The sequence below is a fragment of the Manis pentadactyla genome, chromosome 3 (assembly GCF_030020395.1).
Source record: "Manis pentadactyla isolate mManPen7 chromosome 3, mManPen7.hap1, whole genome shotgun sequence".
Taxonomy (NCBI): Eukaryota; Metazoa; Chordata; class Mammalia; order Pholidota; family Manidae; genus Manis; species Manis pentadactyla.
In genome coordinates, this window is record NC_080021.1 from 208,562,134 (window position 1) to 208,806,836 (window position 244,703).

At 52.8% G+C, this 244,703-nt stretch overlaps 1 protein-coding gene and 1 long non-coding RNA gene across 15 annotated transcripts; one reads left to right on the forward strand and one right to left on the reverse strand.

The window, feature by feature from the left end:
* Positions 1-54,417: 54,417 nt before the first annotated feature.
* Positions 54,418-55,091, reverse strand: LOC118927363 (uncharacterized). The gene is made up of 3 exons (XR_005030803.2): positions 54,981-55,091; positions 54,759-54,893; positions 54,418-54,571 (listed from the first exon to the last, which is right to left on the reverse strand). It is a non-coding gene; the product is annotated as an uncharacterized LOC118927363 (long non-coding RNA).
* DAB2IP (DAB2 interacting protein) lies at positions 54,944-243,403 on the forward strand. Of its 14 annotated transcripts, XM_036915451.2 has the most exons (17): positions 119,515-119,802; positions 140,319-140,422; positions 159,335-159,477; positions 214,657-214,810; positions 216,493-216,591; positions 217,435-217,989; positions 221,065-221,209; positions 221,300-221,444; positions 224,275-224,511; positions 226,113-226,314; positions 228,219-228,397; positions 230,398-231,286; positions 232,014-232,166; positions 234,383-234,576; positions 239,293-239,380; positions 240,288-240,358; positions 241,518-243,403. In XM_036915451.2, the coding sequence occupies exons 1-17, from the start codon at positions 119,679-119,681 to the stop codon at positions 241,525-241,527; spliced, it is 3,492 nt and encodes a 1,163-aa protein (XP_036771346.1). In that variant the 5' UTR covers positions 119,515-119,678; the 3' UTR covers positions 241,528-243,403. The 14 variants fall into 14 exon arrangements, with proteins under 14 accessions (XP_036771345.1, XP_036771343.1, XP_036771347.1 ...); XM_036915450.2 differs by lacking the exon at positions 119,515-119,802 and adding an exon at positions 54,944-55,137 and having other exon boundaries at positions 240,288-243,403; XM_036915448.2 differs by lacking the exon at positions 119,515-119,802 and adding an exon at positions 78,568-78,961 and having other exon boundaries at positions 240,288-243,403.
* Positions 243,404-244,703: the final 1,300 nt, after the last annotated feature.

Here is a 244,703-nt window from a genome sequence, read left to right on the forward strand (position 1 = left end):
AAGCTGCTTACTGTCCCGGGGCTCCGATTCCCACGCGTACAGGGGACACCCCCCTCCTGCAGCCCTCTTCCTTCTGCCTGCAGTCCAGCAGACAGACAGGGTGACCTAACAGTGATTCATCCACAAATGTCTCTGAGCACCCGTGTGCTGACCCCCGGCTGGAGTCGTCAGACACATGTTTTCAGTTATTTCTCATACACCCTAAAGCAGTTAAGTGAAATAAGCTAGACACAGAGGACAAATACTGTATGATTCCATTTATACGAGGTACCTAGTGGTGGTCAAGTTCAGAGAGACAGAAGGAGGAATTGTGGTCCTCAGGGAGTGGTGGGAGGGGGAATGGGAGGGCACAGAGTTTCCATTTGGGAAGTTGAAGAAGCTCTGGTGGTGGATGGTGGTGATGGCTGCATGGCAATGTAACTCTACTAATGCCACTGAATTGTACACTTAAAAATGGTTAGGATGTAAATTCAGTGTTATATATATTTTATCACAACAAAATTAACTTTTAAAAACACTTAGACTTGTAGATGATGATTCACCCCATTTTACCGATGAAGAAACTGAGGCTTTAGGAGATTAATTGACTTGCCCATTGTGTATGCAGAGAAAAGGAGAGTTGGGATTTGAACCTAAGTCTGACTCTAAATCCAGGGTCCTGTTCTCCCAATACGTTCCCTCCATTCTTTCCCAAGGTCCCTTAGGAGCATCCACTGTGGGGGAGACAGGGCACTAGGAATAGTGGAGAGAGTGGTAGAGAACCTCACGAGGCAGAGGCTGTCTCGGAGGAGCATTTCCAAGGAAATGAGGAGCAAGCACTTCGCTTCGAGGTCATGTGCAGGCCAAAAAGGGGGAGGCTGAGGCCCACCATATCACCCCGCAACACACAGCTTGGCGGCTTGTCTTAGCTTTCCTTGACAATCCTTGCTTTCCATGGCAACAGTGGAAGCAGTGGCCCAGGAGAAGCCCCGCTGGAAAGGAGAAGAAGTTGTAGACACCCGTCTCTCCTCTGTAGCAACAGTCAGGATGCTGACGGCTCTCCGCAGCCCTGGCAATCCTGCCACGGGGAGGGAGCAAGCAGGACAGGGGTGAAATGGCCATCCAGAGTCACACAACACACCTGCGGAAGTCTTCAGAATTAGCACCCTCCAGGACTCAACTCTGAGCTGGGCTGTGCCCCGCAGTCAGAGCGGCATGCCCAGAGTCAGAGGGCGGCACAGAGAAAAGCCCTGGGAGACCCTATGGGGTAGACAGGTGCCGCCGCTGCCCCCAGAACAGCCCAGAAAACCAGGAGGCAGCTGGCTGGGGAGCAGGTCTGATGATTGCAAGCCAAACAGATGGCAGACGCTGGGACCACCCCCAGGGGCCCACAGGGGTGGGGAGGCAAAAAGCCATAGGTTAGTTGTCTGTTGTTGCTTAACAAATTCTCCCTGCAGTAGGGGCTTAAGACAACAAACATGCATTGTCTCACAGCTTCTGGGCCCAGAAAGCAGGTGTAGCTCAGCAGGTGCCTGGGGTCCGCTGCCTCCAGAGGCTAGAATCAAGGAGCCCCATCAAAGGTCACCTCATGAGGGGCGACCATTTCTAAGCTCACTCGAGGGGTTGCTGGCAGCACTCAGTTTCTCTCGAGCTGTGGAGTGAGGGTCCTCGTTCCTCCCGCTGAGGGACTGCAGGCCTCCCTCGGGATTGTGCCTCCTGGGCCTCTCCACAGAGCCCCTCACAGCACAGCGACTGGTTCCCTCTGAGTAACAAGTGAGGGGGAGCGAGAGAGCACGCAAAGGTGGAGGCCGCTGGGTTGGTCGCTTGATTCTGGTGACCTAAGCTAAACCGCAGCGGGGGCCTTGCTCCCCTGCATATGTGGCTCCTCAGTTCAGCTACTGTGGCTGCGGCCACGGGCCAGGGTGCTCTACCCTCCGGAGGCTGGCCCACCCAGAACCACCGGGCAGAGAATTCCAGGGTTCCAGGTACTCGGGGTGTGGTTCCCCAGTGCAGGCTCTGAGAGGTAAGTCCCCTTGTTCCGGGGGTCTCCTCACCCCGCAGAGGGCCTCCTCCCCAAGGCTGTTTGTAGCAATCCCTCCCCTTGCCACCCTCCACGCGGCGGCTCTCTTCCCTCCAACCACCAGGGTTTCCACTTCCAAATTGCTCACTCATTTTCCCTTATCCCAGTGTCCCGGCCAGCAGTCCCTTCCTCCAGCCCAGCCAGAGCTACTTACTCTTCCTCAGCTTTCTCCGTCTGCATGGTGAGCATATCACCAGCACACCCACGTGACACTGGCACAATATTCACTTCTGTGTGACCATCACTTTGAATGTCCAAATGGAAAGACTTCTCTGTCGAAAACAATGACATAACCATGAAATTGCGAAATTTTTAAACTTTGTGTTGCATGTATTATTTAGACAAAAATTTATGTCACATTTTGAAGTCGTGAGGCATTATAATGAAGCAAACATTTGCATTTCAACCACCTGCCCTTGACACTGGAAGTCACCTGATGCTGTCGGAGCCATTTGTGGGCTCCCCCACCCGCCCTTTGCCCACCCCCAGCTGTAACTGTCACCTAAGTTGGGTTGCTGATTTTCTTGCCTTTCAAAAACAGCTTTGCCACAGAGGTATCTGCCCCTACACACTGTATTCGTCTCTCTGATTTTGAAGTTTCTTCAATTTTGAAGCTTTTATACACATGGTTTCGCATATGCCTTCTGTGATCTGTCTGTTCTCCCTGATACTTTGTTTCTAAAGTTCATCTATGTGTTATTTCCAGCTGTAACTCCTTCAAATTCACCACTTTATGTAGTCCACTGTGTGAACAGAAACTGGATACATAAACTGTAATATAGTCTTCTGACTTGTGTTTTTTTTTTTTATTCTTGGTATGTGATTGATAAATCCTCTCTTAGGAAGGGTAGTATGTTCTTCCTCCCTTGTTCGGTGTTAAACTCATATTGATACCCCGAATAATTTCTTATTTTAATTTTAGTGGTTTGTGCAGTTCAGTGACTGGTCCTCAGCATCCCCCCTCTTTAGTCAACCCACATCCACTAGAATCCTGAAGGGCTCCAGCTGCAGAAAGTTTTCCCTTGGGTTGAAGGAGAACCTTGACTTTCTCCCACTGGTCCCGATTCTTCCCTTGCTGCTCCAGTGATGTAGAAGATGTCCACACTTCTGGGCCAGGACAGCCCTGAGTAATGCTTCTCTACCACGCCCAGCCCTGCACCCCACCCCAGTCCCACCTGTATCTACTTCCCCACCATAGGCTCCACCAAACCTTACATTCTCCCCCGATGCAAGGCAAGATTTTCAGCTCTCAAAACAGAAGGAACAAAATAGCAGCAAACTGCTAGACACTGAGCAGGGACTAGTGGTTACCAAAGGGGAGGGGCTGGGGAGGGGAGGGGGCAGGGAGAAGGAGATTAAGGAGCACAAAAATTTGCAATCACAATATAGGCTGGTCACAAGGGCGGTAGTACAGCACAGAGAATACAGTTAATGATTCTGTAACATCTAACTACGTCGGTGGACAGTGACCGCACTGGAGGGGATGAGGACTTGATAATATGGGTGAATGTTGAACCACTGTGTTGCGTATTTGAAACCATCATAAGATTGTATATCAATGATACTTTAAATAATAAAAAAGATTTCCAGCTCTCTACCCATGGATTGCTATCCTGTCACTGGCTCCACCTCTAGTTTGGTGTAACCTAACACTCTCAAATCTTGCTCATGCATGTGGATAAGGTCCCCCAAACAGTTAACCTTCAATTCTGCAAATTGGAAGCCTTCCCCCTGCTCACATAAAACCTCCAGTCCCAAGGTTCACTCATGCGTCCACACTGGCTGCCACTCCATGTCACAGCCATGGCCAAGGCCCTGGGAGGCGGAAAGGGATGGATGCCAGTGCTAGTTGAGCAGGTGACATCATCTGACACAGCCGTGCCCCCACCTCGCTAAGGGTCTACATCAAGATTCAGCCTGTAGCCCTGCCATCTACCCTCACAGAACTCTCAGTGCGGCCCCAGCTCATCAGGAGGTTGCAAACTAGAAAGCTCCTCCTCTCTGGGCTACACATGGTCTAGGAGCCCCACAGCAAGCCTGCTCAGGCCCTTAAGTGTTACAGAGTTGAGCGAGCAGCTCCTGACGTTCCCACGAGGACGGGGGCAGGTTGCAACAGTAGCCACTAACCCCGTGGGACACCCGCCCTGAGTCTGCGTTGCCACACCAGACCCCTTGTCCTCAAGAAGAAACCCCTGAGCGCCTTGCCAGGAAGTCCCACCCTCCTCCACCACCCTACTCTGCCACACATGCAATGTAGTCTGCACCTGTGGACACGCAGGTCTCCCTCCAGGAAGCTCCTCAGCCCTAGTACAGATCAGTGGGTACAAACAGCATGAGGCTGGATGGAAGATGTTGCCCAACCAGGCGCACATACGAAGGTGTCTGAATCCTGATGCTGGCCAGCCAGGCCCCACGGGACACAAGGATAGTGTTCTCCTTGTCCCACCCCTGCTAATAACCGGATCCACCCACACTGTTAGGAAAAACACAATTTTTGAAACTTCTGTTTCTTTGGTATAAGCCCCTAAGAATTTTTCATCTCCTTCTGATAAAAAGGAATTAGCATTTTAAAGTCAATCCAAGAAGCAACCGCTGTGTAGTCAGCTCTGGGAGGGGAAAGTACAGAAGCAATGTGGTTGAAGAAAGTTGTGTATTCTAGCTGAAGAAATACAGTGTTTTGTCAGCTCTCCTCCTGTGGTTCTGACCACTCTCTGCCTTGGAGTTCCTTCTTTGTGTGAGAGACTTAACTCATATGTGCCTGTGAGCCCCTGCGTGGGACCCGGGTTGACCATCTCTCTCTCTCTCTCTCCCAGGCCCCAGCCTGGAGGTTGGCTCATAATAAACACATAATCATGGAAATCAAGAATGGAGAGGGAAAGAAAACCTGGAATCTGGACATGCTACTCCCCTGCTCAAAGATCTTCAATGGTTCCTCACTGATGGCAGGGTAAATTGCAAGCTCCTTAGTCAGATATTGATGGCTTTGGCCGCAGCTCAGCTCTGTCTCCTCATTTCCCGTCATGCCCCCCCATGTTCCCAGCTCTCCAGTCCGCAGTCACACAGGACTCAGCGTATCAGTCAGGGTTCGTTTGGAGAAGAAGAACCATCAGAAGTGACAGAGAACTGGGATATACTGCAGGGAGTTGACTTCATGCAATTCTAAGAGCATACAGCTGCATAACTGGTTTATGCACCGCTGTGGCCCCTGCTTCTAGTGCCAGGTCTGAGGCCAGCAGGATGGGCAATAGAGAAGGGAAACGGGCAGGAGCTGGGGACAGCAAGGGCAAGCTGGACTCCATGAGAACAGAACTGGAACCCATGCTGGTCGCTCATCGTGTCCCAGCCTCTAGCTTCCCTCCTGGGTTGACCTTCAAGAGAAGCTGAAGCCTTTGTTGAAAAAACTGACCCAAGAAGTGAAGAAAATGAAGGAGAAGATCCAGCAAGAGCTGGAACAGGTGCAGGCCCAGCTGCCACATTATACCAAAAAAATAAAAAGAAAGGAACAAAAGAAGAAAAATAAAAGAGCCAGTAGATCTATGTCAACATGTGTGAGCTGCAAGATGGTCTCTACTGATCGTGTGAGCATCAGCCAGCTGGGCTGCCTTCACTTCTACTTTCCAAACCTCGTGCACACGTCTCTATGGCCAACCCTCACCCAGAGGAAATTCCAGAAAATGTAGTTCCAGCTCAGCTAAATTTGACCAGACACTCACTTCCCCAGACTGTTTCCTTTGCCTAGAATGTTCTTCCCCATTCTCCTCCTGAATAATTCAGACTCTTCTATCAAGGGCCCACCCGAATAGCTCTTCAGCCCCAAGTGTCTCCCATCATCCTGGGGCGGACTGAATTAGCCCTTCCCTGTGCCTTGGGGACCCCAGTTCAAGCCTTCATTAGAACCTTATCGTACGTTTCAGAGAGCTAACATCTATTTCCATCCTCACATGTGAGGCTGGATCTGTGTCACCCCTGTGCCCGAGAGACCAGATGCTACTAAACATGACCTCATCCATCTTCACACCAACCCTTTAAAGCAAAATGTTTTTATTGTCTCCGTTTACAGTCAAGGAAACCAGGAGGAGAGGCCACTTGCCCTCCACTGCACAGCTGACACAGTGCAGAGGCAGGACTCAGCCCTGGTCTCTCTGATTCCAGGGCCCGAATTTTTCATCACCGTGCAACTCTGTTTAATGTATGGTGAGAGTAGGGTGGTAACTGTCCTGGTGTGCCTGGGGCTGGGGGTTCCTGGAATGCTAGATTTTCAATTTCAAAGTCAGGTCAGTACCAGGTAAATGGAGACGAGCTGGTCACCCTCGGAGAAAATGCTCTGGCTGTTCGAAGGGGGGAGAGGTGCTGGGAAGTCAGGGAGGGGCCATCCTGAAGCAATGAATGTCCGCCACCTGCCAAGGGCAGAACCAGAAGGGAGTTTGGGGATTGGCTTTATTTGTTATCTAATTTCATCCTTGGCAACCTTATTTGGAAAGCAATTTCAAGCCATCGTAGTTCCATAGTTGCTAGAAACACATGGAACTGTGTGGTAGGAGACTAAGGGTGAGGGGTGGCAGGGAAAACATCTCCTTTCCTACAAAGCCCACCAGGAACCTGTGGACTGGGGGTTAAAACTGTGACTCACTGAACCAGCAGGAACTCGGGGTGGAGGTGCTTCTCTGGGTCCTGCCCCCCAGAGATGGTGGAAAAAGCAGCAGTAGGGTTGATAAAAGTAGAATCCCAGCCTCGTAAACATCAGTGTGGGGAGGAGGTGCTGCATGTGACCCCATTGGTTTGGCCCCGGGAGAGGATTTATCCAAGGGCAGAGCGATGGGGAGCAGAGCCAACCCCCTGGGGCCCAGGCCCCCCCCCCCCCGTCTCCAGCTGGGGAGACTACCGGGCAGGGGAGAGTGGCCTGGCACGCGCTGCCTTCAGGCAAGTCGCTCCTTTCTCTCTCTGACGCTCATTTGCTTCACTTGTAAAGGTGGGAGGACTTCTGGGTCAAATAAGAAGAAACACAAAGTTCTAGAGCCAGGCAGACGGCTTAAGAAATGTCGGTGCCCTTCTGTCGTCACTCCCAGCCCACGGCCCGGTGTTCCAAAGTCGGATTCTTACCAGCTGTTTGATTAAGCAAGTTAATGTTGCTTAGTGTCAGTTCCTATGGAGATGAGGTGACAATGCTTACACCTGGGGTTACTGACAACGTGGACAAAGAAAGTTGTCTTAACCATTGGCACCTCTTAACAGCTAGAAACTGTCTTTGTTTGGGGAAAACACCTTGATGAGCTTCTTAGAAAGACTCACAAGGCTGGGTGCAATAAGGTGGGCTCCTCTTCAGCAGAAATGGGAGGCTGTTTGCGGCAGGGAGTTCTTGACAGGGGGAGGAAGAGATGGGGCAGGGGAAGGGGAGGAAAGGGCAGCAGAAAAGCCAGCAAGATGGAAAGAGCCAGCACCTGGGAGCGGGGGATGAGGGGTTTTAGAAGAATGATACATTGCCACTCTCCCCAGCAGGTGTGGGTCGCACTGTCCCTCCTTCTCTACTCCCAGATCATCAGTAACATTTGTCAGTAGCACAAGTACTTAATACAAATAGTGTGCGTGCGTGCATGCGTGTGTGTGTATTTGTGTAGCTCAAAGAAAGCTAATATTCCTGTCTGAATCAAGGCAGGACAAAATGGACACCAGAATAAGGAAGAAAAAACTAAAGATCTGAGAGAGCCTAGTTTGGCAGAGACCACTGGCTGTACCTGGACATCCATTCTCCCCCCTTCCCAGGCTCACAGCTCCCTACATTCCCCAGCCTCCCCTGCAGTAGGTGCCAGAGGCGAATGAAGGGGCTGGAGCCTGAGGAATGTGCTAGAAGTGATCAGTGCTATTTCCAGGCCTAGCCTGGAAAACCTCCCACAGCAGCCCCTCCCAAACAGGCTTTGGGGGCCCTGTGTTGACAATGGCAGATCCACCATCGGCCAGGACCCACCCCCACCCCACCAGCCTGGAACCTCACAGATCTTATCATGAGAGAAAAACAAACTCCTATTGTGTTGGGTCATTACATTCTAGGTCTGTTTGTTAAGGAAGGTCAGCCTACACAAAACAGTTTGCAGAAGGCTTTAGACTTCCAGGGACTGTGGAATCTGGGTAGAGAGTTAGGGGTGGAGGGTGCTGGGCACATTTCAGCAGGTCTCTGAGAGAGGGGGTTGTCATCTGATATGTGGGTTTTGCTGCACGTTGAGTGTTTTGTATGCAATGACAGCCATTCTGACTGTGGTATACTTGTCCTGGAGGAGTTTTATCCATCTCTCAAATGGATTCATAAACCCCGCCCTTGGGGGCAGGGGTTGTGGGGACTGGCTGCCAGCCACAAAACAGTCACCGGCATGAGGAACTGGTCCAGAGAGAGCTTAACTCCAGGTTTGTTTTCTCCGTGCTGGGGAAAGAAGTCTCTCTCACCAAGCTGAGTTGAGCTGGAGTGTGTTGGCAGGAGGGGAGCTTGCTTGGCTCAGGAACACCCTTCCTACGAGGAGAGCACCCAAGCCGGGGTATTTCTAAATTCCTGGCCTTTGCGATAAGCCTGCAGCCTCACAGCACAGAAAGGGAGAGAACCTGCCCCTAGGGTTTCTAGCAGGTGAAATGTAAATCCGCCTGCCTCTCTGCGGGCTCCTGGGGGCTAGGTGGTGCTCTGGGGCAGACACGGAGGCGCAGAACTCTGGAACCCTTCTCGCTGCCCCTGAGGCCTCGTGAGGTGTGGATACTGAGGCTTTGAGGCCAACCGAACACACCGACTTTGGGTCACAGTGGCCTGAACCAGAAACCGGGCGACATGAGGCAGCGTGGTGGACAGACACTGCGGACCAGCCGCAAGCAGCAGCAGGCACCACCCCACTGGTGACGGGGACGAGGCACCCGGCTATGTCCACAGAGTCCCTGACAACCCAGCAGTGTGATCCAGACTTGCCGTCAATGTGGGTGGAGGGGGGCGGTGGCTGCTTTTAACTGAACTTGAAAAATGGAGATGGGATATGATTTGTGACCAGAGGTGGAAGAATTTGTGTTTGTCACCAGAACTTAGAAGAGAGGGCTACTGGTCCCTGGCGACCCCCAGGGGATACCTGCCCACCCAAGCCAAGCGCCGTTCCCTCTGCCCACTTCTGCTCCAAGCTGTGGTCCTCAGCATCTCTTGGCACTTCAGGATCTCAGGAAACATAGAGACCTGACTCTCCAGGAGCAAACCAGCCCCAGGCAGGCGAGTGGAGGCCTCAGCCCCAAAACAAGTGTCCTTTTGCCCCATGCGAGCAAGGTCAGGGAGCGTGCAGGGGGGAGAGACAGAGCAACAGAAGAAGGAAGTGAGCTGCCTTCTGGAAAGGCTCAAAGGACTTACACAGGGAAGGTTTTGGCCAGGGTGAAGGAGGGAGGGTGTGAACAGCATTGCCAAGACTACCAGAGGGTCAAATGTCCACCATGTCTGTTCAGCTTGCAGACAAGCAGCCCATGTCTCTGCACGCTGGAAATAGGGAGCAGCAAGAAAAGATGTTAGGGAACCAGCCAGGGTTCTGTATAAAGAAGCTCAGGATGGAAAATTGTCACCTCTTGGGTTCATGGTTCCTGGCCTTCCAGAAGCCACAGCCGGCATTCCCAGCGACCTTGGCTCGCAGGCTTCATAGCTTTTCTGCCAGCCAGGGTTTGAGTCCCAGCTCCATCACTTACTAGCACTGCTTGAGCACATTAGTTCATGTCTCTGAGTCTCAGTTTCCCCATCTGTTAAATGGGGATTATAATACTTGCCAGGTAAGGCTGTTGCAGGGAATCAACAGAAATAGAATGTGAAAGCAATTTGTCCTAATCATCCCCATTGGTTCTTAATGAGTGAGCATTTTCTCTGTACCAGGCTCTTTTACTGAATTGTCTAGTTCAATTCTATGATCCCTCTTGACAGACGAGAGAGCTGAAACCCAGGGGGGAAGTGATTTTCGTAGGGTTGCTCAGCTTTAATGTAGGCAGACTGAAACGCTGGCAGTCTGACCCCAGCGCCCAGGCTCTGGGTGTCTCCCCATGTTTCCCACACAAAGCACGTTGTCCTCAGTGTTCAAAGTGAGGCTGAAATCTACAGTGGAGTGTAAAGAAAGGGAGCATCATTCTGAGAAAGGTTCTTGGAGGGCGCCCGGTCCAAGCTGAAATTTTCCAAGAAAAAGCTGTCTATCAGTAGAAGGGAAGAGGTGGAGGGAAGGCATTGCCCTGCGGCAGCCGCAGCAGGGTGGGGAAGTAGAAACACACGAGGTGGTTTTCAGAGCAACATGTAATCCGTGTGGCTGCAGCCGAGGATTGAGCAGGGGCTTCATGACTGGAGCTGTTTCCTTACCAGAAGGAGTAGCCATTTTTCTCTCGGGCCCCTTTACAAATCCAGCAGACTGTAACTCCATGAAGGCAAGCACTGGTCAGTATCCTCCCCTGCGGCAGCGCCATTGCCCAGCCTGGTGCCTGGACCACAGTAGCCCCAGACAAACATTTACTGAATGAACTGGAAAGCGGAGGGCATATATTCTCATCCACCTCTTTTTTTTGGCAGAACTACAATGATATCATGCCACTGCTCTGCCCCTGCAAAGGAGGCTAATGGTAACTGGGGTGAAGTAGGGTGGAGGTTAGAGGAGGGATATGGATGGAACTCAGTACCGCTGACCAGCAGTTATCGCAGGGGACAGAACCACAGCCATCTCCTCTTCCTCACACCTGTTCACCAGGATATTGTCGGAGATAATTCTCCACACATCTCTCAAACACATCTTGCAAGCAGAGCCACTGACTGCCCTTTGTTCTAGACTATCTTGTCAGGACATTTGTATAGTGAACAGCCTTGGAAGATGAGAAGAGTAAAGGTTTTGGATTCTTTGAGCCCAGGACTCATTTTTTTATGTTGCAGCCCACTGCAAGTGAGGCATCCGGAGGGACCCATCTGAGTTGCCCCAGTGTAGAGTTAATACTATTAAATGCCTATTAAAATACAAGACACCCAGTTAAGTTTGAATTTCAAATGAATGACAAATCTTTTTTAGTGTAAGTTTGGCCCATGCAGTATTTAAGACATAGGAGAAAAGGTATTCATTGTTTATATGAAATTCAACTTTAACTGGGTGCCCTATGTGTTTATTTCCTAAGTTGGGCAGCCCTGCCCCCTTGGGACTGGGGACAAGAGGAACTGGTGCAAATATGCTGACACTTATGCCCTAGCCAGGCTGTGAGTGATAAAGCCCTTTGTCTCTGACCCAAGAGGCTTGTGTTTTCTGCCAGCATCCAAGTTAGCTCTCAGGTAGGGCAAGTCTCATACCCTTCCCAGTTCTTGATAAGTATCTTCTTGCCTGAGCTTCAAATCTGACATAGAGTCAGCAGCCCAGAATACCTGTGAGATGCACGCTTGTCAGTCTGGATTTGGAATGGGTTTCTGGGGGTTAGTGCCGCAACTTTACATTTTACTAACTCATTGCTGTTACCATGGTTACTATAACTATATAGAGCACCACAGCTTCCAAAGAACATTTTCAGGCAGTCTTATTCAATTTCCCAATGACTTGCTGAAATATGCATGCTTATTCTTCCTTTAGAGATTGGAAAACTGAAGTTCAAGGTCAAGAAGTGCATTGCACAAGGATGCAGAGCCAGTAAGTGGCACAGCTGGGATCACTCAACCAAAGAGGACTTACAAAGACCTACTATGTGCCTAACACTGGGCTAAGCTCATTACATACTTTATCTGGTACAAGTCTTTTTTCCTAGTGCAAGCCTTATAAAGGGGTTTTATAACTCCCCTAGATTCACATAGCTGGAGAGTGGCAGAGTCAAAATGAGAACCTACTTCTGTTTAATGCCAAAGCCTGAGCAAAAATGGTAGGAGATCGTAGGGCACATGGGTTGGGGGGTGGGGAACCCCCAGCAGAGAACAGCATTTCAGGGAATACAACCTTTATAGGGGTTTCCCAGCCAGTAGATGGGCTCAAGACAGGGTGCAGGTTCCAGGAGCCATAACTAGCAGTGACTAGACTGGCCAAATATGCTAAAGTTCAAAACAATATTCCCATTCCGTCTGGGAACTGCAGCAGTGGGTGGGGGAAACTGAGGCAGCTCAGACACACAGACTGGACCACCTCAGCAACCACACATCCCAGGACTTCAGCAAATACCACAGTTAATTCCAGGGCCCACAGGCTGGTGGGTCGGGCAGCCCAGGGTTCCAACAGTGTCAGGGATGGAAAGATGATTTAAGCTGGGAGGTACAGGAAGGGGACAGTGATATTTTCCATATATCCTTGGGAAAAAGTTGAGTTTTTGGAAAATACACCCTCTTGCACCAGAGTTTCCCAAAGTGTTTCTGAAACATTAGTTCCAAAAAAGATAAAAAGGAAATTTTATATAGAAATTAGTTTGAGAAATGCCACAACCTGTCTCTCTCTTGGATTTACAGTCTTTGGTATATTAAGGCTCTGACAAGTCCTGTAGCAAAGGAACCTGTTACATTTTATTGAGCCCCAAATTTTCTGAAAATATCTGACGTTTTCTCTCATTTTTCAAAATAACCTTTTAGGTAATAACTCTCATTAAGACATTTTGAAAAATGCTAGAATTGTAAGAATTTGGAGACATAGTTTTCTTGGAATTCTCCCCTTTCCTTATTTTCAGTAGAACAAAGCCTTAATTTGGCTTAGTAAGTGGAAAGAGGCTGCAGCAGGGCCACTGCACTGCACAGTTTTGGGGGACCCTCCTAGCATGGATTCCAGCAGAGCAGAATTCACAGCGCTCCACGGCCCCTCTGCATGAACAGTGCTTTTTGGAGTCGCAAGGTAGCAGCTGGGGGCAGCATTTAGTGTCAAAAAGAAGTCTTCTCTCCGAGCTGCCGTGTCTCTAGGGCCTTTGTTATATTTCCTCTAATGCTTTGCAGGGGTATTTCTAATAGCAGGCACAAGTGAAACCATATTTAGCACTTGCTTCTTGAGCCAGAGGAAATACAGCTGAGGCCAAACTCTCTCACCCTGTGTAAAAGGGGAAGAAGCCTCATTTGCCTCTTGAATCAGAAGCAGCTGCAGGGAGCAAAGAAAGCAGCACCTCCAGACTGACATGCATGGGCCAGGCAGGTCCTGCTGCCCTTCCCTCCTGACGGCTTCCAGGGTCTGCAGTCTGCACCGTCAGAGTCACCCTTCTGGCCCATGGATGGCTTCCAGCCTATAAGCCTCCTAGGAAAATGTAATTGCTCCCCCCGCCAAAAAAAAGACCCATTTGGGTCACATTGTCCCTGAAAATCCAAGGGCAACATTAGTTGAGATAGAGCCCAAAGAATGATCACATGGGATGTTAGCAAATATTGCAAGAAAAAAAGGTTTCATACTTAACTAAATTCAGGCAACTTGGCCCTCTGTGGAAAGTCACAGAGCACACTACGGAGCTGGGAAGTCCTGAGGGAGAGTGGCTTTGACTTTATTTGAACATAGTTATTTATATTCACCAGCAGTGGAAAATGCTGGGCATAGGAGATTTGGTCAATAATCCATTAAGAACCAGGCTTACAGGAATGCGCTGTGGAGACGGAGAAAATTCTGCCAAGTGCATAACCCTGTGGACTCAGATGTCAGACAGACATGAGTTCCAGTCTTGCCCCACAATTTAGAATTATGCAGCACCGGGCATAGACTTTGAATGCCTTGTCCGTAAATAGGAATAATCAAAGTTCCTTTCACAGGTGGCTTTGGGAAGGATTAAGTAAGATAATGCACGTGGCAAGTGATTAATAATAGTTGTAGACATTATTGTTGTTTGTTATTGTTTAAGGAGATGGAAGTGGGAGGAATCCTGAGAGGTGAGGAGGGAATAGGCCACATTTCAATAAGTTGGTCACAGTGCCCTGCAACCAGAGCCAGGAGAGCCTTACCCATGAAGTTGCAACAACGGAGATCCAGAGAGAAGAGACTTCCTGAAATCACACAGTGAGCTGGTCTCAAGCCAAGATTTCATTCATTCCTCAACTACTGACTGAGCACCTGCTCCACTATGAGAAAGCAATTTACATCCTCTAAGAACAAATGTAAGCACATCCCAGAAAGCTCACACTTGGGATCTACCTTATAGAAACGTGCAAAATGTTTTTGAGAGAAATATATTTTTCAAAAGGGACATGAGATACACATGTATTTGCTCATTTGAGCAAAAGAAATACAGTGAGGATAAACCAGAAGCTAATGGGATTGTCACCTACGATGGGGTAGGTGAGAACAGGGTGGGAGGGAAAGGGTGAGTGACATTTCCGAGTCTACTTTTTGTGTGGCTCTGACTCAGAGCCATGGTGACGTTTCACAGACCACAAAGCTATCTAACTAAGTGGAAGCAACCAGGACGTAAGCAGAACTCCAAATGTTATGCAAACAGTAACAGATGAAGCTAACGGCATGACAATGAATAACAACACCACACTGAAGACAATGGGGAAGAAAAAAATGAACTTAAGCAACTTTGGAAAGCAATTATTTCAAGTAGATACAGACACAAAGGCTGTGAGGCTAAAGACAGGAAAAACTACATAGATATTGTATTCCAGTCAGTAAATCTGTTTTTCACAGGCATGTAGGTTAGCATCTCTGAAACTGCTTTGCGCCTCGACTAGGATTGAGCAATTGAGTAAATGTGTTATAGAGCCAGGTTTCACACTATTGGAGAAAGGAGCGGGAAGTAAGTAAAGGAAGAAGGTTAGAATGAATTTAGTGGTACTGGATTGGAATCAGAGGTGTCAGTATGAACTCTTGGTGTTGGATGATAGATCGATAGATTGATCAATTGATTAATAGGTAGATAAAGAAATATAGATGTGTGTGTAAGTATACCTAAGCGTATTTTCTTGCTCTCTGCTGGGAGGGACTAGTATCAGTGATTCTCTGTCTTAGTCCGTTAGGACTACCATAACAAACCACCATAGACTGGGTGGCTTATAAATAACAGAAATTTATTTCTCACAATTGTCCAAGAAATACTGGACTCCTAAATCCAGGAAGCCCGAGATCAAGGCAGGGCAGACTTGATGTCTAGTGAGAGCCCACTTCCTTGTTCATTGACTGCGCCTTCTCGCTCTGTCCTCACACGTGGAAGGGGTGAGGGCGCTCTCTCAGGCCTCTCTGATAAAGGGCCCTAGTCCCATTCATGAGGGCTCTGCCCGCATGACCTAATCACCTCCCAAAGGCCCCACCTGGGGCATGTTACAGGGCCAGAAAACAAAGACGGACTGAAAGTTTGAGACTATTTGAGCAACAAAATAATGATGGTAATAGATTATAACTTATAGAATAAATACGCATACATTTATGGTGCTACATGATTGAGTAAATAAATGAAGAAGGAACAGCTTTTCCTTTTTCTTTTTTTTTATTAAGGTATCATTGATATACACTCTTATGAAGGTTTCACATGAAAAACATTGTGGTTACTACAGTCAGCAATATTATCAAGTCCCCCCATATGCCATTGCAGTCACTGTCCATCAGTGTAGTAAGATGCCACAGAGTCACTACTTGTTTTCTCTGTGCTACACCGTCTTCCCCATGACCCCCAACCCGACACTGTGTGTACTAATCATAATATCCCTCAATCCCCTTCTTCCTCCCTCCCCACCTGCCCTCCCCTACCATCCCTTCTTGGAGTCTGTGCGTCTTGCTGCTGTTTTGTTCCTTCAGTTTTCCTTTGTTGTTATACTCCACAAATGAGAGAAATCATTTGGTATTTATCTTCCTCTGCCTGGCTTATTTCACTGAGCATAATACCCTCTAGCTCCATCCATGTTGTGGCAAATGGTAGGATTTGTTTTCTTCTAATGGCTGAATAGTATTCCATTGTGTGTATGTACCACATCTTCTTTTTTCATTTGAAAATTCCCACATCTTCTTTATTCATTCATCTACTGATGTACACTTAGGTTGCTTCCATATCTTGGCTATTGTAAATAGTGCTGCAATAAACCTAGGGGTACATATGTCTTTTTGAATCTGAGATCTTGTTTTCTTTGGGTAAATTCCTAGGAGTGGAATTCCTGGGTCAAATGGTATTTCTATTTTTAGTCTGGTGAGGAACCTCCATACTGCTTTCCACAACAGTTGAACTAATTTACATTCCCACCAAAGGTGTAGGAGGGTTCCCTTTTCTCTGCATCCTCACCAGCATTTGGTGTTCCTAGGCCTTTCAATGTTGCCCATCCTAACTGATGTGAGGTGATATCTCATTGTTGTTTTAATTTGCATTTCCCTGATAATTAGTGATGTGGAGCATCTTTTCATCTGCCTGTTGGCCATCTGAATTTCTTCTCTGGAGAAGTGTCTGTTCATATCCTCCGCCCATTTTTTAATAGGGTTATTTGCTTTTTGGGTGTTGAGGCATGTGAGTTCTTTATATATTTTGGATATTAACCCCTTGTCAGATATGTCGTTTACAAATATATTCTCCCATTCTGTAGGATGCCTTTTTGTTCTACTGATGGTGTCCTTTGCTGTACAGAAGCTTTTTAACTTGATGTAGGGACAGCTTTTTCTTACAGTAGAATTCCAATGAATGCATATGGAAGGATTAGTGGAAATAGAAAATAACTGTTAGGCAAACACCATAGTATTAATTGAGGCAGGCAAGGTGCTAAATTAAGGGGCCAAAATATGATAAGAAACAGCGCATCATCTCAAAATATCTCCCCACAAGACACTTATTAATTACAAAGGATAAATAGTAATTTTATGGGGGAGATACATGGCAGATGCCTCCTGACCCAAGTAAGCAAACATCACCTATAATATAGATACTCCTGTGTTATTCTTGCCCACTATGCACAACTGAATGTGATCATGAGAAAACATCAGATAAACATAAACTGAAGTACACTCTACAGTATAGCTGGCTAAAACTCTCTGAAGGTGTCAAGGTCATGAAAGACAAAAAAAAAGACTGAGGAATTGCCACTGATGAGAAGAAAGTAAGGTGGCATAATTAAATGCAATGTGCTTTCCTGGACTGGATCCTACTGGAAAAAGAACATGAATGGAAAATCTGTAGATTGCTATCGTGGGTATAATGTTAATTTCCTGAGTTTGGTCACTGTACTATGATTATGTAGGATATCAACATTAGGGGAAGCTAGGTGAAGAGCGCATTATTTTTTTGCAACTTTTCTATTAAGTCTAAACTTTTTTCAAAAGAAAAATGTAAATTTATAACAATGAACATTTCTCATTTGCAGCAGTGAAAAACTAAACAAGAAAAGTGGTCATCAGTAAACAAATAGTATTTATGTGCAGAAGGCTTTTTTTAGAAAGAATCACAAGAAACCAACAATGGGAGAGAGACTTGGTTTTCATTGTCTAACTACTGTTTGCATTTTTTAATCTTATTTTTTAAATATGAGTTCCACATTGGTTGCCTGGAAAAGGGGATTTTAGGACATTTTAGTTTTCTTCTTCATTTTTCTTTGTATGACTATTTTATATATTTCCCTTTTTGTCTGACTTATTTGATTTTAACTGACCATTTAATATAGTTCCATTGTCTCTCTTCTCTTAGCGTATCAGTTATGCTTAAAAAAAGAACTCTCTTTAATGGCTGTTACCCTGGAGTTTGCACCATACATTTACCACTAACCTAAATCTGCTTTCAAACAACACTCTACCACTTCAGGTAGTGAAGCCACTTTATAACATTGTCTTCCCAATTTCTCCCTCCTGTCCCTTATAATATTGCTGTCATTCTTCTCATTTTTCCATAGGCTACAATTACCCAATACATTGCTGCTGTTATTACTTTGAACAAACGTTTATCAATTTAGATCAATTAAAAACAAGAAGAAAGGATTTTGTTTTACCTTCATTTATTCCTTCTGTATTGTTTGTGTGTGTGTGTGTGTGTGTGTATATATACACATACACAATATATATGTTATATACTATACATTGTATATCATATGTAGAATATATATAGAGTATATATATACACACAGTATAGAGTATACTGTATATATTGTATGTGTATGTGTGTGTGTGTGTATATATATATATATATATATATATTTTTTTTTTTAAGTTTCTATATATTATATTGTTCTGACATTTTAAAAAACCTTTCTGACTGGAGAGAGACTATTCCCTCCCTGGGCTAGTCAACTCTTGGAGATAGAGAGGGGCCCAGCCAGGATGGAGCTTTTGGTATGTAAAATAACCGGTCCAGACCCTTCCTCTCCTGTCTGGCCCATACACCCCAGAAGACAATATTCCTCTGCATTAATCATCCCAGGGCCAGGTGCCAGACAACTGGAGACCATCCCTACTGCCCAAAGCCTCTCAAAACTATTCAGACTAGCCCATCATAAGCTGTTTCCTCCACCCTGTCTTTCCCATGGAAACCCCAGGAAAGGCTGTGGTCTCTCAGTGCTTCTGTCACTCCTGCCTTTTGCCTCCCGCCCACGCTGGCGTCCTTCCCGTGTGGTCCTGCGAGGCGTGCATGCTGTGCTCCTGTCTCCAGATCCTGTGAGTATAATAAACTGTTTCCTGGGCCTCTCCTGTGTTGCCTCTGTGCTCATACCTGATGACCACATAGCAGAACACAGAACCCCTGCCCTGATATTCTTCCTTTCTTTATGTAGATATGATTTTCCAACCTGTATGATTTTCCTTCTTTCTGAAGAACTTAGCAGTTTTTGCAAGGCAGGTCTATCGGCTACAAATGTCCTGTTTTTGTTTGTCTGAGAAAGCCTTTATTTCTCTTTCACTTTTGGAGGATAATTTCCCTGTGTTAGAAAACAAAATTCATCCAGGTAAACTTGAAGATCTAATTGGCTTCATTAAGTGATTTGTGAATTGGGCAGCATCCCCTCTAGCAGGTAGAGAGATGCTCTGAGGAACTGTACAGAATGGAAGGTTTTTATAGACAGGAAGGTGGGGAGAGAGTTATTAGCAAAAAAATTGAAGGGATTGTTTCAGGCAAGGCAATTTTCTGTAGGGGGAAGAGCAAGGGATCTTTCATGCAGATTACTTCACCTTCTTTTAGGGAAGATGGGGAGGGCTCATGTGACGGATTGTCTTACTGATATTGTTGACCAGAAAATTCCTGACCACATTTCTGGGGGAGGTTGAAACTGCAATTGGGATTATGTATTAGGCCCTGCTTTGGTGATTTGGCCTAGCAGAGGGGACACCATGTTGGGCCTGCGTATTTCTTTTCAACACCTATATTCAGAATTCTAGATTGGTAGTCTTTTTTCTTTCAATATTTTAATGATTTCTGTCCACTTTTCTTGTTGCATGGTTTCTGACAAGAAGTCCAGTGTAATTTTTAACTCTTGTTCCTCTACAGGCAAGGTGTTTTGCATTTCTGGCTTCTTTCAAAATTTTCCCCTTGTCTCTGGCTTATTGCAGGTTGAAAATGATATGCCTAGGTGTTGATTCTTTGGCATTTATATGCTTGGTGGTCTCTGAGCTTCCTGGGTCAGTGGTTTGGAGTCTTCTTTGATTCTGGAAAATTCCCAACCATTACTACTTCCAAAATTTCTTCTGCTCCTGTCTGTCTTCCTTCTGGTGTTCCCATTACACATATGTTACACCCTTTGTATTTGTCCCACAAGTTTTAGTCTGTCCTCTTTTTTTTTCCCCCTCCCATTCTTATTTCTCTTGGCATTTCAGTTTGGGATGTTTAATTGACATATTTTCAAGCTCACTGACGATTTCCTTTGTTGTGTCTAGTCTATTAATGAGCCTAACCACAGCATTCTTCATTTTTGTTAGTGTCTTTGATTTCTAGCATTTCCTTACAATCTTTCTAAGAGCTTCTGTCTCTGCTTGCAAGACCCATGTGTTCCTTGGTGTTGTCTGCTTTTTCCATGACAGCCCTTAACATATTTATCAATTATTTTTAACTCCTTATCGGATAATTCCAAAATCTGTATCATATTTGAGTCTTTTTCTGATGCTTGCTTAGTCTCTTCACATTTTTTCTTTCTTTTTTTTGGTCTTTAGCGTGTCTCGTTATTGTTGAAAGCCAGCCGTGATGTGTCCAGTACTGGGAAATTAAGCCTTAGTGTGAGGTTTTACATTAACCTGACTAGGCGCTGGACTGTCTGCAATGTTTGCTGCAACTGCAGGTGCCTGAGACTTCAGTTTTTTCTAGTTCTTTACTGATTTTCTTCCTGTTTTTGGTTTTCCTTAAGAATTTTTTCTTAAATAGTATCTTTTGTCTTCCTGCTCTCTAAATTCTCTGTTATGATACCTGCTGATGTGGTAAAGTGTTGGGGTGGGGGAGCCATCTGTAATCTTATGGTTAAATCCCAACTGTGTTTTGTTTGTTTTAGTGGGCTGAGGCCCTGGGCTGTGACCCTCCCAAGCATTTCTTGGCAACACCCCTCATGTGAGGCAGGAAGTTTGGGGGAGGCTGGAATTGTCTGATTGCCCTGGCCTAGATCAGATAAGACTCTGGTAAAGCAATTTTCCTTGAGGGCTGGCCTTTGTCACAGACAACATCTGGCCCTGCTGGAAGCCTGAGGGGATTTCTCTCCAGTCTTCCCTGGGAGAACCTAGTAGGCTCCTGGACATAAACCCAGCAAATGCATGGCGGCACCCCTAAGGCTGGGCCCCAGGAGCTTGTAGCTCCCTTTTGTTCCCACCGCTCTCCCAGCAATCCATCAGTTACCATCAGAAGTGTTCCTGTCAACTCCACTTTCCCAGGAGGCGAACTGGTTTGGGATTCTCTGTATTCTCCATCTCTCTGGTTTCTAGGCTTGGGTTTTGCCCTGTGACCTCAGTTCTCTGATGAGTCTAAGATGTGTAGCTTGCTCAGCTGTTTCTTATCACAAGGATGGAAGTCAAGACTTCTGAGTCCTTTACGTGGTGGAGTAGGCACTGGAAGTCTCTGTGTGTATCCCTAATTTTAAGAACACTTAGTAAATATCATCCTAAGTGTGTTTGGTTATTGTTATTTGCTAATTGACAGACTGCTGCCCTCCAGGCACTTACAGTTTGGAGGGGGAGGCAGAGAGTCTGTTGTTAATTTTGGAAAATTCTCAGCCATTATTACTTCCAAAATCCCTGTTTCTCTTTCTCCTGGTATTCTCCCTACAAATATGTTACACCTTTTGGAATTGTCCCATAGTTTTGGATCTTCTGTTTCTTTTTTTTTTTGTAGATAATTATTTTTTATTGAAGGGTAGTTGACACACAGTATTACATTACATTAGTTTCAGGTGTACAACACAGTGATTCAACATTTATATACATGATAATTCTAGGTACCAGCTATCACCATACCAAGTTGTTACAATATTTTGACTATATTCCTTATGCTATACATTACATCCCAGTTACTTATTTATTTTACAATTGGAAGTGTGTACTTTTGTTGTTGTTGTTGTTGTTGTTGTGAGGGCATCTCTCATATTTATTGATCAAATGGTTGTTAACAACAATAAAATTCTGTACAGGGGAGTCAATGCTCAATGCACAATCATTAATCCATCCCAAGCCTAATTTTCGTCAGTCTCCAATCTTCTGAAGCATAATGAACAAGTTCTTACATGGAGAACAAATTCTTACATAGTGAATAAGTTACATGGTGAACAGTATAAGGGCAGTCATCACAGAAACTTTTGGTTTTGCTCATGCATTATGAGCTATAAACAGTCAGTTCAAATATGAATACTCGTTTGATTTTTATACTTGATTTATATGTGGATACCACATTTCTCTCTTTATTATTATTATTTTTAATAAAATGCTGAAGTGGTAGGTAGATACAAGATAAAGGTAGAAAACAGAGTTTAGTGTTGTAAGAGAGCAAATGTAGATGATCAGGTGTGTGCCTGTAGACTATGTGTTAATCCAAGCTAGACAAGGGCAATAAAACATCCACGGATGCAGAAGATTTCTCTCAGAACGGGGGGGGGGGGTGAGGTTCTAAGCCTCACCTCTGTTGATCCCCAATTTCTCACCAGATGGCCCCCTGCGACTGTGCCTGTCTTAGGTTGTTCCTCCCTTGAGGAATCTTACCCGTCTCTGGCTAACCAGTCATCTTCCGGGGCCATACAGGGAAATGTGAAGTTGGTAAGTGAGAGAGAAGCCTTATTGTTTGAAAAGGTTAGCTTTTTACTTCTTTGCATGTTTATGCCCTGTGGCTTCTATGCCCAGCATTTGTCTTGAGGTATCTTTACCACTTGGAAGAATTATGATACTCGGTAAATTTGATATGAGGCACGAATTCTATTTAAGGGTTGTAATTAGGAAGGAAGAAGAAAAGCTATAGAAGTAGCAGGCGGCAGAAAACATGGGAAGATTGATTATTTCTTTGACATATCTTCTTGTAGAGTAACTTCAGCATGTATAGGTTTTAAACTACTAATTAAATTGCGCACACACATTAACATAATAGGAGTACAGTTATGTAACCAAAGCATACCTGTAATTCCAGCCATCTCCAGTGAAACCAACCAGTTAGGCACCTTAGGCATTTGTGAAAACTTATCTATGATATGGTGGATATTGTCCAACTGAACTTGAACAGTCTGAGAGAAATCAGACAAATTAAAACAACCCATTCCTGGGGACTGTTCACATCCCATATGTTCTTTTAACAGTAAATAGTCTGTAGTTGTAAGATTTTGGAGCGCTACAATTTGCACTTCTCCTAATTCTTGGTTGAGTTCCAACAGTATAGATCCAGTCAAATTTGTTGTTTTACTGTGTGCACAGGCCAGCTTAGATATCTCCTTCCTCATTCCCATGGCAAGTCCAGGAACTGGTGGGATGAGTGCATCTACAGCTGTAGCAGTGCGTGGATCTTTGTTGGGTTTTTTGATGATCATCTTCTGGCATGAGTCTTCCAGAGAGTGCTGATGTTGGAAGTTCTTTTTCATATCGTATCTTAGTTCATTTTCGGGGTAGCCCAATTAGGCTTTGATCCTCTGTATAAACACAAACAGACCCTTTGCCTACACTTTTATATGCCCTTTATACCCTTGTGTAGGACTCATTGGAGGTCTCCACACAGGAACTGCTTTTTTTTTTTAATTTTTTTTTGGTATCATTAATCTACAATTACATGACGAATATTATGTTTACTAGGCTCTCCCCTATACCAGGTCCCCCCTATAAACCCCTTTACAGTCACTGTCCATCAGCATAGCAAATGTTGTAGAATCACTACTTGCCTTCTCTGTGTTGTACAGCCCTCCCCTCCCCTTTCTCCCACCCCCCCATGCATGCTAATCTTAATACCCCCCTCTTTCTCCCCCCCTTATCCCTCCCTACCCACCCATCCTCCCCAGTCCCTTTCCCTTTGGTACCTGTTAGTCAATTCTTGAGTTCTGTGATTCTGCTGCTGTTTTGTTCCTTCAGTTTTTCCTTTGTTCTTATATTCCACAGATGAGTGAAATCATTTGGTATTTCTCTTTCTCTGCTTGGCTTGTTTCACTGAGCATAATACCCTCCAGCTCCATCCATGTTGCTGCAAATGGTTGGATTTGCCCTTTTCTTACGGCTGAGTAGTATTCCATTGTGTATATGTACCACACCTTCTTTATCCATTCATCTATCAATGGACATTTAGGTTGCTTCCAATTCTTGGCTATTGTAAATAGTGCTGCGATAAACATAGGGGTGCATTGGTCTTTCTCATACTTGATTGCTGCATTCTTAGGGTAAATTCCTAGGAGTGCAATTCCTGGGTCAAATGGTAGGTCTGTTTTGAGCATTTTGATGTACCTCCATACTGCTTTCCACTGAACTAACTTATATTCCCACCAGCAGTGTAGGAGGGTTCCCCTTTCTCCACAGCCTCGCCAACATTTGTTGTTATTTGTCTTTTGGATGGCAGCCATCCTTACTGGTGTGAGGTGATACCTCATTGTAGTTCTAATTTGCATTTCTCTGATAATTAGTGATGTGGAGCATCTTTTCATGTGTCTGTTGGCCATCTGTATTTCTGTTTTGGAGAACTGTCTGTTCAGTTCCTCTGCCCATTTTTTAATTGGGTTATTTGTTTATCGTTTGTTGAGGCGTGTGAGCTCTTTATATATTCTGGATGTCAAGCCTTTATCAGATGTGTCATTTTCAAATATATTCTCCCATACTGTAGGGTTCCTTTTTGTTCTATTGATGGTGTCTTTTGCTGTACAGAAGCTTTTCAGCTTAATATAGTCCCACTTGTTCATTTTTGCTGTTGTTTTCCTTGCCCGGGGAGATATGTTCAAGAAGAGGTCACTCGTGTTTATGTCTAAGAGGTTTTTGCCTATGTTTTCTTCCAAGAGTTTAATGGTTTCATGACTTACATTCAGGTCTTTGATCCATTTTGAGTTTACTTTTGTATATGGGGTTAGACAATGGTCCAGTTTCATTCTCCTACATGTAGCTGTCCAGTTTTGCCAGCACCACCTGTTGAAGAGACTGTCATTTCGCCATTGTATGTCCATGGCTCCTTTATCAAATATTAATTGACCATATATGTCTGGGTTAATGTCTGGATTCTCTAGTCTGTTCCATTGGTCTGTGGCTCTGTTCTTGTGCCAGTACCAAATTGTCTTGATTACTATGGCTTTATAGTAGAGCTTGAAGTTGGGGAGTGAGATCCCCCCTACTTTATTCTTCTTTCTCAGGATTGCTTTGGCTATTCGGGGTCTTTGGTGTTTCCATATGAATTTTTGAATTATTTGTTCTAGTTCATTGAAGAATGTTGCTGGTAGTTTCATAGGGATTGCATCAAATCTGTATATTGCTTTGGGCAGGATGGCCATTTTGACTATATTAATTCTTCCTAGCCACGAGCATGGGATGAGTTTCCATCTGTTAGTGTCCCCTTTAATTTCTCTTAAGAGTGACTTGTAGTTTTCAGAGTATAAGTCTTTCACTTCTTTGGTTAGGTTTATTCCTAGGTATTTTATTTTTTTTGATGCAATTGTGAATGGAGTTGTTTTCCTGATTTCTCTTTCTGTTGGTTCATTGCTAGTGTATAGGAAAGCCACAGATTTCTGTGTGTTGATTTTGTATCCTGCAACTTTGCTGTACTCCGATATCAGTTCTAGTAGTTTTGGGGTGGAGTCTTTAGGGTTTTTTATGTACAGTATCATGTCATCTGCAAATAGTGACAGTTTAACTTCTTCTTTACCAATCTGGATTCCTTGTATCTTTTTGTTTTGTCTGATTGCCGTGGCTAGGACCTCCAGTACTATGTTAAATAACAGTGGGGAGAGTGGGCATCCTTGTCTAGTTCCCGATCTCAGAGGAAATGCTTTCAGCTTCTCGCTGTTCAATATAATGTTGGCTGTGGGTTTTTCATAGATGGCCTTTATTATGTTGAGGTACTTGCCCTCTATTCCCATTTTGCTGAGAGTTTTTATCATGAATGGATGTTGAACTTTGTCAAATGCTTTTTCAGCATCTATGGAGATGATCATGTGGTTTTTATCTTTCTTTTTGTTGATGTGGTGGATGATGTTGATGGACTTTCGAATGTTGTACCATCCTTGCATCCCTGGGATGAATCCCACTTGGTCATGGTGTATGATCCTTTTGATGTATTTTTGAATTCGGTTTGCTAATATTTTGTTGAGTATTTTTGCATCTATGTTCATCAGGGATATTGGTCTGTAGTTTCCTTTTTTGGTGGGGTCTTTGCCTGGTTTTGGTATTAGGGTGATGTTAGCTTCATAGAATGAGTTTGGGAGTATCCCTTCTCTTCTATTTTTTGGAAAACTTTAAGGAGAATAGGTATTATGTCTTCCCTGTATGTCTGATAAAATTCCGAGGTTAATCCATCTGGCCCGGGGGTTTTGTTCTTTGGTAGTTTTTTGACTACCGCTTCAATTTCGTTGCTGGTAATTGGTCTGTTTAGATTTTCTGTTTCTTTCTGGGTCAGTCTTGGAAGGTTGTATTTTTCTAGGAAGTTGTCCATTTCTCCTAGGTTTCCCAGCTTGTTAGCATATAGGTTTTCATAGTATTCTCTTATAATTGTTTGTATTTCTGTGGGGCTCGTCGTGATTTTTCCTTTCTCGTTTGTGATACTGTTGATTTGTGTTGATTCTCTTTTCCTCTTAATAAGTCTGGCTAGAGGCTTATCTATTTTGTTTATTTTCTCGAAGAACCAGCTCTTGGTTTCATTGATTTTTGCTATTGTTTTATTCTTCTCAATTTTACTTATTTCTTCTCTGATCTTTATTATGTCCCTCCTTCTGCTGACCGTAGGCCTCATTTGTTCTTCTTTTTCCAATTTCGATAATTGTGACATTAGACCATTCATTTGGGATTGTTCTTCCTTTTTTAAATATGCTTGGATTGCTATATACTTTCCTCTTAAGACTGCTTTTGCTGTGTCCCACAGAAGTTGGGGCTTAGTGTTGTTGTTGTCATTTGTTTCCATATATTGCTTGATCTCTGTTTTAATTTGGTCATTGATCCATTGATTATTTAGGAGCGTGTTGTTAAGCCTCCATGTGTTTGTGAGCCTCTTTGCTTTCTTTGTACAGTTTATTTCTAGTTTTATGCCTTTGTGGTCTGAAAAGTTGGTTGGTAGGATTTCAATCTTTTGGAATTTACTGAGGCTCTTTTTGTGGCCTAGTATGTGGTCTATTCTGGAGAATGTTCCATGTGCACTTGAGAAGAATATATATTCTGTTGCTTTTGGATGTAGAGTTCTATAGATGTCTATTAGGTCCATCTGCTCTACTGTGTTGTTCAGTGCTTCCGTGTCCTTACTTATTTTCTGCCCGGTGGATCTATCCTTTGGGGTGAGTGGTGTGTTGAAGTCTCCTAGAATGAATGCATTGCAGTCTATTTCCCCCTTTAGTTCTGTTAGTATTTGTTTCACATATGCTGGTGCTCCTGTGTTGGGTGCATATATATTTAGAATGGTTATATCCTCTTGTTGGACTGAGCCCTTTATCATTATGTAGTGTCCTTCTTTATCTCTTGTTACTTTCTTTGTTTTGAAGTCTATTTTGTCTGATATTAGTACTGCAATCCCTGCTTTCTTCTCGCTATTGTTTGCCTGAAATATGTTTTTCCATCCCTTGACTTTTAGTCTGTACATGTCTTTGGGTTTGAGGTGAGTTTCTTGTAAGCAGCATATAGATGGGTCTTGCTTTTTTATCCATTCTATTACTCTGTGTCTTTTGATTGGTGCATTCAGTCCATTAACATTTAGGGTGACTATTGAAAGATGTGTACTTATTGCCATTGCAGGCTTTAAATTCGTGGTTACCAAAGGTTCAAGGTTAGCCTCTTTAGTATCTTACTGCCTAACTTAGCTCGCTTATTGAGCTGTTATATACACTGTCTGGAGATTCTTTTCTTCTCTCCCTTCTTATTCTTCCTCTTCGAATCTTCATATGTTGGGTGTTTTGTTCTGTGCTCTTTGTAGGAGTGCTCCCATCTAGAGCAGTCCCTGTAAGATGTTCTGTAGAGGTGGTTTGTGGAAAGCAAATTCCCTCAGCTTTTGTTTGTCTGGGAATTGTTTAATCCCACTGTCATATTTGAATGATAGTCGTGCTGGATACAGTATCCTTGGTTCAAGGCCCTTTTGTTTCATTGCATTAAATATATCATGCCATTCTCTTCTGGCCTGTAGGGTTTCTGTCGAGAAGTCTGATGTTAGCCTGATGGGTTTCCCTTTATAGGTGACCTTTTTCTCTCTAGCTGCCTTTAAAACTCTTTCCTTGTCCTTGATCTTTGCCATTTTAATTATTATGTGTCTTGGTGTTGTCCTCCTTGGATCCTTTCTGTTGGGAGTTCTGTGTATTTCCGTGGTCTGTTCAATTATTTCCTCCCCCAGATTGGGGAAGTTTTCAGCAATTATTTCTTCCAAGATACTTTCCATCCCTTTTCCTCTCTCTTCTTCTTCTGGAACCCCTATAATATGGATATTGTTCCTTTTGGATTGGTCACACAGTTTTCTTAACATTGTTTCATTCCTGGAGATCCTTTTTTCTCTCTCTATGTCAGCTTCTATGCGTTCCTGTTCTCTGGTTTCAATTCCATCAATGGCCTCTTGCATTCTATCCATTCTGCTTATAAACCCTTCCAGAGTTTGTTTCATTTCTGCGATCTCCTTTCTGGCATCTGTGATCTCCCTCCGGACTTCATCCCATTTCTCTTGTGTATTTCTCTGCATCTCTGTCAGCATGTTTATGATTCTTATTTTGAATTCTTTGTCAGGAAGACTGGTTAGGTCTGTCTCCTTCTCTGGTGTTGTCTCTGTGATCTTTGTCTGCCTGTAGCTTTGCCTTTTCATGGTGATAGGAATAGACTGCAGAACTGGGACGAGTGACGGCTGGAAGGACTTCCTTTCTTGTTGGTTTGTGGCCCTCCTCTCCTGGGAGAACAGCGGCCTCTAGTGGCTTGTGCTGCGCAGCTGCGCGCAGACAGGGTTTCTGCTTCCTGCCCGGCTGCTATGGAGTTTATCTCCGCTGTTGCTGTGGGCGTGGCCTGGCTCGGGCAGCTACTCCAAAATGGTGGAGTCGCGTTGGAGCAGGAGCTGCTGGGAGGCTATTTATCTCCGTAAGGGGCCTCCCTGCTCCCTGCAGCCCAGGGGTTAGGGTGCCCAGAGATCCTGGGATTCTCTACCTCTGGATTAAGTGTCCCGCCCTGCCCCTTTAAGACTTCCAAAAAGCACCCACTGAAACAAAACAATGACCAAAAAAAAAAAAAAAAAATTTTTTTCAATTAAAAAAATAAAAATAAAAAATGGCTGCTCATTTTTCTTTATTCTCCGGCGCCAGCCTTAGGCATCTGCTCACCATTCTTGCTGCCCTGTTTCCCTAGCATCCAGGGCCCCCTGAGCACGCACTGTGTCTGCACTCTGGCCCGGATGGCGGGGGCTGGGTGTTCGGCAGTCCTGGGCTCCGTCTCCCTCCCGCTCTGCCTGCTCTTCTCCCGCCGGGAGCTGGGGGGAGGGGCGCTCGGCTCCCGCGGGGCCGGGGCTTGTATCTTACCCCCTTCGCGAGGCGCTGGGTTCTCTCAGGTGCGGATGTGGTCTGGATATTGTCCTGTGTCCTCTGGTCTTTATTCTAGGAAGGGTTGTCTTTGTTATATTTTCATAGATATCTGTGGTTTTGGGAGGAGATTTCCGCTGATCTACTCACGCCGCTATCTTGGCTCCAATGTCTTCTGTTACTTTTCCTTTTTTTCTCCCCTTCTTTTTCCTCTTTGCATTTCGATTTAGTGTGTAAATAGTGGCATCCATAAATAATGGTGAGGAGGGCTGAGAAGTGCCCTAAGACTGTCTTAGAGGGAACCCGAGTCACTGAGGTGACTGCTGCGTCAGCAAAGCCTGCCCCTCACAGTAAGGGTTCAGCGGGGGTCGGAAGCGTGTTTGGACCAGGGGCGGGGTGGAGGGGCCAGCCTTGAGTGGGGCAGGCCCCAGCTTGTTCAGCTCCTCACCCAGCGCTCTGCCCTCTACCCTTCCTCCTCTGCCTATTTAGTCACCCTCACCTTTAACTTGCTTTGTCAACCCTACTGCGCTCAACTGGGCTGTTGAGTGTCCTTTTCACGGCGGAGATGCTGTCTGGAGCCTGTGCTGTGTGGGGGTGAAGAGTGGGGTCTGATAACCCTCCACCTCTCTTCCCTGAATAAGGCTTCATGGTGATTCTGGGAGAAGAAACCTACTGGGAGACTTCTGGTTCCCTGGTCCCGCTACCACCAGCCTGGAGGAAGGCAAGCAAAGGTCAAAACCAGCACCCTGACTGCCCCTGTATGTCCTTTTATGTGTTAGACGCTCTTCTTCATAGTATATCCTGTGAGATAAGCATTATTATCCCCATTTTATAAACAAGAAACTGAGACTCAAGGGGTTTGCCCATTTTGCCCCACCTCCAGGCAACTAGAGAGATTCAGGGCTCGGAGTCAACCCAGGGGTCCTAATTTTAAGTCTGCGCTCCCTCCCCTACATACCCACCAAGGCCCAGGCATACCCAGTGTGAGAGAGCCAGGCTCTCCATGGCCCCAGATGCCAGCGTCTGTCCCCAGATGTGCAGGCAGATGCTGTGGGGGATTTAGCAGCAGGCCTGTTGGAAATTTGGCTTGGAGCCTCCATTGTCTCAGCATTTTTTAATCTGGCCCTGGGCAGGGGGATCTGGGTGGAGGATACTTTTCATGGGAACTCAGGCGAGGAGGGAGTGTGAACCATCAGACCAGGACCCAGGCCAAGGGAGCAAGAAGAAGGCTGAGGCCTTGTCCAAAGCTCTGGGCTCCTGGCGGTATCCAGCTGGGTGGGGCCAGATGTGGGCCCCAGCAAGTCCCAGAGCTGTAGGTGACTCCTTGTCTGCAGGGGAAAGAGAGAAAGAGCAAACGGACATGACAGTCCAGAGGGCAAAGTGCTGCCATCCTGAGAAGCACAGGAGCTACTGGTCACCCAGGGAAGCAGGGAGCAGAGAAGCTTCTTGGCGGAGGGGCCCCCAGCGTGCCAAGACCCAAGAGATGGGCAGAAGTTAGCCAGGACAAGAGGGGAACGGGGCCTTTCTGGTGGAGGGAAGAGCAGGTGAGAAGCGTCTGTTGATGAGGAAACGTCTGACCCATTTGGGAGCTTCAGTTTTCAGCAGTTCAGTGTGTCTTGAATGTCAGCTGTGAAACACAGCATAGCAAGAAATGAGGTTGCGGGTATGGAAAGGGTCCAGATGCCAAATAATGCATGGGACATATTTAAACTTAAGAAAAAAAATTGTTTATCTGAAATTCAAATTTAACTGGGCAGCTTGTATTTTTGTTTGCTAGATCTGGCAACTCCAGCCTTCGGGGCCATTTGGACTTAATTCTAAGTCCACATTCTAAGGTAGTGGGGAGCCATCTGAGGCTCTCCAGGAGAGGGGATGCCATGATCAGATTTGCATTATACCAGGCGATGGGCAGCAAGATGGCCTGAAGGGGGCAGGACTGAGGCAGTGAGACCAACAGAGAGAGAAGCTAGGAGGATAAAAAGGGGTGGACAGATAGGGTTTGTTAAAGAGGTCAGGTCAGTGGGCCTTGGTGATCAATTGAGTGTGGAAATTGAGAAATGGGGCACTCAAGGATGACATCCAAGTTTCTGGGCAACTAGACAGATGGCAACCTTTCCAGCCAGGGAAGGAAGAGGGGCAGTTTCAGGAGGGGTTAGAAGCCAAGTCCCGTTTTGGGCATGAGGAGCCTGAGAGCCGTCCTAGGAGACAGCTGGGCGTGCAGGCTGGAATCCCGTGAGGGCCCGGGCTGGAGCCGGCAGGTGGAGGAGGCCAGCTTTTGGAGCAAAACCACCGAAACCATGGGAATGGAAGGGTGAGGGTGGGATCAGGGAGGCAGGAGATGCAAAGAAAGAAGGAGACAGAGAATGGAACCTGAGAAACAGCAACAGTTTAGCAGAAATGGAAGGAAGAAGAGCCAGCCAGTTAGAACCAGAGGCCAAGGCCAAGGTTTGGAGACAGTCGGGGAGGGTCTTCATGACACTGTGTTGCCCCAGAAGCTAAAGCAGGAGAGCGAGCTCAGAAGTGCCAGGCGCTACCAAGACACCAAGTCACGTGTGGGCAAGAGTGGCTTAACCCAAGGGAGGTCGGTCAGTGACGAGAGGCTTGTTCCAAGCTCCGGGTCAGAGGTGAGAGCAGAGGGCAGAGGCGACCTGTCATGAGGGACTCCAGGGAGAACTGAACTTGGTGGAGAAGCCCAGCTCACTGAGGCTGGCTGAGAGGGGGCATCCTTCATCTTGGGAAGTGGGGGGAGTCAGAGCCAGGAGCTGTGGGGGAACCCAGAGGGGGTGACGTGGCAATAGACCCTGAGGACTGTGATGCCCACCCAGGGCCACCTACTTGGAGGATGACTATGCCTGAATCAGGCAGCCTCTTCTATTGCAAATGACACAAACCACAGACTGGCTTAAAGAAAAATGGCTCACATCATGGATACATCTGGCTTCAGGTAAAAGTGGATTCAGGACTCAAACAATGTCCCCAGGGTCACTGGCTCCTACCTGCTTCACCTGGGGTCAGCTCCATTCTCCAGCTCCTCCTGGTGACCCTCAGCAGCTCGCTGCACCTCCACACCCAGTCCAGGGGAAGGGACAATGATCTTCCTCCATATCTCAAATCAAAGTCTTAGGATTGAGCCCTGCTGGCCCTGATTAGCCTGATGTAGGCAACAGGTGCACCCCGGAATTGATCATCATGGCCAGAATTGTGGAAAACACCAATGGGCTTAGCCCAATCATATGTTCCGCCTGCAGGACGGGAGATGGAGTTTTCCATGAAACCCATGGGCTGGGGCACAGGTCTCCCAAAGCCAAATCAGGGAACTGTTGCCCAAAGAAAAGAAGATGCTGAGCAATGAAAGTCACTAATGTGTAGAGCTGTCACTGGGTCATAATCCCAGGAACCCCTGAATTCTTGGGACTTCTGACTCGACACACTCAATACATGGTTGTGAGATGAATGGATGGATGAAGAAGGCACTTTTCCAACTCCCTGGAAGCATATATTATTTCCTTCTCTGTGTCTTCCTCTTTATTTACCCTTACCACTAGCCTAGTACAAAATCCTGTCTTGTGCACTACAGTATCCTTAGCACCCAGCACAGGGCCTGGCACAGAGAAAGGGCTCATAGAACATTTGAAGGAATGATTAAACTCATCTCTGGGCAGAGCTCCCAGGTTGGCCACTTACCCTCTGAGCCTCAGTTTCCCCATCTGCAGCTAATGGGTGCTGCTCAGGGGATCAGGCAACCATGATGTCACATACGGAGGCTCCATGAACGTGAACTAGGAATGTGGACATCACTAACCCAGCAAAAACAGCCTTGCACTGATCACCAACTTTGTAGGACAATCCAAGCCCTGGCATGAAGGCAATTAAATGCCCTCCTAAACTACAGGAAAAGTTTGGCTGTACCCTTCCTCCTCTCTTGCTTGCCAGATCCAGATCCAATTTGCAAAGGCTGGAGGACTAATCCATTTAGCAGAAGTCATGGGGAAGGGAAGTGAGGAGTTAGTGATGGCCCCCAGGAGATCAAGGTTTGGAATGCGTTCAACTCCTGGCTGGAAAACTACTGGGAGATGAATCTTGGCACTACATGAAGAAGAGTGTTGTCATGGCCAGAACTGAACAGGGATGGGGGGGCAGGGCTTCCTTGGAAGTGGTGAGTCCCCTATCCCTGGGAGAATTCAAGTAGACCCAGGGCACTCACATAAAGGGGATGTTGTACAAGAGATTAAAATGAGTGATTCCTTCCTTTCCTGGATTCTTAGGATTCCAACCCAACCCACAATGACAGGGCACCTTCAAGGTGCTGGCCACCTCCAAGGGTCTGTACACATGCTGGCTCCCTTAGTTCTGCCAACCACCCAGGGAGGGAGTTATCCATAGCCACATTTTTCAGATAAGGAAACCAGGCTCTATGGGACCAAGGTGCTTGTCCGAGGTCACTGCACAAATCGCAGTGAGAGTGACAGGCAGCCCCGATTGGAAGGGTAGCCCAGGAGTCAGGCTGAGCACCTTGCTTACATTAATCCATTGGATCTTCACAACTATTACTCTCCCCATTTTACAGATGAGGAAACTGAGGCTTGGTGAGTGAAGGCAATTTGCCCAAGGTCAGAAAGTCAGTAGGCAGCAGCATCCAGATGCTGATTCCAGTCTGAGCTCTGCCTGACACCAAAGTCCAGGCTTTCACCAGAGCAGCAATTTGCAAACCAATCTTCAGGGTCTGTCTGTTGCGTTCTCCACCAAGGCTCATTGCTAGGGGTGGTGCGGACTCCTGGAAAAGTGCTCCTCCCACCCCCACCCCACTGACTTCCCCTTCTGGGAGAAGAACCAGGAGGACAGGGGAAGTGGACAAGTGGCAGCTATTACTACCATCTCTTTCTGCCCCCTGAACCTCACAGTTACAACAGAGAAGGATGGGCCTCGTCCAACAGGGGTCTGTCCTGCAGAGAGGGGGCTCACAGTGCCAGGGGAGAAATGAAGTGGTGCCAGCACAGTCCTTGGTTGTGCCCTAGACACTGGTCCTTTAAGAAGCAAAGCCATCCATTCCTCTAGGACAACATGGGGAAGGAGGGTCCCAACATTTCCTGAGCACCTACTGCATGCCAGGTACTGAGCACATCAATCTATTGTCTCATTTACTCTGGTCATTGACCTGGAATACTTATCTGACATTAATTAGCCCAGGACGCTTGAGGATCACCCCAGCCTGCAGGACGCCAATGGTGCTGTTTCTCAGCTCCTTTCTGCCCTAGCCCCTTCCCTCTGCAGTTCCCAAAGCCTCTATCTACAGCCACCCAACATCTGATGTCACCCTGGCCCTGACTCTAGTATGACATTTGGGAGCACCCTAGTGCCACCTTCTGGCTGGTGCTGGAAGAACAAGGGGCCAAGCTTGAGGGTCTGGCAGCCAGGTTTTGACAGACTGGCTGGCTGCCTTGGGGCAGAAAGGAGTTGGGTACAGCCAGGGCAGAAAACAAGAGCGTGGAAAACCAAAAGAAGAAACACAAAGGAGGCAGGAATGAAGCAAAAATAAAGACCATAAAGATCTACTGTTGTGGAAGTAAGAGACAGGCTGGGAAAATTTTGAAGATAACTTTTACCACCTACTTAAGGCACAGAGATATGAGGGGAACATCCGCCAGCCACAGCTGAGTGATAACTCAGTTCCCACCCCGTCAGTTTTACAGGGTCTTTATGCATGAGTACAATGCACAATTTCATGCACAGAAGACACATACATCCACCCCATATTTCCAGAAATTGTGCTGGGATGCATGGGGGGGAGGGAGAGGTGCTTATAATGTAGATTTGTAAAGTGATTCAACGTATACATTTTGAAAACAAGGAGAGTCACAGTAAACAAAATAAGATATTTACATGAAAAAAGATTCAGCTATACATTTGAAAAGACAGCATTCTTTAAAAAAAACAAATGAAGTATATTTTTTAAAGGGGTAAACATTAAGGGTATTTCTGTTAGAGTTTTTAACTTTGGGGATACATGGCACGAAGTCCTTTTGATATGAGGGGGTTGGGTTCCCTGGTTTCTATCCTCTTGCTGTGGAGGGTCACACACCCTGGCTCTAAACTTCCCTGCAGGTGGCACAAAAAGGGAATCAGAGCCACTTACACAATCCCCAACGTCTATGAATGAAGACAAAGCAATTGCTCAGGAAAAGCACAGCTTTGGTGCTAAATAAAAATAAGTTACTCCCAAGCTGGTTGAGGAGTTCCAGGGGAAGAAGACAGAGGGAAGATTAAGTGACGTTCCCAGTGAGAGCCTCCCCGTGAGCTACCTCATGGGGCACCATGCCAATGCAAGCATGAGACAGCCCTTCTGATGGGGCCAGACCACACTGACCTGACCGGGAGGCGGGGGACGGTCGGGAGACTTGGTTCCCCTCATAGGGTTCGAATCCAGGTGTGCTGTGAGTACTCTGGGCTAGTACTCCCTGTGGAAGCCTTGCTCCTCGTCTTTCCTCCAAGAGACTGAGTCTTTCTCCTAAGCTCTGAGCTTGTGGGAAAAGCCCACCCCAACTCGCTTGCCTTCCAGAGCTCCTGCCTGGGATGGGTGCCTCTGGGAGCCTGCTTGGGTGGCCTTGCCCTCTGGATGCTGTGTCAGGCTCCACTGAGGGTCCAACCCCACTGCTGAGTCCATTTCTTGGGTCCTGGGTTCCTTCCAGGCTGTGTTGAGACCCCTTGGTTTGCTGTGGCTGAATTAGTTGAAACAAAAAGAGACCTGCTCAGACCAAATTACAAAAGGGAAGTTGATGGCACAAACACAGGTGGGGCAGCCAGGGAGACAAAATTATTTTGACACCCCAAGATGGACCAAATCAGGGCTCTTCGGGGTGCAAATGACAAAACCCCCAAGTCAACCTCAAGCAAAAGAAGGAAGAGGAGGAGGTGGGTCAGAGCAGGGTTCAGGTACATCTGGACCCACAGACGCAAACGCTGGCCCCAGGACTCAGTCTTACACCTCTTGTCTGCTTGTCTCCCTGGCTTCATTCTCAGGCAAGCTTCCCCAGATGGAAGAGAATGGCTGCCAGCACCTGGTCAGATCAACCCTCTCAGCATCCCAGTGAATTGAGTTCCGTTCCTCCTGCCAGTTCTAACCATGGTCAGGCAGGCTCAAATGTCATTGGCTGGATTAGGTCACATGTCCATCTCGGAACCAATCACGTGGCTAGAAGAAAGCATTGCACTGATAGGCTAAGTATGGGTCCCACACCTACTTTACTCAACCCAATCCACATGCACTGAAATTGTAGGTATCCCTTAAGGAAAAGAGGGGTCTGTAGTCAGAAAGAGAATGGGTGTCAAACACAGGTGCGTCTGTTCCACCCAGGAAGCCCAGGGACCAGAGGCAGATTGCTGGTGGGGACTGAGATGGGCTCTACGTCTCCCTGCATCTTCTCTCTCCTCTCTGTGGTAACATCTTGGTTGATACGGAGACCCAGGCCAACCCACGGCTAGTTCACATGGGCTCATGACGTCAATCCATCTGTTGGTTTGTGTTTTTTAATGTTATATTATTTATTTATTATTGAAGTACAGTTGATATACAATATTGAATCTGGTTTTGAATCCTGGTTCTGCACTTATTAACTGAGGGACACTGGCCAATTTATCTGCCTGGATCACAAGGTCCTCACCTGTGCACTGGGTCCAATGGCAGGGTCAGCCTCCTGGGTGCCACTGCCAGAGCATTGTGAGCTCAGGCATTAAGAATACGTAGCATGAGCTGCTGTCGAAAACAGTCTGGTGTTTCCTCAGAAAGGTAAACAGAGAATTGCCAAATGACCCACCAATTCCACCCCTATGTTATGCCCAAGGGGATTTGAAGCAGGGACGGTATCTGTACACCCACCTTCACAGCAGCAGTACTCACAGTCATCGAAAGCCAGAGGCAACCCAACTGTGCACCAGCAGATGAATGGACAGACAAATGTGGCATAGCGTACGATGAATATTATTCAGCCTTAGTTAAAATGGAATGAAACTCTGACACTTGACAACAAGGATGTATCTTGGAAACATTATGCTAAGTGAAATAAGCTTAGCTTATTTCAAAAGGACAAATATTTCATGACTCCATTCACAGGAGGTCCCTAGACTAGGCAAATTCATAGAAACAGAAAACAGAATAGAGGTTACCAGAGGCTGAGGGGAGAGAGAAATGGGGAGTTACCATTGAATTGGTAGAGTTTCTGTGTGAGAGGATGAAAAATTTCTGGAAGTGGTGATGTTTGTACAACATTGTGGATGTACTTAATATCCCTGAATTGTACAATTAAAAAAATGCCTAAAGTAAAAATAGCAACAAAAGTGTGTATAATCTTAAAAGGAAAAAACAATACTTAGCAGAGAGCCTGGCTATAGCACAGCCTCAATAAGTGTTGCTATAATCAGTATTCATAGCTCTGTTCACACTTTTTTCAGCATTTGCTTTCACTGCCTGGCTGACCAGGTCAACCAATTGCATCTGTTTCCTGGGATGCAGGACTTCTGGTGTTAAAATAAGGAAAGTTCTGGGAAAGCCAGAATGGCTGAGCGCTTACCTGCTGCTGGTTTCCTCTTCTCTTCATTTCCCAATGCTGACACTCAGAAAGGGAAAATCCATCCAGCTTGGCTTTTCAAGCTAAGCTGCCCAAGTCACCAATGGCCCTAACAGAGGGCGTCGTTGAAGCTGGGGTTCACCCTGGGGTTGGGGGGCTAGGGTCGCCTGCAGGGATTTCCCTTTGAAGGGCCTGTGGGTGAGGCAAGTACTAGAATGTTTCCAGGTTGCTGGGGAGGTTGGCAGCCACTGACCCGGGCCAATCCGACCATTAGACACCAGCCTCAGAAGCCGACACTTTTGCAAGCAGACCCCAACCCAGAGGAGTCTTGCTTAGCCTGAGACCACGTTCCAACCCGGGCACTGGCCTCTGTCTCCCATGCCTCCTGCACCCAATACCACAGCCTTGCCCAGGAAGGACCTGGAGACCCCTCCACCCTGTGCTCCGGTGTGGCAGCTGTTGTGATGTGACTGGGTACATGTCCCTGGCCTTCTGGCTCACCCCGGCCTCTGACCTCTGCTGGTCCACGGCAGTTACAACAGGGACTACAGGGTCTGCTGGGTGCTGGGTCCTCAGTGCTCAATGCCGTCTCATGTACATCTCACAACAGTCCTGGGAGGACATTCACCGATGAGGAAACAGGCCCAGAACTGCAAGGTAATCTGCCCGAGTTCTTCTGGCTGGTCTATGGCTGAGCCAGATTTGAACCTGGTCTGTCTGACTCCAGAGCATGTTTTTCCAGGCTTCCTGCCCCCTAAAGTCACTCCCCAGGGAATCCAGCTTTGGGGAGCCCAGGGCATCAGGGAGGGAGCCTGGGATCCCCACCCCCTACACACTGTTCCCCCAGCTATTACCCCACCACCAGGAGGTGGGTATTTCTACGGCCTCCCCTCGCTGGGCCTCCATGTCCCGCTGTGAACGGAGGGTAGGCTGGGTGGATTCTTAAAGCCTCTTGCAGGGTTGGGAGGGTGAGAGCGGCTGAGGTGCAGGGCTTAGTTGGGCCCTGGGCTGGAAGCAAAAGAGGGGGGAATGCTCACAGGAGCTCCATGTCAGGGGGGCGTTCCTGCCGCCTGGCCTCCTAACCGGGTGCTCTGAGCTTCCCAGAGTCACCCCTCAGAATCCTCACAACCACCCCAAGATGTGGGTGCCATTATTTTCTCTCCATTTTTGCAGATGAGGAAACGTTGGCTAGGAGAAAGTAATCAGTCCAGACTGCACACATAGTATGTGGCGAAGCCAAGGTGAACTCAGCCTTCTCCAAGGCAGGCGTCTCTTACCCCAGCCCTGCCCCCACCCTCTTACCTTCTGCTGGGTACACCCCCCATCCCCCACTTTCTTCCCCTGCTCACAACCTCATCTCCATTTCTTAATGCCAAACCAGGCGGCAGCCAAGTCTCCTTGGCCACTCAGACCAGACCGCGCCTTCCTGCTCCCACTAGGGGGAGTGCAAGCTCCTTGCAAAGACCTCAAGAGGTGAAAAGGGAAGAGGTGAGGCCCAGCATCAAGAAAGATGTACAAGGCAGGTGGGCTGAAGGTGGGGCTGGGACGGGAGACTTGCACCTGGGACAAAGCCACCGGGCTGAAAGTCCCAACCCTGCAACTGCCTGGCAAGGCCCCTTTGCTCTGCAGGCCTGTTTCCTTGTCTATAAAATGGGAGAGGGGGTCCCCTAGAGCAACTTCTCAAAGTGGGTGAGCGTGTGAATCACCTGGGGACCTTTTAAAGGGCAGATTCTGATTCAGTGGGTCTGGGTTGGGGCCTGGGAAGCTGCATTTCTAACAAGCCCACAGGTGTGGCCATGCTGTTGGTTCTTGAATTCATCTCTAAGAGACCTGCCAGCTCAGAGAACATTTTGGTTTCTTGAGTTGAGCAGGGATGACTTGTCTGTGTTCTGAACCCTTCTGCAGAAGTGGCCATTCACTCATGCCTCTGTTCAGTCACCAGGCATTTTCTAGACTTCTCTCTGTGCCAGGACCCTGCCTGGTGCTGGGGACATAGAGATGGACAAGACCCACAGAGATCCAGAGATTACAGCCCCATGTGGCCAGTGCTGGGGGAGAAAAAAGCCTGGGGTGGGGTTGTGGGAACACTGGAGGGGCCCTGCTAGACCTGCAGGTGGTGGGCACATGTGTCTCAGGAGAGAAGCCTCCTTCACCTATTCTTAATGAACGGGCAAAGGCAATTTCTTAATGAAAGGGAAAGGGTGTTCCGGGCAGAGGAAGTGGCATGTGCAAAGACCCAGAGAAGAGAGAGCCAGACTCACTGAGATGTGTCACACACAAACACACAAACACACCAACTCTCACATATGCATGCACACACAGACACACACACACCCCTTGGAGGTGCAGATGTGGCAAGAAGCAGCATTCTGAAAGAGATGAGAATTCTTATTCTGAAACCATGAGCTCCAATTGGAGTGGGTTGTTGTGGGGTGGTTTCCATGGCAACTCTGCTTTCCTCTGCAAAGACTCTGCTAGGATAGCTTCCTAGTCTCCTTCAACTCCACGGCCAAGGCTTCCCCAGCTGCCAGTCTCCAGAGGCCACTCCCACCCCACACTCTAGGCAAACAGGCCCTGGAGAACTGGACCCCAGGAACTGTCACACCCAAGGCCCACACTTACCCTACCCTTGACTTCTCCAGCCCCTGCCTGTTCTTCTGCACCCTTGGTCTTGTGCTTTCCCCCACAAAAAATTTGAGGAGGCAGTTCTAGCTGCCCTCTTTGGAGGTCACTGAAGCTCAGAGAGGCAGATATTTACCCAGGGTTCCACCTGGGGCCGGGGGTGGGGATGAAGACTGCAGTGTACAAAAAATCAAGGTCTCAGATTCCCCTTGCCTGGCCTCCATCCCAGGGCCAGAGCATTCATTCACCCATTGCATCCATTCATATCTACTGAATATCTGCTATGTGCTTCGCCCTGCCAGACCCCAGGGACACAGACCCAGGCCCAGGAGCTCACGGTCAAGTGAGGAGACAGACTTTGAACAAAAAAGTAAATGAACAACACATCAAGGCCCTTCGGGTATTCATAGGCATGTGGGCTCTCCCCACTTCTGGTTCCAGTGGGGAGAACAAACAGGGCTGGGAGTCCTGAGGGAGGAGATGGGAGAACCCAGGCCTAGGAGGAGCCTACAACCCCACTGCTATGGACTGAAAGCTGTGCACCCCTTGCTCTCTCTTAGATCACTCACTCTGGGAAAGCCAGCCCCCATGTTGTGAGGACACTCAAGCAGCCATATGGCGAGAGGTCTACATGGCACTGAGACCTCCTGCCAACAGCCCATACCATCTTGAAGTTTTTACTAATTTTAAAAATCTGTTTGTGCTGTCAATTACTGAAAGAGGGATTGTGGATTTTTCTATTTCTCCTTTTAGTTCTCTCGAGTTTTGCTTTATATATTTTGAGGCTACATGGTAAGTTGCATGCAGATTTAAATGGTATGTGCTTGATCAGTTGAATTTTTTTCACTGTAAATAGTTCTTTTTATCTTTAGTATTGCATTTTTTTTTCCTACTTAAAGTCTACTTTTGATACTAATGTAGCTATACCAATTTACTTTTGGTTAGTATTTGCATGGTATGACTTTTTCCATCTTTTTACTCTCCTGATTTCTGTATTCTTATGTTGGACACAACTCTCTTGTAAGCAGCATATGATTGGGTTTTATTTCTTTTTTATCATGTTAATGTTTGTCTTTTAACTGGAGTATTTAATCTGCTTCCATTTAATAGAATTGCTGAAATATTTGGCTGTAGGTCTGCCATCTTGCTGTTCATTTTCTATTTGTCCCACTACTTTTCTATTACTTTTCTCCCTTCTCTTGCCAACCTAAAATTACATATCCAGCCAAAAATATCCTTTGAAAATGAAGGTGAAACAGAGATATTTGGGATAAATAAAAATTGTAAAAATGCATCACCATCTTGCCCCCATCAAATGAATTAGTAAAATATGTTTTTTTCGGCAGGAGAACACGAATCCCAGATGGACACTTGGCAATACAGAAAGAAACGAAGGCCAGTGGAGAGAGAAAATATGTAGTTAATCTAAACAAATATTGTCTGTATAAAACAATAATAATATCCTCTTGTGAAGTCTGAGATACATAAAGAATTAAAATACCAGATGGTACCAGATGACAATAATATACAAGTCAGAAGGGGGTAAATGGAGTCGTAAGTGGCCTGAAGTTCCTGCATTTCCCCAGAGCACTGTTGTATTAGACTTTCATAAGTCGAGGATCAGTATTGTAATCTCTAGGGTAAACGCTGAAAGAATGGAAGAGCAACAAGCTAGTAAAGAAATGACATGGATTAATAAAAAATGCCAAAGCAGTCCAGAGTAAGGTGAGAAAGAGAAAACAGAACATACATGTTTTTTAAACTGGAAAAAAAAAGAGAGTAAAGCGTGAAAAACATTTCAAAGGTAATAAAAATGTTAACTTGGGTGGTAAGCACACAGGGTTCACTTCAACCTGATTTTAAAAAATGTAATATACTTTACGTTTATTAGATAAATATTCTTTCGCCTCTACTCTATAATTAATTTTAAAAACTTTAAAGAACAAAACAAGGCACATATAATAGGCCTCATTTACATATATATATTTCTGTACAAAAGAAAAAGAAAAGAGGTGGGACAAATAGAAACATATGCGTGTATTTTTTTCTGTAGAAATAAACAGTTGGAGACCTATTTGCCAAAATGCGATCAGTGTCTGGCTGTGGGGTGAGGGGTGGGAAGAAACTGTCGACAAATTCTACCTTACATAGTCCATGGAGTTTGCTTTCTTTCGGAAAGCATGTATTACTTAAATAATTACAAATCACAAGCAGGCTGCAGATATATTTCCATTCCGAAAAAGTACTACTGTAGAGTCGTAAATAAATTTTTTTAATGTAATGAGAAGTTTTTTAAATGTCATGAGAATAGGACGCGGTGCGCCTTGCACCCTGGAAAGGGGGGCTGTGAGGCGGATCCCGTCACTCTACCTTACGCTTAGTGCCTGGCGTTGAATGAGGGACCTCCCGTTGTCGTGACCCGCCTCAACCACACGGTGGCGCCGCGAGGCAGGCCAGGTCGCTGCCCGGAGGACTGGGCTGGGGAGGAGGCGGGAGAGGTGGCGGGAGAGAGCGGGAGGCGGGGGGAGCTGTGGCGTAGGTCGGGGGCGGCGCGCCTTTGTGCACAGATTTATTTCTTCAGCATCCCGGCGACAGCCTTCCCAGGTGGCGTCCGGGGCGCTCGCACGCGGCAAGTCGATCGCCGCCGTAGGTGGCTCCGGAGAATTCAGCGCCAGCCGCGGGGTTCTGATCCCCGCGGCGGTGCCGGCGCGGGGTGACATGCCCTCGCGTCCCCCAGCGGACTGGATTTCCAGAGCACGCCTGTGGGACTGGCGCTCACAAGGCGTGTCACACCGTCGCTGGGGCCTGGAGGAGTGCGGGACACGTTGGCCCAGCGCACCTGCCACGGAGCTGCAGGGAGGGTGGAGGGGGCCCGGCCTCGGATGAGGGGCTCCCGGGTCTCTCCAGGCTGTGAAGGGAGTTGCTGGCCCTGTGAATTCTCCCGCAGGTGAATATGAGCACCTCACTACCTGCTTGAGATACCCCAAGGCTTCCCATTGCCCTCAGGATGAGGTCCAAGCTCCGAAGCCTGACTCCTGAGCTTCTTCACCACCACCACCCCCACCCCCACAACGCAGCGCCCCTCTTTTCATTCCCTCCTGCCTGTCATGCTCATTCTAACCCTGAGCCTTCCACCTGCCGTGCCTGTTTACTCACTTTCCAACCCCTGTTCTGCTTGGCAAACTCTGACTCATCCTTCAGACCTCTGGTTTAAATGTTGCCTCCTCCTAGAAGCCCCTCTAACTCCTATGGGCCCCCCAGGCTTCCCTCTCCTAATAGCACTCTGGACTCTAATTATATATTTATTGCTGGCCTCCCCCATTGGATGGTGGGTCCTTGAGGGCAGAGGCCTGCCTGCGGGGCTGTCACTGCTCCCCCAGAGCCAGGATGGCACCCAGCAGGTGCTCCATAAATCAGTGTTCAGGAGCAGGCGTCAAACGGTGGGAGCCCCTTCCCTTTGAGGTGCCTGAGGGGCAGGGCAAAGGCTTTGGTAGGCTGTGGATGGGACAGAGATGGGAGGGACAGGACAGTTAAAACAGCCCATCCAGAGGAGCCACTGGGCTCCCCTTGGGCTCCTGCTGCAGGAGGGGACAAACCGCAAGGGTGGGAGGCTGCCAGGGTCCTCCCCAGCACCCAAAGGGTGGCTGGATGCAGGCTGACCTCACGCTGCACCAGGAAAGTGGTGGGTTCATGGCTCAGCCTCACCCAGCCCTGCCAGGCATCCTACACATGTGGTTGCCTTCCAGCCCACATGCCCCACTGATGTTGGACATCGCCCACTGAACATCACAGCACCCTAAACTCATCTGAATCAGTCCTTCCCCCAGTTGCTTCTCTCCCTGGTTCCCCACCCCGAAGCCGCAATCCCTCCTCCCCAACTTGCCCATCAGGCAATGCCTGGTCTCTAATCAAGGACCCTACCATTTGCTTTGTTGACCTCTCTAGTATCCTGTGAGGACAACACCCCTCCCCGTGTGCCCCCACCCATCCCACACCCCACAGTACAGTCAGACTGTACTTTTGGTTCCCCCCAAATGAGCTGGAACTGCTCTCTCCTCCTGGCCTTCATGCTGATCCCTTGGCCTGGACATTGCCTTTCTATCTGGTGAATGTGTATGCATCCCTCAGGCTCCTCCTTAGACACCCACTTCCTCCAGGAAGCTCTCCCTGGTTCACTGTCTTTTCCTGACACTTCCTCGGGTCACCTGGGCTTTCCACATCTCTGCACGGATAACACTGTTTTGCCAGACCCTGTGGTAAGTGTTGTGTCCCCAGTGCTGCTCCAGATCACTGACCCAGCTGGCCGTGGCCTCCTTGCTGAAATCCCTTCTCCCCTTGGCTCCCAGGTGTCCGCTCTGCTCCCTGAGTCCTCCTGCTTGCTGGCTGCTGCTTCTCAGTGCTCTTGACAGGTTCTTCTTCCTCTCCCTGCCCCCTAAGGTTGGCATGCCTTAGGACCCGGCCCCCAGACCTCTTCTCCGTCTGTGCTCTTCCTTGGGGCTGGCATACAGCACGTGGCTTTCAATTCCATCTGCATGCAGACAGCCCCCATGTTTCCATCTCCAGGCCCCAGACCCTGACTCCAGGCTCCCCCTTCTGCTGGGTCTCTGCTCCTCTCTTCTCCACTTGATGGCTGATGCACACCTCCAACTTAAGTTCAAATCAAGCTCCTGGTTCAAACTCCCTTCTTCCAATCTGCTCGTCTTCTATGGTCCCCAGTCTCTTGTCCATGAAGCCAAAACCTTGGTGTTAGCCTTCATTCCTTTGTATCAGCCCACATCCAATCCATCAGGAAAACCCGTGGCTACTTCCAAATACACCAGAGTCCTCCCACTTCTTACCACCTCCCCCCAACCACCTGGTCCAAGATCCCTTGTTGGGTCAAGTGCAGTGGTCTCCTGACCCTTCTCCTTCCTTAGCCCTGCCCCCTTCCATCTAGTCCCTGCCCGACAGCCAGCCTGTAAGTCAGGTCATGCCCGTCATCCCTGAACTTCACAGGCCTCCTCCTCCCTTGGCGTAACAGCCATGCCTTTCCCTGCTTTGGGAGCCAACGCTCTCTGGCAACCATACGCTGAACAACTTGGCTGTTCTCTGAATGTCCTGGCCTCTGAGCCTTTGCACTTGCTGTTCCCTCTTTGATACTCCCACGCCCCATATCTGCAAACTCCCTCCCTCACTGCTCTCAGGTCTCTGCTCAGAGTGGCCTCCCCTGACCAATTTACATGCTACTCCACTCCCAGTACTTCCTACTCCTTCATGCTGCCTTATCTGCCCACTAGCTCTTATCACCCCTGACGTATCGTAATCGTTCATGTGTTTATTTTCTGTCTCCTCCCCTAAGATATCAATCTGGGAGGGCAGGGATTTTTTTCACTTGTGTTCCCTGCTGTATTCTCAATACCTGGCATGTTGTACACCCTCTTTCACCAGACAGCGAAGGCTGAAGAAGCAGGCATATGATTGTATTCACTATCAACACCAGAGTATTGAAGCCATTATCAGTGTTCAAGAAATATTGAAGGCATGGCTGGCTGGCTGGCTGGCTGGGTAGATGGATGGATGGGGGGATGAATGGGTGGGTGGATGGATGGATGGGTGGATGGATGGATGGGTGGATGGATGGATGGATGGATGGGTGGGTGGATGGATGGATGGATGGATGGATGGGTGGGTAGATGGATGGGTGGATGTGGATGAATGGGTGGGTGGATGGATGGATGGGTGGATGAATGGGTGGGTGGATGGATGGGTGGGTGGATGGATGGATGGATGGATGGATGGATGGGTGGATGAATGGGTGGGTGGATGGATGGGTGGGTGGATGGATGGATGGATGGATGGATGGATGGATGGATGGATGGATGTGGATGGATGGATGGATGGATGGATGGGTGGGTGGATGGATGGGTGGGTGGATGGATGGGTGGGTGGATGGGTGGATGGATGGATAGGTGGGTGGGTGGATGGATGGATGGGTGGATGAATGGGTGGGTGGATGGAGGGATGGACCAAAGCATTGATTGGGCAGGTGCTATCCCGTGCCTAACTCTGCAGGAGGAAGCAGGTTTGTCCACCTGGAGCCTCAGAGTCATTTAGGAGCACCTGAGATGCTAAGGCCCCAGATTCTGTCTGGCTTGGCAGGACTTCCCCAGGTCCCAGAGAATTTGCAATGCTTATTGCCAGCAGCAAGGACAAACTGTTCCAGTATCCCACACCTGCCATACAGTGCTTGGTGGCCAATACAAAAATCAAACAGGATGGATTCGTGTGCTGAGATGGGAAGATTCGGGGTTGAGTTGCTAAGTGACCAAATCATGTCACTGAACTATCATAAAGATCGAGCCATGTGTGGTGTGCATAAATATAGACTGTGTATGTGTCGCAGTGTGCATAGGAGAGGGGATGGACTCGCATTCACGCACCTCCCAGTGACGGTCACTGCCAGCATACAGAGTGGGATTGGAAGGGAAATTTCCTTATTAGACTGTATACTTCTTTATTGACTTTTCTTTTAGGAATATGCTGTGTTTTTGCATTCCTGTGTAACTGGGCACACATTTTTAAAGAAGTCATCCCTATGTATGCTTCAGCTCTAGGTCTAAACACACATTTTTCTAGCTGTTTGATGGAGTTGGGTTGGGTTGGTGGGAAGGGGGTGTGGAATCTGTAACCACGGTCTGACCAAACCAACCCCCAAAGCCTCATCTTGGCATTCAAGGCCCTCTTCTACCCAACTTTTGAGCCCAATCTTGCAGTATTCCCAAACACACATAGCAGGGGCTGGCAAACTGAAGCCTGTGGGCCAAATCCAGCCCACTGTCTGCTTTAGTATGGCCAGTGGGCTAAGAACAGTTTTTAGAATTTTTTTTTAAATGGCTGGAGGAAATAATCAAAATAACACTATTTCATGGTGGGGAAAAAATGATATGAAATTCAAATTTCAGTGTCAACAAATCAAGTTTTATTGGAACACAGCCACACTCACTCTCTTGCTGCTTCTGAGTTGAATAGTTACAACAGAGGCTGTATGGCCTGGAAAGCTTTAAATGTTTACTCTCTGAATTTACAACTACTACCCTTTACAGAACAAAAATGTGCTGCTCCCTGATACATAGAATCTTCTGCCCCAAGCAAATCAGAGGGATTAGTGGCCCCACCCCTTGGCCTCTGCTCTGTCAGGTCCAGCCACCCTACATGCTCTGTCTGCCATCTCCCCATGCCTACCAGCTGGAAAACTAGCCATCCTTAGAGAGTGTTTCAAACACTTCCTGCAGCTAGGTGGGGGCGAGTCACTCTGCTGATCCTCCCTCCTGGCTGATGCCTGTGTGTACCTCCCCACCCACCCACCCTGCCCCTATCCAAGTGGAGAACCTCACAGGCAGGGACTCTGATCCACTTGTGCTTCTCCAGTGCTTGGCACAGTCTCTGGCTAAAGTTTGCTGAATTGCCCGGACTGCTATGATTGCCGTGTTGGTAAAATGCTTCCAGGCTTCTTGGCATTTTCCTGACTCATCATAAAACCTGAAAACCAGCCAGGGAGCATGGGGTGTGGGGCGGGGTCAGGTGGAGTACAGAGAACTGAGCTCATGTGGGGAGAGGTTCTGATGATCGTGGGGACTTCCCCAGAGCAGAAACACGCTGTGTGACCGGGGAGAACAGAACTAGGACCAGTGTGGGGCAGCAACAGGAGGACACAGCATGACTCCGTTGAGGAGGGACATTACTTGTGGTCCAAGGGAACTGACTGCCTGGCAGGGAGTGAATTCCCCATCCCAGGAGGTAAGCAAGCAGAATTTGGATCAAGGATGTCCTGGAGGAAATTCCTGCCCCCTGCGGGGAGCACTTGGGGTGAGCCTCCCACCTGGGGCTCTGGATCTCTTGAGGCAGTGATTAGGCACTTGGGCACCACCAAGGTCAAACTTGGGGTTCAGGGAGGAGACAGAGAACACTGCCCTGGCCAGCTGCTGAAGATGCCCCTCACTTCACGCCAGCCTGCATCTCAAGCCTGGGCTGGAAGACAGGGTGTGCCAGCGTGTCTAGGGCTTCCCAAACGTGCAGCAGGGCCCTGGGACCCAGCAGCCAGAATTTCTCCAGTGGAGCCTTGCTATTCACAAAATCTATGATTTCAGGGAACGCTGGGGACCCCAGACCACCATCCCCATCCTCTCAGCGCTGGAAAGCCCCAACCCCTGGCGTTTAGTTAGAGCTTGCCTTCTTCCTGAAAGGGTTCATGGCACTTTAAGGGTAATTCAGCTTGACATGCGTGCACCATGAGGAGCCTGCAGAATGTTGTGGTTGAGAGTCTGGGCCTTGGAATCTGCTGTGAGACCACCGACCACTAGGGCAAGTTACTTAACCTTCCCAACAGAACCACGAAAGAATCAAGTTTCTAATCTGGCCCCGCAGCTCAGTGTGGTGGACAGGCCCCAGAATCCGGGCCAGGCTCCTGCCACTTCCAGGCTGTTAGAGGCTGATGAGCATTTCCCATCCTGAGCCCAGCTTTCCTCAGAATGACGTGGGTAGGATTCTCACAAGGCCCCCGTGCACGCAGGAGCGCTGTCATCGGAAGGAGCAGCCCCTCCTTGCCTGGTGGACCGCTCAGGGCCGGCCTGTACTGTGCTCCTGCTCCCTGTACCCTGGCTCAGAACTTGCTGAAATTTGCCCACCCTCAGTTTCGAGGCCTTTGAATGGGCCTCAGAGGCAGAGTCACCCCTCTCCTTAAACACAGGTGATGGCGAAAGACAGTTGCTTGGAGGGTCCTAAGGATGTAAAATGGGACCACCAGGGAGCAGACCAAAGGCTGGCCCTGTCCCACCTCTGAGCCTCCCTGTGACCCCCACCCAGACCCGCTCCTTTCCTCTTCGGTAGAAGGCACCACCAGGTGCTACAGTGGGGACACTAGGGCCTTCTGGGCAGGCAGATACAGTCTCAAACCCCAGCTCTGCCACTGCTCAGGGGCTTGGTGCAGCCTCTCAGTTCTCCCATCTGTGAAATGGGGCTCAGCAAACCTTATTTGAAAGTTGATGAGTGAGGTGCTTAGCAGAGCGCCGGGCTCACAGGATACCTCTCCTCCCCCACAGTGGACGACCCTCCATTCTCCCTCCTGGGATCCCAGCCCTTCATGGAAGGGGGGTGCCCAGTCCAAGCAGATGAGCATTAAGACACAGGGAGGGACACAAGAGCAGCTAGATGCGAGAGGCCTGGTCCTCAGTGAGAGGTCCTGGAGTGTGTGCTTATAAATTAAGGCAGGAGGCAGCGAGGGGGAGTCGGGTGGGGTGGAACGGCTACAGCTAACAGTCCTTCCACAGTTATTTCCCTGCGCACATGTTTATTGGGGATCCACTGGACAGGGTGCTGGGGGCACAGCATGGAGCTTGCATGAAAGCAGGGTTGCCAGATGACACACAAATAGACGGGTAATATAGTGTCAGGTGCTATGTGAAGTGCCAGGTGGGGCTGGACAGAGAGTGCGGCAGGGGCTGGGGGCAGGGGCATGATGTCTTAAAGAGGGTGATTGGAGGTGGCATTTGACCTGCAACCTTAACACAGAGAGGGGTGCGGCTCTGGGGAGTGGGACTCCAAGAGGAAATGGCCAGGCCTGGAGCAAAGTCTGTGCAGGGCAGTTCAGAGGAAAGCAAGGCCGGCAGTGGACTGGGGGGGACGGGGAAGGGGAGGGAAAGAGAGAGGAAACGGACAGGAGGAGGGGGGGAGGGCGATGAGAAGAAGGCCCGGAAGGTTCCAGATTCGATTTTAGATTTACTGAGTGCTTCCTCTGGCCCTGTTCTGAGTTCTACCTGTGCCAACTCCTCCTTCTACCAGCCCCCAGGGGCTCTCCTTATCCCGCAGTTCCAGTGAGGAAACTGGAACCACTTGCTGAGGGTCCCCCAGCTGGGCAATGGGGAGCTGGGATTCGGACCGGGCAGGCTTACCTGTCCTCACCGAGAGACCCAGCCAGGGCGCTGCGGAGTGGACTCAAGCCCACGTGAGTCTGGGTTCGGAGCGGCGCCCAGAGGCATCAGGGCCAGACTCTACCCTGGCTCCGAGCCACAGGAGAAGCAAGACCCTGTGGGCTCCCCACGGGCTCCACTTGGCCTTGGATTGCAGGATTAAGATAGAAAATCAGAGCCCAGGACGGAAGGTAACGTGAAGGCTCACACAAGCCAGGGTGGTGGGCATGACATGCAGCGGTGTGGCCTGCCCTTGCTCCGCGGTCTGCCGACGAACTCCTCTTCATCCCTCACAGCGCACCTCGGCTGGCCTCTCCTCCGCAAAAGCTTGACTGGTTCTCCAAACGGACGGCTCCCTCCTCCAGCCGCGCTTTACCCTGGACGTACCCTCTGCCAGCTTTCAGATCCCTGGGCTTCCGTTCTTCCTTTCCTTTCCGTGTCTGCTCTGGCCCAGCCCGGGGCGTGGCAGGGATGGGGACAGTGAATGGGACAGATGCGGCATTAGCTCCGTGCCAGCTTGCTGGCCTCGTCCGGCCCAGCAGGGAAGGGCAACGAGCAAGCTGACCACCGGGTGCCCACTGCCGGCTCCCGTTACCCCCTCGCCTTCCTGCTAATGTCCCTCCGTGCAGCCAGACTTGGGGCCCGTGCCTACTTAGCTCCCTTTCTTTGCACAGGCTGACAGGTCACATCTGGGACCAGGGGACTCCTGCTGTGGTGTGCAGTGGGCTGGTCACCGGGCTGTGGCTGGAGCTCAGCTCCCAGATTCAGACGCACCAGCCCACTGCTCCACTGGGCTCCTGCCCTGTAGCCGGGAGCGGCCTCCTGGACATCTGCATGGGCCTGTCTGCATTTCCCCCAGCAGGGCTTGAGACCCCCGTCTTCAAACCCGCTCCTCTCAGGTCTCCCTCAGCTCTGTAAACCAACCCAGCTGTTCAGGCCAAACGACTCGAGGTCATCGGTTCCCGTCTCTCCTCCCCATCTGACCAGCCAGCCACACCCGGGGGCCCCTGTGTTTCCTGAACCACCTGCTTTCCTCCGTTCCTGCTGCCAGCACCTGCTGGAATCCCAGCATCTTTTGTCTCGGACTGCACCGTGTCTTATCTATCTCCTCAGGTCCACCCTGGCCCCTCCTCGGGCCACAGTGCACACAGCGGCCTTTCATGTCACTCCCCTGGTTCAAGCCTGCAGCACCTCCCACACTGCCCAGCACAGGAGGCCCCCTGTCAAGTGGCCTCTGGCCTTTTTCCTTTTCTCGGGCCACTCTCCTACCTGCTCACCTAGTTCACTAGGTGGGGGCCTTTCCTTAGTTAGGTCTGCCCTGTCCTGGTTGCTCTCCCCCAAACCTGCTGGTCAGGTCACTGCTCCGATGTCACCCCTTCAGAGGGGCCTCCCCTCACAGTGTCATGTCATGCTCAGTCACATGGCCCTGCTTCATTCTCTGGCTAGCACCCCTCTCATCTGGAGGTGTGTGTGCCTCCCCCAGCTAGGATATAAATGCCACTAGAGCAGGGACCCAGCCATCCCGGCTGCTAGCACAGGGCCAGGCACACAGTCAGCAGCCCGTTTCTGTTGGTGGAATGAGTCAGAGAACCAGATGCAACTTGTATGCCCTTTGCTACCGTACCAGAAACGTACAAATGCCAGCACTTGGTGACCCAGGGATTTCCCATCTAGGGTTTCACCCTAGGGAGGTCAGGAGACAGTTGAGCACAGTGTATTTGAGATGTTTGTCTCAGTGTTGTCTGTCATCTTGACTGACTGGCAGCAACCTCGGGGTCCATCAGTAGGGGAATTGTTCAGATCAAGAATGGCACAGCCAACGGGTGAATGTTGTGCAGCCTCTAAGTAGGAGACAGGTCTGTTTGCTTTGTCCTGTCATCAAGGGAGGAAGAAGAGCCCAGTGCCCAAGACACATTTATTGTAAATGAATCCATGGAAGCTTAGAGCTCTGGTTGCACTGAAACATAAACATCTAATTCACAAAAAAGAGGGAAATGGATTGGGAGGGTGGGAGCTGCCCAGCTAATCGACTCTGACCTCAACCTGTGGAAAAAACGAGGCCCAGGGTGGGAAGCACCTGGCCGGCTCACACCAAGGCCTGGACGCGCAGCCAGAACTGGGGCTGGGGTCCCCCTCCCACCAAGCCTTACTTCCCGCTTTATGCAGGTTCTGGGGGGCACAGCCTGGCGAGAGGTGGATGCTGAGCCTCATGGGGACACCCTCAAGGCAAGTCCCTTCTTTCAGAGCTTCAGCTTCTGAATCTGTAAAATAAGCCCATATTCTCTCCCACCTCCCTTACTTCTCTTACAGGCTGTCAGCACTACGAAAGCTTGGGTAAGGATGAGCATTACCCTTTGCTGAGTGTTTAAGACACACTTGGCCTGGTCAGGTCCTAAGGTTTTAAGGCACTTTATTACCCTTAATCCACACAGCCACTCTATGAGGAGGGGCTCTGAGTAGCCAGCCCCCTTCTACCAATGAGACTCCCAAGGGTGGAGTATTATCTCAGTGGCACCCAGCTAGTAAGTGGCAGAGTGTGGATCTAAACCCAGGTGGTCGATTTCAGTCCCATCACACTCTATCTAGAAAAAAGCCACAGGTGCATATGTATACATGACCCCAGACCCCCAGAACCCCCCAGGCCCTGGAGAGCTGGGGGTAGAACTGGATTTGAACTCATCTGTTGGCTGGTAGTCCAAGGGTTCAATACCCTCCCCCTAGATCCCTCCCCTACTGTAGCCTCCCCCCACCCCCCACCCACTCCAACCCACTGAGTCAGCTGCCTGGATAGGGTCTGGCCTCCCTGTAGTTAGGGCAGTGGGAGGTTGAGAGCTGGTATCTCTTTCATCCAAAATTGGAGGGAGGGGATGAGGGGTTTAGAGAAACTTCCCTGCGGCTGGCCTAACCACTTCAGCAGCCACTGGATAATCTGGGAGTAACTGGGCAGGGGTGGACCCCAGGTGGGCCTTTCCTCCCTGTTAACCCTGGCCTTGGCCCTCCTACCTGGCCCCCAAAGCTTGTCTCCCTGTCTCCCATCTCCTTCCTCTTGATGTCCCCTCTGCCTCAGCATCAGAGCCACGTCTTCAAAAGGCTGGTCACTGAGGCTGGGCTTCTAATGTTCCAGCGGTGCTATGGGCAGAAAGCAGAAAGGTTTCTCCTGCCTTAAGGGCAAACCATTTAGGAGAAAACTGGTAGGAGCCGCAAGCAGGAGTGCCCAGGCTGCTATTAGAAAGCAGGCCAGTCTCTGAAACAAAGCCTCCTGAGGCTAGTGTCCCACCAGGGCCAGGCTCACATTCCCAGGCTGCATTCCAGGTCCTTTTTGTGCCAGCCCGACCGGCTCGGCTCGCCCCTGACAGTCTCCCAGTCTCTTGTCATTCCCCTTGTGGGCCACCTACATGTCTCCATGCCTTTGCTTGCACCATTCCCACTGCCTGGGATGCCCTCCCCTCGCCTGCTCAGCCCATCCAAATCCTTCTCTGTCTACCCAGGTCACATGCTTCCTCATCCAGGCAGCCTTCCCTGATTGGACCTGAATGGTGCTCTTCTCCTGCAGAGTCTATGGCCCTGTTCTGTATTCTAGGCCTGACACAGATTGACTTACTGCATCTTTGTTCTCCCCTCTGACCCCCAGCTCCAAGCCTGTGACCTCTCTGGGGTCCAGACCTGCGCTCACAAGCCTTGGACACATCACTTCACCGAAGCTGCACAGCCCTCATCTGTAAGACAGGGCAGCCAGCACGTCTGCTCATAGAGGGATCACTGAGGAGTGTATGCACCGATGTGGGCAAACCCTCCCAACAGGGCCCAGCTCTGGTAGCTGCTGCATAAGTAGCCAGTGTCAGAGCCGGTCCTGTGGTTACAGTAGTCAGAGAGGCTTTTTAAAGGACAATTGAGAACATGCCACCCCAGTGGACCATCCTCAGGGGCAGGCCTGAGAACTCCCTGGGAGGCACTGCCTGCCCACCTCCTGCCTCCCTCCTCGGTCTCATCTCTCTGTACTCCCCTTCCTACAACTACTGCTGCAACCACCTGGAACTTATTTGGGGCACTAAACGCCTCATCTACTCTCTCAATTCAAGGCTTTGGCAACAGACCATTCCCTCCACCTGGCACACATCTCCCCCTCACTCCCTCCCTCTTCACCTGGCTCACTCCTAGAGCCCAGATTAGGTGACCACTCCTCCAGGAAGTCTTCCCTGACCACCTCCCCCATCCAGATGGAGCATCTCTTTCCTCTCCCCCAGCACTTACCCCACACACTGCATTGCATCGACCTGTTTACCTGGGAGCTCCATGAGGTGAGATGCCGAGCCTTGCTTCCTGCGGCAAATCCAGCACCTGGCGTGGTGTCTGGCGCCGAGTAGATGCTCCAAAAAAATTTAGTGACTAACTGAATGGATGGATGAGTCAATTTCTGCATCCCCCACACTGCAGGAAATGTCTGTAGAACAGATTTGAGTGGGAGGTTCCAGCAGGGCCTGGGAGAAACCCTTGGGGGCTGGGCACTGGGTGGCGAACAGAGCCGACCCCCCATCCCTTCCCACGGGTGGGTCAGCCTCCCTGCTTTCCCACAGGCCCCGGGGGGCCCAGCGCCAGCTTCCAGATGCTAAGCCCCAGCTCAGCTTTACCTCTTAGGTTTTCTGTCTGCACAGCCGGACCAGATCCCCGCAGCCAGCATTGCGGGCAGCCAGGCCAGTCGTCCCTGGCGTCTTCCTATTTTAGACATCTCGCTGCCTCGGTCCCTTCTAATGTTTCCAGCCAGGCTGCAGGGGGAGGAAAAAGAGGTTACTGCTACTTTAAATGTACTGTATGAAGGCAAGGGCTGGAAAGGGGCCTGCTTGCAGGAATACCCAGTCATCTAGTTGGAAAAGCCGCCAGATGGAATACAAAAGGAGAAACCCAGACGCTCATGGAGACAGCCTCGGTTCATAAATCAGGTGGGGCCGGGGGCTGGGGGCCCCTACGCCATGGAGCCCGACTCCCTCCTGGGCCAAGGCGACTCCTACGGTAAGACAGGCACCACGAAGTGGCAGAGTTGGGGATTCGGCAGCGCTGCTCAGCAGACTTTTCTCTGCTTTGCTGCAGGAATCTGAGTTGAAGTGGGGAGGTGTTCAGGCAGCTGGCCACTGTCTGGGCCTGGGACCTGCGGGTGGGTATGGGTGCTGGGGTTAAGGGGCACAGGGCCGAAGGGTCCCCTGAGCAGTCTTGGGCAGCCCTTCAGACCCCAGGCTTCGGCAGGGTAGCGGGGAAGGAGAGGGAGTTTCGGCTGCTTCTGTTGTGCTCTTGGCCAAGAAGGAGAGGAAGGAAGTTTGCAGCCCCCTGCCTGTCCGCCTGTCCGCCCGCTCGCTCGCTGTCCCCAGGCCTGCCTTGTGCTATGGGGAATCTAATTAGTGAGATCCTGCAGATAAATATAGATGGAGCAGGCCACAGGAAGGTAGCCTGTAGTTAAAGCCAGGCTGAGCACTCCCCACTTTGCAGAGCCCCAGGGACTGCCAGCAGGGTGCTGCCTCTGCTGCACCCTCCCGGGCAGGTTGTTGGGGAAAAGTTGCCTGGGACGGAGCTCTTGCTGAGAGCCTGGGACGGGGACTTGTGAGATTCGGAATGGCTTGGCCAGGGCAGTGTCTGCTGGCTTGGGGCTCCAGGGGTGCAGGTATCTAAAGCCCCGGGTGTTTAACCGGGTTAGGCTGCCGCGGCTTTGGCTGGTATACTGGGCACACGCTGGCTGTGTCTGGCCAGTGTGCAAAGGGGGGAAGCAGGAGGCCGGAGTGTGTCTGAGGCACTGGGGCAGGGCTTGGGAGGTAGCAGGTTTGCAAGTTCAGTATGGAGAAGGCCCCATTGGCCTCAGAGGGTAGAGCTGGTTGAGAGGGGACCTCACTCCAGCTTGGATCAGCCCTTTGTGGGCTCAGGTCCTCCTGGGACCACAGTTCCTACTAAGAAAACTCCCTCTGGATTCCCCCCACCCCAGCCAGGCCTGGCTTCCGGGTACAGATTCCAGGCCAATTCCCTTTCTCTGCAGGAGCGCAGCTCTCTTCAGGGAGAGGGGCCCTTCGCCACATTTGGAGCTGCAGCCCTCGGGAGCTTGGCAAGGCCCAGCCTGTGGACCCGGCATCTCTGGGCAGTCAGGTGGCCAGTGGGCCAGCCTCTGTGTCAGGGTCAGCGTGCAGGAAGGAAGAGCTCAAGTCTAAGAAACAGTCTGTGCTTAGTGGAGGGAGCGAAGAGAGAAAGGGTTGGGGGGGAGGGAAGGATGGAAGAAGAAAGAGGCACCTGCCCTGGAAATGCTCCCAGCCTGGAATGGGAGACAGACAATGATAAGAGACTGGATTCAGAGTGTGCGTTTCCCTGGGCGGGGGCGGGGGACAGACCTTCTAGGATGTGTGACAGGACTGCCTGCCTCTGGAGGTGTTCTCCTGAAGCCTGGCCCAGGGGCGCCTGGATGCTGCCCCATGGAGGACACAGACCTGTGGCTGGGAAAGGCTGCCAGTCCCAGGGAGGCTCCATCTCCCCACCTGGAACCCACAGCCTGTCCTGCTGTCCCCCAGGTTTGCTTGGGGCAGCCTGTGGGCAGGAGAAGGCTGGCGCTCTGGAAACTGAGGCTGCCAGGCCCCTAACTGAAGGGCCCCAGGCACCACCAGCCCATCTTCACCTGTTGGGGGAGCCTGTTGCTGATCTTCTGGAAGCTGGTCAGGCAGTGTGGTGTCTGGGAGCCAGGAGGAAAAGGTAAAGAGACAGAGGGGGCCTCAGGAAGGGATCAGACAGGAATGGAAGGGAGGCTTTCCTTGGGAGTGATCCCAGCTCCAGCCAAGAGGGGTCTGGCTTCAGCCTGCCTGGAAGGTCCAAAGCTGAAGAGGCTGTCCTGGGCCAGGTTCTACATTCTTTTATGTAACAAATAATACTTTCAGGTAATGTACTAAATTTTGTGACATTCCCAGGCTAGTCTGGGAAGGAGGTAAACACTTTGATGGGGGAGGCCAAGGCACTGTGGAACCCCTAACCCTGCACGTGGAGTCCAAGAAGGCTTCCTGGAGGAGGCGACTCCTTCACTGAAGATACTGATGAGTCTTTCCTCCAAGAAATCCTTTCTTCACCTGGCTTCTGGGATAGGCTTCTCTCCTGATTTATTCTCCAACCTATTTACCAGTCTCTTTTTCTAGCTCCTTATCTTGGACCCCTCCCTCTTCCTGCTACCCGTATGGTCCCTTCACCAAGGTCTGCCACTTCTGCCTCCCTGTATGATCTGACTCTTTCTCACAGGCTCCCTTTCTAGGCTCCAGCCATACCAGTCTGAACTTCCTCATACACATCACACTATTCATCACCCCAGGGCCTTTGCACATTCTGTTCACTTTGCCTGGAACACTCCTCTCTCACTCTCCACTAAGCTAACTCCTCCCAAACTCAACTGAAAAGTCATGACCTCAGGGAAGCCTTCCCTAGACCATGTTCCCCAATGCATCAAATTAGATCCCACTTTCTTAGTCTCTTTTTTTCTTTGTAAGACCTGTTCCTATTTGCATTACATGTTATTGTGTCTGTGTGTGTGTGTTTAACCTCTGTATCCCCCAGTCTCTGGCTTGCTGGCAGCTGTTTTCCCCAATCACGGCTCTCTGCCTGGTGTGTAGCCGCATCCAACAAATACCTGCCGAATGAGTGAGGGAACAAACTCAGCTGGCTCAGGTGGAGGGCTGGGAAAGGCATTCCAGGCAGAGGGAACAGCAGGTGCAAAGGCATGGAAGCTGGAGAAACTTCGGAGGGTTCTCTGACACTTCCAATGAGGGTGACGCCTTTGGTCAGGGGCTGGTGAGCTGAGCTCCCTGGGGTGCTCAGGAGTCCCGATGGGGACAGGGTTGGGAGGGGTGGAGCTGGCGGTGAGGCTCTGGGCCCCCTCCCTGCCTCAAGCCAAGCAAGACTGTCTTCCATGTGCTGGGTATCCTGCGCTCTGATTCCATTCGCCAGGTGCTCAGGTGCTGAAAGGAGTTTGGCCACATCCCCGAATGCTGACACTAATGTCCTAGAGGCCTGAGCCACATCCAGGGTGTGTTAGCAGGCAGTCTGAGTAGTTCCCTGTTGGGCAGTCCTGAGGTGAGATCCTTAGAGCAAGACCGCTGTGGAATGACGCAGCTGGGGGGTGTGGCAAACCCAAGAGCAGGGGCTTCTTTTCTATGACAGAGGCAGGAAGGCAAGGAGAGGAAGGGAGCATGGAGCCTGTGCACAGGCCTCGGTTTCCCCACGTGGGCGAGGGTCAGATAAGATCTGACTGACCCCTTTGGGGTGGGCCCCTCAAAGCTGTGGGAGAAGTCCAGCTCAGAGAAGCAGCCCCTTCCCGTTTTCCCAGTTGCCGAGGAGGGGACAAGAGCGAGGCTCACCAGCAGGTCAGGCTAGGGAGCAGGCCTCGCCCTGCAGAACATTCTCCCTTTGGGTCCTCCCAGGGCCCTGCCACCCCTCTCCTTCAGAGAGGCTGCCTCCCACCTGCGCCCCAGCAGCTCTTGCTGCCTCCCAACCAGGAATGCTTTTATTGCCTCACTCCCACTTAAGACCATAAGATCCTTGAGGGCAGGGGCTGTGTCCTGTTAGTCACTGCAGCCCCAGGTCCCTGCACAAAGCCTGACCCTGAGAAGGTGTTCAATACACATTCTTCGGATTAATGAATGAATGAGTGAATGAGCAAGTGAGTGAATGGAGCTTGCCCCTAACTTGCTCTGTGCCCTCGGGCGTCCTCCCAGCTCTGGGCTTCTGTCTCCTTAGCAGTCAGTAGAAGGTACTGGTCTCCATGCCCCTGAATGTTCCAGCTCTGACCATCTGAGAGTCTAAATCCAACTAAGCACTCGGCACCCTGCCTCCCTGCAGCCCGAGCCTCATCCCGGCCCCCTTTGCCCCTGGGGGGCCTGGACCAAGTAAGTCCCTGCTCCGCACTCAGCCTCAGCCCCAGAGGAGTGATCAGGCAGAACCGCGGGAGGCTGGACACCTGACTCAGAGTCAAGGGCTGGGCCCACAGAGCTTCGGGACCCCTGCTCTGGAACAGGCTGGTGGCTTTGAAATCCTGGGGGCAGAACAAGCAGCTCAGAAGCTTCAGTTTCTTCACGACGATAACCAACAAGGACAGCTCCCCAGTTTGGGGCCCCTGAAGGAGGGCAGCTGGAAGTGATTTTGTAAACTTCCAAGAGCTGCAGGTATAATAACCAGTACTATTTACTGAGCTCCTGCTCCCACGCAAGGTCCTTTGCGTACATTGTCCACTCAAAGCCTCACAACAAACCCAGTGGGTTGCTGTTAGCTCCACTTTCCAGATGAGGAAACTGAGGCTTGGAGAAGTTAAGTGTTGGCCAAGGTCATACAGTGAGGTCAGTGATTAAAATCCAGGATGCTCCAGAGCCCGGGACCTTCACTCTGCAGCACTCTCTGAGAGCCGCCCCTGGGCCAGAGCTGCCATCCGGACGCCCTCCCCTCCGTTCGCAGGAGCCGCAGTGGGAGGGGATGTCAGCTCAGCTGGGACAGAGAGCGCAGGAGCAGCTGTAATGGGGTAGGGCCAGTCTAAAGAGAGGGCTATTTTGGGGTGGAAGCTGTCAGGGGGGCCTGATGTCACCACTCCTGGCCCTTCCCGTGAGAGGGGGAAGCTAAAGATGTCATCAAACAGGTTTGCCTGGGCTGGTAACAAATAGAAAATTGTCATAAAGTAACAGCTATGTGCTGGACCATGGGCCTCACGCCGACTGTCTCACTTCCCCTTTCCCCGACCCTGTGAGGATGGTCTTATCATTCTCAGGCTAGAGATGAGGAAATGAGTTCAGAGAGGCTGCATGACTCATCTAAAGTCACACAGCTAGTGAATGGCAGAGCTGAGAGTCACGTGTGTTTGTCCCAACCTGGAGCCCTAGTGCTGAGCCAATGCCCATCTCTGAGGCTGTGTCTAGGTGGATGGACCACTGGGCCGTGGGTGCTGGTCAGGCCTGGCCCACCTCTCAGGGATGAGAGCCTGAAGCCTCCTCCTGGCTCTGCTAATTCAACACACCCTGGGCAAAAATCTGGGCCCTCAACAAGCCTCAGTTTCCCCATCTGTGAAACAGAAGTAACGATGCCAGCCTGGTCTACCAGGGGTGGGAGGGGGTGAGGGGGAAATCGATACCAAATCCAGATTCCTTTCATTTTGCCTTAGGGCTCTGCCCTGGACCTCCTGGGCGTCAAGGCACTGGAGGAGCGCTAGAAACCACACTCCCACCTGAGGCCCTTTCATAGGTGAAATACGGTCAGTGAGGCAGAGCTCCTCATTGCCGAGCACTTGTACACGTCCAGCTCTAGGCTAAGACTTCCACAGGGAGAAAGGCACAGACTCCTCAGAGGAAGGAACAACCCCATTGCTCAGATGAGACAACTGAGGCTTAGAAGGACCCAAGGATACAAGCTAGTTGGGGCATTCGAGATTCAAACCCAGGACTCCCAGACTCCTGTGCTTTTGTCTGTCACTCTGGGGTGCCCCCTAGGTATCCTGGCCTCTAAACCACAGTCCTTCCCCATGCCCAGGAGAGCTCCAGGCCTGCCTGCCAGCCACATCTGGGTCTCTGACCTTCCGCAGCTGGGCAGGTGGATGAGTGGTGGAGCCCTGCCTCTTGCCCCATGAGACTCTGGGAAGAGGCTAAATCAGGAAGAATAGTCAATAGAGAACAATAAGGACAGACGGGGAGTGGCTTAAATCATTCATGAACTCAAGCCCCAGCCGCTAGTTGCACAGAAGGCCAGGGAAGGAGGCCCAGGAAGGGGTTGTGGAAGGCACCGCTGCCTGGAACAGGGCCAGGCAGAGCCAGGGGAAAGCTTAGGAGAGGCAAGCTGGAGTTCCCAGAGGAGGGGGCTCCCGGAGGGAGAAGGAGGGAGACGCTCATTCAGCAGCATCTAGTGTTTAAAAAGCACAGACATTTCATCCGCGTGCTCTCCCCAGGCTGCTGGGAGCTCCCTCCTGAGCTGTGCTTTCCGGGCACAGCACAGGCCTCAGCTTCTGTCCTGCTGCACCTCTACACGGGCCTGGCCACTTGGCTCTCTGAGCCTCAACCTCCTCATCAGAAGGGTGGGGACAGTATTAGCCCCCTCACACTGGAAAGTCATTTCTTTAGCGTGTCCTGCGTGGGGACTGCCTCTGGCTGGCTCCTCCCTCATGGGCCTGGTGTGGAGTTTTCTTCTGCTGGCTGGATATGCCCTGGGCTGCTGACCCCACCCCAGGCCTTCTGAAGCTAGAGTTGTGCCCCTCCAGCTGGGATTCCTCCCAAGAGGTCACCCCCACAGAAGCCCAGGAAGGCTGGTGCAAACAGGAAATGGTCCAAGGTGTGATGAAGCGTAAGAGAGAGGGTCTTTGGGGTCTTCCTGCCCATTCCCCTTTACATGATGGGAAGACGGGGGCCCGGGAGAGGAGGAACCAGGACCACTCAAGTCCATCCTACCTCCTGAGTGGTCCTGAGCTCTGTCCTGACTCTATTTTCCCATCCCCACTTCTAGGTGGTGGTCTCATCCCATCCCGGGGGTTCCCTGTCTCCACCTGCCCCCACCAACTCTTCCTCCATATCCAGCCAAGAGAGTTACTCACAGGCACTTTAAAGTCCCACAGGGGACCCACTGCAGCAGGATAAAGTCTAAACTCATTAACACAGCCTCAAGTCAGTCTGCCGTCTGACCCCTGGATGATGCCTCTGCCCTTGTCTCTTTCTTTCTCTCCGTTTCACCATCATGAAGTAATCTCTATTTTGAATGTGCCATCCTCCTCCTCTTTTAACCTGTTCCTTCTGCCTGGGACACTCCCCATTCCAGCTCTCCTCACTACTTCTCCTCTAACTTGGACCCTATGCTCATAGCTCAGGTGTCACCTCCTCCAGGAAGCCTCCCCTGACTACCTTGTTTGAGCTTCCAGGAACCCTGGGCTTCCTGCTATCCTACTGCATGCTGATGAGTATAGTTCATTTGTTTCCCTGCCTGTCTCCACCTCCAGGCTGTGAGCTGCTTCGTGAGCCAGACTGAAAATGTGGAGGCTGAGAGGGTGGGAAAGAGGTCAGGGTGACCTGGTCCCCGGCCTGCGTGTCAGGAATGTCAGTGTCCACACTGAGAGGAACATGAGTGGAAGAGCAAATTCTGGTTGGGACAGGGAGCAATGCCCTGGACTTGCTGTGTACGAAGGACCTGCAGGGGCGCCCAGGGGTTTTCTGTTGAAGAGTCTGATCAGCCTTCCAGATAGGACCTTCTAGAGGCTTCAGTTCCAGGGTGGAGGATGGGAGCCTCTGGGGCCTCCCAGCTGCGTCAAGTACCACCCCCTTGCCTGGGCTTTTTGAAACCTTCACTCCTCTGCCCGGCTGTGGAGCTGCTGCCTCCCGCAGGCAACCGGACCTGACCAGCCAGGCTGAGGCTCCTCTGTTCGCTTGTGGTCAGATGGCCTCTTGTCCTGGGACGTCTCATCAGCTCTGCCCCCTAAGTCTTTAAGGTGGAGCTACATCCCTCCGTCTTGTATAGACTCCACACACACACACACACACACACACACACACACACACACACACACAGCTGCGTGGGCCAGGAACCCTGCCCTCTCCGCTGGATAGAGTCGGTTCCCGCGGTCTCAGCCAGTGTGATTCTGGAGAAAACCAGAGAGAAACCTAGAGAGCCTTTGGTTGATGCAGGTAAGAAGGGGGAGAGGCAGGCAGAGGGAGGGGTGCATTTCTGTCCGATCTGGAAGCATGTACCCCGATGGCTGGATGCTCACAAACCCTGCGCCTGAGGCACTCCAGCTGGTGACCCACATCCCAGCGTGCCTCTGTGTGTGCACGTGTGTGTGCGTGTACATGCACACCAATGTGTGCTGAGGTCATGAGTGCCTTGAAGTAGGAAGAAGTGCTTGCGAGCAGGTCTCTGTCTCGTCAGCTGTGTCTGCAAAAGCTTGTGAGAGAGTATGAGTGGGTTGGGGCCCCACACTGCCGCCATGGGTTCCGCAGACTGAACCAGAATGAGTGGGTGCTCCAGAAAAGCCAGCAGAAGGGATCACAGTTCCTGATCCGGAAGCGGGTGCCTGTTCCCCAGCCCCCAGCCCCACCTCTGCCAGGACTCGTGTTCCCCTTGCCCAAATCTCAGACAGATGGCCTCACCCTGCCTTTGCTGCCGGGAGATGAGTGTTAGGCGTTGAGAGTGGAGGGCAGCCACTGTTAGCAGTCCCAGTGCAGGGAGAGGACCTGAAGCCGCAGCCTGGGGCTGAAATGGAAGGTAGCCTGAGAGGTCTGGAGGGAGGGCCCGGGTGGGCTCTGGCCTCCCAAATCCCCTGGGTTGCCAAGTTCAGGGCCTCACCCAGGAGCCCTCTGGGGGCTGTCGCAGGTCTGCCACTGGTTTCCCCACTGATATTCTCCCCAGGGGAGGGGCGTGTAGAGATTCCTCTCTTGACCAAGTGGCTGTGCTGCTCCACAGGCCACAAGCCAGGGCACCTAGGAGGGCACCCATCCTGAGGTCCTTTAGTTTTCACTTTTGTCAGCTCTGTGGTGGGCGGAGTTGGGGTGGCTGTGTCCCCTGTTCTGGACTCTTCTCCCAAACTGGGCCTCTGACAGCTTGGAGGGGATGGACAGGACCCCACTCAGTCTCTCTCTCTACTGCTGTTTCTGTCTCTCTGCCTCCTGCCTGTTGAGTGTGCCCTACCCATGCCTCTTCCCCTCCCCATCCTGCAGTGCAGCCCCTTCTTTCTCAGCTGCACCCAGATGCACAGACTTAGGGGCAGCAAGAGAGTAGTGAGGCTCCAGCTCTGGAAGCTTCTCTGCTCCCCGCTGCAAGTCTGTTGGTATTTGTGCCCCAGCTCTTCCTGCCTCCCCTCAACTCCTTGCTGAGGCTGGTCCCTGTACCCCACTCTCCCCCTGCCTGGGGACACCTTCACCAGGGGCTCCATCCCTCCCTCCATCCCTCAACCCCCCCAGCGCCTCAGCCTTCCTGCTCCTTCACAGCCAAGCCCACCAGGCAGGCACTCCCTCACTGCCTGCATGGTCCTCGACTGCCCCCTGCCCCCAAACTGCTCGGACCAAGGCCACCAACGAGGGCCCAATGGCTGGATGCAGGAAGCTCTCCTTGCACCAGGTCTCAGGCCTCTCAGCTGAGAGGCCCTGTTGGGGGTGGGGGCGGGTCAGGGCAAGATACAGCCTGGGTCTGCGTCACATCCCTGCCACTGATCAGGTGTGTGGCTCTGGGAAAATGACGTACCTGCCCTGAGTCTCGGTTTTCCCATCTGTGAGATGGGATGATGGCACTGGTCTTTGCCTCACAGACTGGGAAGGGCAAAGGTGTTGACACTTGGAAAACAGTCAGCGCTCAGTCGCCATGAGCGGTTACTATTATTACTGGTTTGTCTTGTGTGACTCTCTCACCTACCCCCATGCACCTGCCCTGCCCCTCACGCCTTTGCTCTCCTGGGTTCCTCCTACCTCTCCCGTCCCTTCTCTGTCTTCTTCGCAGGCTCCTCTCCCTCCTCCCCTAGTTAAACTACCCAGTTGCCCAACCACAGCCTCTCCCTGCACAGCCCTGGCCCCTTCTTTACATCTGTGGGTCTCCAGCTCCCACTCCCTTGAACCCTGCCCCACCCATGGCCTAGTTCACACCCCCTCCTGCACGGTTGCCAGCCCCCTCCTGGGCCTCTGGACTCTCCCTCTGCATCCATCCCCTTCCCAGTCCCAGGGACTCTCTAGCAAGTGCTCCCAACATCCCTCATTCTTCTCTGCTGGCCCAGCCAGTTCCTCTCAGGGCTCCAGGGGCAGCGCTGTCACACCTGGTGGCCTCACCACCTGCTATGCCTGGGAGCCTCATCTCCACTTTCCGCTGAATGTTGAATGAGTGGCTTGATGCAAGCTGTAAAGGGCTGCTCTGATTAATGCAGCACATGATGGGTATTGAAGAGCGCTGGGGGATTCCACCAGGAGTCAGCGGGGAGGGGACATGGGCTGACCCAGGTCATCCAGAGAGTTCTAACCATCATTGTGGGTTAGGATAATACCAGCCTCACCCTTACGGATTTGGATTCAATTAGTCTAGAAGGGGCCTGGGCTTTGGAACATTTGAACCCCTCCGCTCCCTTCCCCTTCCCAACACTGGGCGATTCTAAGGTGCAGGCCTCGGACTGGGAGGTGGGAGGTGCTGGGGCGAAGGGGCCTTCATTCCCTGCCTGAGTTCACCTCTTCAAGAGGCGCTGAGTACTGGGCTTGCTCCGCCCCTGGCACTGAGGCCCAGGGCAGCACAAGGCTGGATCCCTGTCCCCAGGGAAGAGCTCAGGGTGGTGCCCAGAGCCGCAGTGACACCCCAGAGCAGAGGGTCTGGGGTGAGGGGAGGCAGAGCTCAGCCTAGGGAAGGAGGAAGTGACCAGGCAAAGGGGCCACAGGGGATGGGTCTGGAGCTGAGAACCAGATTGGCCTGTTGGAAACCTGGCGGTCAGGCTCAGGGGCTGGGTTTGAGCCTGTGCCGTGGGGAGTCATGAATAGTTCCAGGCAGGGAAGGGACATGGTTGTGTTCTGTCCCTAGAATTCCTAAGACATCAAACCACACCTCTACTCAACACAGTGCCCCTTCCCCTCTGGTGAGCCAGGTCACCTAAGCCTGGGTGGCCACCCACCTTTGGAAGGTCACAGTCCCTGCAGAAGATAGTTCTCCTTCTGAGACTGGCCACGGAGGGCAGTGCAGCTTGCCAAGATAAACCAGCCAGTTGGGAACAAGAGGTGGAGAGAGAGTGTACAGCTCAAAGGGCTCTCACTGGAACACCTATCCCCACTTCACAGAGGAGGAAACTGAGGCTCAGAGATGTTTGGTGATTTGCCCCAGATGAAACTGCTCAGAAGTGTCAGAGGCAAGATTTGAACTCTGGTCCCCTGGCTCTAAAGCCCTCATGGTCCCACTCTGCACCACTGTGAGTCTGCACTGGGTACCCCTTGTGCCTAGTCCTGCGTGAGGAGGGGCTGCGTCAGAGCTACAGGGGTCTCCAGTCCCCTCACCAGCTCATTGCCTGGGTGTGGGAGAGCCGGAGCTGACGGGGACTGCTCAAGGGGAGAGAGGAAACAGGGTACCAGGCAATCAGAGACGGCCTCCGGGGTGGGGTGGGGGGCAGTGGGGCTGGTGTAGGCAGCAGGGATGGGTCCCAACAGGTAGAAGGGGTGGAGAGAAATGAGATTTAGGTAAGTGGAGGGCGGCAGGGAGGTGGCCCAGCAAGGGAAAGAGCAGAAGAAAGGTGGGAATGGGTGTCCGAGTTCCCAGCCCAAAGCACGGAGTGCCTGCCGGGAGGCCGGCAGGCCAGGTGAGGACGGAGGGGTGAGGGGCTCTTCCCTCAGGCGGGTGTCTCAACTTGACACTGTTGCATTTAGGGCTGAATAAGGCTTTGTTGCGGGGCTGGCCTGGGAATTCGAGGATGTTCAGCAATCCCTGGCCTCTCCCTCTAGATGCCCGCAGCACACCTGCCTCCCACCCGCAGCCCGAGCTGTAACAACCAGAAATGTCTCCAGACTTGCAGTGTTCCCTGGGGGACTAAAATGCGCCTGATTGAGAACCACTACCCTAGAGTAAGCAGGAGCTGTGGAAGGGATTTGAGCAGGGGTGGGACAGGGTCCAAAGCTGAAGCCAGAAAGCACCTGCACTCTAGCCCCTGTCCCCAGCCCCTCAGCCCCCACTGCCCCTCATCCTTCAGCTGACCTGGGGCACACTGAGCCCCAGGAAAACCTCCACCAAGCCACAGATGCAGGGCAGATCAGCAGCTGAGGGGTGGAACAAAAGGGCTTGTGTCTGAGGATGGAAGCCCCCTCCCCCACTGCGGCGCGGGGGAGGGGCAGCAGGCCAGGGCCAGGGGGCTGCAAGGCTGGGGCCAGGCTTCTCAGAGCCAGCATTTGGATAGAAGGGACTGCAGCCGGGTGGGGAAGCTAATCTTCTGCCTGAGTTCCTGTTCACAAACTGGCCTTTTACCGAGGCCCTGAAATCAGAGCACACCAGCCAATCAGGAGGTAGTGTCATTCTCATCCTGACCTGTAACCCTGAGGGTGGAGGGGTCAAGGGCTGCCTTCTGGCTGGTGGCCAGGCCAGGGTGGGAACAGCCGGTGGCCCGGAGCCTCCATTTCCCTCTGTCCATGTACTGTGTCTCAGCAGGAACCTGGGCTGCACAGAGTGTGTTAGGGAGAGTGGGGGCTCGGGAGGTGACGAGGGGATGGGAAGCCCCATTGTCACCATCCCCACCCCCAACTATGAGCAGTCAGATGAGCTGCTGAAACGTGCCTTTGGCTCCCCCATCTCTTCTGGTTAAAACCTCCACTGGCTCCCCATGACCCTCAGGATCAAGGCCACGGCCCTTGGACAGCCCTTCAGGGTTCTGCCATGACCCCTCGAGTTCATGCTTCAGCCAGAGGAGTGACTGACAGCCCCTGAAACGCCTGTGCTCTCCAGGCCTCCACATTTTTCCTCCCTTGTGGGCCTGGAACACCCACCTCCTCCCCACCTGCAAGGCCCCCAAATTGGGCTAAATTCCTATACACGTGGTACGTTGGGCAGCCACCTAGGACAGAAAGCTGGGCATTTGTTGAAGAAAGAAGGGACAGTGGGAGGGCTAAAAACATGTTTTAGGAAAGGGAGAGAACGAGAAAAAGAAAACCAATGGGCAGGAATGAGGGGAGCAGCTTCTCCTTCTGGCCACCATCAATGTGCCAAGATGGGCTGACCCCACAGGCCTGCACGGAGAAGCAGGTGTAATTTGTCTGTGGTGAGACTGGATAGCTCACCCACCAGAGGCAGGGTCTTGGGCACAACCTGGCCTTGCTCATAAGCCCATCTTGGATTTGGCCCTTGATGCCACTAACAAGGTGGAACAGGTGATCAGGAGGATGGGGTCCCGGGGACAGCTAGCTGCCCACATGCACTTCGGGTATCACTGACCATCAGTGGAACCCAGATTCCTTGGCTCCAAAAATCTCAAGAACCAACAGACTCTGTCTAGGCCAGTAGTTCTCCAGCTGTGTTAGCAGAGTCCTGGGATCCCAAGGAGACGCCAAGGGGCTGCTCGATAGCAGAAACTTCCCCTTCCCCTGGCATAGCTCTGCCCGGAGCAGCTAGCTCTCATCTGATGTAAATGTTGGGCTTGTCTGAAATTTTTCATTTGAAGCAAGGGTTCCGTGGCTCGATCAGTAGAAAAATAACCCACGTCCTTCTCCAACAGAGAGGAAGACCAAGGCCTAGACAGGAATGGAGTGGCAGAGCCACGCTGGCTCCTGATCCTTTCTGCTGAACCACACAGCTCTCTGCTGAAAGCATAAATATATAAGTGAATTAACTGGAAAGTAGGTTCTATTTGGTAACATGGAAGTACAGCAAAGGATGCTTGGTTTCTGGGATGAGGGGTGGGGCATGGGGAAGAGAAACTGGGAAGAAAGAGGGAACGGAAGAGCAGAATGGGGTGACTGGTCACTGTGCACTGAGTTTAATTCCATTATACCCAGCCTGCTTCCAACGCTGTTCAAAGACACTGCTCAGGATTCTTGGCTTTAGCCAAAGTAGCACCGGGTACAGAACCCAAATCTCAGGGTTCAAGTCCTAACCCTTCCATTTATGCACTGTGTTGACCTTGGCCAAATCAACCCTCTCTCGAGATGTCACCCCTATCCCAGAGTTGCTGTGAGGGATAAATGAGAGCAGAATAGGGGTTGAACAATTTCTGGTGGGCTCAGGACTCTTCTTTGTATATGAGCTTGTGTATGTTCACAGTCTAAGGTTCAAATCCAACCTATGACCCTTATTAGTTGTGTGACTTGAGGCAAGCTTCTTGACCTCTCTGCCTCAGCTTTTCCATCTGTAAAATGGGGTAATAGCAGCACCCACTGATGTAATGAGTTTATATGCATAAGACATCTAGAACAGGGCTATGTAATTATTTGTTATCAGTACTTATACTCGACAGCAGAGGTTAGGTCTTGCAGAGGAGACACCCCAGAAGTAGGAGAAAGAATGAATGAGATAATGAATGGTCTTGGCTGGGACCCCACCCTGAACCCCTGCTCCCTATCACTGGGCCTCTCCCTGCATTTTTTTGAAAACACATACAGGTAGGATTCCATTTTGCCCCTAGATGACTTTGGGTGATAGAGGACTAACTTCAGCCTTCTTGAATTGAATCTTCTCTTCAGAACATGTAACAAACCTGGAAATTGGAATTGCCTTGGAGCTGATTGTTCTGGGAGGGCACCTCCTGGCATTAAAACTAAATTAGATCAAGGTACCTCTGTTATTAGCAAAATAATTCCCTACGATTACAGAATGCAGCCATGAATCCTGATGGCAGATGAACTTCAGGTGACTTACTTGAGACAAATAACTATGCAAAAATCATAGGCTCATCTAATCGCTTCTCTGTAGCGTGGCAGTTGGGTAATTATGCTAATGGTAATAAGAAATCACCTTTTGTGGTCTGGGACTAGGAGGGCTTGAGACGGAAACGTGCATGGTGTATATTACCTGCTTCTAGCTGGAGAGGCCAGATGCCATGTTTGGTTCCAAAACAGACCCTTTTCAGGAAGCTGGTTCCGTCCCTTGTCAACTGGGAGAGAAACCTGCTATACAATCAGAATTTCAGTGGCTTCATTATTCAGCCCTTTTCAGATCATCTTAATATCTGAAATTGAATTTGTCTAAGTTCCACTGTTGGCTGTGGTAATTCCAAGAAGCAAGTTAAACTGTAAAAGCTCAGGACCTTTGAGTCAGTTCACTTCAGCCAATGTGCATTGTGCCCACTGGGTGCCAGGCACTGAACTTGACATGGGCTTGGGGAAGTGCCAACATTCAAGAGTGTGTCTGGTGCTTTCTGCACATGATCTCATCCCTTTAGCAACCTGAGAGGGGCAGTACAGTCCCCATTTTAAAGACCAGGAAATGGAGGCTCAGAGATGTGGAAGATAAGCCCAAGGTGCTACTGCTACTAATCAGTGGAGATGATGGCTTCCTCCCACCCAGAGGGATCTGGGAGGCTTCCTGGAAGAGTAGACATGGGGGAAGGCATTGTAGGCAGAGGAAACAGATGAACAAAAAACCCAGAGGCAGGAGATTTTAGGGGGGTGATCAAGGATAGGAGATGGGCTTGGAAGAGAGGCTGAAGATCAGACAGCAGAGGGCTTCAAGTGATCAGCTGAGCATTCGGACAATGGGGAGCCACTGAGGTGTTTAAGCAAGGGAGGTATACAATGGGATCTGAGAGGTACCTGGGCTGCAGTGTGGGGAACCCACGAGTAGGCTGCTGGCAGGTATGAGATAAATAACAGATAATTTTTTAATATAAATATGTCCCAAGTATTGCAAAGGCCATACTTACACTAAAAATTATTCCTTGTGGAGGTGAAATTCACACCTAACTGGGCATTTTGTATTTCATCTGGCACCCCTGCCACAGCCCTCCAGATCGGCCCTGGGCTCTGGCCACCATTCATTTCCTCTGCCTGCTATGCCTTTCCCTATGGCACCAGCCTTTCCACCCTCGAGGCCCTGTGCTCCTTACTGCTTCTGGGGGCCACATTTATCACACACTGTGGTCTCTACTGTCTCATGAAATTCTTTATCTATCCCTTCTCAGCAGCCCATCGTACTTCCAGCTGCATAGCGGAAAATACAATTCAGGCATGGCTCCCTCCATTCCCTGACCCCATTCCCATCCTCAAATGCCTCTACTGTCTGCTTCTGTCTCAGGATGAGCTGGCCCCTCTGTCCCTCCTGAGTTTTTGCCTGCTTCCCTGAATATCGCTCACCTCTCTCACTGGTGACTGCAAAGTCACCCTCTCTCCTGGGTCTTTCCCACTAGGGACACATAGCAAGTGCTTCCCGTGTCCCCTGTCACAGGCTGGGTTCCCCAGGAAGAGGCCCTGAGATGTATTAGCACCAGCGTGCAGGAGGTGTGTCAGGGACTGTTCTAGGGCTCAGCACCTGTGGAAGGTGCAGGGTGGGAGGAAGCAAGACCAGGCAGGAGAAGCTGAGCTGCCATGCAGTCTCAGTGCAGGTCTCAGCCTAACCCTCTGTGGGGTCTGGGGAGGCCCTGCAGCAGGGACGGCCCTTCAGGGCTATCCTGAGTAGTGCCAAGGGACTGGGCCCTATGCTACCAGGGTGGTCAGTCACTGCATGTGGGACACCCCGGAAGGGGGTGTCACCTTGGGTGCAATGGCTCACTTCAGCAGAAGCCAGCTCCAAAGAGGGCTGACTGCTGAGGGCCATCTTGCAGCAGCCTTCCCACTCTGGGGATTGAGTCCTTCATTCTTAAAGGGAGATCTGGGTCACAGAACCCCCCCAACCCCCCCAAACCAAACCAAAACATTCCAGCTCCTGGACACGGCATTCAGGGCCCCTGGTGCCCAGGCCTGCTTCTTTGTCCTGCCCCTCTCTCGCAGCTGCTTGATGGGAATTCCCTGAGCTTGCTCCGCGGATTCAGGCTGCCACGCTTTTTCACAGGGGCTATTTCCTCCTTGCCTGGCTAACTGTTCTCTCTTCTCCTTCAAGACATACGCAGAGGTCTTCACCTTGGAAGCCTCTCCTGGAGCCCCAGCTCTGGCCCTGGCCAGTATTAGGGCCCCCACAGCCACCCGCCTACCTCTGTCATCACCACACCAGGGGCTCCACACATGTGGGCCCCAGGGTCAGTGCCTAGGGGTGCACCGTGGGCCCTGGGAGTGTTGCCGTCTCTTCCCCTGCACACTGGCGCTCTGAGGCTGTGTGATGGGGAGGACCACTGGGGACCTGGAAGCTGGCTGGGATGGCCAAGGGCGGGAGGGTGAGGGGGATGGCAAGAAGTGAGGCTAGAGAGGTGGGCAGGGGCTAGGCCACGGGAAGGCAGCAAGGAGCCAGGGATAGCTTTTAAGGAGGGTGGGGGCGATTGCATCTGTGCGTTGAAAACCTCGGAGGAGAGCTCAGAGACAGGGACCAACGGCGAGAGGGCCCAGGTGGCTTCAGGGAGCCACTCAGTTCTCAGTGAAGTCCAGCCGGCGCCTGGACTGGCCTGTAGACAGCATTTGGGAATCACCAGCGGAAGGATGGTGGTTGAAGCCGCAGGCCTGGGATGCAACTGCGGTAGCCTGTGGAGAGAGTCTGCAAGCATAGGAAGATAATCTCAGACGATCTCAAGCTCCAGCTTTTGTAGCCCAGCCGAGGAAAATGAGGTAGCCAGGGAGGGGAAGAAGTGAGGGGAGAACTAGGAGGAAAGCCAGGAGAGCATGGGGAGGCAGAAGGGATCCATGTTTCTGGGGGGTGAGGGATGGCCAAGAGGTCGGGGGAGATGAGGACAACAGGGGTCCTTCGGTGTCACCGATGAGGAGGTCGTCGGTCACCTTCCTGAGGTGCACTGGGACGACACACCTTAAGCTGGGTGGGATTCCTGCCTTGTGTGGCCATCTGCATGGAAGGTGCCAACAGCGGCTAACGTCCATGTCACCGGGATACACTGTTCAGTGCAACCTGAATCAAGGAGGTTTGGCTCATTAGTTCAGAAAATCTCACCTGAACCCACGAAGTACACAATGCTGTTCTTTTCCAGTGACCACATAGCCCTGTTGACTTCATATATTTGTTTGCTGTACAACATGTAACACTGATCAGTTCATCCTGTAGGGTCCAGACCCTCAGCAGTTTGTCATCCTTGATGTTGCCTTGACAGGAGCTCCAGACAAGTGGGCATAGGTGGATTTTGCATATATAGTGCAGATGATGCATTTGGGAACTTGCCTCAGACACGTACCTGGGGAAGGTGCACAGGCTCTGTCGCCCCTACATATGGAAGCCGGCAAAGCCAAGACAGGTCCAGATCGGGGTCCATGGGCTGTGTGCGAGAACAGATAGGAGGGGGCCAGAGTGGATGTGGGGAGACAGGAAGGAGGGTCGGTGGTTCTGAAAGGCTGCACAGCCCTTCACCCAGGGGTAGAACAAGGGACAGGAGGAAAAGCACCAGGAGTGCTAACTCTGACCACACTTCTGACCCTCCCATCTTCTGGACCAGCCTCCAGGTAGCATGTTTTTGTGCAGAACTGGAGCACACCCCCTGACATTTTTTCCTCAGCCTCCTACTTTCATAATAACCCAGCTGGGTTCCTTCCACCTACCCCTGCAAACATCTTCCTCTTGGCCAATATTCACATAATTGCTACCTGTTCCAAAAACAGGGCTACGCATTTTGCCTCTGTTATCTCATTGAATCCTCACTAGAACCCCTTGCAATAAGACCCAGCCACATCCAGGTTGTGCAGACACAGAAACTGTGGTTCAGAGGGATGTAGGGTCATGGCCTAGGTCACACAGCTGGCAAATGACTCATCCTGGACACGAATCCAGGTCTCTCTGACCCCAAAGGTCACATTTCCTCCCAAGGAGACTCAACGAAGACCAAGTAGTCAATCCAGGCAGTGAGATTACTTTCGTTTGGAGAGTTTGGCATGATTTTTTTGTTTCTGAATGTTTGGATCCACTCACCCCTTTTATTCATTCAACAAACCCTTCCTGAGGCCAGGCCTCAGGTAGGTGATGGTGGCTTAGACAAGGTTAGTGACCTGGAGGGGCTCACAGTCTGCTCAGGGAGGAGACAGACCCATGACCAGGTGCAACAACCTACACTGTGATAAACAAGGACAGTGGGGCAGGCAGGTGCTGTGGGAGCCCTCTGCCTGGGAGAGTCAGTGGAGACCTCCCGGGGTTTCCCATGGGCTGAAATGCCTGAGCTGAACTGTAATAGGAGAAAGGGGCCTGATCTCAGCAGACAGGCAGCATGGGTATTCTAGGAAGAGTCAAAGTTTGTGCAAAAGCATCAAGGCAGGACAGAGGGAGGGGGCTTGGGAGACCTGGTTGCACGGTGGAGCTAGAGCTGGGGTGTCACTGCTGGCTGGGACTAGGGTAGGAAGGACCTCGGTGGAGACTAGGGAGCAGGCTATTCACGTTCTTAAGTTTTACTGAGCACTTCACCGTGCCTCAGACTTTGTGCTGAGCGCTTTGCAGACATGATGACTGCATTATTTAAATAAGGAAAATGAAGTTCAGAACAGGTCTAGATTTTGTGTGGATTTTATATTTTATATCATCATCATAGCCTTGATAAAAGTTATAAAGAGTAAGGCAAACATCAGTGCACCTCCCAACCAGGTCAAGAAATAACACCTTGTCAATATGGGCGAAGCACCTTCCCACCACTTCACATCATTCCCCTCCTGCTGCAGAGGTAAACACTTTACTGAAGGTGTATTTATCATTCCTCTGAATTTCTTTATACTTTGATCACATATGTGCATTCCTAGCAATCTACAGTATCATTTTTAAAAGTCCGCAAGAAAGACAGCATACAATTTGATCTTCTGCAACTTTGTCCCCATCCTGCCACTTATGATTCACAAGGAAGCGCTGGTCATTCATGTGCACTGTAGTGTAGAATTTCACTGGCCCATCCACAATTTGTTTAGGCATTCTTCCAAAGATGGACACTGAGGTTGTTTCGGATTCTTTACTAGGATAAACACGGTTACAATGAACAAAAGGTTCTCTAGCTTTGTCCCAGGAGCCATACTCTGGGTCACTGGGATATGTGCATCCTTAACACTTTTAGATGCTGTCAAATTGTTTGCCAGAATGGCGGTACCCATTTCCCCTCCCACCGGTTGTGTATGAGAGTTTGTGCACCACTCTCATCAGCGCTCTGCTGTCTTGCCTCTGCTTTTCACCAGTCTCACAGGTGTGAAATGACACTTCACTGGGTTTCATTTTGCATTTCCCCGATTATGATTAAGGCTGAATATCTTTTCTAATGTTTATCAGCCATTTGTGTTTCCCTTTCTTCAAATTGCCTATATTTTTCCCCTATTTTCTTGTTTGTTTTGAAAATTGATTTGTAGAAGCTCTTTGTATATTTTGAATATTGTGTTCCAAATATTTTCTTTTGACAAATAGGCGTTTTAATATGTAATTAAATGTGTCAATTTTTTTCTTGATGGTCTGTGCCTTTGGGTATTTTTTAATTTATTTATTTTATTAAGGCATCATTGATAAACAATCTTATGAATGTTTCACATGAGCAACATTGTGGTTCCTACATTCACCCATATTATCGAGTCCCCCCACACACATCCCACCACAGTCACTGTCCATCAGCATAGCAAGATGCCAGAGTCACTACTTGTTTTCTCTGTGTTACGCTGTCTTCCCTGTGACACCCCCATACCATGTGTGCTCATCATAATGCCCCTCAATCCCCTTCTCTCTCCCTCCCCACCCACCCTCCCCCACCCGTTCCCTTTGGTAACTGCAGTCCCCTAATGGAGTCTGTGAGATTCTTGCTGTTGTGTTCCTTCAGTTTTGCTTTGTTGTTATACTCCACAAATGAGGGAAATCATTTAGTACTTGTCTTTCTTTCTCTACCTGGCTTATTTCACTGAGCATAATACCCTCTAGCTCCATCCATATTGTTGCAAATGGTAGGATTTGTTTTCTTCTTATGGCTGAATAATATTGCATTGTATATGTACCACCTCTTCTTCATCCATTCATCTACTGATGGACATTTAGGTTGATTCTGTATCTTGGCTATTGTAAATAGTGCTGTGATAAACATAGGGGTGCATATGTCTTTTTGAATCTGAGATCCTGTTTTCTTTGGGTAAATTCCTAGGTGTGGAATTCCTGGGTCAAATGGTATTTCTATTTTTAGTTTTTTGAGGAACTTTCATATTGCTTTCCACAATGCTTGAACTAATTTACATTCCCACCAGCAGTGTAGGAGGGTTCCCTTTTCTCTGCATCCTCACCGGCATTTGTTGTTCTTAGTCTTTTTGATGATGGCCATCCTAACTGATGTGAGGTGATATCTCAGTGTGGTTTTAATTTGCATTTCCCTGATAATTAGTGATGTAGAGCATCTTTTCATGTGCCTGTTGGCCATCTGAATTTCTTCTTTGGAGAAGTGTCTGTTTGTAGCCTCCACCCATATTTTATCAGGTTATTTGCTTTTTTGGCTGTTGAGGCAAGTGAGTTCTTTATACATTTTGGATGTTAACCCCTTGTCAGATATGTCATTTACAAATGTATTCTCCCATACTGTAGGATGTCTTTTTGTTCTGCTGATGGTGTCCTTTGCTGTACAGAAGCTTTTTAGTTTGATGTAGTCCCATTTGTTCATTTTTCTTTTGTTTCCCTTGCCCGAGGAGATGTATTCAGGAAAAAGTTGCTCATGTTTATATTCAAGAGATTTTTGCCTATGTTTTCTTCTAAGAGTTTTATGGCTTCATAACTTACATTCAGGTTTTTTTTTTTTTATCCATTTTGAGTTTAATTTTGTGTATGGGGTTAGACAGTAATCCAGTTTCATTCTCTTACACGTAGCTGACCAGTTTTGCCAACACCAGTTGTTGAAGAGGCTGTCATTTCCCCACTGCATATCCATGGCTCCTTTATCGTATAGTAATTGACCATATATGCTTAGGTTTATATCTGGGCTCTCAATTGTGTTCCATTGATCTATGGGTCTGTTCTTGTGTCAGTACCAAATTGTCTTGATTACTGTGGCTTTGTAGTAGAGCTTGAAGTCAGGGAGCATAATACCACCAGCTTTATTCTTCCTTCTGAGGATTGCTTTGGTTATTTGGGGCCCTTTTGTGGTTCCATATGAATTTCCATAGAACTATTTGTTCTGGTTTTTTGAAGAATTACATTGGTATTTTTTTATGGGGATTGCATAAATCTGTAGTTTACTTTAGGCAGGATGGCCATTTTGACAATATTAATTTTTCCTATCCATGAGCACAGGATGTATTTCCATTATTTGGTGTCTTCTTTAATTTCTCTCATGAGTGTCTTGTAGTTTTCAGGGTATAGGTCTTTCACCTCCTCAGTTAGGTTTTTTGCTAGGTATTTTATTCTTTTTGATGCAGTTGTGAATGGAATTGTTTTCTTGATTTCTCTTTCTGCTAGTTTATTGTTAGTATATAGAAATGCAACAGATTTCTGTGTATTGATTTTGTATCCTGCAAATTTGCTGAATTATTAGTTCTAGTAGTTTTGATGTGGATTCTTCAGGGATTTTTATCTACAATATCATGTCATCTGCAAACAGTGACAGTTTAACTTTTTCTTTACCAATCTGGATGCCTTTTATTTCTTTGTGTTGTCTGATTGCTGTGGCTAGGACCTCCAGTACTATGTTGAATAAAAGTGGGGAGAGTGGGCATCCTTGTCTTGTTCTTGATCTTAAATGAAAAGCTTTCAGCTCATCGCTGTTAAGTATAATGTTGGCTATGGGTTTGTCATATATGGCCTTTATTATGTTGAGGTACTTGCCCTCTATACCCATTTTGTTAAGAGTTTTTATCATGAATGGATGTTGAATTTTGTCGAATGCTCTTCAGCATCTATGGAGATGATCATGTAATTTTTGTCCTTCTTTTTATTGTGCCTTTGGGCTTTTAAGAAATCTTTCTCCATTACAAGGTTTTTGCATTAAGTCTTTAAGCTACCTGGAATTAATTTTTTTTTAATGCATGGTGTGAGGTAGGGATTCCATTTCATTTTATTCCAACATTGTCATCCAATTGCTCCTTAAAAGCACCATTTATAGAAAAGGCCACTCTTTCCCCAGTGAACTGCAGCACTGTCTCTGTCACGTATCAAGTTTCTGTACATGTGTGGATCTATTTTTTGAAGCCTCTATTCTAGTCCACTGGCCTATTTATGTACCCTTGGGCTAATATCATATGGTCTACTTGTACCTTTTTAGGCCTTTAGCCCTCCTCCCTGAATTAGAAGAGCTAAGGGCTTCTAGAGAGCAGACCTTTATCTTATGAATCTTTGCTTTCTTCCCAGCATTCAATACATGAACATCCATGTCATGCCTTTGTTTGCAAGGCCTTCTCACACTCTATCTCTTGGGCTTCTAAGACTCCCTTATGCAGAAGAGGAAACTGAGGCACAGAAGTGAGATGACATGCCAATGTCACACAGCCAGAAGGTGTTGGATTAGGTGTTCTATGGGATTGTGAAACTGCCCTGCCTGTCTTTCTCAAATTGCCCAGGCTCTGAAGACCACTACTTGACCCTCCTGGTCATCGGGTAGGGGATTTTCATTCTTTCACCTTCTTTCAACATGTAGCTCCTGAGTGATGTGTAAGCCAGCTTTCTCGGTGCTGGGGCCCAGACCCCATTTCTGGGGGGCTCTTCCCAGTGCTGGAGACCAGGAGGGAGGGTGGGACCTTAGGTGGCCATTTTATGGGAAGTCATCTGAGGCTTGGGGTCAGCAAGAGAAGTCCAGAGGGTTTCCGATGTCAGTTTAAAGAGCCCCATCCTGGGCATACACTTGGGCCCAGGTACTGCCTTCAGAGAGGACGCAGGCTTCTTCCAGGAATTAGAGTCGTCCTCCCGCCCTTCCGCCTCGCGAGGCAGGAATGCGAAGGATCAGCTTTCAGCAGAGCTGCGGCTGCTGTTCCGGGGAGCTCCCGGTGCAGGCCCTTCCCGAGCGGCCAAATTAACTGGTTCTGTCTGTCCAACTGGGAGAGCAGCTCTGGCTAAAAATAGCGTCCTGCTCAGCGCTACCTGCGCCCGCCGGGAGCCCGGGCCACGACTGTGGGAGTGCGGGCCGCGACAGTCCCGGGAGCCTGGGAGCCCCGCACGCCCCCACCCCAGACCTGGCCCGGGTCCCAGCCCGAGGCCGAGTGAGCGCTGTGCCCACAGGTGCCGCGGCGGGTGGAAGGCCCGCGGGCCGAGGAGCGGCCGAGGCCGTCAGGGATGGGAGCGGGCGGCGCGGCCTCCCGCGCACTCGCCTGGGCCTCCCTGCCCCTCCTGGGGCCTCCAGCCAGCGTGCTCTGGGAGGACAAGATTTACTGCCCAGGTAAGGCCGGGCCGGCGGCGGGCGTGCCCCTCGCCCTTCCCAGCCGCTCGCGGGGCCTGGTTCTCCTTCCCCACCGCGGGTCCGGGCGCGGGGGTGGGTGGGGAGAAGCCGGGTCCGCACCCGGCTCAGGCGACAGAGCCAGGCGCCCTCCGCAAACTCACGTTCAGTTTGAAAACGTCAGTATCGCCACCACTGAGTCGGAGAAGCGTTCGCCTTCCTCCGGCATCAGTTTTTCTATCTGGAAGATGGAACAATAATACCGTCAAACTTTAAAATTTGTCGTGACTCCAAGAGAAGTTGGGAACCCGCTGAAGCGGATCGCAAGCATTCTGGAGAAGTATGCCTGAATCCAGATGGGGTCCTCGAGAGTTTATGTTGGGGGGAGAACTGGGGGTGCCGTCCCTGTGACCCCCACCCCAGGGCTCTCAAAGCTCTGGACCTAGCACAGCCCACTGTCCCCGAGGCGGGAGATGGAGGCAAGCAGTGCAGCCAAGTTCAAGAACCAGCGGACGCGCGAAGAGGAGAGCATGGAGTGGAAGAGAGCTGAGCAAAGCAGGGTCGCGGTGCATTCCTCGGTCCCACACCCCCATAACCCTCAGGCTAAAGCCCGGATTTTATCTGTGAAATCCTAGGTGCGAGGAGCGCAGTCGGGCCACGCAGAGGGCCGCCGCAGTCTAGCTGGAGCAGCCCTCGCTCTCCACCCTGCAGGGCCTGGAAGAGGAGGGGGCTTGGGGCTCGGCCTAGACCGAGGGCGTGGGGGAGGGTGGAAGGGGGCGTGTGACCGGGCCTGGATCCCCGGCCGAAGCGGGGACAGGGACTTGTGCCCAGGGCTCAGGGGATCCGCCCTGCCCAGTCCGATCTGGGCGGGCTGCTAGTATTGGGGTCGATTCGCCAAACAGGTGCGCCCCGGCCCCGCCCCTCCCCGGCTCCGCTCGGTCCGGGCCCAGCAGGCGGAGCTGCGGGTGGCGGGGCCTGCGATTGGCGGGGCTGAACCGGCCGGCTGGCCGGGGAGCCCGGCAGCCCGAGCACCGCGGCGCAGGCGGAGGCGCGGAGCCGGCCGGGGCGCGCTCCTGCCGGGCCCGCCGCCTTCTCTGCCCGCTCCGCCTGGCTGGCGCTACGGAAACTTTGCTGCCGCCCCTCGGCTCCGCCACCCCGTCACCTCGTGACCCTGGCCGTGTGCAGCTCGGGCTCCGGTGCCTTTGGGATGGCTGCTCCCGCAGCCCGGAAGGCGCGTAAGGGTAAGAACTAAGGCCCCCGGGTCGGTATGAGGGGTCCCCGAGAGCTTGCAGAGGTCCCACAGGGATCCCGGGTTCGAGAGGATCTGGGCCCTGAAGAGAGACGTTGGGGTACCTGACTGAGGAGCAGGCTGCGACTTTGCCTGACTTAACCCCTCTTCCACGCGGCAGCTCCCTTGTGCCTGCAGGATCTTTGCGCGGGGCGTGACCCTTTAAACTTTCCTGTGTGCTCTGCCTAGATCACTGAGTTTTTCGGGGAGAGCAGAGCGCGGTGTTACTAGAAAGGCACCCATCCCCAGTCGGCGGGGGTTGGCGTGTGTGTGTGGTGGTGGTGGGGTTTCTCCGGCTTCCCAACCCCAACGCCTTACAGTGGTGTCCCAAAACGTCAGTCCACTCTCAGCTCACCCTGGGGACTGGTGACTGGACAGCCACTCCTCTCATCCCGGAGTCAGGCACCCTGCGGCACCTAAGTTTTAGGTGTTGTTTTGTTCAACCGGTAGCCACGCCTCAATTTTGAGAGGGGCGGGGTCATCGAAGTGAGGTCTCTTATCGGGTTCTTGGGCCACGAACCTTGAGCTAAGCAGAGTGGAAATAGGGAGCGAAGCCGTGTAGGCTCCTAGTCCCAGTTTGGTGGGAATGGTTATGGCGTTTTCTGGATGGTCTGTTCTTTTGAGCCGTCTGGCTTGAGTCATATGGAAACTGCGCCCCTCCCCTCTTGCCCCTTTCTTCTATTTAGGGGGGAAATTAATTTTGATTTGAATTTAATTTTGATTGAAGGCGATGAGTAGATAGCTTGTCACATCAGGATCATCGTCTTTAACATTATTTTCCTTTAATGTCAAAGCCAAACACCCTTCTGTGTTTTCTTGACCTAAGACAGTACACCTGAGAGTTAAAAATCAAACCAAACACCAACTCTGGGGCCCAGAGAACCTGCGTTCAAACCCTAAGCTAGCCCCACCACTCCCTAGCTGTGTGTCCCAGGGCAGTTTTCCTAACCTCTCTGAGCTCAAATGTCCCACCCCAGGGGGATGTAGTGACGCTTTTGCAAAGTGAGGTAGGCAAGGCTCATAGGACAGCAGACTTGAGCTGCTGGTCTGCATCCTGGAGCTTGGGCCCTCTTGCTGCCTGAGGGTCCCAGCATCTTTGTGCCTCAGTTTACCCTGCTCTCAACAGTTGGTGTGGACCAGCCCCTATTAACCACCCCTTTTGAGAAAAGTGCACAGATGCACATACCCTCCAAGGCATACAATTTCAGTGATTTATAGGCCTCAGTTTTAAGACAGCCCCATCCATCCCCCTCCTTGTCCTGAACTTCTGAGAAAGTATAAGACTTTCTACCAATTACATGTACCATTGACATTTCCCCATCCCCTTTGGATGCTTGCAGGTAAAGCTTGTAGGTATCAGGGAAGTACAGATGCACTAATTAACTGGCACTATAGGGAGAGGGCTGACCTGCAGAATCTGGCCCAAAGTGACCTTCAAGATCGTCCAGGTTGCCCCTCTCTTCTTCCTTCTCTGGTGCTGCATTTTCACCTGGCGAACATCTAGTCTTTTTTTGTTGGGATCCTCTAGTTACAGTCTGCTAGGCAGCTGGTTTCATGATTGGGCAACTCCAGTCTGCTAAAAAATTATTCCTGTCCAGAGTGGAAATCGGTGTCTCTGTTACTTCTTCCCACTGGTTCTAGTACAACCCTTCAGGCATCTCTTACTGGCTCAATTATTCACGATGGTCCCCTGGTGCCTGGCATTCTGTTCGTTCCCGTAGGCATTCAACACAATGAACTGAGTTTGGCAATGATCATAGCACCATTTATTGAGTGTTTATAATATGCCAGGACTGTGCTGAGGGCTTTACACTTATTATTTCCTTGCATCCTTAATACAACCCCACGAGGTTGATTCTTTTCTTACCCTCATTTTACATATGAAGAACCAGGTTTAGAGTGGTTAAGAGATGTACCCAAGGTCATATGACCCATAAGGAGCTGAACTGCATCCCAAATCCAGCATCTGCCTTTAGAGTCTGTGCTTCTAATTGTCACTTTTGTCCTGTGCTGGCATGTGTGCCCATGAGTGTGTGTGTGTGTATGCTCTGGTCTGCGGTGTGTGCTGGTAACACTTTTATTGCTATCATCTGGGCTAACTGTTGAAATGCAGATTCTTGTCTCTACTCCAGACCTAGGAATCTGCACTTTTTAAGATTCTCCCGGCCATTCTCATGCCCACCACAGTTTGAGAACAATCACCTTAAGGTATGTTTAGGGAGCGAATGTGGGATATGGGCTCCAAGAGCTCTGAATTCAAGTCATGGCTTCACTCTCTTGAGCTCGTTACTTTTTCTGTCGGGGGTTTCTCTCAGTTATAAAACGAGCATGATGTCACATCCACTGGTGGGGCAATTGCTGCTGTGGCTGGCTGAGGAAGTCAGACATTGTCCACATCACAGGACTCTGAACACTGCGGGGGGATGGGAATGACTGGGGTTATGAATGAGAGCTGAGGAGGAATGGGGGGCCCTGAGACTCCCCCAACTGACCTTTGTCTCAGCCCAGGAAATCCTTGGTGGAGAGACCAGGAGGATATGTAATGGTTTCTTGTCTACCTCCTGAGCCACACATGCCTCTCCCATGGGCATCCCCAGCCTTCCTTGAGTCCAGCCTCTCCCAACTGGTGTCTGTGCCTGGATGGCTGGAACCTTGCCCTGGAGCAGAGCAGCTGGCTGAGGGCATCCAGTTGCCTGTTCTCTGTGCAGGGCTGGCCCCCAGCAGCCTGGCTTCCTAAAAGCAGGAACTTGTTAACTGCAGCCTCCACCAGCCACCTGCCCGCAGCTTTCCCCTCCATCCTGCCTCTCCTTCCCTCCCTGTTACCCACCCACAGGCTCACACCCAGGCTCCGTGGCCTGGTGATCAAGGCCCCGTGCCCACTCCAACGTTCCTCCCTCTGCTTCTCAGGCTGCCTGTTTCCTGGTCTCTCCTGTGACTGCTGAATGCCCTTCTCTCTCAGCCACTGCTTCATTGCTCAAGTTCTCCCTGCCCCTCCAGGCCTGGCACAAATGTCACCTCCACTTGGTCTCATCACCCCGCTAAGGATGAACCTCCCCCCTTTACACTCCTGGCTTGCAGCTCATATCAGCTGCCCTCCTTTATACTTGGTCTTTGGCTTGCCTGTCTACTGAGATGGACTCTCAACTTCTTGAGGGCCAGGCTGTGGCCTTTCCTCTCATTTCAGTGCCCACAAGTGGGTACGTCCTGGCAAGGGCCTTCCTTGACCTAGTAAATGTTCATTAAACCTTCTAGAGTGGGACTGGCTTGTAATTGGGTTTGGTTTTTCTGGTCCTGGTTCAGAGCATTTTGCCTGCATCCAGCTGCCTGACACAAATAGGTGGGGGTCTTCTTAGTGGGTGATCTGTGTCAGACCATCCCCAGTCGAGGGACACACAGAAAGATGATTTTGTTTTGTGGAAAGACTTTCCTGCCTTCTTCCGATCATTCTTGATCTGCTTTTTAAAAAACTCTATTCTGGCTTTGTGGCATCAAAGACAGAGAGGCCTGGAAGCAGGTCTGGAAAGGGCATTTTGCCAGTTCCCCTGCCTGCAGGCTGAACTTCAGGTTGTGAACCAGCAGAGCCCAAATTCACCTGATTCTTTCCAATTCACACAGGAGTTTGTAAAGTACTTTGAAGGGTCTGCAGGGTCACTGGGATTGTGTTGGGGGCCCACAGATGTGGCCATAGAGGCAGCTGATTTTTCACATGACTTTTCTAGGATGGCAGTTATTTGTGGTCAGGATCTCCAGGGAAACCATCCTCCCTGAATTTAGTGAGGGTCGTTGAGCCAGGAGGAGGCTCTCCAGATGGATGGCTTCCCATTCAGAATGGGGCTTTTTCTCTTTGAAGCTCTTGTGTTGGGGACATTCTCCCTGTTGGTATCATTTCATGAGCGTGAACTGAGGCAGTGACAGGCGGATGAAGTGGGACAAGGGAGAACCAGCAGCACCCTCATGAATTTTGTCAGCACTCACACGGGTGGGCCAGGGGGCCAGGCAGGAGCTCTCTGTCTTGCAGTAGGTCGCCCCCTTCTCCCTGTAGGTCACAGGGGCTCATCCCTATTAAAGACCCTTCTTGGAGTAAGTATGGTCCCGGGGATCCTAGGGATGCTGAGGGTGCTGGAGGGAGAGGAGCAAGATTGATGATGGTCTGGTTTTCTGATCAGATGCTGCCCAAGTCCCTTGCTTAGTTGGAGGCTGGCAGAGGCCCTTGAAGTCTAGTGGCCTCCTGTGATGCCTTTGTCGTGGGATGTCCTACTCAGCTTTGCTTTATCCTCTTACCTGTCTCTGTCCCTGCTCTGGCCTACACTGAGGTCTACACCTAGTATTAGGCCTACACCTAACGCTGGTGCCTAGAGGGACTCTTCTGGATGACCCTAGAGCAGGCCCCACCTCCTCACAGGGGGTGGGGAGGGCATGTGGTGGTACATGAATAAGTAAATGAATGAATGACCCTTCTCAGCATCTTTGGTAGCCCTGCCTGGCTGTCACTGGCTGGAGGATATATGACAACCGAGTCTACCAGGAAATGGCTATTTGACAGGGGCAGTGAGGACCCAGCCAGACATAATGGAAGCTGGCCCTGGCCGGAGCAGGGATCTCTCAGACTTTCCCGGCAGCGGGAAAGCCATCAAAGCTGGCGCTGCTTCCGGGAGGCAAGAATTCCCCAAAGACTCTTCCAGCCGCACTGATAAGGATCTGCAGGGTGTGTGAGGGATTTGTTTTTCGGCCAGGATGTGGGAGTTAAAAATAGACACCCTGATCCCTTGAGTTCGCGTCCCACTTGAGGCTGTGCAGAGCCCTCTGGCTCCATTAGCTCACTTGAGTGGCTCCACAGCCACCAGTGTGGGTGCAGGTCCCTCTGCCCACTGCAGAAGCGAGCATGTGGAGGCAGGTGCCCACTTACTTACTCGCTTTGAGGATGTACCCAGAATTTGGTGGCAAAATTTAGGTCCTTCCCTCATCCCCTGATTCTGCCCTGTTGTTTTTTATGAGGGGCCCAATGAAAGTCTAAAGTCTACAGGCTTGGGGGATGGCTGGGTGGGGGGTGTGTGTGTGAGAAGGGCCTTAGTTTGAAACAATAAGGGTAGATTATTAAGCAAAACGGAAGCAGCAGTCGCTGACCCCAGGGGCAAAGCCTCCGGATGGGGCTGGGAAAGAGTGGGAGGCTGAAAGTGGCTGGAACAGGGGTCTGGGTGAGGTGGGGGACTGATGGGAGTGATAAGTACCATAACACCTCGAATGCCATGATAAAGAGTGTGAACCTGATGCTGTAGGTGACTGGGAGCCATTGAGGATTCGGGAGCACATCAGTTACCTGCTTTGTCAAGAGCACAGTGCATTGGTAAACTCCCCTGGTTTTGCTACAGGTGTTGTTTTCTGGTGGTTGGTAGAACAGATCTTCTAAAAATCCTCAGCAGACACCCTGTCCATCCCCATCTCTGCTGTAACCTGGCCTATGGAGAGAGAGGACCCCATTTCCTGCTGCTTCCAGGTACTGGGGGGTGGGGAGACAGCCTGGGAACAAAGTCTATATCTGGATTTCTTGGCATTTTCTGGTTGGTAATCTAGGTTCTCCTGGTTGTCTGTCTGTCTCTCTTTGCCGTGGTGGGAGGAATTAAGCCAGAGGAGAAGGTGGTGGCTGAGGTTCTGGATGAAGGCTCCCCTCCTCTCCTGGCCTGATTTGTTGAAACATTTATGGGCTACCCTGGTGCCTCGGACACTCTGCTCCTAGCCTCTGAGAAGCTTCCAGACCACCAGGATCGGTTTTCTCTTCCTCCCAGCTCCTTCCCCCCCTTTCTAGTCCCCTCCCACAGATCAGCCTGTACCAACACTCCAGCAACATGCCTCCCCTTTGGAACATTCTGGTACCTATTGGACTCTAACCCACACCTTTATTAGCTCTTTTCTTTTTCTGCAGCTAGACCAGAGGGCCCTGGTGGGCAGGGCAGGGGCTAAATCAGATCTGAGCTGGACAGACCACTGGAAATCTGTAATTTACCCATTTTAGATCTGGGCAAACATAGGCCTAGGTTTGCTTAAAACCTCATGAGAAATTGAGGGCAGAGCTGAGACTCTAACCTGGATCTCCGGCCCCATCCTGGTCCTTGGCTGCAGTGCCGCCTGGGGTTCAGAGCCGCTCTGCTCCTCGACTCCCAGGGCAGGGATCCCCAGCTCTGCATGAATACCCTGGTTTGGGAGCCGTGGCTCCTCCTGGGCCGGGAGCCAGCAGGGCTGAGCCTGCGGGTGCCCAGTGGCGTCGGCTTAGTCACCGGTGAAGTCACTCCTCACCGCCGGATGGGGGAGGATGCTGAGGTTTGGGAACTTTCACTCTGCTTGTAGATTTTGTGTGTCTGAAAGAAAAACAGACCTGTCAGTTGGGACTCTGTGTGTGGCTTGTGAACTGCAGACCTGGGGAAGCTGCTTGGCCGTGATAAGTTCCCGGGCTGGACCGTCTCACGGGTTCCCAGGGGAGTCACGAAAAAGAGCTTGAACCCGGAGCCGGAGCTGGTGTTAGTGTTTGCTGTGCCTAACACTGGCTCTGTGCAAGGCGCAGGGCCTCTCTGGGCTATAACAACAATTTCTAGCAGCTCACAGTTTCTGAGTACTTCCCACGGGCCAGGCGCTGGGCTCAAGGCTTTACAAATATCAGCCCATTTGATTCTCACCACAGATAGGTGAGGTCCTGCTGATGGTCTCCTTCACAGGTAAGGACACTGAGGCCCAGAGAGGAGGAACGACTTGCCTAAGGTCACCCAGCTGGGAAGGGGTGGAGCTCGAGTTTCAGTGAAAGTCTTCCGCACTCCACAGCCCCAGGCATCAGTCACTGTGCATCTTTGCTCTCCAGCAGCTGAGATAACTCCTACGAGACTGTGAAATATAAATATGGAGAAATTAGTTGTGATTAAGCAGGTGAGGAGCAGGAAGGGAGTGAATGAAGAGCCCTTTTCTAGACTGACATCATCCCCCATATTTGCCTGGAGCAGTCAGAGAGAAAGAGGCAGAGGCACACAGGTACGGCTGTATCCAGGCTCCATGAGGAAGCACATTAGAAACCATGGTCTCAGACTGCACCTGTCTCTATCCACTACAGCTATTGGCTTTTTTGATATCGATGCATATTCCTTCCCCACCCTCCCCCAGGGGGTTCCTTCAAGGCACCGTGGTTGCTGGGGCTAATTCCCTTTGAGTGGAGTGACTGGTGATGTGTTGATTCAGGTTTGGAACAGGGGTCTGTTGATGACTACTGGATCCTGGGCTGGGGTGGGAAATGGAGGAAGAACCAGCAGCGTGTTCCTGCTCCAGAGGGGCCTGGTTTGGCGGACAGGCTAAGGGCGGGGCTTGGTCCGGGGTCCACCAAACCAACCTGAATTTGAGTGCTGACTGCTTCACCTACCAGCTGTGTGGCCTTGGACAAAGTCATCTCACTTCTCTGATCCTCAGTATTCGTATCTGTAAATTGGGAATTATAGTAATAGCTATCTCCTAAGGTGGTTGTTAGGTTATAATTAGACACGGAGCTAGAGAACACAGGACAGTATTTGCATATTATAAATATGTAATAAATGCTACTGTTTTGTTATGACTTATCAGTATTTGCATTATTATTACTGAGAGCCTCTCAGTCAGCTTCACATTTGTCTTGGATACTCTGGCCAGTGTCCCTTTCTAGAACTTACTGTCTCTGGTGAAGGCAGTTCTGGGAATGCAAAAGTCGGAATTCAAGAGACTATATAAATTACTTATTTATTTTTCTGGAAAGATACACAGTGACTCAAATTGTCCAAACAAAAAGTTTTCAAATATGGTTTTTAAGTGTGCTATAGTTATTAATAGGAAAAGGGGATAACAGAGGAAGAGATTTCTTGAAGTTTATCTTTTGCATGGCATTCACAATCCACTAGAGCTAATTTCTGTGGTTTAAGTCACTGGGGTGAGTATGTGTTGAAATAGGCTTCCTGGGTGAAGGTGGGGTGGAGGGGACTCAAACCAGTATGAGGCTTGGCTCCTCCCCACCTTCTGAGAACCTCCTGGGTCCACTCTTAGGGAGAAAGTGTGTCCTGTCTTTAGATAGGCCACAGGTTGGTGTGCAGGGAGGTGGAGAAGTCAGGGAGTGCTTTCTGGAGGGTGTAGGGCTGGAACCAGTCCCAGGAGAACAGCTGCATAAGTTTCTGCAAACAGGATTACAAAATCACCTTTCCCAGGCATGCCTGGTTCTCCCTGGCAGCCCTGCAGCCAGGTCAGCTGGGAGACCCCAGGTCTGGTGGTCAGGACACTTGGGAGTATGTGGAGGTGTGTGTGTGTGTGCCCAATCCCACCTCAGTTTCCCCATTTAGACTGGAATGTCCCTACAGCCCCTTAATCTCAGGCATGACTTAAGAGAGAAAGTGTAGGGGTGTGAAGATGCGGGTTTGAAATCATAACTAAGTTTGTCACTTCCATTGTGTGCTCTTGGGTAATTCATTTCACTGCCTGAGCCTCAGTTTCCTCATCTGCCAAATGAGGGTAAGAGGGACACCTACGTCACCGAGTTGTTTAGAGGCGTAAGTGAGGTAATGCATATAAAGTGCTTATCACAGAGCTGGCACGGGGCAAGTACCTGTCATTACAAAAGGCTGCCTGCCGCTGTTGTTTTTAGCTCCGACACACCTCTCTGCCCTCACTTCTCCCCTCCATGGAGTTCCTGTTGTTGACATCCTCCTCACCAACTAATGCAGGGATTTTTAAGTATTTATATCTTTGCTGGAATTTCTCTTTGCATTGTCTAGTTAATTACCTAATTGAATCAAGACAAACAATTTCACTTCCTTTCCCGTGCAAGGGCAGGAAGTGGCCTGGTGCCTTCTCTACTGTGATTGAGATGATTATTGAAATATTTGATGATGATGATGCCTCCCTCCCTTGAGAGCTCTGCTCCCTCTTAGAATCGTTCCACAGGCCCCATAAATCAAGCAGCAGCCACGTGCTTGGGAAGCATAAATCTTGTTGAGAACGTTGATGGGTTTGGCCACGTGTTTCTGTAGGTGCCAGCTCACTGTTTTGGCACCTCCTTGCCCATTCCTGGAGGGATGGTTGAAAAGACTCCTTTTAAATATTTAGAACTAACGACCTATGTGCATATTTGGGGAAGACTGCCCATGGAGTAGAAATGAAAGACCGAGGCATAGGGGGAAGGCTTCACGCTGCAGGGAATGACTGGCTCTTCCACACACCTTAATGGTGTCGGTGCATTGGGTCCTGCTTTGGCTCTAGGGCAGGGAAGCCCGGTGGTTAAGGACATGAGCCCTGGAAATGATATGCTGGGGGTTTCAAATTCCTAGCCTGTGACCATGACTGAGTTGTGAACTGGAGAAGCTACTTAACTTGTCTTTGGCTCTAAAGCAAGGGGTACAATAGATCCTGCTTCATAGGAATGTTATAAGAAGGTGTTTCATACAATTGTGACACATAGTAAGTACTTACAGAAGTAAAAGCATTATTTTTACTCAAGGACCTTAAGGAAAGCCTCACTGTGTTCTTTTCCCCAGGACCCTCCCCATCGGCCTTTCCAGCCTTACCTCCTTTTCTCCAGTTAACAAGGCAAACAGTCGGACGCATCGTGCCCAGGGCTCTCCCGCCTCTAGACTCCTGCTTGAAAAAGTGTCCTCTGTGTGGGATGGCCCTTCCATGTCTTTGTCCCTCTGTTTCCCTTCAGAACTTATATCAACCACCATACCCACCATGGAATTTTCCTATGGCCCCCCGAACAGTCCCCTTTAAATGCCTAATTACATCCTTGTTATTCCTTATGTCTGCAACCATTGTCAGCCCTAGTGTGTTCCATGAAATGGTAGGTAGTGTGGGGAGATACTTTGTAGAAAAGGAGTTTGGGAAAAGCCTGCCTACCTTATGCCCATTTGTATAGCACCAATTCACATTAGCAATTTTAAAGGCTCTGAGAAGTCCGGCAGTAAAGAAACCAGCCAAATTTTGTTTACCTCAGAACTCTCCAAACCTTTGAGCATAGGACACTTTCTTCTTAAAATACCTATTGACAAATCCTCATGATGTTTTTGGGGATGTGGCGTTGTAGACATCTATGTAATTGTTTGATCCTATCTCCCCATTTTATAATCACGGAAACCAAGTAACTGGCACCTGTGCCTCTCTATCACCTCCTGGATTGGTTCACAACTCTTTTATGTGGGTGTCCAGACCAGGTGGCAACAAAGGGCTGGCTGTGACAGCCAATGACCTGCCTGCCCTCAGAGGGCTTTTGGCCTTACTGAAGGGCTGAGACAGACACAGAATAGGGAGTAACTTCTAGATCTTGTGTCCCTGAGCCTGCGTGTGGCTGGAGCCCTGGCCCTGCCCAGATCCTTGCCCCAGGAAGTACGTGAGGGTCAGATGTCCTCAGAACCAGCAGTGTCCCCAGGACCCCAGACCTCCGCCCACCCCCACCCCCGTGGATTTCTGTGTGACCCCCTGCGGTTGAGTCCTGTAGGGCACACCTGAAGAAAGGGAGAGAAGGCAGCCAGGGGAAAAAGAGAGCCTTTTGTTTATCAACACAGTCTCCCCTGCTCTTATAGGGGAGAATGCTCTCTTTTCGATTCTCCTTTTATTATCTGAAATTCGTGGGGGAGCAATTACTTGACCGTGGGAATTATCTCCTGTGTTTATTCTAATGCCCGTCTGCCGGAGTTCCTTCTTGGAGTAATTGATTTTGGTAATTCGGAGCTGTTGAATGTTGTTTTAGGGGAGGGTGCTGGTGCAGAGGCAGGGGGATGCCTGCAAAGGCATTGTCAAAGGCGGCGGCGCTGCTGGGTATGGTTATGGTGGGGGTGGGGCAGTGACTGCAGGTCATGTATTTCTTACCTTTGAATCTGTCTCCTCTTGTATTGAAGGTGGGTGGGGTGAACAGGAGCTGCCTGACTGCGGCGCTGAGGCAGGTTTACTGCAGGAAAGCGAGGAGCTGAAAGGCAGGTGTCAGGACTGGTGAGTTTGGTCACTCCTCACCACAGGCAGTTCAGCCCTGAGCATTGGTCTGACCCCTCACCCTCTGGCCTCCGGGAGGGCAGGGAGGCCTCCGTGACTCCTAGGAGAGTCTTGAGAGAGAGCGGCTGCTGCAAATTGGCCTGACCTTTCTTCTGGTCAGGTGGAGGTGCTGGCTCTGGACCTGGCTGCTCAAAGCATGCTGTCCCCAGGAGGGCAGGACAGGTCAGGGTGCCTGGATTAATGGGGGTGCTCAGAATGGCATGAAGGGAGGACCTCCGTGCAGGGAGGCCCAATGAGACTGGAAGATTTACCTGTTCAGTGGATAAAAAAGCAATGTGGGGGATTTCCTCCCAGAAATGGCACCCCCCACCAGTAAATACCTAGAGGAGGTCCAATTTCAGATGAGTGAAACTACATGGGAGGAAAAGCATGGACTAGAAGCTTCCTCGAGGCTCCTCTGGGGCTTGTATGGAGGAGGCAGCTCAGAGCAGCAGCTGGGCCCTGGCTTTCCCCCCACCCCCTTGGCCCCCAACCTGCCCTCACCCAGGGGAAAGGACCCTCCAGACGGGGGAACACAGATTTGGGTCCAGTCCCAGGGGCGCCTGTCCTTTGTCACAGCTGCCCTGGCCTGTGAGGCCTGGAGGCTGCAACTCCCTTCCACAGCCCGGGTGTCACGTGGCAGTTTCATCCCCATTTTTCAGATGAGGAAATCGGGGCAGAGGGTGATCTATCCCAGCACCCACAGTGAGTGAATAGCATGGCTAGGCCTCACAGCCAGCCTCCCGACGCCCTGTGCAGGACCTCTGTGGGCTGGGGTGGGAACCAGGAGCTTATCGGCTGCCCGGCAGAGGAGGGGATGGGCACTCAGGGGAGGGGGCAGTGTCTCTGGTTCCAGCACAGCTCTTAGCTGGAGTTGGTGCTGGGATGGCTTCCCTGAGTCTGTCTAACCGCCTGCTAAACTGGGAAGAGCCTGAAGAACAGGAACCCTTTGTCACCTTGGGATTACTTCTTCATGTCCAGCTCAGTGCATACACGGGGGTCAGCCAGGGCTCTTTCGGGTACAGGAGACAAAAGCCCCCATCAAAGCAGCCAAAGTTAGAGGGATTTTATAGGCTCATGAATCTAAAGAACCCAAGGAGACTCAGTGAATCCTAACTAAGTGAATTAGGATGTGATATCTGTCTCTCACTCCCTCTGCTCCTGAGTGTAAGCTCTCTTTCTCCACCAAACTGGGAGTAGGGAAATGAGGTCCTCCAAGGAAAATTGGGGTGCTGGCCCCAGAAGAGGGGGAGCAAACACAGGCAAAAACAACAAAAGACCTGTAAACATGATGCACATGTCATGAATGGCTGGCCCATTCAGTGGATTTTTGTGGGCACTTTTATTTTCTCCAGAGGAGTTCACATGGAAGGCACAGCATCCAGGGCGTACACATCATCTTCTGTAAGCGAAACCAAGCAGACCCTGCGCATTGAGAAAGATCTGAAGCCACGTCTCTGCTCAGCAGAACAGAGCATTGTAATCAGTAGTGATAGGTGCCCCAGCCAGGGGGTGGGGGCGGCTGGGGCTGCACGGGCTGTTTTGGCCTATTTGCCTTCCCTGGTGTGATCTGAGTTTAGGTGTTACCTATGTGCTTGAAAGGACTAAAAACAATTGGGTTGAACCTAAGTAATGTTGAAAGATTCCCCCAAACTTTTAAAGGGCCAAATAGATGTGCTTGAAGCTCTTTCTGGACAGATAAAATACTAGCCTACAGAACCGATGGACAAATTGTAATGTGATAGGACGTGATGAAGGGATGATTGATTGTAGAAGGGTGTGGCTCCTGGCCCTTCGAGGCTCCAGGGAGGCCTTCATGTCCTTTGACTGTGGCAATAATGAGCTTCACAGCCCATGCCTAGAGGGGCACATATTTATTCAGTGCCTGCCATGTGCCCGGCACCACTTTAGAGCATACTGAGAACTGGTATAATTGCAAGGAGCTTCTGTAAACCACCTCTGGTGCCTGAGATTCCACCATTAGTGATTGATTCCTTTGGGTTAAGCATTGCCCTTTCCAGTTTAGGTGTTAGGTACTAATGGGATACCAAATGGGGATCTCATTCATCTCTAAGCCCTTCTTGGGTTGGAAGGTATTATTTTGAACTGTGGAAATGGAGGGGTTAAACAGGGTACTGGAATACAACATCAGACTGGTGGTGGAGGTCAAGGTTTGCACATTGTACATCATTGTATCTACCCCACCCTGAGTGCTAAAATTAGCAACGGTCAAAAATTTTAGTCATCAAATCACTTTTAGCGGTCATTGTTTTCCAAGTTTGGATCGTAAAGGCAGAACAAGAACTAAAGGTCCTTCCCGGCTCTGGCCCCCTGCGGTAGCCTTCCAGATCCTTCCGTTGATGGGCGGCTCCTGCTCCATCCGTTCGGGTCAGCTGCTACAGGAAGTTGCTGGAACCGCCCTCGCGACTCTTCCCAGCTGGAAGAACAGTTGTCAGCTTCTACCTGGTCATCTCTGGCTCCTAGGAACCCCTTTCCCCATGAACGTATCTGCCGCTGACTGGTCAGCAAACACTGACCTTCCCCCAACCCCAAATAGTGGTTAAAAGTGTGTGTGGGCTCTGGAGTCTGACTGGGTTCAGGACTGACCAGCCGGGTGACTGAGCCAGTCTTTGCTGACTTGCCCATCTGGAAAATGGGCTAATAGTACTAACCCCACTGGGCTTTTGGAGGTGTCAGTGAGGTAGGTTACATGTGTCAGGTCCCTAGTTCAAGGACTGGTGTGTAAAAGGAGCTCAATATGTGGCATCTTTGATGATGATGATATTACTGTTGCTCGGGGCATCGGCCAGCCTTCCCGCCACCTGGCTCTTGCTTTCCCACACACCACACCCTCCCCGTACCTGCATGTTGCCACCTCCTCTTCCTGCAGGGGTCCCACCTCAGACACACCCCTCTTCTCACCTGGGAGCCCTGTTCATGCCTAGGGTGTCAGTAACCCCGAAACCTGGACTGCTGCCAATCCCAACTGTCAATCTCTCACCCTGATCCTCTCCCCTGAGTTCCAGGGAGAGAATTGATTTTCACCAGATGCTCTAAAAGCACATCAACCAGTCCAGCATGGAAGCCCTTTTCTTTCTGCTAAAACCGCTTCCTCCCCCAACATCACTCTTTTCAGGTGCAGGTTGCCCAGGCCAGCGCTGGGGCCAGGGAATGCCAGCCTGGTGGTTTCCCTCCACTCCCTCCTTCCTCCTCACTGCAAGACCCTTAGTGCCCGTGGGAGTTCACTGCTGCCCCCATCCCTGCCCCCACTGTCCACTGGGGGATGACCGGGCTCAGCCTCCTGCCCTGCCTGCTTCCCGACCCCTTCCACTCTGCCTCCGGGGGAGCTTTCTAAACCTTGGTCTGATGGGGTCACTCCTCTGCTCAAGGGTATGAAGAGGCTCCCAATTTTTCCCAAGGAATCGTCCAGATTTCTGAGGTTGATTTTCAGGTCCTCCAAACTCCGGTAGGAGCCTCCCTGCCCTCTGCTCCTTTCTCTGCGCCCAGGAGCTCAGCCAGCTGACTGCTCCGTGACCTTCCATTTGCCCTGTTGCCATGCCTTTGTTCTCAGGATTCCCCTGCGTGGAAAGCCATCTGCTTAGCCCTGTGTCTATCTGATGATATCCTACCCTTGTCTGATGAGATTCACAAAGCCAGAAGGGGTGCAGGCCCCCATGCCGTCCAGCCCCCTGCCTCCAAGCAGAAGAGATGGGTATTTGTGCTTCTTACTCTTCCCTTGGCTGCAGTGGAATGTTCTTCAATGGAGTCTGTATTTGCAGCTTGACTGACTGGCACTCAAAACCAGAAATCTCTGGGGTCTATAAGAGTCTGGTCAGCTAGGAGGGCCACCTGTGCAGGAGCAGAGAATGTGTGCATGGAGGTGTGGGCCTGAGGGGGGCCAGGATGGGGACCCCCAGGACCTGTCACAGAGCTAGTTCTACTTACAATTCAGTATGAGAAAGCCACGCAGGTTTTGTCAGATGCACGGGGCCTAGTGAATTCCAGCCCCCCATTGCCCTGGCGAGGGGCCTCTGCTCCCCGGTCCATCTGTTAGGAGGTAATATTTCTACTTCTCTGGGCTGGAGCTGCCAGTGATGGAGCAACGGTGTGGGCGAAGGCAGACCAGAAGTGGACAAACTAATAATTAACAGATGCCAATTGTTAATGGTTTAAATACCGCCAGCACCCTACCCCCAGCCCCCACGGGCTGGAAACCACACAGTCACTTGGCCCCTTGGAAGAGACTGATTCGCAGCCAGCTTGGGGCAGGCTTGGCCCAGAGAGTGACAGGTACTGTGGGGTGTGTGGGATTAAGGGCCACGGCCGAGGCCCCTGGGTTGTACTTACTTTGGTTTTTCTTGGAGTTTTCTTGGGGTAAGGTCAGTGGCTGCCAAGTTAAAGGGGAAGCTCCAAGGGGCATTTGGGGACTGCCAGGAATCTGCCCATTGCCCGAGCTCTTCCCAGGTTCATCCCAGTGCCGGCTGCTGTCCTCTCTCTTGCATGACCACAGGATGCTTCTGACTGTACGCCCTCCTGTTTTGCTCTCCTACAGTCTGTTGTTTGCTCAGTAGCCAATGTGCAGGTGGGTTTTTAATAGAACACAGAGCAGTTCACGTGGCTCCCTGCTCCCACTGCTCCTAAAGCCTGAGCAGCCAGGCCTTGCCGAAAAGAGGGGACGCCTCCCCCAGTTAGCCTCTGCCTTGACACTTGCTTTTTCCTTTGTAGCATGCCTCGCCATTTTAACTGCCATGCGTATGTGCAGGTGTGTGTGTATGTGTGTATCTATAGTTTTCTAAAGCTTGTTTCTGTGTGTTTCTACTGGACCGGAAGCCCTGAGGTCAGGCTCCCTGTCAGGCGTTTGTTAGCCCCTGACGCAGTTTTGGGTGCATAGTAGGCCCTCAGTAAATATGTGTCAGATGAATGTGCACATGTGTACATGACGGCCTCAAGAGAGGCCAAATCTCAGCTAGGGTGACCAACCATTTCCGTTTGCTCGGGACTATGGGGGTTCCTGGAACGCGGGACTTCCAGTTTTAAAACCAACACAGTTAGTTGCAGGGAAACAAGGATGAGCTCAGTTGTCCATCCCCAGATGACTGGGTTTTTCAAAGTTGAGATGCTATTTAATGGTCACAGCCTTTAGAAGGAGTCCAGGGTGGATGCATTCCTAAGTGAGTGTGGGGGTGCTCCTGGGGTATATGTGGGGGTGCTGGGCAAGGGGCAGCCATTCCCCACCTGGCTGCTATTTGCTGAGTCTGAGCCTTGTGTCATCCTTATTAAGTGAGTGGCCAGTTCTTCTCAGCCCCACTTTGCAGATGAGATTGACTGGACATGCCCAAGATCAGCTCCAGATGGCCAAGCCAGGGTCCTTGCTCTGACACAGCCCAACAGCTGCCCACATATGTCGGTCTGCTAGGGCTGCTATAAAAATGCCACAGATTGGGTAGCTTAAGCAATATAAATGTATTTTCTTACAGTTCGGGAGGCTGGAAGTCCAAGATCAAGGTGTCAGCAGTGTTGGTTTCCACCGAGGCCTCTCTCCCTGGCTTGCAGACAGCTGCCCTCTTGCTGCCTCCTCACATGGCTGTCCTCTGTGTACGTGGGTCCCTGACATCCTTCTGTGTGTCCGATTTCCTCTTCTTGTAAGGACACCAGTCAGCTTGGACTAGGCCCCACCCTAGAGGCCTCATTTTAATTTAACCACCCCTTTAACCACTAATTTCCAGATACAGTTACCTTCTCAGGTAATGAGGGGTGAGACTTCAACATACGAATTTTAAGGAGACACATTTCAGCCCGTAGTGCTGCCCTAGGCCTGAGGGACATCCTCCCCCGTGGCGCCTGGGGGAGGTGCTGGCCCAGCAGAGCTCTGCTCCGGGCAAGAAGCATCCGTGTCCTGGGGCTGGGGAGCCCCAGGGGTAGGCTTTAAGCTTTCAGGGTTTGCACTGTCTTCCCTTCCATAACGTTTGTCTCTTTTGTTTCCTTCCTCACATGCATATTCTCTCAAGACAGAAGCCATCCAACTGTCTGGACTGCGGTTCCCAGCCCCAGGTCTCAAAGCTTAGGGTCCTCTCCTGGTGTCATCAGCCCGCTGCTCACTGTGCACCCCTGGCCCTGTTCCTCCTCACCTCCAGACCTGGCTCAGGGGTCCCGCCCCCCTGAAGCAGTTCTTCCAGGGAGAGTCCACGGTTCCTTGCCCCTGTGCCCCAGCCAGGCTGCCTTGAGCAAGAGCTGGTCTCGTTCCTTGCAGATGAACAAGGTCTAGGTCAAGGACTAGGTCTGCGCCTGGCACACAGTAGGAATCACACAGGATTCTGGGAAGGAGGAAGACTCCTGAGGAACAGGCTGGGGGGCTGCTGAGACCCCTGGACTAGATTTTCTAGAGCCAGAGCCAGCCTGTGACATTTCCTAGGTGACTTTGGACAGGTCAGGTCACTTCTCTGAGCCTCAGTTTACTCATCTTTAAAATGGGGGCTAACAATAACTATCTTGTAGTATTATTGAAAAAGTGAAAGGACAGGAACTTATTTGAAGCATTTAGCATGGTGCTAAGGATGTACAAAATGCTCTCTAAGTGTTCATTTTTTTTAGTTGGGAACTCAGTGGGTTTGGAGAAGCGTACACCTCCGTAGCAGACCTTCCTGGGTGGTTCTGAGGCCAATCCTTTCCTGCCCCATTGAGAGCATAGTGAGGGGGCCACAGAGAGGTGGCCCTTGCTTTGCCACCCAACCTGTGACTTGTCCGCATCCCTGCCCCCCCAGGCTTAGCTGTCCCTGTTTGTCATGATAAGTATGAACCTTTACAGGCTATAGCCCTTTCCCAGGTCCCAGGTCCTCCAGCTCATGACAGTGGAACATCTGTATAACACCCCTGGGCAGGAAGTACTGTTATTATTCCTCTCTCCCATTTTGCAGAGGAAGAAGCATTGACTCAGAGAAGTAAAGTCATTTTCCCTAGGCCACACAGCCTACAGCTCTGGAGCCAACTTGGCTGCCTCCAGCATGGCTGGTCCCTGAGTCCCCTGTAGTGCTGAGGTTTGGGTGCAGGCCCTAGGCTCTTTGGGCTGATGGGGTGGCAGGATCAAGGAGGATTTGTTGCCTTTTTTCTTCTTTTTGAATTATGGCTGCTCTGAATTCTGAGCTCTTGCTCCTTGAGGCTGCCAGAAGGAGGGGGCTGGGCCGAATCGGGCCTGCAGCCCTATTTGATGTGACCTGTATGGCATTTGTTTGTTTGTTCTTAAATGTGAATTAGTTACCTTCATTTAACAGTTCCGAGGCTTTCACATTAAAATCTGGTAGCAGCTTTTGAAATCGGATCATCCGCCGGCCATCCTGGGGCTGCTTTCCTGAAGCACCAGGTGGGCTGGCTTTTGCACCCCATTTAGCCTGGCGTGCCTGCTTGCTCATTCTCTTCCCTTCCTGGCTCACGCTGGCCTTGCATTAGTGATTCCTGAGCTGAGGGAACTACAGGGCTGGGCACGCATGGGGTGTGGGCCCTGGAGCCCCTCTGAGGAGCTCATTGCTACTGAGGCCAGCAGAATCATAATTCCAGGCAAACTGCAAGGCCTCAGGGGAAATTCAGACAGTGCTTGGGGCTTTTAGAAATGTTAATATGTCCAGTAGGGCATCCAGTGACTTGGCACAAGTTTAACGAGCTCTTGCTCTATGCCAGGCACCAGCCAGTTCTAGAGGCCACAGTGAGATATTTGGAGCACAGACTATCCTCAGAGAGCCTGCATTTCAGGCGGCAAGGGGACCTGGAATGGGCTTTCAGGGAGGACGGTGATGTTTGAACCAGTACAATTAATTTGTAGAAGCATTCTAGGCAGAGGCACTTGTGGGAGCAGAGGTTCAGACCTCAACAGGGCCCCCATTTTGAGCTCTAGGTGGGTGGCTTCACCTCTCTGCACCAGCCCACGTGGGAACAATCTGGAAATTCAGGACTTTCCCAAGAATGAAGGCCTCTCCCCTTTCTTGCCCTCCATGCAACACACACACACACACACACACACACACACACACACACACACACAAGTCACCACTGTGTATTTTTTTGAAGAATATGCAAGAACCTGTTTCCATGCTTCCACAGACCTGTCCGTCCAGGGCATCATTCCACATATCCTGCATGCCACCTGGCAATGCACCTTGTCAGCACACACAGCTCCACCTGGTGCTACAGAACTGACACACAGGGTTCCCTTTTCAGAGGCCAGTGTCATTTATTCAGAAGACCCCCAGTGATGGACATGGCTGTTGTTTACAAATTTTTATCCTGCTGCAAACAGAGGTGGGTAAACATCCTTCTTGTACACCTGTTCTTGCATTCTTGTGAGAGTCTATCTGAGGGATAGGATGGAGAAGGAGAAGATATGAATTTAACGTGGACATTTTATGGATTTTAATTGGATACTCATTGCCAAGCTGCCCCCCATAAACGGTGGCAGTTTATACTTCCTGTTGAGTGTGAGAATTGATGTGGTCATGATCTTCTCCAGTATCAAGAGCTGGGCTGGGCTGGGCTAGGGCTGGGGTAGAGTTTGCATGGGCTTTATGGGGCAGGACCCAGCTGGTTGCAGGGAGACGAGGCATTTGGACTGTGTTTTTCTCAGTGCTGTTTTTTGTTTTGCATATACACATATGTATCCATGGAAAAATCTGTGATTCTGTTTAACAATGAAAAGAAATCATTATGATTCTGCAACTCGCGTTTTTCAGTAAGCTATTTCGGAAAGGTTTTCCTAGTTAGGACATGGACCTCTACCTCACTATTTCTATGTGCTGTGTTGTGCTTTCTGCAGTCAAGGGTGCAATGGTTGATTTAGTTCCCCTCGGTGGGTGTCCAAGACCCCACACAATGTTTCAGGGGCATTCTTTGTGGGCCTCATTGGGCTCTGGTGCTGGTGTCCCTCTGTCTGGAGGAAGCGCATTTATTAGGAAAGTGGTTGTTTCTGCAAGTGGCACCGTTGTTCTCTTGCTGTGAGCTTGGAGCAGAAATCATGGTTCTGAACTTGGCTCCAGCCCTTGTCTGGGTTTTTCTTTAGCAACATGTCGGTTTAGTACAACTGCTGACTTTGTTCCACTGGCCCATTCTGCTCAGGGAGTTGCAGCAGTGTCAATGCCTGGCCCCATTAGCCCTCCTGATTGACTGGCAGGGGCTCATATGCCAGTGATCCCGGGCAGTTGCCTCCTGCCTGCCTGTGAACAGACCTGCTTCTGGTGGAAGGTTGGCACGAGCATCAAGCCCTGGGCTTCCTCGTTCATCTGCCAGCATGATTTTCCTCATCTTTCCTCCTGGGAGAGCTCCTGTGGGGCATCTGGGTCTGGCTGAGGGTGTGGTGGTAGGGCTAATTAGGAGAAAGACTCATGCAGCCCCTGCCCACAGACAGTGCTAGTGGTCATCCTGGCAGCTCCTGCTTAGGGCTGGGAGGCACTGGAAGACTTCTGACTTTGCAGAGTTTGGGCAGTCAGGGAAGGCTTTTTGGAGGAGGTGGGACTGGGACCAGTGGGGTTTGGAGATGAGTCTCTGGGCTCTGAGGGAGCCTCTGGGCCAGGGCAGGAAAGGGAAAGAGGGTTATATGGAGGGGACTGGGAAATCTCCTTTAGAGAGAGTCTCTGGCCACCTGTGGTGACAGGGCATACCAATTGGGGGCCAAAAAGCTGCTAGTGGGGAGATTTGGAGCGAGACAGACTGGGCTTAAATCATGGCTCTGTCAGTTTCCAACTGCCTCCTGGGCATCACTTGACCTCTCTGAGCCTCAGTTACCTTGTCTGTTAAATGGGCCAATAGTGCCTTGTTCACAGGGCTGGCAGGAGGTTTGTCTGAGTTCTTGCCTGAACAGAGATTGGCACAGACCTGCACAGGGTAACTGGTATAGGGTACCAAACAGGTGACTTAATCACCTGGGCATGGCGTGGTGATGACAGCTGATGGTGTGGTCTGGAAAGGCCAGAGCCATTTCCTGGGTGGCATCCGTGGCACTCAGTGATGGGCCTGTGCTGGTGAAGGTGACAGAAGTGACAGGGCTGACTCCCTTTCCCTGTTGGGTTCCACCTCGACCTGGGGGGCACTATCTGGGGGCCCTGTCTACAAAAACACAATCCATTCATGAACAGCAGAGAGCTCAGGAATCTTCTGGGGGCTGGACCCAGGTTGAAAGGCAGCCCTGGGGAGTCCCGGGAGGAGAGCTCAGCCTGCTGGTGGTGGGGGAGGTGACAGTTGACAGCTGGCCCCAGGCTTGGCACTACACTCAGAAGATGAGGCCAGAGATGCTCCCCAAGCAGCTTTTGGGTGCGTCCTTGTGACGCCCTTTCTTCCTGGGACACTGGCGGTGCTTACATCCCTCCTGAGAGGACGGCGGTGGTACAGCCACGTGGCTGGGCTGGCGCTGGGCACAGCCTCAGCCCACTCCGGCCTTCCTTTGTCAATTTATTGCCTGTCAGCCCTGCTTTTCTGGGACATAAAACAAGTTGCCTGGGAGGTGGCCAGGGGTCTGGATGCCTGAGTTGAGTTGTCTGGGGCACAGCAGTCCCACGGGGTCATTCTCCAGGGACGTCTGCCAGGCCCACCCAACGGAGAGGCTTTGGGATGAGCCAGAACCACCAGGCTGTGCACACGGGGACCAAGGCAGGGAGGAGGAGACGAGGGTCAGGGACGTGCCAGGCAGCATACACCCACCATCTGGGCTCTGGATGAATCCTGCTCTTTCCCTTAAGCCCCACCTCTAAGCCAGGGGTTCTTAACCAGGGACCCCAGAATCTAGAGTGTCCAAGAACTTGGGCAGGAAATTTAAAATCCCATCTTTATTTTCACTAGACTCTAATTACAATTACAAATGTGGATGATAAACCACCATCGCATTAACTGTTCATGATTTTGTAGAAATCATAGAATCACAGGAACTCTCTTGTCATAGTATCATTTTGTGGGTGTCTTGAAATAATGATTTTGTTCATCATACACTTCAAAATTACAGTGGTTATTAGAACTAGATTTTGTTATTTAAGGCATTACTAAGAAGCAATATGTGGCTATGAATGTTTTAAATAATGTTTTGATGACCATACTTCAGTGTAATTGGTTTCCTTTGTAATCCTTGCTATTTTATGCATTTAAGAGCATTTTTCTGAGAAGAGGGCCTTAGCCCTTCAAAGAGGCCGGAGGGTCCACGGCACCAAAAAAGATAAAAGACTCACAGACTGGGCACTTGGCTGCTCTTGCCTCTGTCATTCACAGCGTCAAGTTGCCCGGCTGTGGAGTGGACATGTCTGCAGCGAACCAGCCTGCTCCGTGTACCCGGCTGTGTCCTGGGCCCTGGGGGGAGGCGGCTCCTAGGGAGAGAAGACCCTGTCTGCCAGGGGTTCTGGGCTTGGGGTGGGGTCGAGGGGAGCTATCCTGTACACAAATAGCTGTAAGGGGAGCCAGTGAGACCCTGTGCTGTTCGGAATTCCAAGGGAGAACTCATGTCTACTGTGAGGCCCTGATCCTGGGACAGCCTTGTGGAGAAAGTGGCATTGGGTTTGGGCCTTGAGAACTTTGAAGTAAGAGACACGGGAGAGCATGTCAGGCAGAGGAACCAGGTGAGCAAAGGCGTGTAGGTGGGAAGCCTGGGGCATGTGTGGGAGGCAGGGAGGCAGGGGTGGGAGAGGGAGCAGGGGGAGGATGGGGGCCGGAGCCCTGAATGCTGGGCAGAGAGGGGCGAGGTCTTCAGCAGCAGAGGGGAGTGACCAGGTTTGGGTTTCAGGAGAGTCCGTCGGCTCTGGGTGGAGGGATGACTGCGGTGGGGGGGGAGGCTGGAGGCTGGCCAGCGAGGAGACTGGGCAGTCGTCTGGTGGGCTACATGGAGACCCGACTAAGTCCACACGGGGGTCCTCACAGGGACAGAAGGGGGAGCTGTCCCAGCTGTGGACCGAGATGGGGCACGAGGTCCCGGACACCTCAGGCATGGAAGTGTGAGCGCTAGGGTTTGAGAGCTGGTTCTGTCATTGGCTGCATGGCCTCAGGCATGTCGATCACACTCTCCAAGGTTCACTTGCTCATTTGAAACACGCCCTGTTAACTGAGCCCGCCCTGCTGTTATGAGCAAGGAGTGGGACAGGCATTTGAAGCTCAGCACAGTTCCTGGCACAGAGTGAGTGGTGGACTGTTTTTATCACCAGTAATGAAACAGACAGTCCTGGGGACCCCGGGATGGGAGGGGCCCAGTCTGAGGTCTCAGATCAGCACTGAGGCCTGGGCCGCCTCTGCGGGGGTGTCTGAGACCAGGTCCGCCCTCCACCCTGGGCTCCAGGTGCCATCTTCCCCGCTGTCCCAAAGGGCCGGGGCAGGGCCGCCTCCTCCCCAGCCTTCACCCCCACCCCCACCCCCGTCTGGTTCTCCTTCAGTGAGGCCCCCTCTGGCCCCTGAAGCGTAGTGCCCCCAGGAAGGGTGGGGCAGAAGTTGCCTCTTCCCCACGCCTCTGGTGGTATCTGACCAGGCCCTTTCCCTCCAGGAGGTCCTGGTGTCAGGAAGGTGTGGTGAAGGAGAGACGTGCTCAGAGAGAGAGACTCGGGGAGCTCCTCTTTGTGTCCAAGTCCCAGAGCAGAAAGCGCCTCCATAAGTGTCCCCCACCCCCACCCCTGGGAACAGGGATGCCCTGGGCAAGATGGGGGAGGGGAGAGTCTTCAAACGTGGGTCCTGCTCACGCTGGGGCTGAGCCTTGGTGTCCCGGAATTCAGATTCAGATGCACCTTCCGACCCTCACCCTGGAACCCCACCGGCACTCCCACACCCCATGTGGCTTCCCGCCCTCCCAGGTCAAGGGCGTCGAGCTTTAACTCCACTGAGTGGTTGTGCTGCTCTGGGCAGTGGGAGCCACTGACTCCCAGAATAAATTTGCCATGTTTTGTAGAGCATGCAGAAGCATATTTGGGGGTTTAATCTTCTTAATAAATCGTTCTCAGATTGTGCACTATTAAACCCCCAGAAAATTCATGAGCTCGCTGGGAATAGAGACCTCATCAGGAAGTCTTGACATGAACAACACAATAAACGCAGCTTCTAAATTGGGTCAGGGAAGCCTCCGAGGCCCGGAGAGAGGACATTCCCTGCTCACTTGGCCCTCCCCAGGCCTGTAAATTAATCATGCACACAAAGGGAGCCTTGTCTGTCTCCTCAGAGCCAGGGGTTGTGTCTATGCAGACTGACCCACCCCCACTCCCACCTCGCTGCAAACAGAGTGCCTGGTGAGGCATTTCTGCGTCTGTGCTCTGTTATTCCCGTGACTCCAAAGCAAGGTGGGTGGACATTTCAGCAAGAGAGATGTAGGTTAGATAGGGGGAAGAACTTCCTGGCTGATGGAGGTGGGGGTGGGGGGGTGTGAAATCCCAGAATGGACTGCTCAGGGAACTCGAGGAGACTCTTTTCTTTAGGGCTTTTAAGACCTGGCAGGCTCTATTCCCATTTGGCACTCTCAGGCCACTGCTCTGTGACAGCAGTGACCAAAACAGACATTGCCCCAGGGTCTGTCTCAGAGCCTGGAAGGTGCCTTTTCCTGGGCCATCTTGGGGGATTTATCACCTGCCTAGCCTAAGAGGACCAGCTGATTGGACATAGGGCCTTCATCCTTTAAGCCCAAACCTTCCCCATGATCTAACCACGTGGGATTTGGAAAAGGGAAGTCAAGTGAAGTCTCTCAAACCTCAGTGGATTCCCTCCCTTCCCCTTGCCTTTTGCCTATTGGAATCCTCCTCAAAGGCTTGGCCTAGATGCCATCTCCCCCATGTAGCCTTCCTTGATTTCCCCCTGTCCAGTAAGTCAGAATCAGCTACTCTCTTCCTTATGCTTCTCTGCTTTGGGCCCTTGTCACTGGGTCCCTGTGGAAGTTCATGCATCCCACTGGATCCCTGAGGACAGTGACTATGTCAGAGCCGTCTTGGGCCCACACAGTGTCACTCCCAGGACTGTGCCACTCCCAAGACTGTGCCACTACTTGCATGGGTTTTTAAATGCCAGCTCCTGGGAAGTGTCCCACATGCCCCTCAGTGAGGGAGCTGTATGCCTGGTTTCCCAGAGCCAGCTGTGGGAACCCGGGGCTCTTGAACTGGAAGCAGAGCTGGGACAGTAGAGGAACAGGAGGGGGTCCCTGGCTGGCCACAGCTGACCTTGTCTCTCCTTACTCAGTTCTGACACTTTAGGAATCTTTATTCTTTATTCTCAGAGCCTGCCTAAAGCCCTCTGATTCTGTAGGTCTTTGTGGGGAGGTGAAACAGCCCTGAGTGTACATAGGAGCCCCTCCCAGGGCCGCTGTGGCCCCAGGCATCTCCTTGCATATGGAAACTAGCCCCATCCTAGCACAAGCCTGGGCAGGTGCAGCTTCTGTGAGCACCATGGAAGGGGTGGTATGTAGGTCTGACACTGGGCTGGCAGTTGGGTTAAGTTCCCTGTCAGCAGCAGAGAAAGGAGAGGCGCCCTAGTGGTGGGGGAGACCTTTCTATTGGGGGGAGCACTTCTGGGAGGTGTTGCTGGGGATCCTGCCCAGACCATAAGGGAATGGGGTGGATTCCGGTGGTGCAGCCTCAGAGCGGGCCTGGACAGGAAGCCGGTGGCAGAACAGGAGAAGGCAGTGGGCAGCCCTGGGGGTTGGGGAGCCCAGCCCCAGCTAGGCTGGGAAGCTGGTCCTCCACCCCTGCCTGCACCACGTGGGCTGGGCTACTCCCTGCTGACTTGGGCCTCAGGCACTCTCAGCTCCCTCAGCCAGAGCAGCCAGCATCAAGCCCTGGCCCAGCTATGGGGTCCCAGCGGTGTCAGCGGCTGTACGTGCGTGTGTGAGCGTGCATGTGTGTGTGTGTTGGGAAGCTGGTGGCAGTTGATTGCTCACAGCTAGAGAGGCAGGGCCTTGGTGTGGAGCTGCCGGATATGGGTAGTAAATGCCTCCGGAGGTCAGCAGGTGGAGAAAGAGGGCTGTGAGACCTCTGGGGTCAAGGAGGCCTTTGGGCTATTCGTTGGATGAAACTAATTCAGTGCCTAAAAATAATTACGGGTTTGGCACAGCACTTCAGTATTTTCCAAGCTCTTTCCGACCCACAGACTCATTTCAGTCTCCAAAGGCCCAGGAGGAAGTGAGTTCCATCCTTATTTGACCATGGGGAACATGGCTTTCTAGAGCAAACGTGTAAAGGGCCCGTGGCTAGCTGGTGGTAGCACCTGGACTGGAGCCCTTGTCTCTCTGACCACAGGTTCAGTGTGGCCTCCTGTGGAGCTGCTTGGGAACGGAGGGAGGGAGGCATTGGTTTTGCTGCCCAAGTGCCCTGCCTGCAGGGCAGAAGCCTAGGAGAAAGGTTAGGATGGAGAAATAGACTCGATGAAGGAGAAAGATGCTCAGAGGGCGTAGGGTGGGGTGGTGGACCTTCAGTGAGGACGTCCTCCGTGAGGACATCCTGTGGGAGCACTTTGCAGCTTGGCCTTGGGAAAGAAAGGGTGCGTGAAAGCAGACAGAGTGGGGCACGGAGGAGAGGGTCATCCAAACACAGCACTTGTGGGAGAACACCAGAATGGGAGCTGGATTTCGGCCCAGCCAGCTTCTCGAGCCTTGACTACCCAGCTTGAGCGTCCCCTGTAGGCCCAGGCAGACACTCTGAGCAGGAGAGTCGCATTCGAAGAAGCCTGGTGCCGAGGACCCTGTGGGCAGACCCAAACCCAGAGGCCTTTTGGGGGCACACTGTGGCTGCACCTGCCACCTGGCTGCACCCAGAGGTGCCCTCTCCTAGCCCTGTCCCTCCCAACTTCTTTCTCCTGGCCAGACCTCCTGCCCCAACCCACTGTGTTTCTCTCTTAAGCATAAAGAAGAGAGAAACTTGCTTCTTAAGATGGCAGAGTGACTGAGGAGAGGGGAACAATCAGAGGAAGAGAGGTGGTTGCCACGGAAACTATAAAGTGGAAGCAGAAACTTTCAGGAGCAGGAGGGGGAGGAGAGCAGACATAGTGGCTGAGGGCCTGGGGGAGGGGGGCCTGGCCCAGGCTAGCCTGCAGTGCCCTCCCACCAGCAGCCCCCAGGGCCAGTGCTGGGACCTGTGCTCCCAGGAGCAGGAAGACTGCCTGTCGCCCCCGAGCCCGGGGATGAGGCTCCTGGTACCAGAGCGAGGCAGGCAGCTTGAGGCTGAGGAGGAGCCAGTGTCTTCTGCTCAGATCCCTGCACCAACCACGGGTCACACTTAGCCTGGAGCAGCACAGGGGTTCCTTTCAGGTCTTTGCATGATGTCTATTCCACTGTTCTAACATGCAAAACGGACTTGGCCCAGAACTGGACAGTTTACAAGGCAGCTACGTGTTGCCTCATGCAAATCCCTTCCTTGATAGTCCTAGGAGGATGGTGTTCTACAGAGTCGGGAGATGAGGCCCTGAGAAGTTAAGGGGCTTGCCCTAGGTCACACGGGTGGGGTAGCAAGCCCTGGCCGAAAAGCCCTGAGCTTGCTCTCCGTGCCTTCTGCCACACTTGGGTTTTGAGTGAGTAGCTCTGCCTGCAGCTATGTGTGCTCCCTGTAGCCTCTGGACCTTTCTCATTTCTCATTCCAGGAAGACTTCCTCTGGGGTATTGCCATTTACTTCCGGTAAGACCCTGGGGAGTTGCTTCTCTCTGAGGCTTGATTTCCCTGGGTATAAAATGGGCACAACAGTACCTTTTGCCTGGGAAGATTGTTGTAAGTGACACCATTTAAGTCAAGTATTGGGCGCAGTGCCTGGCACAGAGGATACCCCAGAAGTCTCCACTGCTTGCACTTGAACCTGGTAAGCACCCAGTTGGGTAAGCAGGGCCAGGATGCAATTTTTCTATTTCAGAGAAGTTTCTTATCTGTGAAATGGGTCTGATGAGTTCTTGACTTGCCCTGAGGGTTGGAGAGGCAGATTAAGATCATGGCTGTGGAGGCTAGTTGCAGGAAGCAGTCTCCAGCTCAGCCCTAACACTTGCCATTAGGGCCCTGTGGGCCCCGGACATGTCAACCAGAAGTCTCTCTCCAGGTTTCTCTGCCAGAGGGAGGGAGGGGTGAGGAGTGGGCGCTGGCCCAGTCAGCCCTGAGTGTGACCTCCCACTTGCTCAAGGTTTGGGTCTGAAATGAACCCTCAGAATCCCAACTGTCCTCATGGGCCTGCTCCCAAATTGGAGGCAAGCTTTAGATTTCTCTGGGGAGAAGCCCAGTGAGTCAAATGGATTATTAAGTGGCAGAAAGGCAGTGCACTGCATGTGAAAGATAATGGGGAAAATTTATTGCATGCATTACAAATCACAGAATGAAAGCACTGAAACCTGCAGGGAGGAACCTTAATAAGTCCTGAGCTGTGACTCGTTTGGGGTGGAGGCAGAGGGCATTTGGCCCCATTTTGCTTCATGATGTACTGAGGTCCAGAGGTCTGGGGACAGCAATATACATTCACGTGTACGGTGCTTTCCTGAATACTAGACTGAGACAACACTGCCCTTCTCTTGATTGGCAGCAGCAGTGTGACAGTGCCAGGCTGGACACTGAAGTGATGACGGTGAGCCAGGCAGAGGACCTGAGCCTTGGGGATAGCAGTGTGCCAGGATGGACAGATGTGAGATGAACCATCAAAAAATAGATATGAGTGCACAATGTGATGGGCCCCCTGGAGGAAAGGGGCGGGGAGCATGGAGAACATGGTGCTCAGGGGCCATGGGGGGGAGTAGTGAGTTTGCCAAGGGAAGGGACGCAGTTTCTCTGGAAAGGGAGAGTGAGTAGGAGTCGGCCTCGCAGCCCCGGAGAGCCCGGGGGACGAGATGAGCCAGGAGGAGTGTCCAAAGGCCAGCGAGGTCAGGGTGCCGGGGACAGAGGGCTGTTTGTGCCATTCTTCCTCTGGCTGATGACTTCGTGAAAAATAGACTCTGAGGATTGTCGGGGACCAGTTATGGATTGTGGGAGTCCCTCAAAGTTAGGGATGCCGGTGACCAGGATCCCGGTAATGAAGTTGAGGTGGAAAGAGGTGGACAGGCTCAAGCTAGAATTTGGAGCTGGCAATAATCTGCCAGGAAGCATGCCCTGACTCCTGTGTCCTAGGGATAGGAACGGACATGAGGCAGAGGAGTGGTGGGCAGCCGGGGACCAGTGTGGCTGAGGAAGGGGTCAGCGCAGGGCATGGTGGGAGCTGCGGTTGGGGAGAGAGCTGGGCAATACCCGCTGATCACCACCCCTGGCTGGGATTAGAAGCCAGGACCCTGGTCTTACTGCTGGGGACACCTCTTTACAAATGGCTCTTGGTGTCTGGAAAGGGGCCAGGTGAGGGGAGATCATTTGTGGGAGCACAGGGTCACCATTAGGAGCCAGGCTACATGAGATGGCAGCCGTCTCCGCTACCGTCACTTCTCTGTGCCTCTAGCTTGGGAGAGTAATAGTGTCCACCCCAGGTTGTTATAAGGACTCACTGAATTAATACCGCTGGACAGAGCATAAGCATTGTATTGGGGTGAAAATGTGTCCTATGTGGCCTTGGGCAAGGCTCTCCCCGCTCTGGGCCTCGGTTTCTCCTGGCTGGCCTCTGCAAACACTTCAGGTGAAGGTTCTCTAATTTCTGTGTGCCAGCAGTGGCCAGGCCCTGAGGGTGGGCAGAGTGTAGCAGCAAGATGGCAATGTCACCTCAGAGGGCACTGTATCCCTCCCAGCCCTGTAAAGGGACACCAGGCCTTTGGAGCTGTAAGGGGATATTTTAATCAGCCCAGGACCTGGTGAGGTCAAAGGGCACAGACCAGGACAAAAGGGGTCAGTCAAGGCTGCTGCCCAGCCTGAGCTGACCTACTGGGCCCCAGAGTCCAGACAGCACTCAGGGAGTCTAGGAAGGGAGGTGGAAGCAGGGGCTTTACTGTGGGACGGGAACTGTGGGCAAACTTGTTCTTTGTTCTGAGCCTCAGTTTACCTGTCTATGTTGGGAGGCTTGGAATCCCGGTCTGCCTGACTACCACACAAAGGATACTGGGAAAGGGACAAGGGACAGGCTGCAGTTTGGAAAAGGCTTGTGACACTGTTTGGGGGCTAGTTCTAGAACCTTCCATACAGAATGGGGACTCAGAGAGAAAAAAAAGATGGGTGAGTATCATCAGTGTAGACCTGTCTCCTGCTGGTTGAAAATGCAGATTCCTGACCTCTTCCCTAGGCTGGCTAAACCAAACTCTCCCTGGTGGGCCTGGGCATCTGTTTGCATTTTAACATGCTATCCTGACGAAGAAGCGCCTTAAAGTCTGAGAACTGACATTCTGCACCATCCTCTTTGCACCAATGGAAATAGGGGCCCAGAGTAGGTGGGGAAGCCTTACTCAAGTCGCTCGGCAGACTGGGACCCTGTGCTGTGCCACCCTGGGGTCCTCGGTGGGGACCTTAGCTCTGGGAATCCTGGGCTGGGCCTCCTAGCCAGGCTAGCCCTCCCGGTGGTGGCCCTGGGCAAAGAAGGGCTTTGTCTTAGGGCGTCACAGCCCAGCAGGGGGCAGCATCGGCCAGCACCTCCTCAGGGCTCCAGCCTGCTCTGTGGGGCCGGGCCATTGAGGAGGGGGAGATGTGTGCTGGAGTGGAAAAATGGGTCTGTGCATGGGAGCCTGTGCAAAGCGGCTGGGTATGAGGGGGGTTGCCAGGAGGACACAGAAACAAGAATTCAGAGGCAGGTCCAGGAAATTCTGAGGGCAGAAGGGCTGTGCAGAGGTCCCTGTGACCCAGGCCACCTCCCCAGGGCTCTCAGTAGGACAGGGACCAACTTAGCCCCGCCACCCCCATATCCTGCCGGCTTTCTAATGAAGGTTGGCTGGAGGGATGTGGGGGTGGGGCTGGAGGCTGGGCTTCACTTTCCTGCTGGCCCCTCCTCACGGTGCCTGTGGCAGTTCCATCTACTGCTGGGAACTGAGGGAGGATCTGGGGCATCCGAGTGACACTGGGCAAGTCCCAAGCCCTCTGAACCCTGGATGGAAGGTGGGACGATCACTAGATGCCTAAAGGCCTTCTGCAGTTCTTGGTTGTGGGAAGCCAGCGTCACTTTCAGACTTTCTTTGTACAAGGGTCAGTTCAGTAGTGAGCTCCCTGTCATCAAAGTATGCCAGATGAGGCTGTGTGGATTTTGCTTCCCCTTAGGCCTTTGACGGTGGTCCTGACCCTTTCACACCCCATCTGTCTGTCTATGTTAATCATTGATCACCAGGAGAGTCCCACCTGGCAAGCAAGATGGGCAAGTCCCTAGCTATGGGGGGAAGTGGCGCTGCTGATTTCCAGGATGACCTTGAACTTGTTTTCCTTGGCCCCAAACTTTTAGCTACTTCCTGTTTGAGCAGGCGCAGAAATTCTGGGATCCCAGCCCTTCCTCCTCCCCCTGGAATTTCCAGATGAAATGCTTTTCCCAGGGTGGGGGCAGTGCCAGCATTGTTCTCACTTTAAGGGGAGTTGAGGGATGACATATTGCAGAAGCTACATTTAATTCAGATTTACATGGTGTTAGGATGCCAGCTGTGGGCTGGGTGGGATCCCCAGGAAAGGCCAGTAAGTTTGAGAACCCTGGCTCTAGCCCAGGTTGCCTCTCCTCTAACACCTGCTGTGGCTCCCATATATGTTCCTGACTGAGCACCGGGGCTCTGAGGCCAGTGCCCAAGGGTCCTGAAAGACCACTCAGGCCAACCCCATTTACAGGAGGAGAGCTGGGGCTGTGACAGGAGGATCTTGCTGAAAGGTGCACAACAAAGCAAAGGCATTTATTCATCCATGAATTCATTCTGTGCCAGCTCCTGCATGGAGTCAGGACTCCCAGTCTAGCCTCCTGACCAGCCACAGGCTGCTCTTTGAAAGTAAACTCTGCATCCTGCTGTTCACATGTCAGAGGAGGAAAGCCCAGACCCAGAGAGCTGAAGTCACTTGCCCCTGGTCCCACAGCTGCCCTTCTCGAGAAAAGAATGGGGCCTTGAGCCCTGCTCCCTTCACTCACCTCATTCATCAAGCGTTTATTGAGCACTGTTCTGTGCACTGGGGATAGAGCTGGGACAGGACTAACAAGGCCCCTGCTCTCATTAAAGTTTGGGGGAAGACAATTAGTGAACAACCAAATATACAGATAAGAGAGTTTCTGGAAGGGATAAGTTGAAGAAAATAAAGCAGCACAATGGGAGAGGGTGTGGGGGTTGCAGCAGAGGCACTTGAGATAAGGAGGCCAGGGAAGGCTCTCAGGGTGTGATACTTGAGTTGACGTCAGAATAACAGGAAGGAGCTGACCATCTGAAGATCTGGGGCAGAGGGAACAGCAAATGCAAAGGCCCTGAGGTGGGACCATGTTCGGTATGTTCAAGGATTGGGAAGATATCCAGCTGAGTCTAGAACCATCTTAGACAGTGGATCCCCAAGAAAGCCGCTAGAAAGCTCTTTTAAGAATAAGTGTTCCTTGGCCCTACCTCGCAAGATTTGGGTTCAGTGGTTCTGGGCCCTGGAATCTGTTTCTGAACATTCCCAGTGTAGTTTGTGGGCTAACCCCACACCTGCGGGTCTGCCTCATGGAACTAGCCTCTGCTTTCACACTTGCAGAGTGAGGATCTGAAAGGGCCCTGGTATATCCGGTCACGCAGCCACACAGTAGCCAAGCTGGAACTGTAGCCCCTATCCTCTGCCTCCCCAGCTAGGGTTCTTTCCTTACCACTTGACTCAGCCCCTTGTGGAGAGGCTGCCTGGGCCTCACCCCTGCTTAGACCTATCTCCCTGTCTCTTGTCTCTGTTCTCACCCCTCACACACCCCACGCAGCCTGCTCCGCAGGCCCCACCTCATCTGCTGCTCCAGCCTCACCATTCTACACACTGCTCCTAGTATATGCCTTGCTGGTTTCCATCTCTGGGCCTTTGAGCATGCTGTCTACCCCTCCAAGAATCCGCAACTCTGCTCTCTACCCAGTCAACTCCTACTCCGCCTTCTAGCTCAATGCCAATGACTACATCCAGGCAGCCTTCCAGGACTTCTCCCTCTTTCAAATTCCTTGTGCTGACTGCAGATCAGATGGGCTCAACCACTTTTCCCCAAAGCTGTCATCTCTCCTAGTCATCCTTACTGAAAGCCTGCTCTGGGCCAGTAAATGTGCTAACCAGCTCTGGCTGTCCTGCTCTTAAGGAGCCCACAGAATAGTGAGAAAAGAAATAGCCCGGAGGGGGCAGATGTCCAGTTTATACACAGGGCTTTGAGTCACTATGTTAATTGACCTCGCAGAGTATAAGTATCATGACCACTCTGTAGTTGAGGAAATGGTCACACAGAGAGGTAAAGGCACTAATCTGTGGTCACACAGTCAAGAAGTGCTGGTTCTTCTCTCCAAACCCTATACTCTCTCAGCTCCCTGCCTAGATGGGAGCTTCCTAGGAGCTGATTACTGGCTGGTTCATCTGTCCTCTTCAGTGGGATCTACAGGGATTGAGTGAGGCCCCCTTCCTCCTGGTACCCAGGCCAGTGCCAGCCATGACATGGTTCACAGATGACCAGGCAGGCCTGCCTGGGAAGGGAGGGGGTTCTCTGACCTCACACTGGGACCATATGTCACCCCCTCTGGTAGCCCAGTGGGTGTGGAGCTGTCTGGGCCCATCAACTGGAAGGGGAGGAAGAAGCCCAGAGGCCTGGAGCTTCAGCCCGAGGCCAGGGCTGGGAGAAGGAGGGGCTGCCGGCCACCTGGAGCTTGGCAGTGTTTCTGGGTCAGGGCAGGAGAGGAAGTAGAGGGATAGAGCAGCTTCAGGCCTGGCCATCTGGGCTGAAATGCTGGCTGCTAGGGTTGGGCTAAGGAAGGAGGATTCCAGCCTCCCCCAGCCCCAGGATTGCAGCCCTGAGCTTTGGGGGGGCACCGTGGGCAGAACACATCCGGCATTCTGGGGGCGGTGTTTGTGTGTGTGTGTGTGTGTGTGTGTGTGTGTCTGTCCAGAGAATTAAAGGGGAAAGGGGTTTTCCACAGCTCTGTGTAAGTCCCAGGCTGGACTGACCTCCAGCTCCCATGTGTGACCTCGGCCACACTTCCCCATCTGCTGGAAGTGTTGCTGCCCGACCCTGACTGCTCTGAGCTGGGGTGGGCGGGGACATCAGACCCTTGATGATTGGGAAATTGATGCCAGACCCTGGCTTGGGATGAATTAATCAGGGTCCTGTAGGCCTCAGCTTCCTCCGTTCCATCACCTATGCTGAAGGTTCTCTCTAGCTCTGACATTCCAGGCTTCTATGACAGGCTGTTGACATGTACAGGGGAGATACGACCTCCTCTCTGGGCTTCTGGAGGACAGTAGGGAATGTATAGGTGGTGGTTTGGGGCTGGAGAAATTTCTAAATCCTGACGGAATCCTGTGGATGTGGGCTGGGCGGACACATCTTGTCTCTTCAATGTGTGGAAACCTGAGACCCAGAGATGTCAAGAGGCTTTCTTTGAGTCACACAGCACCCAAAGCTCAATGACCCTGATGACTGGCCTCCCGTCCTTATTAGAACCCTGGTCTCTCCCAAGAGCTCACCCTCGATCCAGCTTTGGGGTGACTTGATTTAAAGAACACTCATATTCCCCAAGGCTCTGACCAAGCGTGACCAGTTCCCTGGTTCCTTCTGTGCTGAAAGGAGGAGAGCCATCCAAGCCTCGTGTCATTGCAACCCTGACTAGGTCATTTTCTGTGAAGGATGTCATTAAATTCGTTGGTGGCTTTAGGGAGGAAGTCCGGGGAGCAGGGGAGGCGGTGGACACCTGGCTGGGCCTCAGGTGCTTGAGTGTGACCTCTCAGGGCTTGTCTGCACCTTCTGCCATGGGAGGGGGGTGGCCCGCCTTTACCCCCGTCACTGTATGAAGGTCCTGCTCACCCAGCCTTGTTCTTGGACACACAGTGGACACAGGAATTTGTCATTGCCTAATAGACAGGCCACCTCCTGGGGCAGAGAGGCCTATGACCTTAACCATGAATGACCCCCAGAGCACCCCCATTCACACCCTGCCCAGCGCTCCATCAATTTAGAAGTTGAGACTGGCCTGGGAGGCGGATGTGTGCAGGACCGCCTGGCAGGGACTTCTCCTGGTCACCACCGCCCACCCTCGTCCCGACAGGAAACCTGACAGGTCTGAGCCCTTCAGACACCCATTGTGTGGGGTTTGGTATGGGCTCCAATGTTTCCCCCATCAGGTCTTCCATCCTCCTCATGTCCTGTTCCTTGTCAGAGCTGGCTTTTAAGGGAAGTTCCAGCCTGCTCCCCCCTCCTCCGTCTCTGCATTAAGTCCTGTTCAACCCTAAGATCTTGCCTGCCTGCCTGCCTGCCTGGGTTCCAATTTTGACTCCTAGTACAAGCTGTATGACCTTACGAAACTTACCCTCTCTATGCCTCCAATATTTTTTGTAAAACGAGGGTGGTAACCATCTGCCTCATAGGATTGTTGTGAAATTAAATGAGATAATGTGCATAGGTTGCTGCAGACAGGATCTGGCACACAGAATATAGTGTATTAGTATTAAATCCAAAATTTACCCTCAGACAAACCTTTCAAGGACAGACTTGTAACCCTCCCTTGTGGGAAGTCTTGGACTTCTATGGTCCCCTTCTGTGAACATCTCTCCTCCCTGAGTGGAGTCTTGTGTTAAATGACTGGTTCTTGTTGCTCTTGTTTCCCTCCTGCACAAGATGGCCCTTAAGGAAAGAGACCCTTCTGCTTTGCGCTCAGTGGAAGAGATGGGTGATCTGTCCTAACACTGGAGGAAAATCTGTCCTTATGGATGATTTAAGGTTCTCGAGGGGAGTTCTGACAATATGCCTTTTTGCTCCTTCCTTGCTGGTGTTAAATCCAACATGCCCTGTACCTGGTGCCCCTCAGGACTCAGCCCAGGTGCGGCCTGTGGATTACCTGGATTTCCAGCCCAGCCCTTAGGCCACCCACCATCTCCTTTCCAAGAGGGTATAATTCTTCTCCTGGTGCCCAGATACTGGTGGTTCTCTGCCCAGAGGGAAATTCTTTGGCTCCATCCCTCCCTGATTTTCTTATGTGTCATTATTCAATCCAACTGGTGGGGTGTGGTGAGGGTGGGGACGGTCTCCTTAGGGTTCAGGCTGCTTTAATGAGGCGATCTTAGAGCTGGGTCCTGAGAGATAAGGAGGGGCTCACCAGGTGGATGCAGAAGGAAGAGCTTCCTGGCAGCCATCTGATCAATAGGGAGAAGGCCTGGGTGGGTATGAGAGTGGAGCCCTTTGCAGGCCTCAAGCCATGGATGCAGTGGCCACAGAGGGCGGCGGTGGCGAGTGCTTTGTGACAGAGCTTGGTCCTTTTCCATACTCTGGGAATTCACTTTTGGAGGCTTTTGAGGGCAGGGGAAAGTGGTGGTGGTGGTGGTGGTGGGTCAGATCTTATTTAGCTGGTCCTGGCCCCCTGCTTTGGCTCCTACGCAGCATGCAAAATCCCAGGCCCCATTGGGACCAGTTGAATCAAACATCTTGGGAGAACCCAGAAATATGTGTGTTTAATGAACTGGGATGGTTTGAAAGCTCAGGGGCCTGGAGGCTGCAGCCCTGACACCGCCGTCCACCCCCCCACAAAGCAGCATGTGGGGGAGGTAGGAGCCGGGCCTCTTTAGGAGCACCTGTGGAAGCAAGACTGAGGTGGGAGTGCAATACTGCTGTCAAACTGTCAGCCCTGTGGGGCCCTGGCTCGCCCACCAGCAGGGCAGTCACCACGGGCTTCCCCTTGAAGGGGTCTGTCGCAGGGAGTGCTGGTGGGGGGGGCATTTTCAGGTGCCCCTCCTCCAGGCTAGGCAGCCCCCGGAAAGGAAAGGGGGCTGCTCCTGTTTAGAGGAAGGAGGCCACAGGGGCAGTGCAAGGGGGTGGCTGGCTTGCTGCACAGCGGGATTGATTCCAGATGCTCTGCCGGGTGTGCAGGGAGCCGTCTTTGTCTGCCTGCCTGCCCCAAGGTCCCGGGCCCAGAACCTAGGCCCCTTCTCTCCTGGCTTCTGCTCTGCTCCCTGCTTCCTCAGTACCCCAGCTGGTACCTACTCTGTGCCCACTGAGGCCTGTGGAGATGCTCAGCTTGGGTGGTTGGCCAGGAATGCAGAAGCTCCTTCATTAGCTCACCCTCCTCCCTCCACAAGGCAGATAGCATCTCCTTGTAGGCAAGGAAACTGAGGCACAGAGAAGGACTCGAGAAGCCCAAGCCTAAGCCGAGAGCTTGTGGCAGGCCCCTGGAGTCCCACTGCGTTTACAGAAGAGGTCCTGAGTTTCTGGCTATTTCCCCCACTCCCCCGCCCCCACACACAACTAAATCCGCTGAACAAAACCACTTGTCTGGGACGCTGATAAGTCTGTTGGCAGGGAGCCTCTCATCCCCTCGAGGAGAGGCCGGATCCTGGGTGATCAGGAGATTCCTGCTTGGGAATAGAGACGGGCCAATGAACTCCCGGCCCAGGGAACAGGACTGTCGTCCTCACCTCGAGCTGGGCTTCCTTGGGAGTCCCCCACCTCCCCAGACTGGTGGGTCTGGCTACAAAGGTTATTCATTCTGCAAATGCCAAGATGTGGGTAGGTGACTGTGGGAGCCCCACCTGAGTGGGAGGCTCAGCACTGGGTGCTGGTGGCTTGGCCAGAGGAAGATGCATGGCCCACAGTTTGCCTCTGAACTGGGGGACTGGGTCCAGCTCTTTCCAGGGGCCTCTGTACTTAAGGCTCCTGGGTGATGCCTGCTGTTGAGAATGAGCTTGAGCGATGCTTAACCCAGAGGAGGTAACGGTGTCCTGGAAGGCACTGTGGTTTTCCATGTCCCTGAGGGATGGGCTAGCACTCTGGGAGAGGGGCCCAGGGGTGATGGCTTTGGACTCTCCAGACGGGGTTGGGAGGAGGAAGACCCCGCCCGCCCCTCCCCGCTTGGTCTGGGGCAGGCGCCTGGCTTCCAGCTGTGATCCAGGCTGCTCCTGGCCTGGGGGCCCTCCCCTGGCTGAGAGAACCAGGGAGGGGGGCTCCCTTGTGAGGTGCAAAACCCGGCCTGGATTCCTGCCCACCTTTTCAGCTCTTCTGGAGGTGGACATCCAGACTGCCTCAGGCACCCACATGTGACTCTCCCACAAACACACCCTTAAGGCCGCAAGTGGGGAGCCCCAGGCTAGGACCACTTGCCTCTGCCACTTTCCCTATGACTCAGGCAAGTCAGACAGCCCTGTCAGGGCCTTGGTTTCCCCCTCTGTACTGGAGGGGATGGAGCTCAGGAAGGTAGTTGTCTGAGTTGTTGAAAAGATAAATGCTGCTGTGGGGCAAGGGAGGAGACCGAGAGAGATACCCCCAAAGGCTGTGGTGGTCAGGGAGGGCTGGAGGAGGCGCACTGTTGAAGGGTGGCCTCTGGCCAGGCAGCCCTTGCTGGGAGTAGAGCGCGGGGGAGCAGTAGGTGAAACCCCAGGGTGGTTTGGCTGGGGCCAGATCTTTGTTTGGATGTCTTGTTCTTGGACCCCTGGGCACCACGGAAGGTTCTTGAACTGGGGAGTGGGTGACTTGGAGAAAGCTTTCAGCAGGATGCAATAGAGAGAGCTGGTACCCTTCCTCCCCCCAGCCTTGGTTTCCTGTCTCTGCGGTAGGGTCAGGGTTCCTCTGCCCTGCCCGCAGGCCTGCCCGAGCCGCTGCTGTAAGGCCCAGTGGAGGAAGACCTCATAGCATCTGGGAGAGTCTAGATCCCAGGGGGCGAAATGTTCCCATCTGGCAGCCTGTTGAAAATATAGGTGTGTTCTCTCCACGTTCTGTGTGCAATTGTATTTATATAAATTGCAATTATAGGAAAATAGAATGGTATCAAACGGGGCAGTTTTTAAAATGTAAAAAATGGGCAAGTTATCTTGCAACGAAAGGGAAGTCTTTTCAACCTGGCGGAGACCGGGGGCCAGCCAAAGGGTGTGTTTACCCCTAGATACTCAGTCCGGTGAACTTGGTGCAGAAATGCGCCGAGGCGGTAGCCTCATGCGGACCCTGGTTAGAGGCGACCGGTTTCTAAGCACGGTGTCCGCCTGGCTGCCTCGCGTGCGTCGCGTGCGGGGCCCGAGAATGCGCGCCCCGGGCTGTGTGCCATCTACGCCCGCCAGAGGGCTGGGGCGTCCCGTGCGCCCGGAGGTCGGCCCTCTGGCGCTCGGGCACGGGTTGGGGGCGGTGACCTTCCTGGGGACCACTCCGGGCCGCCTTGCCCCGCGGACTCCAGGCCGGGATTTCTCCTGCGCTGACTTTCAGGGACGGTGCCAGCCCGGCCTCCCGGTCCCAGGCCCCCGTGGCGGGCCGGCTGCTCCGGGGGGGCGGGGGCGGGAGGTGGAGTTTGAGCGACTTTGTGGGGCAGCCTCGGCCTCGGCGGCGGCCGCACCGACGCGCGGGAGAGCGCAGGGACGCCCGCCGGGCGGGCCGGAGCGGGTGATGGGGTCCGAGTGAGAGCGCCCAGGCCCGGCCCGGTGCCCGGCGGGCGGCAGCATGTCCGCGGGCGGCAGCGCCAGGAAGAGCACCGGGAGGCCCTCATACTACTACCGGCTGCTGCGGCGGTCCCGGCTGCAGCGACAGAGGAGCCGCTCCCGCAGCCGGACCCGGCCCGCCAGGGGTAGGCGCCACCCGGACCCCCGGTCCCCAGGCCCCCGCACCTGCCACTCCACCGCCTGATGCCCCGGGCTGCCGGAGACCCTGGACCTTCCTGCTGTCTTACCTGGGACTCCCTTATCCTCCCCTCTGCCGGTTACTGCGTCTGCTTGATACCCATTTCCCCCGCTTCTTCCTCATCTGCCACCCACCTGGGGAAACTGAGGCTCTGGGGTCACCCCTAACGCCTTGGGCAGGGAAGAGGGGAGACTGCAGTTGGGGGTTCCCTTTCCTCAGCCTCTCAGATTCCACTCCCTGCTCCGCTGTGCCTCCGTTTATTCAGCCGCCTGGCGAGAAAGTTATCCTGAGTGGCTCTTGGCTTTTCCTGGGCCGCCTGCATCGCCCTGGCCTCTGGTAGCGCCACAGCTCCTCCATCCCACCCCACACTCCTCTCCTCCGGGAATTAACGGGATTCCCTACCTCGTGGCTGGAGGGCAGGTGGGTGGACTTCTGAGGGCCCTGTCCCAGGGGTCCTTGGCTCCAAGGGAGCCGTGGCTTTTGTAGGTCTATTCAGGACCCCTCCGAGTGGGTGGGCACCACCTCCTCTGGAAAGTTTGCTTTTCCAGCCCAAGAGCAGGACTGGGAGGAGGGGGAGGTGCGAGCGGCATTTTCTTTTTCCAGTAACAGGATCCACCGCTGGAAGTGCATGTGATCCAGGGGGCTGCCTTCTGGGCCAGTTGGGGGCTGGGACTTCCTTCCAAGGCTGGGTAGGAGGGGAGGGAGGGAGAGAGGCCCCCTGGAAGGAGGAGGCCTTGGAAGGGGCCCTGGGGAGGCTGGAGACCCTGGCAAACGCTTAGGCCTACCGAGGTGCCCTGGCGCGGCAGGGATGAGAGGTGTTGGTGGTGTCCAGCAGGGACCTGGGGCGAATTTACACCCTCAGGCGTCAGGAAGCAGGAAGTCTATCTAGTGGCAAGCCTGATTGGAGAGGGGTTTGAGCAAATCTGTGCTCGGAATCTGGCAGGCCCAGGGTCAGCTCCCCGGCCCTCTGGGCACTGGTTGTGTGGCTGGGACCTTGTGGTATTGCCCCAACCCTGTGGTGTGGCCCCGAACCTCAGGTCTCATTAGCATGAGGGTGAATGAAGCGGGCAGGCAGTACAAGTTCATCTGCTCACAAGACTTTTCCCGAAGTCGGCTGGACAACAATGTGCAGGGCTTCCTCAGGAAGTCGTGAGTTCCTGCAGTAGTGAGTTCCCCATGCGCGGAAAGATTCAAGCCGAGGCTGGGAATGTGTGCAGGTGCGTGCTGGGAGTTAGTCCTCAAGCTCTCTCAAGGCCTGCGATCCACTGCCCCTGGCCTTCCTCGAAGTGGCTGCTGGCTACTCCCTCTCTCCGGGCTGAGCCTGGGAGACCAGACATCTGGGTTCATGCACTGTGACTTCAGGAAAGTCACATCCCTTTTCTGATCTCAGTGTCTTGCGCTGTAGAAAGGGACGAGCAGTACGTGTAGGACCAGCGAGGAAATGGGTCTGTGCTCTGACAAATGCGAGTTGTACAAACGCCCAACAGTGCTGAGGCCACCCTGAAGCCACCTGCTGCCCCCACCCCTCCTCTCGTCTTGCAAAGGCCCTGCATGATCTTTCCCTCTGTTCTGCACCTCAGTCCTCTCCCATCCCTGACTGCAGAGGCACAGGGCAAATGGAAGCCCTCTTCTTGCTCAGCTGACTGCATGGGAGACTAAATCAATGTGTCTGGCCATCACCTGAGTGCCGGCTCCCAGGTCCCACCTGTGCAAGAGTCCCTGCTTTGTGTCCCAGTCTTGAGGGAGCTCTAGCCTGCAGGGAGTGGAGAGAAGATTCACTGTAGAGAAGTTGCATATGGGGAAATCAGGGAGAAATTCACAGAGGAAGTGACACCTGGACAGGGACTCACAAGCAGGCAGAAGGAATGGTTGAGTTAGATCTGTGCTCAAGCCCAACTCCGCGTGAAACTCTCCTTTGGCCAGTTACCTCTCCAAGCCTAGGTGGCCTTGTCTGGTAAACGGGGTTAGCGAGCACAGGGTATTTTCCAGAGTGAGAGCCAGTGCAGAGAAAGCTAGAAGCTGCTGCCTGGGACTTGGGGCACAGCTGAGTGTGAACTATTGTCCTTACTGAGGATGGAGGAACAGCCTGAGCGAAGACAGGGAGAAGGAACACATCTAGGTGTGATGGACACGGTTCACCCTGGGGTGGGGAGAGGAGTGGGCTGGGAGGGGAATATGGGAGAACAGTAGTTTGGGCCTGATAAAGGGCCTTGCGTGATCGGAATCATGGGTGGGAGAGCTGCCTGGCAGGATGAGAGGTGGAGGCTGGAGGCCCCCTGCCCGCCTAGGTGGGGGCAGCCCACACAGCACCGACCTGTCTTCACGAAACTCCCAGATCCCTGACTCTGTCCCCAGGGCACCCCTCTTGCTGAGGCCACTGTCCCCACTTAGATGGTAACTCATGCTGGGGGAGCTGCCCTATGGCTTTGAGCCAGTCCCTCTGACCTCAGGCCTCAGTCTACCTATCTGCATGGGGGGTCCCATCGTGGGGACATCAGACTCCAGGGCAGAGAATGGTATCCAGTTCCCCAGCCCCAGTCAGGCTCTTTCACAACACCTATCTGGCCTCTACTGCTAGCAAGGAAGGTCATTGACCTGACAGCGGTGTCAGGGTGAGGTGACCTCCAGAGGTGGCGGTCCCCTCCCAGGGCTTAGAACGTGGCAGCTGAGTCATCCAACCCCTGAGGTCCAGACAGGGACACTGTGACACATCCTTCGCAGCACTGGATGTCCAACCCAGGGCTGCCAGCCCCATGCAGATGGTGACATGACTGCAGGGGTGAGGGGGTTTGGGGGAGATGCTGGATTGACACAGGTGCTTCCTAAGTGGGAGCAGTGGCTGGGAAGGGACCTGTGTGCCACCACATGGAAGGGTGGGGGCTGGGACCTCTCCTTGGGGACACTGGCCTCTGAAACTTGCCAAGAGGCCCCGTGGACTGGCCCAGCCTGAGACAGCTCTGAGGGTCGGGGCTGGTTGTGTCTTACTCCCCCTCCCCAGCACCCCCCAAGTTTTCAAATGTCCCCTCAAGGGCCCAAGGCCTGACTCTCTGCCTCTGACTTGGATACGATCTCTGAAATTGTACATATGCCCACTTCTGCCTTGTCTCTTCCTTTGTGTCTGCCGAGATACAGACCCTTCTTGGAAGCTTGACCCCTGCTTCTCCAGGCCCTCCTTGCCCCTCCATACCCCAGGGACTAGAGGCACACTCCCTCCCATGGCATGTTAAGATGGCTTCTGTTTGTCCAGTGTGTGCTCAGTGCCCGGCAGTTAGCTTAACTCTATACTTGCCTTATCTTATTTAGCGCTCATAACAGCTCTGTGAGATGGATACTGGCATTATCCTCGTTTTGTAGGTGAGGAAACCACGGTCGAGAGAGTGGGAGCCATGTCTGGTGTCACACAACTCAGAAACGGTGGAGCCCTGCTCTGCCAGACCCCAGATCCTGAGCTTACAAATGTACCACCTTTCTGTCTTGTGGGCAGGCAGATCTTTCTGAGGCCAGACCTTGGCCGTGATAAGGCCTCCTCTTCCTCCTCTCTGATTTGCCCAGTCAATGACTGCATTGAGTGTTCTGGGTCATCGTCTCCCACAGTCTTGGTTGTAACCCAGGAGGGAGGCAGGGGAATGACCCCGTTGGCATCTGTGGGGGGGGGGGGCGGTCCTCCTGGTTGGCTCCTCTGCCTGCCTGGGATGTCTCAGGTGATCCCCCAGGCTAGGTATCTTCCCCCACCCCAACCCCTGTATCCTGCTCTTGTTAATGTTCTGCCGGCCATGTCCTTTCTCTGGGGAGGTCACAGGTCTTCCGGCCTCGGCTCTGCTGCTTCACCAAGTCGCTTTGTACTGAGGGTTTGTTGTCCCCTGGTAGGAGGTCCCTGGAGCTGGGCAGACAGCCTGAGGCCCACTCCCCAGAGCTGTCTAGGTCCTTGAGGGAGGCCAGAGGCCTTTGTTAATCTCCCGGATGCCACCTCTTGGCCTCTGTGTTTTTGAGTCATCCTTGCTGCTTGTAATAACAAGACAGACAACAGCTTCCTTTTACCCAGCTTGGTGTAGGCCAGGTTCTGTGCCAAGAGCTTCACCCAACTGTCTCATATCCCATTTGAACTCCCCAGCCCTCCTAGGTGTCAGGGTCATTGTCATCACTTCTCCTTGCTAGGTGAGGAAACTGAGCTTGGGGTGGTGAAGTAACTGGCTGTAAGAGGCAAGGTTCACGCTAGTCTTCAAAGCTCACACTTAGAACCAGGCTCAGAAGCCCAGGGCTTCCTCTCCTCCTCTTTGATTGGTGTGGCTCAGAGAATGTCAGAATGGGCCCAGGGTTTGCCCTTGATCTCCCTGGGTCAGTTGAGAGTTCTGGTTCCCCGGTATTCTGTCTGTGCCCCCTTGCATTCCATACTTACTGGGCACCGGTGGTACAAGGTCCAGGAGCCTGCTTGACTCAGCTGCTGGCAGGGGAGGTTGGAGGGATGGATCCTGTGATCTCTTGCAGCCACTGGGGGCTGACTGTTCCCCTTGACAGCTGGGGAAACTGATGCCCACAGAGGCAAGGGCACTTGCCCAAGTTTACGTAAGGGTGTTAATGAGAGATCTGGGTCTGGAATCTAGACCCATGTTGGTTTTGTTTGTTGCTTTTCCTAGGATTAGCAGAGGTGGGGAAACCAAGGTAGCTGAGCTTCCTGTTGGGTCCTTTTCAGGAGGAGAATATGGGTTGAACTCCTGTGTAACTTGAGGCAAACGCGCCCACATCCCAGACTGCATATGTGTTTCGCTTAGAAATGACATGCCTTTGGACTATTTTTAAAAGAAAACCAATGGCTGCAATATTTCCCCTGCACCTTCCTCTTGAGGCTACTTGGTTAAATGTCAGGAAAGGGAGAGTATTTCCTGGTCAGGAACATTCAGAGCTTGCTGGGAGCTGAAGTTTTGTTTTCTGTTAAGTAGGTTTTTGGGCAACCAGTTCCTGGCCCTCCCCGCACCCCACTGCTCCCCGGGGAAGGAGGGTTGTTTGACAGTTGGGGAGGAGGGGTTTGTGAATGAGCAAGCGAGATGCTTTCACGTGGAGTGGCAGCATGGTTATTGCATGGAGTGGCGGGGTGGTTATTTTTAGCTATCTTGATCCAGTAGAGGCATTTCAGCATTTGTTCAATATTTAATTATCCATCTGAAATTGGGCCACGTGGCCTTGAGTTTGGAAGCAGCACTCTGTGCTGTGATTTCCTCCGACTGCATAAATAAGGAAGTGAAGGGAATCTCAATAGCCCTCCAAATAATAATAATGAAAAAAAAAAAAGTAGATTCAATACTCAGAAAAGACAGGCTTGGCTGTGCAGTCTAGACAGACCTGCCTGCATGTTAGCAGACAAGATGAGCTTGCCGAGGACACCCTTCATGCCCTTGGAAATGCAGCCATGCTTGGTCTGTGACTCCCAGACTGCACAGCTGCCTGGGCTTGGGGGTGGGTTTTCCCCCTTCACCAGGTTCCTGTGTTGACTTTGACAGCTGCCGGGTACCCAGGAGGTGGTTTGGGGATTTTGCTTTTGCAAGTCTTGTTAGCTTTTATTTCCCTCCTCTCTGCTCCTTGACAGACAGGAGAGCGCCGTCGGCATCTGGGTTGTGTTACTTCTTTTTCTTTGGCCCTTGGAGGTGATGTGTTGACACGGCTGTGAAATGAAAAAGGCAGAGTGCAGGGAGGACAGGAAGGAAGACGTGGGGAAGATCTAAGCCCCTGGCAGCTGAGGGAGCAGAGGGGAGGAAAGGATGGGACAGGGCAGCCAGAGATGGGCTGCTTGGTGTCCCTCTTAGATTGGGAGTTTGTAGAGTTTGTATTTGGAGATTAGAAAGCAATCTATTGGCAATCTGGGAGAGTCTTAGGAAAAAGTGGTTTTCTATCCATTTTTACCTCTATTCTGGGGACTAAATTTGGCTCAGGAGTGTGGCCAGAGTGGGAGTCCTGACTGTACCTACATGCTGTGTGACCTCAGACAAGTCACTAACTGTCTCTGGGCCCAGGAGCACTTTGAACAAGTAGATGTGACACAGCGTAGAATATCACTTAGGCTGGGTGAATTGTCATTATCTGTTCATCCAAAGCCTGAGGGGTTAATAGCAGCTCTGTTAGGGCTGATCTAGAAATAAAATGTGATGCCTGTAGGGATCGGAACCATCCAGATGGTTCCTTGGCATCTCCTACCCCCAGTGGCTGCTACAAGTGTCACCTGTACTTGTTTAGAGCAGCAGAGCTTTAGGGAGCCCCCTACTGTTTGCAAGCCTTGTGCCAGGGGCTGCCATGGAGGATATAGCCAGCCCCCAACCCTCGGGAAGCTAAGCCTAGGGACAGGTAGCCTTGTAATCAGATTAGCAGATGGTGCGACTAGGAGGTTAGGCAGGGCCTTGAATGGTGAGCCAAGAGGTTGGAACTCCCCCTGGCAGGCCACAGGGAATCAAAGGAAGGATTTTGAACATGATGGTAATTCTAACAATGCCTTCCACTTTTTGGGCACTTGCTCAGTGCCAGGTGCCCTTCTAAGTTCTTTTCGTTGTCACTTCATTAAATTCTCATTCTCCAGATACTCCCATCAGCTCCATTCTGCAGATGAGAAAACAGGCTCAGGTGGAGTAAGTGACTTGCTCAGCATCATCCAGGTACTGAATGGCAGCATCCAGGATGTTCAGCTCTCACTGTACTGCCCAGAGCCGTCATTTAGGAAATGATTTTCAGGGTCCTGCAAGCTAGACTGGTGTACAGGGAGAAGGTGGCAGGGAGAGTGGGTATCAGTGATCATAGGTGACTTGGCCGTCCAGAAGCAAGAAGCAAGTGGGGGTGGGGAGAGACCAGGCCAGTTTTGGGGAGTGAGGAGGTATCTCAGAGGACTCAGAGATGATGCAGGGTTTGGATGTCTTGCTTCCTGGGGAGTCCCAAAGGAGGCCAGCAAGTGTGGGGTCTGGGGAGGCAGAGGGCAGGTTGAGAGAAGCTGGCAAGTTTGGATGAGGCGATGCAGGCTGCCATCCCATCTAAGGACCGGTGCTGGATAGACTGCCACATCTTCTCCCTGCCCAGCAGCAAAATGAGAAAAGTAAGGCCAGTGTGGTAGGGCTCCCATGCTGCCCATTTCAGTGTAATCTATTTCAGCTGGTCTCTTTTATTCTGAGATAATGGGTTTTGGACTCTTTTTTTGGTGAGAACATCCCTTTTATGAAATGCAAGATGGCGATAATCATTTTAACATTGTATTTGGCAAGGTGAGAAGTCAGCGGTCCTGTGTTGCTCGCCCCCATATCATGCTTCCCCGTAGTTTTTATTTATGAAAATTGAAACTGGTTCCTGAAATTTCAAAGTGATGGAAGCCTGGCACTCAGGAGAGAGAGGTCCAGGTCTTGCTCTTCCAGTGAGAAGGGGTGGATAAGGCCTTTGGGAAGTCCTAGGCAAGTGGGGAAGGCTTGGCTGGGGGTGGGGGGCCAGCAGAGCTGTGGGCATGGCTCAGGCCTGTTCTGGCTCTTGGTGCTCCAGGAGCTGGGGTGGCATCGGACTGGGCAGAGGGGCCTTAGGGAGCAGCTTCCAGAGAATGGTGGGAGAGGTGCTGGTGGCAGTGGGAAGTTCAATAGTGGGTATAGAGTGGGAGTGGCTTGCAGCACTGGGCAGGGTAGGGGGAGCTTGGTGGGGATGGAGGGCCAAGAGAGACTGTGGTTTCCCGTGAACCCTGTGCAGTCACAGTTCCACCTGGTATCGAGGAACCTGTTCACAGTTGCATGTTTAGCAGCTAGCGGGTTGGGAGCCCGAGTGTCCCCCACCATCAGCAGCACCTCTGAGTTCTCCCAGGATGGCACCTTGACATTCAGAGGATCCAGGCTGTGGCCCTCCTATCTCACTCCCACAGACAGCACTGGGGCTCGGCTTGGGCAGCCCTTTATGGGGACATTATGGAAGCCTCATGGGTTACTGACGGTCCCCAGGAGCGTCCAGCAGCTATGGGCCAAACTTCTCCATCTCCTCTTTAAAAAAAAAAATGTTGTTTATGTTGGTGTTTCCCCATCTCCTTCTTCAACACTCAGGACTATAAAAGCGATAAATGTCCATTACAGAAGAGAAGAAAACTTAAAAAAATCACCTTCAATCTCAGTACTCAGAGGTACACTCTGAGGGCATTTAGGGATTTTCCCAGGGTTTTTTCCTTTGTTGAATTTTTTGAAAATTCTAACATATTTGAAAGAAACTGAAGTTTTGAAAGAAAGTAATATTGTAGACACCCCTGCACTCACCTCTCAGATTTAACAAACGTTCATCCTGCTGTACTTGCTTCTCTTTTCTTTCTTTCTTAGAAATAAAATGACTCAGGTACAGCAGGGGTTGGGAAAGTACAGCCCACAGGCCAGTTCCAGCCCACCACCTGTTCTGCTTTGACCTGTGAGCTGAGAATAGCTCTTACATTTTTCAATGGTTGAGACAAAAATCAGAAGAGGAATAATGTTTTATAATGTGCAAATTATGTGAAATTCACATTTCTGTGTCCATAAGTAATGTTTTAGTGGAACATAGCCATGCTTATTCGTCTACATATTGTCTGCGGCTGCTTTTTCACACTACATTGGCAGAGTTGCGTAGTTGAAGCAAGCCCTAAATATTTGCTGTCTGGTGCTTTATGGGAAAAGTTTGGTGACCCTCAAGTATAGCTATAGACTCCTATACTCTCCCCAGGGATGAAGAGCCTTCTGAAGGCAGTGTGTGTCCTGCCTTCAGGTGTTTTTATGCTTTTCCTATATATACAAATGCTTCAAAATGTGCAGTATTGCACTGTGTGTTTCAAAAATGGATATACAGAAACTGCACATAGCAAACACAGATCTACAGCCTGAGACCTCCTTGCTTTCCTGAATTCCAGCAGCACAGAATAAATGCCAGCTCTGGAATTGGCCTTGCAGCAGCAGAACAAAATCACAGAAGAAAACTCAGGAATAAAGATGGAGAAGGTGGCGCTGCGACTGAAGTTCCTAGAAATCTCGGAAAGCAAAGGAGGTAAAAGAAACTCAGGGATAAGAGGGACCTCAGGCTAGTTAAATAATCTTTGGAGTGGCCAGAAACTCTATACTTTTCTGGAAGGCTGGGATTTCTTTGAAAGTGAGATGCATGCCAGAATAGGGACTAGGAAACAGGTACTGGCAAAGTCAGTTGTTAAGGGGCAAGAAGAAGAGCTGGTGACAGTGTCTACAGATGCTGAAAAGTTGGTAGGCCATACTGGTGGCCAAGCAGGGGCCACGGAGCCAAACCTTGCACTGTTCTTTGGGAGAGGCCCTGCACAGGATTCTGGGACATAACTGGCTCTTCCTCCCACCTCCTGAGTGCCAGCAGCCTGACCCTTTCACATCCCCTCTGAGGAGCAGCTGTGTCCCTCACCAAGTGCTCAACCTCAAGGATTCTCAGGACAGGGATGGGCGTCCTCCATGGTCATCTCCATGCCTGTATCCCAGCAGACCCACCCCTGGCAACAGGAGGCAACCTCCACTGAGTTCGAACCACTGGACTTAAAGACCACTTGAACTCTGATCCCAATTCTACTTGCGAGTTCCACAGTCTCATGACTCTGTTTTCCCCACACCCCAAATCATGGAAACAGAGTGCTACCAAGCGAGGCATCCCACATCTCTTTCTGTCTTGTAGCCAGGGCTGGGATGGGACCTGGAAATGTCGGGAGAGGCTGAGGGCAGGGAGGACACTCAGCTCCTGGCTGGCGTGGGACCCGTCCTCTCACTTACCTGTGCGTGGAGGCTCTTTTCCTATTGTGGGCAACCCTCAGATTCAGAGATCACCAGACATGAATCCTAGCTGTGGGTCATGGGCCTTTCAGTTGATGTTTCTGAATCTCAGTTTCTTCCAGTTAACGTTGGAGCTGATGTTTCTCACTTTAGGAGTCAGTTTGAGGATAAAAATACACATATGGCACAGTCACTGTCTCTCACAGATCTGTTTCCCCACATTTCCTGGTGGTCCATTTTTATTGCATAAAGATACCTAGTTGTTCTAGTCCCATTTATTGAAAAAACTATCTTTTCCACCGTCAATTTACCTCTGCACTTTTACAAAAATCAATTGAGATGTATGTGTGGAATTATTTCTGCACTCTCTTCTGATTCCGTTGATCTATATTTCTGTCCTTATGCTAATACCATGCTGTCTTGATTATTTTAGCTATATTTCCAGGCTCTATGTCTTGAAACCAAGTAATATGTCTTCCAACCTGTTTCTTCTTTCTCCAGATTGTTTGGATAGTCTAGGTCCTTTGCTTTGCCATCTAAATTTAAAATTGAGCTCATCACTTCTTCAGAAAGCCTGCTAGGATTTTGATTGGGATTGCATTGAATCTTTCAATCAGTTTGGGGAGAAGAGCTATCTTAACAATACTGACGCTTCCTGAATCCTCAAACGTGGTGTATTTCTCCATTTAGTTGGATTTTCTTTAATGTCTCTTAACAGTATTTTTTCAGTTATTAGTCTTATACTTGTGTTGAATTCGTTCCTATGTATTTTTGATGCTCTTCATAAATTATTATGAACGTTGGAGATTTTACCCTACTTGCAAGCTAACAGTCTAGCCTGGCAGAGTTTCATGGATGCTGGCAGAAGACACGAGACTCCTGGCTCAGAGATGAAGGTCTCTGACTCATGGCAAAGCAGGTAGCATGATCTTTATGCTTGCATTGATTCCTTCCCCCACCCCACCCCAAGTTCCTAGGGCAGTCACAGATGGTCTATTCTAGAACCTAAAATGATTCCCTCTGTTGTTTGTCCAAATTAAAACTTCATGTCCCTTTATAGGATCTGATATACAATCTATGGGTCAACTATTCCTCAGGCTACACATCAAACAAAACTGAAATTTAGTTTTAGTATTAAATCATTAAATTAGAAACATGGAGATAACTTAAGGTTGTCTTTTTGACAATCAAGTTTCAAATACAGAAAGGTAGAGTTTTAAATTATATGTAAAAATCAATACATACACACTTAAAACTTTATGCCCATTTTATTTGTTTGAAAAAATAAGCCTGTTATGTTGCCACATTATTCAAATTTAATAATGTCATTTTTAAGCGAAAGTGCAGAACACTGAGTCCTGTGGTAGAATTTCAGGGAGAGGAAATAGTTGATCTTTTCTGAAGGAAATGAAAAATAGGATGAATTTAGTAATCCGTATGAATATGTGGGTTTCGATAATCATGGTTCCTCTGGAGGGCTATCACTGGAACTTACATACCCTAGAGAAGTATTATTGATATAATTAGTATTTATTCTAAGGATAAATACACAGGGTGCTGAGTGAATATTAAAAGATGAAATGTTCTTTATGTACAGACGTGAAAACACCTCCAAGCTATATTATGAAACAACCAACAAAGATACCATATATTTTTTGGAGTTTTGAGTATATGTGGTTATCACATATTTCATTTGATAATAAGTACATTATAGAGGAAGAAAGAAGTTTACATTATACATGGTGATGAGTGTTATATTTCTAAAAGGAAGCTCATCTCCTTTTTCCAGGCAGCTGTAGATTTGGAAAAGGAGAGAGCAGAGTATGCAGTCCTAAACTGGCCAGCGATCTGATATTGCTATTCCTCTAGCTTTAACATTAATGTAATTAGAATAAGTTATATTTTCATCAGTGGGTGTATTGGTTTCCTATTGCAACTGTAACAAAGTACCATAAATTTAGTGTCTTAAAACCACAGATTTACTACCTGGCAATTCTGGGGGTCAGAAGTCTGAACTCAGTTTCCCTAGCCTGGAATCAGGGTGTCGGCTGGACTGTGTTCCTAGGGAGCAATGTTTCCTTGTCTTTTCCAGCTTCTAGAAGTCCCCTACATTCTTTGGCTCCTGGCCCCACCCCACTACCAAGTCTGCTTCCACGCCTCGTCTCCATCTCTGCCTTATCTGACCCTCTTATAAGGAATCTTGTGATTACTTATGTTGGGACCACTCAGGTAATCCAAAATAATCTCCCATCTCGGTATCCTTAACTCCATCACATCTTTGAAGTCCCTTTGGCCATATAAGGGTAACATATTCACAGGTTGTGGGGCTGAGGATGTGGGCTGCTTGGGGAAAATCATTCTGCCTACCAGAGGTGAGTAAAGGTTCAGCAATCTCTAAAAAACACCTTTTCTTCCTCTCCGGAAGATAGGTGACCAAAAGCTGAACTGGAAAAAGAGTTGATTTTTACCAGCTACCAACTTATCAGTGCAGTATTTTGGCAGACTCGCTCTTCATTTGGCTAACTATTAAAAGCAGATAATAGCAGTTGGATGTGCTTCATTAACACACACACACATATACACAGAGGCATCGGTGGGACTGCTGTGTCTGGAAAGTTCTAACAATCTGAAGAGGCAATGGCCTGTTGCCATGGTGATTTAACTTCGCTTCTTCCTGCAGTTCACCTGGCGATTCCCGAGGTGGGGGTGGTGGAGGGCAGTGGGGGGTGCTAGTCCATTGTGCTCCAGGCTTAGGAGTTATGTTCCCTCACCTATAAGATAGTTTCTAAGTCCATTTTTTTAGACTTTTCCTGATCCATTTTCTCTGTCTTGTCATTTAGGCTGCTGTTGATTTTGATGTCATTTGGTTTTTCTGATTTTATTTTTTCTCTTGCTTCTTTTCCTCTTTCCTCTTCAGATGTACTCAGGGGTACAATTTGTACCAAAACATTATAGCACCTATTTATATTTTAATTTTACTACTAGTTTTTGAAATTCCGAATTATTCTTCAGCCAGTAAGTCATCTGTTCCCACCCATAGCCTGCCCCATTCTCCAAAGAGACCCTCTGATGAGTTTTTGAGTATTGTTTATGGTATTTTTCTGTGTGAGTGCACATGCATACAAATGGAAAGTAAAACATCATATTAGTTGAAACACACAGACAGCAAATGTATTTCACCCTAAAGTGTCCATGGTAGGAGAGCCTTTGCAGAGATTTTATATTTCTGTGCCTCTCATCTCTAGATCACTGGCCACCCTCTCAACTCAGGTAACACTGAATACCAATACATTTATTTCCGCCGTTAGTTTCTCAGGGTGGTAAATCTCAATTGTTTACATGCAAGAATGATTCCATGTATTTCAGACAGGCTCTTCATTAACTTTTTATTCTGAAATTCTTACAGATGTATAGGCAGTTGCAAAAACAGTACGGAGAGGTTTCAGTGCACCTGCCACCCAATTTCCCCTGGTGGTTAGCGCTTCTGTAACTCTAATACAACATCGTCCAGTATCCAGGTCTTCCAGCCAGAGATTCACCGGAATGCACCTGTAGTTGAACAAGTTGGATTTATTATTTATTATATGGCAGGAAGGAAGAACACACACCACTGGGAACCATGGGGCATCTCAGAATGTGGTAGGAGGAACCCCCTATAGGAGTTGGGCTTTGATCGGGTGATTTTGGGGGGAAATCTAAGAAAGTGGGGTTCACTCTAGATTGGCTGCTGTCAGAAATCAAGGGCAATCCTATGATGGGGTATGTTAAATCTTATCTCTAGGGAGAGGAGGCAAACATGAAGATAAAGCTGGGATTGGAAGATAAGCAGCAGCCACTCATTTTAGCCAAGGTGGCAGGGGAGTTTGGTGTTTCGTGGATGGCACGGAGTCCTGGCTTTTGTCAGTTGCTTAGACAAAATTATGGAGCAGCCTTGTTTCGTTTCACCTTATCATGGTAACCTTGTCTGAGGCTGGTATCCCAGGTTGTTAATGTCCAAAAGGAGAGTAACGTGGTCCAGCTGTGACCGCCGGGCCAGCTTCCCGATGCCAGGGGCTGCTTTCGTCTCTCTTTTCTCGCCTTTTCTGCTCATCGGTACAATGAGTATGTATAATTCTGTGCCATTTTATCACACATGTAGATTCATGTTACTACTGCCTAATCAAGATACGAGGCTCTTCTGCCATCACACAGATCTCCCTGGTGCTGCCCTTTATAGTTACACCACCTGCCTGCCTCCCACCATACGGAACCCCTGCCAAACCGCTAATCTGTTTTCTATCTTTGTAACTTTACTACTTTGAGAATGCCATATAATTGGAATCATACACTATGTGACCTTTTGATATCGACTTTTCCCCCTCAGTGTAATGCCCTTGAGAGCCACTCAGGTCATTGTGTATGTCAGTAGTACATTCCTTTTTCATTGCTGAGGATGTATATTAGTTTCCTACTGCAGCCATAACATTAAAACTTCCCAGTTTATGAAGTACATCAGACAGAAAAAGACAAATACCATATTATTTCATTTACATGTGGAATCTAAAAAACAAAACAAATGGACAAACACAATAGCAATAGACTCATAAACACAGAGTACAGACTGGTGGTTGCCATAGGGGAGAGGTGTAGAAGGATGGGCGAAACAGGTGATCAGCGAAAGAGGTACAAACTCCCCATTGTAAAATACATTAGTCACAGGGATGAAAATACAGCATAGGGAATATAGTTGACAATGTTATCTTTATAGGGTGTCAGATATAACTACACATATTGTGGTGTGCATTTAGTAACATATATAATTGTCAAATCACTGTTGTACATCTGAAACCAATATAATACTGTATATCAACTATATTTCCAGAAAACTCAGTTGGGCAAAAAGTGAATAAATAAAATGTAGCTGTTTAAATAGCACAGATGTGTTATCTTACAGTTTTGTAGGTCAGAAGTCTATCAGGGGTCTGAAAGGACTAAAATCAAGCTATTAGCAAGTTGCATTATTTCTGAAGGCTTTGGGGAAAACCCCATTTCATTGCCCATTCCCTGTGGGTAGAATTCAGTTCCATGTGGTTGTGGGACTGAGTCCCTATTTTCTTGATAGCTGTCAGCTGGGGGATGTTCCCAGTTTCTTTCTAGATAGAGGTCACCCACATTTCTTGGCTTGGGAGCCCTCCTCCCATCTCTCATGCTTAGAATCTCTCCTGCCTCTTCATTCATTGTCAGATCTCTCTGACCCATCTCTGCTTTCCTCTTCCACATTTAAGATCATTTCCACCTGGACAATCCAGGGTAAACTCCTATCTCAAAGTCCTGAACCTTTGCCACATCTGCCAAGTCCTTTTGCCATGCAAAGGAAAATAATTTAGGTTCTGGCAATTAGGGTGCAGACTTTTTGTCCAGGGCTGTCATTCTGTCTCACACTTTATGGATGGACTCCAGTTGGTTTAACCATTCACTTATTGAATGTTTTGGTTAGTTCCCATTTTTGGCCCATACAAATAAAGCTGAACATTCTTGTTAAAAAAAGAAAAGTGTATTAAATTGCACTTTCCTTTGGCAACTGACTTTTTTTGCCTCAGCCTCCTATTTCTCAGTTTTAATCATGTTAGTGTTATAGAATTGGGGCTTGCACACTTCCCTTGCTTTCCATGTGAACAGTGCCCTTGGAGTTGTACCCTCTTCCTTGCGGGTAATATTCCACCAAATGACTGCCCCAGGGTACAGTCATCCATTGCCCTGTTGGTGGACATTTAGGTTGCTTCCAACATTTTGCTACTATGCACAGTGCTGCAGTAGATATCTTTGTGCAGATCTCCATGTGTAAGAATGAAGCATTTTTTTAGACTGCGCATGTAGGAGAGGAGTTTCTGGTCCTAGAGTCTGTGTGTGTCAGTTTCAATAAGTCTAATCGTCTAATTGTTCTCCAAACCCTTTTTGCTCCGCCAGCAGTGATGAAAAAGTTCCCTACATCCCTATCAATGTTTGGGGCCACCGTTCTTTTTAATTTTTGCCTATCTGAAAGGTGTGAGATGATATCTGGTGGTTTTAATTGGCGTTTTCCTAGTCACTGTTGAGGTCCGGCACACACATACACCCCTGCCTAGCACCCCACTTTCTAGGCTTGTGCCGACTTCCTTTCTCCTAACATTGGTATTAGAGGTTGCTGCTTCTACTGTTCTTAAACATTAATGTCTGGGCAGTGCAAGCCGACAACTGGAATTTGGTGTCTTGACTGAAATTACAGGATGTTCCTTAGGCCTCCATGTTTCCATGGGAACAAGTAACAGTCATCCTTCATGATTAGGTGGTATCCATGGCAACCAAACCAGCAGCATTTGAATGAAACCAATTTTATTTTATTTATTTTTTACAAATACATGAAGATTAAGATGCATCTCTCTGGCTGTGGCTTCTAAGAATAGTTAGATGGCCTGGCCTTCCTGGTAAAATGGAAACTCTTTTGACCTCCTAGTGGAAAGGGGATCCAGGATCAGCTGGTCCTATGGCCTAGTTTTGCAGCTTGGGAGCCTGGGAGGTCATGTGGAGGTCACACAGAATCTGAGCTAAGGGAAAACTCCTAGACCAGTGCTCCAGGGTCTAAGCGTGTCCTTCTTGCTACATGAGGTTAGCAGATGCACTTAACCTCTCTGGGATTCTGCTTGCGCCAGCTGCTTACTTAGAACTCTTGGGGCCTGAGACCCAAGACTCCCAGTGTCTGCTTCCACAAATTAGAAAAAAACTGCTGCTAAATCAAAGGCCAAGGCAGCTGTATTTTTGTCAAGGACTTGGGCTAAATCCCTAGAGGCAGAGTTAGCATGCAGGGGGTCAACTGTCGGTCTTCTTTGCCTGTGGGAAATAATGAGGGGCCGTGTTTGTTTGGTTTTGGTGGTGGGGGACAGAGCCAGTCACTGCTCTCACTGCCTGACTCCTGGATTGCCAGTAAATCCAGAGCTCAGAGATGAAACGTGGCCTGGAGTCCCACAGCAGAGTCAGGGTGGAGTCCCGTATCCTGTGCCACCCAAGCCCTGTGCTCCAGACACCCTCAGCCTTCCCTGAAGCCCTAAGTGTGGGGTAGGGGGGCAGTGTAAGGCGGTTTCAGCATCTACTCCAACTTCTTATCAGGGGGACTTCAGGCAGTCCCCTTTGCCTCTCATAACCTTGATTGACTCATCTGGAAGGTGGAGCACCGCAGCTGTCCAGGCTCTCATGTGGGAGTTGTATTTGAATGGGGCCAGAGCTTGCATTCTCAAGGGAGGTGATATTGCCCCCAAGCAGGCAAAAAATTGGTTCTTGGAAGGGGGTGGTGGAGAAAAAAGTCTCACTTCTTTTCTGTATAAAGCCTAATATACATACAGTACATAAAAGATATTTACTGTACATGTGGTATTAAAATTTTATGGGGGGGAAACTAGGAAAAAAGTGTCTAAAAAGCCTCCTTAGGGGGAATGATAATGAATAAAAGGTAGAGAAATGCTGGTCCAGAACCCAGCAAGCCACGAGGCTGTTGTTACTAATGTGCTTAGAGCTTGTGGCAGACGTGGGGAAGCTGTGCTGGGTGTTGGGTCGGGAGAGGGCCGGCCTCTGCCCCTGATGTCTGGTGTGACCACGGGCAAGTCGAGGCTGCTCCCCTCATCCTTACACACCGGCAGTCCCGTCCGCTCCACAATCCGGGAGTGGTTCCCAGGCAGCTGAGATCCCGCCTGGTGGATCAGTCAGGGTCCAGCAGGAAGCAGATGGCACTTCCACTAGGATGATCCGGGGCGTGGGCGGGTGTGGGGCACCACGAAGAGGAGTCCATGACCCCAGAGCTAGTGACAGCCAGGGCTGATCCACCAGGCCCTAAGGAGGGGAGGAGAGCATGGTTTCTGGGAGGGGAGAGCCCAGAGCCAGGCTCATTTTGATGGTAGCGGGGCCATCAGTGGAGGGAGGCAGCCAGCCCAGGCCGCTCTCCCCGCTCCCTTGGTGTTCCTGCCTGGGCTCCCTGTAGGCCACACCCGATGGGAGCTGGAGGGCCCAGAATCCTAGCTGGTGTGGTCGACACAGGTCAGCCCTCTGGAGCAGACAGTAGGGCGGAGGGTGGAGAATGGAACCGGGGCCCAGCGGAAGCTGCCAGGCAAGGTACCGAGGTTCCCCTGCAGTTTCCCCTGGGCTGCAGGGCCCTGCCCAGCCGGTGTACCGGAGGCTCAAGAGGTCCAGGAGAGGACCTGGCTGCTCTGTGCAGGAGGGAGAGGTGACTCCTGTGCCGTCAGCCCTGCAGCTGCCTTGCTGTGTCTCCACCTTTGACATAGATGGGGTGTGGCGAGGGCTTCTGAATTGAAGTTTAGGTTATTTTGGGAGCATTGAGAGGTGCTATGGACCTATTGGGTTAGGGGCTCATGGACAAGTTCCTTTCCTCTGGTCTCAGCTTCTTCATCTGCAAAATGGGTGGTTGGACCAAGCACACCCTGAGAGCCTCCCGGCTCAGACCCGGGAGGCAAGAGGTGGTCTTCTGAACAGGTTGTGGGGAACATTGGTCTGGTCTCAGAGGGGCACTCTGGCCACCTCACCAGGTGACGCCATGTGTCTCTTGTCTAGAGCCGTGATGGCCCACCTGTCCAGGAAGGGGAGGTGAAGCTGTGGCCAGGTGTGTGTGTGTGAGCTGGGGGAGGGAGGACAGTTCTGAGAGGTTCTGGAGGCTGAGCTCAGTGCCCCACACGTGGGTAGGGCCCAGTGGTTATGATGACCCCCCAGGGGAACTGATGGGGGTTGGGGGAGAGGTGAAGGCACACAGGGGAGCATGGGAAAAGATTTCCTAGGGGAACCTCCAGAAAGAGTGGGTGTCCCCTGGAGTGTGAGGATGGGTCTAGGTAGGAAGCCTCAAGGGAGGCAGCGAGGCCCTAAGCGACAGCAGCCACTGGGCTGAGGAGCAGCTGTCGGGAGGTTGCCTTTCTGTGAGAGGTGGCCCAGTGCTGGCTAATTCACATTTGGACCTGGTATCAACAGCTGCCCTAGGCCTGCCCTGTCATCAGCTGGGTCTGAATTTGTTCCCAAGGGCAGCTAGTGGCTCTGTCTGCTTGGCCACGGGCCAGGGCTCAGCACTGGAGCCTGTTCCAGTGGGGTGAGGCATTGAACTGTGTCCTTGCACACTGCTGAGGACCCCCGTCCAATCAGGCTGCATGGAGGGAAGGAGGGGGGCAAGTGTAGACTTGCTCCCAATAGCCCATTCTGCCTTCTGGGCAAATCTATTCCTTGTTACCTGTCCTTCGTTATGTGCACATGTGCACACGTCCACACATGACTATGACCCTGGGGTGGGTCTGAGTGGATACATGTTGGAGTGTCTCTGCACTGTGTGCAAAGTGAGAACATTGATAGGGGACACTTAGGCCTGGCTATAGGGGCTAACTGCCCATTAGCCCCTGTACCCTGGCCATCATTATAGGACTGGAAAAGGGTCAAGAGCTGGCAGCAGAGATGGTGTCCAAGGGTCTCCCCCAGGGCCTGTGGGATGGGTCAGGTAGGAAGGAGCAGGCAGAGACTCTTCTGTGGGAGGACACGGCTGGAGAAGATGAGGCCAGTGCCTGGCAAGGTGTAGGGAAACCAGTGAGGAAAGTGGCCGGGCTGGACCCACTGGGAGCCTTTCAACACGCATGCTCAGGCCATGGCTAAAATGTTGGAATTGGCTGTCACCATTTGAAAATCAAAATATTGCATATTTTAGAAAACCCAGATTTCTAGTTCCTCGTGAACTGTGGGAAGCCCTGGCTGCCCTGGGCGCCCCATTGCTACACCAAAATAACCAGCTGGAGCTCAGCAACTGGCTGCTCCCATTGATCCCATAACTGCCAGGCCCTTGCACTTTCCTCAAGTTTAAAGCCTCTGGAAAAGAAGGTTTGAGTTGGAAGCCAGAGATCACCAATTCTCATGTTGGAAGGGATGACTTGGATACCTCCAGCGACAGGGAGCTCTGTACATCACAAGATGAATGGCTTGAAGTGTGGGTTTTGGGAGACATTAAAAAAAATTGTGGTAAATATATATATAGTACATGAAATTTGCCATTTTAATAATTTTTTAGTGTACAATTCAGGGGCATTACATACCTTTACAATGTTGTGCAGCCATCACCACTGTCTACTTCTATTATCTTTTCCATCATTCCAAACAGAAACTCTACACCATTAAGCAGTAACTCCCCATTTCTACCCCTCCCCAGCTCCTGCTAACCTCTAATCTACTTTCTTTCTCTATGAATGTGCCTGTTCTAGGTATTTCATAGAAGTGGACTCATACAATAATTTACCTTTTATGTCTGGCTGATGTCACTCAGCTGGTTCTCAGGTTTACCCACCTTGTAGCAAGTATCAGTTCCTTCTTGTGGTGGACTAACAGGCCGTCGTGTGGACATGTCACACTGGGTTTACCTGTTGGTCTGTTGATGGACCCTTGTGTTGCTTCTGCTTTTTGGCTTTTGTGAAAAATGCTGCTGTGAACATTTGCATCCAAGCATTTGTGTCCCTGTTTTCAGTTCTTTGGGGTATGCCCCGCAAGTGGAATTGCTGGGTCACGTGGTAATTCTGTCTTTAACTTTTTGGGGAACTGCCAACCTGGCTTCCACAGTGCCTGTACTTTTTTAAGGGACCAATGGTCTGCTGTCCTGGCCAGGATGGGAATGACGGGTGACCTGACTGGGTGGCCTCGATTGTCTGGATTCATCTTGTCTCTCTCTCTCTGTTGACAGAGTCGCCCCAAGAAAGGCCGGGCTCCCGACGCAGCCTGCCCGGCAGCCTCACCGAGAAGAGCCCCAGCATGGAGCCCTCAGCCACTACACCATTCCGGGTCACGGTAACTATCTCTGCGTCACCATCACCACCTGGCCTGGGGTGCTGCTCTGTGACCCCGCGGTTCCCCTTCCTGGAGCCTCACGGACCGGGAGAGCATCCAGCCTCCCTTGTTCTAGGTATCCGATCACCCAGCTGCTCACTCTCTGTGGCTCAGCCTTGCCCCTGGGGCCACATGGGGGTCCCATCCTATGGGGGGGCGGCAGGCAGAGAATAGACGGCCCTGCAGCCGCTGTTTCCAGAGCAGCTCAGGCCTGGAAGAGAGGCAAGCGTGGCTTCAGATAAATGCACCTTCACATGTGTCTCCACACCATGCTTCCTGGGCTCTAAGATGTACAATTTCTGTTTGCCTGTTTTAATATTTCTCATGTTACAGTCTGTGGTGTGTCATAACTTAATTGCTGTGTTTCTTTTTTCTTGGTGGCACATGAAATAACACCGTATCTTATAACTGATAATATCTTAGAATGGACAAAACAGTATGTATATCTTAGCTATTGATTTTAGTGGTCCCATCAGCACATGCATTTTCTTTTTTTAATAAGATATCATTAACATACAATCTTATGCTCAGGTTTCACATGAGCAACATTGTGGTTACTACATTCCCCCCATTATACAGTCCTCATACCCCATTATAGACACTGTCCATCAGCATAGTAAGATGCTATAAAGTCACTACTTGTCTTCTCTGCAGCACATGCATTTTTATCACAAACCTAAATGACTTTATGGAAACAGAATCCAGTGACCCTTAACGTCTGACTCTCTGTGTCCCTCTGTGTCCCTGCCATCCTTGCTGCATGCACACAGACAAGGACATGCACAGACACTTTATTCCCTGTTCAGCATGTTACCGTGTGCTTCTCTGTCCACAGCTCCACCAGCCATTAGAGACATGGGCAAGTAGACAGGAAGGAAAAATAGATGCATTCTCTTCCTTGGGAGCTTGCAGTCTTTAGGGAAGATGGCTGTTTGATCGTTAGTTCGTCCATTCATTCACTCAACATTTTTTATGGCATGCCCGCTGTGTGCCACCCATTCTTGGGACTGGGGCTGAGTTGGGGGAGCTGGCAAAGCCCCTGACCTTATGAGCTCATGTTCTTGTATCGGAGCTTTGTGCTGTGACGGAGAAAAGCAGGCTGCTGTGATAGGGAAAACCAGGAGGTCTTCCTTGAGGTGTTGTGGTCAGGAGGTGATATTTGAGTTGAGATCCAAGCAATGAGGAGCCAACCCTATGGGAAGTAGGGGAAAGAGATTTTGGGATGGAAGGAACAGATTGGGCACAGGCCTGGCTGTCCCTGTTTGATGTGATATGGGGGTTCCAGGTGAGCTAAGAGGGCTAATGGCTCCCAGTGGGATGGGAAAGGTGTCCCCAGGAGCTGACTTTTGAGATGGGTGTTGAAGGGTCAGTAGAATTGGATAGGGAGGGACAGTGAGGGAGGGAGGTCCAGGTAGAGGGAATAAGTTGTAAGGCAGGGTAAAACTGACTAAAAATTGATGTGTTTGTGGAATGGTGAAATGCTTGATGGAACCCAAGTTCTGGGGTCTGGAGGACAGGGCAGGAGGTGTGGCTGGGAATCTGGGCCAAGTCTGGGTCAGCTGGGGCCTTGAGGGCCAGGCTGAAGGGATGAGGCTTTGCCCAGGGCTACTGATTCTCCAATCTGTCTGCGCTATAAAGATACTTTCCAACTAGATTCTTGAGCACCCTCAAGACTGTGGTGCCATGGGCCAGGGGCGGGGCCTGAACATCTGTATTTTTAACAGCCTCCCCCAAGAGGTGGCTCTGAGCTCCAGGCTCTAGATCAGCCTCAGGGCAGTGAGGAGGAAAAGGGAACTTGTTCTAAGAGGATTCAGGCTCCCATCCCTGGATGTGGCTGGGCACCATGGGAGATGGTCTCCAGTCTACAGGAGAGACAGGAGGCTGGTACCTGAGTGACTCTGACTTGAATCAACTGGAGCAGAGGCCGAGGCCTGTCCTCCCTGGACCCCCAGGGCCACAGCAGGTGGGGCTGGGCCTTCAGGGGGCTTACGGGAACAATGGCTAATAACAGTATAACCGTGGGCACTGCGCTCACAGACTTACATATGTGATCTCTTTCAATCCTGCAGACAACCCTGAAGCTGGTATTTGATCACCCCTTTTACAGATGAGGAAACTGAAGCTCAGAGAGGTAGAGTCACACTCTCAAATCTCCAACAGCTAATAGATGGTGGAGCCGAGGTTGGGACCCAGGTCATTTTGACCCCAGAGCTCAAGCACACACTTCTCTGGCTGTGAGGAGAACCCCACGCACTCACCGCCTCCCAGAGCTCCAACCGCGTCACTTTGTACCCGTTTCCCTTTCTTCTGTGGCTCTAATAGGTGTATCATCGCACCTTGAAGTTGCTGTAATTTGCAGCTCTTAAATTGCCAGCTAGCTTGGCATTTTTCCTGTAGTAGCATCTTCACCGTTTCCTGCTATGGAACCACCTGTGGATAGGAGCCAGAGCCAGCCTTCTGAGTCACCAGGCACCCAGACTCAGTCCCCCCTGCCTGACTCGGGTTTGCAGGATGGAAAATGGGTTAGAGGTTGTCGTTTTATCCCCCTCTCATAGCGACCCTAAGGGGAGGTGCCATTAGTATCACAGATGAGGGAACTGAGGCTCAGAGAGATGAAGTCATTTGCCCGGTGTCGCACAGCCCCTGAGCTGGGACTATCTGATGTTTGCATTGTGTCCCTCCCTGGGCACTTTGGTCCTTTACTGTGTGCAGCAGTGAAGGAAAGGGATGTGCGTCGAGTTTCTATCCTGGACTGGTGCTCAGACCTGGGGACTCTAGAGAGCTTGAGGAGGGGATCTGGGTTCAAATCCCATTTCTTCTGTGACCTGTGTGACCTTGTTAGTCACTCCACCTCTCTGAAGCTTGTGAGCTCATCGGTAAAGTGTGGAATGACTGCCCTTCCTTGAAGGACTGTGGTGGACCTTCGTGTGTGCACGCCAGCCTAGGTCTGACCTATAGTAAATGCTTAGAGGAAATCTACCATTATCACCTCAGCTTTTGGCTCCAAAACAGTAAAGATTTGGGGAGGGTCAGGGTGGAGGGCAAAGGACAGGGTATATTTGTGGGGAGGTCAGAGGTAGGTCTGGCCTGAGCCTTGGGGACAGATTTGCACACGACCTCGTGCAGACCAGAAGCAGCTCTACACACCCCCACCGTGACCCCCAGCGTGAGCTCACACTAGCTCACATGCATTCCTGCAAGCCACATCCTCACACGCTCTGCTGACTGCAGCTCTGGGTAGCCCCAGAGGGAACGTGGGGAACATGGTTTTGCCTGGGGGAGGCAGGGGAGACAGCACAGGATACACTTGAGTAACTGTCGTCTTCACTGCCATTTCACACCCAGGTGACAGGATGCCACCACCTCCCATAGGGGTGCCCTTTTGCGACGATGAAGTTTAATGGAGAATCAATGTGTCTATAGGATTCAGGTTCTGTGAGACTCATTCTGTCCACCTTCATGAAAACTGAGGTCCAGGAGGGGCTGAATTTGTCTAGGGTCAGTACCCAACTGGGAGCAGTTTTAAGTCTGGGCTGGTCGCACCCCCCCCACACAGCCCTCACCCTTTGGCGAGTCAGCCTGGGTATGCAGCTGCCCCCACAGGGCACCAGGGGCTCCGTGCTGGTTCCACTGCAGCCTCTTGGACACCATGTGACCCTGGAAGGGCCTCGGTTTACCCATCTGTAAAATCAGGCGAGTGGGCTTTGTGAGGTAGCGTGTGATTTGGACATACAGTCGGTGCTTAAATGTTTTGGTGCAATAACTAAAGAGAAGGAGCTGTAAAGTCAGCAGACCTGGGGCTGAGCCTTACACTGGCTTGGTGATCTGGGCGAGGTGTAGAACGTTATGACCGCCTGGTAGAACTTCCTTCCGCCTGCATGTGGAGTTGGGGATGGGGTGTGGTCCCCAAAGGCCACACGGTGCTAGCAGGCCTCCTGTGCTCCGAGAGCCTTGGGGGGTCCTGGATGAGGGTGTGGCGGGGAAGAGAGATGGGAGCATGTGATCAGTGCTGAGGCTCCAGAGAGATGGTGAGGCCAAAATCCAAACCAAAGTCTGTCTCCTCTGTACCAGGAGAAGGGAAGAGGGACAGGACAGGGAGAAAGGAGGGGGCAGGAGGGCAGGCAGCAAGTTGGGGGCCCTGGAACTGCGCAAACTATCAGGCAGGGGCCAGGGGCTCTGCGTGCTCCCATCCCCCTCCCCAAAGCCCCAGGATCTTTAGCAAGCAGCAGTCTGCTGCCCCCTCTCACCTGCCACCCCATGTTAGAGGGATTCAGCTTGATTTGGAGGTGAAGGAAATGGTGACTGTTCCTGGTCTCCCCACAAGTCCCCTCAGCCCGCCGCCTCCCCCAGACACAGCTCGCCTGGTGCGGGGCTGGGCCCTGGCTCCCCTTCCTTGGTCCCCACCCTTTCCCATCGACCTTGAGGAAAGCTGGCAGGCCAGGGTGTGGGAGGTGGCGGAGGCTCTGGGAAACTTGACAGCCGGTTGATTCCTCCTTGGGAAGTTGAAAGTGGAGAGTCGTGTTTGATGGTTTAGCTGAAATTAGGTCTCAGGGCTATTTTTTGCGAGATGGAGAAGGAGAAGTGTCAGGAAGGGGAAGACCCAGGGGGCTGGCAGACGCTGCAGATAAAATCAGTACTGGGTTGATTGCAGATTCTTCTGGGCATGGGTCTTGGTTCCTTTCAACCACCTACTTTTACTGGATGTTAAATTGTGCACACTCTAGGTGGTCCTGAAGCTGTGATGGAGGTGTGCCTGGGGTGCTGTGGGAACCCAGATCAAGGGGCAGTCACCTCTAGCTGGTAAGGGTAGGGAAGAATCCCTAAAGGAGGGATCTTTGGGGCTGGGCTTTGCGGGATGTGTAGGAGTTTGTCAGGAACAAAGGGAGAAAAGTAATCCAGTTACAGTGGACTCTAACTGAATAGGAACAAGCCAGTGGTTCTGTGTGATTAAGGTGTTGGATGAGTTAGAGGCATAAAGGAGAGGAGGCTGGAGAGAAAAGTGAGTGGGTGAAGACTTTGGACTGTCCCTTATAGGACACAGGAGCCACAGGGGATGATGAGGTAAGAGTGGAGCCAGCAGATCTTTGGGATGTGGGTTTGGGTTTCCCCAGTTACTTGCCTATCTTCCCACTCCTGCAGCTTCCCTGCATCCTCCCCACGTATCAGCTGTCTTTCTTTCTTTCTCTTTCACACACGGAACAGGCAAATGAAAATAAATGTGCAGGCCTGTGGATAAGCGCCTCAGTACCACTGTAGAGAGGCTGTTGGAAATTATCTGATCCAACCCTTCCCTGTGCCGAAGAGGGGATGAGGCTCAGAGAGGGGAGGGTCCTTTCTCAAGGTTACACAGCATGTCTGGGGCAGGACCTGGAATTGAGCCCAGGTCTCTCCATTCCTCCTGTCCAGTGCTCCTCACACATTGCTCCCTCCTGTCCTCTCTTCCCTGTAGCTGGCCCTTCTCCTCACCTCTGTCCTGTTTCCTGGGATGAGGGGGGTTAAGAGAGTGGGCACTGATGGCTTTGACTGCCCATGGGAGCCCCTGATCTTCCTCCTGCTCATCAGCGCACCACCACCTCCTGGTCTGCCTCTCTGCCCTCACGAGTGCCCCTTCTCAGCTAACAGGACTCCATTTGGGCCTTGGGGTGGTAGAGAGAAAAGCAGGCTGGGTTCACAGATCAGATGAGCCAGCACATAGGGGTAAACTGAGGCCCAGGGAGGATGGAATACCTGCTGGGTCTCCCTTCACCACTCCAGGCTGCATCTGGCCCATCTCAAATGCACATTTCCATGGGTCACGTCTAAGTCTGTGGTCCACCAACCAGGGAGGGAGGTCAGCCATGCAGCTGTGGTTGACTGTGGGAGGGCGGTAGTGCTGGGCCCTGTATAGGTGTCCCACAGATGGCCAACCCCGGTTCCTCCTCACAGGACCAGGAATTTGCCCCTGAGCCCAATGTCCCTGCTCAGGTGAGCCCTGTGAGCTGGAGTCCCCCAACCCAGGGCCTGGCAGGTGTTCCTTAGAGGGCTGGTGGTGACGCAGGCCCAGGAGGCCCCTGCCTTTCCTGGAGCCTAATTGTTGTGAAACTGCTCAGACCCAAAAGGAAAATTACTCTCCCTTTGGTCTGTGTCCACCTTTCCTGGGGAGAGGCCCCCTTTCCCACAGTGGGAATGCAGGAGAGGGGAGCATTGTCCAGACAGCCCAGGCAGGAGCTGGCCAGGGTGGCCAGGAGGGGCCACGATGATCTCCAGCACAGGAGTGGGGGGCTGGGGGCTGTTTGGGCCCTTCTGAATTGGAGGCCGGGCCAGCATCTGAGGACTGGAATTGAGGGCAGACTGTGGTATTTGGTAGGGTTGCGAGGCTGCCTGCCCGTTAGTGAATGGGTGGTGTCAGTAGCTCTATTTTACAGATTAGGAAGCGAGTTTGGGTGGGGAGGAGGGAGAGGGAAGGGAACCAGGACGGTCTCTGCACCCTCCCCCTCCTCTTTCTGCCTCTCTGGGATCCTCCAGAAATACCTCTAGGCCATCCCTGTAAGCTGTTTCCCCAGGCCTGCACTTAGCATGTGGGGCAGCAAGGAATCAGATAAACCGGTCCCTGATAAGGCATCAGCAGTGACTCCCCAGTCCCTGTGGTGTAGACAGGTTCCTTGCACAAAAGGAGCCTTGGAAAGCGGAAGTTTGAGTGCTGGTAGAATGTCAGGCTCTGTGATTGGCAGGAGGGATGCTGTTTGGGGGCCTTTCTCCCTCTCTTCACACCCCCTCTGGGTACTGGGGATACAGTGCTGGCTCTTGCTAGCATTCACCTGGGACAGGGCAGGATTTGAATCATGGCCCCATAGCTTCTCAGGCAAATCACCCAATTCTGAGCCTCTCTTTCTCCACCTGTAAATGGCCACAGGCACTCCTTGCTCACAGGGTGGCTGTGAGGGCTCAGTGCCTGGCACGAGGGAGGCACTCTGCCAGTGTTCATGCCCTGCCCCCCTTTCTGGTGGATGGGGCTTACCTCTACCTGACACCTTTCCAAGAGCCCCAGGAAACCAGACAGACCCCTTCCTCTGTACCCCTCATCTGCTGCCGCGAGATGATATCACCCCTGGTAGAGCTTCTAGGGCTCAGCCCTGGTGCTGGGAGGTGGAGAGGGGGAGAAGGGGTGCCCAATACCAAATGCCATGTGGTGAGTGCAGGTGGAGGCCGCTGGAGATGTCTGTGCAGGGCGGTTTTTCACCAGTTGGGGGCAGCAGAGGGCAGCAAGTGGCCGCCTGGGAGGCTGGCTACTCCCAGAGACAGTCAGAGTCCCAGGGGTTTGTGTGTCTCTGAGCCACAGGCGTTGGCTGAACTAAACAAGCTTCAGAGCCCACCCCACAGCCCCCTCCGCTGGGGAGAGGGAACCGGTCAAATCAGGGAGGCCCTGTGGGCAGCTGGGCTTGGCCCTGACGGCTGAACTGACTGGGCCTGGGATGGCCAGAGAGCTGGGGGACCTCTGAAAGGGGACCTTTATCATGGCCACTGGAGGGGCAAGGCTGAGGCAGCCTCCCAGCAGGAGGAGGAGCACAGTTGGGGGCTGGCCAGCGTGAGGGCTTCCAGGCAGGGTGGCTGCACCATGGCCACCAGGCCGAGCCAGCAGACACCCTGTCATGGTGGCCCTGTGATGGTTTGCAGGTATCTGGTTCCATCCTCACCACTTCTTTAGGAAAGAGCAAGCAAGCCAGGCGTCCTGGGTAGGGGGGTCAGAGCCTGGGTTGGAAGTCCCGCTGACCTGGGTTCCAGTCCCAGCTCCACCAGCTCCTTGCTGTTCGTACAGTGTAGACATTCGCACAGAGCCTGGCCCACAGCAGGCCGCCAGTCTCTGCCAGCCAGTGTTGTTATTCTCTCCATTTTGTAGATGAGAATGCTGAGGCCCAGAGAGGCGAGGTGCACTGTGCCAGGTCACACAGCCAACTGGGGACAGAGCTGGCATTTGAACCTGGGTCTCCCTAGATCCCTGCCTCATCTTGTCCTGCCCCTGTCTCCAGCTAGCCTGGCCCCACGAGTCAGGAGGTATGTGTGCAATGTAGACTCCCCTGGGATAAGAGGGACCTGTTCCCCGCTTCACGCCCCACCCTGGGGCCCCTGCAGGCCCTCCTCTCCCCCGGGGACCCAGGACACTGGGCACAGGGGGCACGGCTCCGGTGCCTTTGCTTGCTCACCCCCTCCTGGTGTGGAAATGAAGCTCTTGCTTGTGTCATATCAAGTGGCATTTGGGTTGGACTGGAGACATAATTAGAGCTGAGACTTTGGGTGGGAACTGTTTCCAAAGCTGGGCGGCCCTCTTTGGAGGTGGTAACGATGACATGTGTTTCTGACCCACGGCCCCACTTTGGAAGAGTAACTTTTCCTGTGATATTGCTCAAAGAATGCCTGAAACAAACCGTGATTGTTGCCGTGCTCCACGACCTTAGATGGCTCCCAGGGGAGGGACCCCCCCAGCCCCCAGCGGCATCCGGGGCCCCCAGGCCTGTCCCAGCCTCCAGCCTTGGACAGGCTGTTCCTTCTGGCTGTTCCCTTGTCTTGAGAGCTCCTTCCTCCGCGATCCCGCTCGACTCCAGCTGGTGTCTCCTCCGCTGGGCTCCAGAGCACAAATGCTGTGACTTAACCATCCGCCCGACGGTGGTGACTTTCTCAAGGGCAGGGGCTGTTTCTGATTTGTCTGAGCCCTGGGCACTGGGACGGGCTTGTGGAATGAAGGTGTGTGAGAGAGCCAGAGGGAGAGAATGAATTCATGAGAGAGTCAGGGCAGGGAGAGGAGGGCAAGCAGCCACCTCCTCACTTCTGAGAACCCCAGCTGCGAGGTGCCGAGTGGCCACCCACCTTGAGCAGAGAGGTCAGACAGGTCACCCTGACCACCACAGAGTCCCGGCAAGGACACCAGCCCCTGCCTCGAAACTGACCTTGCCTCTGCCCTGTGGGTTCCCATGATCCCTTGGGGAAGGACTCCTGGCCTGCAGATGGTAAATCACCCAGGAGGAGAAATGGCCTATAAAATCCTCTCCCAAAACGGTGCGTTTTGTATCCTGTAGTGAAAAGGTCTTTTAAAAACACTGCTCACTCAGGTGGATTTATGGGGCTGCTGCCCACCTCTCACCTCTCCCTCCCACTAGTGTGGGGGTCCTGGTGCTCCCTGGTGGCTCTTGGTCCAGGGAGAAACAGGACAGCACCTTTTCCCTGCCTTGATGCTCCGCGGCCACCCCAGGCCAGCTGGGTGCCTGGGGTGGTGCCACCTGACCCACCAGAACCTCCCAGTGGCCCAGCACAGAGCACAGCACAGCCCAGTCCCACCAATAGCACCCTTCCTTTGCTCAAGCTGTTGTCTCCAGAAGATTCCCCCCATGTCTTGTCACTTGCAAATGGGTCACCAAGGAAAGTAAAGGCAGCATGCTCCACTGGAAGGGATTTAGATATCAGTAGACCAATTCTCTCATTGCACAGATGGGGAAACTGAGTCACAGAGAGGCTCGGGTGCTTGTTCAGAGCCTCATAGTGCAATAATGGAATTATGGAAGAGCTTGGGCTGTGGCACAGACTATCTGTTGAACACAGCTCTGCCACTTCCTGGCTCTGTGTCCCTGTGAAAGTTGCTTGACTTCTCTGAGCCTTCATTCTCTCATCTGCACATTGGGATTATGAGCATAAGTAAGGTTAGTTATATAAAGGCCTAACACAGTGTCTGAAGCTTAGACAGGGCTTAATAAATACATCTGGCTCACTCTAATTAGCTCGTTGGAATAGTCCTCCTTATAAAGAAAAGCAGACCTGGGTTTTGAGTCCAGATTTCTTGACTCAGAGCATGATTTTCTTGCCATTCTGCCAGGTGGCCTCTGTTGGGAGCATTCACTATGCAGAGTGCACAGAGCACAGGACAGGAGGGGGATGATTTGATGGATAATAAGCCTGAAGTCAGTGAGTCACCCCAGGATGACTGGCCTGGTCCTGGGACTTGGACGACAGGGACTGAGGGAGGTAGAGGGAGAAAGTAGAGATCCTGCTGCAGGGGTGAGGCGCCCTGATGGAGTCAGCTTCCCTGTAGCCACGTGGTCCTTGGTGCCAGACTCCCCACCCCGAGGTCAGGGCTGGCCAAGGACTTAAAGAGCTGATGAAGTGTTTGTGGCTGTCCAGACCTTGGGATGGGCTTATTATGCTGAAGCAAGTGTTGGCTGGCCGAGGATTTATGGGGCAGTGAGTCACTCCCTGGCTGCTCTGGGTTATCACTTCCCTTCCTGCAACCTCAGGAGTGCATGTCTGATTACTGTTCACTGATGCTGCTCAATCCTGGGCACTGGCAAGTACTGGGAGGGCCCCTCCGATGTCCCATTTCCCCTCCACCCTCACCTCCTCACTCTCTTCCCAACTGGGTGCCCTCTTCATCCTTCCTCTAGACCCTCAGGGCTCCTAGGGGCCTTCTTGACCTGGGTGCCCTCTGCGCTGGGGAGGGAGTTATGCTCCATGTGACAAGCCTCCGTTCAGGTGGTGGTATATAACTTGGAAGTCAGAGGGACCTGTGACCACTCCAGGGGCCTCTGAGGAAGCCAGACTCACCACTGTCCCACCTCTGCACTGTTGCCTGTGATTCTGTGTGGCTGCCCTGCTCCAGATAATCCTGGCCAGCCCTCCCATTGTCTCACCTTCAATGTTTGTACTATGTGCTCTAAAGCTGCCTCCTCTAGCAAGCCCACCCAGATTGACCCCAAGTGGGTCAATTAAAAAGCCTCCCAGAATATATTCTCTTTCTTTCTCCTTTTTCTTTTGTATCATATATATTTGTTAATTTATCAAGAAGTATTTAGGGAATACTTGCCAGGTGTTCTGTGCTGGGGACCCCTATGGCCTCCATGATCCTCTGAGGGAGGGAAGCATGAAATACATGTATAATCACAACTGTGATAAGTCTGCAAGGAGACTTGGCCTAATCCAAGAGTATCAGGGAGGCCTCTGAGGAGAGGAGTGTAAGGAAAGACCAAAGGGTGTGCAGGATCCACTGGCAAAGGGGGCCTCTATTCCAGGCAGTGGGAATAGCCTGTGCTAAGGCCCTGTGGCAGGAGGGGGTGGCAATTCTGAAAGTTGTACTGAAGCCACAGGGGCTGGAGCCCAGGGACAAATCATGAGGGATCTTAGGGCCCTCACCAAGGAGCTCGGCCTTCGTCCCAGGAACCCTGGGGAGACGTGGAAGGAGGTGGGGCTCGTCAGTGCAGGACTGATCTGCTTTCCCAGGATCCCTCTGGATGCCCTCCGAGAATGAACGGGGGAAGGGGATAGGGCTGGAGGCAGCAAAAGCGAAAAAGTGAGGATGCTCCTGTAGGTGTCTAGGAAAGGCAAGGACCTCCTTTCCACTGGACTGCGGGCCTGTTGGGGGCAGAAATCGCGTCCCTTCTGGGGCCCACCACATGGGGAGACTTAGAGAAAACACCTGAGTGAGCTGTTGACCAGGCGCTTTCCTTGTCAAAGATTTGGTTCCCAGAGCTTGCTCCTGTAAACTCCTGCCCTCTGTTTCTGTCTGGCTAAGGGCTGGGCCTGCCCTTGGTACTCAAAGTCCAAGCAATAAAAATCATGACAATGATAGTGACAATGATAGTAACTAATGTTTTCTGTGTGCTGGGAAATGGGCTGAGTTCTTTCCATGCATGATCTATCTCATTGACTTGTTTCAACAGCCAGTGAGGTGCCTACAGTTGTCCTCATGCTACAGAAGAGGAAACGGACTCAGACGGTTAGGTCACTGGCCTAAGGCCCATGGCCTGTAGGTGGTGGAACACTGCTACTGTGCCCCTTGGGGGAGGGGGAATGAAAGGTATTTGCATTTTATCTGGGGATCCCTAGAGACTGAGGCAACCCTGGGACCCAAGGAGGTGTGTCAAATAGTGGAGTTTCGGTGATGATGGTGGAAGGAGAAACATTTGCGGCAGGGGTTTCCAGCCCCTGAGAGGGGCAGGGCCCTGCAAAACAACAAGCTAGGCTGCAGGACTCTGAGAAACCACACGTTCAGGGAGCTGTGAAGGCAAGATTTCAGGGTGTGAGAGAAGCAAACAGGATGTACATACACCCATTAGGCTGTCAGTGAGGCCCTGCACGCAGAGCTGTGCGCATGGTGGCAGCAGCATGAAGGTATTTTCCCCCCTTGCACCCAAAATCTGGGCTTTCTTTGAGCTTAGTGGGGCCATTTTCCTTCCTGCTATGGTTGTGAACATGAGCACATGTGGGTCAGCCTCATTCCATGAGTGCCTGATGACAGCTGAATATGTGTGTATATCTGTGAGCTTATACTGTGTATATCTTACATTTATTTTCATGTTTCATGATTGTGTATATGTGTATTTGTATGTGTGCTGGTCAGTTTGTGTGTGTGTATTTGTGTGTGGTAGTGGTGGGAAGATCTGTAGGTTTACACACACATTTCTCTGTGGTCATGCCACGTGCCTTTGTGACCCTTGAATCTCAGGTCCCAGCACCCCCTGGTTTGCATGGCCCATGAATTATTCTCTTTGTGTAACCCAAGTAGTCTGGCTACCTACTCTGGGTAAGGTGGAGTACGGAGGTCGGACATTCAAAGGGTCACCGGCAGGGGATTAGGAAGGGTTCTATAGGCACAGGATGGTCTGAACACCAGCGTAATCCCGGCTGCCTCGCCTTTCACTTGTCAAAGCGTCTGACATTCCACCTTTAGTGAGTCATTCCCCAACTGGGACCCTCTTTGAAGGTGCATACCTCCCAGGGGAGGAGGCCAAGGAGGGCCAGCAGCTTGTAGAGGGCAGATCTCCAGGAACAGAAAAGGAAGGCAGGAGGAACAGTGTATCTGAAGGACTCAGGCAGAGCCGAGAATTCGTTAGTACTGCTTGTGCCAGGCATGGAGGGCCCGGCCGCGGAAGGCAGCTGCTCTGGCTTTATAGAGCCTTCAGATGCCAGCACTGGAAAGGGCCTTGATCACTCAAGCCAGCCCCTTTTAATACAGATGGGAAGACTGAGGCCTGAAAGAGGAAATGCAGGAAGCCTGGGAGGTTCTGGAGGTACAGGATGCTGGCATTGCAAAGAGCACAGAGTGAGGAAAGAGGGGATATAGTGTCTGTTATGGTTCTGGCCCTTCCTTGTTCCAGTGACTCCGGACAAGTCCCCCTGCCCTCTGGGCCTTGCATGTCTTGTCAGTATCATGGGAGTGTTGGCCTGGCTTCCCGTCATGGGCCCTCCCAGGATCCACCCCAGGACCCTGGAAACAGGACCCCTTCCTGGAGCCAGGGTGGGGGGAGGTATCTCTGCCAGCTTGCCGAGGTGTCAGGTCTGCCTGCCAGCCTGTGTGCCCAGCAGATCTCCTTCCTAGGGAGAGGTGGCACTAGCTGGATGGGATCTTCCCCTCGCTTTCCTGCTTGTTTAGGTGTGATTTCAGCTTTTGCATAAAGCTGCAGAAAGATACAGAGAGTCACATCTGTTAAAACACGCTCCTTCCTTGAAGGCTCTCTGTTTGGATTCAGGCCTTAGTACCAGCTGTTGGGGGAGGAGCTGGGCCTGGGCTGAGGAAGGGAACCCATGGGGTTCTGTGTCCATCCTGAGCACTGTCTCAGTGGGAGTCAGAGGTAGGTCAGGGCTGCCCACCTGTCTGCAGTGACCCAGGGGCAGTTTGTTAAAAGGGGAGAAGGTGATGAAGGCTGAATGGACAATGCAGGACCAGACGATGGAGTCCTGGGAGGGAACTTGCCTGCACCTTCTATGTACCAAGTATGGTGCCTGGTGCTTTATGCTCAGGTGAGAAGGTGGCTCAGCGGCCAGTGGTGACATGCTGCTTCTGCGTGCCCAAGAGGTGGTGCTGGAATGCAACTCCTGGTCCTTAATGTGCTACCTCCTGAGTGGGGAGAGAGGCGCCGGTGAGCCTGGGGCTGAGCAAGGCTTCCCTCCCTGGGCCTCCAGGTGGTGCCTATGAGCCTCTGTGACAGCCCTGCGCTCGGGAGATAGCGTACTTCCCTTTCCTCTGGTTTGGCCTATGATTCCCCCACCCCAGGACCAGCACAGCGCCCGGAGCTGAGTGTGGGAGGGATGAGCCAAGCTATCAACTCCCATTCTGGCCTTTGGTGTGTGTGTGATTGTAGGGGGTCCTCACCCTCTCCACACCAGGGTCTAGAACTCTCCTGTTACACCCCCAGCTCTACAACCTAACAGCTCTGCCACTTTCAGCAAGTGGCATGACTTCTCTGAGTCTCCCATTCGCCCACCCAAAAACCTGAAGCATTCTGATGCGTTCTGACGCCCGTATCCTCCCAAGGACTCCCTGTAAGAGGCACTGGACCCTCCTGGGCATCCCCTCCTAGGGTTTGGGAGGTGTTCAGTGAGTGCCAGGGGCAGAGTGACTTGGCAGAGCAGGAGCTCAGTAACTGGCAATTTATTGTCATCATCATCATTGCTTGGAATTGACTGAAATGGGTAAATGAAGAAATCATGTGCTTGGGATTCTGAAAGGCCCTTGAGAAAGTCTCTCAGAAAATCCTAGAGGAGAAGCAGGGTTGTGGGCCAGATGCCAGGATGGTGGCATGGTGGCTGGAATGGGAGTCGGGGGCTACCAAGAACTCTGGTGCTTCCAGCCAGAGACCTGCCCGCCCACCCACCCCCAGCCTCTGTTCCAGACTTGGGACTGCCCTGCACTTTTGTCAATGACATGGATAGAAGCCCATGGGGCCCTGCGGATCAGCTGGGAGGGAAGGCTTCTGAGTGGGCAGCAGGCTGTCACAGAGAGGGGCAGAGGCCACCTGGGAATGGCCTGGGAGTAATGGCACCAGGCATCAGCCTGTGCAAAAGCCCCTGGGGCCTCTGTTGAACTAAGCACAATGGCACAGCCATCTGGGAAGCAGGGGAACATGGCTGGGTTAGCAGAGGCAGAGTGCCCCATCCGGGGAGGGACTAGGCTCGGCCCCACAGACAGGCAGGCTGCTTGCTGAGCCTTAGACATCAGTGCCTGCTCTAGTGAAAGAAAGCTGAGGCCCCCACCTGTACAGTCCTGCCCCACCCCACTGTGTGCACACACTTTGTACATGGGGAGTCTCTGTGAGGTTGCTTTAGAAAAAAGTGCTAGTTTAAAAAAGCATTCAAAACTGCCAAACTGTGTGACATTCTGTGGTTCAAGGATCATGTTGAAAGCACGTTCATTCATTCACTAGGCATGAAACCAGCCCTGTCCCCCACTGCCTGGAGGCCTTTGGCTCCTGGGAGAGCCCAGACAGGTACCTGTGGTGGTCACATACCTGCTCTGGGCAAAAATCTGTGGTTGTACTAAAGTCAACAGCACTAATAATAATAGTAAAGCTGGTAACCACTGTGTTTAGTTGCTTAATATTGACTGTTTTTCTAATATCTTAACTCATTTAATCCTTCCCACAACTCTATAAAGTAGGTATCTTCATTAGCCCATCATGAGCTCTGAAGTTCAGAGAGGTCCAGTAATCTGCCATAGCCTGTCTGAATTAAGATTTGAACACAAGTGGTGTGAGAGGACTTGAGTGGCCCAAGGGGCAGCCTCTTGGAAAAGGTGGGATAGAGTCAGGCTCTGGGGGTGTGGAAAGGGGGGTCCAGAGCTCTGTCCTACTTAATCCTCACTGCACCCCTCCACCCATTTCATGGAGAGTTGAGGGACCTTGACTGCTATCCCCTGGCCAGTGATCTGTGGAGCTGGATTTGAGTACCAGTTTGCTTGCTTCCAGGTTCCAGTTCTCAGCCCATGGGCTGTCAGTGGGCTGCACAGTAGTCCTAGAAAATGGGCATTGAGAACCCTGTTTTACTGGAGGAACAGACAGGATTTGCCCACTACCTCTCACTGCAGGATAACTTGGATCTAGAACATGGTTTTCTGACTTGAAGACCAGTCAGTCCCTCTTCCTGAGGTTGGGGCTGCAGGTGCCTCCAGAAATCATGTTTCAGGACCTGCCCATGAACGGACAAGAGAAAAGGCTCATCTCTCTTGGTCCAGGGCTGGATGAGGAGCTGCCCTTGGCCCTCGGTCCCATGGAGGAAGTCAGTCAGTAAGCTGTAAGGCTGGTCAGAGCAGGGAACTGGAGTTCAGGGTCTTAGATTAACCTTGCTCTGTGATCTTGGGAAAGTCCCTTTCCCTCTCTGGGCCTCATTCACCCTTCCAATGCAGTTTTGGGATCTGAGTCCTCTTCCAGGTTTCTGGGATGATGAACATTTGTTAAGCCTGTCATATGTAGAGCCTTGAGCTGGGTCCCCTGGGGGCACAAGGTCCTCTAGGGGGGACATGAGAGGTGGGGTGGGGGGGTTAACAGGGGCCTTCCCCATTCCTTGAAGAATCACTCTCCCAGCAAATTTGAGTTCCCTCTGCTCTTGTTAATCTGCACACTGCTTACCTCACAGTGTTTGTGACTGCTGTCATCGTGTCTGGTACACAGTGGGCTTCCGATAAATAGTGGTTGAGCGAATGTTACAGAGTGAGTGTCCAAGGTCATGGCTGGCTTGGGTGGGGGAAAGTGTGTTCAGAGTTGGCCTCAAGGAGGAGGCTCCTTGTCAGAGGAGCACCAAGTGTAGCCTCAGCAGAAGGGGTGGGAAAGAAGAAGTGACACGTATCCCTCCCAACCTCCTAGAAGGAAGAAACCTTTCTAAAAAAACCTCAGAAATAGGATAAAGCTGTCAATATTGCTACATAATGAGCTATATAAATTATGAAACATGCTTTGTGGTTCTTTATACCACAAGGGTACAAAAAGTGTAAAATTTTCATCAGTGTAGCAAATAAAAACCAAGGAAAAGCATAAGCCCATTGGGAGAACTTGCTTGGCAACACCTGTGAGAGAAAAACCCATCCAAGTCAGCCAGGTGCACCGTCCCTCCCCCATACCTGGCGAAAGGCCCAGGTTGAGAGAGTCTGGAGCTTGCAGAGGTGCAGCCTCCTGCCTTCATGCTGTGAAGTGGGAGTGCCGAGCCTGCTGTCCCCCTGGCCTGCCACCACTTGGGGTCCCTCTGCATTAGGCATTGCCCTGTCTCTCCAGCAGCCCGTAACGCCACAGAGGTATGTGCTGAACGGCAAGGGATTAGAGTACCTTGATGGTACCGCTGAGCTGCAGAGCTGCGAGGCCTCTGGACTCCACTGCCTGGGGTAGGCCTTCTGGGTGCGGTGGCATTTCAGCTGGGCCTTGGAGAATGCACAGAATTCTGACTGGCAGCCACAGGGATAGGCCCCCCTGGATGTGAGAGAATGAGCGGGAGGAAAGAGTAGGGGGAGTGTGATAGGAAAAGGGAAAGTTGTAAGAGAGTGGACAGAAAAGGGGAAGCTTGAGAGGGGGTCTTGTGGAACAAGCTCTGTCATTAGGCAGGTCTAGAGGCTGTGTGTCCTTGGGTGAGTTGTTTTGCCTCTCTGAGAGAGGTTTCCTCCTTTGCAGAAAGGGGTGTTGTTTCTCACTTTCTGTTCATGTAGGTGATGTGAGATGCTGTGTGTAGCCCATATTTGACCTGATGACCTAGGGTGCTGGAGCCATGGAGATGGGCAGATCTGGCACAGGGCATGGCCTACAGCAAATGTCCACCCCTCTTCCTGGACCAAACAGGTCTGCCAAGCCTTCCCTTTATTGTGTGATGGATGAAATGTGGTGTTCAGATGGTGTACAACATTAGCTTCAGGATGAGTTAATATATCATTCACTTGGAATTCAGGCTGTGGTGGGTGAGTCCCCAGAACTCCTCTCAGACAATTCCTCCCTCAGGGAACCTTCCCCGCCTCCCCCCTACCCCCACCCCCACCGTTTTCCTCTCCTTCCAACCATCTGTGGGTTCTAAGTCTAGGACACCCAAGGCTGCAGGCCCTTGTGTCCCCAAATGTACTCCCTCTCCTATAAAGGGAACATTAGCTCAACCCGAACAGATAGAGCACTGTCTCCTCCCTGTCTCTTCCAACCCAAGAGCCCTTGTGGCTGGGACTAAGCTCTGTCCTCAGAGCCCAGGGCAGCCTAGTAGATGGACAAGTGGCCTGAATGGGGTCCCAGGCTGGAGTTTGCCATACTCCTCCCAGGAGCAGGCCCCTACCCACCACGGGACATGAATGCGGCCAGGCAGCAGTCCCTCTAGCACAGTCTTCCCTCAGACGTGGCTCCAAATCTTGAATAATGCAATGGAGATACTCAGCAAAGCCTTTATCCCCAGGTCCCTCCCCCTGGCCCCCAGGTGGCCGCCACTCCCAGGGTACAACGGTTCCAGGCAAGGGGCTCCACCCCCGAGGGCCAGTGACGGTTGCCTGCTGGAGGAAAGACACGCAGGTTAGGGGTTCAAGTAGCCAGCGTATTGCCAGGCACTGGCCCGGCCGGTCCCCAGAGGACCACCCGCCTGCTCCCAGAGCCTTAGTTTCCTTCATCTGCACAACCGGGGACTGAGGCGCTTTGTCAATCCGGAACGGAGTCGGGGGCGTGAGTTCCTCAAGAAGGCTGGAGGTGTGACCTCGTTGGGGGAATAGGCGAGGGGGGCTGCCAGGGCCTGGGAGAGGGGGGGGTCCCCCCGCCTCCACGGCTCCGCCCCTTTGCCCCGCCCCCGATTCCCCCCTGACCCCGCCCCCGCGCCCGGGAGCTCGGGCAGCCTCGGCCAAGGCCGGAGCGGCTCGGCTCGGCGTCGCCATGGCAACAGCGGCTTAGGGGGCGGGGGCGACGTGGCGGGGTGGGCTGGGCCGCGCTGCGCGGGCCGGGCCGTCGGCGCTCGGTCGGCGGGCGGGCGGCGCGGGCAGCGAGCAGCTGGGGCCGAGCCCGAGCCCGCGCCCGCCCTCGGCCGCGCGGCCGCCCGAGCCAGGGCGCGGGTCCCGCGCGGGTCCCGGGCCCGTCGCCCCCGCCGCCGCCGCGCTAACCCCGCCTCCCCTTCCCCCTCTTGTCGCCCCGCGCGCAGGGCTTCCTCAGCCGCCGCCTCAAGGGCTCCATCAAGCGCACCAAGAGCCAGCCCAAGCTGGACCGCAACCACAGCTTCCGCCACATCCTGCCGGGGTTCCGGAGCGCCGCCGCCGCCGCCGCCGCCGCCGCGGACAATGAGAGGTGAGCCCGCCGCCGCCGCGTAGCCCGGCCTCCGCGCGCTGCCGCCCGGGATGCGCTCCGGAGGGCGCGGGGACAAAGCGAGAGCCCGGGCCGGGGCGCGCTGAAAGCGAGAGGGCACCTCAAGCCGCCCGTCGGCAACTTGTGGGGCCGCCTCGGACTGGGGGGCACGACGGGACGACCGTACTCTGCCCTCCCCCCCGGGCGAAGAGGGGGTGCCCGCGGCCCGGGGAGAGGCCGGGCGGGAAGTGCCCTCGTGGAGAAGTCGTGCCTCGCCTTGCCGAGGTGGGCATTGTTCCGCGGGCGGTGCTGTGCCCGCAGCTGGGGCAGAAGTGGCGCCTCCACCCCCAGGACCCATTCCCCTGCCTCTGGAGCCCCGGGAGTCCGATACAAAAGGCATTTTAGGCTGGGTTTTGCTGAGACCCAGTGGTGAGGAAAAGGCTGAACATCTGGAGGGGAGGAGCAGGGGGCTGGGCCGCTTAGGGGGCACATCTGCTCTAAGTAGGGCGCGTGCTCCGCGGGGGCTGGGCGAGCAGAGCGGGCAGTGCCCGGGCTCTGAGCTTAGGGGCATTGCTTGAGGCCAGGAAAGAGGGACCTCATCCTCTTTAGCGTGGGCAGCGGCTTCCCTCCCTCACCTCTACACTCCCAGGGGTGTCTCCTGTTTCCCATTTCCTTTTCCTGGGCAAGCCAGGAGCAGGTGTGGAAATTCCAGGGGGAGGTGGCTTGTGAGGCAGAGGGGGAGAGAGGAGGCGGCTCACCGGCAACTGAGCAGGCTTCAGCTCGCAAGGGCAAGCCATCCTGGACGCGAGGCACAGACTCGAGTGGCCCAGGTCCCCCTCCTTGAGCGGTGCCAGCCACGGCACCTTCCCACTTGGGTATAGGCACAGTGATGGATTCCAGTGCCAGTTAGAACGTGTCCCTGCTCAGCTAGCGGAGGTGAAAGAACGGGCAAGCACCAAGGAGTCTTCTCAGCATTCAGCCCAGACATCGCAGGCCCTTGGCATCTGCCTTCATAGGGCTGTGCCCCTGTGATGATTGGCAAGTAGGCACTCCCTATAGGGGAGGCACAGGTAGAATACAAATGTCTCTCTCCTTCTCCTTGTTTCCAGCAGGCGGAGAAGTACAAATTATAACCCAACTCCTGCACAAGGTTGAGTGTTTAACTGACCCCTAGCTTCTTCCCAGAGTCCTCCCTCTGTCCCCCAGTAGAATTACTAGACCTTTAATTTCCATCAGCCCAGAGCTGTTCTTTCCAATGCATCCCTGCCGCTGTCCGTGACTGGTTTCCTGCCCCAGCTGCCAAGCCCAGCCTGAGGCAGGACCCTCAGCCTTTCTCTGATGGCTGTGGTGCCCCAGGGGAGCAGGCGTGCCCTGGCAGGAAGATGCAGTCAGGCCAGAGCTCAGTGCTGGGTGCAGCTACTGCGTCTTTGAAAATCTCGCTTCCCATCTTTGTTATTGTCTGGGCGACAGGCCACCTGGTTTGCTGCCTTCCTCCCTCAGCCCGGCCCCCGCCTCCGGCTTCCTCCCCCAGGAACATGCCCTTCTCTGCGCTTTCCTTGGCAGGGGTCAGGAGCCTGTGCACCCGCATGCGGGGGCTTGTGTACGTACACCGTTTTGTGTGCATGTGTTGGTTGTCCGGGGTGCAGGAGGGACAGAAGGCAGTCCCGCTTCTGAGTGTGGCTGCCTTCCCGTGAGCAGCGTTCATGCCCTGTTGACCTCCCCTAGTGGGAAGCCAGCAAGCACCTGGCTGGCAACCCTGGCTGGAGGTCCTGGCATGGCCCACATGACCTCGTGCAGGTCCTGCCCAGGTTGGCCTCAGGTCAGCCTTGCCATGTGCTGAAGGGGCACAGAGTGGGGTGTTGGGAGTGGAACTATAAGCCCATTTCTAGAAACGGTGGTAAACAGTAGCGGTTGGTGCAGAATGTCACTGGCAGTGGTGTAGAATTGTCTTATTAATTTTCTATAAACAAAATCTGGCTTGGTGGCTTCCCTGGCACAGGAAGAGAGCCCAGATTTCCCACGGACAGGCAGAGAGACCGAGTTTGAAATCCTTTCACCTAGCTTTGGAGCTGAAATAGGCTTTGCTAGGACTGGGGTCTCCTGATTTGTTGCTTTGCTTAGAAATGATAGATTTATCATCTGCTTCAGGGATGGGTGGGCAGATACTTCTCTGGGGCAGTCTCTGGAGTCATCCTGTTTGGAGCTGAGTGAGTAAAACCAGCTATGGTGACCCCACCCCCACCCCACCCAAAAGCTCATGGTTAAACCTGAGTGAGGGGAGAGGCACCTCCTCCATCCCACTTCCATCTCCAAAGTGGTGTGCTTGTGCTTTTGGGGGAAGAATGGGCTGCCTTAGGCTTGGCTTAGCGGCAAGGAGGGGGTTGAATCCTGGCTCCATAGGACCCCCATCCCCGCACCACCACTGGGCTGCCATGCCTCTGGCCAGAGAGGGGTCAGTGCAGAGACACTAGCCTCAGTGAGGGGATGGGATGGGAAAAGGTGGGAGTTTCTAGGGTGGCAGATGTGAGCTCTGGTCCCCGTGGCCTCCCGATATAGATAAATAGCACAGGGCACTCTGGGGTGGTCACTTGGGTTCCGACTTTGGATGAAGCTATCTGCTTTCTGGCTGCCGAAGCAGCTTTGTTGAATGCTCTCTGCCATGCTCCGCAAACTGCTGTGTCGGGGAGGTTATTTTTTGAGCTGGAATTCTCTCATCTGGAGGTTGGAAACCATTTGGATCTGTGCTGGGGTCTTTCAGCACCCTGAGAAAGGAGTCTGCCCCAGGTGTTGGGGGGAGGGCTGATGTCTGGTTGTGAGGCCAGCCAGGGTTGGTGGGCACAGCTGAGCTCGGGGGGTTCCAAGGGCCACAGGACAGGTTTGAGCCTCTGTGCTTTTCTCCTGAAATGGCCTGGGGGAGGTTTGTTTCTAGCTCATCTCCAAAATTTCTGGGCCCCTCAGATACTTATTCTTTTTTGGAGGTTTTGGCAATAAGCACCAAGGACAGGTAATCATTTCTCTTGGGTAACAGATGCATGCTGCAGAGAGGCTCTCCAGGTGAAAGGTGTGCTGGCAAGAGCATTTGTGTTTTGCAGGATGGAAATGTTGCTGCTTCATTTATAAGGCTGTTTTAATGTTGATGAAAGCAATCTAGGATGTGGTGGTTTTGCCTTCCCAGAAGATAATTTTCAAGTCACTCATTTATTTATTAATGTTCCTGAGTAGCTAGGAGGGAGGTCAGCTGACAATACTGTACTTTCCTCTTCCCTTTTCTCCCTGATAACTGTTTCTGGGTGACTGGCCCTCCACATGTACTGGGAGTGTGCCCCCTCTAGCTCTCAACCTGTCCGTCTACCCCTGTAGTTGCTCCCAAGTGTCTGTGCCCCCATGCCCATTCTCCTCAGTTGGCCTGAGGCAGAGCTTCCTGTGTAGATGTAGGCAACCCAGGTGCAGGTACGCAAGGCTGCTCTGTGTGCAGCTGGAGATTGATTACTCCTGCCCGGCAATGTGAGTGTTGCCTGGAGTTCCCACACCTCCAGGATACTAATGGTGGGATTCCTGGCAGTGTAAGACTAGGGAGGGAGGTACTTGGAAGTAGGGGTGGGGGCTTTCTGGGACCTTGAACTGGCCCTGAGTAGGCAGGAACCAATTCTGCCACTTTGGGTGAGGCAGTCCCTGGAGGGAGAGGAAGCTTGATGAAAACAGGGAAAATGGAACATGGGATCTGTTTTTCTACTTTAGTTGTTGGCTTGGCAGGAGAGGCTGGGCATCCAGGCCTAGCTTTTCTTGCCTCCCTCCTTCCCTCACCATAGACAGGGAGTGGCTGGTCCTTCTCTGCCTTCCCTTGGGTGATGTCAAGATGATCGTGCAGTTTAGACAGTCTCTGGGAATGATGGGAAGTATGTGATCTTTGGATTTGAAGCCAGGCATTCCTGGGGCAAGTCATTCAACCTTTCTAAGCCTCAGTTTGTGCATCTGAAAAATGGGTCTGATGGTGGTAATGTTGTTGAAAACAGTAATATTAACATATTCGGCATGTATTTAATAGAAAGTGGCCTGCTCAATGTTGTTTCCTTAGCAACCAACACCACATCTTGCACAGTTTTTAAATGTTTCTAAATCTTTAAGTAAATAACACATGAAAGAGGCTAGACTAGCATGTTGTAGGTTTTCAATAAGTGGTAGTTAATGTAGGGAAAAGTCACTTCATCTTGGTACGCCTCAGTTTTCTCATCTGCAGTGTGGGCATAATAAGCAATCATGCAGTGTTATGTGAAGTTCAAGAGAGATACTAGATGTTGCTGCCCCTACAAAGGTGAGGAGGGCTGTATGGAGGATCATTATCACCTGAGCGTGAGAACTGGCCGGCCAGAGTGACCCTCGTTTCTTTCTACACTGGGAAAGCAAACCTCTCCTATGTATGTTTTTAAAGTCTTTTTAAAAGTTCCCTGTTCCATCTTAATGGAACATACTTGTTTTTAATCACATAGGCATTCTAAGCTTATGTCTAGTTTTCCTTATTAAAAATGATGCTGATATTTAAGAACTTGATTATCTTTCTCCACATCCCTGATGATTTCTACAGGATAAAGTCTTAGAAATGGAATTACACAGTCAAAGAATATAAATAGTTTAAGGTTTTTTGATAAAAATGCTCCCCTTCCCCTAAAGCCTGTAATAATTCATACTCCCACGGTGATTTTTGGAGGTGCTCGCATGTTTCCTCACAGCCTTAAAAACTGGGTGTCATCATTAAAACAATCTTTGTCATTCCAACAGGCAGAAAAAATGGCATTTCGTTGTTATTTGCATATCTTTGCTTGTTGGTGATTGAATATTGTTTTCCTGAGTTTAATGACCAGTAGTGCTTCTTCATTTGAGTCGTCTGTTTCTGTCCTTTGCTTTCTGAATGTCCTGACGAACTCCTCGCAGGATTCTTGGTTGTCCTGTTTGCCCCACTTCAGCCCTGAGAGGCCCCATGTAGGTGGATCTTAGTTCAGTGGGCCTTTGCTTTCGAAGAGGTATGGCAGGGAATTTATTTAAACCTACAAGGAAGGCTCACCCAGCTCTCCGTCCCCTCTTCTCCTCAAGGGAATCAGATTTAATTATTAATCTGATCATTATAAGACCTGGCTTTTACACAGTGCTTCGAGAGGTGTTTTGCCCTACAGGGTAGGTGGGCAGTGAAGGGGCTGTTAGATTCAGGGAAACTGAGACACGCAGTCAAAGGCATGGGGCTAGGATAGGACCAGCACAGAAGCCAGGCCTTGTGACCACATCCCTACCTGCTGGTAGCATCGTACTTGGCGCCCTGTGGGCGCCTGTGGGGCAGGGCTGACGAGGCACACTAGCACAGGACTCTAAGCCTCACCTCCAGAGTGGGAGGGAAAAGCCACAGAACATGACCTGGACGTAGAGAAGAACCAATTTATTTTTTGCTTTCTCATTTTTATCACCCTCCTTTTAGATCTGCAGCTCCCTTGTGTATCTTCCAGAGATCCAAGCTGGGCAATATTTTTAGGAATGGTGGAAATTAGCTAGTGAGAATGTGATCAGCCCCAGGCTGGTGATTCAAAGGCTGGAGAAGCCTTTCTTTTTATAAGCATCTGTAGGCAGTGTGTATGTCTCTGCATACATGTTTTTGTATGTCTTGTAAGTAGGCACCTGCCTTCATGAAGATGTCTGTACCTTATATGCGATGTCCTTGTATGTGTCTATGCATCTGAAATAAGTAATCAAATGTAAAGCATTTGGAACAGTGTCTGGCACTTCACATTGGGTTGGACCATATGAAGTGACTGTTTTTGTGGGTCGAATATGGACATATGGTCGTTCAGTTAATAAGTGCTCAATAAGTGTTGGCTACCATCATTATTGTTTGTTTTCTTATATGTGCATGTCTCCAGCATATGCATGTGTTTACATATGCCCTGTTGGGCCATGTGCAGAGTGTATTCTGTGTTTGAGCTCTCACATGTGCATATCTGTGTGCAGTTTCTCTCTGGGTGTGTGGCCTATGAACTACCCAGCTTTGTGAACAAACTGCCTGCCTTCTTGGGGAGGACCTCTCAGGACTCAGCATATAACTGGCCATCAGGACAGCTGCCCTCCTAATCCCCTTGTTCCTTTAGGTGTCAGCAAAGCCCAGGCCTGGGGTGCCAAGAGCCTGCCACATTCTCTGCAAGTAACCCTGTCTCTGTCCAGGCCTAATGTCTGAGGATATGCAAATTGACTCTTTAATGGAATTCTTTTGCAAAATCTTACTTGAACTAGAAAGTTAATTATCAGACTTTAATGAATGGCTGTTTTAGAAGGCCACAAAAGAGAGCTGGAGATCATAGGGAGACCAAAAGGGCAAGAAGAAAAATATCCAGCTCCCCCTGCCAACTTGGTGGCTTCTTCCCAGGCGGTAAGGCACACTTAGCTTCTCTCCTGCTCTGAGCTGCCAGCCCACTCCCCTGGGGTGATTGGTGTGGGTGAGGGAAGAAGCGCACCTTGCCCAAAGAAACTCTGGGGTTCTGCCCTTCTGGTCATCAGTCCGGTCTGGGAGGAGGGGCCCTGGCCTCCGGCTCTGCCTGGGGGTGCAGTGGCTGAGTAGCTGCAGATAGCAAGCCCAGACTGAAGTGATGCTGTGCCACCCCCATCCCAGCCCCCACCCTCTGAGACTGCTGGGAAACCAAGCGACATGCCCAAGGCCGAGGCTGTGGGAGCAACAGTCACTGGCCTTGAAACCAACCTCCTTCTTGCCCCTCCAAGGGCCTTCGGGCTATTTCAAGGCAGCTCCCCACATGGCCGTATCTCTGCCAGGGGCCAGCTCCCTCCTCTTTGTGCTCCCCTTTGGTGCTCAGTGTGGAGTCACCTGTAATCTGGGATCATGCTTGTTCACCTACTGCAAAGGTCAGACTGAAAGCTGGAAGGAGATGATTGTGACGGAAATGATGTGGAAGTTTCCCCTCCCAGCCGGGGGTGTCAGGAAGGGTGTCCCTCCTGAGACAGAGGGAATCTCTATCCTCTGTGTGGGTGTGAGCTTGTGTGTGGGTGCACAGCATCTCACACATACTAGCGGGCATAGCCTTGGCTGCCTACAGTCTTGTCTACAGGCCACCCCCCATGCTGCCATGGCAGGCACACCTAAGAACCTACCCCGGAATTTGGAAGGCACCAGAGGTCCCCTCTGAGTCAGGTGGGTGTTGGGGTGAGGACCCAGGAGAAGCAGAAGGAAACAGGTTCCCCACCTGCAAGGGTCCCTGACAGCCTGCCTGGGAATGCCCTGGGCATTCCTGGGGATGGGTAAGAAGTGATCCCAAGGCGGAGGGCCAGCCAGATCTGGGGGCAGGCCAAGAACAGGATCTCCTCTCCTACCCCAGTTCCACCCACTCAGAAGGCCTGCTTGCTGGCTCCTGCTTTTTCCCCTTGAAGACCTCAGCTGATGGCTGCGTCCTGGGGTGGGCTGGTTAGAGGGTCTAAGAGCACTTTGTGCCCTGCTCAGAGTAGGCATTTTGGGTTTTCCCAGTGAATAACTGCATGTGCTTCAGTTTTCTTAGAGGAGGGTCAGGAGGGCAGCCTCAAGGCCCTACCCCTTTGAGGTTGTCCCAAAGGCAACCAGAGCAGGGCTCACAACCTCCACCCTTTTGCTGCCACTTGTACCTTGACTGCCACAGGCTGAACTAGAACTGGCAGATGCAAGAATTAGAACAGCTTGGCTCCTGGGCCTAGCTCCTACTGCTGACCTGGTGTGATCAACCTCAGAAAAACCCCTGGAGCTCTCTGAGTGTTTTCCCCTCTCTCAAGTGAGGCTAATGAGGGCAGGAATCGGCCCATATAGAAGGTGGGTTTACATATTTCCCTGCATCTGATGCTCTGCTGGGGAGTTACTCCTCGTCACAGTGATTCCCCCACCTCCCTTTTCCAGTGGGCAGTCCCCAGTGGGGAGCTGAGGAGCCTTTCTCTAGTCCTTTTCCCAGCTGGCTCTGGCCAGTGCCCAGTTAACTGGGGACTGTCACCTGCTTGTTGCCCTGACCTATCTCACACCCTCAGGGCCCTCGTTTGCAGGACCAGCTTAATTGTGAAAGAGCGCATCGGGCAGAGATATAGATGCCACCTTGGTAGCACAGGCCTTAATTTGATGTGATGTTGTCGTGGGGAGTTTTCATACTGAGGGCAGTGAATCAGTGCAGCATCTCCCTGTGCCCACTGGCTGAGAGGAGGTTAATTTCATGCCCTGTCTTTTTAACATTTGTAATCAAAGCTTTGTGTCGCAGCTATGGACTCTTAGCACGTGTAGGGTGCATGAGCCTCAACAGTGGCATTTTGGCTGGGAAAGAGACTGATGAGTAGATTGTCCATGGCCCTGCCTCCCCGTATGCCCCTCCCTGCCTTCTTTCCTCCTTTCCAGCTGCCCCAGATTTTCATCAGGTAACTTAGTCCCAAAACTGACTCTGACCTAAACCCCACCCTTCTCTTAGAACCTGAGAGCCTGGCTCCTGAGTAGGCCTGACCGGTCCACCCCAGGAAGGACCTGTATGACGAGGAATTGCCTGGGATCCTGACAAAATGCAGATTTCTGGGCCTCACCCCAGATCTTCCAAGTTGGACTCTGGTGGCGTTAATTGTGTTTCTCCAGAGTTTGAAAATCACTGCCCAGAATTTGTTCTTTTGCAGAGGAGTAGGAATTATGCCCGAGCTGTGTGCCTTGATACTGCTATATTCTTATTGATTCCTCATAGAGGAATTACTCTTTCCCATTTTACAGATGAAGAAACTGAAACTCTAAGAGGGGAATGTGACTGGACAAAGTCACATATTTGGGGACCCCATGCCCAGGTAACCATTTACTGGCTAATGCCAACAGTGTCCCCATTAGCATGTCATACCCTTTCTTCTTAAGGTTCTGATGCCTTTTGAAATAAACCTTCCCCCTCCCAGAGGAGTGCCAATAGCCCCATTATGTTGGCACAAGTCTTCTCATTGTAAAAAGCTCTTTCACACCAGTGCCCCTGGTCTCCCAAGGATGCCTGGAGCAGTTAGGGCATTTGTGACTATGACCAGCATTTTACAGGTGAGTTGGGTGAGGCTCAGGGAGGAGAAGGGGCAGAGCTGGAGTTGGAACTTGACTTCTAACTCCAGGAGCAGGGCTCGGCCCACTTAGGCCACCAAGGCCCATTGCTCTCCAGTTAAGGTGGGGAAATTGAGATTCAGAGAGGTATAGTCTCTTACCATGCTCAAGCAGTGGCAGTAATGCCATTCAAGCCCGGGTTCACTGATCAGAGCCCATGGGATAGGACTGGCCAACATTTCAGGGCTGGACCATGTGCTGCTGACCCCTACCTGGGCGTGGAGGAATTTTAGCACAGCCTGGAATCTCTTTGCTCAAGGATTCAAGTGGCTGTCTATGGGAGAGGCCAGGCCAGGTGGGCTACACTCCCAATCCAGGAGTCCAGCTGTGCGAGAAGGATGGGGGCCTGTATTGCATGGAGCTGAAATTTGAACCCACAACTGCTGTTAAGGCCCATCCTCTGTACTGTTCCCGTCAGTCACCCAGAGCCAGTTTGAGGCCCAACTCTATGAAGTGCTTCTCTTTGAGCCTGTTTCCCCATCTCATAGCAAAAACAGAAACTGATAGCTCAGTGCCTAGGATTCTGGGATTCCTGGAAGGAAGAGCAACTAGCACAGGGTGGTATGTTGTTTGCCAGGCTTTACTATGCTGCATTCAGGCTGTGAAGCCCCTGCAGGTGTCATAGAATGGAGCCACTGTAGTGGGATGGGACAAGATGCCTTCCATCTGCACTCTTCATAGCAAGTCTCTCTAGGTGCTGTGGTAACACCACCCATCCACCACCCTGAGTGGCCACTCATGATGGCCAGGCTCCTCGCCTGGCACCTTTTCCTGCCTTTTCTGGTGTCATTCTTATGACAGCACTGTGAAGGATGGCTGCTTATTACTCTTCTCATTTTAAGGAGAAGAAAACCGAGGCACAGAGAGATTGAGCAACTTGCCGAAGTCTTAGAGCTTGTAAGCAGCAGAGCTGGGATTCAAACCCAGGCAATCTGGCTTTATTTATAAAGCTCCGCCATCAACCACTATTCTTCACAGTCTGGATTCATACACTGTTTTACGGATGACTGTTACAGTCAGTAACATCATCAATGAACTACCTGCCATTTATGAAGCGTCTGCCACATGCTAGGGATTGTGTGTTGTATGTACGTCATCCCTAATCCTCTTGCCTACCCTCGTTTGTGCTTCCCCCCCATTCTACAGGTGATGAAACTGGCCTCAGAGGAGTGAAACCACTTACTGGGAGTCACCCTCATGGTGGCTTTAGGATCTAGGTGTCCTTGGCCTCTGAGCCAGGGTCCTCTCTAGTGTAATAGCTGACCTGATGGGCACATCCTGTGGGCCAGTCCTGCTCTCAGCACCACACTGAGAGGAACTCCTGGCATCCTCACAACAGCATGTGTGCTGCACACTTATTATCTCTGGTTTACAACTGGGAGATGGGCATGCTGGAATGGCAGAGCTAGATTGGAACCCAAGTAGCCTGGTTCCCAAGTCTGCGCTCTGAGCTCCTGCACTTGCCCTGTTTTATGTGAGGAAACCAAGGCTCTGACAGGTAAAAGCCACTTGCCCCAAGTCAGACAACAGATGAGTGGCAGAGGTGGGATTTACACCTTGATCTTTCTAGAGTGTTTTACTGAGTCCCACCTGAGAGCTGTCTCCCACAACTGCTACTGAGGGCTGGAGGATTGGCCCAGATCCCCTGGGGCTCTGCAGGAGACTGGTGTGGCTGCTGAAGTCCTGAGGTGGGGATGGCAGTGGAGGCAGACCTTCCTCCTGGCCTCAGTGGGTGGGGTCCCCAGGATGTGAGGGGCAGGCTGGCTCAGTGACTGTTCCCCAGATCTGTAGTTGATCAGTGATTCTAAGTGTCCATCTCTGTGGGTTCAGGGCTCCCGCACCTCTTCCTCTTGGCAGAGCTGATGAGCCATGGCTGCATTTGGATCTATTGATTTATGATACTGAGTGAGGTGGGGCAGGTGAAAGAGGCTATGGGTATGCTAACTGTGCTTGCACAGCACCCCCTTCCTCCCCAGGCCAGTATGTAGAGGTGACTTCTGTCATTGTCCAGGAGAGTGAAGGAAAAACTGTTTTTAGTGGTGATGGGGAGCAGGTGGTCTTGTCCAGTTGCCCTTGGTGTGTGAAATACACATTTTTGATGATGGTTGCCTATAAGAATACTGAAAACCTACTCTGTGGGATTTCAGAGTCAAGGGATGACAGAGCCGGCAGGGGACTTAGCAGTCTGTTCCGAGTTTCTCAGACTTGGTTCCTGAAGTTCTTTGAGGTGAAACCAGATGTTTTCCTCCAGAGGGGTGTAGTCATCTTCACGCTAGGGAATCACTCTGTGATCCAGGGCATCGAAGGCCCTGAGAAGTCCTGCGGTAGAGAAACCCACTTTCACCTTGTTTAATCTGGGGTTTCCTGCCCCCTGCCTTCCCCACTGCAGCACGGGGTATCAGCATCTGTGGAGCAGTTGTGTCTTGCCAAACATTAGTAAACACTAATTTGAAGCATCCCTTTAAGAGGGAACTTTGGAAGTATTCCATACCTTTAGGACCTACAGGATTATAAGTCTTCAGTGATGGCATTGGTGGCCTAGCAACAGGTATAGGGGTATGTTTTTTGGAAAAAGGACTCCCCAGGTCTTGGGGAAGCATTTCTCAAAGCAGCTACCAGCTCTCCTGTGTGTGGGATGGGGCCTGGGTCTAGTAAGAGCCCTCCGTGCCATCTAGGAGGGTTATTCCCCCTTTTAAGGGCTGGGTGGCTTCCTGCTTAACCCAGCAGGTTGGGCTCTGGGTGTTCCCATCCCCCTATGGACTCCTGCAGAAGGCAGCAGCCGGGCAGAGGCTGCCCTCTGATTTGCATAATTGCACCGTCTCCTGAATAATTAATAAAGCTCTGTCCTTGCTGGGAGCAAAATCTGCGCCATTATGGATGGGTTTGCTGTGGATGGCTTTGCTGGAGCTCTTCTAGGGAGCCAGTGGTTCCGGGACTCCTTGGCCTTTCCTGGCATAGGCCCCCGAGAGAGAGGGGAGGGCACTGGGTAGGGGGTGTCCACGTGGCTGCCGCGGCATCATAACGCATGGGGCTGGTCGTGCGTACTACTCTTCCAGGATCCGCACGTGGTGTCTTGAGGACACAGATGATCCGGCTCTTTCTCTGGTCCCATAGACTCGTCTTCTCCGGAGTGTTGATGAGCTGTTGTAGAGACTTAGCTCCCTTTGCAGGTAGCGTGGAGGTGGTACTGTGGGCCCAGGTGGTAAGGGCGGTGATGATGAGTTTTCAGGTAAGAACCAGAGAGGGGGAAGCATTTCTGCTTGAGGCCTTTCTTTTTCTTCAATCCCTCCGTGTGTCTGGGCTTGTTAAGGTCAGGGGTAGCCTGGGAGTGATTCCTATTAAGGTTTCTAAGTCCCTTTTTCTGTTGTTTTGTTGAAGTGAATTTTTCGTCTGGGGATATGGCCTTGCCTCCTGATCATGCCAGAAAGGAAGGCTGAGGGCTGGTCTGCTCCTGTCACGTAGCTGAGGTGGAGGAGGGTCCTCTAGTCCTGTAGTGTCTCCAAGCCAGGGCTGTACTTGAGAGGCTGTGCTCTCTTCCCCACCTCCCCAAGTCCCCAGAATGTCTGTGGGAGGGTTTCTTGAACTGGGCTCCATAGAACACCACGTGCTTGCAAATGTTGATGGGTGCTTGGGATGGGAGAATTTCATAGTCTAGACAGGTCAGGGAAACATCCAGTGAATCAAAGCAAGTAAGTGTCTTGAATGCTTGACTCCTGGGAGCCTTTAATATGCTAAGGTGCATCTGGGTGTGCAATGGGTGATATGGGATGCTGTGCTTTGCATCCCACATACTGTCCCATCCACTGATGGGGATGCCCATACCATTGCTGGACAGTGCCAGCCCTGGAAAACCTTCTCCTTTGTTCAGCTTCCCTAGCCAGAAATTTATGTGACACTTTATCATTTGCCACTTGGCCCTCATACCAGCTAGGGAGGTGGCCGGGCAGGGAATGTCCCATTTTACAGATAAGGAAATGGAGGCTCAGAGAGGAATTATCTCACCCAAAAGCACCTAGATGGTATTAAAATTCTGTCTGCTAACTGGACCTTTAGCTCTTTCCCTTGGCCACTAGGAAGCCATTTGCTTCCTAGATAAAGGTCAGTATGTTGGCTGGCATTGGTCCTTGGGACCCTGTGGACCTGTTGCTCCCACAGCCCCCATCCTAGCTTGCGTGGAGTGAATTTCTGGGAGTGGGAGATAGGAGGTAAGCTAAAATCCTATTTAATAGTATCCCAGCTGTGGGGCCTGCTTTTGGAGCCATAACAGATAACGGGCATAAAACTACCAGATGTCCCACCATCAAACCATTCCCCACTCTCACCTTTCTCTTCTGCCTTCTCTTCTTATAGGGAGGGGATGTATGATGTGCCCCAAGAGCTGGGTGGGTGCTTGTCTTGGGCTGGTGGTTGTGCTGGCAGTGGAGAAGACAGGGTGGTATTTTTCTCCAGGCCTTTTGGAGAACCACTGCCCAGGCCTGGTGGATGGCCAGGGGCAGCCTGGGGTGAATCTGTTTACAGTAGCTATGCTTGGAGGCTGTGAGGCCGGGCTTTGTCTTTTGGACCTAAATGAACTGTTTTATGTCTCAGGAGTCTCCTCAGGTCTGCCATGAAAGGGAGTGCATTGCCCCAAGTGGCATATCTACCTTGTTCCCCTAGAGCACACGCCACACAGGGGCACCCTGATGAGCAGAATTCTGTTCTGCTAACACACGAACCTAGCTGTCTGGCTCTGGCTCCCTAACTCCTTTGTGATCTGGGACAAGTCACCTAATCTCTGAATTTGTCTCCTCATCTTTGAAATGTGTATGATAATAGTGTGTGCCTCCCAGGGTTCTGAGGTCTACATGGGATCAACTATGTCACGTGATAGTTTTATCATATCATCTCTTGTGCACGTACACACTGTCATGTGTACACATTTGCACACATCATGCTTTTGAGCTTCTGTTGAGATAACAGCATCCTGCCAGCAGACCTGGCCCAACCCTCCTGGGACCCACCCCATCTTGTAGCAGGAGACAACCCAAGACAGGCATGGGAGGATATTGGTGTGGACATTTCTCCCACCTAGAAAATCAATATTCTGTGGTTTAATTGTTCTGTTGCTGCTAAATGAGTCATTATGGAGGGAAAATAGCTAATGCATTGTGAGATTAATGGGAGAAAATTGTTGGCAAATGACTTTGGTTTGCTTCCGAAACTCCAAGAAGGTGTTACTACGAGAAATTTGGAGAGCCATACAAGGCCAAGTCCCCCTGTCGGCATCGTGAGGCTCCAGAGGTGCTGGGGTGATCTGAGAGGGTCCTTCTAGGGCAGGGCACTGATAGGAGTACTGCTGGAATTGGGAGTTACTGACTGGTCGAGTCTGGAACCAGTGATGGGACCGGAAGCTCTCATGGCCTGGCCCCAGGAGAAGGGATACCATTCAGTTAGGGCCTGCTGCATGCCAGGCACGGTGCTAGCCTGGGGGGTGTGGTGGTGAGCAGAACCAGCCCCAGCCCTCCACTGGTGGAGACAGGCTGGAATGAAACCGTCCTATGGGTTAATGTGCAGTTGCAGTTGAGGCATTGTCCCGAAGACTGTGAGGGCCCAGAACTGGGGTTTTGATCTGTGTGGCCGGTGGGGCAGCCTCTCCAAGGAAGAGAGGGGTGAGCTGAGCTCTTAGCAGAGAGCCTTCTGTGCAGATGGGAGAGCCTTCTTGTGCAGACCAGTGGGCCTGGGGGTGAGGAGCTAAAAGAGGGCCTCTGTGGCCTTAACTTTCATGGTGACCCTGGGAAGTGGAAACTTCCCCATTTTACAAGTGAGAAAGCTGAGGCTGAAGATGATTAAGAGACTTACCAAAGACCATGGAAATTTCATGGCAGAGTCTGGATTTGAACCTAGGCCTGTGTAACTGTGTGACTGGCTTGGGAGCTGGCTTGGCACCTCCTGCCCTGCAGGAGTCTGCAGCCAGTGTCAGGGACCTCACTTCTGCAGAGCAGGGGCCACAGAGTGACTGCCTGAGCTGGGGAGGCATAGGACTCCAGGGAGGGGGAGCCCCTCCAGCCCCAACGCCAGGCCTCTCTGTCTCACTGGGGTTTACTTCCTCTAAACGGCAATGTGACTTGGGTAATTGTCTGATAATCAAAATGCCAAGTCAGCTCCTGACTCCTCTTTGAAAACGGTAAATAACATACTTTTCCCCCAACGAGGTGGGTTGATTTATTCCCTGCCATTAATCCCCACTGTCCTGTCATCAGGTGAGGCCTACTGACTACTCCAGGGGTTGGGTGGAGGCATGGTCAGAATCAGGTGCTTGGAGACCTGTGGACCCCACAGGGTTTTAGGAATTGGCAGCAGCAGATGGGGAGAGACCAAACATTCACTCTGGGCCTAGGGGGCATCAAAGGTCATCCCACCTTGTCTTGGTTCCTAGATACTGAGCATCATGGTGCCAGGGGAGCCTTGTGAAAAGATTCCAGAGCCCCACCTGAGAGGGTCAGACTCACAGGTCTAGAGTTGGCCCCAGGACTGGTTTTCATTACAAGACCCAGGTAATTCTGAGACCCATTCAAGTATTGAGACCTCCAGCTAGCAGCTCTGGATTCTTCCCTCTCTGAGAGGGTCCCTGGCCTCTGAGGGACATTGGTGGAGTGCAGGGTTATCAGGAGCAGAACCTGGGGGCTGGATGTACCTTTGCCTGCTCCATCTTGGGAGCCAGGACTCGCTGGTTCCCAGGGGTGCTGGTAGGGTAATGCCAGGCCAGCAGCTGAGTCTCAGAGGAGACAGGCCTGGGGTGCTTTGGTACTGCTGTTGGCTGAAAGCCCACCTTCAGCCCAAACTCTGCCTGGATTGGCTCTTCCCTGACCCTCTCCAAATGTAAACTGCAGCCCCCTGGTGAGAGGCTGAGTGTTTATTTGGTCTGCTTGAAGAGCCTCAGTGGATGCCCTTTGTCCCACTCAGATTCCACTTCCAAAAGGATTCTGATTGATTCTTCAGATAAACAGCAGGGCATCTCTGTGGGCATCCGGCAGGTCTAGGTCTGGCCTTGAAGGTATAGAGGGGATCCAGCCCCATCCCAGCACCCCACTGTGCTGCCACGGACCTCAAGAGGCTGCTTGTAAAGAGTTGGCTTGCTGAACTTGCCTGAATCTTCGGGCCAGTATGGACAGAAGGGTGATGTCTGGTGGTCTTTTCATGCAGTCATTTGAAGCCACTCATTGCACTAGTGGAGACATATTTCTGAATGAGAGGAGCATCCTTTCTGGTGCGAGAAAACTGCTTGCTGTAGCTCCCCCTGGCAGTCCTGATTAGGGATTTGCAGATCTGCCCTTGGGTAAATTCACTGAAGTCCGTGTATGTATTTATCACACTGGCAGCCATTTACCTTAGTAAGTTTCAGTATGGACGACATACTCCTTCGCGATACCCTGGGCCCTCTGAATCGAGCATCACTTTGCCTACCCAGGCATGGTCCCTTCTCCCACCCAGAGTCATTCCAGCTGCCATGTCTGACCATGCTGGGTGGCAGCTGTATGCTGGCCACCGAGCGGAGGCCTGCGTGGGAGTCCAGTCGGGGCACTGCCTTCCTCATACCACTCTCCTCTCAGCCTCCTCTCCCCCTCATCAGCCTTCCTTGGCCTCCCGCTCCAGTCCCACCAGGTACCCGCTGCTGCAAGTCCAGGCTGCTCAGTGGGGATGGAGGGGCAGGCACCACTTAGTGGGCTGTTAGAACCCCTGGCCCAGAAGCCTCAAGTCTCCAGCCAGTGTCCCTGTTGGGCTGTGTTCTGACAAGGGACTTGTTTCCAGCATGTGAGGTGTGCCCTTGCTTTCTGTCCTGATGGCCTTTCATGCTGGTGGCCCCTTTATGGGGAACTCTGGCATTTTGTATTAAGGTTTTGGAAGGGCCAGGCACTCAATGGGGAGTCCCTGGCCTGCCTCGCTGGTGGCCCAGAAGAGAGCAGCCGGTTCTAAGTCACTCTGTCTGTGAAGGCAGAGTCTCTGGGCTGCCCTGGCAACAGCTCCGCGCCAGCCTGTCGGTGCGGCCGCTGACAGCGGTGGCTCCTGACTGGCTGCACTCTCCCAGCCCCTCCCCTGGTCTCTCCGGCTCCTGCATCATTAGCAGCAGCCCCCCACATCCTTTAGGCAGATGGTGCAAAGGAAGTGCAGGGCTGGGGTCCTTGGGCTCTGCGTGTTGGCTTGTGTCCTCCACGCGTGGGTGGGGGGTCACCTTCAAGGGATTTCATCATCAACACTGGCCTGGGCTGTGTGCCATTCAAGATCAGGCTGCAAGGAAAACAGTGCCTGGTTTTGAGGCCTTAACAAGTCTCTCGGGAGCCCCAGACTCTCATCCTCGCTGCATCCCTACTCCCCTGAGCCTCCCTGCCCTGGTTGTCCCTGTTTGCCTGGCAGGCAGATGCCTGGGTTCAAATTCCAGCTCCACCACCTGTCAGCTCTGTGACTTCAGGGAAGCTTAACTCTGTAAAATGGGGATAATAGTAATTCCTATCTTGAAGGGTTGTCAAGAGGAATAAATGAAATTTGTAACTAAATGCTTAACAGAGCACCTTGAGAGAGATGCGTTTGCTGGAGATTACTGTTAGCCATTACTGTGCCATGGCTCTCCCTGCCTGGGGTTCTCTCTATCTGCAGTGCCCCCTTCTCATCCCCCTGCTCCTCCCACTTGGATCCTACCTGTCTGTCTAGTCCTTGTTCCCTCTGTGTAAGCCTGCCCTGAGGGATGTTAGTCGTGGAGGACTTCACTTTGTTACGCATTTTCTGTGCCTGTTTCCTGTGCTTCCTTACTGGGTTTGCTTCTTGGTAGCAGGTGGGACCTCCTAAGTGTCCTGGCTGGGGTCTCTTGAATTGTCCTTGTCCTGCGTTCCTCGGTAGAACAAGGCAGAGTGTAGCTCCTTTCCAGCCCTCCAGGGATGCGGGGTGAACTTGGAGATGCTCCCTCTCCCAAATAGAGCATGTGACAAGATCATTCATAGGGCCTTAGAAAGAGGGGAAGTCCTAGAGCTGCCTTCACAGATAAGGAAGCTGGGGCCAAGAGTAGGGAAGGAATACACTGAGGGACATGCCAGGAGTTGGGGACCCTGCCCAATTCCTCTGCACTTCTCTGCTGGGGGTTGGGCAGGAGGTGGGCTTGCTCTTAAGGAATCAGGGAGGGCTTCACAGAAGTGACAGAAGTTGAGGCTCAAAAGAGGACGAGTTTGTCAGATGGCAAAGGGAAGGGAAGGGCAGTTAGGCAGAGGGAATCCCATGAGCTAGTGCCCAGTGCTCAGAGGATTAGAACCTTCCCATCCTCTTGGTTCATGAGGCTGCTGTGGGTGGTGCGAAAGGATTGGGGCATTAGGGGAGTGGTTCAAAGGGGGCAGAAGTAGCAGATCAGAGGGGTGAGCTGGGTAGGAGAGCCCCAGCCTGTGTGTGGGGTTGGATAGGTGGAGGCTGGGCGTGAGAATGAGCACTCCCTCCATGCCAGGCGCTTTGTCTCTTAAATGCTCACAGTGATCTGAGAGGCAAGTGCCAAGGGGTGTGGTGTCTTGACTCAGGTCCCATGGGCTAGGATGGGGCACAGCCAGAGTGGGAACCCTGAGCAATGTGACTCTGCATGCTCGAGTGACCACTGCCTATTGGGAATAGGGCCCTAGGAGTCTACTATTTTAACTACTCCCCAACCAGGTATGGGGGCCGCTAGGAGAGTGTACGTGAAGGGTGTGGCACAAGGTCTGGCCTACACAGGTGCTGTGTCACTGTTAGTTCCCCAGCACACCTGTCCAGGTGCACATGGACCTGGGTGCCTTCAGAGAATTTGGCTGCTCTCCAAGCCTGGCACCTCTGTCTTTGAACTAGGTCTGTTGGGAAATGAATAGAGTGCCAGGCAGCCTGTAGCAGGGCCTCCCCAACTCTGACCTCTGCTGCCTGGCAGCCAAGAAGGGGGGCTCTTGTAAGACCTTTATCCCTCACCTCCTGCAGTTTTCACAGCATTCGGATCCTTACTTTCTGGCAGTTCTCATGGTTTGACAATTGTCTGCATTCCCCATTGAAGGGCAGATCTCCCATGCAGAGGGCTCAAGCCTCCTTTCTGGGCCTCTGGCACCTTGCATACAGCCTGGCACAGTGTGGAGGCCCAATAAATGTTTGTACCACGAGTGGTACATTGAGCACCTACTGCGTGTCAGGCACTAGGCCAGGTGCTGGGATAATTAACTTCGGCATGGCACTTCATGATGCACAAAGCTCCTCTGGGTCCCATTAGGAGGTCGATTGTCTTGGATCAGGTGTTTATTTACCTGTTTTCCAAATGAGGAAACTGAAGCTCAGAGAGAGGAGGCAGGTAGTCTGAGGGGCATCATCAGCCAGTGAGGGGCACAGCTAGGCCAAGCCCGTCCTCCAGGCAGTGTGCTTCCCGGGCTGTGAGCGCACCCCAGGGGCTGCCCCATGTTCCTCTCCCACCAATCTTTCCTAAGCTCAGCAGTGTGAACCAGAGATGGCATCCCGGCGGGCAGGGAAGCCAGGCCCACAGAGACCCGTAGCCCAGAAAGCAGGGCCCCTGGGGCACAACCAGCACCTGGTTTGCTCTCATAGCCCTGCCCCAGCAGGACCAGGGACCTCCTCTGACGCTGCCATGGACCTGGCTGTTGGGGACAGTGACTGTGTTTGGGGTAAGTCAGAGGCAGGAGAACAAAGAGAACCTCTCCTGCCAATGTGATTCTGACCTTGAAAACCCAGACAAGGGGAGAGTTGGCTACCAGCTTCAAAGGGGGCAGGCCTCCTGCAGGTGGGCACTGAGGAAGCCTTGGCTTTGTCAGTTCTGCTGCCGCATTTCTCCTGTTCAGTTCAACCAAAGTCCTGGGGATTGGTGTCTGTGGGCTGAATCCTGCCACTTTTATAGGAGGCAGGGAGATGCCATGACCACTGTTCTTACTTTGGCCGGGCTCCAGATGACACAACTTCTGAGGCAAAGATCACATTCTAATGTGAGAATCTGGACACAGTCCCGAAGTCTCGCTCCAGGGCCCCATTGCAGGTGTGCCCAGCTGTGGGAGGGGGCCCAGGAGCGAAGAGCATCATCCTGTCCCTCCTTGGGGTCTCACAGGGGAGCAGAAAGCAGTCAGGGGCTCCTGGGGACAGTGAGGCATTGTGATTTTGTTCATTACTCCACAACCAACATGCAAGTCCCCACTGTGTGCCAGGTGCCAAGTGAGTCCCTAGGAGATGTGTGGTAGGTCCTGCCCCTGTCTTGCCAGCTGCAACTTAGGAGCTAGTGACTGAGGCGGTCAGCAGATGTGGACGCGCTGGAGAGTGTTTCCTGCTAAGGCGGGCAGCAGCTGGTGTGCCATGTCACTGGGTCTTTGGATTTATAAGAGAAGCTAGAAATCTAGAGTATTTTTGGTGACATCAAAAAATTTCACATCTTTAAATGTTGGCAATTGATTCAAAATTTAAAAATGTCAAAACACTGTGTGGCCTAAACAAAACATGATTGTTGACCAAAGACAGCCCATACTCTTTAGTTGGAGACCTTTCTGGATAAAATCCAGGTGGGCAGAGGGGAAAAGGCAAGTCCACCTTGTCAGGGAGCCTCCTGGGCAAGTGTGTGGTCATGGGAGTCTGTGTGTTTTCAGGACAGTTGGGACTGGAGCAGTGGGGACCAGAGTGGCAGGGCAGATGAGACAGTGCCACTGGTGGGAGCTGTGCCTACGCTGCTGAGGGACTGATCGTGGTGTGCAGGAGATAGGTGGCGATCCTGATCCGGGCTTCCGTGAGCCCACTGCAGCTGTGTCCCCTGCCACCAGCCAGATGTGTCTGCCTAGCATTGTCACAGCAAATGAGAAGCTTTGGTCAGGGAAGAACATAAGTGTTTAAGAGAAACCCCCAGACACATGCAAAGGTGTGTCTTTAGCAATGGCGTAACTACACAGCTTTGGAGGACTGCCCATCTGTCTGTGTCTGTGCATGGCTATGACCTTCCCCTGCCCTCTGCCATTGCTCTCCTCCTGGCTGTGCAACTCCTTCAGGCACAGGAAGTTCTAACCTCACAAGGGGACTCTCTCCCCACCCCTGCCCTTGCAGGGGTCCTGCATTCTTCAGAGGGTCTGAACGCTGTGGCCAAGGCTGTCTGGGCGTCTTCCTGTCCCGGCCTGCAGGCATAACTTTTCTTTGTTTCTCCACCATGCCTGCCACTCTCTCTGTAATCCATATTAGAATTTATTTCTGAATGATAACTTGGTATAAACAGTCCTTCACGTTGTCCTGGCAATTTGTGTAGCAAACTTTCATTGAGCACCTGCTGGGTGCAGGGCCTTGGGCCAGAGATGCACAGGTGATTGAAGCCCAGGGCGGTCAGGGACTGCTGGAGCAGACAGACACACGGAGAGCAGCAGGGTTCAGGCCCAGTGTCTGTGCAAAGGGGAGCGAGGCAGCAGAGGACGTGGAGCAGTCAGGGTAGAGGTGAGGTGACTCTGTGATCCCCAAATGCCTGTGTCTCAGGCCAGGGGCTTCTGACCGGCTCCCCAGTCCTGGGTCCTCCCTCTCTGCTCTGTTATGTGAGTGTGTTGGGCAGCTAACTGGTGGCAGCTGGCCTGGGTGAGGCCCAGGCAAAAGAAACAAAATGTAAGGCAGGCCTTTGGCCTTCCCGAGCTCATGGGGCCAGAACAGGTGCCAAAGCTGCCGAATTCCTCACCAAATGCCCTTTCATTCTCTTAGTTTTACTTTATATGAAAAAGTCTTCTTTTTCAGTAAAGGTAATTAAAAATACAAGCGTAGAGTACCAAATTCCAGCCACATAGAAGCATGTATACCAAAAAGTGAAATTTCTCCATCCCTACCGCTGCCACCATAGAACTACCCCACCCTACTCAGAACCACTACTGACTCTTGGTCAGGGGCTTTTTTGCAGACTTTTTGTGGTGTATTAAAAAATTCTGTGTGTGTGTGTGTGTGTGCATGCTTGGGAACATGTTGTCTAGCTTAATCTTACCTCCTTGACCTGTAAAGAGGGGAGGGGGAGAAGCCTGGCTGTGCTCACCTGGAGCCCCTAGGTGGGGAGGAGCCTGTTGCTGCAGATCCATCCCTCCCAGCACTCACCCTGCAGCCCCACGACTGGGGGTGGGGCTGCTGGAGGTAGTTTTATGGTGATGGAGGTTAGAGGGAATGGTCTTTTCCTAGCAGCTTCACAGAGCAAAGGAGGCACGCTGGGGAGCCAATCTCGGTTCCTACTACAGACAGGACTCCCCGGCGGACTCTCAGGACTGAGTTATTTCTGATTCTGCTCACCTGTGCCCAGCCCTGGGGACAGGGACAGGAATCAGATGCAGTCCTTGCCGGCCCTGGAGTAGCTCCCAGCCTGGGGTGGGGGAGGTGCCTCAGTCAGACTGTCTCCAGCTGGGGCCTCTCACTTGGCCAGCTCCCTCTGGGGCCAGGTGGGCAACCATGCAGGGACCCTGCAGCCTGGCTCTAAGGGAGTGTTCTGAGGCTTGAGGGGCAGCCAGGCCCAGGGAGGAGTGGTGCCTGGGCTCAGAGAAGCTCCAGCAGAAGACAGAGTAGTGCTCCCTCAGCCCTAGCTTGTCACTCCCCTCTCAGCAAGGGCAAAACGGGGTAGGAAAGAACTGGGAATGTGTGAGGTGCAGACTCTGGTGCTGTTTTGTTTGGACTCTGAAGTTTACCCCTGTGGAGGCCCTGTGTGGGGTGAGCCTGCAGAGCTGGTTGAGGTCTGGACCCTGGGGGGAGTTGGCAGGGGCAGGGGAGGGAACATGGAGAAGATCTGACTCCTTAGGCTGGGGAGGGAGCCCAGTGTGGGCAGAAGGCTGGCCCTGTCTCACTGCCCAGGAGACCTTGAGCAAGGAGGGGATGAGGAGAGCTGCTTTTACTGTCTTTGGGGCCAGCGGAGATGAGGGTGGAGCAAGAAGAATTAATCTAAAGACTCACTGTCCCTCCCACTGGCTGAGTGCTGCATGCACTGTCACCACTGCCACCTCCCTTCTGGACCTGCAGCCGTCTGTTTTCCTCCAGCACCAGTGGCTGGGCAATTAACCAAAACCACCTGTAGCATGTCACCCCTTCCACCTGTCCCCAGGCCCTTCCCTGTGGGCCCTGCATGGGCAGCTCTAGCCTGCCTTGCTGATTTTACTTACCCCTCTAGCCCCTGTGCCCTGCCCCTAAAGTGCCCAGCCGAGGATCTTTGGCCTTGTTCCCTGTTCCTGGACCATTCTTTGCCCAGGTGTCTGTGTGACCTGCTCCCTCACTTCACCACCCACACTGTCAAACAGCCTCCTCCTCCCCGCTAAGCCTGGACCCCATTTCTGTGTTTCTTCCTAGCACCTGAGTTCACCTGATATTATCATACTTATTGTTACCTGTCCCACACTAGACTGTGAGCCCCAGGGGAGCAGGAAATGGATGTCTTGTTCCCCAATGTGTCACCAGTCCCTAGAAGAGGGCCTGACACAAGGTTGGTAAATGAACAAATCAACGTATTTTATTTACTCTCACCCTATGAGGTAGGCAGATTTTTCTTTGCATTTTACACATGAAGGAGGTCAACTCCAAGAGACGGGTTGACAGTCATGGTGACATAGCTGCAACAAACCAGAGCCAGGATTTGAGTCCTGTGTCTGCAGCCCAGAGCCCTGGCTTAGCCAGTAGAAGCTCGAGGGGGGGGCCGAAAAGTGTGGGTGGGATTGTACCCCAGGAAGAGATGAGGGGTAGGCCAAGGAGGGAGGGAGGAAAGAAACTGGGGGGGTCAGAGAGGGCCAGGGGGTGGGTCAGGACAGGCAGCCTTGGCAAGGCAGTCCCTGAGGAAGGCCCCCCTGGCACCACTGTCCCCGGAGACCAGCTGCATTACCTGCGTGCGGGCTCCTCGTGCTGGCTCTGCTTCCTGGCACTGTTTGTTTGCCAGAGGAGCTCAGGCCTGGCCCGGCCTCCCAGGGCAGAGAAACACATGGTGTGTGGGGGGGGTGCGTACGTCCGTGTGTGCGTGTGCATCTCCAGCCTTGCTGTTTGCGCTGTCGTCATGTCTTCTCAGTCAGCCTATTTCTGGGAGCGATGACTTTATCTGCTGTGATCCTCAACACAAACATTGTCAGGTGTCCACAGAAAGATTAGGCACCAACCATATTCCTCTGATGAGCCAGGTTGGGGGAACCCGTTAGTGGCCTGGATCAGGGACTTATGGTCAGTCTACCTATGGGAGATTCCCCTGCAATGTCACTCTTATAGCTGGTCTCATTGACCCTAGGGAGCCCAGTACAGCAAATTCCAGCCAGCAGGGGGCACTCTCACCTAGTTTCTGCCCTCAGGGGTTCCTACTGGCTGGAGGAGGCAGTAGGCCAACAGACCTTATGTTAGAGGGGCTGTGGCGGATGGGGAGGGGAGTGAGGACCCCACTGAGGCTCAAGGAAGGCCCCATGGAGTTGGCGGCTGGGTCACAGGGGGAAGGTGAAGGTGGGTGGAAGGTTTCCCTGTGGAGAAGAGGAGGGCTTATTGGCAGGCCTGGCATTTGTGGGTCACCTGTCACATGTAGTGGTGTGTTGGGCCTGGGGAGTGGCAGGGGACAGAGTGGAAGAGAGTGGGGATGCAGGCAGCTTTGGACTTGATCTTTAAGGTGACTGGGAGCTGGGATTTTCAAAGGGAACCGGGCCTGGTCAGGTGGGTGATCTGAGAAGCAGCTCCCTGGCTGTGTGGGAGGGTGGTAGGAGGGTATCTGGAGGAGGAGGAGGAAGCTGGTGATTGAGGGCCCGGCCCTGTTTTTCCCTCCATCCGCATAGTGCCAGTAGCTCCAGCCCTCAGCCCTGGAAGGATCAAAGGCTAAGTAAGAATTTGAGGTGATAGGGAGTAAGGATTTAGGGTGGTCTCTGAAAAACCTTTGGCTAGGCTTGGGCAGTTCTGGAAGGCACTGGAGCCTCAGTCCCGGAAAGCATAATAATTGTATCCCTACTCCAGGTTTATTTACAGCATTGCCTGAAGTCAGGGGTTTGGGATGGCCCCTGGCAGGGGTATACACTGTGTTGCCCTCTGGGCCAGGATACTCATTATCTCCACCAAACAACTCCCCAGCTGGGGTTCCTTGGTGCCACCTCAGAGCAGAGCCATTAGAAGCTCAGGCCCCTTAGTCAGACTGCCTGCCTTGAATCCCAGCTCCACTACTTCCCAGTTCTGCAGCCTTTGAGCAGGTTACTTAATGTGTCTGAGTTTCAATTTCCATGTCTGTTACTGGAGACAATAACTGTATGCACTGTCCAGGATATTTGTAAGGGTTACTTGTTTTTAAAGGGTGGAGGGGCTTAACAGAGTGTCCACGCAGGAGGTACCCAGCCTGCTTTAGCTGTGGCAGAGGTGGCCATGGGGAGCGTTGAAGGTGGTTGTCTTCCATCGTTACCAAGGCTCCCTTAGGTTTGCAAGAGCTGGAGGTGAGGAGTGGGGAGGGCTGATGGGACAGCAAAGAAGTCTGGGTCCTAGTCTCCACAACCCCGACCTCAGGCAAGGCCCTCATCTCCCACTGTCACGTTCTGGGTTCAAGGATGTAGTGAGGAAGGAATGACTGGTCTGAGCCAGCAGGGGGCCAGGAGTGGCTAACGTAGCTGTTAAGACTTCTATTTCCTTTTCCTGCAATACTGAGAATCAGCTAACTGCCTGCCTCCTGAGCAAGCACCCGTCAGCGAAGTGCTTTGGAAGGGGCCCTTCCCCAGCTGAGGATGGCCAGTTCTTCCACCTCCATGTGTTTTCCCACGGAGGACGGCCTGCTGCCTCCCTTGTCTCTGAGCCGCCACCGTCTTCCTTTGCATGCCTCCACTGTTCCAGCCGTTCAGCATTGTCTTTTTTGGTAAGAAAACCGTTCAGTTCAGCAAACATTTCCTGAGGATCTTTTGTCTGCTTGGGTCTGTGTTGGGCCCAGGGAATACAGGGAATGGTTAAGATAACTGACTTAAGGGGGAGGAAGATTATTGAATTATCCTGTGTTTACAGATCTGAATGCAAAGGCAGCAAGCCTGGGGTGGAGGGCCCGGGAGTGGACTCTTCTCCATTCTGCTCTGAAACCCTGGGCAAATTATACAGCTTCTGTGAGCTTCATCTCAAACTTCAGTGTCTTCATCTCAAAACCTGGGTCAGTCTCTGATGACCCCTCCCTGTTGGAAGGCTCTGGGATCGGTTTTGTATTATTAACTTAGTCTGTCCTCTCCAGGTTAGAGCGGCCTGTGCTGAGTGCCATTTCAGGGTAGAGCCAGAAGAGCAAACAAACTCCAGAGGTAGTAGACTGACCAAGTTTGAATCCAGTTTTACAACTTACTGTTTATGTGACTTTGGGCAAATTACTTCCTTAAATCTCCTTGAAACTGGGTTTTCTCAAATGTAAATGGGTATTTGATATGCCTGATAATACGCCCTGGCTCATAGGGAACTCCCAGTCATATTCTCCCCAGATACAGCTCCTGCTCCATGCCAAGAACATAGCCTCATCCCCTCCTGCCCTCTTCCTAGCTACGCGTATCAGAGGGAAGTCAGTCAGTGGAGGTGTCCAGCCTGACCTGGTGGGAAAAGAGACTGGGGAGGCAGTAACTGGTGGCCCCAACCCTGCAGCCAACCGAGGAGCCCTAGGATGGGCCCCCACAAAGTATTCCAGGTTGGGGCAGGCCTCCACAGAGAGCCCCAGGGGGCATGGGCAGCTTTAAGCTCAAATAGTTTAAAACCTCCTTGATTTGAATATATACTAGCTTGGAATTCTGTCTTTCCTATGAAGAATATGTTCGCTAATAAAATTAATAGTGTAAACGAGATATGTGGAGGGTGAGCTGCCAGGAGGGAGAGGGGTTATTTCAACATACTTCAAAGAACACCCTTTTCCAGCATCTAAGCCACACATTTGCATACATAATGATTGTGCTAATTATAGGTGGCCTCGTCTGTTAACAACAAGTTTGCCTGGTTGTGGTACATTATTGTGATCGCCCAGTCAGAATTTTCTGGCATGCCTTTCACTAAAGACAACAATAACAATAACGCCTACCGTTTTTTTGATCCCTTGCTATGTGCGAATTTCATTTAATCTTCACAACAGCTCTGTCTCAAGGATTCTTAACCTCCTGTGTACAGAGGATGAGACTGGGGTACAGAGAGGTTAGATAACTTCCCTGGGCTCACACAGTCAGGAGCTGGCAGTTGGGGAAATGACCAGATGTCTTGCTAAGTCTCATGTTCTTTGCATTCTGCAGCAGTGCCTCTCTGGGGGGACCTGACACATGTACCCACTTTTTAATCTCCAGGCCTTCTCTTTATTTAGTTCTCAGAAACTCCCTTTTTGCCCAAGGTTGCTGAGAGCTTAACAGGGAGTTGAGTCCTGCCTTGAGGGGGAGGGTGTCTCTTACCTCTCCCACTTAAGCTGGCTGGGCTTGGCCTCACAGCCATAGAAAATTAGAAGGCAGTAAACAGTGGGAGGACACCAGTGTGTCATAAATTGCCTTACTTTTGTTGTCATTTAATGGGAGGTTGCATACAGGTGGCTTGGGGCCACAGGTAGCCCACAGGCAGGTTTCATTTGGTCTGAGAGGGTAGAAAGGTGTTTTTTAAAAAATTGGTTACCAATACTTAAATATTCTCTATTAGGTGAACTCTAAAATATTCACCTAAAACATTCACTGATAAATCTGAATTTCTGGCTCTTCTTGAAAGAGCAGATGTGATAACATGGGGCCTATATTCTTGCAGGGCAAAGAATTGGCCTCTGCAGTTCATGCCAGATGCCTTTCCTCCTCAGCAGGCCTTTGAGTTTGCTTAGCTTGGCATTCTCTCTTCCCAGGACCCAGGTGGGGGTGGCGGTGTTCCCATTCTGTAGATAAGGAGCCGGGGTTCCAGGGGGGCTGCCTGGGGACGACCAAAGCCATTGGTAAGCCCAGGACTTAAACCTCCGTCCTTTTGGGCCACCTTTTGTGGTCTTCACTCCACCTTGCTGCCTCACAGCCATATCCATCCCCAACTGGCCATCAAGGGAAGAAAGAAACCTTTCACAGGCCTAATGACTCAAAAATAACCAACAGTGAGCCTGAGGAACTGTTCCTATCTGCCCCTTTCTCCCTTCCCACCCTCCCTGAGGCTGGAGTAGACATGGGAAACCTGTTCATTTAAACTCAATTATTTTCTTGAAGACAGAACGGACCTGAATTGGGTCAGCGGCTGTATTTGCTGTGCTCAGCTGTTTCTCCTGCAGCACTGTCACCACTGGCTGTGTTCCTGGGCTCCATGCTGCCGGGCTTAACAACTGGAACTTCATGGTGGGGGCCATTCCTTGGCGAGCTTGGCTCGGGAAGAGAGGAGCACCCTCTCTGCTCATTCACCTAGCAGGCTGCAGGAGCAGGGTCCAAGTCGTGTGGTCACCCCCTCCCGGCCCAGGCTGCAGGTGTTGGCATTGACTGTCCGACACCAGGCTGCAATGGAGGTCTTCTGACAGTGGATTTTTCTATAGAGGGGTAAACTAAGGCCTGGAGAGAGTCAGTGCTTGCTGGAGAGGCAGGTCTCGGAGTCAGACATGACTGGGACCTTCTGAGGTGTGTGATTTGGAGCAATTGAGGCCGACTGCCCTGCACTTGTGTCTCCTTATCTGTAAACAAGGCACGAGAACACAGCTCCCGGGGCTGGACTCTTGTGATATAAATGTGACATACTGTGCCAGGGGCCTGCTTGGGGGTTACCTATCTGTCCACAGTCATCCCTTGCACCGTGTGCCAGGCACAGAGCTTGGTGGGAGACCCAAATCTCAGAAGAAGGCCTCCTCTCACTGAAGCCTTTCCCGATTCCCTGTGCCTTAACTAGAAGTGTTCTTGTGGTCATTATAACTCCCCTGTCGGCCCAGGCCCTGCACTAGCTACCTTTTCAGCCTCCTCTGGGCCCACAGCCCATTAAGTGTGTCTTATTTGGCACTAATATCTGTATGCATCCCTCCCCCACTGGATGGCCGGCCTCTTGAGGCCAGAGATCACGTGTCTTGTTCACCTGCCCATACCCTGGCATGGCTCCCTTACTAGCTATGTGGCCTTGGACTAGATGTTTAATGTTGATGAGCCCATTTTCTCCTCTGTGAAATGGGACAGTGCTGTCTCCTCCGACACATGTCATGGACAGGAGGCTAGTAGCATCAGACGCGGCAGCGCTGTGCACAATCCCTACAGCAGACTCTCGGGGACCTTTGGAGGAAACCGGATCAGATCTTCTGCTCCATTCTCTTGAAGCAGAGAAATTTCTCAGAGCGGGGCTTTGGGGAATCCTCGGAGGGGTTGTAAGTGCTGCTCTTATTGCAGAATTGCTCTCTGCTTACATGGAGAAGTGTGGACAGGGGTGTGGTCTGTGGGCCCCCCATCTCCCCCATCTTCTCTGCTGCAGGGCCTGGGCCTTCCCCAAGGCCATGCTGCTCTGGCCTCACAGTTATCTCCAGGTGCCCAGTGTAGGGCTCAGACAAGTTACCACCTAGCCAGCTACCACCACCCCCAGGCAAGGTGCCCAGCGCCTGGCATTGGACGTCCTCTTTTGGCAGTGTTGGATCCCAGAGGCAGAGCAAGATCCAGCAACTCCCCCCAAACACGCACACTGCAGGGTATTGTCGCTGGTCCCAGGGGTTGGGCAGTGGGTAAGGGGAGAGTTGAGGGACGTTAGAATTCCTTGACCTTTCAGGGATGTGGTAAAATTAGGGTGTGTGTGTGTGAACTTGGGCATCGAGCCTGGTGTAGACATGGTGTGGTGATGGCTGTGAGGACAGGTAGTATAGGGAGAGGCTTTGGGGACTGGGCAGCAGGTGACCTAGTCAGAGACAAGCTAGGCTCTGTTGGGAGCACAGTGAGTGGAACTGGAGTCTCGGGGGCAGGGCTTAGGGATGAGGGGGCCTGACCACCAGCTGACCCCAGCATGCTTTACAATAGGGGCCAGCACTCACAGGCTTGTGAATTGTACCCATCCCCTCTCCCTTGCCCCTTGTCCCTGGAACACCATGCCCAGTGGTGCCCAGCACTTGCATTCTGACAGCCAGGAGGGAGAAATGCTGACCATGTCTCATTGCTTGTTCGAGTAAATTTACTCTATATTTTTCCAAGGAGGCATTGCAGGGGTGGGAATTTACTCCACCTCAAAGCATTGTTGGAAACATTACATTTTTTTGAGCAAACATATGTAACATCACTGTGGGGGAAAAGGTTCTAGGATTCTCTGCCAACTGAAGTCATTACCACAAGACACTGGTTGGGCACCTGGCAGATGGGGGCGATACAGCTAGGCTGGTGGTTGGGAGGGGGTGGCCAGAGCGGTGGGAGCCTAGCTGGCCTAATGGGAAAGAAGGAGGGTGTGAGCTGGGGGAATATCTGAGCAGGTGGAGAGGGGTCAGGGGGCTGGGAGGCTGTGGACTGACGATGTGTAATAACCACACTACATGTTACAAAACAAGGTGAGTGGGGAGTAGGAGGGACAGGGACAGAGGACAGAGGTTCTAGAATGGTGAGAACTTCGACCAGAAAGAGGCTTGGGCCAGATTACTGAGGGGTCTCGAATCCCATCTCCCACCATTAATAGCTGTGTGTCCTTGGGCAGCCTTTCTAACTTCTCTGTGTTGCAGCTACTTTTTTATAAAATGTGGCTGTGGATACCCATAGTTTCTGGCTCTTAGAAGGATTAATTGAGATAATGTATGTAAAATACCTAGCACTGGGCCTGGCACGTAGCAGGTGCCAGGACACATTTGTTGTTTGTTGGTGATGATAAAACCACACAAGCATAGATGTGCTCACATAAATTAACAGCTAGGATGCATTGAAACTGCTACACCCAGAGCTGGCCCTCAGTCTAATACAAGTTTGTTTCTCACCCTTAGCAAAATACAGCACTGGTCTCTTTTGAAGCCCTTGTCCGTGAACAGCCAGGCCCTGGGACTGATTCTCTTCTGCAGGGCATCCCTCTCTGGGCCTGGGCTTGCTTCCCTCTACAGACTCAGCCTGAGGCTGTGGGTTGCAGCAGCTCCCTCCTCTAGCCTGAGGCAGTTCTGGGCAGGCCAGCAAAGACCTCTGTCCTCTGCACAGCCTCTAAAAAGAAGAGAGCCATGAGCACAAGAAAGGTCCTCCCTGCCAAGATGTGAGCACCTCTCTCCCCAAGAGGGTGTACAAGCTTGCCTGGAAGTGCTCCTTGACAGTCTTGGGCTGGCTGTTCTGCACGCCAGGAAATGGGAAGCTCCTTGAGGGAGGAGGGTTCCAGAGTCCCCGTGAGAGCCAGCCCTGTTGGGGAGACACCTTTGATCTGAAAGATGAGCCATCTGGACCCTGAGCTTCTGGGAGAAGAATGACCTGCAGGATGTGTATGTCTGTCACACATTTATTGAGTCCCGGGACCTGAAGAACCAGAGATGAATAGACCCCAAGGCAGGCCTGATGAGGCAGGCAGCAGGACCCAGAAGAGGGAGAGGCAGGCTGGCCAGGAATTCAGAAAGGGAGATCTTGGTCCTGTGCCTGGGACACCAGAGAAGCTTCCCTCAGGTGGAGGCGGTTGAGCAGGGTTTTGACAAGTGAATGAGAATTGAAAGTAAGGGAAAAGGGGAGATCAGTGGGAGCAAAGGTGTGGCTGTGAGAAAGGGCAGGTCATGCATGGAGAAGAGTAGAAAAGGAAGGTGTCTTGCCAATGGGTTTCAGCCCCGGGCAAGTTCATTATGGATTCACTGTGACCAAATAAATGACAGTAAAACGTTCTTGGGGTGAAAGGGTTATACCCAACTTTATTTCCACAGTGGCAGGCCAATCACTAAAATCCTGTTTACTCAGAGCGAGTCTGCACGCAGCAAGCCGGTCTCTGCCTCTCAGCCTCTTTCCCACACCTCTCTGCTTGCAGAGCCATCCTCTGGCTCTGTCTTTGGTGCTGCCACCACTCCAGCCTCTGCTCTCCTGCAGCCTTGCAGCCGTGCCACCGTGTCACCCAGAGCACTGGGCAGGGCTCTCCATATAGAGTCAATAACAAATGACGCATTGCCCACACGTGTGTAGTGAGCCAGCCAACCAGGGCCAGGTGAGAATCCTGGCCACGGGAACCTTCACTTTATCTGCACTCCACCCCTCCAGGATTCTTGCCTCTCAATCTGTGTGCCCTCAATCCTCTGCAAAGGTCCCTGTGAGAGGAAGCTGGATCATTGTAACCAAATTCTATAATAACAACAGAGGCTATGACAATATACAAATAACAAAAATTACAACAAATTATAATAACCCTCAAACCTGAGGAGATCCATTGCATCCTGGCTGTATTCAAACCAGTTCTAACAAATTATAATAACCCTCAAGCCTGAGGAGATTCATTGCCACCAAGTGGTCATCCTGGCTGTATTCAAACCAGTTCTACTCAAATGAGTTAACCAAAAGGACCATGGGTGGGCCTTAAAATACCACCATCTCTAGCCTCTCCAGCAAAAAGTCTTGCAGACAGACAGACCCATCTTGTTGCTTTGTCTGTGGCTTCTGCTTCATCCTCAGCTGCCGGAACCGCTGCTCTGGCTTCAGTTGTTGCCACGGCTCCTAATAAGAGTCTATTTGACTTTCCATTCAATTTCTCTCTGTCTGCTCCTGCCTTTATCAAATCAACTCACATCTGGGTCCTTGTGACCTTCACGGGGTCCTTTAAATTCTTCCTTTGAGAAGCAGACCGTATTTCCTTTTGTGCATGAGCCTGAGGATAGAAACAGAGCATGGAGGGCTCCACGACCTGGGCAGGGGGCTGCACCTCTCCTGGAAGAACCCGTGGTTGCCGAGTCCTTCTGACTTTCCACCAGCTTTCTACCAGGTGGGGTCTCAACCGAGGAGGGGTCGATGCCTCTGGCACCAGCAGAGCCTCCCACTCCTCCATTTCTGGGGCTGACGGCTCCACTATGTCTTTCTCTTGCTCCACAGCACCTGGCAGCCTGCACTCCCATACTGCTGCTTTTCATGCCGCTCCTTCTCGGGCTGCTGCTCCTTCTCGGGCTGCTTCCTCTTGGGCCTTTACTATTTCCATAGTACTTCACAGTGACGCCATTTCAGTCAGCAACAAATTTTCTTTCTCTTGGGGTGGACCCCAGTCCTCCACCTCTTCACAGTAGCACATGTCCACAGGGGGACACTGAATGTCTCCCGTCCATAGGTGCAGCCGCTGAAACACTCCTTCCATGAGGGCAGCTTTTCCTTTTACTTGGTCAACAGAGAATCCTGCCAACTACGCCAATTGTCTTGCCAATGGGTTTCTGCCCTGGGTAAGTTCACTATGGACTCAATGTGACCAAAGAAATGACAGTAAAACATTCTTAGGGTGAAAGGGTTATACCCAACTTTATTTCCACGATGGCAGGTCAATCACTAAAATCCGATTTACTCAGAGCAAAACTGCCTCTGGGCCTCTCAGCCTGAACAGCCATCCTCTGGGCCTCTCTTCCTGCACAGCTGTCCTCTGGCTCTGTCCTCGGCACTGCCACCTCTCCAGCCTCTGCTCTGCCCTCCTGCAGCCATACTACCATGTCGCCCAGAGCACTGGGTGGGGCTCTCCATATAGAGTCAGTAACAACACATTGCCCACACGTGTGTAGTAAGCCAGCCAACCAGGGCCAGGTGAGAATCCTGGCCACAGGAGCCTTCACTTTATCCACAGAGGGTTTCACAGCTGGTTGGGATGAGTGTAAAGGTATGGAGTGTACAGTGAGTGGTTGGGACTTAATGGGTTACTGGAGGTGCTGAAACTGGAAGTGACTGGATCAGGTAGCCTCTGCAATTCTCCCAGGACTATGTAGCCAAGAATGGTCACTGTGTATTCATTCCACACTTCTACATGTTATTCCAGATGTCTCTGAGAGGAGCTTGCAAGAGGCTTTGCATCCTCTGAGCTGACACTAGAAGGGCATGGAGGAAGCAGCTTATTCAAGGTCAGGCAGCTGGAGCCTGACTTGGGATGTGCTTGTTCCGACCCTGAGATAAAGGCTTAGTTTTCTAGTTTGTGAATCCCCTGTGTGACAGCTGTCATTCATAGTAAGAGACCATGTCATAGAGCAAATGATCACAGTATCTGGCTTGACTGTGTGTCGCCATGAAAGAGCCGAAGTGGGAGGCCTACTTGGGGCTTGCACCCTGGAGGTGTACAGAGATGCTCTCTGCTCCTTCCTTCCCTGCTACCTTGGCTACTCTGGGAGCCAAAGGGCTGCTTCTCTCTGTGACTACAGCTTCACCACTCCCGTTTTGAACTTTTAAGACATTGGGTAAACCCCAGATGAAAGCTATGAGGGGACCTAGCCCCAGAAGGAGGAAAACCATGCCCCTCTGACTAGGAGCTCTCTGGGCCTTGTGGGTGCCAGCAGGTGCAGACGTGGCAGGGTGCTGCAGGGGCTGGATTGCCTGTGGTCAGGATCACCTGTACCCAGAACAAAGCCGAGGCCAAGTGAGAACACAGCAGGGGATGGAGTGAGTGTGGAACTCCCAGCAGGGTGGTTGTGGTGGGGCCATGGGCAGACCTCTTCACCAGCTCTTCTGGTGCTCCAGCCAGAGCCCCGCCTGCCAGCACACAGTAGGTACCTGACAATCTGGCACTTAATAGGAGCTCAGCTGTTTGCTGAGGGACTGGAGCAGGCTGAAATCACTGTGGACTGAATTGGGGCTTGTGAAGCCTCTGGGTATAGAAGCCATGGAGTAGGCGAGACTTCAGGCAGGGCCTCTGTTCTCCCGCTGGCCTCACTTTATCCATATTTGAATGGAGTGATTAGAATCCATGATTGCATTGCATCAGAAAGTTGTGCAGCAGCCTTTCTAGCGGGGGGCTTCTGGATGTTGGGCCTCAGCTTGATTGGCCCCTGCAGGTGGTGGCTGTTAGGGAAGGGGTGTGATTCCCTGTATGTGGGAGAGGCTGAATATGCGGCTTTTGGAGTGGGCTGGAAAAGGGGTAACCGCAGGTCAAAACTTTCCCAGAGAGAGTTACATGTCAGTGAGGGCCCTGTGTGACCCAAGCATGAATCTGCAGGCCAGTGGCTGTGGTGGCCTGGATGTCTTCACAAGCCTGGGCAGTTCACCTAGCTCGCCACTTGTCCCCTCCCTCTGTGTCCCACTGACCCAGCCCAGGATATAGGTGTTTTCCTACTGCAGAGGAACTGGCCCCAAGAGAGGAAACTTGAACCCACGATTGCTGCCTGGGACCCCAGTTCTAACCAGCTAGGGGGCCTCTGTCTCCGTTGGGGTCGGGGCTGGGAGTCTGGAGCCCTGCTTTCTCAGCCCTCTTCCCGCGTGACCGTGGAAGGCAAATCCGTAACCTTGTCTGCACCTCGGTCTTGGTTCGCATTTTTAAAATGTTTGAATGCAAGTGCGGGGGAAGGAGGGTGTTTGCCCTGGCGGGGTGGGCAGCCTCTGGGCTGCTGCTCTGAACTCTACGAACTGGAAGAGGCTTCCGGGCGGCAGGGGCGGGTCGGACCGGGCCCCTTTCGGCGGAGAGCGCAGCGGCAGGTCAGGAGCGGAAAGCGTTTGCAGCTGTAAACAGCTGGCCGCGGAATGTCGCCCGCTGCCGGGCCTGGGAAGGGCAGGTCTTGCGGCTGGGGGAGCGGGTGCTAATGGCTGGCGGCGGGGCCGGCCGCTTCCGGCGGGGAGAGGGGGGCGTGGCGCCGCGGGTTGGGGGAAGCCTGGAATGCTCAGGGCGCGGCGCTGGCGGCCAGGTGGCTTTGGATCATCCCAGCCCTTTGGGTTACCCTGCTCCCACTTACACAGCTTCGGCCTGCCCCAGACTAGCCAGAAAGATAGGTTTATTTATTCAAAACATGTCCGTGCCTACTTTGTGCCAGGCACCGGTCCGGGGTTGAACATGCCCCCGTGCTCGTGGACCTGAGGTTCCCACGGTGGGAGAAAAGGAGCGCTAAACAAGATTTCAGCTCGGAGCTATGAAGCACGGCGATAACTCGGGGGTGGGGGTGGAAGTGCTAGAGTGGTCTGGAACGGACTTTCCCTAGGACACCCTGATCTGAGACCAGAACGAGGTGAAAACGGCCCTGGGGGTTCGAGCTGAGGGAATGGCCCGTGCGAAGGCCCAGAGGCGGGGCCCGCGGCAGGATATGACCCTGGGCGGAGGCAGCACTTTAGGGGAGGAGCCTGGAGGGACATCTGCCCTGGAGGCTCCTTCAGCTTCCTGCCTGGACCAGGAGCTTGGGGCGACCAGCCAGCACCCTGCCCAGGTGCCCCGGTGGGGAGACTGACCCATGGCTGGAAGCGACCGTTCGTTTTTTGGCATCTTTCTAGACTTCTTGGACCTGTAGGTTGTGCCGTGTGGTTACCTGTATGGAAGACTGTAATTTTCCACTTGTTCCCTGGAGGACCCGGAAATCTCTAGATGCCACTGCTGTTTTTTAAAGTCATTTCTGAAATTTCAACTTGGAAGATAGATTCAGCGTGTGCTTTGTGGGTAGGGGAAGCCCGTCTGGACACACCTCTAGATGCCGGTGTGGGCTGCGAGGTTCCCTGATCTGGCCGGGACAGGCACGTGGGTGCACGCTGTCCTCAGGAATGGGCCTGTGTGGCCTCGGACTTCTTGGTGACAACCTCGGCAAGATCCTGGGCCGGGCTGGAGGAGCTGGTCTGTGGAGACCCAGCCAGACTCACAAGACGGATCTGGCTCCTGGGCATTCGGTACCCAGACCTGGGTCAGCGGAGAGGCCTGCGCTCCTGCCACCAAGGTCTTTGGGTGGCTCTGTTGCAGGGTGGGGCACAGGAAACTTCTCCTGGTGGGTGGGTGGGCTTCAGATGGCAGTGGGCCTGGGCTGGAGGGTGTGGGGATGTTTCTCCAAGGAGGCCCAGCCCTGGGACCCCACCCGTTTTTGGGCCAGGGCCTTGCTAGCCTGCCCGGGCAGTCAACAGCGGCTACCCCAAACCCCTCCTTGCAGCCGCATCCCCACACTGGCCCTTGGAGTGGCTAAATGGGACACCCTTCCGGGGCTTTGAAGAGTGAAGGTGGAGGGTGGAGTTGCTAGACTGGCTCCTCCCTCCTCCTGGGAATCAGGCCTTTGTCCTCTAGGAACTTTAAGTTCTGGGGGATAGGGTGTAGAGAAGCCCATGAGCCCAGGATGGAGGAGGCTGAAGCAGACAAGGCCGTGGGAGCACCCGGAAGGTGATCTTGGCCCACGGAACTGGCACGGCTGGCAAGGTGGGTTGTGAGGAGGCAGGCTCTGGCCCCTGGCTGCTGTACCCTTAGCCAGAGGCTCCCAGTACAGGTGAGGAGACAGGCGAAGCCACTGGCTCCCAGATGCTGCATCTTGGAGACAGATTTAATAATCCCAGCCTGTTCTCTCTGGCGGATAGTATTGCAGGAGAAAAGCTTTACTCCTAAAACTTTTATTGATCCAGACACTAATAAAAAGTAAAGGGTTTTTTGCAGCAAGATTTTTTTTTCTTCCTACTAGAGCAAAGAACATCAGAGCCCTAAAACACAAATTTGTTTTCCTCCGTCTGCCTAAATTGGCTGTGTTGGGGTGGGGGGCGTGGAGTTTGGCCTTGTTCAAATTTCACCTCTGCAAGAAGCGTCCCTGCTTCGGAAGCCTGCAGTCATCCCTCTGTTCCTCAGTTAACTAAAGCCGCCACTTGTGCATCTAGTCTGTCCCCCAGAAGGGCCAGGGTGTGACAGAAGCCTTCATGTTCTCCTGAGACCCAGAGCAGTGAGAGGCCTCTTGCCAGGAAGAGGCAGTGGGGACTTGACCCTTGACTTTGTGGGTCCTTCTGGGTCTGCTGCTTTTTGCTGCCTGTTCTTTGCTTTTGCAAATTTCATGAATACTCTCTGAACTTCTACACTGCCAGAGCGCAGAAATACGACAGAGGAGACCTGTTGGCCATACAGAGCTTATCTTTGGGCAGGAGAGACATAATCATAAATAAATGGAGAAATAAAGTAATTCCAGATTAGGTGACATTCCCCTACTGAAGTTAAGTGAGGGATTTTTGTTTGCTTTGTTGGGCATCTGGATTCCCAGGGCCTAAAATAGTGCCTGGCATATAGTTTGCACTTAATGAATATTTTCTTGCTGAATGAGCAAGATGCTGTGAAGGAAACAGCCAAGTGTTTCAGTGGGCAGTGGTGGGGGTGGGGCAGCACCTGCCATAGTCACGGAAGGGCTGAGTTAGGAAAGCAGCCAGAAGCCAGCCTCTGGAGATGGAAGGTGGAACAAGAATTCCCGCCAAGGAAGCAGCGAGTACAAACTCCCTGATGCTGGAAAGTGGAGGCTTCAAGTTGGGAGTGGTGGTGGTGGGGTGGATGAGCTCAGAGTGAAGGCCTGCTGACTTCTTCCACCTGGAGAGGAATTTGGTTGTATTCAGAGTGCTATAGAGTAAAGGCTTCTAGCTAGGAGTTAAGTAATATGATTTGCATTTCTGAAGGGTCCCTCTGACTCCCTGATGAGGGAGTAGGAGGGCCTGTTGAGGCTGTCCGGGCAATTGGAGGGGGCAGGTGAAGAGTGGACGGGTGGGAGAGATTTTACAGGAAGTAGCAGTAGGAGCTGCTGATGTGTTGGGATTCTGAAGGCCAGGGAAAGGGAGGGTTCCTGGATTTTGGTACTCCTGCTTTTAGCCCCTGAGACTGAGCTCCACTTGGGACCTATCAGGCTTGAGATTTCATGAGGAGGCCAAGAGGAGATGACAGGCTAGGATTTAGATATGTGAGCCTGCAGCTCAGAGGGGAGGGCTGGGGAAATGTAAACTTAGGGGTCTTGAGCTCACTGGAGTGGATGAAAGCTAAGGAGTGGATAATGTCCCCAAAGGACAGTGTTTTGCCAAAGGATAGCGCCCCCAAATCAGAGCCTGGGAAACTCCCAGCACCTAGGGGAAAGCTGGTGCGGTTCCAGGAAAGGAGCCAGAGAACAGTGACCTGTGCTGGAGGAGGCCTGCCAGAGAGCGTGGCCCGAGATTCAGGGAGGGATCTAGCTATCCTGTGCCACTTGAGGAGAGGATAGAGACTGTGGTTGGCTTGGCTACATGATGGCCTTCGGGGACCTTAGGAGAACCCCTGGGATCAGGACGGGTGTGGTGAATAGAAGACGAGGCGGCAGTGTCAGAACTGCAGGAAGAATTTGTGAGGCTGAGGGACTGAGGTGGGGGTGCTTGTCCGTGGTCTTGTCTCTGTTTACCAGCTGCTTACCAAGTGGTCTCAACCTTGGGCATTGTCAGAATGCTCTTAGTGGAATCCTAGAGACTATAAATCTGAGGACTGGAGTGATCCCCCCTAAAATGACCTTTATCGGTGATATGAGCTCTTCTTTCTTCTTCTTTTCTCTGGAGGGCTTGCTGTAGTGTCTCACTTTAGAGACACTTTAGGGCCATGTAGAGACATCTGACCCTGCCCAATCTCTGTCTGGGTCCGTGACCCCTAAAGAAGAGCATCGTGGAGCTGGGTTTACTCACAGGTTCTTCCTACCTTTTTCAGAGCAGAGCTAGACTTCATTTACATTAATGGCCTTGCTCTAGGAGACTCCTCTGTGTGTTTAGTTTCCAGAGAAGTTGCAGATCTTTCAGGATATTTTGGTGGCCAGGATCTTGACCTACCCCAAGGGTTGGCTGGCTATAGGAGGAGTTTAGAATGTGGTTGGGTGGGGGTGGAGGACAAGGGTTGGGGACAGCCTAAGGTGCAATGGTCCGCAGGTGGGTTCTCAGTACCTAGTGAATGAATGACACTCAGATATTTGAGTCTTTGGGCTCCCAGGTTGTTTTGTTAAATGCTTTCTCTACATGTGGTTAACCAGTATTTGTACATCTGTTATATCTAGGTGATAGTGTATTTCCTCATTTTACTCATGAGGAAGCCGAGGCTCAGAAAAGTGAAAGGACTTGCCAGAAGGTCCAGGGTTGCTGAGTAGCACAACCAGAACTGCAGCCCTGGCCTGCAGACCCCAAGTCAAGTTGACCCTTACTACGGATTAACCCTATGAGTGAGGAGGTGATGGTGGGGCGTGAAGCAGCCAGGTCTCCCCGTTCCCCTCAGGAGTAGTGGCCACATGCTCTGCCAGAGCTACAGAGCATTCCTTCTGCCTTCTAACCACCTGTTCCAGTTGCTTTAGGCCCCGGGAAGACAGAATGAGGCAGGCCTTGAACCTGGACAAGCCTTGGGGGCTGATATGGCCAAGGGAGCCTCCACCTTGTTTGTGCACAGGTGTGGGTGTCTTGTATGGCTCCTGCAGAACTCCCCACAGGAAAGTGAGCTCAGCTGTAGCATATCCCATAGGCGACACCTGAGGATGACGGGCTTGCCCCCTCACTGGGGACTGGGGAGATTGAGAACCAGAGAAGGCTGTGGCGGGGCGGGCTCCGCTTGGGAGATGATGCCTTATGCTGCCTCCCGAGGGGCTGTGTGGCTTTGCACCCTTCCCTCACCCTACGCAGCAGACACCAGTCAGCCTGGGGGCAGCTGTTTCCTGGTTTCAAAGGACTTGGGCCACAGCCCAGCCTTTTCTCTGTATGGACTTCTGGCCTGGATGCTCCTGGGGAGGGCGGGCATCTGGGAGGTGCTTAGAGGGTCCTGCCTTGCCTGGTATTCACCAGCGTTCCTAATTGGACTCCCCACCACCTGCTCCTTTTTACAGAAAGAAACTGAGGCCCAGAGAAAGAAGTGACTTGCCCAGAGTAACTACCCAAAAAGCTGGCTTCCCAACTTTGTTCCTCCCAGCATCCCCCGGGGCAGCCTCCCTCACCCTAAGGTGGTTGGTCTTTCTTGAGTGCTCACTCTGAGCCAGGCCTTGTTCTGTGACTCCCTGACTCCTAACAGCAATCTTGTGAGGTTAAGCACTGTTGTTGACCATTTTACAGAGAGAGGCCCAGGGAGGTGACTGTATCCAAGAGCAATCAGCTTGCAAGTGCACAGCCCACATTTAAACAGTCTTGTTTAAATCTTCAGAGCCCAAGTTCCTTAACCACCAGGCTACGTGGTGTCAAACTTATTTGACTGTCAGCCTCCAAAGAAACAGAATGAGAGTGGTAAATCCTTGAATGACCTGGCCCCTGCAGAGTTCAGCCTGAGTACTCTGCCCAGCCTTGGCCTTTCTAATGGAGAATGGTCGTACAGCACCTACTGTGTGCCCAGCCACTCCAGGTGCCAGGAAGTGGCCCACCTTTCTTGGGGGACTTGTTAGACCAGGTACTGAAGCCCAGTCAAATTTCTTCTTTCCTCTCCCCTGCCCACTCACACTCTAGCAGCTGGGCAGGCCCTGCTTACCCTTGGAGCCTAGGGGCCCTGGGACAGCCCCCATCCCTGCAGCCCTGCCTCCTGCTTTCTTGTGGATAGTGGAAGGGCCTTGGCCATCTTGCCTAAGCCCTGGGCTTGGAAGGACAGCTCCCTTCACCTCTCCCTCCTCTGGCCCTACAAGCCTGTCTGGGAAGGGATAAGGGCCTTGGTGTTAAGTGTGCCACCCCTGCGGGGCTGCAGACCCCCTCCTCTCCCTGCTCATCCTCCCTCTCCCTGCTCTCTCTGTGCCTCACCCTCACATAGCATCGCTCTGTCTCTTTCCCTGTTGTGTCAGGTCAGGATTTCCAGTCTTCTGCAGGAACAGGGACAATAGAACCAACCCCACAGGGTTTTGAGGCCAATACCAAAGGCCCAGTGGTTGGGCACCTGTGACAATGATTCCTCATTCTCACCCCCTGCATTTTTCCCATGAAGGAAAGACGCTAGTGGATTTGGGACAGGTGGGACCCAGGGGGTCAGGGCAGGGAAAGCTGGGTCCCCAGGAGGGAACAGGTAGGAGAAAGGTTCCTGGCTTTGGTGGGCCTCCTGCAGCTGGGTCCCAGCTTTGCTGCAGACTTGGGTCAAGTTCTGGGCAAGCTGGGAGCCTCTGCCCACTGCAGCTTCCTCATCTGTAAGGTGGGGTAAAGGTAATGCTTCCCTTGTGAGTAGTTGTAAGGAATAATGAGGTGGTGCTATGAAGTGGTACATGCCTGGCACATGGGGCTTAAAAAAGGTTGCCCTTCCTACTCTGTTCTTGAGATGTAGCCTCATTATTTGGGGGATTTTTGTGGGGTTCTTTGGGTGAAATTTGGATTTTTACTATTGTGCATTTTGTCTAAAATCTTCCTGAGAAGCCCACAGCCTCCAATCTGGTCATGACTTCTGAGGGATTTTTGTTTTTTGCTATCTTGTTTCCTCTACAGAAAAGGGGGTCTGTGCCTTTAAGTCCCCAGCAGCCCAAAGCAGGACACTGGCCCTTTAAAAGCACATTACTGAGAGTTGGAACTTAGCCTTTGTTTAACTAGCCATGATTAGTCCCAGCGGACAGGGCTGGAGCGGTATGCCCAGGACCAGAGCGGCTGGACTGGCTGGGCCCAGTGGGGGACGGCAGGCAGCAGAGTGGCTGACCCAGCCCTGTGGTTGCCCCAGCCTGGTGAGCCTGGTAGCCATGCTGAGGGATGGTGAGTGGGGAGACTGGGAAGGTGGGAGGCTGCCAGCCTCAGGGCCCCAGCCAGCCTCCTGGGCCCAGAGAGACCTAAATGAGAAGGGCAGGATGGGGCTGGTCAGAGAGGGTTGTCACAGGTGCCCCATCTTGGGGTACTCAGTTGTGCCCCCAGAATGGCCTCTCTGTCCGTCTTTAGCCATCCACCACCAGCCCAGAATGTGGAAGCAATTAGATTAGCCTCGCCAAAAGTGAGAAACAGAAGTGTTGCTGTTTCTGGTGTTTAAAAGAGAAATCCAGTGACCTCTGTGGCCTGCTCCATAGAGAAACGGGAAATGTTAGGAACTGCTGAGTTTTCTGGGCTGAGGAGCTTGGCCTTTGCTCTGGGTGGGGCTGCGCGGGGGCTTGGGAGCCTTGTCATCTCAGCCGGCCACCCCCAGCAGGACCCTGCGTTTTCCCTCGGTTCCCTGCCTGCGTCTGTTCCCTGAGCTGTGGGCCTCCAGGCTGGGGTGGGGAAAGGCCAGAAAGGCTGCGTCTGGGCCTGGAGAGTGTTTTGCTCTGGCTTCAGTATTTGAAGCAGTTGTCCGGAGCCAGGACACTGACACGCTGTCTTTGCCACGGAAGTACACCCGTCTCCAGGGAAGTCAGGGGTTTGGCTTGTTGGAAACTGTCTCGAGTGGTTGTGAGGAATAGATGAGCTGGTGCTGTGAAGTGCTCAGCACTGCACCTGGCTTGTGACAAGTCTCCGTGTCCCCTGGCCCTAGCCAGCTTCCCTGCCACTGCTGGGGGCTGGCGATGGGTCAGACCCCTTCCAGCTAGGTGTCCTCAACCATTTTGCAGACAGGGGAAATGATTTTCCCAGAATCACACAGGCAGTGACAGAGGCAGGGCCCAGTACAGTTCTGGTGACCCAGGATTCCTATAAGTTACTTTAAAGTTGGTGCATTTGATCACATGATTTTAGTGAAAGCCTGAGGCGTTGGCAGGAAGTGAAAAGAGTTTGGAGTTGGAGCCCAGCTTCCAGGCCTATCCTGGTGCTGTGGACTGTGACCTTGGCAAGCTACTGGACCACTCTGCCTCCTGTGTGCTCATGAGTGGGATACAAAGGGGAAACCCCTGGAGGGTGCAGGGCTGGGTGTCATGGACGTGGTCTTTGAGCGAGGCTTTAATGGAAAAGCAGCACTTCGCTGTTAGAAGTGCTCTGAGCATAGTGGGCAGCCCAGGGTGACTGGATCTAGATGCAGCTGTCCAGTGTGGCCAGATTGGGGTGCACCTTAGAAGCTGTATTCAAGGTGTTACTGGTTGGAATACCATGGACCAGAGGTCAAATGACAGACAGGACTAGCTTATCTTGGAGTCAGCCGTGGGGTGGGAAAAGAGGGTGGGCTCTGGGAGTCTGACATTCTGTCTGGGCTTGGGAAGCCCTGGTCTCTCAAGGTCCCAGAGCCTGTTAACTGTGGTTGGGTGGCGGGGCTGCATGAGTGTCAGAGGTGAGGGGCCTCCTAAGTGTGGAGCCAGCACCTCGTGCACTTTACCAGGTATATGGGGCAGGTACTAGAGAGCCACAGGTGGCTTTGATGCATGGTCACTAGGAGCAGGGGGAACTCAGCAGCCACACCCTGGTTTTCTTTGACATTGTTTCTCTTGGGTTTCTGACTCTATGGGTGGCCTGGGAGCCTGTGGCTTGCTGGCAGCCACCCTTTCCTGCTGTTTTGCTGCTATTGAATGCTCCTGGCTGTCTCTTGCTGGTTACAGTGTGAGAAGCAGGGCTCTGACACTGCACTGGGACTTCCAGACACTAAGCTTTAGGATAAATGGGGATTCGGGGTCCCAAGGCTCCCAGGCTCAGCGCTGGCATACAGGAGGTCCTCAGTAACTATATACTGGTGTACTGGATTAGCAGAAACCAGGAGTGGGGGTGTTAGCATGATAAACCTCCAGCAGGCTCTGGGAGGAGGCAAGGGCAGCTCGTTTGTCAGGGGAGGAAGCCAAGAAGCGGGAGAGGCAAACCCAGGTCTGTGCTCCCTTGGCCCGGCGCTGCTTCCCCTTCACCTCTTTGTCTCTATCTCCCTGGGGCTGCAGAGCCCCGCGTACCAGATGGCGACTGGAATTGAAGGGCTAGAGATGAACATTGAGCTCGGAGCCTAGGGTTCCAGTGTTTGTTCTCAGACGTGTCCGTCTCTCCAAAAATTAGGACTTTGAGGCATCTACTTAAAATGGTAGCACTTTTGAGCCTGCCCTGGGCGGTGGAGGGTGGAGGTGGAGGTTCTCTGGGGTCAGCTGGCAGAGAGGCTTTTGAGAGCCCACATGCAGGGAGGGCCAGGAGGACTGTGCCTGCTGGGCGGGGTGAGAGGCATCTCAGACATGTCAGTGGGCTCTGGGAGGAGCCAGGTGATCTAGAGGAGTATCCTGGGGCAGGTGGGCAGCAGGCCTGTGAAAGGCCAAGCTGGGGCTCATCACAGGATCACTGCTCATCAGGGTACCCCTTGGCAACCAGAGGTGGCATTATCTGCATTTTACAGATGACCAAACAGACATACGGGTTAATTCATTTCACCAAAGTCACAGAGCTTTATGCCACCCATGTTTGTTTTTAAGGAAGGAGGCCTCACCACCTTAGACCAGTTATCAACCAGCATGGTGCCAGGTTCTGGGGCTGTGTCGACACATGGCTGGTCCTTGGTTGAGGCAGGAAGCCTGGTGCCCAGGGAAGGACAGTCCCCAGATCACCTTAACATGAATGGTCTACACAGCACGAGCAGGCCACATGGCATCGGACACAGGTCTTGGGTGAAGGAGTGGGGAGGGGCAGCACTGCCTCTGTCTGTGTTCTCACATGCTGCAGAAGGGCCAGCTGAACCTAGGAGGGCTTCCTGGATGTGGAGAGCTGGTGGGGGAGGGCGGAAATTAGATAAGCCAGAAGGGAAGGGGCTTCCTTGGGGATTGAAGTCCTTGGTTTTCAGCTCATTCAATTTTTTATTTCATCATCCTTTCCTGCTTGGTCATGAGTCCCCAAGGCCTGAGGCAGCTGTTGGAGGTATTTATGGTCCCTGCTGGGGGTGAGGGCCAGGGAACCAGTCAGAAACCAGTCCCACACTTGGTGATGTAGGGGATACCTGGGTGTGTTTACATGTGTGAGGAGGAGATGTGCTCAGACTGCACTCCCAAGGAGGGAACACCTCGGCCAGGGCCGCCAGCCATTCTCAGGAGTTGTCCAAGCGGAGAAGCTGGGGGAAGGCAGGCGGGCAGGGCCAGCACATGGGTGGTAGGGCGCAGTCTGGGTGCTCAGCCTTGTGGCAGGTGCAACGGGGCCCCAGCCCTGGAGGCTGTGCTCCTGGGGGTGGGAAGGGGGCTTTACCAGGGATGGGAGGAGGGTTGAGGGGTTGAGGGCAGCTGGACCAGGCATGGTGGTTTCTCTTGGGGACCAGGGAGGGGATAGAGCTGTCCCGCTCAGAAACAGGAGGGGCACTTGGCCCTCAGCTCACTTTCGATTTGTCCAAATCTCATCCTATTCAATGAGTGTTCCTCAGCTTCTCTTCTTTTAAATTCAGGGCACTTCGGTGTTCTACTGAGGTTTATGAATGTTTAAAAACTGCTTTGTGGTCCCCAAAGTAATTTGACAAGTCTGACAGCTATTGATTAAAAACCCGAAATTATTCAGGCTGCAGGATGACTTGGAGGATTAGATAGAAAGTTTTTTGTTTCTTCTTTCTCCATACACCCCTTTTACCTTCCCCAACAAAGAAATAAGGTGGGGAGGTATATGTGTTCCTGAATGTTTTTTGAAAACTCCATTAGGCTGCAGAATTATACTGAGAAGGTGGGGATGGGGGTGTGGTCCGGCTGCTGAGGGGTGCCTCTCCTGTTCAGGGACCAGAAACAGCACCCCTCACATCCCTGGTGTCTCCTGAGGTCTGTGGCCCAAGTCACTAGCAGGCAGCATGAGGAATCACTCTGGTAGAGGAAACAATTGTGGTAGCTGGTATATGGTCCCTATGTTTATAAGGAGTTGACATATTGGGGGTTGTGTGGCTCTCTCTGAAGCTGCTCATCAGGTGAGGAAACAGCAGCCTAGAGAGAAGGGGGAGCTTGTTTAGGGCCATACAGTGAGTCTGTGTGTCCAAGAGACAGACCTGCGGGCCCAGGTCACAGGCAGATTAGGAGCGGACCAGGACTGGAGCTCAGGACTCCCTGGCCAGGCCCCTTCTCTCCTTCTCAGGCCCCAGCCTGGCATAGCGTAAGGTAGACACCAGGGCTGTCCGAGGGAGGGGGATGGGCTGTTAGGATTCCAGCTTTCGCTTCAGGACTGTGGGACCTGGCCAGGCCACTCCTCTCTCCGAGCCTCAGTTTCCTCTGGTGTCCTAAAGCTTCCTTCATTAAATCCTTTGGATTAACTCAGGTGCGCACGGGAAAGGTTGCCTCACAAACCAGGTCTTATCAGACCTATTTGAGTTCCTGTTCCTCTTTTCTGCTGGGGCAATACAGCCTTTTTTTTTTTTTTGTATCATTAATCTACAGTTATATAAGCAACATTATGGTTACTAGACTCCCCCCATCATCAAGTCCCCCCCACATACCCCATTACATCACTGTCCATCAGCGTAGTAAGATGCTGTAGAATCACTACTTGTCTTCTCTGGGTTGTACAGCCCTCCCCGTGCTCCCCCCCACCACCACATTATGTCTGCTAATAGTAATGCTCCTTTTTTTCCCCCTTATCCCTCCCTTCCCACCCACCCTCCCTCGTCCCTTTCCCTATGGTAACTGTTAGTCCATTCTTGGGTTCTGTGATTCTGCTGCTGTTTTGTTCCTTCAGTTTTTTTCTTTGCAATACAGCCTTTTGTGCGGGGCTGTTGGGAGAAGGCTGTGTGATGATGGGCATGCCTTGGTAAGAACCTGTCACCAAACTGGGCATACAGCAGGTGTGTAAGTGGCTGTTGAGTCCAGGCTGCCACAGAGGTGATCATTTGGTTAGTGTATATGGGGTGTCTCCTGGGGGGTCAGGCCTAGTGCTTTGCTGTAGCCAAAGCATGTGATGCGCCATCCTGGTATCCTGTTTTGGTTGCCAGGGTATGGACTGTCCTTTGCCAGCTCAGCCCTGTGGTGGCGAGGGGAAGTGCATGCATGGGTAGGATGAGGGCAGGACACCAGGCACCTCCCAGCCCAGGGCTCAGTAAAGTGGATGGGATGGGGTTACACTGGTTCCCGTGACTGCTGGGACCCGCTCCCTTCCCTTGGACTCAGAACCCTGGGCTGAGAGGGAATCTGCCTCCAGGCCCTGTCATCCGAGGAAGCCTTCCCAGGCAGGGTGGCCAAACTCCCTGCCTTTTAAGGACAGGCTGCATTTCCCCAGGGCCCTAGGGGCCACCAGGCGGCTGCATTCTTTTCCCCTCCCCTGGGACCCTGGCAGGGCCAGGACTGAGTTCTGGCCTTCTCAGCAGCCAGTTCCCAGGCCAGCAGGGCAAAGCTGGGTCTGGGGAGAGATGGCTCTGCCAGTGGGCATGGCCTTGTTTGTGTCCTGATGCTTGATTCCCTAGAGGTCAACACTGTCACCCTGACTGTCCTGCCGGACCCAGCTCCCTCCAGTGTGGACAAGCAATTCTCAGCACAGTTCCCAGGGCCTTCCTTGCTGTGAAAGGCAGGAGCGTGGTTGGCAGGTTCTGACTGACGCTGGAGGCTGCAGGTCCTGCCAGGCCCTGTGTGGACGCCTCCTCCATGGAGACCAGCCTGGTCCAGGGTTCCTTTCCCTTTGGGGCCTGGGTGGAGCAGTAGGCCGTAGCGTGGGCCCATACAAGCATGGGAGTGGAAATTGGTTTGGGTGTCTCTGTCAAGGAGTCATAGGCAGGGGGGTTGAAGCAGCGCCTCGGTGGGGTCTGCTGCCTTCCCCCCTCTGGCACCCTCTCCTTTCCTTTTCATTCAGGAATTGAAGGACTTCTCTTCTTCCTTTTTTCTTAAGGCCTCCCAGAACATTTGGGTAGATGTAGTTTGTTCCCACTGGGGCATGAGAGGGTAAGGGATTTGAGTGACCGGAGAAGAACCCGGAAACGGCTGAGGAGGGAGTCTCTATCCTGCACTGCAAATGTTAGGAGCATCACCTAGCCTAGAACCGTCAGGCTTGATAACAGCACGTGCCTCCTCCATCACCCTTGTGCCCCTGCTCCCAGCAGTGTCTACAGTGAAGTGAGGGCATAGAACAGACGGAAGGGGATGGAGCTGTCGGGGGTGACTGATGGAGGTGCTGGCATTTACTCCTCATCTCCAGAGCCGCTCACCTGCACCATCTTGTTTGATCCTAGAGCAGCCCTGTAAGGAAGGTCTGTCATTCTCTCCTCTTAGGGATAGGGAAACTGAGGCCTGGAGAGTTGAATAACCTAAAAGTACTCAAGGCTGCATGTCTTATAAGGAGTGGAGACTAGATTTGCTCCTACAGTTGGGCACTCTTGACACCAGGCCGTCTGCCCGTTCCCAGCTACAGGTGTGTGTGCATGTGTGTCCCTAGGGCTCACTCACCTGCCTGCCTGCCTGCGTTCGCTGCCTCCCTCTTACCCAGCAGTCCCCAAGCAGTGCAGGCATCCCTCTGCGGCATATCTAAAAGGGACTTCTCAGCTCCTGCCCGTACACTTCAGGGACGGGGTTCCCACTGCCTCTGAAACCCCGTCAAGTCGGGCCGGTGTGTGGACAGCTGGGACTGAGTTGGTCTCAGCCCTGCCCTCTGAGGGCATGCAGGGCCGCTCCCTCGGTCCCTTTGAGATTTGGGCGGAGATTCTGAGCCTCTGACTTCCCAGGCTTTCAACTCACCCCACCCGCAGCTGGGAACATCCTCCCCCTGTCATACTGGGCTTTTGAATTATCGCAGGCTTTGTTTTTGGGTCTCCTTCCTCCTTGAAATAATAGAGAATTCGCTCAACTTCTGTATCTCTAACCTTTTGGAGAAAAAAGGATGGAGTTGAAAAATAGCTCATGGGTTGGCTGTAAGGCTATCAGATAAGGCTGGTGGCCCAGGAGCCGGGACAATGTCCTGTTGTTCCTGCTACTCAGGCTGCACAATGCGCTCCTGTTGGGACCTGTCTGTGTTGCCAGCAGTGGCTCTGCCTGTGCCTGTGGCATGCCCACGTTTCCTGGGCTCCCAGGCCAAGCAGAGGCTGCCACTCCAGCCAGCCCCCTGGTACTTCCTCCTGGCCTTGGAATGAGTGGTCATGGAAAGCAGGCCAGCCGGCTGTGGGCCTTTTGCTGTGGGGCGATGGAAGGGCCAGTCTTGCACTGATGGAGTTAGTCTTGGGCTCTTCTGAGTGAGGGTCAAATCCCACTCAGCCTCTTGGGCAAACCACCTGGCCTTTCTGAGGTGCGGCGGCTCAGTCCTGATGGCTGTCATGAGAATTAGGTGGGACGGTGGCATGGAGTGGGGCTCCGCCACATGGCCTGCGTGTGCATGATTGTCTGGAGACCTGAGACAGCATGATGGTGGCTGCATTGGGGCAGGCCTTTAAAAACTGAGAAAGATGGATTTCCTTAGGCAGAAAAGTGTTAGGAAAGGTGGTATGGGTTTAGGAAACGGGGGACAAAGCCCTCAGAGGGAGGGACTCACTGCTAGTCAGCAGCCAGTGGGGTGGGAGAGTCTAAGCCCTCACTGGGGGGTGAGGGGAGGTGGGGAGGGAGGGGAGGGCTGGCTCACCGCCAGGCTGAAGCACTGCAGCTTGATTCTCTGTCAGCTGTGAGGGGAGGGGGTGGGGAGCAGGAGTGACACCATGTTGGGTAGAGGGGCCCCCCAGTGAGTTAGTGCTTCTGTGGTCCAGACCAGGAGGGCTGGTGGTGCACCCCTCTGCCACCACCCTGAGGCCTTGGCTTTCCCGTCTGTGACCAGGGAGTCGTGGTGTCACCCCCTTCCTGGGAAGGGTGGGGATTCCATGCCAAGGAGGATACAGCAAAGCCCTCCTGAGCGGCTGGCTAAGGTTGGGAGGGGCCCACAGGGACAGAAGGGCCTCTCGTGGGGGGCGGGGGGAAGCTGTCCAGGGTCTAGAGAATGAGACATTTCTGGACTCAGAGGGATGGGGCCATGGTGGGGGATACAGCTGCAGAGGGCAGGATGACCTTGGAAGAGAGAGAGAGAGGGAGTGCCCCATGCTTGGACATGGCCCCAGTGTTTCTCAGAGATTCTGGGTGAGCATCTTGGCGAAGCTCTTGCTAAGTGGCTTTGAGCAGGCACTTGCCCTGATGACCTGGGTCGTCTTTGTCCCTTCTTCCAGTCAACCAAGGTCTGAGGGTTTAGGGAGGATTGTCCTCATCCCCGCTGACCTCCTCCCCTGGGCCTCACTCACCTTGGCTGCTGGGTACTGGGGTTTTGCTTGAGAAACTTGGGTGGGGCTCTGAATCTTGGCACTAAGCCAGACCTAGCCCTACTCATGAGGAGCCCCCTGTCTGGCAAGGAGACAGCTCCGTGACAGACCTTCCCAGCATGGCCTGCTGAATGTCAGAGTGCTGGGACCACATGTGAGGCTGCTGTTTGCTCCGGGAGTCGGAGGGCTTCATGATTGAAGGAACACGGATGATGGGTGTTGGAGGTTGGGTAGGTCAAGGGGACTTATGGGCAGAGGGGCTGCATGTGTCTGGAGGCCACCTGAGGGAGAGGAGCCCAGGGTGGGGGTGGGACAGGCCGATGGAGCCCAGCCAGCAGAGCTGGAGCAGCGAATCCCCTGTGCGTGGCTCAGAGGCCTGCAGAATGCCTCTCCCTGAAAATCCTCTAGGCCCGTCTTCAGTGTGTGCGCAACACCACTGATTGCCATTTAAAACAGGAGTCCTTCTTCCCTTTTCAGGTAGGGAAATGGCCCCTGGGGACTTGGGGTGGGGAGGTGACCCTAGGACGATGATGAGACCCAGCCCTCAGCTTCTCGCCTATGAAGTGGGAGGCGGGGGCAGGTGAGGCCAGTAGCTGCCCCCTGGCCTTGTGAGGATTCAGCAAAGTGGTATTTCCTGTGGGCACAGCCCCAGGTAAGTGTGGCCCGGGAGTGCTGGCTCTGCCTGGTGAGGAGGGCCAGGAGGGTGGATCCCACAGCCATGGTTCGAGACCTGGTTCTGTTAGAGGTGTGCGACCCAGCCCCTGTGAGCCCAGTGGAGTCACTTGCATCCCTGGCAGGGTTGGTGGGGGAACCAGCTGTGATCTGGGCTATGGAAGTGCTTTTCACAGTTGGAGGCCCCAAGTGAAGGCCTTTTGCCCTTCTTGGTGCCCTTCACCAAGGGCACAAAGGCCGTAGTTTCCAGGGACACAGGAGGTCAGCAGGGGAAGCCGTCACAACTGAGCCGGGCACTGGGGAGGCCGTGGAGTGGGAGTGTTGGGCCATCTTCTCTCCTGGCCCAGTCTTGGGTGGCAGGGAGATGCAGAGGCTTGTTAGAAACGTCAGGCCCCAGGCCCCCATACCACACAGGGCAGCCTGGGCAGGGCCCCCGGACCGACCTGGGTCCCCATTTCAGCAGGGGCCATGGGCAGATCAAGTAACTGCTGCTCTGAGCCCATCTTACCTTTCTGTAAAACAGGTAGGTGAATACTCCTGGCAGGGTTGTATGAATTGAAATGAAAACAAGGATGTGAAGGTGGCCACCTGGTGCCCTGTGCTGAGTGGGGACTAGTGTCTGGCGGTGGGGTGCCTTCCTCCTGGGGGTGGAGTGCAGCAGAAAGGGGCCAAACCACCTGCTCCCTTTCCCTGGGCTTCCTGGGTAGGGAGACTGCTCTCCGCTGCTCCCCTGGAGCCTGGGCAGTCCGCTGAGTTCTCCTCCCTCCCTCCCTGCCCTGGTGGGCTTCTTACACAGCCTGGCAAAGGCAGGGTGGGGTCAAGTATGCCTTGAGTGATTGATGAGGCAGGCAGTCCCTGCTGTGGGCCGTGGGGGCCTGGGGCAGAGGCTGCAGGCCTGGGACGCATCTTGCTTTCTGGAGAGGGTGGTTCTTAGGCCCTGAGGTGGTCCTTCTGGGTCCAGGAAGTAACCAAGTGACCATTTTCCCTTCCTGAGCCCCAGTCATTGTATCAGCCACCACTGTGGAGGTCCTCCCCTGGCAGGGTCACAGCAGAACAGCTCGCCGTGATGCAGAGCTGTGTGTCAGGCTTGTTGAAAGGGGCCCCTCTCTCTCCTGCCATGAGCCTGGGGAGGAAGGTGGCAGAAAGACGCCAGGCTGAGCGGGAAGGATGCGTCTGCATGTGAGTTAGAGAGCATGGCCCCCTGGTGCTGCCCCCACTGCGGTCAGAGCCTGGTCCTCTCCTGTGCAGGGGCAGCCTGGCAGACTTTGGAGGAGCCAGTAGGCTGCCCTGGGTGCCATGCTGCCCCCATTCCTCTTCCCCCCAGTGGGCTCTGCTCCAAGTCCATTAGCGTTGAGAAGCCCTGGGGAGGTGGGAAGGGTCAGCACTGTCCCCTGCAGCCAGGATGAGTTAACCGTGAACTTCTCTGCAGCCCTCTGCTCAGTCAGGAACCTTCCCAGCGAGGCCTGGGCCAGCTGGGGCATGTTTGTGGGGCAAGATGGTGGGGAAGGATGAGGAGGGTTCTGTAGCCACAGACTCCAGGCTCTGGCTGCTCTGGGGTCTGGCCCAGGCCTGCTGGGCTCCTGAGCTATAGAACCAGGGCCCCTTTGGGTCTCCCTGGGCAGGCCCAATCCTCTGAACTGTGCCTCCCTTTCCCCTCCCAGCCTGCTTGTTCAGGCACCCCAGGCAGGAGGTGGCCTCAGCGTACCAGCTCCTCCCTTTGCACTTCCTGGGTCCCTACTCCACCCTCCCAGCATCCTTACCTGGCAGGAATTTGCAGGCTGGGCCAGGAAGCAGCCTGATTCCAGCCCGTAGGCTGGGTTTGCAGCCCTGGACAGCAAGCCAGGGGGCTCTGGGTCCCAGCCTTCCTGGGCTTGGTGACTTCTCTGGCATCTGAACAGGGTGTGTCTCACACTAAGGTATGAAGTCCCATCCTGGGAGGGAGGCCTGGAGGCTGCCCGTGTGGTGGGTGGCCCAGCATAGTGGGCAGTCCCACCCCTGGCATCGGTCACTGTTGTGATGGGGAAGAAGCCTGGCAGCACCTAGAACTGAGTGGTATGCTAAGGCCCCTGTGCACACCTGTGAAATGCTGCCTGCCAGAGAGGACCCTGAGGAGCAGCGCGTGCCAGCAGGTTGGGCCTCACTGAGGAGTTCCACGCGGAGCCCTGGGGGTTGGGTCGGCTGTAACTTGACTTCAGCCTGACTCACAGCTGCCTGCTGGTCTGTCCGTTTCCCCTCAAATTCTCGGAAGTTCTGCTCGAGGGTGTCAACTCAGCTAAGTGATGTGAGCCCTGTCATGTGCCAGCTCTGTGCTGGGCATGGGAGCAGCTTCAGGAAAGCTCACTGGGTCTTTTTTAGGATTCCCCAAGGGCTGGGGTCCCCATTTCAGCTCTGACTCCCATGCAGTGCCTAGCACAGGACTCCATGATGGGGCAGGCTGTTGCCACAGAGGTGTAGAGCTTGAGGGTTGGGGGTGGCCCCTGTCAGCCTGTGAGGCCTCGTGGTGGGGCCTGTCTGGTTCATTTCTGGATTCCTGAGCCCACACACAGTGAGCCTCAGTCCCCCTTACCCAAGGTGGGCATGGAAATTGGGTTACAGGGCGTGTGCCTGATGGCAAGTGTTTGGTGACCCTGCCAGGCCTCACTGGCCTGAGGGTGTTTGACAAGGGAGAGAACGATGGACTAAGCGTCGGACCAGCAGAGGGTGTTGTGGGAAGGAGGTCTGGGTGGGCTAAGCCCAGGGCGGGTTCCGCACCAGCTCCAGGGGTGGGGGCTGTGGACATGAATGGGGCAAAGCCTGCCCAGTCTCCACGCTAGGGGTGGGTGAGCAGGCCCGGCTGGTCCTCAAGCTTTTCCTGAGCCCTAGCTGTGGGAAGCGGGCTCCGGGGGGCACTGCTGTGTGCTGTCGGCTCTGGAAAGGGACACTCACCTCTCTGAGGTGGACTGTGCCAAGCACCGGTGCTGGTGCCAACTGAGTGCTTTCCATGTGACATGCTGAGGAAACCGAGGCTCAGGGTGGGGAAGTGACTTGTTCAGGGCCATACAGCACATGACCGGTGGGCCAGGTCCAGGCCAGGTCCATCACAGCCAGTCCTGGCTGGGCTCCATTTGGTCAACTACCTTTGTTCCTTGTGCTGTGTTGGACCCCCAAGCTCCTGCACGGGGCCCCTTACTGAGTCTCGGCGGCCTGGCTGCTGCGCAGACTGCTGCATCCCCACAGTCCTCATCTGTAAGAAGGGGGCAGCAGAGGTCCCTGGGCTGGCCTTCCTGAGTAGGGATGGTGCACGAGAAAGAGCTCTGTTGGCAGTGACGTTCTGGAAAAATGGGTAAATGGGTGACAGCTTTGGTTTTGGATGGGGACGGGGTGGAGGGTAGGGAAGGTGGGGAAGGCTGTCTGGGTCCTGTGGGTCTCTAAGGCTGCTTAGAAGTCAGGCCAGACCCTACCCCAACTCAGTGGTGGACTAATTTTGTCGCCTTAGTGGCTGAGCCGCTTAGCCAGAGTCCTGCAGTGGCAAAAGGGACTAACAGGTTTCTGGGACTCCAGTATCTCGATGCTTTTCTTCCCCTGAATTGGCCTTAAGACAGAAAGGACAGCGAGAGCTGAGAGGAGTGACTGCCTCCAGCGAGGGGGCCTGGGCAGGCCTCTTGGAGGAGAGGGGAAGGGAGGGAGCAGCACGGGGGGAGGGGAGGGGCAGGCGCAGGCCGACACAACTGCCCACCCTCCAGGTCCCATCTGATGCCCAGGCTGAAGGAGTCTCGCTCCCACGAGTCTCTGCTCAGCCCCAGCAGCGCCGTGGAGGCACTGGACCTCAGCATGGAGGAGGAGGTGGTCATCAAGCCCGTGCACAGCAGCATCCTGGGCCAGGACTACTGCTTCGAGGTGGGTCGCACTGTTGGAGCAGGGCGGGGCGCTGGCATCCTCTCCTGGTACGGCCGGGTTTCCTCCAGGTACCCTTCTGTGTGGCTTTGGTGGGGGCCAGGCTCTTGGGGCAGTGGCTGGAATCTGCTCGCAGCTTTTGGCTCCTAAGAGACCGGGAGGAGCTGGGGAACGGAGGACTTCGTTTCTGCTCTGTGGGCTCCTTGGAAATGGACCGGCACCGTCCTCCACACTGGCAGAGGCAAGAGGCCTCAGGAGGTGAAAGGGAACAAACACCTCTGTGGAATTGCCTGAGCCCCAAAACCCACGTCTTGGAAAACCTGTTAACCCTCCTTAGAAACCCCTGTGCAGTGTGGGGTAGCAGAGAGTGCCCCCTTTTCTGGGCCTGTTTCTCCCTCTAGAAGAGCCAGAACCTTCCCTGCTCTAGCCTTCTGTGACCCAAGATTCGAGAGCAAGGGTCCGGCCATCCAGCATGGCAGGGCTGTCACTGAGGATCACTTGTCCAGCCCTTCTCTGTAGTTGGCAAATCAGTGAGGCCAAGCCAGGACCAGGGTAACTGTTGCAGGTGTTCCTAAGAGTTCTCGTTGCTTCTCCAGTGATTCCTATTCTCTTCCCACCTCTTTCTGGGAAGCTTCCCGTCCCCCACTCCCACTCCCAACAACCTTGTGTAATTAGAGGAGCTCTCTCATGGAGGAATGAGCCTGGTAATGAAATCAGGCACTCCAGGACTAGTGTGACAACCTCCTGGCACCCCCAACCCCAGGGAAAGAATGGAGTGGTGCTTGGTATATGCCCTACACCCTGTGTCCTCTGGGTGCCCTTTCTGGTTCTAGACTGCTGGTCCGGTTGGGGTCTATCTGGGCTCCACGTCTTTGCCTGGGTCAAGCTGACGACAGTGCCTGTCTACCTGTCCAGAGCAGGCGGTGCTGTGGCTTGTGTGGGCCATGAATGGCTGGAGAGAGTCTAGTTTCCCCCTCTAGAGCCCTTGGGAGGTGCTGGGACAGAGTAGGAGCAGCTTGGGCTGCGCCCCTTCTCCTGGAGCAGACTGGAGGATGAGCAAGAATGAGACAGGAGGGTAAGGGTTCCAGGCAGGAGGACCCCAGCGCCCAGCACACCCAGGCAGCCAACTCTCTCATTTCTCTGGTCTGGCCCCCCAGATGTTAAGTGTCCATGACCGTCATTGTAGTCACTGTCCTTGGCAAGAGAGAGCCACGAGAAGGTGCCAGCTGAGGACTGAAGCGATCCTTTTTGCCGACCTGTGGTTTCTCTTTGGCACCTGGGGCTCTGTCTGTAGAGGAAGGCTTGGGTTAAGCATTGCCCTCTGACCGCATGCAGGTGGCCATGCCTTCTCTCTCTCCATTCCCGGACAGTGATGTTGGGGTCAGAAAGATGCTTTCCTACGGACAGAAGGTGCTGAGGCAGGGGTGAAGAGCCAGGGCAGGCATCAGATGGCACAGGACCGGGCCACCTCCTGTCACTTCTCTGGGGCTGCAGGTCTCAGGGCATCACCTGGCATCACCTGCACACGTGAAATACGGGGGTCTCGGTGAGCCTTGTTCTGCCTTCTCTCTGAGGCTGTGGGGCAGACCTGGCGGCTGAAGCCCGCCAGGCACCCGAGGCCTTCTGCCCCTCCCAGCCTCACTGTATTTCCCTCCCCTGTGACGCTGTTCTGCCATTCCCTGCAGGTGACAACGTCCTCAGGAAGCAAGTGTTTCTCCTGCCGATCAGCAGCCGAGAGGGATAAGTGGATGGAGAACCTGCGGCGGGCAGTGCACCCCAATAAGGTAGGTGTGCATCTCTCTCACCAAAGCATGAGGGGTTGAGGTTAGACCCAGAGCAGACTCCCAGCATGAGGAAGCAGACAGAGGAATCTCTGGGTGGACTGGGAGGCAGGGCCTGAATGAGCATAGCGTCCGGCTCTGAAAGAGGAGCTGGAGTGGGCCCGGTTGTCCCAGGTGCTGTGGGCCTCTCTGCCCAAAGCTACACACTGACGAGGCTGAGCCAGAGAACTGGGTATCCCACTGTTAGGAATTGGGTGCTGGTGTCCGGCTCCCTGGAACTCTTGGCTCCTTACCCACGGCTGACCCTGCTCACGCATCTGATCCAGCATAGACATCCTCCGGGGCTGTGTCCTCTGTATTCCCACTGCCCATGGGCTCCCCCGTCACGTTGTAATGGCCTGCTTCTGTGTTTACCTCACTGGCTGACTTAGGGCCTAGGCTGGGTCCTGATCACCATGACATTACAGAGGACGGGGCCTTAGCAGTGGTCAGACCGGCAAACTACTGAAGGGCTAATAAACGGCACAGCCACCTGCTGTGTGCCGAGCATTGTGCCAGCCTCTTATTTGCTTTCTCACTCTATTTTATTCCTGTTTTGCAGAAAAGGAACCTGAGGCTTAGATTAAGTCACTGCCCAAGGTCAGTGAGCTAGTATGAGGCAGAGCAGAGACCCAGCCCCTTGTCTGTCAGACTCCAGAGCTGTCCCTGCCCCACTGCCCATCCTGCCTCAGGGCCCAGGTCCTTCACCTTCTGGGGCCCATCTGAGCTGACAGCTCTCCTGCTCTGGGCTGCGCAGTGGGTGGGTGGTGGGACTCTGCAGTGACCGTGCTCCTCGTGCATGTGCAGGACAACAGCCGGCGTGTGGAGCACATCCTGAAACTGTGGGTGATTGAAGCCAAGGACCTGCCAGCCAAGAAGAAGTACCTGTGTGAGCTGTGCCTGGATGACGTGCTCTATGCCCGCACCACCGGCAAGCTCAAGACGGACAATGTCTTCTGGGGTGAGCACTTCGAGTTCCACAACCTGCCACCCCTACGCAACGTCACTGTCCACCTGTACCGGGAGACTGACAAGAAGAAGAAGAAGGAACGCAACAGTTACCTGGGCCTAGTCAGCCTGCCTGCTGCTTCTGTGGCTGGGCGGCAGTTTGTGGAGAAGTGGTACCCGGTGGTGACGCCCAACCCCAAGGGCGGCAAGGGCCCCGGACCCATGATCCGCATCAAGGCCCGCTACCAGACCATCGCCATCCTGCCCATGGAGATGTACAAGGAGTTCGCAGAGCACATCACGAACCACTACCTGGGGCTCTGCGCAGCCCTCGAGCCCATCCTCAGCGCCAAGACCAAGGAGGAGATGGCGTCGGCCCTGGTGCACATCCTGCAGAGCACAGGCAAAGTGAAGGTGCGTGTTCAGGCCATGGGCGGGGTCCCCCATATAGCCTGGCCCCATGGAAAGGCCTGGTGACATGTACTAGGTCACCTGTCATTCCCCAAGTCCACATCTTGGATTTCAGGCCTGTTGGAGGCACCAAGCACTACCAGGTAGGCTTCCTAAACCCAAGAGTTGCGTCATGGAATAGGGTGCTTTGTGCTCCTCTCCCATGGTGGGAGCTGATTACTGAGGCAGGTATGGAGCCGATGAATGGGATCACAGTTTGACGTGAGAAAGTGGGTTTTAGCGGCTTCCCCATGGCCCCTGAGGCTCGAGGGAAACGGCCTGTGGCCAGCCTCTCCCAGCACTCAGGGCCCCATGACCAGACATGCATGTCTGTCGAGGCACTGAGTTTGGTTGTTATTCCAATAGGTGACCAGCAGGGCATAGCCACTGTCACAGCCCCAGCCTCACCCCTCACAGATTCACACGCAAGGGGCACACAGTCACTCCTGAAGCCACTTGACAGCCAGCCAGGCAGGGCTACAGCTGTCCCCAGCCCCACAGCCCACGGGATGGGGACTGACTGAAAGCCGTCCAGGAGGCCCTACTACTGCAGGGCTGCAGGAGCCGAGCTCTCCCTCCCCGCCTCCTTCCACCTTCCGCGCTGTGCCTCAGCCCCACCCTCTGGTTCTGGGGACAAGTGGATGGCTTCAGGAAAGCTCCCTGCCACGCGCCTGCCCAGTGCAAGGAGTATGGTTCTGTGGGGCTCTGCCTCTCCCTGCCTTCTGCTGTGGCAGGAGCTGCCCAAAGCAGGTGTAGTGGAGAAGGGTCAGATGTGGGGTCCGTCCACACTGCAGAGCGCCTCACGTGCTGGCCTGAGGAGCTGGGCCTCTGTCCTGTGGACATGGTGTGGTTTGAGAGTCGAGTGGCCTGGGATGGGTGGGGGACCACATGTGTCAAGGTCCTGAGCCCATAGCCTGGGGTGGGGAGAGGCACAGATTGGGGCCCAGGCCTTGGGTCCCCAGGGCAGAGCCCATGGCGCAGGACTCCACTGGGCCTCCTTATCCTCTTCCCTGTCCCCAGAAGCCCCTGGGCTCCTGCTGGCCCTCCAGAGCCCCCAACTGCCTGTTGGACTAGTGGTGTGCAATGGGTGCAGGGCCAGAGAAGGAGGATTCCTCAGCGTGGGTGGGGAGGGGGCACACAGTGTCCTCCCTGCTGCTGGAGCCCCTCCTGCCCCTGCCCCGGCCTTTGGGCCTGACTGGCGAGGCTCACTGTCCTTAATTTCCTGGTCAGTGTTGGGAGGGGCTGCTGGAAAACAGTGAGTTAAGGAAGCCCCTGGTCCCAGAAAGGGAGCAAGGGAGGTGACGGGTTCGAACAGCGGCCCTTTCTGCTGCTGTGTCTGTCCTGCAGCACCTGGCTTCCGAGGGCTGGGCTAGCCTGGCCTAGAAGGCCCCCTCTGCTCTGCAGTGACCTTTGTTCTTGGGGCTCACAGCTGAGACAGGTGAACTGAGGCACTCATCATGGAAGGAGGTGGAAGCCGGGCTCCGGTCTCCCTGCCTGGTGGGCGCTCAGCAGGTTTGGGGAGTGATAGGCAGAGGGATAGAAAGTAACTCTTGCTGGGTGACGTGTGTCTGAGCTCCTCGTCTCTGAACACTTGGGAAGTGACGTGGTAGACTTGCTGAGAGGCAGAGTGTCTGATTAGGACCCTGCAGTCCCCAGGTGAAGGCCTGCCTTCCTGCCCTCTTCCCAGGCTCCACTTTTTGGAGTTTCTGTCCATGGGCTCCAAGGGACTTCTCCTTGTCATCTTTTCCTCCCTCAGTGCAGCAGGAGTAACGGCCTGGGAGGCAAGAGATTGCTGTTCTCCCCCATTGGGTCCTGGCTCTAAGGAGAGCTGCTCGTCCTAGCTGGGGCCTAGCACCCCCCAGGGGTTTGGGAAGGTCCATGGGTATGAGCAGGAGCCTGGCACAGCTGCAGGGCCCCAGGCAGTACTTAACCCTGCTTCTGTGTGTTCAGAGATGGAGACCCTAGAGGTCATCTGTAGGGCATGAAAGGGTCCTCAGGCTGTGTGGTACCTAGAGAGGTCAACAGCTGCATCCCCCAGCCCCTCCTGTCTCACTGTTGGCCAGCCACGTCTCCTAGGCCTAAAGCTCAGTTCTGAATTTCAGGGACCACTCCTGACTTTAATTAAAAGGCCCCAAATTTGTGCATATTGGAGTGAGGAATTCCAGAGCACCAGAAACCCTGGCGCATTGCTGGGCACCTTGTGGCATCCGTGCTGGGTGGCCTCTGCCCTGCCCATAACCCGTCCTGGGCCTCTGACTCCCGGCCTGTCTTCTTCCCTCCCAACGTCACAAGGTTGATTGTGGGTGTGAGGAAGCAGGGGCTCCAGAGGAAGCAGGTTTGTTATGCAGCCTCTCTGCAATCGGGCGGGAAGGCGCACTCAGGCTTGCTCCTGGGGTCTTCCCATGACAGTGTGCAGGACCAATAGGCTCATCAGATTAACAGCTGTCATGCCAGCACATCTGGAACCCACAGCAGTGAGGGGCTGCAGCCCTGGGTTCGTCAGGTGGGCAGTGATGTCACCACCTCCCGGACAGCCTCTGCCTCTCTCGCCCTTCCCTGTGGGGCTGTGCAGAACAAGTCTCTGTCTGGTGCAGGGAGATCCCATCAGACTGATGGGTGGATAGTGGCGGCTGCTTGTATGATGGAGAGAGGGCAGCCTGTCTGTCCTCATTGGCACTGACAGTGACAGGAGGGGGAATTCTGCTCTGGTCAGCCAGCCAGCCAGGCTTGGTCAGGGCTGAACAGGGATTTGAGACAGCTGGTCTGACCATGCTGCTGGCTTATGGCTGCATGTAGCATGCTCTTGCCCAGACCTGCCTCCCCGATCCCTGGACCAGCTCTGATGCCACCAACTCTAGGCAGCTCCCCTCATCAGGCTTCCCTGCCCCCCACTCTCCAGCCCCAAGAGTGGGCACAGCTTGGCAGTGGGACAGCCTCAAGAAGCAGGGGCTTCTCCTACCTGGGGAGCAAGTCTGGAATCCTAGGGTCCTACCTGCCAGGCCTGCTCAGGTCCACTGTCCTCACCTCCTGCCACCCCAGGACTTCCTGACAGACCTGATGATGTCAGAGGTGGACCGCTGTGGGGACAATGAGCACCTCATCTTCCGGGAGAATACACTGGCCACCAAGGCCATTGAGGAGTACCTCAAGCTGGTGGGCCAGAAGTACCTGCAGGACGCACTAGGTAGGGAGGGTGTTGGTCAGCAGGTGGGCAGAGGGTGGGATTTGCGCACCAGGTCTTCACTTTCCCCTCCATGTGCCCTCCTGGCCACAGGTGAGTTCATCAAAGCACTGTATGAGTCGGACGAGAACTGCGAAGTGGACCCAAGCAAGTGCTCGGCCGCTGACCTCCCCGAGCACCAGGGCAACCTCAAGATGTGCTGCGAACTGGCCTTCTGCAAGATCATCAACTCCTACTGGTCAGCACTGCCCCCACACCTCCTTCTTGACCTCAGCTGCCCAGGGTCTCCCCACCCAGCATCTTACCCATCCCATGTTGGTGTGCCAGGCACTGTGCTAGCACAGTGTGCTTCATCACGTGCAGACAGCTCAGTGAGAAGGTCCTGTTCCATTACCCCAACTTATAAACAAGAGAGCTGAGGCTTAATATGGAGAGGGCAGGTGACACACATGGATCCTCACACAGCCTCCAAGTCATGGCTCTGGGATCAGAACCACCCTCTCCATGACCCCACAGAGTTTTACTGGACTGCCCGGTCCCTGTTCTGGTCCTTGTTATGCTCTCAGATGTAAGGGAGTATTGAGAAGATATCAGGACATGGTTTTTACAGTGTTAAGAATCTGGCCATGGCAGTCCGTCTGCATGTTTGTTAGCAAGCATTCTATGTGTGCCAGGCAGTGGGGCCGGGTCTGTAGCAATAGGGAGCAAGACTGAGAAGGCCCTGTGGGAGGTGGATGGCTTAACCTGAGACTCCCCATCTGTCCAAAGGAGCATGGTATTCACAGGCTTGATCAAGCCCAGAAGGGCTTGTGTGGGTGCCTGAGCACTGGCTGGGCCTCGTGTGGAGACTGTAGAAAACAGAGAAGAAAGGGTTGGACTTTAAATAGAAGAGAGGTCTGCAGGCTGTTGCCAACCCCAGAAAGGAGCAGGGGTGTGTGGAGCAGGCCGTTCGTATGGGACTGCAGTCAGGGCTGGAATCAGTCCCTGGGCCTCTTGCTGCAAGGCCCGCTTCCCAGGCACCCCTCGTTCCTAGAGCACAGGTCCCTGGTGGCTAGTTGACCCAGTGCCAGGCGCAGCCTCAGCACGGTGGCTTGCATGACTCCCAGGGGGTCCTTGATGCCAGCTCTGAGTGCTGGGGTGGTTTTCACATTGGAGAAGCTCCCTGCATTTTCTCATTGCTCCAGCTCCTCCCCTCCCGCTCAGGCCTCTCTCCGGACCTCACCCGCAACCCCCAGGCATACCTGACTCCTTTTTTTAGTGGAGCCTCTTTTTCTCCCCTTTGCTACATATACTCCTTCTCTTCCTGCTTTAAGGCCTTATGCTGGTCTGTCTTCTGTGGTCCTTTTCCATGTCACCAGACACAGCTTTCCCTTCCTGGGCACCCTCTGTCACAGCCCCAGTCCCATCAGAGTCGGGATTGTGCATGTGTCTGAAACCATTTCCTGAATATGCCTGGATTACCCTGGGGCAGACAGGAGGGCCCAGGAATGATTTGCTGTGCCTGAGGGACAGGCAGAAGTAGGCCTGCTAGGTGAGCCAGAGCCTTGGGGAGGAGGCAGAGGGAATGGCCAGAGCCAGTGGAGTGGATGACCCCCTGCCCAGGTTCCTCTGCCCCTTGGCTGCACCAGGTGTTCACCTGGGGCCAGCCTGTACTCTTGGGCTAGGTCAGAAATGACCCCACGGCCTGGGGTGGAGGAATAGCCTTGAACTCTGTGGGAACACACTTCCCACCCTTGGGCTGCACTGTGCTTTCACCCTCTGATCCCTTGTTCCCAGGGCGGGCCGGGTGTGGGACACAGGGAAACATATCCATGGACAATGATTTTCCATTTCCTCTTTCGCCATTTATAAAAGGCCTGGAGGCACCTCTCTGTTCTAGACAAGGCCACTGATTTATTGCCATCACTCAGCAGGCCTGCCCAGCCCTGTGCCGGGCCCTTCCAGGGCCAGGGCTAATGGGTGCCCACCCTACTTTTCTTCTAGAGTGCCCTTGTTGGTCCAGCCACATTCACTGCAGACAGCCTGCTGGGCTTGGTGCTTGTAGGCCAAGGGCCCCTCAAGTTGATCAAGGCCTCTTATGGCCTTGGGGTCTCAGCCACAAGGTAGCCCCATGAGGTCTGCAGGGCAGGCCTTGTTCTCAGTGTTGTGTGAGGAAACTGAAGCTCAGGGAGAGCCAGCTATTGCTCAGAGCCGCCTGAGCTAGTGAGAGGGCCAGGCATAGACTGGGTTCAGGAAGCCCTGGGGCCTGGCTTGTCCCAGGCAGGGGGCACATCTTTTGGGTGGAAAGATAGGAAAGCCACTTAAAGATTGGCCAGGTAGGGCCTGACTGTAGCAGGCAGGAGGTGCCTAGGGGAGAGATCCCCCCAACCAAGTGCTGGGAACCCTGCCCACCCTCCTTGGGTCGCCCAGGAGAAGTTACTCCCTCCATTTACCTCCCTGTCTGGAAAGTGGAGAGCCTTGTTCTCACCCTGTAGTTGGGATGTTCCTATCTTGATCACTCCAAGCTCTGCTGGAAAACCTTGGATTCCCGTGACATCACTCAAGTAAAGGGAGTGAGTCTCAAAGGCCAGGGATGGGAACTGACAAGCAGTGGGCTGTTCCGGTTGTATTTTCCTCACTCCCCCCTAGACCCAGATGCCTACTCTCGGGGAAGGGGGAAGCCCTGGGGTGGGCAGGGCCTGGACTGCATGCTGGCCCTTGCTGTCGGCTCTGCTTAGGACAGAGACCCAGCTCCTCTCTGCTGGCGTCCCATCCCACGTGGCCCCTTGCTGGGGTGTCCCTGCTCCTGCTCGCTGAGCACTCACTGTGCCTTCGCTGTGCCGAGCATTCCCTGTGCTGTTGCAGCTCAGCAGCCCCTCCTGATGCATGGCCATGCAGTGACAACGGCGGTGGCGATGCTGGTGGCTGGTAATGGGCTCAGAGAGCCCAGGCAGTGGGCCAGCTCGCACAGCTGTTAGGGTGGGTGGACAGGACTGGAACTCAGTGTTCTGCTGGGCACAGAACCAGTCCCTGCTCAGCACCCTCCCGTCCTGACCCCTACCTGACGACCCTCATCTGTCCCTACACAGTGTCTTCCCACGGGAGCTGAAGGAGGTGTTTGCCTCATGGCGGCAGGAGTGCAGCAGCCGCGGCCGGCCCGACATCAGCGAGCGGCTCATCAGTGCCTCCCTGTTCCTGCGCTTCCTCTGCCCGGCCATCATGTCGCCCTCCCTCTTCAACCTGCTGCAGGAGTACCCTGACGACCGCACTGCCCGCACCCTCACCCTCATCGCCAAGGTTACCCAGAACCTGGCCAACTTTGCCAAGTGGGTGCCACGCTGAAGCAGGCAGAGGGCAGGGCGTGGGCTGGAGTCGCGGGGCAGGCCACGGGTTTCCGCCCCCCAGCCGGGCTGTGCAGCAGGCCCTGATTTGTCCCTGTCATCCTCAGCCCTTTCCCTCCCTGTTTCTTCAGATAAAATCCCCACACCCCATCTTCCCCCTACTAAAAGTACATGCCATTTTGGTATGTTTCCTTAATTTTCAAAGGCGAGAAGATGAGATATTTTTTCCTTCTGCTTTTTTGAATTAACATTTTATAACAAGGATTCTCCCATGTACTTAACATTCATAAGCCTCATTTTGAGGTGAATGACTAATGTGCCTTCAAGGGAGAATGGCCCGGATTTCCTTAACCTGTCCCCCGTGGTTGGGCTCCCAGGTTGTTTCAGACTGTCCTTGTTTAATGCCGCCAAGGATGTCTTTGCTATAAAGCACCTCAGCGTTCTCAGCTGCACCTCAGCGAGCAGGTGGGAATGGGAGGGCCTGGGCGTTTGTTCGCCGTGTGTGGATGGAGCCCTGTTTCCGGGCCTGCTCTGTGCCAGGATCTGAATCACATTGGGTCCCAGACCTCCTGGGCCAGCACTTCCGCAGGGGAGAAAGATGCAGAATAAGCAGCAGAGCAGTGATGGCGGTGCTTGTGGTCCCTGAGGAGGGCCCCAGGAAGGCGTGCTCCCCCAGCCGCGTGTCACGATGAAGCGTTCATCCTCCCACCGAAAGGCAGCAGGAGCAGTGAGGGAGGCCCTTGCGCTGGAAGCGAGGCACTGTGGCATTCCTAAATCGCCAAGTGCCAGGCTGGGAGAAGTAGGAGACGAGGCCCAAGAGGACAATTGGGACTTGAAGGACAGGCAGGACAGTGGGAGCCGCCAAAGGACTTTAAGCAAGGGAGAGGATGGTGCTCATTCATTCTGAGCCTGACAGCAGTGGAACAAGAGGGTGGAGGGGGCAGGACTGGCAACCTGGGGGCCGAGAGGAGAGCATAGCTGTGGTTCCGGCAAAGGGAAAGTGGTAGACATGCTGTGGGGGTAGGGCAGGGTGGTGGTGCGCCAGGGGCTGCAAGGGCAAGGGGTGGTTAGAGGGTGAAGTCAGCAGGCCTGGTCATCTGAGGAGGTGGCGTCTCCACTTGGGACAGGGAGCCTGGGATGAGGGCTTGGGTTTGGGGTGGTGGAGATGACTTCAGACTTGGCCAGGCTGAGTACAAGGGGGGTGCCCATGGAGGCACATGTCCAAAAGCTCAGTAGAGAAACCTAAACCTGGCTGAGTGTGACTGAGAATTAGCTGCACACCAGGCCATTGAAACTTGGAAAAAAAGAAGAAAGAGTAACCAGCAGTGAACGGGGTGTGAGGGCCACAGAACATACTGGGTTCTGTGAGAAAAAGTCTGGAAAGGGTCTGTGGACTTAGCCATGAGGAAAGAGGGCCCTGGGTGAGAATAGATTGGTTGACTTGGGGAGTTAAGTGGTGTGAGAGGCAGGGGATAAGGAGGAGGGATGGGGCTGAGGAGGTGCGTGGGGGTGTCTCAGAGAAGGGGGCTCCTGGGTGGGCCGGGCTGCCTGGGGCCCAGGGCCCTTACCCACTGCTCCCCCTCCAGGTTTGGCAGCAAAGAAGAGTACATGTCGTTCATGAACCAGTTCCTGGAGCACGAGTGGACCAACATGCAGCGCTTCCTGCTGGAGATCTCCAACCCCGAGACCATCTCCAACACAGCCGGCTTTGAGGGCTACATTGACCTGGGCCGGGAGCTCTCCAGCCTGCACTCGCTGCTCTGGGAAGCCATCAGCCAGCTGGAGCAGGTGCTGTGCCCGGGGGGCTGAGGGCAGGCCACAGGCTGCTAGAGAGCTCAGGGATGCTCCTCCTCCCAGCATAACCAAGGAGGGCACAGTGTTCACTGTGTGCCGTGGGTCAGCAGCCCCATCTGGGCGCTGGAGCCTAGGGTTCCAACCCAAGCCCCATCAGCACAATGGGTAGCTCTGGGGCCCGTTCCTCTGGTGGGGAGTGCCATGTTTGCTCACCAACACCTGCCTGGGGAGCCCACTCTGCATACTGGGGCTTCGGCTGTGCTGTGCCATGGAGTGATGGATTCCATGTATAAAGGTGTGCTCCCTAGCTGTGAGAAACATGATCAGATTTGCTGCTTCTCCAAAAATGTCCCTGCTCTGGATTTTGAGGCCACTGATACGAAAAAGGAGATGCTGTGCCTCGTATGTCAGGCAGAAAGTTGCAAACCTTTACAGAACTGTCCTTGACCATCAGTTGAAAAGGTTATTCCCTAGATACCTCTGACGCTGCTGCACCCACTTGGTGGGTGCCCTCCATGGCCTGGGGATTCCACTGCCAGTAGTCCCAGCCCACTCAGTGAGCAAATTCTTGTTAGGAAGTGCCAGGCCTGCCAGGATCCACTTCCAGAATATCTGTTGCTTTGTAGGTCTCTAGGAGACCACCTTACAAGTGGTTACTGCTGAATCACAGCTCATAAGTCCCTGTGGTCCTGTCCCAGTCCCTAACAGAGACCCTTAGGGCGCTCTGTTGTGCAGCCTTCTAGGCACAGTCGTGCATGGCTAAGTACACTTGCAGGCACAGAGTTCTCTTCCCTTTTTGTTTATCTTAAAGTGAGAACTCACGTGTGTGCTGTAGTGTGTGTTTCTCACTGTGTGAGTGTCTTTCCATGTCAGTACACACTGCACCACCACTGTGACGTTCTAACAGCCACAGACTGACTGCATAGTTTATTTCACCAGTCCCCTGTTGCTGGACACTCAAGTTAGCCCCAGCTGTTCACTACAAACAGAAATTGTTGCAGCCTTTCTGCTCATTTATATCCACTTCCCGTTGGCTGTGAGAGGTACAGGAGAGGGGATGGTAATGAAGGCCGAGGCCCTGTCCTCTGCTGCTGCCCATACCAGTCATTCCGACTGCCGTTTACTGAGCCCCTGTGCCAGCCACCATCCTGTCTGCACAGCCAGGTGGGAAGTATGGGAGATGGGCAGTCATCACAGCTGACAGTGGTACAGCAAACATTTGAAATGGAACTGTCTGCCTCTGAAGTCTTATGTTCTATCGACTACGTGAGTTTTGACACTTCATTTTTGTACAAAGTCCTATGTAAAAGATAGCATAAACAGGTGAAGGAAGATTCCCCTTCCCCGAGCTTGGCTCCGTGGCCTGGAATCCTTCGCACATCCGTCTCAGCCAGGCCAGTGAGGCTCGGATGAGCCTCCCCCTGACCATCCGTTTGCTGCTCGTCTGACAGGTGTCTGGCAGTGCCTCCTCTGTGCCTGGGCCATCCACTGGGGCTCAGATGTTGAAGCGGGCCACCTGTGGAGTAGGTGGCATGAGAGAAGGCTGTCCCAGAAGCCTTTTGGATGGGGAGGTACAGGTGTGGAAAAGTCTCCATGTGGGCTTTCCTTGAAAGCACTGAGGTGGGATGACCTAGGGTGGAAGGCTTGGACTAGGTCAGCGTTCCTCCCTTTGGGCCTTGTGCCCCTTCCCAGAAATATCCAGGGAACTGATGAAAAACATGATTTATAGATTCGTGGGCTTCCCTCCCTTCCCCAGAGCTGCTGCGTCTGACCGGCGGGAAAAGTCAGGGGTCTGTGTTTCCGACGACTCCTCAGTGGTGTTGAAGAACAGTGGCTGTTCATGCTTAGCTTCCCCACGTGGCCCCAGCAGGTCACACCTGCCTCTTCTGTCTTTGCAGAACATTGTATCCAAATTGGGGCCCCTGCCTCGAATCCTGAGGGACGTCCACACGGCGCTGAGTGCCCCAGGCAGTGGGCCGCTCACGGGGACCAACGACTTGGCCTCCACTCCCGGCTCTGGTAGCAGTGGCATCTCAGCTGGGCTACAGAAGATGGTGATCGAGAATGATCTCTCTGGGTAAGAGCTGTCGGGCATGCTGGGTATGGTGGGGTGCCACCTGCAGTCTTAGCTGGGGAGGAGGATGTCTACGAAAGTGCTTATAAAAATACGTAAGGTGAAACCTGAAATATGCTGTGTCGGCCCTATGTGGTAAACCCCATTTGGGAAAAATCAGGGATTTCTGGAGGAGGTGCTGCTGTAGTTTTGAGCTTTTCAGGGAAAATAACATTTCCATTGGTGGACAAGGCATTCTAAGTAGAGGGACTAGCACAAACAAAAGCCTAGGAAAAGACAGCTGTTCTTTTGAAGAAAAATTACCAGTCCCAAATACCTCCAGATCATCCTGGTGTGTGTTGAGAATACTTGTTCTGGTATTGCCTGGGTCTGAATGAGAATCTCCAGAAGTGGTGCTCTGCAGTGTGTGTTTTCAGCAGAAGCTCAGGTGATTCTGCAAGGCTTTGAGGCTGGGAGCCCCATGGAACTAGAGAGATGCTGAAGCCCAGCCATCACTCTGAGCCCTTAGCCCCTGGGCACAGTGCCCTATAAGTAAAACACCCACACGGTGGAGGGGGAGGCAAAATGTTCTCAGATATTGATGTCAAAATGAGAATATTCCTTTTAAAACCTCAGCGTTTATACTGAGCCATTTATGCCCCACCTGTACACTCCCATGCCCAACCAGGGCCATCACGGACCAGCTAGTGAGGTGAGGCTGGAGCGGCAGAGTTGGGAGTCTGGTGTCATTTTGCGGTGGCAGCAGGAAGGTTTTAAGCTGGCGAGAAATTGAGATCAAGAATGGGGGTGGGGAGTGTGCGCAGTACTGGATGCCCAGGAGGGCAGAGATGCAGAGGCCAGGTCCCTCTCAGTATTAGGGGTCTGTCCATACAACCTGCCCAGTGAGGCAAAGCAGGATTTCAGGTGGGGGAACACCTTGGCCGAGAGGTGGCCAGACACGTGGGTCCTGAGGAGATCTGACCTGTGTGTGCAGTGGGACAGCCAGGGCTGCAGCTGCCCTGGGTTTCTCCCAGCTCGTCTGCTGCCCTCCAGCTCCTCCCAGCGCACAGGTGCTATAGCCCAGGTGGTCACAGCCTGCCCACCTAAGTCCCTTCAGTTGGGGTGAGGTTCTTCCTCTCCATCCCAGGCTAAGCCAAGTCCAGCTCCCCATTCCAAGCACAAGTTGAACCTCCGAGTCCTTCCTGCCTCTGCCAACTCAGAGCTCTGTTTACCCCCACATCCTTCCCTCTGAAGCCCACCTGGCCCCACCACATCATGCCTTCCTCAAGGAGCCAGCCTCAGGGTGGAGGTGGGGGGAGGCTGCCGCCTGCTGCTGCTGGTGTACACCCTCCCCGCCTGAGTCACACCTTGAGGATCCTCCTCTGGTGCCTTGTTTTTGCCAAGAACACCAGCCCCCGCCTGCCAGTCAGACAAGAGGTGGCAGCAGCAGACTGGGTTGGGGGGAGGCTTCACCAGGTCCCCGCTTTGGTTATCAGTCTGATCGGGAACAAGAGAGGAGAGGCAGAGGGATCCCCTGTGGCTTTGAAGTCGGACTCTTGGTGCACGACCCTTGGAGAGCAGAGAGCACTGCACTGTAGGTTTGGGTTTAGCTAGGGGGAATTTTCCAGAACACTCCAGGCCCTGTACCTGTTATCCCAAGATGCAGCTGAGCAGGAAAAGGGCCAGCCAGACAGCCTGCTTTTAGAACCAGCATTGGCCCCTGGGGCAAAGGTTCTGTGCAGGAGCAGCCATCTCAGTGGCTTAGTCCTCGTGGTGGCGTCTGCCAGGGGCAGCTCCCTGTGCCGTGGTTTGGTTTTGCAGATGGGCCACTAGTCTCTGGGTCTTGCTTTTGCTGCCCCTACGCCCCCCTTCCCCCCTCCCTGGCCTTCCCGCTCTGCCCCCAGCCCTGGCTCAGGCTGCCAGGCCCCGGCAGGTTGGCAGGGCACTGGGTTTGGACCCGCCTTGGCCGCATTCACACTTTTTCTTCTCCCCTTCTTTCCCTGTGTGTGCTTGTCTCCCTGCAGTCTGATAGATTTCACCCGGTTACCGTCTCCAACCCCCGAAAACAAGGACTTGTTTTTTGTCACAAGGTCCTCCGGGGTCCAGCCCTCACCTGCCCGCAGCTCGAGTTACTCAGAAGCCAACGAGCCTGATCTCCAGATGGCCAATGGTGGCAAGAGCCTGTCCATGGTGGACCTTCAAGACGCCCGCACACTGGATGGGGAGGCCGGCTCCCCGGCGGGTCCCGACGCCCTCAGCACCGATGGGCAGGTGCCTGCAACGCAGCTGGTGGCTGGGTGGCCGGCCCGGGCAGCCCCGGTGAGCCTGGCAGGGCTGGCCACAGTGCGGCGGGCAGGCCAGACGCCAACCACACCGGGCACCTCTGAGGGCGCACCAGGCCGGCCCCAGCTATTGGCACCGCTCTCCTTCCAGAACCCCGTGTACCAGATGGCGGCTGGCCTGCCTCTGTCACCCCGTGGCCTCGGCGACTCTGGCTCTGAGGGCCACAGCTCTCTGAGCTCCCACAGCAACAGTGAGGAGCTGGCGGCCGCTGCCAAGCTGGGAAGTTTCAGCAACACAGCCGAGGAGCTTGGGCGGCGGCCCGGGGAGCTGGCACGGCGGCAGATGTCACTGACTGAGAAGGGCGGGCAGCCTGCGGTGCCGCGGCAGAACAGTGCCGGCCCCCAGCGGAGGATCGACCAGCCCCCGCCCCCGCCCCCACCGCCGCCTCCTGCACCCCGAGGCCGGACGCCGCCCACCCTGCTGAGCACCCTGCAGTACCCGCGGCCCTCGAGTGGAACCCTGGCGTCAGCCTCGCCGGACTGGGCCGGCCCCGGAGCCCGGCTGCGGCAGCAGTCCTCCTCCTCCAAGGGCGACAGCCCCGAGCTGAAGCCTCGTGCTGGGCACAAGCAGGTCAGTGCTGCTGGGCGGAGGCCCGGCTGGGCCATCACAGCCCACGTCATGCTGCTCCTCCCGGTCATTTCACCTGTACCCAGCTGCCATCCCATGCTGAACGATGCCACCTTCAGCCCCATCCCACCAGCCTGCCATGCACATACCACCACTCCTCTCCTCCTGGGCCCACCAGCGCCTGCTGGGTCCTGTGAACAAGGCACACATTGACCTTAGGGTCCCTCTGCCAGTTCCCCCAGGGACTGCTGGGGTCAGGGAGAAAGACGGGAGGGCCCCCATCTCCAACTCCCGGCTTGTGAAAGCCTTACCCAGGGCAGGAGTCCACCTGTCCCCACAGACCCCCGGGCCACCCCCCAACCCCCTGCGCTGAGCTGGCCTCCAGGACTCAGCTGCCAGGGCACACGGGCATTTGTCACCTAGGAATACATGTGCTTTGGGTTGAATGCACTGCCTGCTGGAGGTGAGCTCACCTGCCCTCTCTTAGCGGCAGAGAGCAGCCCTCAGGAGGCCGCCAGCGCCCTTGACTCGGCCTCAGGAGGCCTGCCATCCAGGAGAGGGAGTTCCTGGGTGGGGGGCTGCATCAGGCGGTGCTCAGTCAGCTCGAAGTCCCCTCGCTTCCTGCCATGCCTCCGACCGCTTGTCCCCTGTGGCTCACCTGGTGCCACAGCCTACCCCCTCTCCTCCCCCCCGCCTCCCGCCAGCCCCTCACAGCTCTGTTTCATTGTAGGGCCCTTCACCTGTGAGCCCCAATGCCCTGGACCGCACGGCCGCTTGGCTCTTGACCATGAACGCGCAGTTGTTAGAAGACGAGGGCCTGGGCCCAGACCCCCCCCACAGGGATAGGCTAAGGAGTAAGGAGGAGCTCACCCAAGCAGAAAAGGTAAAGCCGGACCCTGGCAGTTTGGGGCAGGGCGGGGCTGCCTCTCTGGGCAGCTGGCAGGATGCTCACCCCTTGAGTCCTGAGTAGGGGGTGGTGCTTGTTCCCGCAGATGGCCAGTCCCTCCCAACCTCTGGTCCCACGTGAGCACAGCAGTCAGTGGGATGTGGAGGAAGAGCAGCAAGAGGGTTTAGCTGAGGCCTGGACAGGCTGCATGTGAGACCCACCTGGGAATCGTAATTCAACCCAGACTTGGGACCTGGTCATCAGACCTCTGGGAGGCCCCTTCTCCAAGTGGCTGTGCAGCTGAGCTCCTGAGAATCTGGGACTTGAGGGCAGGGGTGCCAAAGAGGTGCACGGAGACCCTTGTGGGGAGCCTCATGCATGAGGAAGCAGAGAGGTGTGGGTCCCCAAGACACCTGGGAGAGCTGCCCCCAGCCAGGCCCCCTCCACTCTGAGTTCGTGCCTGCCCAAGGCCTGGCTCCTTCCCAGTTCCTGTCTCCACCAGGGCCTGGTTGAGAAAGAGCCAGGGTAAGAGGTGGGGATAGATTGCTACCGAGATGTTTTCTTCCCCCCAGGGGAAAATGGTTCTAATATATCTAAATCCCACTCACACATCTAGCCTTTGGTGGGGCAGTGGGGTGCTTTTATCCTCCAAAATTTTATCCTCCAAAATGACAGCTGCCCTAGATCCATGGCTGGCCCTCATCTCCTGGGGACAAAGTTGGGCATATGTAGGACCCAGCGTAGGGCCTCCCAGGACAGCAGCCACTTCCCCACGCGCCTGGGTACCCTCACCTCTAAGCCCCAGGAAAGCCTGGAGCAACATTGCAAGCAAGGGCGCAGAGGTCAGGGGGCAGCCCTCCCTCCTCCTGGCCTAGAGTGAGGTCCATGTCCATGCTGCATTCCGCCACCTCCCACCATCCCCTTGGTCCACTGCATCCACCTGCTTTCACCATAATTATGTGAAGGGGACCAGGGGACATGGGACTCAGTGCTCTCAGAGCCAGAGTTTGGTTGCGGGGCAAGGAGGGCCAGCCTCACCGTAGGCTCCCCGCCTTTCTGAAACTGGTTCCCACCTATGAATTGAAACGATTGCCCACGCGAATGCAGGGGTCGGGCTGCTGTGCTGTGTCCTCTCTCCTTGCTGTTCCTCAGCTGAATGAGCTGCCGTTTCTCTGCCCTGTTTGCCACTAACCCTTACAGGCGAGTCAGGAGGCTTTTGTTCCCTCGAGCTCCCTGGAGACCTGGTCCTGCCCTCCCTGCCCATCTCTGGCCAGCTGAGCAGAAGACCCAGGACGGGTCAGGGCCATTTCTTCCAGAGCCAGGCCTGCCTGTGGGTCCATCTTTGCTTCAGGGGCTTAGATCTGGGATGGGGCTGGGCCTCTCACCAGTCTCCGGACTCGCTGCCTCCTGACTTGGGGCGGGCCTTTGCTGATGAGTGAGTTGGGCTCCTGTTGCCTGGGACTCAAGGAGAGGCTCTTCCCGCCTCCCCCGATCCCTGTGTTCCCACAGCACCCTGGCCACCCATCCCTGGATTGTGGCAGTGACCCTGCCTTGCCCCGCTGTCCAGCCCACACGGCTTCCCAGCTTGCTGTCCCACACACCCCTTCTCCTCCCCACAGGCTGAGCATGCTGGGCTGAGTCAGATGCAGGAGTCCTGGGACCGCCCTGCCTTTGACCTCTCTCTCCCTACCGCCTTCTCGCCCCACGACTTTCCCACTCCACCGTTCTGGCTTTAGAGTCAGGTTGAGGCTGGGAAACTAGGATCTTACCCACTGGGCAGTCCTGCTCCGTGTGACTGGGTCACCTTGCCCTCGGGGCCTCAGTTGCCCATCCTGTGGAGCCCCACCTCTCAGGGCACTGTCAGATCTGCTTAATATATCCAAAGATGTTTTAAATCTTTGTTTATTATAGAAGCTCAAGGCCCTAGTTAAATCCTTACTTCTGAGGTCTGGGTTTGAGTCTTCATTCCCCTCAGATCTGTAAGGTGGGGCTAGAGGGTGAGAGGTTAAAGTGGAGGGAGCCCTGGATGGGGGACAGGCTTTGACTCTCACGTCAGCCACCTGTGGCTGGGCTCCTTGGGCATCTCCTTACATGTGAAGTGGGGCTGAAGTGGTGGTGACCCTGGGGCCTCCCTCCCTGGGCACCTGCCGGGGCTCACGAGGCCATGCTCTCTGTCCCGGGTGCTGTGCCGTGACACGCGGCCCTCCTGGCAGGACCTGGCGGTGCTGCAGGACAAGCTGCGAATCTCCACCAAGAAGCTGGAGGAGTATGAGACCCTGTTCAAGTGCCAGGAAGAAACGACGCAGAAGCTGGTGCTGGAGTACCAGGCGCGGCTGGAGGAGGGTGAGGAGCGGCTGCGGCGGCAGCAGGAGGACAAGGACATCCAGATGAAGGGGATCATCAGCAGGTGAGGGCAGCTGCTTTCTGCTCTGGGCACGGAGGGGCAGACCTGTCCACCGCCCTCCTGACCTGGGGGAGGGGCTCGTCGGCCGCGGGACTGGCCGAGTGTGGAGAGAAGAAGGAAGAGAGGTCCCAGGCCGTGGGGCCAGCCTGGCGCAGGCCTGGAGATAGGAGGTAGCCCGGAGTGTGGGGAGCGTCACCAGGACAGTGTGTGCTGATGGTGGAAGGCAGAGTTGAGCGTGGCAGAAGTGAGGTCGGGAAGGCCAGCTCAGGAGGGCCTCTTGCCCTGTAAGGAGTCAGACTTTCTTGGTAAGTGCTCTCAAGGCAGTTTAGGATCGGGGGGTGCCAGGAAACAATGAGGGCCTGATTCAGGGCAGGGAAAGTAGGATTGAATGGGGGTTACATGCATTAGGTGAAGGTGGGACTTGAGAGGGAGGAAGGAGGTAGAGCCCTGCCCCCCTAGACTTCTACCAAGAGCATCTGGGGAGTCATGGTACCACTTACTGAGATGTGGGGTTCTTTGGAAGAGGAGCAATTGGGGCAGGGAGGGAGAGGGATGATGATGCCAGCTTTGGAAATGTTGAGTTTTAAGGTACCTGTGAGTTACCCTGGGGAAGATTCCCAGGGAGACCTTTGCCTTGAATGCTCTCATCTTCATTGATGACTTGTATCCGGTCCTGTGTTGACTCCCCACCCTCTCCCTCCCATGCGTTAGGGCAGGTACACCCTCCTGCATGTCTGTAAGCAGGTGTATCATCTAGGCCAACCCACAGGGCCCCAGTCCTGGAGTTCACTTCCTGGTGACGGTACTGGCAGGTCCTAGAGGAGGCAGTGTGCATTTACAGCGTGTGGGCTTGTGTGGTACAAGATCCTGTCATCTGCAGATTTAGCGAGGGTACAGTAGCCAGGAAGTCTCCCCACCTGGCTTTAGGCTTTGTCCACTGCAAAGGGTCTTCCCAAATTACTCCTCCTTCGACCACCTGTTTCTCTGCTCCTAATTATTGTTTGCTTCATTTACCTGTGGGTTTGCTCACTGTAAAATGTATATCATGAACAGAGGGCCTGTAAGCAAGGTGACTAGAAACCCGCTGTTCACTGGACTGCCTGCTCTGCTCTTGGCTCACTTTGTGTGTGTGGTTCCAAGAATGGAAGCACTTCTCAACCTGACCACCACCTCCTAGTTGTGTCTGTTCTCTGAGAAGTGTGTGCTCTCCTGAATCCAGTGGCTTACTTGACACATTGATTTCTACTAACAGATCCTGATGTGTTTCCTCCTTAATGTAAATGATGTCAGATGAGTCTGGTTGATAGTGTTGTTCTTCTATAAATCCTTATTGGGTTTTCTGTCTGCCTGTTTATTGTTCTGTTATTTATTGAAAAAAAAAAGGATATTGAAGTTACTAATAATGGTGGGTTTGTTTATTTCTCCTTTCATTTCTGTTGGTTTTTGCTTAATGTACACTGAAACTATTCTTAGATGCTTACACGCTTAGGATTGTTATATGATACTGATGAACTGACCTCTTCATCATTATAAAATCACTTCTTTATTCTTAATATCCATAATACTCCTTGCTCTAAAACCTACTTTATTAATAAAGCTACCCTTTCTTGTGATTAGTATTAGGTATATCCTTTTCCACCCTTATATACTTTTAAATTATCTATGTCTCTTTATTCAAAGTGGGTTTCTTTTACAGGTGCCTATTGTTGCTTCTTACTCTTTATCTAATCTGACAGTTTCTGCCTTTTAAACCTTTTACATTTAATGTAATTATCAATATAATTATGTTTAAATCTATTATCTTGCTACTTGTTTTCTTTTCGTGCCATTTATATTGTTCCCTCTTTTCCTGCCCTCTTTTGAATTGAGTATTTTTATGATTCCCTTTTATCTTCTTTATTGGTTTCTTATTTATTCCATTATCTCTTTGTTGTTAATTTAGGGCAGGGGATAGAAACTTTCCACAAAGGGGCAGGTAATAAATATTTTAAGCTTTGCAGGCCATTTGGTCTCTGCAACTATTCAACTTTGCTGTTTTATCAGAACTATCTGTGTGTTGTGGCTATTTACAGAAACAAGTAGTGGTCCTGATTTCGCTTCACTCTCAGGCTGTAATATTAGGGACTTTTTGTCATTATTTTTGTTTCTCTGTACTTAATATATCTTTTTTCCCTAGCTTTTTAAAAGATTTTTTCTTTTGTCACTGATTGCCAACAGTTTGATCGTGATGTGTCTTGGCATGGTTTTCTTCATGTTTCCTGGGTTTGAGCTCTTGGCTCTTAAATCCTTTCTCTCGGTTTCTTTTCTGGGAATCCTGTTAGGCTGCTTGGTGTTGTCCCACATCCAGCTGATGCTTCATTGTTTCCTTTTGTCATTATTTCACCTGTGTTTCATCTTAGATAATTTCTATTACTGTGTCTTCAAGTTCATTAATTATTTTGTCTTCAGTGTCTAATCTGCTATTAATTCTATTCAGTATGTTGTCTTTTCAGATGCTGTATTTTTCACCTTTAGATTTTGGTTAAAATCTTGTCCATTTCTTTTCTCATCATGCTCATGCTTTTCTCTGTTTTCTCAAACATGTAGAATATATTTATAATAGTTGTTTAACATCCTTAATCTTACTTAATCTGTGACATTTCTGAGTCTGTTTTTATTGAGTAATTTAATTCCTGGTTATGGGTGGTATTTCCGACTTCTCCATATGCTTGATTTTTGGTTGGATGCCAGCAATTGTGAATTTTACATAGGTGCTGGATATTTTGTGTTCCTGTAAATATTTCTAGGCTTTGTTCTGGGACACAATGAGGTTACTTGGAGTCAGTGTGGGGCTTTTGAGGCTTACATCTAAGTTGTTTTGGGGTGGGTCCCGGACAGCCTTTAATCTAGCCTAATCTGACTCCACTGTTGAGGCAGTTTCCTTCTGGTCCTCCCTATATAGCACATCTTTCCACTCTACCTGGTAGGAACATGAACTCTTCCTGGCGTGGTTTTGTTCCAATGTTCCAATGGTTCTTGCCCAGCCTGGCTGTTTTCTCACAGGCATGTAGACCAGTCCTTGGCCAAAGACTCAAGGGCACCCGTCAGGATTTGTGGAATTCTCTCTGCATCTCCTTCCTCTCTGGCACTGCCTCTTGGATCCTCGGTGCCTCAGCCTCCCGGCCTCCCTGGATTTCCTCGACTCCATGAGATCGTTTCCCTCTTGTTTGGCCAGGGTGCCCCAGGCAGTGAGTGGGAGGCGAAGGCTCACCCCACATATTCCCTTCTCTGAGGAGTCACACACACTCCCTGTTGTTCAGAGTCTGGCAAACTTTGTTTCATATATTTTGTCCAGTTTTCTAGTTTTTTTGTTTCTCTTTTTTTTTTGATGGCAGGAGGTGAATCCAGTCCCTGTCCTCCCACCATAGCTGGAGGCAGGAGTCTCTCCCCACAGTGTACCTTCCTTTCTGATTGACAGCATCTCCTTCCCCTCTTCCCCAATTCCTCCTACCTACTTCTTACAGGCTTTGCTCAATGTCTCAGCTTCCTGTGATAAGCGCCCCCCATGCCCCCATTGGTGTGGCGCCTCACCCCTTCCCCCGGATCACTGCTTTGCCACCCCTGACCCCACTGACTTCTCACCACAGCCCCGTGTGGTGTCTGCCCCAGCACCCTTGACCTTCCTAGGCATCCAGTGAAATGGACTGTTATCCAGGGTTAGGGGACTGCTGTGCTGGCTGGAAAAGTTGTGCAGGTAGACAAGGGAATGAAACCTGGGGCGTAGGTGAGCTCATCTGATAAGGCTGCAGCACAAGAAGAAGGGAGAGCCAAGGCACAGCCCTGGCGAGACCTGACGTCCTAGGGGGCAGACGGGACAAGGCATCCACAGAGCAGTGGCCTGGGCGCCAGGAGGCAAACCCAGAGAGTGTGGGGTCCAGAAACTAAGGGAACAGAGTTAGAGAACGGGAGTGATCGATAGGGGCGGGTGCAGCGAGATGAGGCCAGGAGGGGCTTCAGGAAAGGAGCAGCTGCAGACCACCCGCACCTGCCTTCCTCCCGGCTTCTGCAGGCAGCATTCCTGCCGGCCTCCCTGCTCATCGCCCGCCTGCAGACCGTGCTTGTCCAGACGTCCAGTTCAGTGTGTGTCCACCGCAGGACAGTTAGCGGCTTTCTGCTCTCTGTTCCCCAGCCCCCGAGCTTCCCGGGCAGGACATAGCTACTGCCTGCCTGCCTGTGGCCCTTCTGCCTTGTGAACTCCTTGAGGGTAGGACTGCACTTCGTTCATGCTGCCTCAAGTGCCCGGCGCGACCTCAGTGAATACGGAGTGGTAGAGAAGGCTCAAGCCCTGCAGGGCCTTCATCTTCCCGCCCATACCGTGGGTGCCATGACGTGACACCACCTGCTCCGCTCCGGGGCATGGCAAGGTGCTCACATCCACTCCCACCCAACTTAGCCCCTGGGAGCACGTCAGGAAAGGTGCAACCCCAGTGGGGGAGTCTGGGAACAATCTGGGGTGGGTGAAATGTAAGGAAGGAGCGGGCCCAGCCCATGACAGTTGCTGGGGGCCATCTGGAGTCCTCTGTCTAGGAAGTGTGGGATGTGAGTCTGTGTCCCAAGGAGGGGCTCTCCTAGTATGGCCCCTCTGTGCAGCCGTGATGGCTTGTTCCCACAAGGCCCCACCCCCACCGCCTCACCTGCTCCCTCCAGTGCCAGCCTGACTGTCCTCGTCTCTGGTCACAGGTTGATGTCAGTGGAGGAGGAGCTGAAGAAGGACCATGCAGAGATGCAGGCCGCTGTAGACTCCAAACAGAAGATCATTGATGCCCAGGTTGAGCAGGGTGATGGGAGGGGTGGCTGCGGGGTGGGCCCTGGTCCTCGGGTTGACCAGAAGTGTGAAAGGATAAGGAGGGGGTGACTTTGGCTCCTCCACATCCTCAGTCATACCCCACTGCAAAAGCTGAGGAAGAACAGGAGACTGGGACCTCTGCTCCAAGAAGTCAGACTTGTGGGTCTCAGTGGACCACGAGCTCACTAGGTCAGGCTATGAAAGGGTAGGGCAGCGCCTCCCCTGCTGGGACAACTTGGGGAGTACTGTCTTTCACCAGGGGTACTGAGCATAAAGTAGAAGTTATTGGGAGGGAACTGGGGAAGGCTGGGGGTGACATAGGGTGGCAGAGGGGCAGGGAGGCTCTTGTTCCGAGCAGGTGGCTGTGGCTTACCAGCTGCTTTGAGAGGAGAGTCATGGAAGAGACTCTGGCCTCCAGTGCCCTGCACCCAGGGCCTTACCCTTTTCCTCTCACTCGCCCAGGAATCGAGCCAGGCCTTGCTCAGACTATAAACTGCATGGACTGGCCAGGAGCTGTGACCTCTGTGTTTCACTCTTGCATAGGCACGTGAGGGAGGGTGCCTGCCCTTGGGGCCTTGGGTGGCTGATAATTGGCACCATTAGAGCTGCTCGGGGTTGAGAGCAGGCCACATGGTGGAGACAGCAGGAAGGCGGAACTCAGGGAGGTCTCATCCTGGTGACAAGGTCTCCTCCTGGGCACGCCCACTGCCGCACTGCCTGGGAGCCGCAGCGCCCTTCACAGATCTCTGTGTCTCCTCGGGGCCACGTCCCCTCTCCCAGCCCTTCTTGTAGGTGCACACGGTGCCCGGGAGGTCCCCTTCCCAGCACAGTCCCTCCCTGGCCCGGGAGCCTGTCCCATGGCCCCAGTGAACACCCTCTTTGTCCACAGGAGAAGCGCATTGCCTCCCTGGATGCCGCCAACGCCCGCCTCATGAGCGCCCTGACGCAGCTGAAAGAGAGGTACAGCATGCAAGCCCGTAACGGCATCTCCCCCACCAACCCCACCAAATTGCAGATTACCGAGAACGGCGAGTTCAGAAACAGCAGCAATTGTTAACCTGCCTGAGGAGGGAGGAGCCTGCCCAAGGAGGGGAGGACTGGTGGCCCAGGGCAGGGTCTCGGCCTGGGGAGGAGCACCCCACGGTGGCAGCCCTGGCGCAGGGGCAAGAGGCTGAGGCTCCCGTGCCCCTCCACCCGCGGTCCGGCAGGCGGCCACAGCGGGAGTCGCGAGAGACTGAGACAGCCTGGGCCTGCTGCCCCTCTGCGCCGCCTGAGAAGCGTGTGGGGTGCAGGCCAACGAGACTGCACGCTGGGCAGTGGGGACCGCCTGGGGGAAGCGGGGGCCTGCCAAAGTTTGTCTCTGTTGGTTACTGAATTTGGTGTGTGTCACCTTTCCTCCTTGACCTGGCCGAGTGCATGTACCCCTCCCCTTCCCCAGGGAGGGGGCAGCTGGGAGAGGTGGGGGACCGAAGAGCTAGGGGCCGACTCCTGTGGCTTCAGCTCGCCTCCTCAGGGGCCCAGGACTTGCTGGCAACCGGGCCTCTGCCCTGTGGGCCTGGCCCCTTAGTTCCAGGAGCTGACAGGTTGGTGGGCAAGCAGAGGGTGGGTGGGGAGGGCAGAGCTGCCAGAGTTCTGTGGCCTTTATCCGTGACCCCACACCTGCCGCTGCATGCAGCCTGTCAGGAACCTTCCCTAGCTGAGAGGAGCCGAGGATTCACCTGCCCCCCCCACTGTACCTGTCCCTGTGCTCCCCGTCTGCCCCCTTCCTGCCTCCCTTACCTGTTCTGCCAGGTAGACCCTTGAGGATCACAGCTTTTCCTTATGGCCCTCCTACCTGTGGGGAGGGCCCAGAGCCTCCCTCACTTGCCAGGTGGGCCCAGGCTGATGCTCTGGGGCTCCCCAAAGCCAAAGACCTGGGCAGAGTAGGCCCAGATGGCACCATGCATGGCGCCTGCCCTTCTTCTGGGGCTGGCGCACCAGGACACGGTGGCCCTGCAGGGCGTGGCCAGCTGGCGCTCACTCTGAGAGAAAGGCTGATCTTTTCTGATTGATGGTGAAAAAATTCTAATGCCCGCAGGCCCTGAGAAGGTGGATAACTGTGATTTTTTTCCTTTCACAGTATGCATTAGAGACAAAAGCCTGCTTGCTCGCTCGCTGGAACACAGGGGCCTTTTAAATTGAGCGTGTGCACGGCATGGGAAATAGCGGCCCTGGAGGATGTTAGACTTGCTCCCTCTCCAAGACAGCAGCGGCCTGCACCAGGCCCCGTGCGTGCGGCCAGCCTCCTCCTCACCCTCCCTGGGCCCCCAGCCAAGGACCCAGGCGCTGCAGGCAGGGGAGGGCCGCACCCACAGCCGGGGCCGTGCTCCCCAGCTCTAGGCTGCTCTAACTCTGCCCCTCCCCGCCTCCCTCTTCTGGGACATAGGTGGGCAGGAGCTTGGGTCTCTCTCCGGCATTCCATGTTTCCACCCCATCTCTGGGTAATCTTGGCAAGAGCTGGGCGTTTGTGCCACAGCAGCGCCAGGGCTGGCAGCCTCCCCCTCTGCCTCAGCCTCAGGAAGCCCAGGAGACCCTTAGAAAGAGGGCTGAGCCCTCTCTGCCACCAGGGCCTGGGCTGCCACAGAGCCCAGCAGGTGGGAGTGTGGGAGGGAGGGCCCAGGCCACACTGCAGCCTGTCCGGGCCATGCTCTCGGAGCAGCTCTCAGCTGAAACCTGCTGTTCAGTAAGGCCGGAGACGTGCGTGCGGAGAGGCAGGCCCCCAAGGGCCACAGACCTCAGGAAGGAAGGCCATGGGGGCGCACAGACGGGGCCTGGCCCCAGGGATGTCCTCTCGTCCCGTCTGGTCCCCAACTGCCCAGTGAGCCTCCCCTCCTCCCTCCCCCACCTCTCCCGCCAATGCCTCAGAGCGACCTCGGGCTAACCGCCTCTTAGCAATACCGGGGAGGTTCCCAGGCTCAGACAGCAGGGCACTGGAGGCCAGCGCGGTGGCCGGTGCTGGTGGCCCTTGGCATGGGTTGTGAGCTCTCAGGCCGAGAGCCTTATTTACCTAGTGCAAAAACTGTAAAAGTGTACAGACTCTTCACAGATTTTTATCTGAATTGCAAGTCTGACGATTTTTGTAAATGTTCTTGGTGTTTGACTGTAATGTAACTATTTCACCTGATGGTTGTACATAATCCTTTAGTCCTGGTGCTGCCAAGGGCTGCCCGGACTGCTGCTCTCCGACGGTTTGTATTTTATTTTGTAATCTAGAAAACAGTATTGGGTGGGAGGAAGCAGTTGGAACTTGGGTATTGGGGTTTCTCCCCTGCCCGACACTTGCTGGCTGGGCAGTGGGCTGGGGCAACGGGGAGGTGATGGGGACATGTGCCCTAACTGGGCCAGCAAAGGGGGCTCCCACCTGGGCCCCCCGGCCCCCGGTCTGGTGGCGGATGGAGGGAGGGAGGGCAGGCTGTCCCTGCTCAGGGGAGACGTGGCCCTGGGCCTCCAGGGGCACACTGGGCTGGAGAAAGCGCTGCCTTCCTCTGCCAGCACAGAGGCCTGACTCTTTTGCTCAACTTTTATGTTTAGGGTGAAGAAAACTGCCAAACTTCCTATAAGCAAAGACTCTTTTTCTGACTGCCCAGGGGTGGGGGACCAAGGCCAGAGCTCTCCATACACCCCCTCCCCACCGGAGCACCTGCCCTGGGGTACACCTCTCTCCCTCTCACCCCTTCCATCTGCAACAAGCAGGCTGCCCAGGGAAACAGCCCCTCTTTTCTACATACTTGGCCCCAGAGTTGCTCCCAGCCCCCAAACCACCTCCCTGCTCCCTCTTTTGTAAGTATGTGAAAAGGAAAAACACGCCGACGGTAGGGTCCTGGCTGGAGCCCCCCTCCAGCTGAGACTTTAACTGTGTAATAATGTACAGGGAAAGTGGTTGGTGTTCTAAGACTGTGTGGCTGTGCAATTTCTGTACATTTGCAATTAGAAATATTAAAGATTTATTTAGCTATTTTAAGCCTGGCTCGCCTCTCCATTCAGCTGTGTCTCAGGAGGTTTTCCAGGGGTGACTCTTGAGTCATGGCTGACGTTGTCCTTTGCCAGGGCCCTGCCTCTCTTGCCCTTGAGGCCTTGATCATTCCGGAACCTTCATCCTCCCTGCTCCTCCCCGCTGCGGTTAGAGTACTGGGTCTTCACCTGCTCCGGGCTGGGGTCTCTTCCCTCCCCTTCAACCAAACTTTAAAGTGTACTGTCTGCAGGGACCTGCAGGCTCTGCGTCCTCACCTCCCCCCGTTCTTCCCCCCAGCCCACTGTAACCTGGCTTTGCCTCCCACGCCTCCACTACCTCATTGCCAAACCCATGGGCGCACTCAGAGCCCACATACCGCTGTCATCAGTCCTCAAGATCAGGGACCGCCATCCTGCTGGGGTGGTGTCGACAAAACAGAATTCAAGGAAATAGCAATGAATGGACAGAAATCATTTCACGATAAAGGCACTGATAAAAGGCATTTATAACGTACAAAAGCTGTGAGCCTCCCCATGTGGGATGAGTAGCATCAAATAGCAAAAACTGGAAGGCAAGGAAAAAATGGACAGAAATACAACTACATTTGAGACTAACACACCACCAGTATTAGTTTATTACAAATCTAGAGACAAGAACTCAAGGGATTTTAACAATTAATTTGGTTTAATAAGCAAGGCTACATCAAGTTCTTACTCTAGAGAGAACACACCTTTCTGAGTATACCTGGAACATTACCCAAAGTTGACTCTGTATTGAGATAGGAAAACATCAGAACGTTGCCCAAAGAAACAGTTGGGCCACCTTCAGCACCTAGAAGCAAAAAAATGAGATCAATAATAAATGTTCAATTGGGAAAAACTACCATCAGGAAGTTTAAAAAATAAATATTGAACCAATAGAATTAGACTTTTAAAAGAAACTTCTTCTAATTAAAGGTATATTGACCACATGCATTCATCTCCCTCCCCAAACACCACTGTCCTGACAGGAAATGGCTATATTATCACCTTTAAGGACAAAATTAATGTAGGAGCTAACAGTAAATAAGAGAATTTGAAAAGCTTGGCAGATGGACTAAGAGCAGAAAGAGAAACTGGCAATGTGCCGATCAGCCCCAAGGAACCCTCCAGAGCTCGAGAGCGTGGGAGGCCGGAGCATGGTGGGGGGCAGACCCCAGCCTTCTCCCCCTGTTGTGCACAGCAAGGAAACCTCTTTACCCTCTTCATCTCCTTGGAAGGAACTGGACTTTTAAGCAGCTGTGCTCTGGACTTGGGTCCCCCTGGCAGAGCCGAG

Bases quoted from the DNA above. Each gene is read 5' to 3' on its own strand.
- DAB2IP (XM_036915447.2), top strand. From the start codon at position 119,679: ATGTCCGCGGGCGGCAGCGCCAGGAAGAGCACCGGGAGGCCCTCATAC. The intron at 140,423-159,334 runs GTAACTATCTCT...CCCCGCGCGCAG, and splicing joins CTACACCATTCCGGGTCACG to GGCTTCCTCAGCCGCCGCCT. The intron at 159,478-214,656 runs GTGAGCCCGCCG...CCCACCCTCCAG, and splicing joins GCCGCCGCGGACAATGAGAG to GTCCCATCTGATGCCCAGGC.